This window comes from Artibeus jamaicensis, unplaced genomic scaffold (assembly GCF_021234435.1).
Source record: "Artibeus jamaicensis isolate MK-2021 breed Jamaican fruit bat unplaced genomic scaffold, CSHL_Jam_final contig_1028, whole genome shotgun sequence".
NCBI lineage: Eukaryota > Metazoa > Chordata > Mammalia > Chiroptera > Phyllostomidae > Artibeus > Artibeus jamaicensis.
The window spans coordinates 5,441,771-5,688,802 of NW_026521201.1; the positions used below are offsets into that span (position 1 = coordinate 5,441,771).

At 45.9% G+C, this 247,032-nt stretch overlaps 3 protein-coding genes and 2 pseudogenes across 12 annotated transcripts; 2 read left to right on the forward strand and 3 right to left on the reverse strand.

The window, feature by feature from the left end:
• The first annotated feature begins 9,702 nt into the window (after positions 1-9,702).
• Positions 9,703-115,691, forward strand: IQSEC3 (IQ motif and Sec7 domain ArfGEF 3). Of its 6 annotated transcripts, XM_053661970.1 has the most exons (15): positions 9,703-10,347; positions 45,800-45,883; positions 66,084-66,363; positions 77,598-78,721; positions 81,098-81,259; positions 96,992-97,114; positions 97,613-97,779; positions 103,250-103,389; positions 104,754-104,879; positions 106,829-106,928; positions 107,072-107,233; positions 110,212-110,304; positions 111,348-111,397; positions 111,481-111,560; positions 114,864-114,928. In XM_053661970.1, exons 1-14 carry the CDS (start codon positions 9,806-9,808, stop codon positions 111,553-111,555), a joined length of 3,228 nt encoding a protein of 1,075 aa, XP_053517945.1. In that variant the 5' UTR covers positions 9,703-9,805; the 3' UTR covers positions 111,556-111,560; positions 114,864-114,928. The 6 variants fall into 6 exon arrangements, 5 of the variants coding, with proteins under 5 accessions (XP_053517945.1, XP_036989844.2, XP_053517959.1 ...); XR_008390970.1 differs by lacking the exons at positions 111,348-111,397; positions 111,481-111,560 and adding an exon at positions 112,257-112,512 and having other exon boundaries at positions 114,847-114,905; XM_037133949.2 differs by lacking the exon at positions 111,481-111,560 and having other exon boundaries at positions 114,847-115,691.
• Positions 115,692-128,145: 12,454 nt separating this feature from the next.
• Positions 128,146-152,800, reverse strand: LOC119040817 (sodium- and chloride-dependent betaine transporter). Of its 5 annotated transcripts, none has more exons than XM_037133919.2 (16): positions 152,559-152,800; positions 150,698-150,776; positions 147,913-148,185; positions 143,616-143,750; positions 140,508-140,648; positions 140,105-140,192; positions 138,932-139,064; positions 136,615-136,749; positions 135,159-135,262; positions 134,699-134,823; positions 134,077-134,189; positions 133,409-133,546; positions 132,590-132,671; positions 131,045-131,145; positions 130,385-130,555; positions 128,146-129,177 (listed from the first exon to the last, which is right to left on the reverse strand). In XM_037133919.2, exons 3-16 carry the CDS (start codon positions 148,124-148,126, stop codon positions 129,034-129,036), a joined length of 1,824 nt encoding a protein of 607 aa, XP_036989814.2. In that variant the 5' UTR covers positions 148,127-148,185; positions 150,698-150,776; positions 152,559-152,800; the 3' UTR covers positions 128,146-129,033. The 5 variants fall into 5 exon arrangements, with proteins under 5 accessions (XP_036989814.2, XP_053518385.1, XP_036989813.2 ...); XM_053662410.1 differs by having other exon boundaries at positions 132,590-132,692; XM_037133918.2 differs by lacking the exon at positions 150,698-150,776 and having other exon boundaries at positions 132,590-132,692.
• Positions 136,758-138,921, reverse strand: LOC119040811 (60S ribosomal protein L7-like; annotated as a pseudogene).
• A 5,918-nt stretch (positions 152,801-158,718) lies between the features above and the next one.
• Positions 158,719-205,230, reverse strand: SLC6A13 (solute carrier family 6 member 13). The gene is given in 16 exon segments (XM_053662054.1): positions 158,719-158,841; positions 159,147-159,316; positions 160,277-160,340; positions 160,342-160,379; positions 160,851-160,953; positions 161,706-161,847; positions 162,175-162,283; positions 164,284-164,414; positions 165,268-165,283; positions 165,286-165,382; positions 171,151-171,285; positions 172,157-172,289; positions 172,960-173,044; positions 176,480-176,620; positions 178,978-179,112; positions 205,029-205,230. Coding segments are annotated over 16 exon segments (1,824 nt in total).
• Positions 194,984-197,144, forward strand: LOC119040832 (zinc finger CCCH domain-containing protein 14-like; annotated as a pseudogene).
• Positions 205,231-247,032: the final 41,802 nt, after the last annotated feature.

Sequence of the window (247,032 nt, forward strand, 5' to 3'; positions counted from 1 at the left end):
AAACTTCAGTCTCTGTGTTCTCAACTTGGAGTGCCCATTACACTCTGCTTTGGCTCCCTATCCCTGCACTGCAAACTTGAAAGTTCCTCAGGTAGTAAGCCAAGGAGATTGCTGGGCTCTCCTAGTTTCCTTTTTTCAGGAATCATAGTCCTGTGAAGGTAGTTCTCCAATGTCAGAAAACTAGTTTTAAAATATATGAATATGTTGGAATGTAACATTTTTTTGTTGTTGATAATAGGAGGATAAATAGAATCCCAATTTTTGGTTTCTGTCCAATTTTTCATAGACAGAAGCCAACAACTACATTCTTTTTTTAATATATTTTTTATTTTATTGATTATGCCATTACATTTGTTCTATTTCCTCCTTCATTCCCCTCCACCATGCACCCCCCTGCCCCCACCATTCCCCCCCTTTAGTTTATTACCACGTGTCTCAAGTTCTTTAGATTCTATATTTCCCATACTATTCTTGCCCTCCCCACTATCTATTTTCTATCTACTGTCTATGCTACTTATTTTCTGTACCTTCTCCCCCTTCTCCTTCTCCCACTCCCCTGTTGCTAACCCTCCATGAAATCTTCATTTCTATGGTTCATTCTTGATCTAGCTGTCCTCTTAGTTTGCTTTTGTTTTAGGTGTGGTTGTTAATAACTGTGAGTTTGCTGTCCTTTCACTGTCCATCTTTTTTATCTTCTTTTTCTTAGATAAGTCCCTTTAACATTTCATATAATAAGGGCTTGGTGATGATGACTCCTGGAATTTGATCTTATCTGAGAAGCACTTTATCTGTCCTTCCATTCTAAATTAAAGCTTTGCCAGATAGAGCAATCTTGGTTGTAGGTCTTTAGATTTCATGACTTGGAATAGCTCTTTCCAGCCCCTTCTTGCCTGTAAGGTCTCTTTTGAGAAATCTGCTGACAGTCTGATGGGGACTCCTTTGTAGGTGACTGTCCCCTTAGCTCTTGCTGCTTCTAGGATTCTCTCCTTCATTTTAATCTTGGCTAATGTAATGATGATGTGCCTTGGTGTGTTCCTTCTTGGGTCCAACTTCTTTGGGACTCTCTGAGCTTCCTGGATTTCCTGAAAGTCTATTTCCTTTGCCAGATTGGAAAAATTCTCCTTTATTATTTGTTGAAATAAGTTTTCCACTGGTGGCTGTGCCTTTCCCCTTTCTGGTACCCCTATAATTCAGATATTGGAGCGTTTAAAGATGTCCTGGAGGTTCCTAAGACTCTCCTCATTTCTTTGAATTCTTGCTTCTTGACTCTTTTCTGTTTGGCCATTATTTGCTTTCTTCTGGTCCAGTCCATTGATTTGAGTCCCAGTTTCCTTTTCATTGCTATTGGTGTCCTGTGCAATTCCATTCATTTCAATTAGTTTCGCCTTCATATATTTGTCTAATTTGTCGGTATAGTCAACCAGTTCTGTGAGGATCCTGATCACCAATGTTTTAAACTGTGCGTCTGTGAGTTTTGCTATTTCTTCATCACTTAGATTTATTGGCTCTGGGGCTCTGAGATCCTCCTGCGCCATTCTTGGTCTGTTTGGGCCCTTTAAGTGTGAGAAGCGGCGGGCGCCTTGGATTCCCAGGTCGCTGGGTTGTGACGCTGAGTGTGGGGGCATGGCCAGAGCGGGGAAATGGCGACCCCCTCTGCCGCTTCTCACAGCTGGGTACGGAGGAGCAGCCCGGTAGTGGTTCACCTGGGCCGGGCCGCTCAGAGTGGCTGGGTTATGACGCTATATGTGGAGGTGGGGTCAGAGCAGGGAAATGGCGGCGCCCTCCTCTGCCGTTTGCCGTGGGGACCTGCCAGCCCGGTCCAACCGCCCACTCCCTTGCCTGTCCACCCTTGCACAAATGCGCGACCTCAGTCAACACGCAGCCCCGGGCCCGGTTGTCTCCCCCGCGGTCGCTCGCCTGGTTGCTCGCTGGGTCGCTCACTGGGTCTGACCCTGCACCTGGATTCCACCGGCCTGAGTGTGTCTGGCCGAGTCCTCCTGTGCAACCCTGCTCCACCAGCCGCTGGTTTCGCCCCTTACCGGTCAGGCTGAAGAATTTGTTGTTAACGGACTTCCGAAAAGTTCAATTTTCTGTGTTCTGGCTATGTTTTCTGTTGCTAATATTTAGTTTTCTCTAATCTTGGTTGTGTGAGAAGGCACGGCACATCCACCTATGCCTCTATCTTGGCGGAAGTCCTCCCTCCTGTATATTTTGTAGCTACCATTTATGCTTCTTATTCCCTCTATCTTTTCTCCCATTCTCCCCTCTCCACCTTTCCACTGATAAACCTCCATGTGATTTCCATTTCTGTGATTCTGTTCCTGCTCTACTTGTTTGCTTAGTTTGTTTTTGTTTTGTTGTGTTATATTTTTAGGTGGAGTTGTTGATAGTTGTGAGTTGTCATTTTACTGCTCATATTTTTTTATCTTCTTTTTCTTAGATAAGTCCCTTTAACATTTCATATAATTAGGACTTGGTGATGGTGAACTCCTTTAACTTGACCTTACCTGGGAAGCACTTTATCTGCCCTTCCATTCTAAATGGCAGCTTTGCTGGATAAAGTCATCTTGGATGTAAGTCCTTGCCTTTCATGACTTTGAATTCTTCTTTCCAGCCCCTTCTTGCCTGCAAGGTTTCTTTTGAGAAATCAGCTGATAAGTCTTATGGGAACTCCTTTGTAGGTAAAACTGTCTCCTTTTCTCTAGCTCCTTTTAAGATTCTCTTCTTATCTTTCATCTTGGGTAATGTAATTATGATGTGCCTTGGTGTGTGCTTCCTTGGGTCCAACTCTTTGGGACTCTCTGAGTTTCCTGGACTTCCTGGGAGTCTATTTCCTTTGCCACATTGGGGAAGTTCTCCTTCATTATGTTTTCAAATAGGTTTTGCATTTCTTGCTCTTCCTCTTCTTCTTCTGACACCCCTATGATTCAGATGTTGGAACATTTAAAGTTGTCCCGGAGGTTCCTAAGCCTCTCCTCAATTTTTTGAATTCTTGTTTCTTCATTCTGTTCTGGTTGAAAGTTTATTTCTTCCTTCTGGTCCAAAGGTTGATTTGAGTCCCAGTTTCCTTTTCTTCATTGTTAGTTCCCTGTACATTTTTCTTTATTTAACTTTGCATATCTTTCACTTTTTCCTCTGTTTTGGGACCATACTCGGCCATTTCTGTGAGCATCCTGATTAGCAGTGTTTTGAACTCTGCATCTGATTGGTTAGCTATCTCTTCATCGCTTAGTTGTAAGTTTTCATAAGTTTTGATTTGTTCTTTCATTTGGGCCATTTTTTTTCTCTTTCTATTCACCTGTTATATAGTAGGGGGTAGACTCTTATGTATTCACTAGGGTGGGGCAACCCACACTTTCATCAATGTATTGTGGCATGTATGTGGGGGAGGGTTGAGAGAGGGAATAATGCCCTTGCTCTGCTCTGGGTTGGCTTTCAGTGACTTCCTCTGCTATACACAAGCAAATTGGGCCATTCTGGTGCTGATCCCAGCTGGATGGGTTTGTATGAATTCTAAGACCCTGTGGGTCTTTTCAGTTAATTCTCCTGTGAGGCTAGGAGTTTCTCTTACTGATGCAACTCCCATAAGTTTTTTTTTCAGTCAGAGGTTTTGAGGCTTTTTTTCCCTCACTGGAACCCTGGGTTCCATAGTCTGTCTCACTCCCCAGTTGCTGCTCCCAGTTTATCAGCAAGCAAATGTGGGACTGCCCACTCCACCAGCTGCCTCTTTGCCTACCCTGGGAGGCAACAGCCGGTCCTCCAGCTGTTGACTTGCTGCAAGTCCTCTCTGCCCCTGGTGCCTGTCTCCACCCATTCTATTGATCTGCATGAATGTTTCTTCTTTAACTCCTTGGTTGTTGGACTTCCATACAGTTTAATTTTCTGGCACTTCTAGTTGTTTTTTGTCTTTAAATTTGGTGTTGTCCTTCTTTTGATTGTTCAAGGAGGCACAGTGTATCTACCTATGCCTCCATCTTGGCCAAATGAAATAAATACTTTTTTTCAATATAGAAGAAGATAGAACTTGTCATCAACAGAACTGGATATAAGAAATGTTAAAGAAAATTCTTCAGGTGGAAGAATAATTATGTTAAATGGAAACTTGGATCTACAAAGAAATGAAAGTGGCAGAAATGGTCTATATATGTGGGTAAATATAAAAATGTTGTTTAATTTCTTAAAAAGATAATTGATTCTTTAAGGCAAAAATGATGAGAATGCCTAGATGTAAATCTATAATAATTAAAACATAGAGGAGGAAGGAAATAAAATGTTGTCTGGTTTCATATGTGAAATATTATCATATTTGAAAGCAGAAAATAAAAACTTAATAGGTATTGTAAACCCTAGAGCAACTGCTAAAAAATTAATGAACAGGTAGTGTCAATGAGCCAAAAGTAGAGATGAAATGGAGTACCAGAAAATATTCAGTTTGAAAGAAGGCAGGAAAGGTGAACAAGAACGAAGAACAAATTAGACAAATAATAACAGAAAAATGGTAGATTTAAATGTAACTATTATTGATAAATTAAATGTAAGTGATCTAAGCATTTTTATTAAAGGCACATTGTCAGGCTGGATTTTAAAAAAGCTAGATTCCATGAAATGCTGATTATAACATAAAACACTTTAAATTTAAAGATGCTTTAAATTTAAAAGTAAAAGGATGGGGAAAAGTTTAAGGTTTTGTATTAGTTTTCTGTGGCCACTATAACAAATTATCACAAATGTAGTAGCTCAAGCCATTCAAATTAATTATCTTACAGTTCTGTAAGTTAGAAATCCAACATGAGTCTCACTAAGCTAAAATTAATGTGTCAGCAGTGCTTCATTCCTTTCTGAAAGCTCTGGGGGAGAGTCAGCTACCTTCCCTTTTCCATCTTCTAAAGGCCACCACATTCCTCATGGCCCTTTCCTCTATCTTCAGAGCAAACAAAGAGGGTCTAGTCCTTTTCACACCCCACTACTTTCACCTTTCTTTTGTAGTCAAATCTCCCTGTGACCACGACCAGGAGAGGTTTTTCATCTTTAAGGATTCATGTAGCTTAGGTGGGCACACTTGGATAATCCAGGACAAACTCCCCACCTCAAAGTCTTTAATTTTAAGGGCCTTTGTAAAGTCTTTTTTGACATGTAAGGTAACATATTTACAGGTTTCCAAGACAGGATATGGACACTTTTGGGAGCCATAATTCTTCCTACTACACATGCAAACGTTAATAATGAGCAAGCTGGAGTGGCTATCAGACAATTGCACATGCAGCATTCATTAAAATAGACCATCAATTGTGCCATATAAAAGTTCCAAAAGTTTCAATATATTTTAAAAGATTAACTCATATGGATATGTTCTCTGACCATAAAGGAATGAAATTAGAACTCAAATAGAAAGATTGGAAAGTAACAAGAAAATTATAAAATATTTTGCATTGAGTAAAAATGAAAACAAAATTTCTAGTACTCAGTGGTAACTTTAGAGATTTTTAAGTGCATGTACTTAAAAATTATAAAGGTCTAAAGTCAATAGTGTAAGTTTCCATTTTAGGAAGAGAGTAAAAGAAGAAAAAATTGAAACAAAAATAAGGAGAAAAAGGAAAAAATGTAAGAGAGGATATTGATGAAGTAGAAAATGAAAAAACCATGGAGAAAAATCAATGACCAAAAACTGGTTGTTTGAAATTATTATAAAGATAGATAAATTTCTAGGTAGTCTGATTTAAAAAATACACAAATTACCAAAATCAAGAATGAAAAAGAAGACATCACTACACAGCCTATAGACATTAAAAATAACTTCATGCCAACAGCTTTGACAACTCAGATGAAATCTTTGTGACACACTCACTCACCTTTATGGACTCCTTTGAGTCCATAAAAACGTACATTAGATCCATGCAGATAATCCAGGATAATCTTCCCATTTCAAGATCTTTAATTTAGTCACACATTTAAAGTCACTTTTGCCTTGTAAGATAATATATTCATGGGTTTTGGAGATTAAGACATACACATTTTTGGAGATTATTTGGCCTACCAGTGATACAAATGGCCAAAATGGATACACAGAGAACTAGAATATTTTAATAACACCATATATGGTAAAGTACTTGAATTTGTAGTTAAAAACCTTCCCATAAAGAAACCTCTGGGCTGATGTGGCTTCAATGATTAATTCTGTCAATGAACTTTGATTTTTTATACCAAACACAAAAATTACTCTGGAATGGTTCATAGACCTAAACATAAAAGTAAAAATGATACAACTCCTAGAGGTAAACATAGGAGAATGTGGTTTTGGCTTTGGGATAGGCAAAAAAATTTCAGATGTGGCACAAAAAGCATGAACTATAAGAAAAAAAATGTTAAGTTTTTTTTCATCAAAATATAAACCTTTGCTCTTCAAAAGACAATGAAAGCCCTGACCAGTGTGGCTCAGTTTTTTGTTCATCATCCTGCAAAGCGAAGGGTGGTTGGTTCAACTCCCTGTCAGTGCACATGCCTAGGTTTTGGACCTGGTCCCCAGTTGGGGTGCATTTGAGAGACAATTGATCAATGTTTCTCTCTTACATCAATGTTTCTCTCCCTCTCTTTCTCTCTCACTTCCTCTCTCTCTAAAAAAAATAAATAAATAATCTTTAAAAAAATGTCAAGAAAATAAAAAGGCAAGCTACTGACTGCAATGTATATATCTGACCAAGACTACTTTCCAGAATCTACAAAATACTCTTACAGCTCAATAAGAAGAAAATCAATTCAATAGAAACAGTGGGCAAAGAAGATACAGAAATGGCTGATAAGCATATGAGAAGATGCTTGGCAGCATTAGTCATCAGGGAATCATTTATTAAAGCCATCTTAACATTGCTACTACTTACTTGATCTCATAAAAATAAAAAAAGTTTTAAAATACCAAGTGTTAGCAAGGATATGAAATACTTGAACCTCTCATATATTGCTGGTGAGAATAAAAGATAGAATAAACACTTTAGAAAACAATTGTACAGTTTCTTATTAAGTTAAACATATCCTTTGTATATGACTCCAGAATTCCAACTCTAGATTTTTCTTCAGACAAAATATAAAAATGCATGTCCACATAAAACACGTGAAACAAACATATGAGAACATATGTCCACACAAAATCTTGTCCACTAACAATCATAGCAGTTTTATTCAAATAATCAAAGCCTGGACAATCAAAATATCCATCAACTGGTAAACAGATAACTTATGGTATATACATACTATAGAATATTACTCAAAAAAAAGTAACAAACTAATGATACCTATAATAAAATAAGTGAACCTTGAAAATATTAGGCTGAACAAAAAAAGAAAGATACAAAAGAATAGATTCTCTGTGATTGCCATTTATATAAACTTCTAGAACAGGCAAAACTTACTTATCTTGTTAGCAGATCAGCAGTTGACTGGTGCAGAGCAATCACCTGCAAAGGAGTATGAGGTTACTTTTTGGAGTGATGGAAATTTTAACTATATTGGTGTAAATGTCAAAATTCATTGAACTGAGACTTAAAGTGGGTGTGTATTATTACATGTAAATAGTGATTCAACGAAGTTGATTATTCTGACAAAATAAAAAAAAACAGTTAAAAAATGAAAACACTTGGGCCCCATCAAAGCAGGGCTAATATGGAGCCCCCAAATCTGCATTTTAAACAAGCCCCATAGGAAATAATTCTGCAGGTTGTTTCACTTTAGAAATAAAATTGGTCTCCATGAGTACCCAACTCTTGGACAACAAATCAACCAAGCAAGTAAAGAAAATTTAGCAGAAAAGTGTTTGAGTTTTGTGTGCCCTCATTCCATCCCCCCAACCTCACCTCTTTAGCTGAAATACTGATCACTACTAAAGTATCCTCTTGAGTGCTCTACTCTCTCAATTGTTGGCTCAGCTGTGAATAAGCTTTTTTCCACTCATTCTTTACAAAAGGAAGTCGCTAAGAAAATAAATGCGAGAAAATAAAAACAAACACACATAACAAGGGAATGACACCAATATATTTTCAGAGCATAGATCCCTTCCCATAAGATCATTCAAGTCTGGTGCCAGGTGGGCTTGGCTGGCCTGGATCACTGGACACATGGTATCTACACACATGCTTTCCCCGGGGAATAGCAGGCAGCCAGGGAGCCTGATGGAACACCTATGTGGAAAAAAGAACAGCACTACAGTAGATACTCTAAGAGCACTCAAAACCCAAAGGAAAGAGTCATTTTCCTGACAAATTAAACCAAAGTCTTCTATTTTCATCCTTTGTCTTTTCTTCTGTCTGACATGTGTGGTGGTCCCCTGTTCATTTTACCTGTTGAAATCATTCTCATCCTTCATGACCCAGCTTGAATGACACCTCCTCCTTACCAGGTTCCCATAGTCAGCTCTTCTTCCCTAGAACTCCTATGGCACTGGGCCTGAAGAGCTCCTAACAGAAATTTTGATTTATATTTTAGTCATTATGTGCAGGCCTTATCTACTCTACCAGATTGTAATCTTGTTGATTATAGAAACTATAACTTATTATCTATGCTAGGTGTAACCTGCACTTCCTAGTACATTACTTAGAACTTAGCAGGTATTTTATTGTAGAAATTAGTGAATGATTCAGTCCATGCTCATTCATATCTCTGAGCTTTTGCTTATGCCGTTCCACTCTTCTGGAAAATCTTTCCCACTTAAAGCACTGTTTCCTCCGACATGCCTCCCCAGATCCCCAAGCTGTTGGGCTCCTATGGCACTCCGGGCATATCCCTATCTTATCCCTTACAACCACCACCATATATTAAAATTAAATATTTATTACCTGTTTCACCCACTTATCCATAAACATAAAGAAGCCAAAGATTTCACTCTAGTCATCCTTATGTTGCCACCCCCTTCCCTGGTTCTGGGTAATAGTATGCGCTTTATAACTGTTTTTCAAACTTTTATACGATCCTTTCAGAAATTTATGGAAGCATTAGCTCATGACACAGAGGGCCTGCTCTATTTAATGTATGCCCTTATTAGAGTGGTCGAAACTGTCCTGAGCTTCAATTCCCAGAGAAAGCCCAGCATAAACAACCTTGCTATTCTAAGTTTCCTTTTGGCTGAATGAAGGAGTAGGGCTAGGTGTTCTTCAGGGTCCTTTATCGTCCTATGATTCTTGTCTTCCAGAGAATTCCCCAGCAGGATAGGTTGTTGAGTACAAAAGAGGCAAGTGTGACCTGTACTTAGAAGGTCTTTAAGATGGACCCCCTTCCTCTGGGGTGGCTGGATATAGGGAAAAGAATCAGAGACGCTTTCAGAGTACCCATGACTTCCTCTTTTTAAACACATCTCTCTCCTTTTGCCACCTTTCCTTTTTCTGTTTCCTCATTCTCTCAGCCTCTCCCTCTTCTTTTCTTCTCCACTTGTCTTCTCCTACACCGCCCTTTCTCAGTATCTCTACTTCTGCTTCTTCCGCTTTCCATCTTTCTCCAGATTTATCTTATCCATCTTGGCTCTCTTTCGTCTATCTTCTCCCCTATCCACTCTCTCACTCGCCTCTCTCCCCTCCCTCCTGTTGGAGCCCTGCAGAAAGCCAAGACTCCTCACGAGGTGAGAGGGTGGGTGGGTCTGGCGCCGGGGCCCCGCCCCTCGGTGCGTGTGTGGAGGTGTGGCGGTGACGCTGGCCGACCACAGGGAAGAGGTTGCGCCAGCCGGAGAGGGAAGCGGTGCATCGCAGGGGCTGCTCTGCTCCAGCGAGCCCTCGCGCTGCCTGCCGCCCGCCGAGGCTTGGGCAGGGCGTAGGCAGCCGCGGGAGGCATGGAGAGCCTACTGGAGAATCCGGTGCGTGCTGTACTCTACCTCAAGGAGCTCACAGCCATCGTGCAGAACCAGCAGAGCCTCATCCACACCCAGCGTCAGCGTATCGACGAGCTGGAGCGGCGGCTGGACGAGCTAAGTGCGGAAAACCGCAGCCTGTGGGAGCACCAGCAGCTGCTGCAAGCCCAGCCTCCTCCTGGGCTCGTACCCTCGTCGCCATCCCTGCTGCCAGCTATCCCGGCCACCGCCGCCACCACCGCCTTGGTGGCCCAGGAACAGCCCCAGGACCACGGACAGCTCCTGTCCTCTTCCCCACAGACCACGCCTGGGCAGCACCACGGACAGTTCCAGGCTCAGCCTGCTCCGGGCCCTAGCAATAGGGCGCACGCACCCCAGTCGCCCCACCAGCACCCGGTGGTGCCAGGGGCCGTCGCCAACAAGGAGAAGGAGAGTTCCCTGAGTTGTTGCGCTGCTGCTGGAACCGTCCTTCAGCACAAATCCCCTGCTGCCCTCAGCAAGGGCTTACTGAGCAGGAGAACTGAGTAAGTGGGGAAGAGGGGGTGCAGAATATTGTGGTAGGTGAAAGGAAAGCAATGGAGTATTAGGAGGAGACTGGGTAAAACTGGGTGCACCTAAGAGTCTGAAGGACTGGGGCAACTTGAAGTGAAGGAGTGAGAAAATGTTTGGAGGTTGAAGTGTGTCAAGGAGATTTGGGCGAAAGGGGGTAATGATATCAGTGTTTAAGAGGGTTTGGGGAGGTCGTTGGAGCAAAAGAGAATATCCAGACCATCACTGGGGGCAATGGAGGAAAGAAATTGGTTCAAGTGATTGGGGGTGTTGGAAACTAGCCTGTTCCTGTTTTAACAGGAACAAGACTGAGAGGAAGTTAGGGTGAAGATTAAGCTGAAGAAAAGAGAACAGTTGTATAATGTATTTAAGTTAGGAAAATCTTGGAAGAGACTTTGGGTAGTAAATTATTTGAGTGGAGAGTAAGAGATGAAAAATACAGAGGTTTGGTAAACAGGCATGTTAAGAATTTTAAAAGGGCTGAGGTCCCGGAAGAGTAGTGTTAAGATCTGAGGGAATTCAGGAGGCAGAGGATAAGGTTGAAAAAGAGGAATGATGTGAAAAGTCGGGGGTGGGGGTGTCTGGAGATAGAATTAGATGAAGGGTGAGAGAAAGCATTTCCCAGAGGAACAAGCTGGCTTTTGAATTGATGCAATGGGAGTCAAAGCCAGGAGTGGCTCATTTGGGGAAGGTTACTCTGCTCTGACCTGAGTGGGTGCCTTTCTTATGAATCTCTCTACAGAGCCAAAGGGGGGCAAGGTAACAACCAACCAAGCCAATGGAGGACTGAGTTATAGTGTGAGGACTCAGTGTGCCTATACCTTTCTCTTTGACTCAAGGAGGATTTCTGTGCAGGATGGTTGGCAATCATGGAACAGGAACAATGATGAGAGAGACAGTTGACAAATGGAGTTGATATTTGAATTCAATTCCTATTTAAATCTCTCTGTTATAGCTAGTGACGGAAAACCTTGTTTCCCTTCTTTTCTTTTTCTTTTTGGTAATGACTGAAATCTCACATTGAGTCTAGAGAGAAATATGTTCATTAGCCCCCCATGAGGGGCTCCAGGACCTTGGGCTCTTTCTTCATACCCAACGTCCATGAACTAGGAATATGGGAAGTAAAAATAAAAGGGGACTGGAATATTCTCACCTCTGTATTGGGAAAGCTGTGATCATGTCAACTGCCTCTCTCTAATTAGATAGGTGATAGAAAAACGCATGGAAGAATAACGGTGGGGGTGGAGGGTGGATCAGCACCTGGTCAGCACCTAACCCCAACAGTGATGATGCTAAAGGAGTTGGTTGTGGGTAGGAGGGAGGCAAGAATCTCATCTTCATCAGCCTTGGTGTGCTTTAGGTCTGAGGATACTTGTGAAGATTTGATATATTTCTTACAAGCTTATTTTTATCTTCACACCTAATGTAGAGTGAAAAAAGTTTGGTCAGGACATGTTAGCTCACAGGGTTGATTTGACCAGAACCATGAGATGAGATCTAATGGGGAAATATCTAGGGCTATCTGACTTGGCAAACACAAAGCATTTAATTCAAGCCCCAAGAAGATGCAGTTTTATTCCTCAGCTCCTTCCATCATCTATTTGCCCTTCTTTCAGTTCCACAATTTCCTTTCTTTTTCTAGCATAAAAAGCAGAGAGTCAGTTTTCCCTCATGCCCATAGCTCATCAAAAATCCAAGACGCTATATGGCTTTCTCCCAAATAGGGTGAAAAAATTATTCTATTCCCTTTCCCTGGGGCAGCCGCAGCTTCCCGATAATCATGGTTCTTCATGTGATTCCTCTCCTGATGCCCTTCATTGTATCCTTTTCTTCCACTTCTTTTGAATCCCTGTGTGGGAAGAGGGGTTGAGAAAAAATAATTTTTCTTGGATAATAACTTTGCTTTAGGCCCCAAAGTGGCTTAGAGAGCCCAAACTCTCTTGCTGGGAATTCAGAGATTTAGGAATCACCTGGATTTCATCCAGCATCTCATGGCAAAACCAAAGAGGATGTGTCATTTTTTTCTCCTCCCTTGTCTTCCTTCTACTTCCCAAAAAAAGAATAAAAATAAGAAATAGAATGGTGGAGGAGAGTGGAAATTCTTCACTTAGGAAGTTGTGCCAGGCACTAAAAAGTTAATATCACTGGTACCTCCTTCATTTCCCCAGATCCTCCAGCCTTTTCTCCTACTCCCCAAATCTCCCCACCAAGAAACTTAAAGAGCTTGGGCATGGACATGTATGCCTCTTCTTCTTCCTGTGGTGCTCTCTCCTCTTAGATGTGAAACCATGGGCATGTTGGCTTACTGAATGTCTTTGAAGCACCCATTTCTCCCCACTGGTTTGCCTAACTTCATCCTCATCCCCCGCCCAAGCACCACAGGAAAGAATCATTTTTGCTTACTACATGTTTGACCCCAACCTGCTCCCTATCCATGACCCTCATTTTGTATGTCTGTCTTCCTCTGCTCATACCTCTCGATGGTGCAGGGTTAGATGCAACCAGCAGTCAGGGAGAGATCTCCATGAGAGATAGGGTGAGGTGAGAAGAAGAACAGAACCAGCAGCTCTCTCCCTGGCATTTCTCCTGGGGAACTCCCTGCTGAATCAGTTCTCTACTGATGATGCTGAAGTAGAAGGAAGAGATGACAGAAAGGGGTTTTGGATTATAATTTCTCTGAAATCTTTTCTCAATACTTACTTTCCCTTTTTTGACCTCATTATAGTGAGAATATAGCCCTGATGAGGTTGCTCGGGGTTGAGTGGGGGTTACCAGGGGATAGACCCTGAGTTAGATGCCTTATCTCATCACACAGTTTGTCTTTTATCCCCAGAATTATTCTTCCTGCCCAAATCCAGGAGAAGCAGGAGCCCTGGGGAACCAGGGACTGGGAAATAATGGATTGTTTAATTGTCACCAGATCTGCATTGATATCTATCTTGGCCTCTCTACCTCTTTCAGCTGAAGGAGATAGAAGGGTGGTGGCCTTGGAGTACAGACCAAGGGGAAAAAAAGTAGGGAATGGGTGAATGCAGAGACATCATGGGAAAAGAGGCTCAAGGGGTTAAAATTCTTTTTCTGCATGTGTCTTGGCTCTTGCTAAGCTCCAGCCCCCCACTGCTTTTGCCTCTTAATGAAAGCAGCAATCATAGCTTCCTCCTCTTTATTTTTTCAATCAAGCCTCACCGCATCTACAGAATTGATTATCCCTTCCTGGCTGGAGACAGATCCTCACCGTGACCTGGTAAAGTCTCTCCTTGCCTTGGAAGGACATGGCCCTACCTGAAGCTACTGGCTTCAGTGTGACCATAGCTTCTCTGTTTGAGCACAGGTTTGCCTAGCCACCCAGCTATGCTTTTAGAGCTTCTGGATCCCAGAGCTTACCCATGTCTCCAAGCACATGGGCAGAGGATTATTGGAGGCTGAGAAAGATCTGTGCATTATAATTCAAATTTACCTCCCACCCCAAACTCTCCACCTCCCAGTGGCCATGAAATCTAAATGTCTCAGTAGTTTCTGTCTTCTTTCCTCTTCCTTCCTCTTTTGTCTTCCTTCTATACACTTCTTCCTCAGTATTCCTCCCTTTTCTTATTTATTACCACTCTTTTTACTCTTTCTTCCCTCCCCTCACATGCACTCTCTCCCCCATTTTTCTTCGTTCTATAGTTTGCTTCTACTTAGCTACATAGGGAAATTTCTTTCTCTCTACTCATACCTCTCAGCATAAAATAAATCTTGGGGCATCATTTTAGCTCTGTGGTCTCATACTGACTGAAGTCTGGAGGATGTTTAGAAAATCATTGGATGTGCTTTTTTGCCCTATTATCTAAGGTGCTAGTTGGACTGGGTGTCTGCGCTTGAAGGTATAGCTTGTGACTGGCCCATTCTGGGAGCTATTAAAAGAGTATGATGGTCTGTCAGTCAGTCAAGTCTATTGTATCAACTCTCCAGTCCATTCAAAACCCTGCACTTTGAGCTGTGGAAAGAGGAAATAAGCAAACAGTCCTGGTTGAACACTCAGGGGACACATATCTGGAAATATCTAAACAAGTATAAGTAGATTGCAGCCACCTAGAGCTACCCTCTATCAGAACAGCATGGTAAAAGGGGTGAACATACAAATCACATTCAGACCCCAGAGAAGGTTTTCTTGGTTGGAGTCAAGGGTTTATGTCAGGAACAGTAAGAGCCAAGGATAGCTGAATAGAGAGCAGAGTCAAGAAGATTCGATGCAGAAAGGAGATATTTGTACTGCATCTGCATATCATCCCATCCTCTGTGGTATAATCCCCCACTACCCTAATACCCTCCCACTAGGCTAAACCTTATCAACAGGGTGAGGAGAGCTCCAGTACTCAGGGTCCATGTCCATCTCATGCCTAGAAGGCCTGGTTACTGATGAAATAATATTATAGCCAATGTTCATCCACCTGCTTATCCTCCTCTCTCCCTCTATGCACAGCAAGGAGAGGACTCAAACTGGTAAGCTGAAAAATGAGGCCAGAATTAAGGCTCATTGTAAGGAGGAAGTGAGTGTCATTCCCTCCCTCACCTGGAAGTTGACATGGAGTGGGCACTTGTAAAGATTTGCTGTCCAACTCCTTTCTTAGGACCCAGACTATGTTCATCCTTCCCATTCATCCAAAAAGAACACAATTTTAGAGAAACAGATCACTCCTTGTTCCTGGGAAATGCTGATGGCCTTTCTCCTCCTCACCAGCCCCCTTTTGCCCTGCTCCACCCCTGCTCTTTCCTTCTTCACTTATGGGCCCTTACCAGGCCCACACAGTCAATACTATAGGGCTTCATGAAGGCATCCTGGGACATTTTCTTTTTTTATTTATTGATTTTAGAGAGAGAGAGAAGAGGGGGGATCGAGAGGGAAAGAGAGAAACATTAATTATTATTGTTCCACTTATTGATGCATTCATTGGTTGCTTCTTGTATGTGTCCTGAATGGGGGGATTGGACCTGCAACCTTGATGTATTAGGCTGACACTCTAACCAAATGACCTACCTGGCCAAGGCATTCTGGAATAGCTTCCATGTGGCTTAAAACCAATCAAGAAGAGTAGCAATTGGTCCTGCTGATTCTGCAAATATCTGTGCAGCCTGAGTTTCAAAGGTCACTCATGAGAAAAGGCAGATGGAGTCAGGCCTGGGTAGAGAGCCAATGAAAGGGAAGGTGATATGAAAAAGGAAGTGGGGGGAGCTGGGACAAATAGCTTCACCATTGTCTGGAGAGAGACTCAGATCCTGAATTCAAATTCCATGTAAAGATTTTTAGACAGACTGGCTTTGCTGGGGAGCCTAAATATTTTTTTTACTGGGGTCCCAAACATACTTTCAGTGATCCTGGACACAAGGTATCAGCAACTTAGGTATTTCTTAGTAAGAGGTTCTTGGAACTCTCACTGTATCTAGCAGATCCCCAAATACGAGGCCATAAGGCAGGGTTTCTGAAGCTTGGGCCATTGTAGCTCCTCCTCCACAGCTTCCCACATAGGCTGCAAAGGGTTTCTTGTTTCAGTGGAGCAAGAGGGTAATCATTTCCACATGCAATAAAGGAATTAACAAACAGAAAAAGTTCAGGAGTAGAGTGAAGGGAAAATTAGATTTTTCAGGCTGAAAGGACCTTAGGAAAAACAGAATCAGAAAACTTTCAAGATCTAGGTGGTTAAGAACATAAGCTTTGGAGTCAGGCATAGCTGAGAATGAATCCTGCTCTCCTACCACCAGCATGAGACCTAACACTCATTATTTACCTCCTTGGAGCCTCTGGGTTGTTTTTTTTCATTTATAAAATAAATAACATGTACTTTTGCCCTGGCTGGTGTAGCTCAGTGGATTGAGTGCAGGCCTGTGAACCAAAGGATCACAGTTCGATTCCCAGTCAGGGTACATGCCTGGGTTACAGGCTAGTTCCCAGCAGGGGATGCACGAGAGGCAACCATACATTGATGTTTCTCTCCCTCTCTCCTTCCCTTCCCCTCTAAAGATAAATAAATAAAATCTTTTAAAAATATGTACTTTTGAAGGATTGTTGTAAAGTTTAAAATGTAAATAGTATCATTCACTTAGTACTGCTCTGGGCACACAGTAAGCTCAATACATTGTAGTATTTCTACAGATAGGGAAGCCAGGGCCCAGGGCTCACCCACAGTCAGACCATAGTGATAGACTGGAATCCAGGTTAAGGACCCCATTCCTTCTTCCAGATCAGCTACCTACACCTGCCCTTTCCTCATGTGCCCTTCTACCTCTGGACAATGTGCACACAAGCTATTCTTGACACACGAATGTGGAGCTTACACTGAAATGCAGCCAGGCAGGCCAATCCACCACCCATTAGTGATGTGTGATGAAGGCTTACACCTTGAGAACTAGGAAATGTTTCCTTCAGCTCAACTTGAATCTCAACTGTTGCATTTTGGGATTATTTGTACTTTTCTTAAGGACATCAAAGGGATCTGAATTATCATCCAATGTCCCTCGGTGGGAAGAATAATCTCCCCAATTACTAAATGGGGAAACTACAGTTTCATCTAGTATATGAACTTATCAAGGACAAAAAAGGAGGGTGGGAGGAATGGAGCCTGAACCAGGAAAATGCCTCCCTCTTGAAATGAATGAAAGCTAAATCCACTTCTCCAAATTTTTCCATCCTGGATATGAAAGGGTAGACCTGCTCTTCGCAGGACTGAGGTCAGAAAGCTGGAAAGTGTTTACAGCTAGGAACCAAGAAAAGGAGAGGCCTGATGTGTTTTAAGTTTTTGGTGGTGATTGGTGGAAATGGAGGTTAGGTGAGGACTCTGCTTTATCTGGTTGAGAATAGCACGTAAAAGAGTTTCTTCACATAAGGACTTTCTCAGATGAAATGCTTTCTAAGAAAAACAAAACAAATGGAAAAGAAAAGATGGTGGGCTTCTAAACTTGTCCCTTAGGGTGGTTGTGGCTATGAGGCCACGATAGGCAAAGACCACAGCGGGTGTCTGTTGGGATTGTTTGGCTCTTGCTCTTTGTTTGGAATATCCCATCTGGGAGGGTTATGTAACTCTGCAGGACTGGTGTATGCACTGAGTGGTACCTCTTGTCTTTGGCCAGTGGGCAGGCTACTGTGGACAGAGGGCATGCAGACCTTCCCAAGTCTCTGCCCACTTTCTGTACTGGCATCAGGCCATTCCCTCCCTCTAGACTACAGCTGCAGGGGCTAAGGGGGCTTTAGGAAATGGAATAGGGTCCCCCTTCCCTTTGGGGAGTAGGGTGAATGTCAGAGCTGGAAAGGTCCTATAAAAGGTCATTTGATCTAAACTTCTCATTTAGAAAATGAGAAAATAGAAGTGACTGCTGCTTCCCAACTAGTTAGTGGCAGAACTCTTCATCCAGTGTTCTTGATGATATACAGTGATGTACCAAAAGAACTTGGCAGGACTGCTTTGTGAGCGCACAAGGCCAAACTCACAGCTAGTTACAGGGTTTTAGGGGACTCAGGAGATCTCTCTGCCTTCCAGAATATCTCATTTATGCCAGATATTAGGCAGGGATTCTTTTGAGTACTTCAAGGTTATACCCTTGTTTAAATGTAAATTTTCCCAGTACAGGAGAAAAACAACACACTTAGCTATATTAGCCTTTTACACTTTAGCATGAAAGCGTTTATTTGAACCAGGCCTGAGAGAAGATTTGATAAGGGAGGAGGTTGCTATGGTGACACTGGTTGACTTAGGACCAGGATAAGAGGCTTAGAAGGAGTTGAAGGGCTCATGAAGGCAACTGTCCAGAACCTAAATGACCTTTATCGCTGCTATATTTTGCAGGGAATTAGAACTGTCTTGCCTGGACCTGGCAAGCAAAGAAGAGGGCCCTGGGGTATGCTCTCATTGGCTTGTTTTTGAAAAGTAATTATCTGGGTCATAGATAATTCCCAATGAGCTTCATGTATAAAAGTTATAAGGCAGGAATTTAAGGAGTATCATGGTGCTTGGTAAGTTCTTTTGATTCTTTCTAGGATCTTAAAATAATTTTGTGCGAAATTTCACACAAGTCTAGGGAGTTTGCTATGGAAGACATGGGCAGTAAGGGCTATCAGGCAGTGAGGTTGGTGTTGCATGGGCCTGAAGAGAATGGGAGATGAGAGGTTAAGTCAACATCTAGGAGATATTTAATAAAAACTTCTTGAGTGAATAAACTATCAGTAAGTAGGGCCCAGGCAAGTTCACAGGTGCTTTAGTGGAGGGAGAAGAGGGTATGGTGTCAGATCTCAGCTGGAGGAAGGCCCCACAGGGCAAGTAGGGTGTGCTTAGGCCCAACAGCAGTTTCTGCAGCTGAGTATGTGCGAAAACCTGTACCTGAGGCTCAGCTGTTAAGGCTAGTTGGGGAGTGAGGGGGACACGGATGCTCCTCCCAGCTAACAGACCCTACCCTAATTCTATCCATAAGCATGATTAGCCCCCATCTCCCTCTGTCTGTGTTTGCCTCTGACCAGCCCAGTTTTCAGCCTGTGAGGTTGCATTATTAAGCATGAAAAAGCACTTTCAGTGCTTCATCTCTCTCTCTTTCTCTCTCTCTCTCTCTCTCTCTCTCTCTCACACACACACACAGCCTTGGCATAAGGTTGAACTAGAAATGGGCAATGGGTCTATGAGAATGGGGAGGAAAAGAAGCCTAAATTATGGCCATGTCATGTTTCCAGGTAGAAAGGAACAGAGGAGAGAGAGCTGGATTCTGGGGTCACCACCTGACCTGGAGATGCAACAGAAACCAACACCTAGGCACTAGGACTTCTCTTCCTATTTCTCAATCAGGCAGTGTCATCTCTGTCCAGGAAAATGTTAGGACACTAGTGGGAGGGTGAGTGGATGTGTGTATGGTTTGGATGTGTGTGCGGGACTGCGCATGGGTGAGTGTGTTGCTGACCTGGTCTGGGAAAGATGGATGTCACCCATGCCACACAGAAGATGCATGGCTCTCACAGTGAAACTCAGCACAGGCCTTCTTCCTACCTCCACATGAAAAACTGCTTTATCACCCTGTAGGACTCAGGCTTCCTTCTTACTCTGCATGGCTTGTTTCATCTCCTTTTTTGTCTAGCCAGTTTATCCTGGTTCTTCCCCTCTGTAAAATGGGGTGAATTTATACAGTTTGGCTTTAGGTTTTCTATCATTCACTCTGTTTCAAGCAAGAAGGAGACCAGGTCCCCAGAGGCTGTGAGCTCCTGGGAGAAGGCTGCCTGCAGGGTGGGTGGGTGCAGGGGTGGGCCATCTGGGCCTCTACTGAGATATGTTTGAAAGCTCAGGTACCAGGCAGCAGGGAGATATAACAGATACAGGAAAAAGTGCAGTGTGGTGTTTCCCTGCACCGACTTGGCCCAGCTGTGGCCACAACCTTGTGCCACATGGCCTCTTATGGCTCTGGATGCTTCCAGTCAAAACAGCTGTCTCCCTGCTTCCAATGAGCAACACACCCTACATCCCAGGCAGAGAGGCAAGGTAATTCCATAATTTCTTGACAAATGATTTGTATTGACCATAATTTTCATTTCACACATCAATTCAGCACAATGATTGTTTTAAAACAGCAACAAAAACTCTACAAAGCAGTTGGGAGTCTCTTCGCTGTGTCTAGTTTCAGTGGTTCCTGTGCATAGCCTGGTTTTCATAAACATGCCCCAAATGCTTCCAAACGGGCTCATTTGCATCTTTGACATTCTTGGAGCTACTTAACTCATAAGAGCCCATCAGGAAAGGCCAAAGGTAATTCCACAGACAGGCAATGGGGATATTTCAGTTCCAAGCAGCTGGTTCACTGAGAAGTCAGGACTCCTGCGTTCTGTGCCCACTCTCACAGACCCCCACGTGTAAGCTTGGAACAAACCACTCCCCTTCCATAGGCCGAGGAGGAACAATGACTTTGTGCCCCTCTCCCTGCTCAGCTCACAAAGTTAAGAGGTTGCTACAAAGGACCTAGCCAAAATGTAAAAAGTGACTTCCAACTGATAAGAAGAGCCTTAGGAAGGGAGCTCAGGATGGGAGACCGACCTTGACTGAATTCACTCTCCCTTCTAAAAAAAAAGAAAAAGAAAACACCGGTGGGCCCCACGTAGGTCGGCCCTGAAGGTTCAAGAAGGATGAGGTGAATTCTGCAGGGGCCTCCAGATCTAAATACCCCAGGAATTTCCACTGGGCTCCTTCCAGCCATTAATGCTGAAAATCCGGAATCGACTGGAAGACAGAGCTCAGGATCCAGCCCACTCCCCACCTCGTGTCTCCTCTCCTGCTCCCAAAGTCGCTCCGAAAGCCTGAAAGCACGTACTCCTCCGGCCATCTTCCCGGGGGCTTCTCATTGGGGAGGGAACCTGCAGTCGTGCTTAAGGTTGTAGTGGGCGGGCCGGAGAGCTGCTGATGGGCAGAATAGAACCTCCGGGCCCACGCACCCCTCGCGGGGAAGCCAAGCACCCCAGCCGCACTCCTCACGCACGCGCGCGTGCCCCCACGCCCCCACCGAGAGAGGCAGCGCTGAGTCACAAGCTCAGGAAGCGCAGCACAGGCGCTGTTCCTGCCCAGCACTGCACCCGGGCGCTCAGGCGCTGGCGTGCCGTGGGGCCCCCTCCTGGTTTCCGGCCCGGTGCTCCCCCGTGTTCACGCCTCCATCGTGGGCCAGTCTCTGGAGTGTGCCTGTTTCCCTTGGTCTTTCCCCACCACAGCGCCCTCGTAGGCTCAGCGTGGTGCGCTCGCTGCTCGCCCACGGAGTCTGGGAGCTCTCTGGAGCTGCCAGTGCTTCCCGACCTTGCCTGAGAATGAGGGGGAGGGAAGGGGGCTTCCGTGCTGTGTCATCGCCCGGCCCTGCAGTTGCTGCCGCCGTAGCCCGGGAGCCCGACGGCATCCGGGGATCCAGACCATGACCCGCTCACCCTCTGCCCAGGCTGCTCCCCCAGGCGTGCCGGCCCTCGGAGCTGATGTGCACTCCTTTCCCCGGCCTCCGTAGGTCTCAGCCTTGGCTGCTGTGCGTGGATTTCCTTTGAAGAAGAAGGAGGGCGGCGAGGACTATTAAGAGGGTCAGGGATTAGGATGATGTCACGGAGGTTCAGCTTCTACTCAGCATCCACCTTTCATGTTCCCAAGACACCTTGGCAAAAAAAGCCCAGCTCTATCTTAGCCTCCCCGTTTTTGTATTTGAATTTAATAGATCACATAATCTTAGAATTCAGGGCCAACCTATCATGAAGCATTTCAGCTAAAGGATCCTATCCTGATTCCATCCATAAGCATGACCAGCTCTCCTCTCGCTCTGCCTCTGACCAGTCCAGTCCTCAGCCCACGAAGCTGTGTTATTGAGCATGAAAAACCACTTTGAGTGTTTCATCTCAGCAACACACGCACACAGAGTGTGGCACTGGGTTGGAATCCTTACTGTGTGATCTTAAGCAGTGATGGCTTTGGTTTTCTTCTTTGTAAAACGGGGATAACACTAACCGGGTAGGATTGCTGTGAAAATTATGACAATAAATCACCAAGTAAGTCAAGTGACTAGTACATAGTGAGGACTCAGAGTTGCTGCTGTTATTTTGGGACCTTTCTGGCAAGAACTGGGCCAGAAAGTGCTTTTGAAGGTAGAGCACACTTCCTCACCTTTCTGTCTTCCAGAGGGCTTAGAACAGGGCTCCTCTTTCCTTTTTGGCAGCCCCTTGAACATTTGAAGTCATATGTTCTTCCTCTGGCCTTCCTGTCCACTATCTCTGGACCCCAGTCTCCTTTTCTTTCAGGGGTTTAGCCTCCCCATGTTTGTATTTGAATTTAATAGATCACATAATCTTAGAATTCGGGGCCAACCTATCATGAAGCATTTCAGCTAATAGATCCATGTGTTTCATAGGCACACCTATGCCTACCTCTTCCTGCTGCACAGGGGTTTGTGGTTGCTGTGCCTAATCTCACTGCTCTCCAAGAACCAGATCCTGGAGGGAGCCTGGAGGGAGCCTGGAGGGAGCCTGGAGGGAGCCTGGAGGGAGCCCTTTGGTCCAGCAGGGTATAGCTAGACCACTCCTTGACCCCCTGCCTCAACCATGCAAGTTCTGACCCAGTCTGGCTCTGGATGGCACATAGGAACCCACTGGCTTGCTCAGTCCTGGGCCACAGAAGGGACAGGTGAGCTAAAGCCCCTGGGCTCCTTCTACTTGGACTCTGTTTGCCGACTTTAGGCCATATATCGTTATGCGGGTGCCTTGTGTTTTAATACCAAAAACCCTGAACTGTTCACATAGGCCTATTGATTTTTAATTTGTCAATCTTGTGTTCTTTGAAAAATGTAATTCCCTCTTTTCAAGTAGGTAATGCATTGATATAGTACAATATTTTAAAGATGCAAGAGTTTACAATGGAAGTGTCTCCCCATCTGTTTCTAACCCACTCACTCCCACTGCTACCTGCCAGCAGCTACTGTTAGCAATGTGTCATATATCCTTTCAGGAAATTCTGTGTATTCTCTGTGTATGTTCATGTGTGTGCATGCATATGTGTCCCTTTGCACAAATAGTAGTATATTATACACTGGCTTGCACCTTGCTTCCCTCCCCCAATAATTTGTCTTGGTGACCCTTCCACCTTAGATATAAGAAGAACTGCCTCATTGTTTTTAATAGCTGCAAAGTATTTCATTGAATGGCTATGTGACTGGGTTCTTTCTTCTTGCCTGCTGAGAGTTTGGAAGGTAAAATCTGGGTAGCCTGCTTCTGTGTGATCAGTTGGGGTGGCCTTTTCTGAAGATGCAGGGATGGGAGTAGGCAGACATTATTGAGGGGTTCCATTTGAACTTAGCCCTGCAGCTGCTAACTTGCTGCCTTAGTCTCCTATAGATACTGGTAAATTACATCAGAAATAAGATTTATGGAGTATTCTTCCCAGCCTGATAATTTTTCAACACTCTTCTAGCTTGGCTCACTTTTGTTCCCTGGGGTTGGGGGAGCTGCTAGGGTGTTTTAATCTGTTTTGAAAGGAGCTGAAACCCCATCTCTTTCGGGAAGTCTCCCTGAACTGATATGAGGAACTGAAATTGAGGTTCTTGTAGCCTCTCCCCCTACTTACCACCCCAGACTGAGCATACTTCAGTCCTTTCTAAGAATGAAATTTATTCTTTATTCCTGTGATGTAAAAGTGCTTGTTTTCTTCTCTATGTAAGTTTATGTTCATGGCATCTGCATCTTTTCTTTCACATAGCAAATGCTTATTGCTTGTCTACTGTGCACCTATTACTGTTCCAGGAACTGGGTACAACAGTGAACCCCCAAACCCCAAATCTCTTCATGAAGCTTATAGACAAAAAATAAACAAGCATAATAATGAACACCTATAGTAAGTACATCTGATGAGATAAGTGCTCTGAAGAAAAATAGAGAAGGGGTCCTGGGACTAAAGGGATTTGTCATTTCAAACAGGGTGCCCTGGGCAGGCCTCACTGAGAAGATAAACCTGTGCAAAGACCTAGAGAAGGGTGTCCTCTGCAAGGGCCAACTGCCAGCCCAAAGGCCCAGCATGGGAGCCTGCCTGTCTGGCCCAGTAAGATAGCAGAGGGAGTGTGGGGAGAGTAGTCTTAGGCCAAATCAGAGCCATCCCTGGGATGTAAGGAGGGCAGGAGAGGGCCAAGGTGCAGCAAGTCTTGTAAAAGATTCTCAGCTGGGAATGTGTTGGGACATTTTAGTTGTCACATGGCTGGCAGGGTTAAGGGGGAAGTTCTAAGTATTTTCATAATAGCATCTTTGCCACAGATTTCTTTGCTATAAGCATTTTTGCTGCAAACATTTTCACCTCATAACTAATTGGCTGTATGGCAATTTTGCTGTAAAAAAGGATAAAATAATTGGTTGGCAGTTTTTTTGTTTTTTGTTGGGAGGGACTGGGGGCTGGTCAGGTTGGTTTCATTTCTCCATTGAGGAAGTGGTAGAGAAAATAGTCATAGCAGTGTTTTAAAATAGCCTTTCTTCCACAGGAGGATTTTTACACCAAGAGCTAATTGGTTTCTTATTTTGAAACTATACTAGGAGGAGAGAGAAGGCACTGAGTTGAACCCACACTTCCCATAGAATGAAGACAAGTGCTTAAGTACAAAGCACAATATAAAATCAGTTTTATATTACCATGAATCTACACATTTTAAATGTATTCAAATTTTTGTATTTCACAATAAAACCTTTTCATTTTGTTACTCATTTTAATGTTCCTCTTTTATTTGCTATGATTTTTCCTTTTTTTTTTTTTTACAGCAAAACTGTCGTACCTCCAATTAATTATGGGTGAAAATGTTTGCAGTGAAAATGCTTGTAGGAAAGATGCTACAGCGAAACCACACCTGTCATGTGAGGGGAAGGTGTTTCCCTGCTGGCATGGAAGGAACAAGTGCTGTCAGACAGTCCAAAAGTGCACAGGACAGCACTGCAAGGAAGACTTTTCCTGCCCCAAATAACATATTTTCTTGTTGAGAAATACTGGTAGGGCCTTGGAGTTTGTTGTGAAGAGTTGGCTTTTCCTTAAGAAAATGCAGTAGCAGTTGGATAGTTTTGAACAGAGAATGCTTACAGGGAACCTCAGCTGCTTGGTTGAATCTGGGTTGAGAATAGACTGAAGGTAGAAGAAAACCAGCAACAGAGGGGTCAGATAGGAGACTGTTGCAAAGTCCCAGTAAGAGATGGAAGCAACAGTGCTTCCTCAGGAATTGATGTGTGGTGTGAGAGAATGACAAGTAGAGGGTGAGTTGGAGAGTTTGGGTCAAAGTTATCAAGAGAACGAGTTGGGGAGGTCTGTGAGAGGAAAGATGAGGGGTGGAGATTCAGACATGTTAAGGTGGAGATGCCTATCAGATATTCAAGAGGAGACAATCAGTAGGCTTTTGGAAGAGACTAGAGATATAAATTTGGGATGGCTTTTAAAGCCTTAAGACTGGATGACACCTCCTAGGAGTGAGTAAAGAAGACTGAAGAGGAGCAGAGATGGAGCCTTGGAGCACTCCAATATCAAGAGGTGGGGACAGAAGCTGAGAGGGAGGGGGAAAGCTGGAAGAACACTCTGTGTTCTGGCAAAGAGGTGTTTCAGCAAGGAAGGCAGGAACATAAAATCAAACCCTGGAGCAGGGTGAGGAATCAGAACTGTCCACTGGCTTTAGCAACACTGAGGGAGTTGGTGACCTAGAAAAGTGTAGCTGTGGGAGTGGAAGCTTGGTTAGTGTGGGTTTAAGAGAGAAAGGAAAAGAGACTTAAGAGACAAGCCAACCAAATGTAATGTGTGGACCTTAATTAGGTCCTGATTCAGATGAAGCAACTGTGAAAAGACATTTTTAAGGCAATCAGGGAAATTTGAGCATGGATGACATATTAGCTGATATTAGAGAATTGTTGTTAATTTAGTTAGGTGTAATAATGATACTGTTATATCTTTTTAAAGTTCTTACCTGTTAGAGATACATTCTGGGTGCAATGATATTATTTCTGAGGCATGCTTTAAAGCAGCAGTCCCCAACCTTTTTGGCACCAGGGACAGGTTTCACAGAAGACAATTTTTTCATGGACCAGGGTGGGTGTAGGTGCGGTGAGACAAGAGGTGGAGCTCAGGTAATGATGCAAGTGGTGTCCTCCAACTAGAAAGAGGGAGGTTGGGGACCCCTGCTTTACGTACTACAGCAAAAATGTTGGGGACAGCCCTGGCTGGTGTGGCTCAGTGGATTTGGTGCCGGCCTACAAACCAAAGGGTTGCTGGACTGATTTCCAGTCAGGGCACATTCCTGGGTTTCAGGTGAGGCCAGGTTCCCAGTAGAGGGTGTGTGAGAGGCAACCACACATTAATGTTTCTCTCCCTCTCTTTCTCCCTCCCTTCCCCTCTGTCTAAAATAAATAAATAAAATCTTTAAAAATTTTTCCGGAAAATTGTTGGGGCTAGAAAACTGGCAAAAATATGTTTGAAATTTCTCTAATAAGTTTAAAAGATTACAGACTGAGAGGAATTGTAGAATGTGAGTATAGAAAACTGTTTAATTAGTTTTGTTACAATGAGGAGTAAATAAATGGGGTGATGGCTGGCAAGGGACAGTTGTTCTTTAAGATGGGTGTGGGGACTTCTTTGACCAGGGGAGTGATGTGACCCACAACTACAGAAAACAGTTTCAAAGGGCAAGAGAGGAACAGCAGTTCTGCACAGAGAGCCCTGGAGTGCAATTCACAATCATTTGATACTCATTTATTCAGTCTTTTAATATCCATGTACTGCTATGTGCTGGGCATTTATGTACATTTATTATCTCATTTAATCCACACAATCCTAATAGAAAGGTATCCCTGTTTCACAGATGGGCTAACTGGGACTCAGACAAGTTAAGGTGACCAACCCAAGATTGCACAGCTAAAGTGGCATCTTCAAGATTCATACATAAGCGTAGCCTCTTAAGCCCTGACATAGCTATCGCCACTCTAGTCATGGGGGGTGCCCTGTGGTGTGGAAAGTGCCTGCTCCAGGCAAGGCCTGATCCAGAACATGGCTCAGTGTTTAGGGACAAAAAGACTGGGGGCAGCATGCCCGTGTGATGGTTGTTCATGTTGCTGCAGCTCTGAACTTGGCCCTTGGACCACTCATCTCTGTCACGTCATGCAAGGCTGGACTAGAGGACTGGAAGAACGACATCCACGTGTAGCCAGAAGGTAGATGAAATTACAGATGCTTATGGGACATGACATCCTTCCATGGCCCACAAGCTCTGGAGGGCTCCCATCAGGTATAGAACATTCTTGTCTCAGGCCTGCATGTGTGTGGATGTGTGTGCACATGCCTACACATGCAGGGCTGTGTGTGGAAATATGTATATGTGTATCTGAACATCTAAGAGTAGGTGTGCATTCATGTACAGGTGTGTGCAGATTCATGTGTGCATAGGTTTGGGGAGTGTATATTGAGTGTGAGACTGGGACTGCAGTCAGCCCTCCATATTTGAAGGTTCTGCATCCATGGATTCAACTAACCATGGATCAAAAATACTTGCAATAAAAAATTTGTATTGTTGCTGACATGTGTAGTAGGCCTGTATAGTTTTGTGTGTACTGAACATGAACAGACTTTTTATTCTTGCCATTATTCTCTAAACAATACAGCATAACAACTATTTACATGGCACTTACAATGTATTAGAAATTATGAGTAATTTAGAGATGATTTAAAGCATACCAAAGGCTATGTGCAGGTTATATGCTAACACTACATATATATGAGATGAGCATCTGTAGATCTTGGTATTTGTGGGGGATCCTGGGACTGATCCACTGCAGACACCAAGGGACCACTGTATATTCAGGACAGATGTACATTTTTATGAGAGCCCTGGATGTGTTCATGAAGTAAGGTGTGTGTTAAGGTGTGTGTGTGTACAAGAAGCATGTGTGTGTTTATGTGTATGAATCTTTGCACACCCAAGCAGGTGTATGAAAGCATGTTACATGTTAGCATGTAGCTGATTTATCAGAAGCAACAGAAGTTTCTGTAGGTATGTGAGTTGGATGGGTACACATGAGCAGCTGGCTAGGAGGTCCACTGAAACTGTGGGATTGGAGCTTGGCTGGATGAGGTTTTATGTTTTAGTCTAAGCCCCTAAGAGTCTGCCTGTGCCATGGAGGGCAAGATCAAGGCTCTTCCATTCAAAGCCCAGTGGTGTCCTCCCCTGCAGATGCCTGCTGTGAGGGTCAGTGGTATAGTGGGAGTGGGTGCCGGGGTAGCGCACAGCATTGGAATAGCGAGGGCTAGAGTCTCAGCTGTGGGCTCTAATGAGGTCACCAAACCTTGCTTGGCCTTAGTTTCCTCATCAGTCAAGTGGCATTAATATTAACATTAATTATTATGATTATAATGTATAATATTATTATTACTACTACCACTTTCCATAAATCAGAACTACTGCACAAATGTAGTCTTATTATTGATCAGGACTTATCCTCACTATTCCTAGAAAAACAATGTGTGCCCATAGTTAAGAGTGGGTGAGTTAGTGTCATGTGGGCAGGTTGCTCTGGAGTCATGGGGCGGGCCATGTTGTGAAGCGGCCTCTGAGGCTGGCATGGGTCAGATAGCCTTGATGTGTCCTCTCAAGCTTGCTTTGTCCGGCAGCCAGTTACCTGTCTGCCAGGTAATATAGAGTTATCTTCATTTTCTCTTGTGAGGGAAGCTGGCAAGGTGCAGCCAAGCTCCCAGCTTTGTCATTCATACTGAGCCACCCTGCCTACTGCCAGGTGCCCTCCTGGCTCCCTACAGAGGTATTGGACTTCAAATTGGCTTTGAGGTAGGCAACTGAATGGCTCTGGGGTTTCTGGCAGTGCCACCCTACTGGGCAGGAAGGAGAGAGGACAGTGTGCAGCTTGGGGCCTGAGAGGAAGCTTGTCAGTTCTAGGGCTGGGCTGGGGTGGTGAGCATAGAGGAGGAGAATCTTGGGGTGTCCTGACACACTCAAGTTACAGACTGAGTTTTCTGGGCTGAGTTAAGCTTCCCCAAGACTGCTAGGTCGATGCCAAAGCTGTTTGATATTAAGCAAGTGTTTTAGTCTCTCTAAGTCTTCTAATCTGTGAAATAAGGGAATGTATGGAAAGGGCTTGCACACTGCCTTGCACATGTGATGATAATGTCTCTATGGTACATGCTTGGGTTTTTTCCATGCATGCTCCCATTTCATGTACATGCATGTTTAATTCCTATTTCTCTATAGCATCCTCAGTAGTAGAGACTTATTCATGCATTGAGTCTCTATGAGCTAGGCTACATCTGGTACTGTATGTAGACACGAATTGGTTAAAGCCATGTCTATGTCCCAGAAAGCTGACTGTGGTGTAGGGTGACCCAGATGTGAGTGCTTCTAGCCTGGGCAGGGGCAGTGGAGGGGTTGGGGAAGTATGAGCAAGAGCTAGGGAAGACTTTGGAGGGGAAATGTCTTTGGTGCTGGGCTCTGAAGGGTGGGCAGAATTTGGAGATTTGAAGATTGGGGCAGGCTGGGATCTCCAGCTGAGGCTTCCATCCACTTTAGTCCATTTTCTAATCATAAAATTTGGCTATAGATAGAAGCTGTGCTGTGCCCACAACTGATGGTAACAGACTTTGGCTCCAGAAGCAGCAGGAGCATACTAACTGAGCTCGGCACAGTTCTTAACACTTTGGATATATTCACTCACTTAACCATCATGATCAAACTTGGAGCTAAATGCTATTAATGCCCTATTTTACAGGTAAGGAAACTGAGACTCAAGCAGGCCAAGATATTATTAACTAGAAAGTGTCAAAACTGGGCTTTGAACACTAGATTTTCTGTACCCCCATACCAGTGCGTGGTGTAGATTCAGTATGTTGCCCTGCCACGTGCTAAGCATTGCATACTAAGCATGATATAGGTTATCTTGTTTGACCTTCACAAAAACCATATGAGGTTGTTTCTTTTATGACCTCCTCTTTATAGCTGAGGAAACTGAGACTGAGAAGGGTCAGATAATCTGTCTAAGATTCCCAGCCACTCCAGTGGCCAAGCCTATAACCTGCTGGCTTTCTGCAAAACAATGCTACTTCCTCTGGTTTGAAAAAGGGCCCTGATGAAATTCCTCCTTTGAATAAGTGTTCCTCCTTCACTGCTCCATGGTGGAGCACTCCTAGGATTAGAAGACCTGAGTGCAATACTGGTTCCACCCCTTACCAGCTGTGTGACCACAAGAAAACCAGGTCATGTCCCTGTTCCTCATCTGCAAAGGGGAATACCTAGGTGTAACTCACAAGGTGGTACAAAGATTAAAATGTGTGAGAAAATGCTGTATAAACTGTGAAGTGCTTTAACAAAAGAGACAGCAGCACTGTGTGTCCACCACTGTGGTAAATGTGATAAGGAATGCACTAGGCTACAAAAGAAAAATTAACAAGTGGGACTATATCAAACTAAAAAGCTCCTGTGTAGCAAAGGAAACCATTGAAATGAAAAGGCAACTGATGAAATGGGAGAAGATATTTGCAAATAATATATCTGATAAGGACTTAATATCCAAAATATATAAAGAACTCAGACAACCCATTATCAAGAAAAAAACAATCTGATTTAAAAATGGGCAAAGGGGGAACTTCTAGTCAAGATGGAGGTGTAGGTATATACACTTTGCCTCCTCACACAACCAAAAGAAGGTCAACAATAAATTTAAAAATAAAAAATAACCAGAATTGCTAGAAAATCAAACTATGTGGAAGTCTGACAACCAAGGAGTTAAAGAAGAAACATTCATCCAGACTGGTAGGAGAGGCAGAGTGGGTAGCCAGGTGGAGAGGACTTGTGGTAAGGTGGTTGCTTGCAGACCATTCAAGGCAGTGGTTGGTGGACTAGGCGGTCCCACATTTGCTTGCAGATAAACTGGGAGGAACAACTCGGGAGCAAGATAGACCACACAATCCGGGGTTCAAGTGAGGGGAAATAAAGCCTCAAAAACCTCTGACTTCAAAAACCTATGGGGGTTGCAGCAGCAGAAGAAACTTCCAGCCTCAGAGGTGAGTTCCTTGAAGAGACCCACAAGGTCTCAGAACATACATAAACCCACCCACCCACCTGGGAATCAGCACCAGAAGGGCCCAATTTGCTTGTGGGTAGTGGGGGAAGTGACTGAAAGCCATCTGAGAGCCTAGCAAGTGGCATTGTTCCCTCTCTGACCCCTCACCTATGTACAGCACCACAACTCAGTGATGTGAGTTGTCTCACCCTGAAGAATAATTAAGGCTTCACCCCTTACTGTGTAACAGGTATGCGGAGACAAAGAAATAGGGCCCAAATGAAATAACAGATCAAAGCTCCAAAAATACAACTAAGTGATGAAGAGATAGCTAACCTATCAGATTCAGAGTTCAAATCACTGGTAATCAGGATGCTCACAGAAATAGTTGGTATGGTCCCAAAATAAAGGAAAAAGTGAAGGCTAGGCAAAGTGAAATAAAGAAAAATGTACAGGGAACCAACAGTAAAGACAAGGAAACCAGAACTCAAATCAACAATTTGGATGAGAAGGAAGAAAGAAACATTCAACCAGAACAGAATGAAGAAACAAGAATTTTAAAAAATGAGGAAAAGCTTAGGACCTCCAGGACATCTTTAAATGTTCCAACATCTGAATCATAGGGGTGCCCAAAGGAGAAGAGAAAAAACAAGAAATGGAAAACTTATTTGTAAAAATAATGCAGGAGAATTTCCCCAATGTAGCAAAGGAAATAGACTTCCAGTAAGTCCAGGAAGCTCAGAGTCTCAAAGAAGTTGGACCCAAGGAAGCACACACCAAGGCATATCATAATTACACTACCCAAGATGAAAGATAAGGAGAGAATCTTTTTTTAAAAAATATTTTATTTATCTTTAGAGGGGAAGGGAAGGAGAGAGGGAGAGAAATATCAATGTGTGGTTGCCTCCCATGTGTCCTCTGCTGGGAACTAGCCTGCAACCCAGGCATGTACCCTGACTGGGAATCAAACCATGGTTGCTTGGTTCCCAGGCCTGCGCTCAATCCACTGAGCTATGCCAGCCAGGGCTAGGAGAGAATCTTAACAGCAGCAAGAGAAAAGGAGACAGTTACCTACCTATGAAGGAAATCCCATAAGATATGTCAACTGATTTCTCAAAATAAACCTTGCAGGCAAGAAGGGGCTGGAAAGAAGTATTCCAAGTCATGAAAGGCAAGAGCTTACATCCAAGATGACTCTATCCAGCAAAGCTTTCATTTAGAATGGGAAGGCAGATTAAGTGTTTCTCAGATAAGGGAAGGCACTGATAAGGTCAAGTTAAAAGAGTTCATCATTACCAAGCTTTTATTATATGAAATATTCAGGGAACTTATCTAAGAAAAACAAGATGATAAAAAGTAAGAGCAGTAAAATGAAAACAAACTCATAACTATTGACAACTGAACCTGAAAAACAAACAAACAGACAAACACAAAAGCAAACAAGTAGAACAGGAACAAAATCACAGAAATGGAGATCACATGGAGGGTTATCAGCAGGGAGATGGAGTTGGGGAGAATAGGGGAAAAGGTAGAGGCAGTAAAAAGCATAAATGGTAGGTACAAAATAGATGGGTGAGGTTAAGAATAGTATGGGAAATGGAGAAGCCAGAGAATTTATGTGTATGACTCATGGACATGAACTAAGTTGGGGAAATGCTGGTGGGAAGGGGGTACAGGGAAGAGGGAAATAAAGGGGAGAAAATAGTGGGACATCTGTAATAGCATAATTAATAAAATATATTTTAAAATGCAAAAATAAATAAATAAATAAAAATGGGCAAAGAATCTGAATAGATATTTTTCTTTCTTTTTGTTCCAGTTCTTTTTTAAACATTTTTATTTAGTTATTTTTCAAGTACAGTTTTCTGTCTATTTCTCCCATCCCAGCCCACCCTGCCCCATGCTCCCTACCTCCCTCCCATTTCCACCCGCCTTAGTTCTTGTCCCTGTGTCCTTCATACTTGTTCCTCCAAATCCCTCCCCTTTTTTCTCCTTAAATTGAATAGATGTTTTTCTAAAGAAAACATACAATTGGCCAACAGGTACACAAAAAGATGCTTGACATTGTTAATTATAGGGAAATGCAAATCAAAATAGAATGAAGTATCACCTCACACCTGTTAGAATGGCTATCATCAAAAAGACAAGAGATAACAAGTGTTAGTGGGACTGTAAATTGGTGCAGCCACTGTGGAAAACACTATAGAGATTTCTCAAAAAAAATTAAAAAATAGAAATACTGTATGATCCTGCAATACCACTTCTGGCTACATATAAGTATAGGAAACAGGACCTGGAAGAGATAACTGCATTCACATGTCTATTGAAGCATTATCCATAATAGCCAAGACATGGAAACAACTTAAGTGTCCATCAATGGACGAATGGGTAAAGAAAAACTGAGGTACACATACACACACACAATGGAATATTATGTAACCACAAGAAAGAAAGAAATCCTGCCATTTGTGCTATCATGGTTGGATCTGGAAGACATTATGCTAAGTGAAATAAGCCAGAGAAGGACAAATAATACATGGCATCACCTATATGTGGAATTTTAGAAAAAAAATTCAAACTTAGAGACAAAGAAAAAATTGGTTGCCAGGATTCAAGGAATGACAGAATAGGGAGAATTCAGTAAAAGGGTACAAATTTGCAGCTATTAAATGAAAGGTCTAAGAACCTAATAGAAAACACAATGACCATAGTTGATAACACTGTATTGTACATGTGAAGAAAGAAAGAAAGAGCTCCTATCCTTTGTGACAGCAAGGATGGATCTGGAGAGCATTATGCTAAGTGAAATAAGCCAGGCGGTGAAAGACAAATACCATATAATCTCACCTATAAGTGGAATCTAATCAACAAAACAAATAAGCAAGCAAAAATATGACCAGAGACATTGAAATTAAGAACAAACTGACAGTAACCAGAGGGGAGGTGGGAGAGATAATGGGGCGGGGGGAAGGAAAGGAGAAGGGCTTTCAGGAACATGTGTAAAGGACACGTGGACAAAGCCAAAGGGGGTAGGTTTAAGGGTGGGGGGAGGGGTGGGATGAAGGGGCATGTTTGGGGGCAATAGAAACAACTGTATTTGAACAATAATAAAAAAAATGTTGAAAAAAAGAGAAAGAAATGCAGCCGACCACGCAGATGCTGCCCTCAGTTTAGCAAATTTTGAACAGGCAGTCAGTGGTAGGCCTGTGCATGTTCATGAGAACAGAGAGACACACAAGGCATGGAGCATGTCATTTGATTAGGAAATACAGCACTTAAATCAAGAATAAACTATCATTTAGTATACACTATTGTGGGCTGACTTCCTAAGGTACATTTTCTCATTTAATTCTTAACTATCAAATGAGGTTCTACCATCATTATGCCTATTTGAGAGACAAGTGAAGGGCTCAGAGTAGTTCAGAGACTTTCCCAAAGTTTCAGAACTATAAATGGCAAAGGTGCTATGTGTATTTAAATCAGCTTGATTCTAAGCCAAAGTCATTCCCCTGTGCCTGCTGCCTCCCTGAAATTAAATCATGTTTTCAGAAGAGCATATGGTCATTCATGAGATGGGCCATTGCAGTAACAACATGCAATCCCATACTACCTGCACTCTGCATCATCCACAGAGCTTTCATGCCGGTTACTTCTTAGGCCACTCAAAGCAACCCAGTGAGGTAGAGGACTTCACAGATCAGGGAATAGGCTCAGAGAGCTCAAGTGACTAGCCCCAAACCACACAGCTAGATGTCTCTAGAATTTGAACCCAGACTTCCTGTTTGGCCCACTGTACAGCACAGCCTTTTCTGTAGCAGGAGAATAGTGTAGGGGGCCATGATCAGGACTAGATTCAAGTGCCACCTCAGCCTCTTCCTAGCAGTATAACTTTGACCTTGTTACTAAGTTTCTTCACTCATCTGTAAAATGGTGATGATGGTATCTACCTTTTCAGTCTATTGTTTTATAGTTACTGTATGTCAAGTCCTGGTAGGTAGTAATGTAAATAAATGGACAGGCAAGCAGTTATGGAGTATTCATTGTCTTCTGAGTTCTGTGGGGAGACACTGAGTAAGGAGAAGAGATTAACTTTTCTGTTGGGGAAAGGGTGCTTTCATGCCTTCTTAAGAAAATGGGAAAAGGGGATGGGGTCCACTGTTTGCAGTTTGATTTGAGCCATTTCTTTTCTCTCAGCCTTGTAAGCCAGTCAGTGAAAGCAAATGCCATATGATTTTACCTATAAGAGAAACCTGATGAACAAAATAAACTAATGAGCAAAATAGAACCAGAGGCATGGAAATAAGGAACAGTCTGACAGGGACCAAAGGGGAGGGAACAGGGCAATGAGTATGGGAAGAAGGGGAAGGGACTAGTCAAGAAACATTCATGAATGACCCATGGACATGGACAACAGGGTGAAGAATGACTGTGGAAGTGGGGAGTGGGCCGGGCAGTGGAGGGTGAAGGGGGAAAATTGGGACCACAGTAACAGAGTAACAATAAAGTATTTTTTAAAGATGGGGGAAGAAAGGAATGGCAACATTTGTACCTACCCCACAGGGCTAACATGCATGGCAGTACTATATTAATTCAGTTGGTATCTGATACAGAGATATCTCTCCCTGAAGTAGTTTATAGTATAGTTGGAGAGACAGAGGGGCAAACAACCATAACCACTATGAGATGCATAATAAACCATCTTCTAACCACCCCGGAACTTACACATCAATAACCATTTGTTTAGCTTAGAAATCTGCTTGTTAGGGACAGCTCTTTTCTGCGCACATTACGAAGGCTAGAAGATTCATTTTCAGGAAGATCATCAAGTGGATGGTAGATTGGTGGTGGTTGTTTGCTCCTTCCCACATGGACCTCTCCATGGACTTGTTTGGGCTTCTCCTAGCATGGTGGCTGGTTTTCTCCTACTGCCATGAAAACCAGATAGTAGTAGGAAGAACAGGCAGACCACTTCCCTGGAAGTCAAGGGAGGAGAGTATTAGAAGAAGGAGGGTTTGGCCAATCAGTACTACCGAAAAGTCAATTAGGAACTGAGAAATTCCACTGGAGTGGGCAACCAGATCCATGGGGACCTCCGTGGTGAGAGTTCTATTGGGGCTGTAGGGGAAGAACTGTACTTCAGCAAGCTGGCAGGAAATCAGGATGAGAGGAAGTCCCTGAAAGCAGACAGCTCTTCCTGAAAGGCTGGCTGTAGAAGTGTGACCAAATGCAGGTCTGGCTGGCTGCCTGCTGCATCAAAAGCCAGTTTGCCTGCTCATCAAACTGGTGAGACAGGTGCTGGTGAAAAGGAAAGTGATTTATGCTAGTCCTGGTATCTTGAGACAATGGGAGACTCTTGTCTCAAAGCCCTTCTCAACATCTCAGTGCAGGCAGAGGTTTTTATAAGGAGGGAGAGGGAAAGCAAAGCAAAGAGATCAAGAGGCGGTATTGAAAAGCTCCCAAAGCTCTGTGCAGACCAGCAGACCATTCTGATAAGGACCCTGAAACTGGCCAAGTGATGGTCTGGTGTGTGCCATCCTTATATTCACCATCCTGGTTTTACATCATCCTGATTTTATAGTTGAAGGACAGCAAATCTCCTAAAGCTGGGATGACTGAAGGTCAGAGTTGGTGTCTTTTGAAGTTAGTTCCTGGGGTTCTTATATAAACATGTTGTTTATCTACAAGCTAAATATTAGTCAGAGTTAGCACTTACAGAAACAATCTTAAAAGAATGGTGGCGTAGGTTACAATTCCCCACCATTATAGAAGGAAGGGAAAAGTTGTAGGGAAAATAATGTTTTAGGATGAGAGATTGGAGCATATTTACATGCTGAAGAGAAAAGGCCCATGGAAATGAGAGCACTGAAGACTGGTGGTGGGAGGTGGGGGACAGAAGAGGAAGAGTGGTAGACTGGATGGGTGCTGGAGAGGTGAGATCCAAGGGAGAGAGTCAAGGTGACAGAAGTGGGACATTAATAAGAGCTGACGTTCATTAAGCATTTACTCCATGTCAAGTTCTATTAAGTGCTTTACTTAATTCATTTCATCCCCAGAACAATACTTTAAAGAAGTTCTGTTAGTAATTCCATTTTACAGATGAGGAGACCAAGGCAGGGTTTGTACAGAGGAGTTAGGTAGGATTACTCAAGAAGTCTTCCTCCAGGCAGTGAGAAAGAGAGGGGCAAGCAGCCCTTCTCCCAGAGGATCTGTGACTGGATGAGATCTAGGGAACTTCAGCAATTGCAGTAGGAGGGCGTCGTGTTGGAAAAATGTTTTCCCAGCTATTTTTTCTTTTTTTAAACAAAGAAACTTTTCCCTTCAAATTAAACCGAATGGGCATCCCTAGTAGGTAAAAACAAACCAAATCAGAGCTGGGTTGAAGTGTAAGGTTCTGTGCTCTGCCCACTCCACTTTCCCCTGGGGATCCTGAGAACACAGGAGAGAAACACAGGGTTACTGCAAGACCAAAGGCATTTTCTTCATATAAACATCTGAAGAGCCTGCAGTGTGTTTTCAGGGGAAAGCTCTCTGAAAAGGAGAGGCAGGCAGCTCTCTCTAGGAGTCTAGAACCTTTTATTCTTTGGGGGACAGGGACTAGGTGACCTTTAAAATTGTCCCAAAGGAAAGTGAGCTGAGAATGAAAGAAGAAATTCTTAATGAGTGTGAGGTCCACATGGGGATCTCAGACCCAGTCAGGACTGAACAATGAACACTGAGTCTGGTTGTCCTTCGGGACTGGGATACCATCAGGGTAATGTTTTCTGTCACCTTTTGTCCCTGGTTGTTGGAACATCCGTAATCACTTGCCTTATTAAGATCACTCCAAAACTTCCTGTGGAAGACGGCAGTGGCAGATTCTACCAGTAAGCAAAGGAATTCTATTCCTCAACCCTGAGGCCTGGAGGAGGGGGTAGGAACTAAGGATAAGGAGGTCAGTGTGGCATCCTGGGAGGTTTCTACTTGCAGTAGAGCTGTGGGTGCTGAGTTCTGTGGTGGCAAACTGTAATAATGTCAATAATAGTCACAATAAGATTTTGCATCTGTGCAGGGTTTATTATGTTTTTCCTAAGGAGGTTTCACATTCAAAGTCTTACTGAATGAATCCTCACAACTCAGTGAAATAAACCAGGCAGGAATAGGAGCCTCATTTACCATGACTGTCCCTCCTGAGGGCCAGCACTAGTGGAGTGGGGGCAAAGTCTTCATCTCCTTTCAGCACTGTTGCTATTACACTTTGGAAGACCCTCAGGCCCTAGGCCTAGGTCCAAAATTTTTCCTATTCCAACTTCCCCACACCTAATTTTCTCATTGTCCCAGTTTCTGGTGCCCTAGACTTCTTTGGCTCAGTCATAAGCCATTTGGTCTCTGAAAATCCAATCTAACCATTGGAAAGAAGGGAAAATACAATAGTTTTTTCCTGCTGCTGGCAGGGGGGTTAATTATTGGGGGAAATGAGAGGAGGGAAGTAGAAAAGAAATTATTCTAAAGCCTCTTGATGAGGTATCAGAAAGTGAGAAGGGGAAGAAAATTATTCCAGCCTATTAAGAATGTCAGCTGTATTAAGGTACAACTATATATAATAAAATTTACTAATTTTAAGTGTATAATTTGATTAGTTTGACAAATATTTACAGTTGTGTAACCGTGATCTCAATCAAGCTATAGAAACTTTACTTCACCCCCAAATGTTCCCTCTTGTAGTTTAACTTCTCCCCTCCCATATCAGTGAAACTGATCTGCTTTCTGTCACTATAGTTTTGCCTTTTAAGAATGTTATATAAATGGAATCATACAGTGTGTGGACTATTGTGTCTAGCTTCCTTCACTTAGAATAATACTTTTGGAATTCATCCACATTGGTGCATGTATGAGTAAACTCACCCCTTTTCATTGCTTACTAGTATTTCATTGCACAGGAGCGCTACAATTTGTTCATCCGATTCTTAGTTAGTGGATATTTAGGTTGTTGCTATTTTTTAAACATGAATCTTTGTTTTATTGACAATAACACCTCCATTACATTTAGAACATACCTCCATATGTATGCAGGATATACAGACAGTGGTTGGTGTGCATATGCATTGGTGTACTCCTTGTATCAACTCTAAACCAGCTCCCCTCTCCTGGCTAGGGCTCGGGTAGCCACAAAGTGAGAGCCTCTCACTTTAGTCATACAATTCACAAAATAAATTTTCAAAACCAAAACACTGATGTTTAATTTTCTTTTATTTTGTTTTATTGTGGTAAGAACATTTATCACAAGATATCCCCTCTTAAATGTTTATGTACAATAAAATATTATTAACTATAGGCACACAATGTTGTACAGAAGATCTCTAGAACATACTCATCTTGCACAGCTGAAAGTTTATGCTTGTTGATTGGCAGTTTCCCATTCCCTACTCTCCCCTAGTCCCTGGTAACTACCATTCTTGTCCATGAGTTTGACTATCTTACTGTAGATATGGCATATAAGTGGGACGATGTAGGAGTATTTGTCCTTCTGTGACTGGCTTATTTTGCTTAACATGTCTTCAGATTTTATCCATATGGTGACATATTGCAGGATTTCTGGGTTTAAGACTGAATAATACTCCATTGTATGCATATACATTTTTTATTAATTCATCCATCAATGGACTTTTAGATTGTTTGTGAATCTTGGCTATTGCGAACAATGCTGCAATGATATTGGGGTGCTAATAACTCTTTAAAATGCTGATTTCAATTATTTTGGATAAATCCCCAGAAGTAGGATTTCTGGATCATATGGTAGTTCTATTTTTAATTTTTGAGGAACCTCCATACTGTTTTCCATAGCACCATTTTCATTCCCATCAATAGTGTACAGGGATTCCAATTTCTCCGCATCCCTGTCAACACTTGTCTTTTGTTTGTTTGTTTTATTATAGCCACCCTAACAGGTATGGAGTAATATCTCAGTATGATTTTGATTTACATCGCCCTGATGAGTAGTGACTTTGAGCATCTTTTCATACACTCATTGACCATTTTTATAGTCTTTGGAGAAATGTTTATTTAATTCTTGAGGTCATTTTTTAATCGTTATTAATTTTTGTTGTTGTTGAGTTGTGGGAGTTCCTTATATATTTTGAAAATTAACCCCTCATCTGACATATAATTTGGAAAAGTTTTATTTTATCCCATTTTACTGGTTGATTTTCTTACTCTGTTGATTGTTTCCTTTGCTGCACAAGAGCTTTTCAGTTTAATGTAGTCCCACCTGTATATTTCTGTACCTGTTGCCTGTGCTTCAGTATCATATTCATGAAACCATTGCAAGACGAATGTCATGAAACTTTCCTTTTATGTTTTCTTCTAGGAGTTTTATAGTTTCAGGTCTTATGTTTAAGTCTTTAATCTATTGTGAGTTGACCCTTTGTATAGTAAAACATGGGCCCACATGCTTTCTTTTGCAAGTGAATATCCAGTTTTCTCAACACCAGTTGTTGAAAGGATTATTTTTTCCTCATTATGCACTCTCGGCACCTTTGTCAAATATCATGTGACCATATATGTGTAGTGTTGCTGGTTTTTTACTGCTATGAACATTTGCTGCTAGGAATAGTCTTGTGTCAATACATATTTTTATTTATCTTCATTAAATACCTATCAATGCAATTGCAGGGACATACAGTAATTAATGTTTAACTTTATAAGAAATTTACCAGTTTGCTTTCCCAAATATTGTATCATTTTACATTGCCACCAGAAGTGTATGAAAAGTGTATGAAAAGGGTAATCCATACCCTTTTCAACACTTGGCATTATCGGACTTTTAAATTTTAGTCATCGTAGTGAGTGCGTGGTTCTAATTTGCATTTTCCTGATGACTAATAATGTCATAAATTATGTTTTTAGTAAATAATCTGTTCAAATCTGTATATTTTCTATAAAGTTTTTGTATTTTTATTAGTGAGTTTTAAAACTTACTTATTTTTCTTAAGATGTATAAGCCCTATGTTCATTGCAGCATTATTTACAATAGCCATGATATGGATGCAGACCAACTATCCATCAATAGACAACTAGATTTTAAAAAGTTGTGGCACATATATAATGGAATATTACTTGGCCATAAAAAGAATAAAATCTTACCATTTTCAACAGCATGGTTGGACCTAGAGGGTATTATGCTGAGTGAAAGAAGACAGAGACAGACCAATACCATATGCTTTCACTTATATGCAGAATCTAGAGAACAAAATAAAGACAAACAAAACAGAAATGGGCCCTGGCTGGTGTAGCTCAGTGGATTGAGCGCGGGCCTGGGAACCAAGCAACCACGGTTCGATTCCCAGTCAGGGCACATGCCTGGGTTGCAGGCCAGTTCTCTCCCTCTCTCCTTCCTTTCCCCTCTAAAGATAAATAAATTTAAAAAAATAAAAAAAAACAAACCAGAAATGGACTCATAGACACAGAGAAGGAACTGATAGTTGTGGGGGCAGAGGTTGGGTGACAAAGTGGTAGTTATAAAACAGTCATGGGGATGTAAAGCACAGCATAAGGAATATAGTCAATTGTGGGAGTGACTTTCCTCACAAGGCCCCCCTCCCCCATGTGCCATAGATGAGAGTAAATATGACTGAGACGTGATGTGATCTGCTTAGGGAGGAGAAGTGGCCATTTTCCCAGAGGAAAAAGGCCGTGAGCAGTGGCTAGTTTCTCGGGAAAAAAGGCCAGCAGCACCCAGATTCTCAGAGGAGAAAAAGGCCTTGAGCCCCCTCCTCCAGGGCCTTTTATTGGGTTGTAGTACACAGGAATACAGGGTGGCAAGGATCAAACATTAAATAACATTTCAAAAAAATCTGAGGGCTTAGTATGAATCAGAGTCTGTCAGGAATAGAGTTTTAGGGTTTCTTGCTCGAACACTTAACATATGAATGAAAATACTCTTACCAGAGCAGATTTCACAGGTTTATCAGGAAATCTTTGTGATGCCAGATTTTTCCCTAGGACATGCTCTAGCAAGGCAAGGAGCTGCACCTCTCCCCAACAGGTATTCAGGCTTAAGGGGATTAGAGCCAGGAAGCTCTTCTCACAGAGAACCTGGGGACTTGGGCTATCTCAAAGCTGGGGGGCAAGAGTCCATTGCTCTTTGTTGCAGCCCCCTGAGTCCTTCCATGAAGGCCTCCCAAGTGATCAAGTCTGGCTTAGGTTGCCCCTCCTCTGTGAGGGGTCTTACCCATCAGTCATTGACTTCCGACCAAGCTTTGGGGGCAGGGAGAGGAAACTGAGGCAGCATTTGCTACCAGAGACAAGCTTTGTCTCCTGCGGCTGGCATTCCAAAGGTCATCCCTAGCCCTTAGCCACAAGGGGTCAAGATACAATTCCTAGAACCAGGCAGAGCGGTCTACAACAGTCAGTAATATAGAATAACTATATATGGTGTCACGTGGGTGGTTGAAATGTGGGAGTAATCACTTTGTAAAGTATATTATTGTCTGACCACTGTTCTGTACACCTGAAACTAATATAAAATAATAATGAATGTGAAATGTAATAAAATAAAACTTAAAAAAAGAATTATTTACTTTTCTTAATAGCATCTTCCAAAAAGAAAATGTTTTAAATTTTGATGAAGTCTAATTTATGAATTTTTTCTTTATGGTTTGTGCTTTTCATGTCCTAGCTATGAAATCTTTGCAGATTTCATCTCATGTTTTCTTTGATAAGCTTTTATGGTTTTATCTGTTATTTTTGATCTATGATTAATTTTACATTAATTTTTATATATGGGGCAAGGTATGGATTAAAGGCATTTTTGCAATGTGGACATCCAATTATTTCAGCACTAGCTGGTAAAAAGGTTATCATTTTCCATTAAATTATCTTGATAATTTTACCAAGAATCAATACAGTTTGTTTCTGTTGTTAGCCCCTCTATTTGGTTCAGTCAATCTGTATATCTATCCTTATGCCAACACCAAACTGCCTTAATTTTGGTAGCTTTAAGTCTTGAAAACACACAGTGTAAGTACTACAACTTGTTTTTCAAAGTTGTTTTGGATATTTAAACTCTCTCCCCACCCTGTCCCCACCCACTCCTTGTAATAGGAGTGACTTCTGAGGAAATGAGGATATTTTTCCTTCTATTCATTATATTTAAATAGAGAAGGCTTACTGTAGGAGGTAAGAAAATTGAGAGAAAGTGGAAAAGTGAAAAAGGAACCCATTCTTCAGGCCTTACCAGCATTAGTGATGGTGGTACCGGGGTGAGTAAGGGTGGGGAGATGACTGGAAATGATTTTATGATGTCTCCCTTTTCTGGAGCTCCAGACAGCACCTTGCACCTTTGTATTTTTTAAAATACTTTACTTATTTATCTCTAGAGGGGAAGGGAAGGAGAGAGGGAGAGAAATATCAGTGTATGGCTGCCTCTTGTGCATCCCCCGCTGGGAACTGGCCTGCAACCCAGGCATGTGCCCTGACTGGGAATCGAGCTGCGATCCCCTGGTTCGCCAGCCTGTGCTCAATTAACTGAGCCATACCAGCCAGGGTACAAGACAGCACCTTTAGAGACATTCCCTGACTGCTTCCTTTCAAAGACTGGGGGTTAGATCTACAGCCTCCTGTTTGGTGAAGTGGAGCAGGGTTTCTTCCTTCAAAGTTGCCCCAGTGGGTTCCAACTTTTCCTCCTTGATTCTCTTGCTGGGAACCTCCTTCTTCATTCTTCTGCCAGCTTCATCCACAGCAGGACTGCACACATCATCAGTTCCTCCGAACTACTCAGGTGTTTTTATAGCCTTATGTGGACTCCTGAGTCTCAAACAAAATATCGATGCAGAGAGTTACAGGTGTGCAGTCTCCCATGATTCTCCTCCTGGCCCTGACAAAGCTTTAAGTAGCTCCTTGAAGAACTTGGCTTCTTCCCCTTCCAGCCAGCCAGCTGGCCCCTCAGGTCTGCTGCAGCACCACCACCACTCTCTCCTGGGCTTCCTAGTTAAGAAACAAGGTCCTTTTCTGGTTGAGCCCGAGGTTCCCCTCTGCCTTCAGGTCCACACTGACTTCTTTGAGGAACTTTAATGCCCATTTTGCTTGGGTGATGACTGAAACCCCCTGAGCCAACTGCTCTGGGCTCTGCTCCTCTCCTGCCCAGCTTTTTAGCCCCACCCCAACATGGGGTATTTGCATTTGCCTATTACTATAAGGTGAAACATTTTTCCTTACATTTTTTTGGCTCTTTGGATTTCCCCTTGTGTCAACCAGAATTCATATCCTTTACCATTTTTTTCTACTGAGTTCAAAGTAGGATATTAACATGCCTTTTGTCATACATGTTGCAAATATATTTTTCCACTCTGCCATTTGTCTACTGAGTTATTTTTTAGAGATTTTATTTACTTATTTTTAGAGAGCGGGGAAGGGAGGGAGAAAGAGAGGGTGAGAAACATTGATCAGTTGCCTCTTGCACATGCCCCAACCAAGGACCGAACTTGCAACCCAGGTATGTGTCCTAACTGGCAATCAAACCAGCAAACTTTCACTTTGCAGGGCAATACCCACCCAACTGAGCCACAGTGATAGGGCTTTTCTTTTAATTTAATAGGGTATCTTTTTTCGTACCAGATATTTTCTTCTGTGTAGTCAGATATGTTTACTTTTTTTATTGGCTTTTCAGTTTCCTGTTTTAAATCTCCTTAACATATAGCCTATATTCCTAAGTTTTCTTCTTTTATTTTCCCTTGTTGTATTTTTATCATTTTAACATGCAATCTCTTTGGAATTTATTTTTGTCAAGTTAAGGTAGGCTTCAACGTTCCTTTCTTCCACGAGGATAGCCAAATTTAGCAGCTTCCAGGAAAGACTAGATTTGGACAAAGTATTCTGAAGCTAAAGAAGTTTAAAAATCTCTTTCAGGTGATCTTTGGGGGCCCTTTCAGGCCTGGTATTGTCTGACTCCATAAGGCGCAGTGCAGTGACTGCTTGCTAAGAGAGAGAAAGCAATGGACAGTATTACTTTATGAAAAAGTAATTTCAACATTAAGTCCCAAGTTGGCTCAAAGTGGATATTAGAATTGCAGCATTTTAGAGGTGGAAGGGAACTTGGAAATTATCTAGTCTAATTACTCTCAATTCTGGCTGTCTTTAGAATCGCCCTGGAGCTTATAAAAATTCCTGGTGCCCAGGAGCCAGGCCAGACCAAGTGAATCAGTCCTTGGGGGTAGGCAGGGCCTGGGCAGGGTAGGTTTTAAAATATCCTGGTACATCTAATAAGCAGCTGGGGTTGAGAACTACTTTTCTAGCTCAACTCCATCACATCATCAGTAAATGATTTGCGATCCAGAAGAGGTGAACTAGGTATCACACAGCTGGCTAGCTGGCACTAGAACCAGGTGTCTGCTTCCCAGATTGGCTTTTCGTCTGCATCAAACAAATCCATGAAGCACCATACTTCGGATTTTCATCTGGCAACACTAAAGTTTCTGTAGAAGTGCTTTGTATCTTTGCGTGTGAACAGCTTTAAAATGTTTACTGAATGCAATTCTGTGTGCCACAGATGAATAGACCAGTTCTGCCTTGCAGGACCTCAGTGGGGAACAGGGTTATAAAGAACTATGATAACGACCAAGGATAGAGGGAATAAATGGCTCATACAAATAGAGGAGCTACTGAGGGGATAGAGGTGCAGAAGTAGGAAGAGTTCCATTGACAAGAGGTCAACGCAAGCAGGACGTGGTGATTGACTTGGGCCTAATGGGTGATTGAAGAGGCCTTGATGACAGAAAATCGATGCTGCACTTCCTTCCCTGGAGCAGTGCTGGAGACTTCAGAGACACAGGACAAGGTTTCAGGGCAGAAGTGCCTTGGTGTCAGAAAGCCAGGCTGGGCCCAGCCTGTGTCAGCTGAGCTCTGATGCTCTCCCTCTGCTCTGCTTACAGGAATGAGATCGTGCTGCACCAGTTCTGCTGCCCAGCTGCTGATGCCGAGCAGAAGCCCTCCTGTGCTGACCTGGCCTCCCACAGGTGCTCAGTAATCAATGGGTGGTCCTCCCCTCCCCACCCCCACAGTCCTGCCCCTCGCAGAGCAAAGCACACACCATTGTGCCATTTGGCCTTTTCCTCTTGGGTCTTGTGTTTTTGATCATTTGTTTGTTTTTACCTCCTTCCTCATACTTTTTTCTCGTTTCTTCTTCTGGGCCCCAGATTAGCCATTCTCAATTTTTGAGGACATTATACCCTTATGTTCAAATCCCCAATTTATCCTCCTCCCCTCTAAATGGCCTATATGAAATACATTTCTAAATGTCAAGGGAAATTAATGTGTATATATATATATATATATATATATATCACTCAGTAGGTTGTCTGCCACTCAATAGTTGTTCAATCAATGATAGTGCCCATATTTCCTCTTAAATCAAATATTTACATTTTTTCCTAATCTTTCTCTTTCCATAAACGATCCAAGATGACCGAGTTTAATTTCAGGATTTTACAAACTTCATTGAGTTAGCTGACAACCTGGAAAGGAAGGGGAGTATTGAAAAGTCAGGGTTTGATGTCACTGTCCCAGGCTTTCTCCTTCATCTTGTTTCGAGTTATTCATATGCCCTCTTTTTTTCCTGTCTCCTTTCCTTGTGTTCTCTCTCCATCACACTCTCACCTTTCTCCTCCCACATTTATCTCTCTCACTGCCCTTTGGCTCCTCCATCCCCTCTTCCCTGCCCACATCAATTTCCTCTCACTTTCATCTTGATTTGTGTGTACTGTTAGTCTCTGTCCCCATTACACTTTGTTTTCTTCTCTTTTCTATCAATTTTTCTGTCTCACAGTTCTGCACATTTCTCCTGTTCTTCACACGGAGTCATGATTCTTCCATTCTGAACTAAAATTTGCCCCATCTACAGTTTCCTGTTGTCAGAATGAATTTGGGCAATTTAATACCCCTGGGCCTCAGTGTCCTCATCTGTATAAGGAAGGGGTTGGTCTATTTAGAACATAACATTTACAGACAGCCTCACTGAGCCTCTCACTTGCTTAGGGAAATAAGACCAGGCAGGCTTTATAATCCCTGTCTTACATGAGAGGTGAGTGAGGTTCAGAGCACTCAAGGGACTTGCCCACAGTCACACAGCCAGTAAATACCAACACCCAGGTACACACTTAGGGCATTGACTTCCCCTGCTCATCACTTCCAAGTTTAGGATTTAACCATTCCATGATCTTTCCCTTTCTTCCTTGGACAATAACTAGGTAACAATCAGAGATGGTGGCTATCGAGCTTAAGGACAGAAAACCACCCCCTGAAAGGCATTATTACTCATTTCTCCTTGAAGGGGAGTCAGAGGGCATTGGGTTCAAGGCAGGACTCTGACGAGGAAACTACGGCAGTTGGGCTACAGTAACCCCTCCAGATCCTTCAGTCCAAGGCTGTAGGAGGCATAGTTGTTCCCTGCAGCTGACCAAATGGGAGGATGGAAGGCAAAGGAAAGAACCAGGCTTTGTACGAGGCCCTGGGTGGTCTCTGTGCCAAGCGCTGTGCTGGGACATAATGACAAGGAAGACCATTTGGGTCCTTGAGGAGGCCCCCAATCTAGGGGGCATTGTGATGCCTCCAAACTGATAAAGGCTCACCTGGAAACTGGAAGGAAGAAGGGAAATGCAAGAATGAGAAAGTAGAGGAGGAAGTAGAGAGTAGAGTGGCACAAGGGTGGTCTGGGAAGAAAGATGTGGCGGGCCCTGGCTCTTCCTGTGTCTTCTAAAAAATTTCCTCCCTGTCAAGAGAGGAGCAGTAAGGAAACTATCAGGTCTGCCTTCCACCCCATCACTGCCACCCAAGCATCAGGCATTGGTGAAGATGGGTAACATCATACCCTCACAAAACCCAACAACGGGAATCTTCCTTTGGGATTTCCTTGGTCCTTCTCTCTCAAACTCACCCCTCCCACTCTTTCACATGCCAACCCTCCTCTGCCTGGCCAGACCCACCCTGGCCCTGCCATGTGGCTCCTGGTAGAAAGCGGTGGGAGAGAGGAGGGTATGTGTGGGGATAAGGAGGGGTCTGGGGCCCCTAATGGGGTCTGGGCTTCAAGGGAATAAGGGTTCTCTTCCAAGATTTGGGATGAGATGTTAGGAAACCTATTATTTCAGTTTCCTCCTTGAAGGGCAGGCCCCAACCTTGGGGCAAGGGTGTTCTAAGGAGGGAGAGTGGATGGTGGCAGATTTTCTTGAATGTTGGTTCACGGAGGAGCATATAGGTGCTGCCTATTGCAGCCCTACCCTCTGGGTGGGGCAGGTAGTTTGGCACTCAAGTTGGTCTGCTTGTTTTCTATCTCTGTTCCCAGTTATTCTAAGTTGTTCTGTCTGTCTGGTTTGTAGTTTCCTAGAGTGTGTTTCTGTCTGTCTGTGCCTCTGATGACAGTTTCTTGCCTTCTCTGGAAAGAGCCTATCTAGATGTTTTCTGACAGTGTGTGTGTCAGTCTGTCTGTCTATTCTTGGATTCGTGGGGGAATTCCATCCTGAGATAAGTTTTCTGCCTGCCGTCAGACTCCCCACATCCCTACTCCCAACCCTGTCCTTGACTCCTTCCCAGCCCTTAACCCCTCTTTAGCCAGGTTTCCCCCCGCCCCCATGAGTTTCTCTACAAGAATGCAGAGGTCAGAGACCTGAGACCAGGCTGAGGGCCAGCACAGAGCACTCTAACACAAGCCAGGCTCCTCCCCATAGGCCAGTCTGGTTTTCCACCAGCCAGGCCAGCCTCCAGCCCGATTAGCCTCTTCTGAGCATTTCTAGGAATGGGCCAACTAGTCTCTACAGGAGATACCAATAAAGAATCCAAACCAATCATCAGATCTTAGGGTCACTGGGGCCTTTCCTGTGTGATCACAGAGCTGGCCACAGAGACCCCCTCACCTTCTTCCACTGTACCCTAAAGCCAGTGGGGAGCAAGGTCAGCACAAGTTTGAGGGGTCTGTCCCCTCCCTGCCCACACCCAAGCTGTAGGGCTGAGCAACAATTCCTTTCCTTGAGCCTGTAGGGTCATGCCCTCGGGGCTGCAGTGCTGCAGATCTGCATAAACTGATAGAGAGGAGCTGCTGTCGAGCAAGGGGCTGGTATATATGGGTGGGGAGGAAAAACCCTCAGCCCAAGGTTGAGCCCCAGGGCCTGGAGAGATTCTCACTCCATCCCAAAGAGGGGGAAGCTCCAGTCCTGTTCTTTTGTGCTTCCCCATCTGTAGGACAGATAGCCTTTGGGTCATGGGGTCAGGAGAAATCTTGGGACCTGGGGCCTCCCAGGAACTGATGCTCCCAGAAGTGGGAAGTGATGCTCCCTGAGATTTAGCAAGTCTAGAAGCTGCATGTCTGTGAGACAGGAAGCTGAGCGGTAGGCATCAGGGACTGAGATACAATGGAACAACTATGGGGCTGGCAGTTATCAAGGGCTCCATTGTGTTTAGGTTCACGCATCCCTAGGCAAACAGCCTGTGCTCACCAGGGTAACAGGCCCTCAGGTGAGAACTGGGGGCGTGAGCCTGGCGCCAGCCAGAGGGCAGCAAGTCCATGCCAGGCTCCTTTATCTGCCTTCCCCACCTTCTCCCTGCTGCTAGTTGCTGGCAAGGGCTTTATTCTGGGGAATTGAGAAGGCTAGTAATTGCAGTCCTACTTTCTATCTCATGGGTTCCCCTCCCCCTCAGGCTCTCAGTGACATTTGGAACAATGACCCTAGAGCTGGCCAGCTGCCTCCTAGTATCTAGGAGAATGGCAGCCCATTTGTTTCCGTGGGTGGCAATGGAGACAGATGAGGAAGATTGGCTTCTATTAAGATAATCACAAAAGGCTGGGGGGCAGGTCAGAAAGAGGAGGTGCTGGGGAGGAAACAGAATAACCCCCAGTCTGCTGAGGAGGAGATAACAGTGGGGACGGGGTGCAGTCTGGACCCCAGCAGACTGAACTGACTCACCCCCAGTGTTTGGACCTTCTTCCTAAATGACTCTGCCCTACTCCAGAATGAAAGAGACACTAATATTCATTGAACACAATGTTTATTGAACATGCCAGGAGTGTTGTACTAAGAACTCTCAATATTTTTTTTTGTTTTTTTGAAGATTTTACTTATTTGTTTTTAGAGAGGGGAAGGGAAGGAGAAAGAGAGGGTGAGAAACATCAATGTGTGGTTGCCTCTCGAACTACCCCTACTGGGGACGTAGCCTGCAACCCAGCCAAGTCCCCTGACTGGGAATTGAACCAGTAACCCTTTGATTCACAGGCCCGAGCTTAATCCACTGAGCTGTACCAGCCAGGGTAGTACTCTCAGCATTTTATCTCACTCAATTCTCTGTGAGATAGCTGCTTCTCTCAGTTACAGATAAGGAATCTTAGATGGAGAGAAATTGGATATCTTGATAGAGGGACCACTGGGAATCAGTTCTGGGGCTGGAGAGGGTGAGCCCAGGCCTAACTCCAAACACATCCTTTTTTCCATACAGCTGCTGCTAGAATTTTTTTAAAAAGTAGCATAGGAGAAATACTTCATGATACTTCATTTAATCTTAAATAACATTTATTTTCTCTGATTATAAGTTACACTTGCTAGTTGTTAGGAATGTGGAAAATACAGGAATAAAGAGAAAATAATAATTGAATCCAGTCATACAAAATTAACTTCTCTTAATATATTAGTGTGTAATCTTCTGGGGTTTTACTTTTTTATGCACTGGATTTTACTTTTCTTTCCAATTAAAAAAAAAAAGGATTTTGTAGCCTGCATTTCCCACTGCATGCATTGAGACAGCCTCCTGCCTAACCAATACCCAGAATCTCCTGATGCCTCCACCCCTCTTGTGTGTTACCTGCTAGCCAGACCCCAGACCCACAGGGTGTGTGTGGCAGTGACTTCAGACTCTGGAAGAACGGTCATTCTTCCAAGAGTGACTTCAGAGAGAGCCCTCTGTTAGTGTTGTCCTGTGCGTCCCTCTGCCTTTCCTCTCTTCCCAGCTGGCCTGAGGCATGATCAATGGACCAGCCAGTGTTTACTCAGCCATTATGGAGCAATTAAATTCTCAGTCAACACAGTTTAGTCTTCAAACTGCAGGGCTTGGGAGCTTTGGTGTCAGTGCCTACTCCATTTTGTCACATCTGAGGCTCAGAGGATGCTGGGAAACCTGCCTCACCCACTGGTGGAAAAGGGAGGGGCTGCAGACTATATTCTCCAAATCCCTAGAGAGGCACGTAAAAGCCTCAGCTTCTCTTCTAGGCCTTGGGGTAGGCATAGGGGTTCGGTGTGGGGGTGGGAAAGGCCAAGGGGAAGTTGTCTGGTCTCCTTCAGAATCTAGTTCCCAGAGGCCTTTGCAAGGATTGGGATCATGTGACCTGGCTCAGGTCACATGTGACCAGGTCACATGATCCCAATGTTTCTGAGCCAGAGCTGTAGAAATTTCCATGCCCTGTCCTGGAGTGGAGCATCCTGCCTGCTTGGCCCATGTGGTGCTCTGGGGATTGAGGACTCTGTCTGGTGTGGGACACAGAAGGGGTAGGGGAGAGGCTTGCTCCTTCTCATTTGGGCTTTTTGAGCAGATTTGCTGACCAGTTTTCTGAGGATCTCCTGTGGTTCCAGCAGAATTCGCCTTGGCTAGGCTCCATATCCGAGGGTGACCACAACAAGAGTGGTCCAGGAGCTAGTGAAATCTGTCCCCCAGTGAACTGTGTGACCTGTCACTTTATCTCTCCATGCAATTTGCCCCACCTGTGTCTTCCCTGCCAGACCTGGTAGGTACCACAACAAAACAGATGTCAAAATACTGATACCTTGGCAGTTGGTACCCCCCACTAATTCCAGAAAGCATTAGGAAAGCTTTGTCTTGTCATGATGCTTGACTTTCTGTTCAGAAGACATTCTTCAGCTGGGATGTGAAACTTATGTTTGGAGTCAAGTATTTGGCCAGCTCAATTTTCTTGTGTACTTTTCCCTCCTGGGCCTTGAGCCATCCTCTGAGACTGGTCTCTTCATGAGGCCTAGGTTGTCACCAGAGGGACTTAGGAAACTTCCCTAAGCCTACACAAGTCAGACCTTCTTACCTAAGTCAGAGGGCTACACAGTGTGGGTAAGGCCAGGCTGGGGCTGGCCTTCGAAGAACTGCTTGTTAAGACATTCACCTTCTTGTCAGTGGCATTGAGAGGTGATCAGAGAATCTCTTCTCACTCAGTATTTGAGTTTTGTGTCCCCACCCATGAGAGAGGGAAAGAGAACACTAGCTGTCATATACTGAGCACTTGCTATATGCTATACGAGAGTAGTATTTAATTCTCGCTAAAAGCTTACAAAATGTTTCTGTGATTGTTCCCATGTCACAAACAAAGAAACTGAGGGTCAGAGATAATAAATGACTTATTCAAGTTCCCAGTGTCTGGTACATGGCAGAGCAAGGATTTGAACCCAGCAGCCACTGTAGTTTCTGCCACTGGAGTCAGATGGAGGTGACTCAAAACTTTGAGCACAGACTTCCTGTGCTCAAAACAAAATGGAGGTGTTTTGAGCACAGGAAGTGAAAGTGCAGCAGGGGGAGTGAGCAGCTGGCTCCCATTTCCCCAGCTACAGAAAGCAGGCTGCTTGAGGTAAGCTCCTTTCAGAGAACTTGACTTGTAGTTCAAGGACTGAGAAGGTCAGGCTTTCTTTCCTGCCCTCCCCGCTGTGCATGAGGCTGTTTTCAGACTCCAGGCAAATTAAGAAAACACATTAAGAAAGCAACCAAGTTGAGGAGGAAGATGACCCAGAGAATATTTATTAGGGGTAAAAACAAAACCCCCCAACTCTGTGGTATATTTAAAAAAAATAAATAACTGAAGATAATACTTCCAGAATAACAAAATAAAATATACCACAAGGAATATCTGGCCATCTCTGTTCAGTCAGCCTTTACTAATAAAGAGTTTTGTCCAATTTTCTGGGAGACATTTTTGTTTTATTAACAGAAACTTCTTGTTTGAATCTTTTGGATTTTTTTTTCTGTTCCCAGAAAGAGTTGCCTCTCTTTGCCATCAGGCCTAGAGATTTATCTGACCTCACTATCTCCTGTGCTTTTCTTGTTTTGTTTGGTCTTTCTCCTTTGCAAGGGCATCATTACTTATTCATTTATCTTCTAACCAACACTATGACAATGAAAACAATTTGTAATTCTAATATGTGTTTCTGATGTATGACAAAAAGGGTTTTAAATTTGTTTTACAAAATCAGAAAAGATGAAATAATTTTAATCTATAGCAAGTGTGATTTAATCATACCAGGCATTCTTAAAGACTTTTACTGCCTTTGAGAGACCTTGGGATGGCTTAAGAAAGCAGAGTCTGACATTTCTTTGGTGTCAATTAAAAAACAATCTGGGGAAGACAGCTGTCTCTGGGGGAAGACTGGCCTGTGTCACGGTCTCCAGAAAGGAGAGGTACCAGATGGAACAGGAAGAAGGGTCTGTTGATTTAGAAACTCAGGACGTCAGGTCTGGAGGCGAGCCAAGGGATGCAGTGGCCCTGACTGAATAGGTAGGAGACTGAGGACAGGACAAGGGTGCCTTATCCATGGTCTCCCAGCTGGTGAAGTGCAGAATAAGGAAGAACTCAGTCTTTCTGGTGAAACCTGACTTAAATAAGGTGCCCACCTTCTCTGTGCCTTGGTGTCCTCAGCTGTAACATGGGGTGGGGAACTGTCTAATCCCCAAGGCCCTCCTAGCAGTGATTCTTTAAGAAGGCACTGTGCCTTGGTCACGGAGAAGACAGACACATGGAGAGACCAGGAGCACCCACAAAGCAAAACAAGGGACAAATGATGTGATACAGACAGTAGACCCAAGAGGCATATGGGAAAGGCAATGCTCGAACTAATATGAGCATATGTGAGAAAAAAGCCAATGCATGGGTTTATTCTTTCTCTGTTTTGCTTATTGTTTTAAAAAGGAGAAAATCCTCACCTCACTCATAACCCATAGTCCTTGCACAAGTGCCTCCTCTCATTTTCCCTGTATCCATACATTTGGGTGGCCCAGTCTGGGCGGTGCGCCCCTGAAGTGCCGCAGGGAGAGCATGGTGCCCCCTTCCCTCCTCCATGCCATGGGCTTCAGCTTTGGTCCTAGACCCACATGATATTCTGTCACTCCCAGGACAGAAATGATGGGAAATGAAGGAGGCTGAAGTGGAATGTCAGCCATGACCTTAACGACTCACTTGTGTACAGCATTTTCCAGATTACAAAGCTCCTTCTTATCCTTTCACTCATTATTTGAGCTTCATCACCAACTCATTAAAGGTCACAGGGGCTAGAATTATTGTGTCCATTTTATAGTCAAGGAATTACTCAGAGAAGAGGAGCCATTTGTTCAGGGTGGATCCCGGCAGAAGCTAAGATGACAGCCACATGAAGCACAGTGATGTGAAGGCCTGACCTCTTCCTTGTCACTGTTTGAATGTGTTGCCTTGGTCACACCCTGGTGCTACCACCCACACAGACTGGTGGGATCATGGAGTAGTCACCGTGTTCTAAGTCTACGCCAAAGTTTTGCAGCTTTGGAGATCAATTAGGCTATCCTAGGCCCTCTGTTCCCCGGAAACTGACTGACCAGAGACTAATTCATGAAAGACTGATGTAGCATATTAGCATGAGTTTACTAATTCTTAATGAAAAATGGTCCTGGTGAACAGGATACTCTTAATTACTGATCGATAAAGAACTTAAAATATGAGTCCCCTTTCTTGTCCAAGATCAGAGGGCTGAGTGTCAAATGATCTTCATGGATTCCCCTTTAGGGTAGAAAGGAAGAGAGAGGAGAAAAGCTGGTAAAGAAATGCCCTGGGCTAGAAGACCAGCTCAGAAAGACTTCAAGGGAGCACAGAATATGGTGCTAGTCCTGGGTTCTTGTTCTAGCTTGGCCACTTACAAACTGTGACCTTGGTTCAGTTGTTCAAGTGTTCCAATCTTCAGTGTACTTATCTTTAAAACCGGGATGTCAATACCACTTATCTCTAACCACTTTCCATTAGGGTGGTTGGGAGAATTAAATGAGATCGTGCTTGGCAAGGAGTCTGATATACAGTTAGCACTCAATAAATGCTAGCTATTTTAAAGCTGGATTTTTCAAGAGTAGAGAGGGCTAACCAGTTAGGACCCAGGAGTCCCAGGAGGAGGGGCTAGAGACTCAGTTTAGAGGGAATGGCTCACTGCTTCAGGGAGAGGGTCTTGGTGGCAGAGATCTGGTATGGCAGGTAGTGAGGGACACACTATCCTGCATGTTGTTCAGGGCCATCGAGCCCTGCCCTTCATGGACAGGGTCCCTCCCTCCCTTGGATGGGGGGTGATGGGCATGGAGGAGGAGCAATTTTTTGGATGTTTCTATTCAAGCCTGGCCCCATGAAATACAGAGCATTGACTGGAAAAGCCCAGTATCTGAGAAAGAGAGACAGAGATAGAAAGAGAGAGGGAGAGAGACTGACTCTGAGACATGAGGAACCAGTTTGGGGAAGAGACCGAAGGAGCTTAAGGTCCAGATGAATGCCAATGAGGCAGGGCTACAGGCTGGGAAAAAGATTGTTCTAGACAAGGGGGCACAAGAGGATATGATTTAACCCACCACCAGACTGTTATGGGGCAGGCTAGGATGAGATTAAAGAGCAGAAGCATTTTTTATCAGAAATATCTTCTTGCCGGTTTGACTGCCTGTTCTCCTAAGAGAAGGAGACCATTTAGCCACCTCAGGGGAAGGTTTATGGCCTGGCACTGACTCCTGCCCTGCCTGTGGAGGGCTCTCCAAACTGGGATTTCTGAGGCTTCATCCCAAAGCCAGTGTGTCCTGCATTGTCCCTTCCTTCAAAACATTTTTGTAAAGTGACCCATGAAACCCATAGACATGTGGGAAATGGCAGGGCCATTCTGTTATTGTAAGCTTGCTAGTGGTTCCTACTGCAGCAAGTAAGATTGAAGCTAGACATTAGGAAGGACTTCCTTATTCACAATAAGGAAGGTGACCGTAGGGAAACAGGTAGAACTTTTTCTCCATACTAACTTGATGGATGTCCATAGCAATAGCCTACACTGGAGGTAATTCTGCCATTTCCATTTCTTGTGTCATAAGACTCCTGTTTTGGCAAACACACACCTGACTGCCATAAGCACCTGTAGGCCATCAGAGAACTTTCTCCTGGCATGTGCTGCAGCTGAGCCTGTGAGGAGGTGGAAAGATATGCTTCCCTGGAAAGGAACATCTACTCTGCTGGGGTGAGGTAGGGCTGATCTAGGTTGGCCCGGGACGTGGGTGAAGGGACTTCAGGTCTCATGCCCTGGCAGGCATGGGGCTGTGTGCATACATGGTTGTGTAGGTGACCCTCAGAGGGCTCTCTGTGAGATCCAAGAAGAACGAGACAAGGCCTTTACTCTCCAGGGAGTAATTGCTCTTGAACCAGAAGCTGGTGAAGCACAGCCGACCCAGATTAGAGTAGGAAAGTTACACTTACCCAGCATTCAATAGGTGTCAGAGGCTTTATGGACATTATTTTACTAACTCTTCTGGCAAAATCATGTGGTAGGTATCTTAACTTCACACACAAGGAGATAGGCTCAGATAAGTTAAGGAACTAGCCCAATGCCACATAGATAGTGGCCGAATTTTAACCAAAGTCAGTCTGTCTGGTTCTCAATCTCATACTTGTTACAGTCCTCTCAGCTCTTACTGCCTTCTGGTCAGCTTCTCTTGGTATCATCTCCAATTCAGAGCTTTAGTAGTAATACCATACAGAAAAGTTCAATGTTTCGTCACTTAAAGAACTCTAGTACAAGATACCAAACACATAAAAAATGATAGTTCAAGTTAAAGAACTGTTCTTTATTCTGGACATCCTTTCTACACTTTAAATTTTTAAATAATATTATAGGGAAACTGAGGAGTGCTTTTAACAATTTTTCTTATTTAGCAAAATAGCATGCTGGGTATCCCAAAAAGGAAAATGACAGTTACCACTTACATAGGGCTTACCTAGCATTTGACATATATCACTACTTAGTTCTTTCATAGAGAGGAACGTGTGGCACAGGGAGGTTAAGCAACTTGCCCAAGGGCACATGGCAGGTGAAAGGCTCAGCCAGCATTCTGGTCCATGAAACCTGGCCCTGAGCCCACACTTGGAGCTGCCACAGTGCTGCCCCTAATCAGGAGTTGGCCAGCGCGGCCCGTGGCCTCCTCATGTGCTCCCTCCTAGGGGCTCCAGAGGCACTCACACTGGGAGTCTGGCTCCCAGCTCTTCAGGACACCACTCCCAGCATCACCTGTATGGTTCCTGGCAGTTACCATGGTCCATTTGGAGATCATTACACACCCAGGCCACAAAGGGCCAGCAGGGGGTGGGTCCTCAGGGGACAAGTCCATTTTCTTTCCTGACATTCTTCCTTGCTGGAATAATAGGCAAGACCTAGAGTGTTCCTGAGCCTCCTCATCCAGCTCCCAATCCAAACTCTTGGTGCTCCTGCTGGGCTGCCACCACTGCTTATGTAAAAATAGGAGGGAATCTACCCTGGAGGAAAATCTGGGGAAGGATAAACACAAATTCGGGACAGGGATTTCTCTGAGGAGGGAAGGAGGAAGTACAGGGTATTAAAGGCTTCTAAATGTGCTATTTCTTGAGCTAGGTGAAAGTATATATATTTCTTTGCTGTTCACATATGTTACTCATATTTTTTAAAGATTTTATTTATTTACTTTTAGAGAGAGGGGGAAGGGAGGAAGAGGATCGGTTGCCTCTCACATGCCCCCAGCTGGAGACCTGGACAGCAACCCAGGCATGTACCCTGACTGGGAATGGAACTGGTGACCCTTTGGTTTGCAGGCCAGCACTCAATCCACTGAGTCACACCGGCCAGGACACATATGTTATTCTTATTTGCATTATAGACTAGTTCGTAATAAAAGAAAAAATTACATAAAAGCCAGAGTTCACTGGGCCATAATATTAAGTGCCATCTGTACCAGCTGTGAGATTACTTTGAGTGTGTGTTCAGGGATGGTTTTAAGAGGAACAGTTCCAGAACTTCATTTTAAGGTTGGTAAGATGAGAACATTGGGAGGAAAAACATTTTATCTTAGGGGTAATGATTTGAGCAGGCATAAAAGGTGAGGAGATCCGAGGTGTATTTAGGTGCACACTGAGTTCTGTCTGCCGGGGTTAGAAGAAGCATGCACTTACGAAACTGTGCTGTGGTAGGGGCAGGGAAAAGGCAGGATGTTTTTAGGGCTTGATTTTGCTACAGATCCATGCCTATTTGTGAGAAAATAAAATGCTAAAAAATATTAGGATTCCAGAGGCAATAAGATGGCAGTGGTCAATGTGGCCAGCTTGGGAGCTTGTGAGGGAGCTGTCCTGAGGGAGCTTCTAGATAAGACCTCCCTGGGGTGCACCAGGTTCTGACATGCCCTGGTGCTAAGGTTCCACTGTGGGGTGAGCTAAGCAGGGGTGCTTTCCACATTGGACATCTGGGGACAGGCTGCCTGAGCTGCTCTTGTGACCCACCTTGAGTGAGGGCCTTGTTGGTATTGTTGGCCTGGGTGTGGGGAGGGTCCAAGCTCAGAGAAGTGCACACCCTTCGACAGAAATTCCTCCCTTTGATAGAAAGCCCTGCCGACAAACCAAACTGGCCAGCACCTTTTGGAACAGCCGTGAGACCAGAGTCTGGATTTTCCAAGGAGCAGACAGGAGAAAATAACTTGCTCTCTCAGAGCCCTGAGGAAATGGGAGGGAGACATCTGTCAAAACCAATGAAGTCAGGGCAGCCTCTGTGAGTGGATGAGGCTGGAAAGCCACAGCTGCCCTCCTCCAGGGGTTTCTATTCTGAGACCTGGCTTCCTGCTTGGATAATGTAGATCAAGGAGCCATGGGCCAGAGGAGGTGTTGGCATGGATTAAATGACATAAGGGAGGCAAGGGAAGGCTTGTGCCTTGGGTGTTGAGGGCTGACTGGTAGGCATCAGCAGGGCTGGTGCAGAAGAAAGGGGTGAAAGAGAAAGCTAAGCCCCTCCTTCCTTCCAGATGTCACAGCATCTTGCTCTAACTGTCCACTTCATGATGAGGAAGCAGAGGTCCGGGGAGAAGCCATATGTTCCTAAGGTCATACTGAATCCTGCAGATGGAGGTGACATTGGACCCTGACTCCCAGGGCCCTTTACACCACCTTGGGCAGCATTTTCCAGCCTGTTCTTTGAATCAGCACAGAGGCTTTTACCTCTGGCCTCTGCTCACCTTAGCCCTCCCCAGTACCATCTGGGACCTCAAAGGATACTTGGCTTCTCTTGGTCAGTGACAATTCTGACCATCTAAGATCACTCTACTGACTCAGACAAGGGAAAGACAGGAGTGTTTCAGTAAAGGCTGAAAAATCTTGACATGTGAGGCATGTTGTTAGCTTTTATCTAGAAAATACCTCATTACCTTGGTCCCAGAAGGGCTTTAAAAAGCCTGGCAGAGTCTGGGATAATCCAGTGTGGGGGAATCTTCCAGCCTGAGGAGGCCTGCAGCCTTCCAAACACTCCTAGCAAGTCTCTAGTAATTACTGTTGCAGCCACACGCATATGGAAGAGCAGGTTCCCCCACCCCCACCCCCGAAGCTGCTCACCACCATCAGTACCAACAAGCCTCAGGGCTGGCCCTCCAACTCTTCCTCATTCCTTTCTCCATCTTTGTGCCGAAGGCCACCACCAGCCAAGCTAGCCTCGGGTAGGGAAGCATGAGTCTGGGTGCCCCTGACCCTGATGTCTTTTCTCTAAGCAGAGTCCACACCCTCTCCTCACCCTCATATAGCTCTTCAGTCACTCCTGTCCCCTCCAGCTTCTTTCAGGGACTCAGCTTCCTGGCAGGGGCCGCAGAAGCACAGATGCCAGGGTCCTGTCAGGCGCCCTCCTTGTCACTCATTGCTCTTATAAAAAGGCTAAATATCCAGAGGCGGCCAGCATCCCAATCTAGGAAGTCATTTCATTTCATCACTCTCTTGGAAGAGAGATATTCACATCCTCATGTTACAAATGAGAAAACTGTGGTGCAGAAAAGTAAGGTATCTTGCTGAAGATCATCAACTAGTTAAGTTGTAGAGCCAGGGGCCTCTCTCAATTCAAGCCTTCTTACTTGTGAATGAGGATTTCATTAGTGTTGAGGACAATAGTGATGAATGTCTGAAAGCTCTATAGTATGTGGTATCCAAACAGTTTCTCCATATGACCAGAGCTGCCTACAATACTTGGCACTGTCCTCAGCATAAAGAAGATCATCCACGATCATCTCTTCAGTACAGTGTTTTTAGCCCGGGTCCATGGAATCTGTAAGACCTCTGAATGTGGAGGTAAAATTTGGCATGTATGAAGTAATGCGCATTTTTCTGGGAAGAGAGCCCAAAGTTCTTGTCAAAGGTGCTAGAACCCAGAAAGACTCACAGGTCTGGGGGTAGGGAGACCAGGGTAGTCCTGGCTGTCAGGAAAAAGGAAGGAAAAGGAATAGCTGAGTATCTGTCACTGATTGGGTTCTCCAGGAAGTAGACACTGAGCTCAGGGTGCCCAATGTTTACCAGGGGATGCACCTGGGATCAACACCCATGGAAGGGAGGAGAGGAATACAGCATGGGGCAAAGGGAGAACTCAAATGCATTGAAGGTGCAACCGAAGACTTGGCCAATCCTGTGGCCAGCTCTGGAATGAGAGTGACCTATCAACTTACCTCATGTTGGGTCCAAGTGGCTAAGTCTTCATATCACCATCTCAATTCATCATGAAATGCAGTCAGTCCGGGGAAAGACATGACTTTAGGCCAAGTATCTCTCTTCAACTGAGACAATCCCTGAAGTAGCTGGTGGGGCTGACCACTGAAGGCAGCATCCAACAGCACTCCCAAAGCTGGGCAAGAAGTCATTCCTTAAAGGAGGGACTGGGTGGTGCATCGCCAAACCCACCTCAGTATCTTTGCCCTTGGGAAAGTAGTACAGATGAAATGATATTCATTCACTCATCCACCCAGATGTCTATCCATCACCCAATTCATTTAACATTTATTAAACATACTTCATGAGCCATCCCACTGTGATAAGCACCTGTGAGAAAACAGTATACGTGGCACAGTCTGGTGGAGGAGAAGGACACATCAATGAATAATTAGAGCACAAAATGGTGTTGTTGCTAGAAGAGAGGCAAGTGCCGGGAATTATTAGATCATATTGCAGTGGTGGGTGGACTGACTCTTCTTGGAGGCAATGAGTAAGTTTTGAAAGAGTTGACAAGTCAGAGAAAGAAGTGGGTGGAAGGGTAGGGGCATGGAGGGGAGAAGGCATTTCAGGCAGAAGGAAGTCATGGGAGAGGTATAGTGATCTGAGAGGGCTTGGCAGCTTTGGGGAGCATTTCAGTGTGGATGGCCACTCAGTGGGATAAGGCTGAAAAGGGAGATTTAGGTGAGATCATGAATACTCTTCAGTGCCACACTGGTGGCCTTTATCCCAGCCATATTGGAAAGTCACTGGTGGGTTTTAGACAGAGAGCTGGCATTAAAGCGTCTGCATTTTAGGAAGTCAGCTCTGAGAGCAGAGATGGTAGATAAGCTGGAGTGGCCACTGGAACCCTAGGGGAGTCATATATGCACCAAAACAAGGCACGCTCATCAGGCACCCAGCATCTCTCTGAGTACAAGCTGGCTTTCCACACAAGTGATTCTCCCTGATGGGACATTCAGTTCCAACATACAGGTCATTCTGGCTCCAGGCACATATAGTATTCTGAGCAACTCTTATCCCCTCAATTTCTCAAAGACTTTCATTTCCCATACTCAAATCCTGTGTTCTCATGTGTGGAATAACTGCCGTGGATGGCCTGGGCCCTTGTATATGTATCAGCCTAATAAGCTTTCTCACTTCGGTGCCACTCACAGCCTACTTTTTACCTTCTCAAGTGGATGCCCCAGCTCAGGGAAGACTCTTGTGACTAGTGTTCTCCCATTTGTCAGAGGTGACCTTGAGTTTCTCCAGGCTAGTGGACTGCCATTTAAGGATTCTGTTTCTGCAGCTGGACATGGAGCCCAAGGCAGCCACAATCACGAGGAGCTCAAGGGAGGGGTTTACAAAAAGCTATGCAGGTCACAGAGTGAATTCCACATGATTCCTGTCCAAGTGCCAGGCTCCCTGAAATATGATCCACTAAGGGTGGCAGCTTCAGGGTGTGAGGTCAGCCCAGCAAACTCTGGAAGCCTAAGGGACATATAGACTGTGTCAGGAGGAATGATGTATCAGGCACTGGGACAATGGGCTTCCAATTCCATAACAGACCGTGGATTGTAGGAGATGGTCCTTCCAGCTGTGATAACCTAGGATGAAGGTTCAAACCTCTTTCCTTGGACCATTTTTATAGATGGAGTGCAGAGAGTGGAACAGAAGCTGGGAACATTCTATTGATGCTCAGTCTTTAAACAGAGGTGCTGAACACTCAGGCCTCCACGGCTCCCTGACGAAGCGACCAAAGCACAAATCCACACAACGGGCACTGGACAAATGCCCCCCCAAGGGGATGCCCACACTGTGGTAGCTATAGTTAAAGGGACTGCCTGTAGGTGGTGAATGTACACAGATTCCTCAGAAGCCATGGATCCCATGACTTGGTGATATACCAGAGCAAGGCCCTTCACTGTGTTGTCGCTTCTGTGATTGGAGAACAGAAGTGGGAAGAAGCCTCAGGGAAGCCAGTTCATCTTCAGTCTTCTCCAGACACGCTGGGAGGGCTGGGAAAAGCCTGGAAGTATGGTGAAAAAACACTATTTTTTCTGTTTTATGAAGGTTGACAGGAAGACTAAATGTTGAGGATACTTTCCACTTATGAATTCTCCATACTTTTTTTCTGGGGATTCCTTCAAGACTCCATGCTGTAGGGTTCCAGCTCAGAATGCAGCCACCACTGCCATCACCACTTACCAAGGACTACTGTGCACCAGGCACTGTACTAGGTACTTTGCAAGCTATATTTACTTCTCACAGCAGCCTTGCCAAAGAGTTATTAGGATGCCTATTTTGTAGATGAGGAGGTTGAGTAACTTAATCAAGGTCACATAGTTTGTAGCAGACCAGGGTTCTACCCCAGGTCTTCTTGAAACCAAAGCCCATGTTCTTTGCCCTCCATTACATCAGGGAGGGCCACAGTCTCTCAGGTCCCTGTGCACATAGGTAGGAAAAAATGGAGTTGGTTCTACCAGCCAGAGAGCCTGGAACCCTGGACTTGGTGGGTATCATTGGACTGGAATCCAACTTCACAGAATGTCTGAGCTGGAAGGCTCCTGAGAGACAAGTTAGTCCCTCTCATGTGACTGGTAAGGAAACTGATCCAGGAGGAGGCTGTGAATTTCTCAGAGCCTCACAACTCTTTAGAAGCACTGTGTGTGCATGCACACACGCATGCATGTGCACACATGTGCATATGCTGGAGAAGGCAGCCAAGGCAGCCAAACTCCTAGGCCCTGTGAGTGAGTTCAGGTGAGAAGGCCTTGGAGCCTTTGTCTATATCCAAAGAGGCGGCCCACAAAGAAGGCTATTTTAAAATTTTGTTTTGTTTTAACACAAATAGTTTATTTGGGAAAAGGTGACTCTAGGAAGTGTCAATAGAGGAGTTAGGAATGAGATACAGAAAAGAAGGAAGCCAACACAGGTTTATTAATGGTCAGGCCATGCTTTGGCCGACTGGTACTGAGGTGCACTGGGCACTTCGGGGAAATGGTGTGGAATGTGCCTCACAGTTGTTTTGCCCAAGGGAGGAGGAAGCAGGTGTATTTACCTATCAGCCTCATCAGAACCTCTTGCCAAGCACGCTCCAGCAATCAAAGAAAACAAAGGGCTATTTTTAAAGGTGTCTCTAGCCCTGAGTAGCCACCAGTTCTCTACAGAGTCTTAAAACCTTTGGGGGTGAAACGTTTTGGGGTTATGTCCTTGGGCATCAGTACCAAGGACAGTTGTAAAGGAGATGGGTGAGACTGAATGTTGCCCTCCAGGGGCCCTGAGGCAGGTTGTGCTCACAGATGGAGATGGGCATATACTTAGCAAGAGGAGTTAAAGTTAGAACTTTGAAAGAACCTCCTGATGATACTGGTTAAAAAAGATATCTAGAACTCATCCAACTATGTGGCTTCATTGGTGGCCACACAAGAAATGACAGAGTGACAAGCATAGGAATACACAGTAGCAAGGTGCTTTAGGGAGCTGCAGGCTACTGGTTCCAGGGCAGGCCAATGACCTCTCCTTTATCGGGGGTGGGAGGCAGGCGAATGCTGACAGAACAGATTGTCCTTCACCCTACTCTTGGTTATTCTAAAATCAGGAGATGCCAAAGTTAGGTGGAAGCAACGGGAAGAGGTCCTGTGTCCAGTGTGATTGGGGGCATCTGAAATGGAGGCAAAGCCTTGGAAGAAGCTGAGGTTGCCTAGCTCTCTGATTAGGGCCCCCCCACTTCCCTGGGCCCCTGCTTCTCTTCTGTAAAAGAGGGGATCGGAAGCTTGAACTAGATGACCTGAGGGTCCCTTTTAGTCCTGACCACTATCATTGTCCACTGCAGAGGCCATTCTCTGGCCCTTGGCTTTTCTTCAATTCTGTCATCTGCAAATATTTACACAGCACTCATACTTTGCCCAGCGCTAAGTGGGAGAAGGAATCAAATTGAATACAGGCCCTGACCTCTGGGAGAGAACAGATACAGGAAAAAGGAGTTAATTGTTGATTGAACACTTACTCTGCCAGGCACTGTGCTAAACACCTTATCTATACTGACTCCCTTACTCCCTCCACCATAACCCAGGAAAGTAGGTACTAGGACCTCCACTTTAAAAATGAGAAAACCAGGACTCGGAGAAAAAGCAACTCGACCAGAGCCACACTGTGGCAAAGCTTGGGTTGGAACCCACATCGTGAGCAATGATGTTTCTCCTCCTCTGTGAAATAAACAGTCACTCTCTTAGTGCAGCTCCTAGTACTCCAGCAGATAGAGCAGGGAAAGCTGGCATCACCTAGGAAGGCTTCCTGGAGGAGGTGGGATAGCACTGAGCCTTGAGGGAAGGGCAGAACTTGGAAGCTGACTGGGCAAGTGAACTAATGTCCCAGGGCATGCTGGGGTATGGTGTGACTGCAGCAGGTAACTTCTTTAAAAAAAAAAAAGATTTTATTTGTTTTATTTTTAGCGAGAGGGAAAGGGAAGGAGAAAGATAGGGAGAGAAACATCAGTGTGTGGTTGCTTCTCATGTATCCCCAACTAGGGATCTGGCCTATGACCCAGGCATGTGCCCTGACCGGGAGTCAAACCAGTGACCCCTTGGTTTGCAGGCCAGTGCTCAGTTCACTGAGCAGCACCAGCCATGGAAGCAGGTGTCTTCTTATGGTGGTCAGGTAGGCAGCAGCTACAGCTGAGCCTGCTGGTGGCTTCACAGGAGAAAAGGAGGGGCCAGGGAGGAACAGACATTCCCCATACCAGCAAGGTGAGAACCCTCTTCTTCACAGACACAGCCTAAAAGAGCTGGTGTCCACCAGCCCCAGGGGAGCTTTATGCCTGAGCCAGGCCTATAAGCATCACACCATTCCCCAGACTTGTCTGGGCAAAAATAGAGCTCGTTCAGTGTGGGTTACTTCCCTCAGGCTACCTAAGCCAATGGCCAGAGAGCTAGCCCACTGATAATTATGATAGTTAACACTTACATGCAGCAATTACCATGAACTAGGCACTGTTTTAAGAATTTTAACTAAGTCTTTCACCCTATGAGGTAGATACTACTATTATGTCCATTTTACAGATGGGGGAAGCTGGTACAGTAAGGATAATTTACTTACTGTAGCTGGTGCAGTAGGGACTCTGCTCAGAGTCCCACAGCTAATAGGCAGAGCTCACATTTTATCTAACCTAGGCAATGTACTCTTAACCACTCCACTCGGCTCTACTGCTTCTAAGCAGGGGTCAATGACCTCTGGTTGTAGCTCCTTCTTCTGTCTGCATGGTTACCCTCCTTAAGTTTAGATCCTCCTCCTTGACTGGGGCTATTCCCTACCAAGATAGCTCCTCCTTAGAGGGGGCTGCAGGAGACACCTCTACCAGCCCCCACCAGTAGGAAGACCCATGGCTGCCAGGGTGCCCAGTTTCTCCCCCACCCCCACACCCACACGCACCCTGTCCCCCTGTCCCCCAACCGAGCACCGTTGCCTTTTGTTCACAGTGACGGCTCCTGCGCCCAGGCCAGTGGGGGCATGGAGGACTCCGTGGTGGCAGCGGCAGCGGTGGCAGCCAGCAGACCCAGTGCCCATGCCCTGAAGGCTCAAGCCCGGGAGCTGCAGGAGGAGGAGGAGCGGCCAGGGACAGGGGGTGCCTCCCCCAGCGCTGGCCCCCACCTCGAGGCCTCACCTGGCCAGCAGCAGCCTGCCCTGGTGACAGCGCTGTGCTCCCACGCCCCTGCTGCCTCTGATTACGAACTCTCCCTTGACCTAAAGAATAAACAGGTACACAGGGCCTCCAAGGGGGGTGGGAAGGGTGGTGAAGGGGCCATACCTTTGGGAACTGTCTAGGGTACCACAGATCTTCCACACTGGTGAGGTGAAGCCACTGGGCCCACCTCTGCTGTAGCCACAGCTCCTTTGCCATCAGTCCTTTCAAACTGAGCTAAGTAATATGCCCTTTCCCACAGCCCAGGACCCAATGCAACCAGTCTCTCACGGAAGGGTCACACCCTTGCAAGTCAGGCCCTTTGGCACTTCGCCCAGGGCTGTGTTAGTCTCTCCAAGTGCAGGAAGCCTAAAAGCATTAGGCAAATGACCCATTGTTCTCTGGGGAAGTCCCACCCACACTTGCTATTTAGATGAGGTAGCCCAGCTTACATGCTCACTCAAGGGGCAAGTTCCATATATGGGCACACACAGGCTCAAATGAGGTTCAAAGAGCATGGTCTCCTGAGAGACTGAGGATTCCCAAGATTAAGCCAGATTGGAGGAATTCCAAAGCTCCCCTTTTGGAGAACAAGTCCTATTGAGGGGCTTTAGGCCTCATCTTCTAATCTGTGAAGCAGGAGAAGAAAATGATCAGTCATGGGGGTCCCCACCCAACTCCTCCCAATGATAATGCCACAGTTTTTCTTGTTGGACAATGAAGATACCTGAAGGAAGATCTGTAAGTGTGTGTGTATGCGCATGCTTAGAGAAAGTTATCATGACTTCGTGTTGTTAAGAAAGAGCATTGAACTTGGAGTCATAGCTAGGCCATCCAATTCTTGTTCTTGTTCTAGTTAATTCTAGAATTAACTAGACTTCAGGAATGCCAGTTAAGCACTCTGGGCATCAGTTTCTGGTCAGCAAAACTGGGAATCTGACCTTGAATCATCTCCGAAGTCCTTTTTGCTCTGAAATGGGTAGATTCTGAAGAACCAATCTTTAGCCCAGTCACAAGGTGAGTCTTTGGAGTGGAAGCCAGTAGAAAGGTCACTAAGACTGAGTCAAGCCAAACCAACTTAATTTCTTTCTTTAGGCATCTACGCCAAGCTATTATCCTAGGTCAGGGGCCAGCTGTAGTTCGGGGTATAAAGAAGTTGACAAAATCTCTTATGATATCTATGTAGGCATGATAGAAAGTAGATTAGATCATAGTATAGTCAGGTGGATTGTTCTCAAACAGAATTCTCAAAAACATTTATTTTTCCAGCAGTGCCAATTCCCGTGTGAGTGGGGCGCTATACTTGGTCTTGCACAGTTCAATCATTTGTAACAAGGTACCGCTTTCCAATGACACTGCTAATAGGGGACAGCTAATACCTTGATGGTAGAATCCAAGATTTTAAAAATATCTCATCAGGATAGAAAAATGGTTTAAATGAAATAAACCAGATGAAATAGGGAAAAAGCTAAAGTTCTGCTCCTTGCTTTGAAAAGCCCATGGCACTAGTATAGGATGAGCAGGCTCAGTCCTGAGAGAAGGGCCTTAGGACCTGTCCGTTCACTGTAAGCTTAAGGTGAATCAACAGCTGGGGAAGCAGGAGCACGGCAGCTATCACAGAGGGGTGGGCAAGGCCCCAGAAAAAGGAGCAGCCAGCCAGAGCTCCACACTGGTCAGGGCCTGTCTGGAGTCTGTATTTGGTTCTGGGGACTTCACTTAAGGGGGAATATGAGAATCCTGAGGTTCTCATAAGAAGGAGAATAGGATTGGATGGGGTCATATGGAGAAACTGTAGACATGAAAACTAGCTTTAAATATGGAAGTGCTGGCATGTGATAAAGGCATTAGGTGTATTTTCTATCATTCCAGGCAAAATAGTGCTACTACTGTATAGAAGCTATAGGAAAGGAAGCTTTTAGTTTATTAACAGTTAGAGCTGTTACACATAAAGCATGTCTAACTTGGGAGGTAGTAAGTTCTGTGCTCCTGGAAATGCTCATGCAAGGACAGTTGGCCAGGAAGAGAGAGTCCTCTCAATTCCCCATGACTTTGCTCCTTGGGGACAGAGAGTACCTCTTATTTATCTTTTGTTCACCTCCCCCCAGCATCTAGCAGAGTGTCTTGGACATAGTAAGAGCTCACTGAGTATTTTTGAATAACTGTAATATGCAAAGTCACAGGGGAGTAGAGTATGAAAAGAAAAGAAGCATGGTCCTTACCTGCATCTCAAAGAGATTACAGTTCAATTTAAGGACTATCTAGTTAGTAACAGCCAAGATGACACAGACTTTGGCTTGGGCAGGAGAACGACTTTAGTTCTGATGACTAGGTGGGATATGGAGAGCTGTCCGGCTGCCAATTAGTACCATGGACCTTTTATATAGTGGATATGTTTCTAATAGATGGGTTTGCATGTAAGGCCAGGAGGAGTGGGACAGGAGAAATGAGAGTTAGTAGAGGTGATGGGGTCCTCACACTAGGTGGACCTAATCCTGGAAAGGAGCTCACTTCCTGGCTCAAGTACTTCTCTGGGCCAAGCCTACACTGGGGGTAGGGGAAGGGGCAAATGGGATTGAGGGGCTGGATAGAACACAGTGATTGAAAACATGACACACATTTACTAGAGACTGAGCTCTGTTCTTCTCTCTTCTGCAAATGGACTGTGTGACATTGGGCAAGTTGCTTAACTTCTCTGGGCCTCATTGCCTCATACTTCTTTGAGGTTTTGTACCTGCCATTACCATTGACTCCACTGCTGATATTCCTACTCCCTCCACACTCCTGCACTTGGCCTCCATCACTCTTTCTCTTGCTTTGGGACTCACTTTCAGCACTCCTTCCTCCCCCAGGCAGCCTTTCCTGACCTCCCAACACTGCTCTGGATGTCCCTTCTCAATGATTCATTTGTCCAGATCTTCCCTGTCATAGCTGTTTAGCTCTATATCATTATTTCCTGTTTACTTGACTCCCTCTTGGAGGCAGGGCCCATGACTTATATTCCCAGTGCTGGATACAGTGCCTGGCATGAAGAAGATGCTGGAAAGAGGAAAAGGAAAAAATAATAACTCAGTGATCTGAAGAAGGATAGGGATGAGCATGAAGCTTTCAACTAGGACTTGACTCTACTCTAGTTTTCTTTGAGATGTAGGATTTAGTATTCTGATCCTGCAATCTCTTCCAGTCACACAAATCCTGTAGCCCCTTGGGCTGGAGGGAATCTTGGACCATCATCATTTCCCCAGTCCACCAACCTGCCAGTCCTCTCCATCAGCCAGTCATTCTCTGCAGTTCCTCTCTCTCTCCTACATCTGCTCCATCCCCGTACCCCACTGATGCTACCTCTTAACTATTTCCAAATCCTGCTCTCTCCTGCCCCCTACCCCCACTCTAGGCCAGCCCACCATCATCTCTGGCCTATACCCCTGGGAAAATCCTCACAGATCTCCCTGCTTCAGGCTGTGCCTCTTCCAACCTAATCTCCACACAGCAGCTGGGTCTCCCTTGTAAAGAGCACATCTGATTAAAACACTCCTCTGCCATGAAAGCCTTCCATGACTCCTCAGATGTGTATGACAAACACTTCTCCGGGCTCTTCTATCGCTCATGTCCTGGCCCACTTGGGGTTCCTGCCTTTCCTATTTACCTTTCCCCAAATCTCCATGCCATCCTTTGCCTCTGGGCCTTCGCATATTTTATTTTCTTTACTGGGAATACTCCCCACCTGTCCCCCAGTCACCTTTGCGTGAGTGATCTCTCCTCATACTTCAGGCGTCAGCCCAGCTGTCCTTGAGTCTGGCTGTGTGCTTTGACTGAGTGCCTACTGCTGGCTCTGTGCTATCCAGTTGCTGTCCCACTCTGGGGGCAAGGACTCAGGGCTGTCACAAAGTTGAGCAGATTGTACATGGAACACCTCCAGGGGTGCTACTTGCTTCATAGTCTGTGTGAGGGGCCAACACTCTGGGCACTAGGTGCTGCCCTGCCCTTGTCAACCATTGTTTTACTGTACCCAGCACAGTCCCTGGTACCTAGGAAATGCTCATGACTGGAGGAATACATGAATGAATGAATGCATGAATGAATGAATGAATGAATGAAGCCCACCCCAGGATTCCCCACTTCCCCTGCCCCAGGTCTCCTCCCCCATAGCTGAAGAGCAAGCAGGTCCTACTGCACAGCTTCTCTCGTCCTCTGCTCCCTCGCTCACTTCGCCTCACTGTAATCCTTAGGGCTGCAACCTTGGGGGATATGCAGATCCATCTGGGGGGCCCTTTAGGAAAGTGGCTGTGACAAGGATATGGAGGGCATAGAAGTGACCTCCAAATGCATTCAGGCTCTCTGGAAAGATGCATCCTGACCCCTGCCAGTGTGGAGGAACAGCCCACTGGAGCCCATCTCAGATGCCCTTATTATATCCACAGCTCTCTGTGCCATCCAACAGGGGGCCATGGAGCCATTGTCAGTAGTGTCCAGGTCTGCTCCCCAAGTTAGGGTCCTGGGCAGAAGCCATGTTCTCCTGGACAGCAGCCCCTTCTCTAGTAGATCCCCCATACCCAAACCTCAAGGGATAGCCTCACCATGGGGCACCTCTCAAGAGCAGAAGTGGTAGCTATATTTCCAATTCTCTGGGCCTCAGTTTCCATATTTGTAAAACAAGGGATTGTATTGGATGTCTAAGGACATGTCTAAGGACCTTCTCGCTCTGAAGCTGAGAGCTCTCCTGTGGGCCTGGGGACCCAGGGATCCCCTCTGCTCAGTGGAACGGTTTTGCACAGCTGCTCTGTCTGGGGCCTGTGAGAGATCTGGGGACACAATAGTGCAAAAGACACAATCCCAGTGCTCAGGGATCCCACATTCCCACCATGGGTACTGACATGTAACCAGTAATAACTGGCATGAAGGGAATTATGTGTTGGGCACAGTACTGCGTGTTTTCCACACATTATTTCCTCAGGTCTGTACCATTTCCCAGTGAGCTAGGTACTATTACTCTCCCCACTTAAGAATGAGAAGACTACGGCTTAGTGATATAAAGTAACTTATCAGAGGATACATCCCAGGTATGGGGCACCTGAGCCCCATGCAGCCGAGGCTCGGAGAGTCTAGCATTTTAACAGAGCACCTGCCACTATCTTCTTTGTTACAGTGGAGGGTAGTTCCATGTAAGTGGCACCCAGGGCACTAGAGGAGCACCGAAGAGGACAACAGCCCAACCTGGGGTTCAAAGCAGGCTTTCCAGTGCAGCTCACTTGCAGGAAGTCTCTGTGACCTGGGAGTAGCTGAGGTATAGCACACCCCCCGCCAACCTGGCTTCCCAATGTTCCTCAGCACTGTGGCTGCCCAGCTAGCGGCTCCTCCTTCCCTACCCTGACTTGGCGGCCATCTCTTGGTAGCAACATGAAAAAGAGGGAGCATGGTCTAATTAACACTTAGAGGCTCATTAGAGAGACAGAGCCCTTGAGCTCCCCTCTACTGCTTCTTCTGACAGAAGCTAAGATATTGCTCTCCTGGGAGGACAGGAGGTCAAAATTACCCATGATTCATGGAGTTTAGAGAGAAGAGAGCAGAGCCGCTCCTTGGCCAGTGGGGCCAGAGGCCTCTTGCTCCCTGGGACTGTCCTCCCCTCCCACATCTATTACTCTCTGTCCTGGCCCTGGTTAAGAACAGGGTTAGGGTAGATGGAGTTGACCTGGAGCACTGTCAAGTCCCCAAGCACTATGTGAAGTGGGGCAGAGAGGATGGGGAGGGGGGAACGGGGAGGGGTAGGGATGGAGTGCAGCATTTGACACCAAGCCCAGATCCGGAAGAGAGCTTGGATTTTTCTTTCCCCTGAGACATAGGTGAGAATTCAGTTTAGTTCATATCTGCAAATATTTATTAAGCCCCCACCATGGTTCTGGTTCAGCTCTGGGCACCAGAGATGCAGAGGCAAATAATACTGTCCTGCTTGTAGGTACAGTCTGTAGGTGCAGAGAGAGAGCACTGAGGGCAGGAAGGAAGCAGTGGGGGCCACTGCAGGCTGGGGATGCAGCAGGCACAAGGCTGGAATAAATGAGAGATGGTTGCATTGAATGCACTGGAGCAAATGGAGAATATCCAACAACTGAATTCAAATACCACAGTGAGCAGTTGTTGCATGCCAGGTTCTACCATGGTGCTATACATGGATCAGAGTATGACTAAGGCATATCCAGAGGATGACAGAGGCCTTGAATAATGTATGCTCTGTTGAAGTCTGGGGGAGATAAGGGATTAGATAAATATCAGAGATTAGTGGGGGAAACAATATTCTCCACGGGGGCCTAAGGCAGGAGACCCTATCTCTTGGGGGAAGAAGCCTTCTCTCTGAGAAGGCTTCATAGATGAGGCACATTTCAGACAGGTCTTGGAGGAAGGAGGCAAGTTTTATCTGGAGGGAAGGGGACTGGAGTGGGATTTGAGGGTAGTGAGAACATTGCAGGCTGAGCAAATGCTCAGAGCAAGAGAGCCCAGCAGAGCTGAACTGCTGTGTTCATGGACTTTGTATAGTAGGGGCTGGAAAGCAGGCCAGATCAGGCTGCTCAGCTTCAAAATGTCAGGAGGAAGGACATAAACTTCTTTTGGGCCCTGGTCTCAACCAATGGAAAGCATGTGTTTACAGCTGTGTTTTGAGAGCATTGGTCAGGGTAATAGTGCGTAAGGTAGAGGGAGGCAGGGAAGCAATAAGGAGGTTGCCAGTATGGTCCAGGTGGGGAGTCAAAGAGGGTCCTTCACCTGTGGCAAGTGTGGTGGAAAGGTCAGGATGACTGCAAAAGATATTGAAGGGGGCGTGGCTATATAGGACTTAGAGACTGACATATGTGGGGGATGGGGCAAAGGAGGACCAAGGATAATGAAAAGTTTCCAGACCCGACAGCAATACAGCCACAGTGTTTTTAGGCAAATAAGGAAATCATTGAAAGGTGGTTTGGATGAGGCAGGGAAAGATGATGGCTTTTCATAGGTGGATTGGGGGATCCATGGGCTGTTGGAAATGCAGGGTCAAGGCTAAGAATGGAGATTTGGGAGTCATTTATAATCATCATTGTCATCAAACAGCTACCATTTATTGATCACCTACTATGTACCACATGCTATGTGAAATAACTTAAGCCTCACAACAAGCAACAGAGTCAACATGATTATTAGCCTTATTTAACAGATAAGAAAACTGAGAGACAGAGAAGTTAAGAAACGTGTCCAAAGTCAACCAGCAGGGAAGACACAGATCTGGGACTGGGTGTATTCCCTGTGGCTTGTTCTTCAACCCATTAAAGTAAAGTGAAGTTATGACAGTGTGGAGGAGGTCCTCAGACAAGAGGTGGAGAAATCAGCCTGCAGAACATCTTTAGAGTTGCCCCAAAGGCTCTGCCAGGGATAGTTTTCCTCTTAATTACTTGTTTATTAACTACCAGGGGCTGCTCTAATGACTTCTAACACATAAATCACAGAAAATGTCCAGAAGTACATAGAAAAATAATTCCAGAAAGTCCAGAAGTCCAGAAAAATAATTAAAATATGTCTGGAGAACAGAAGATAGCACATATATGATTTGTAACTAGCATGCTTAGGGATTTGGTGGTCAAAATGTAGAATTAAGGAGCTCTGTTAGGGAGACAGAAGTGCTGAGGACAGAGCTTCAGGTTGATAAAAATATGAAGAATTGCAAAAGAGAGAGAGGAGAAAGGTTGAAGATGGGCCATCAAATGTAGTGATTAAAGATTATAAGTGACCTTCCTGAGAGTCATTTTAGAAGACCGATGGGGGCAGGAGGCAGACTGCAAGGAGGTGGGCGTACAGGGTGGATTGGCAGTTTGGCATCTGCTCATGGAGTGAGGCAGAGGGTGCAGACTGGTCCTCCAAGAGGTTCAGTGGAGGTAGAAAGTGATTGGACTAATGCCCCAGAGCAGGGGAGCCAAGTGGAGCTGTGTTTTATTTAGCCTGGGAGATCCGGGAGAGTCTGTAGGCAGATGGAAAGGGATCAATGGAAGGGTGGGGATTGAAAACACAAGTAAAAGAGAAAGTAGAGGATGAAGTGAATTTATAAAGGAGTCAAGAGAGTAAGATAATCAGCTCTGGGAAAGGAAAGTTACATGTCAGACTGGGAAGGTTTTTTGGGTCACAAAGGTAACTTTGGAATTAATTCTTTAATTTATCCAGTAAATATTTATTAAAGGTCTACTATGTCCTGCCCGGGCACTCTCCAAGTACTGAGGATAAAGCAGTGAACATGGCAGGCAAAGTCTCTGCCTTCATGGGGCTTATAGTCTAGTGGAGGACTTGATGGAACAGATTTAAGAACTTAAAATCAGCTTTTCTTCTCTGGGTGGATGAAGCATGGACAGTGGCTGGTAGAAGTTTCCTAGGGTTATCTCAGCCAGCCTCTGACTCCAAGCAGGATGATGGACTATGAAAGGGGGATTGACCTCTTCACTGGTCTGGAAACATGTCAGGCAATGGGATTTCACACTTTCCCTTTTCCAATAGACCCTCATTACCTAAAAAGAATGCTCTAAGGTATAGGGTTTCCCTAAAAGTATGAATAGACCAGGTAGGAAAGTGGTGTGAATTCCTGTCCGGTGTCAGTTTCTCTTGGTGCTTGGGGAAGGGTAGGAGGGAGACAGAAATTGAGGAGAAGGGGGCCAAGTAAGTGGTCAGTCCCCCTCACTCTATACTTCCCCTTGGAGGACTTTCCTCCAAGGCCAAGCCAAGGCCAATCTGCATTCTAGGCCTCAGGAAACCTGCCAGAGTTTTCCAGGGAGAACAGCTGAGCTACAGTGCTCTCTCCCTTCTGGCATGATTTCTGCAAAAGCAGGAACAAAATGCTCGGAAAGCGGGTGTGTCTCTGGAGATCCTGAGTACATGAGGTCATACTTAGATAACTCAGTTGCCAGTAGGCAACTGTCCAATTGCTATGGTGGCAGAATTCTGACAGGGCTCCTGAGAATCCTGCCCCCTAGTGTACATATCATGCATAACAGCCCTCTCAAGTGTGGGCAGAACTAGAGAATAGGGGGAGAGATCACTGCCATGATTAGGTTACCAATCCATTGATGTCGACTTCACCTAATCAGGTGAATCCCTTAAAACAAGGAAGCATCAGAGAGACTCTCTTGTGTTGGCTTTGGAGAAGCAGACCACCCTGTTGTGAAGAGGGCCATGTGGCTGTGAACAGCAGGCAGCCTCTAGTAACTGAGGCCTCAGTCTTATGATCTCGAGGAACTGCCAACAACAGTGAGCTTGGAAGAGGACTCTGAGCTTTATGTGAGACTGACAGCTGGGTTGCAGCCTGGTGAGATCCCAAGGAGAGAAGCCTACTGGACTCTGCCAAGACTAATGACATACAGAACTGTGAGAAGAAAAATGGGTGTTGTTGTAAGCTGCTAAGTTTGTGGTAACTTGCTATGTAGCAATAGATAACATACACTTATATGACTTTTTTTAAGAGCACCTTGAATGTCCCGACAATATGAACATCATAAGGACAGGGAGCACTTCCTGCCTTCTGCTTACGGCCTTTTACCTTGTTAAATGCAAATACTTCTTTCTGGGAGGAGTCATATAGGAAGCCTGTTGGGCCATCCAAACCTTAATATGATGTTTTTGAAGTATCTTCAGAGAGGAGGTTGGGAGTGGGGGGAGAGCTAGCGCAATGCCGCTAGAATTGAGGATGAGTAAAGTCACTGAATGGTTAGACTAGGAGAGAATCCTGAAGACAGAATTGAGGGCATTTGTTTTGCCTGGGATTGTCCATGAGGATTGGGGTTGTATCTGTGATATCTCCTGGGGTAGGAGGGTACTTCTGCTGGTCCCCACAGGGAGGGGATTGCTGGGGGTGTGAGGAGGCAGTCACTCCAGCTGTAGTCTCTGCTGTGTTGAATCAAGTAGAAAGTGGGTAGAATTCCTCTTTCTATTGAGGAATGAAATACTGCCTTTATATCTATACCCCTCCCCACCCGCAGCCCTGGGGGAACACAGGGGGGGTGCTGCTGCTCTTGCCTTGGGTTGTGTATCTCAGCCCACCTACCCTGATATTTCATTCAGGAATGAACTGTGGAAGTGGGCATATGGGTGTGAATAGTACATAATTCAGGGCCCAGGAACACTGTCTCACTTTCCAAACTTCCCTAAGGACTGATTGGAGCCCACAAGGCTACCATTTGTCTACCCTCTAAACATAGTCCTTGTCCTTATTTAAAGTCGAAAATTTCAGGGAAGAGGCATGGTTGAATGTTATTGATCATTGACATCTCAGGAGGAACATCTTTCTAGTCCTGTCCTGAGAGATTCTGATAAGAGAGAAGTAAGAGCATAACCTAAAGGGTAGAAAAGACCATAGACAGGGGACAGAGCTGAGAAGAGGTAAGTAAAGAAAGGCCTTGAAGACAAATGGGCCCCTTGTCAGATATTTTCCTGCGTTCAGATCTACCTGGAGGATGCGGCATGCCCCCACCAGCCAGCCCCACCAAGTCCGGTGCTGGTTGCGCAGCTAGCGTTTTTTAGTACAGGGGCGACTCAAATTGTAAACCATGATAGCCTGGGGGGACTTCCACTCTTGAAACAGCCATCCATCAACCTTTTTGTTAAATTCACATTTATTGAGCACCTACGACGTGCCAGCCCTTGGTGGGGCACTGGGAACACAGAGATGATCAGACCCAAGTCCCAACCCATATGAAGCCCCAGGGAATGGCCCAATGCAGTGACATGAATGCTGAGAGGGAATGCAGGTGACCAGGACTAGCTTGTAATTTTTAGCATTTCCGTTTAATTTTTAAATTATTTTTGAATGTGCACAATAGTAGAAAGAATAGTGTAATAAACTGCCTTACAACCATCACCCAGCTCCAACAATTCTTATTAATATTGTTTCATCTAACACTTCGACTTTTTTAATGGAGCATTTTAATACAAACTCAAAATATTACGCATTTCACCCATACATACCTCCATAAGCATCTCTGATAGGAATATTTAAAATCACCACGAAACCAGCAACATCTTACTGCAATCTGCAACCCCTCTCTCCCCCACCCTGCAGCCTCAAAAAGCCCTGCAATCCATTCCTACAACCTACACTTCTAGGGGTCTTGACAAAGACCTGGTATTTCCTGCCATGACATGCTAGTTTTCAGATCTGAGCCCCTCCGTGCCCCCCAATTGTGCATTCTTGGATCCCTGCAAAGTTGAACCAGTTACACCCTGCCTTGAGGTACAGTCAGCAGCACCATCTTTTGGAAGGGCTGTAATGCCCCTTCCTTACCTGCGCTCTTTCTCCTCTCTGTCCTTGTTGCAGATTGAAATGCTAGAACACAAGTACGGGGGCCACCTGGTATCCCGGCGCGCTGCTTGCACCATCCAAACCGCCTTCCGCCAATACCAGCTCAGCAAGAACTTCGAGAAGATCCGCAACTCGCTCCTGGAGAGCCGCCTGCCACGTCGTATCTCCCTGCGCAAGGTTCGAGCGCCTACCGCGGAGAGCCTGGCAGCCGAGAAGTCACTCATGGAGGGCTACAGTCTCCTGGGGCTGCCGCTGGTGCGCTCGCCCTCCCTGCCGCCCACCTTCGTGGGCACGCTCACTGAGCTGGAGGACTCCTTCACCGAGCAGGTGCAGTCCCTGGCCAAGTCCATCGATGATGCCCTCAGCACCTGGAGCCTCAAAACCATGTGTTCCCTGCAGGAGAGTGGCTCTTACCAGATACACCAGGCCTTGCACGCAAGCACTGGGCCACCTGGCCTGGAGGCGGAAGTGCAGGAGCCGGACAGTGCTGGCCCAGGTCTCAGGGAAGAGGCAGCTGGCCTGTCCCAGGGCCACAGCAGCACCCTGATGATGGCTTTCCGGGATGTCACCGTGCAGATCGCCAACCAGAATATCTCTGTCTCCTCCTCTACTGCTCTGTCAGTGGCCAACTGTCTGGGCGCCCAGACTTCGCAGGCCCCAATAGAGTCCGTAGCCAGCCAAGCTGAGCTGGACCAGGCTGGTGGGCAGGAGACTTCAGTGGCCCCAGCTGCAGGCCAGGAAGATGCACCAGCTGAGATCATGTGCACAGGGGAGGGAGCCGATGAGGCCCTGCGCACCATCTCACCTGGGGCCAAGGATGTGGTGTTGGGGGAGACCGGGGCAGTGCAGGCAGAGAAGGAAGAAAAGGAGGAGGAGACAGGAAAGGAGGGAAAAGGGGCTGAGGCTGAGACTGAGGCCAGAGACAACTTGGAGAAGCTGAGCAGCAGCAGCACATCCACCAAGTCCGCCAAGTCGGGCTCAGAAGTCTCGGCCTTGGCCTCCAAGGAGGCCCTGCAGGCCATGATCCTGAGCCTGCCGCGCTACCACTGCGAGAACCCCGCCAGCTGCAAGTCGCCCACACTCTCCACAGACACCCTGCGCAAACGCCTCTACCGCATTGGCCTCAACCTCTTCAACATGTAAGTGAGCTCTGGCTCCAGAGCGACAATGCATCCTGGGACGGTCCTGGACATAGGAAACAAGGGGCAGGACATGCACTGACAGATTAGCAGGGTGCCAAGTGATTTAGCCCATCACCCCAGTGCCCTCCCAGGTGGTGTATGAGCCACGCCTTCTTGAGATACTTGTGTACAAATATAGATTTTTTTCTAAATCCTCACCCAAGGATGTTTTCATTAATCTTAGAGAGGGAGGGAAGAGAGAAATGGGGAGAAAGAGGGAGAAATATAGATGTGAGAGAGGAACATTGATTGGTTGCCTCCCCTAAGTGCCCAGACCAGGGATATAATCTGCAACCTAGGTATGTGCCCTGACCTGGGATCAAACCTGCAACCTTTTGGGGTATGGGACCACACTCCAACCAACTGAACCACCTGACTAGGGCTACAAATACAGATTTTAGTTATAATTGTTATTAATTTATTTTTTAAAAATAGGAACAAAATAACATTTCAAATCCTTGTTTTCACCACTATTACTGCTTCAGGTGAAGCTAGGTTTAGAAAAGTGAGAAAATATAAATGAACATGCAGTATTAGGTAAATAATAGCACAGGTAACATGAGGATTGAGCAGAAATCATTCTGGTAGGATATGAAGTTAGAGACACACAGCAATCCCGTGGGGTTGATGAAGAGCAGAAACAGACAATGGGCAAAGCAAAACATGAGGAAAGGTGAATGAAGGACTGGGTGGGGGAAAGAGAAGAGGCCCACTTTAACGAGTGCAGGTAGAGAGCAGAATGGGCATGACAAAGCGGGAGGAAGAGACAGGAAGAGAGTGTGAGGCAAGCAGAGGTGCACTACAAAGAGAACAAGGGAATGGAAGGAGAGAAATGAATGACTGTCAGAGTCCCCACCTGGACCTTTCCTTGCTACCCGAATGCATGCGGCTGGTGGCAAGAAGAGGGCTCACATGTGGAAGTTGCAAGCATATGAGGTTCTGGTCTCCACCCTCCACTCTCTTCCTGTATCACAACCCTCCTCATAGCCCTGAACCAGGAAGCACAATATTCCTCCTGCCCACACACACGTTGCTTATTGAGTGCTGGGCACTGTGGCCACAAAGGTAAGACACATAGCCTGGTTTCAAGAAGCATATATCTTAGGGAGAATAGTATTTGTACTCTTCCAACAATATTATAGATAGTGTTGTTATCCGATTTTATAGAAGGAAGTAGGCTCACACTAGGGAGGTGAGCTGTGCCCTAGCTGATAGGCAGCAGACAGGTGAGCCGGATCTGTCTGACTCCTGATCCATTGCTCTTTCTTTTGCATCAGGCTGCCCTCTGGTGAGCACAGCCCCCACCTGACACATTCATGGCGTCATCACTTGGGCACGCACACAGCTATTTGAATCCCTCAAGACAGTGGCTCTTACACTATCTATAGTGAAGGACTAGTTTGGGTTTGTACCTGATACATTGTGGGTCAATACTTGTGTAAAATACAATGAAAATGAACTGCTAGAAAAACAATCATATGCTTGGTTGTCCTGAAAATGTCAAAGTACTATAAAACAGCAGTTCCCAACGTTTTCGGCACCAGGGACTGGTTTTCTGGAGCACGGAAGGGGAGAGAATGGGCGGAGCTCAGGTGACCTTCACTTGCAGCCAGTTCCTAACAGCCTGGGGCCCTGGGGATGGGGACCCCTGTTATAAAAGGTTCAAAATGCTTATTCTCTGTTCTTTCACTTATCTTCTCCGGGGGCAGTAAGAAACAGTTTGGGGAGCAGCATGGATTTGCAGACCGCACAATGGGCACAATTGCCTTAAGACACAGCACCCACACCCATACCCACCTATAGAGACTGAGGCCTGGGAAAGTAAATGCTGCAGAACAGGATTCTTGTATCTTTACCATCCACAGGGAAGAAGGGCTGTGGGGGAGACCTCACCACTGCTTCCCAATCTCATCCTCTCCAGATTTCAGGGGGGCTATAGGCAACAAGACACAGATAGAAAAGACCTTGGGAACCTCTTGGCAAGCCTTGGGGACCTCAGGGTAAGATCCAGGGGGAGTGATACAAGAAGAGAGACAACATCTCTTCACCTGCTCTGGAATTTACTGTACTTGGCTAGACCTTCCTTTTCCCCCTTTCTGCCCCACACTGTCTTCATTCCTCTGTGGGGAGGTCAGGAGACTGCAACCCTGGTGAAAGGTGCTTGCAATGAGGAACCCCTCTGCAATGGGAGGAGTTCTGGCATTTCCTGAGAATTCTTTCCAAGGACCTCCTGGCACTGTTTATGGATTCCGTGGGCTGGAAGAACAGGAAAAAAAAATCATGGATGGCCTTGACTCACTCTCTACTCCTCCCCACCCCCATCCACACCCCCAGAAACCCCGACAAAGGCATCCAGTTCCTGATCTCTCGTGGCTTCATCCCTGACACCCCCATCGGAGTGGCCCATTTCCTGCTTCAGCGTAAAGGCCTCAGCCGGCAAATGATTGGAGAGTTCCTGGGCAACAGCAAGAAGCAGTTCAACCACGATGTGCTGGAGTGAGTGCCCCACTGATCTCCCGGTTCCTCTCCCGCCCCAAGCTCCCGGCCCTCCCTCCGTTCCCCCTCACCTTCCCAGGATAGCTGGAGAGTCAAGTCCTCAGCTGCAGAAAGACTCAAGGAAGAGAAGGGGGGCATCTGCAGTTTCCTCCATTTCCCAGAAATCCCCTCTCCGGTCCTAACAACTCTTTGCTTGGTCCCAGGACCCACAACTCCCATGGCCTTTAGTCCATCCGTGCATTCCGACCATCCCATTTCCCCTGGAAAGTCTGTTTTTCATTGAGCACAATGTGTGCACGGTGCCAGCAGCACAGAAATAGTCAAAGGAGACAGAAAGGCCACTCTCAGGGGCAAGAGAACGAGCCTGCAAGTGAAGAGAACTGTTCGTGCCGGGGCCATCTCCACCTGGGGGACAGGCTCCTCAGTCCACCCTGTCCCTGCCACCCGTCCAGTCCTCAGGGTCCCACAGGCATCTGCCTGTTCCCCACCCAGGATCGTTTTCATACCAGTGGAGGCAAATATGAGACCAAAAAATGAAGGGGTTAGACTGAGGGTTTAAAACAGGAAAATACCACAATGATACACTGACCACCCAAATCACAACAATCAAAGAAAGTTACTTTAAAGTCAAATAGATGGGAGGTAGAGTGGGGTACAAGGGCTAATGTGCCACTTTGTGGGTATGAACAGGCCAGAGCTGCAGGGCAGAGGTGTCATTACTTGGGGCTGAGCAGCAGGGCCTTGCAGTACCCCTCCCCTGGCAAAAAGAGGGTGAGGCTCCAGGAAGTGTGCTCCAATCCCCTGCTACTCCCCAGACGTTCCCTCTCTCTTCCACTTGATCCCTAAGCTCAGTTGTTCTTGAAGGTCATCATTCCGCAGGGAGTCACCCCCACTTCCCTCTCTCCTTTCTCCTTGGATACAGTCAGCAGAACTGTTTCCCCTGTGGTCCTAGGAGAGCCTGTCCTTTTTGTCCTGGCTCTTGGAGCAGCAAGGGCCTGCTACACAGGGGCAGAGGGCTCCCCATCAAGGGTTTGGAAGCATGGGAGTCACCCAGCCTAGCTGGCAAGGTTATCGATGTTCCTGGAGTGGAAGCTCAGAGGCCTGGGTCAGTTTCAGGAGCAGTCTTTGTGCCGTGTCTTCTGACAGGTCACTACCCTCTGGGCCTGCATTAACATGCCTGCAGAGTGAGGATGCTGGGTTATGAGGGGTGGACCAGTTGCCCTTTGGAATCCTTGTCACATTCCTAAACACACTGACTGAGTGCAGTCGAAGAGTGGGGGCTTGGATCCATCTGAGGGACCGTGGAATCCCTAGAACCCAGCTCTTGCCTCTAACTCTTGGTGGCTTTGGACAATTTGCTGTCCCCCTCAGATCCAATGGCTGAGATGCTCAGAGTGCCTCGCAAAGGAAAGGAAGCTGATGAAGGCAGGCATTTCCCTCTCACCCTCCTTTCTTCTCCCTCTGCCTCTGGCTCATTTTTCCCTTCACCACCGGCCCTGCTGACAGTGCCCTGAGAAATGACAGAAAGAAGAGAAAGATGGAGTTTTCCAGGCACCTTTCTTTCCCTGTTTTGTTTCCATTTGGTTCATCTCCCGGGCTTTTTCAATGGCGTTTGTCCCTTTTTCACTCTGTAGGAGAGTGAGTGGCTGTGTCATGCCCTATGGTTCTGTTCTTTCAGACTGCTCCACATTCCCCCAGGTGACTCTGCTTTGTCCCTGTGGTCTGAGGACAGAGGTGACTGTTTCACTGGCAGGCCCTGACTGTCTGCTCTATTCTCTTCTGCCTCCCTAGTCCCCACGTCACCTGGCCCTGGAATTTTAACCTGTCAGGCTCACATTGACCTAGAATGCTGGGAACACATGGTTTTTCTCCAGCCCAGGTCACACAGCCCAGCACAATGAAAACTAATTGCCATCTTCCCTGAGAGACCGGATGTGTGGGCTGGAGACAGACCCACCATGCAGCCTGTGCTGGCAGGGAATGGAGGCTGAGGACTGGTCTGGCAGCTGAGGCAGGCTCAGGCCTGGGATGAGGAGGCAGTGTGGTAAGTCAGAGAGATGGCCAGACCTCAGAGGAAGGGCCCACCTCTGCACCTGGCTCTGCTCCTAGCATGCTGTGTAGCTTATGGAGGCATTTGTCCTCTAGGCCTCAGTTTTCTTACCTGTAAAGCGAGAGGGTTGGGCTGTGTGATCTCAGAGGTCCCTCCAACCCCTGTGAATCTGTCATTTTCCCCATTGCTCATTGCATTTGCAGCCCACTGGCATTGTGCAGGATCACTTACCCTAAATGTGGAGGCTATGATTTGTCATCCTGCCGAAGCATCCATCAGGCTCCAGGGTAGTGCTGGGGCACCAGAACTTGTGGGAGAGCAGGGCAACCATTCATCATTCACTCAGTAAACACTGAGTGCCTACCTTGTACAGGAAATGGGGCTGAGCTGGTGGTCCTGTGGCAGGGGCAGGTTTGGAGGGGGGAATAGGAATGGCTCATGGCCTCAAGAGACTTATAGACCCAGGTGTCAACTGGAAAGAAGAATGGAGAAGCCTGGAAAGGGAGCCAGGGGAGCCAGCAAGCTCCAGATGACACTGTGGGTTTGAGCAAGGCCCAGGACAGGGCTGAGCTCTAGTTCTACCCCAGTGAATGCCTTGGCCCCTCATACTTTGTCCTGCAGCCACGCAAGCCCTGGGCTCTGAGGTCCCAGCCTGTTTGGCCTCTGCAAAAAGAAAGGAGCCCTCCTTCCCCAAGTCCACAGTTTGCTGACCACCCAGTTTGTCTCCAGTAAAGAGCCAGAAGAGCGAAGGTGGAGCAGCAGGAAGAGGCAGGCACTAGCATGGGAGCCAGGCACTGGGGGTTTGGCATTTCCCTGCTTCTCAAGCCAACTGTCCTGCTACCTTTCAAGACCCTCTGCCTATTTCTTACTCTCACCAGAGAAAACACATAATAAGAAAAGTCACCAGTGCCATTTTGCCCAGGCCTGAAAGGCTTCATTGGGATTCTACACAGCTCCCGTGCCCTTGCCTGGTGACATTCAGCAAGTTGCGTCAATTCTGTAGAAAGCTGTTTGCTGAGTAAAAGGATATAAATCACCCATTCCCCTGGAGACTGAGAGAACCCAAGCCACAGCACTCTCCAGAAAGCAGCTGGACAAGAAGGGGAGAGGCTGACAGCCTCTGGAAGGGGAAAGGATGGGACCCCTGAGACCCATCCTAACTCTTTTGCCTGTGGGGACAGGAAAAAGGGCTATCAGCATCTGCCTCAGCTCTGACCTATGTCTGAGCATCACAGAAGCAGTAACATTTGCCTCCAGAATCAGGCCCTCGGGGCTCATAGAAGCTGACCTCTCCATCCTTTTGCGTCCTACTTCCATAGAAGACACATTCCAAGGAAGAATGTGTTCAACCAGGCTTTATTCAAATAATAATAGATGGCATTCTGAGCTCAAAGAATTATGTCCACTAGTGTTTACCTGGAAAGGGCATTTTGATTTTTTAAAGAGAAACCAGCCTTACTTTCATTTGCCAAGTGGGAATAATATGAATTAGATCTTTTAAATGCATATAAAGTACTTAACTCAGCACCTGACACTTAGAAAGTTCTTTTTTAAAACGTTAGCTATTTCTATTATTATCTTTCCCACTTAAAAGCCCAAGGCATTAGATAGACACCTTCCCCCCAACACACACACACACACCCCACCCCCAACACAGGGAAAGCACAGACTCTCCAGGTTTGGTTTGAGACCAAGTCTACTGCTCAGACAGCAAGAATTTGTGGGCTTCTGGGGGAAGGGAGGGAGCTCATTTGGGGACCAGGCTGGACTCTGGGGAAGTCCTCCCATTGCTGAGGAGAGAAGGGCAGTGGCTGGCCCAGCAGCAGGATCTAGACAGCAGCTGGAATTAGGACCTTGTAGGCCTGAGAGCTTCTCCCTCAGTTTTCACATGACTGGGAGATTTGGCTCTGCTCTATTTCCTTTCTATTCGCTTCAGTGGGATTGAAGGCCGGTGAATGAGGTCTGTGCCATGGTGGCAGTGAGAAGTCTCCTTCCTGTCCCAAGTGGTCTCCCCCATTGTGGATCTCACATACAGAGGGCACTGGTATCTGTGATTTCCGCAGAAATGCACAAAGGGCAGCTTTTGGTGTGTGCTGCCAGAAGGAAATTTCCCGAGTGTTCCTTTTCTCTGTGTCTAATTCATTCTTTGTTAGAGATTACAGTTTGACATTTTAGTCAGATTTCATTTTCATAGAAATGTGTTGGCCAGCATGTAACAGATTTGTTCTTTTTAGGGGACATTCAGAAATGAAGACAGATTGTCTGGCAAACTCAACAGGCTGGAGGGCTCTGGCCTTTCATCACTAGGAAGACATTATTTGAGAACATCCTGCCCATAGTGCCATGTGGGGCCTCAGAATGGTTACCTTGTTCCTGAGGAATTCCATGAGGAAGACGCGAGTCTGAGGGCCCTGGCATGTCTGGGGGAGGGTGCAGAGAGGTCTGAGGCAGAAAGGGATAGAGACTTGGGGTTATTTCCACTGCTCTGAAAACCAGACCCTGCCACCACCCAGAGGAGTGAATGGAAGGAGGGGGTCTCTTCTAAAAGTGATGTTTTGGGGTTTATAGCCTTGACCTCCTACCTCTCCAGTGCTCTTCCCCCAACCCCAACTCACCCATCCACCTACCCCCCTCACCTACTACCCCCCCACACACAAATACACACACACAACACATAGATGAAAGAATCCCCTTCCCCTTAACAGTAAAAAGTCATGAGCATTTAAGAGCCATTTACTCCTGTGGAGGTCTTGGGACCTCAAATGTGGGGTGAGTAAGTCCAGAGTTGAGACTCCCTTTGGCTTGGTCACGTTATCATACAAACTGGGCTTTTCCCCCAAATGAACATACCTACCGCCCAATTCCTTCCTGGTCACTCAGGCCCTAGTCCTGGAGGGGTCTCTCTCAAGCCCCGTGTGATATTCAGGTGTGGCTGAAACTGGCCACTCTTAGAAGTGGGACTTAAGAAGGGGTTTCATGGGAGTTCCCCTCTCCTAGGGGTTTTTACGGTGACTGTCGATGAGTGAGCAGGCCTTGAGAAACAACATATATAATATCAAGCATTTGCTGTGTCAGCAGACACTGTTCCAAGGCCCATAATATGCAAAACCTCATTTCATCTTCGCAGCAACTGAGGCGAATACTGTAAAACTGTGCCAAGCGAAGGAACTGAGGAACAGAGGTTAGGTGGCTTGTCCACATTCACATAGCTAATCAATGGCTGAGACCTGAAGCCAGGCAGAATGTTCTGTAAGTTGAGCTCTTAGGCCAACATCGTCCTACATCCGTACTTGATCCCCAGAGAAGTGCAGACTTCATGCCTTTATAGCTCCTGTCAGTGTGAATCATGCTGCTGGAAGACCCCTTGGATGTTCAGCTAGTCCAGCCCTCTCATTTTCCCAGGTAGAGACCAAGGCTCAGAGAGAAGAAAGGACAGTCCCCTGGCCAGTGGCAGAGAAATTGAATGGAATCAGGTACTATCCTTTGACTCACTTTTATTTGCTATGCTCTGACCCTTTCATCCAAGAAGAAGGCAGGCCCGGGAAACTGATCCAATAAATCTTATGAAGTCTGCGCCAGATTCAGTTTCCTCTCTCTGGTGTATGTATAGTTTAAAGGGTCAGTGGGCATGTCTAACAATGTGATTTTGGGCAGAGTTAACTGGTGGCGAGGGAAAGGGCCTTAATGCCTGTGCTGGAGGGAAGGAACTTCAAGTCCTCTTACTTACCTGGCATGTCAATTCAGACTTGGTTTCCAGATATGTAATGAAAACTATCATTTATTAAGCTCTGTTCTATGCTAGGAACTCTACATACATTATCTCCTTTAAAAGTCTGCCACCCGGCCCATGAGGTGTTATAGATATCAGCTCCATTCTACGGATGGGGAAAGTGGGGCACAGAGAGGCTAAGTGAATGAACAGCTGCATGATAGAAACCAGATTCAAACCCAAGGGCACCTGACACCAAAGGCCTGACATCTCATCTCACCCACTGTCACTCACAGAGCAGTGGTCCTCAGATGTGGCCCCAAACTGTGGCGGTGGCGGCAGCAGCAGCAGCAGCAGCAGCACCTGGAAACTTGATTGTGGCAACAATTCTTGGACCCCACCTCCCCCACTGCATCAGCAACTCTGGGGCTAGCACTTTGCATGTTAACAAGCCTGCCAGGCGATTTGGATGCCCACCCAAGTTTGAGGTTTGCTGGCAGTCAGGGATGCTGCCAGGCCCAGCAAAAGAAAAATCATCCAGGAACCCACACTGACCTCTAATGTGATTGGGTAGTTGAAGCTGAATTCTTTTGGTTCCTGAATCCTCAAGGTGTGACTGGCAGCCATCTCCCCTGAACCCCTTCAAACAAGATTTTTTTTGTCCTCATGTCATCACCAGAAATGCTGGCAGGTCTTCCTGCATCAGCTTCCTTCCACTCCATTTTCTCGGCCACTTTGCACTTTTCTGAAAAGCCCTGACCTTTGTTGGCCATGTTATGAGTTCCGACCAACAAAAATAACTCTCTGGTGAATGGGGATATTTTTCACTGAGTTGTATGAGCCAAGAACTGCAAAAATAAAACAAGGTTTTCTACATCCCATGGTACTGGGTGGTTTTGTTTTCCACCCTCCTCCTGACCTGAAGTCAGTTTCCACCCAAACCACAGGTCCCAGGTCTGCAGTGCACATACCTCCACCTGGTCTTGGCCTGCACACCAACTTCCAGATCTTTGTTTGCTCGCTCTTCCGGCCAATTAGAGATCCCTGCAGCCATCATTACCTAGTTTCAGCTCCCAACCAGTTTCTTTGTCTGCCAGACACTGTCTAACAGTCACAAGAAAGTCGAGATGATGAAATTCATTTTGATCTACCTACAATACCAAGTGATTCCACACACAGATCAGTGTTGAGCCATTTTTTCTCAGTTATCTCTCTACATACAGATGTAGGGAACATCTGTGTTGATGTTTCCCCCACCCTTGTGGGGTACTTGCTGCAGCTGCTGCAGATACCCAGATGCCCATAGGAAAGAGGGAGACCTGCACAGAAACCGCCTCACACCAATCTCAATGCACTAGCCCATCAGCGGCCCTTGCCAAGGCAGGTCCAGACAAGCTCAGGTGGAAGCCATCTAGTCAGTCCCAGTTTGCCTGAATCTCATCACTCACTTGCCTATGCAGCTGTGGGAAGAGGGAAGGATGTGCACTCCACACTGCCACGCTGCCTGCCATCTGGAATCTACAGGCCCATGTCCCTAGCAGCTCATCTAAGCATCAGGTCAGCTCCAGATGATTTTGCACAGCAAGGTGGTAGGCCTAGCCATCCTGGATCACCAGTCAGAGCTTCCAAAGGCACTGGCTGCTGGGTCCTTTCCCAGCCAACTACGTTGCCCAGGGTCTCACTCATTCACTCATCCTACAAATGTTTATTGGATTCATATATAAGGCAGGGAATGCAGAGATTCAGTGCACTGCCTCTTCCTGCAGGAGCAATAGCCTGGTGGGAAGATAGGCAGGGAACTGTTAAGACATGGGACATAAGTGCAGTGGTAGACAGAACACATGTCCAGCATTGGATGGGGTCAAGGAAGACTTCTGGAGAGACTGACAACTAATCAGAGACCTGCAAGGTCAGGGGTGGGGGGGCAGGAAGAAAGAACAGTGTGTGCAAAAGTGTGGAGGCAGGATAGTGAGCCAGCAGGAGGGGAGCCAGTGTGCCAAAGGGGCAGAAGAAGCTGGGAAGCTAGCAGGGCCTGGTTGTTTTGCTGAGGAACCCAGATTTTCTATATGGGAAGCTCTTGAAAAAAATATAATCAGAGGAGTGAGTGACAGGGCCAATGCTATCCTACAAGGGTTTTTCTGAAGATGATTTGGAGGCAGTGAAGCTGGTTAGGAGGCTATTGCAGTCATGTTGTAGAGAGAATGATGCCCTAAATTGTGGGGGCAACTTCTCCGTGAGTCCCCCCGATGCCATGGACATGCGTGAATGAATAAGAATATGGCCAAGACATGCTGAATCTGTTTGGGGAGGAGGAGTGGGCTGTGGCCAGTTTCTCAGGGGAGACAAAGGCCAGCAGTGGCCAGTTTCTCCGAGGAGAGAAAGGCCCCTAGCGCCCTCTTCCATAGCCTTTTATTGGGTTGTAATACACAGGAATACAGGGCAGCAAGGATCAAACAGTAGATAACATTTCAAAGATATCTGAGGGATTCAGTGTCTGAGTCAGTGTCTGTCAGGAAGAGAGTTGCAGAAACTTTGGGAGACATACTCATTTCCTCTCAGACCCTTATCATATGAATGAAAGCACTCTTAGCAGAGCAGATTTCACAGGTTTATCAGCAAGTCTTTGTGGTGCCAGATTTTCCCCCAGGACACGCTCTAGCAAGGCAAGGAGCTGCACCTCTCCCCAACAGGTATTCAGGCTTAAGGGGGTTAGAGCCAGGAAGCACTTCTCCCAGAGAACATGGGGACTCGGGCTTTGACAAAGCTGGGGGGCGAGAGTCCATTGCTCTTTGTTGCAGTTCCCCCAGGTCCTTCCATGAAGGCCTCCCAGGTGATCGAGTCTGTCTTAGGTTGCCCCCCCCGGCCCTGCTGTGAGGGGTCTTACCCATCAGTCATTGACTTCCGACCAAGCTCTGGGGGCAGGGAGAGGAAACTGAGGCAGCGTTTGCTACCAGAGACAAGCTTTGTCTCCTGTGGCTCACATTCCAGAGGTTGTCTCTCACCCTTAGCCATAAGGGGTAGAGATACAATTCCTAAAACTAGGCAGAGCGGTCTACTACACTAAATTTCAGCAGGGCCTCAGGGAGGGTAGGAGTCCATGGAGCCCAGAGGCATGGAGAAGCAGTGGGCCTGGAGACTAGACCCCAGAGGACAGCCTCCTGAGCCACTGCGATCTCAATGCACTCAGTCCCTGTACATGGTGTGTTTGTGTTTTGGGCCCAGGATAGGAATGTGTGAAAATTACACTAAATAAATGTCCATATATGTTCCATTTCTGAGGGGAGGAAGATGCTGGATTGGGGGACTTTAATCTGAAGAATTCCCCAAACCAGAAATCATCAAATATTTACTGAGAGCAAGTTAGAATATTAAATGCCAAGTAAAACATAAAGTGTATACAACCCGAGTTCTCTTCCGGATATGCTAGCACAACCTCTGGCCATGTGAATATTGCCCATGACTGACACTCAGACAAGAGCACCTGGACACATTCCACAGGCTGGACTCAGAAGTGGGCTGATTAAGTTCCAGTCCAATGCACAGAGTTGAGTTTACATCAGCCCTCCACACACAGCAACACGGTTACTTAACATGGTCTTTTATAAATAATACAGATCAATAGAAAAGAACAATAACTAGTTAGTGAACAATAATAAAGTAATAAAGGTGAGCTCATCACAAGAGATAAACACAAGAGTGGTCAGCATGCAGTTGGCATTGGGAGCACTTGGAATGGGCGAAGCCACCTAGAGAAAAGCAGTCAAGGGGAGAAGGGAGCCTAGCGGCCAGCCCTCTGTTAGAGGCCAGGTGGAGAAGGAGGAGGAGATCTGTGCTGGGGGAGGGTGCCTCCAAGAGGTAAGAGTAACCTAGGGGAGAGTGGCGTGGTGGAAGCAAGAGAGAGGAATGTTTTAGGAATGGAGTGATAAACCATGTCAGGGCTGCCAAGAGGCTGGTGGAACAAGGACATTGGACTTGGCAATGTGCTATTGTACTTAGCAATGTGGCAGCCAGTGGTGGCTTTGACAGGAAGTTTAACAGAATGCTGTGGGTGAAAGTGAATGGGATTGAGAAAGTGGAGTCAGCATAGGAGGGATGTCTTGGCTAGAAGTTTGGCTCTAAAGAGTTATAGAGAAAAGGAGTAGGTTCTAGAGAGCAAAAGGTCAAACCAGGGTTTTCATTTGTAAAATAGAAAATAATTTAGGTGCTAATGAGAATAATTTAGTAGAGAGGAGAAAATGATACTGTATGAAAGAACATCTCAAACATAGGGTGTCCAAAACGGAAGTCTTCATCTCTCCTCCAGCACCTGTGTCCACCCTATCATCAGTTCACCCTGAAAATGAGCACCAGGCCCCTGGGTGCCAAGCCAGAGCTCTGAGACTCATGACTGACTCCTCTGTTTCCTCACTTTCCCACACACCTCAATCACCCAGTTCCACATGGTCTTTCTTTGGGACATATTTCAGATTGCCCATTCAGTGAGTCTCCACTGCTTCCACCTTAGCTCAAACTCCATCTTCTCTAACTTGGACCTCTGCATGGCATCCAGCTGGGCCCCTGCTTCTTTCCTGTTCCCTGCCCTCCATTTTCTATTCATGCTCTCCCAACAGCCAGAGAAGACTTTTTAAAACAAACTGGATCATATCACTCCTTTGCTATACCCTCCCATTGTCTCTTACTGGGTTCATAACAAACTTCAAAGTTTTTCTTGTGACTTACAAAGCCCTTGACTGGTCAAGCCCCTGTCCATCTTCCTAGCCCCATAGTCTGCCATTCTCTGTACTCCCCTTTGCTCTCTGCATTGCAACTTTGTTGACCCTTTCTAGGTCCTTGGGAGTTCTTTGCTACCACAGGGCCTTGGCATATGCTTTCCCTACTCTACCTGAAAGCTCTTCCCCACTCCTCCTCTTCCCTTGGTTAGCTTCTACTCATCTTCCAAGTCTCAGCTCAAAAGTCATATCCTCAAAGAGGCCTCTCTGGGCATACCAATATAAAATAAAATATGTCTCCTTTGTCCTCTCATAGAACCCTGTTTTTGCCTACATAGGACTTGTCACACTTAAAATGAAACAATTACTTTAAACCCGGTTTTTCTCTCTCATCAAGACAGCATCTGTGTTTGTGTTGTTTGTACTTACACCAGGTCCCTAGCATAGCATCTTGTACACAGGAGGTACGAAATGCATGTTGGAAGGAAGGGAGGGAGGAAAGGAAAAGGGGAGGAAAGGAGTAAGGAAGGGAAGCAGGGAGGGAGGAAGGGCAGACCAGAAAGGGGAAGGTAGGGGGTCAAGGATTTAGTCCACTGCTGTGACCCGTGTGCCCGGCCGGCTCTGAAACTGCAGGGTGGCCACACAGCCTCATGCTGACTGCTGACAATGAAGTGACTCCTCACATATGACTGGCTGTGGCTGGTTGTCCCCCCTCAACTCCTCACAGGCTCCCATCAGGCATCTGGGTAAGGTAGCAGCCCCCAGGAATACACATCAGGGCCAGATGTTGAGAGGGGAAGGGGGCAGGCTTGCCTGGCCCTGGAGATACTAGCAAGGAATTTGATGAGCATAGTCCCCCTGCAGAGCCACCTCTCTTGTGAGCTTCAGTTTCCTATATACATACAATAAAAAATAACAGGACAGAAAAATAACAGGATAATGGTTAATATCACAGGATTGAGAAGATTGTCATTACACACTAAGTGAGGCATTAAGAACAGTACTCAGTAAATGAGAGTACAGAAGAGATCCCCCACCACTAGCATTAGGAACCCCCGCCCCAGTGAAGTGAAGAGGGTTCAGAGCAGGGGAGAGGCCTCCCAAGCAGGAAGCCAAAATATCTGCTCTTCATAGTTGTGGGAACATGGAGCAAGCCCCTTTGTGGTCTCAGTTTTGCCTTCGGTGATATGGGGAGGCTACACACCAGAAAATACCACCCAGAAACATGTACTCTTTCTCACCTTAAAGATGATCTAAGAGGAGAGATGGTGGTTGGCTGTTCTGGGAGGAGGCAACAGGATGGATTTGAAAAACTGTCAACAATCTGCCCCCCACAAGAATTCTAGGGTGGCAAAGAGAATAGGGAAGGGGAGATTTAAGTGCAGGTAGATGCTACAAAATAATAGAAGTAATGGAAGAGGATGAGAAGCAGGGAGAGACAACAGAGGTCAAGGTGCAGGCCGAAGTTTCTACCTAGGGGCCAGAAAAAATCATGCCATGGGGAGGGACAAAAATAGTGGGTGATTCCAGGGTGACAGGAGCCCCCTGAGGTTTGTTAGAGAGTGCAGCCTCAGCCCAGCCATCTGCCCCAGGAGGCACAGGCCCTGCCAGGAAGGTTCTCTGGGAGGCGTGGGAGAAGCAGTCATTGTGAACTGTGTTCCAAAGCCAACCAGAACTGATGCTCAGCGTCCTGATATCCTGGAGCAACTTCAGAGCCTGTGGAGACCGACTGCGGGCCATCTCTGCTCGGGTCATTGGCAGAGAGCGTCAGGGTGCAGAAAGTCCTGAGAGGCCGCCTGGTCCAACCCAAGCCTACAGCGTGGAAGACATCTGTCTGCTAGGGGCTAATAGTACCTTTCTGCCATCCAACACAGCTTCTTCCTTCCATCTGGGGGTTCTGCAGAAAACACTGAGATTTTTCCTCCTGGAATCCGAGAGTCCCAGGGCACCAGCTGCCCATTAAACACCGATACCCTGTGGTGGCAATTGCAAGGAGGAAGGCATGAAGTATGTGTGTCTCTGTGTGTGTGGCGGGGGGCAGCACCTATCTGCACCACTGTCTATCTTTCCTCGCCATCCCCACCACAAAATCAGCCCCCACAAAAGCTGATGGGGATGCATGTGCCCCATGAGCTGCTGCCCTGGTGGCCCATGAGTCACTGGGCTCACATTCTAACAGCTTCCACATGGTCTGGGCCCCCACCTTCCCTTGCACTCAGCTCAGCTATTAGTTTTCAATCTGTGAGAACTGGCTGGAGAGCTTTGAAGAACACCGACTCCCAGGCCTTGCCTCCAGATATTCTGATCAGTAGGTCTGGGGTGGGGTTCAGGGATCTACATTTTAATAAGCCTCCTTCCAAAGATATGAGACGTGCAGATTGTCCTGCCCCATGGCCCAGAAGTCGAAGTCGTCATCCCTGTGGCGGTGACTGATTTAGGTAGCACTCCCCATTCATGGGCTATGTTTCCCCCTGGCTGCATCTCCCATTCCAACCCTTGACTCTCAGGCTCTGGGCTCATTACTGGAGCTTTCAGCTGCAGCCCCGAGTGAGTGAGCTGGCTTTGTGTCACCCGAGTGAAGAGCAGGAAACTAGGCCATGGTGCTTGGCCAAGCAGACCCCACCCTCTCCCAGCTGCTCCATCGTCTCCTCCTGTCAACTGCCCACAGTGCCTGGGCCTCTGGGCACCTGCCTCCTCATCATGGACTGAGGGCTTGTCCAGGGCACTGGGGTAGAGGACACATGCACAGAGGCTCTGAAAGGGACACCGATGAAGGGTGCAGGGTGTGGGACCTCAGGGTTCAGGGGCCTGCTGGGAAAGGACAGAGGCATGTCTTGGGGGGTAGGGCAGTTAGATGCCGGGCCAGGGAACTAGGGGCCATTCTGGGGTCTACCAGAGGGGCAGGCTGGAGTTCATTGCCCTTGCACTTGGCCTTGAAAGAGTTAGGATGGGAGTTCCTAGAGTGGGAGGCTACAATGTGGCTTCCCCTCCCCCACTTCACAGCCAGGCCCAGCAGGGCCAGTCTTTGCTGTGTTACTCCCATCGTTGCTTCTGTCTTGTCCTGTCCTTGTCTCCTCCTTCTTCCTCTGTCTCTCTCTCCCTCCCTTCTACTTTTCTCCTCTTGTTCCTGTTTTTCTGTTGTTCTTTCTCTCTCCACTCTTTTTGTCACTGTCTCTCCCTCTTCACCTCTTTGCCTCTCTTTTACTCTCTTTGAGTGTCTTTCTCCCTCTCTCTCTCTTTCCTTGTTCTGTCTGTTCTCTCACTTAACTCTTTGTGTCTCCCACTGTCTCTGTGTCTCTACCTCCTCCCTCCTGCTCTGGTCTCGCTGGCTCGAGACTGATGGGTTCACCTCCTCCAGACAGACAGTATCCTTTTAATGGCTCAGTCATGCTGGATTTATGACTCCTGGCTGGGCTGGGCTATGGGGACGTGCAGATGTAGGCACCAGGATGTGGATGTCAGAGCTCACATTCCACTAGAGAAGGTGAAAGGGCTGCCAAGAAACCAGGTTAATCCTGGAGGTGCCTACTGCCCAGCTGTTTGTGTCAAATGCCCAGATGCTGGCATTGACAATTCTCAAGCTCGGGCTCAATTCTTGCCTCCCCCTCCCAACCTCACTCTCACCCACACTACCCAGATGGACAAGCCTGAGAGAAAGCTGGGTTTGACCAAGATGAGGACAGGCTCCCAGAGTGAAGACAGCTGTCCTTGCCCTGGGGTGGGGGAAGCAGAGCCTCTACCAGCTCTTTCCTCTCTAGGAGTCTTTGGGGACACTCTCTTCCCCATGGTCCCCCTGAAAGGAGTGGTCCATGATCACCACCTGGCATTTCCACTTGCTTTCCACTAAAAACCGACAGCAGAGCCAGAGTTGAGTCAGGATCTCTGCACAAGCAGTGGCCTGACACAGGAGCCAGGATGATGGCAGGACTGGGGCCTGCTCAGGGCTCATCCCTCTGCTCAGGCAGCCACTGTTCTGAGTCCATTGGCTGCTGGGCCCTGAGCCACACACTGGGCTCAAGCCCTCCATGGGCTGGCAGGTAGGCAGTGAATGGGATCTTGATGTCTGGGGTCCCGACACTGCAATGGAGAATCCAGGGGCTCTGGGAGCAGAGTGGGGCTCTTCACCAGCAGAGGGCAGTGATGGGCTGGGCATAAAATGATCAGGAGAGAGGAGATTGGAACAGAGCGTGGGTGGGATCAGCTCCCCAAAGCCTTGCTGGTAGGGGTAAGCCTTTTCAGTTCTCAGCGAGAATTAGGTCTGTGGCTTAGCCAGGCTTAGATTCCTGCCTTTTCTGCTCACAGTCCTGGGGCAAAGGAGGGCAAGGCAGGACCCAGTGGAAGGGAAGGTCCCCCAGGAACAGGCCAAGAAAAAATGAGACTGCCTAGTGGGATGACTGGCATGTGCCCCCCACTTCCTCTTGCCCCCACACACCAAAGGAGGACATTCAAAGGCAAACTCTCCAGGATTAGATGTGGTGTTTCAGAGGTAGAAGGGCCCTTGGGGAGCAGAACTCTGACCTCCTCCTTCTCAGAAGAAGAAACTAATGCTCCAAGAAGTGAGTCTAAACCAAAGTCACAAAAAAATTCAGTGGTCAGCCCAGGCCCAGAGTCTGGCTGTTTTTTTCACACTGTCCCCTCCCACATTAGGCCAATTTGTCACTTGTCAATCAGCTTCCTCTGATTGCTGGGGCTCCTTGGCTGCACATGCAGGACTTGGAAGCCTATGGCAGAACTGGAGGGTGGTGCAGGAGGAGGTCCCGCCACCTTGAAGCCCAAATGGGACCTAGAAAGCGAAGCTAGGGTGACATGTGGACTCCCAATAGGTCTCTGGAAGAATAGAGGAGTAAGCTGCATTTACATACATCCTAGACCTATGTATGACCCTAAGATGCTCTGAGGTTGAGAAGAAAGGGCTTGGCCTTTGGAGGTTCAGCTTCCTGCTGGCCTTGGGCAAGCAGCTAGCCTCTCTGGGCCTCAGGTTCATACAACAGTCAGCCATCTGCCTCTCAGGCCATCATGTTAGATGAGAGGTATGAGAAAGGGTCTCTTAGGTTATTCAAGGGAGACATCTGGCAGGTGAGTAAGGCCTGGGAGGCCCCACCAGTCCCCTCTCAGTTGATCCCAGGGACCAAAGGCTTTCTGTCACCCTAGCAAGGTGAGGTCTGCCAGCCACTGGTGGGCTGCACCTCACTCCTCAGCTCCAGCGAGATGCGGGAAGTTTGGGAGCCACCTCTCCTCATGACCCTCCTCCCTTCTGCCCTCAGCTGCGTGGTAGATGAGATGGACTTCTCCAGCACGGAGCTGGATGAGGCCCTGCGCAAGTTCCAGGCTCACATCCGTGTGCAGGGGGAAGCCCAGAAAGTGGAGCGGCTCATAGAGGCCTTCAGGTAGCACCCCCTTCTGCAACCCTCATCCTTTCAAACATCCTTCAAAATGTACACCTGGGATATGGCAGAGGCTAGAGAAGAAGAACTGCTATGGGCCTGGGGGATAGAGGTGCTAGGGGGTCAGTCAAGGGCTAGGAGAAGCCTTTATGCTGAGGCGGGAGAGGTGGGATAGGTAGAAAGGAGAAAAGGAAAGAAAAGGGACAGAGCCCTCAAGCTCTCCAAGACGGAGCAGCCTCCAGGTGGCCTGCATGCACCTCACTCACCCATCAATGTGCAGATCTTTACTGAGCATCTGCGCAGGGCTGGTGCCATGGGGTGGGTGTGTGACACCTGTCCTGTCCCCTCTGAGGGGAGAAGGCCAGGCTGTGGGTGGAATCAACAGAGTATGGAGAGGCTGGGATGGTGAGGGTGGGGGGCACTGCCCAGACTGAAAGCCTTGCTGGAGCTGGGGAGGGCAGAGGAGGAACCTCGTCCTCCACTCTATGTCCCCCACCACAGCCAGCGCTACTGCATGTGCAACCCCGAGGTGGTGCAGCAATTCCACAACCCTGACACCATCTTCATCCTGGCCTTCGCCATCATCCTCCTCAACACTGACATGTACAGCCCTAATATTAAGCCTGACAGGAAGATGATGCTAGAGGACTTCATCCGAAACCTTCGAGGTGAGGAGGTGGGGGCAGGCGGGTGAGGCCACTGCTCTGGCCTGTTCTGTTCAGTGCTATTTCTGTGCCTCTGAATCCAGCTGTAGATTGTCACTCCACCAGCCAAGTGCACTGAATACTGTTCCCTGGGCCTAGCCACACACAACAGCCTGGGGAAGTTGCTTGCATTCCAGGCATGTGGGGACTTTCCAGGAGCCACTGCCACTGCCCTGTACCAAGTAGCAAGTGCCCCTGGGCAGTGCCCCCTGCCCAGCACGGATTGTCCTCCATTGGCTTACCTCCAGGCCCCTGGTACCATAGCTGCTGCCTAGGTGGTACAGCCCTTCCCACTACACAACTTATGAGGGCTTTTAAGTTTTGGGTCCATTTAAATCAGACCTGCAGGTGACATATGGCACCTACCAACCAGGTCCCCCTCTAACTGACGCAGTGTGCCACCCGGCAGGCATTGAGGAAGACTGGCAGGGTGTGGTATGTGCTCAGCTGACTGTTTCCTGTTTTAGCATCTTAAAAATAAAAGTTATACATGAACATAATTTAATAAAGTCAAATAACTCTACAAAACTTACTAAAATAATTAGTTCTGCCCCTCTTACCATTCTTTCTTAGAGGTAATTACTTTTTTCTTGCTCTCTATTGAGTTGCCCTCTACATCACTAAACAACATGCTTCCCTCTGTTTCTCTTTTCATGTTTTTGTTGGTATAAAAATGCATACTGTAAGGTCTAGAAATCTGAGATCTCGGCAAATGTTTATATTCCTATACACCTATATAATCATACCCAGAGCTGAATAGAGATTTCTATCCTTACCTCAGAACATTCTTTCCTGTTCCTTTCCATTCAATACCCCTGCCCAAGGGTAAAACTCTGTCCTTTCATCAACATTGACTAATCGTTCTAATTGACTAAGAATTCTCTATTGTTCCAGTTCTTGGCCTTTGGCTATTATTTTGTCTCGCTTTCTCTGAAAACGAATTGGCTCTTCTCTTTGTCCTTTGTGTCCTTTGTGTGTGTGACTTTTGTTCTGATTTTTTCCAACTATTGTACTGGCACCGGGTTGTTGCTTTAGTCTAGAAACACAAGTCTTCCAATTGTAGGACATTTTCTAAATATCATATTTGTTTCCCCCTCCATTTTCTCTGTACTGTTTTTCTTGAACTCTTATTCAGACATTACATCTCCTAGTTTGATTCTCTAATTGTTATGGTTTTTTATCTGCTGTCTTTGTCTTCCTGTTGACTTTCTGAAAGGTATCCCTCAGCTTTACCTTTGAAGTCTCCTACTAAACTTTTCATTTCTGTTATCACATTTTTCCTTTTCAATAACTCTCTTTTTGTTCTCTAAATGTTCCACTCTTATAGCATTTTACTTTTGTATTATAAATGCAATATCTTCTTATATGTCCCTGAAGACATTGATAATATGTTTTTACTTGTTTGTTTCAGTTTCTTCCCGCTTGCCTCTATTTCTTCTGACTTCCATTTTCTGTCTCCCCCATACTTCTTTCTCATATGCAGTTGATAGAACTTGGTTGTCCATTTATATTTAAGAGTGAGCCACTAAACAACTGATTAAACTCTCTCTGAGTACAGGAGGGCTGCGGAGTGGTGGATTTTCTCATAGGGTTGGTTTAGTTGAGCTGTTCTGTTGGGGGACCCCTACTGTGGTGTCTTTAGATGTTTCCTCTTGTGCTGGTTGATTCTCCAGAAAAGACATATCCAATCTGTTGTCCAGAAGCTATGAGTCTTGTTGCCAACATCCTGAGATCTTTGCAGTTACACAGGGTTGAGGGGGTCTCTTAATACATACACATCAGTTCCATCCTCCAGTATCCAGCACAGACTCCCACCTTTGGCTGGGCTTGGGGTCCCGCAGCCCCAAGTTCCTTGGTTTACCCCTCCCACAGGATTAACCTTCAGTGTTCTGCTGCAGTGGAGGAAGAAATAGGGAAATCTCAATGTTTTCTAGATTTTCAGCCTATTTTCCTATTTTGAGCTCACCTTCACCTCCACTTTAAGAGATCCTTTTGCCACCAATTCTAGAACTCTTCAAAGCTGTCATGCTTCTGTGTCCAGTTTCTTAGGTTTGCTAATTCATTCATTCACTCTTCTGTTTCTCAGGCCCCATGGTACCATTGCTTCTTCCTTATCCTTTGTCTTTGTGGGTGTAGCCTCTTTTTAAAATTCCTTTTCACCAGAATATTCATGAAGAGGTATTCAACCTGCCATCTTTACCTGGGAGCCTCTGTGTGTTCAGTCTGGAGTCTTGCTTTTTCTTGCCCCCAGCCTGATTTCTCTCATGCCCCCAGAGGTGCCACATGGCCCATTAGCTCGCCTTTAAGAACCAGGTATAGCCCTGACTGGTGTGGATTGGTTGGTTGAGTGCTGACCTGTGATATGAAAGGTTGCGGGTGCAATTCCTGGTCAGAGCACATGCCTGGGTTGCAGGTCAGGTGCTGGTTGGTGGTGTGCAAGAGGCAACCAATTGGTAGACTCTCCCTCTAAAAATAAATAAATAAATAAATAAATAAATAAATAAATAAAATCTCCAGGAAAAAAAAAAAGAACCAGGTACAGATGTGGAAGAAACAGAGTTAATACAGAGAGTTGCTCATAGAAGGTGAATGTCCTTTCAGTGGTACAAAAACTCCTTTGAAGACACTTGCCAAAGTTGCTTTATTTTCCATTTTTTCCTCTGATCAAAAAAGCATATTGTCATTAAAGATTTAGAAAAAGTAGATTTTTTTATTGCCTCTATTTCTGCTTCCAAAGAAATTTGTTTTCATGTTGATATATTTCTTTTTTTTATACTATTTTTTTTATTGATTATGCCATTACATTTGCTCTATTCCCCCCTCCCTTCCCCTCCACCCTGCATACCCCTCCCCCACCATTTCCCCCTTTAGTTCATGAACATGTGTCTCAAATTCTTTAGATTCTGTATTTCCCCTACTATTCTTACCCTCCCCTATCTATTTTCTATCTACTGTCTATACTACTTATTTTCTGTACCTTCTCCCCCCTTCCCCTCCTCCCACTCCCCTGTTGCTAACCCTCCATGTGATCTTCACTTCTATGGTTCTGCTCCTGATCTAGCTATCCTCTTAGTTTGCTTTTGTTTTAGGTGTGGTTCTTAATAACTGTGAGTTTGCTGTCCTTTCACTGTTCATCTTTTTTATCTTCTTTTTCTTAGGTAAGTCCCTTTAACATTTCATATAGTAAGGGCTTGGTGATGATGAACTCCTTGAATTTGGTCTTATCTGAGAAGCACTTTATCTGTCCTTCCATTCTAAATGAAAGTTTTGCTGGGTAGAGCAATCTTGGTTGTAGATCTTTGGTTTTCATGACTTGGAATACCTCTGTCCAGCCCCTTCTTGCCTGTAAGGTCTCTTTTGAGAAATCAGCTGACAGTCTGATGGGAACTCCTTTGTAGGTGACTGTCCCCCTTAGCTCTTGCTGCTTCTAGGATTCTCTCCTTCATTTTAATCTTGGCTAATGTAATGATGATGTGCCTTGGTGTGTTCCTTCTTGGGTCCAACTTCTTTGGGACTCTCTGAGCTTCCTGGATTTCTCGGAAGTCTATTTCCTTTGCCATCTTGGGGAAATTCTCCTTTATTATTTGTTCAAATAATTTTTCAACTGGTGGTTGTGCCTTTCCCCCCTTCTGGTACCCCTATAATTCGGATGTTGGAACGTTTAAAGATGTCCTGGAGGTTCCTAAGCTTCTCCTCATTTTTCTGAATTCTTATTTCTTCATTCCTTTCTGTTTGATCATTTTTTTCTTCCCTCTGGTTCTCTCCCTTGATTTGAGTCCCAATTTTCTTTCCATTACTATTGGTATCTTTTGTATCACCATTCATTTCAATTAATTTAGCTTCCATATGTTTCTCTAATTTGTGACTAAAATCCACCAGTTCTGTAAGGGATCTTTATAACCAGTGTTTTGAACTGTGCATCTGAAAGACTGGCTATTTCTTCATCACTTAGGTCTATCGGTTCTGGGGCTCTGAGTTGTTCTAGAGCCATTTTTGGTTTATTCGTGCTGTTAAGTGAGCGGAGCGAAGCCTTAGTTGTTTACCAGGACGGGGCGACCCAGGTCGCTGGTTTGTGACGCTGTGTGTGGGGGCGGGGTCAGAGAGGGAGCAATGGCGTTCCTCTCCGCTAGCCCAGCGCATCCAGACACTCAAACGCCTCGGGCTTGCTTATCCGATCCTAAATTTTGCGAGCCTGCTGCACCGCCGGGTTTCCCTTCTCACTGGTTTCTCCGCACGTAAATGCGCGCGACCGACCGACCCACCGCGCCTCTTCCGTGTGCGCTCCGGCAGCCAGCTCACTGGCGATCAGCGCCCTCGTTGCCTGTGCGCTCCGCGCACCGCCCGGGGAATTTTTTCTGCTAACCTGCTCCGCTGCTGGCCTCGCTCCTCGTACCGGTCCAGCCGAGTATCTAGTTGTCCTTTGGACTCCGTATTGTCGATTTTCCGTGTGGCTTGGTTGTGACTGCTGTTAAAAATAGTTGTTCTTAGATTTGGTTGTGCACAGAGGCGAGGTGGACCCTCCACCTACTTCTCCATCTTGGCAGAAGTCTCCATATTTCTTTTTAAAAAAACTTTTTTTAAATTGATTTTAGAGAGAGCAAGGAAGGGAGAGAGAGAGTGAAAAAGAAACATGGATTTGTTGTTCCACTTATTTCGGCATTCATTGGTTGATTCTTGTATGTGCTCTTTCCAGAGATTGAACCCGCAATCTTGGCATATAGGATGATGCTCTAACTGACCAAGCTATGCAGTTAATATACCCTCTTGCTATATTTCCTGCTAATAATATTTGTTACCAAAGTTATACCATTACTATGAAGTAGTTGATGGGTATAGGGTCTTCTCACCTGCATTGCTACAGGGGGCTCCTCTTCAATCAATGTCCAGCTCCTACCACATTCCCAGTGGGGGAAGAATCTTGTCACCCAGTCAACAGCTAATCATGGAGCACCATGTTCCCTATTGGAAGGGAGGGGAAAACCTGAGAAGGGGTGAAAATTCAAAGGAAAACAAGACAGAGCATTAGTCTTCAAGATGCTCTTCTGGCAGAGCGGGGGAGGGGAGGTTAGACAAATGCACAGAAGACAAGAAGACTGCAGAGGCAAAGGCATATAGCAGGGCCATGGATGCTATATTTGGAGATGAGGACAGAGGCCTGGGAAGTGGAAGTGGAGGTTCTGGAACAGCAGGAGATGAGGCTGGAAATGTGTGTTGGGGCCATATTATAGCGATATAATGTGCTTAGCCTGGCTAAGGACTTTGTCCTTAACTTCATGGCTATGGGGAGTCAACCATTGAACGCTTTGGAAAAGGAACAGGGCAAAATGAAGACCACCCTTTAGGAGCTTCTGTCTGGGAGGCGGCTTCCCTTCTCTGGCTCCAGGTCTCTGACACCTCCCTCCTCCACCTCTCTGCCCCCCTTCTCCCACTCCAGGTGTGGATGATGGCGCTGACATCCCCAGGGAGCTGGTGGTTGGCATCTACGAAAGGATACAGCAGAAGGAGCTCAAGTCCAATGAGGACCATGTCACATATGTCACCAAGGTGGAGAAGTCCATCGTGGGCATGAAGACAGTAAGTGCCTGCTGCAGAACAGTACTCTTCTGTGGGTGTCACATCCTCTCCTGTGTCTGCTAAGCTCTCCCTTCTCTCACCTCCTTTCATTTCTTTCTTCCTGATATCTGCTCCCATTCTCTTCCTTGCCTTTCAAAAACACTTTTATATTACTCATACACTTAGTAACTACTGAGTCCCTACTGTGTACTGTACCCTTGCCTCATTTCCTCATCACCTCTTGCTCCCAGCTGCTGCAGCAGGAGAGACTGAGGTGAGGTGTTGGGCAATGCTGCACAGGGCTCTATAGTTGAAGCATCCACGTGGCCAGCCAGGGAGGTATAGGATGGGGTGGACACTGGGCAGTCCTGGCTGGTCCTACTGGATAGAACACAGAAAATGGGCTAATGTACAATTTAGATTGTGGCGTCTCGAATCACTGGGGCACCCCTTAGTTGTGACCTGTGTCTTAGGCAATATGTTGTGAGCTTGCACTGATTTTTAAGGTGAGTGTTCTCTGCAGTTTACTACTTTGCTTACATGACATCGGAGGTTCTTTATGCCATAAGCACAAAGGGTGTGGAGTGGGTTCTGGGGTCCGTCTCCAGTTGCTCCTCCCTGAATTGCTGGGGGTCCCTTTGGAGACCTCATCTGAGGCTGTGCACTGGCTCCTCTATCCAATCTGTGTAACGATGGCCCTTTTCTCCCTGGAGCCCATATATATATTTAAATCCTTGCCCAAGGATATTTAGAGAGAGAGAGAGAGAGAGAGAGAAACATTGATTGGTTGCCTCCTGTACACACCCCAACTGGGGATCAAATCTGTGATATAGGCGTATGCCCTGACTGGGATTGAACCTGTAACCTCTTGGTGTACAAGATGACACTCCAACCAACTGAGCCACCTGGCCAGGGCCCAGAGCCTGTATTGCTAAGGTTTTAGCATCTCTTGGGTTTGCAGACAGCACTGGAGCAGACCGTTTTATACCCTGGAGCAGATTCAAGATGTCCCTGTAGTCCCCTCCCTCTTGCACACTTGTGTTTAGGTGTGCAGGTGGGTGCTATCCTGCAGGCCGAGGTCTCAAGAAGGTCTTGGTGGGAAATGGGTTGACAGCAACTGGGCATCAACAGTCTGAAGGTGCTTATCAATTGTCTTTCCCACCTCTTTGCCTCTTCCTTTACTCCAGCATAATGAGCCAAACTTGCTCCTTAAGGAACACAATGAGGGGGCAAGAGCCCCAGTGAGAAGAAAGGAAGTTTAGGGTCAAGTTCAGGCCCTATAATAAACCCCAGGCCTCTGTCAGCTCTCCTGGGACATGGGTGCTGTGCAGGCATGGGGGATTGGGAGTTCTGGTGTCACCTGCTGAGTTCGGGCCCCTCCCCAGGTGCTGTCAGTGCCCCATCGCCGCCTGGTCTGCTGCAGCCGGCTCTTTGAGGTGACAGATGTGAACAAGCTGCAGAAGCAGGCTGCACATCAGAGGGAGGTGTTCCTCTTCAATGACTTGCTGGTGGTGAGTAGACTGGTGCGGGGCACTGCTGCCCTGCTTGGCCTTGGCAAAGAGCAGTAGAAGGGGCCCTCCCAGACTGCACACAGGATGCTATGTACTTAGTGGCTGATTTACCTTGTTGGTGACATTTTCACATTATTGGGTGTGAGGTAGCTCAAGCAGATAGGGGCATTTCTACTTCATAAGTTATGAAACCAAGACACAGAGAGGTTAAGTCACTTCCATAGTCATGTTGGAAATGAATTAGATTCCGGACCCTCCTTCTCTCCATATTATAGAAGCCTGGGGCAGGCAGGGTACAGAGATGGGCTTCATGTCCCACTGTGGGGCATATAGTGCTGGTTGCTGGACCTAAGCAGGGCAGGCACTGTTCCTGGGCCTGGAGGGATGCTGGTGTGTGAGTGTGCATGGGCTCACACCTGCATCTGTGTGCGTCCACATCTGTATGGCACTCATTGTTTGGTCTTTGAAAACAGGCATCCATTCTGCATGTGTTTAATGAGTGTCTACTATGTGCCAGGCATTGTTCTAAGTGCTGGGAAGCAGTGGTGAACAGGCTTTGTTTTCTGTTTTTCCTTCAGACCCCATATCTTCTCTATATGTGAGTCATAGAGGCATCACCTCTAAAATTATCCCAAATCTGATGATCGTGTGCTAAGGTCCATCTGCCACAGAGTCAGGAGTGATCCTTCCAGAGTGCAAGTCAGGCCTGTCTGTCATGCTTCAGACCTGACCCTGCTTCCTGTGCAGGAGAAGGACTTCCTACCTCCCTGCCTGCTGCCTGCAGGACCTTGGACCTCATGCCCTCACTTCTTTCCTGACTGCTCTGGCACCTTGCCCTCAGCCTGCTTCCCATGGGCCAGGCTCACCCCATCTCAGGCCTTTGTTCTTGCTGCTCCTGCTTGAAAATCTCTCCCTCTCATCCCACCTACCCCCACCCTGAAACCTTTTCCATACCTCTGCCCTGTCTTCATTCAGGTCTCAATTGAAACGTCACCTCCTTACACAGGCCCTCCCTGGCCACCTAGCAAGGGAGCCTGCCAATAATTGTCTAATCCTTACTCTTTCACTTTTTTCAGAATACTTCTCAGTTCCAGAATTGCCTTATTTCTCCATTCCTTCACCTTAGCTTTTGTTTGTTTACTTGTTTTTATTGTGTTGGTCTTCCTCCACTGAAGCAGTAGCGCCCTGAGGCCTGGGCACCCCGTCTCTTGCTTTCCTGGATCCCCAGAGCCCAGCTCATGGAAGGTGCTCAAGAAATATTCACGTATTGAGCAACCAGCTTATAGAGCTTTCATTTTAGTAGAGAAGGGAGATAAATAATAAGTAAGAAAACAAACAATGAAGGTGGTATCAAATTGAGAGGAAGGTGCTATGAAGACAGTGACACAGTGATAGGATAGACAACAACTGGTGTTAAGGTGGACTTTTTTGTTTTTTAGTTAGGATCGTCAAGGAAAGAGCCTGTAAGGAGGTGGCATTTTGTGTAAGATCTAAGTAATGAGAGTAGCCCATTTTTGCAGAAAGCTTCAGGGAGAGCTGTGGAAGGGGAGTAATGTGAGCAAAGGGTCTGCAATGGACTGAGCCTGCCCTGTTCAAGCTACATAAAGGAAGAGAGTGTGGCTTCAGCAGGAGCCAGAGTAAGACAGGGACCAGATCCGGTGGGGCAGAAAGTGAGGATTGGCTTCTTCTAAGAGCAGTGGGAATAGCCACTGCTTTATGCAGGAAAAGAACCATATTTTGATAGAGTGGGTGTTGATTGTGTATGCATGTGTAGATGTATTCAACAGGTGTATATGCACATAAGTGTGAACATATCCTAAGTATATAAATGTGTGTGCATGTATCTTTGCGTGTGTTTGCCTATCAGTTCAGGGTTGTCCATGGGAGTTCATGCAGCCACATGCATGTGAACACCCACCAGTGCATCTCTGTCTCCCTCTCTTGGACAGATTCTCAAACTTTGCCCAAAGAAGAAGAGCTCCTCTACGTATACTTTCTGCAAGTCAGTTGGCCTGCTGGGCATGCAGTTCCACCTCTTTGAGAATGAATGTGAGTCCGGGTGGGACCAGATATGAGGCAGGGGATGGTTGGGGGAAGTTGAGGGCTGCAGAGATACGGGAGGGGTGAGCATGCTGAACTGGCTCCTGCCTCACCTCCTGCTCATGACCTCTGGCCTGGGGTCTGGTTTCTAGATTACTCTCATGGCATCACCCTGGTGACCCCGCTCTTGGGTTCTGAGAAGAGGCAGGTGCTGCATTTCTGTGCCCTGGGCTCGGACGAGATGCAGAAGTTTGTGGAGGACCTGAAGGAGTCCATTGCAGAGGTGACAGAGCTGGAGCAGATCCGGATAGAATGTAAGGACACAGTGCATTCCAGGCTTTCTGAGGCAGTTGGCAGGGAGGGCGGGCCAGCTCCCAGTCAGCAAGGGACAGAGTCAGCTTGTAGACAGACAGGGCTCTGACTTTTTCCCCCACTTTGGAGTGAGTGTGGGGTGAGCTAAGGACCCTCCTGCATGCTGAACTTCCCCCAGCTCACTGCACCACCATGGTCTCCGTGGGCGCAATGTCCTTCTGTTCTCCATAGTTATGGTGAGGTAGATTAGAGCATGCACACATGGGGCTGCCAGGAGCCCCTCAGAGCTGAGAACTCCACTGTGCAGGACCAGGACACTGGGCCAGCCAATCAAGGCAGAAATGCAAACCAGAGTGCGGCCCAGCGTCTCTCCCACCAAGCTCCCTGTGCAGCTTCTTCCCCTGGACCCAGTCCGGGTTCACATACTACATCTGGTTGTTTCATTTCTCCCATCTTTTTTCATCTGAACTAATCCCCCCACTTACTTTTTCATAACATTATCTTTCAGAAGAGCCCAGGCTGGTGTTCTGACTGTCCATCATCTTGGTCTTTCTGTTCCTAAGCAAAGCCTTGATTCCTGATTGTTCCAATTCAGGCATTTTAGAAAACATGGGTTTCTTCATACATCTGGGTGGCTTACTGGTTGCTTTCCAGCTTAAGAAAAGGACAGCAATGACCTACAACCTATACCCATTTGCAAGCTTTTATTATCTAAGCACTGCTGAGGCTTCAGATAGCCCTTAAGACAATTAACTAAGAATGAACTCAGAAAGTAAAACAGAAGCAGTTCTGCCTTATATGGCTACTTAGTTGAAAAGTATTTCTAAATTCATAAAAATCCATTAGGCAGCAGAAAGGCAGAGGGTTTTTGAACAGGGAGCTGGATGGTGGAGAGCAGCTTTTCAGTTGCTGTTTTGGATCACCTATCTTGCACTAGGCAGTGAGTTCCTATTCTGCCAATCCTCACAGTGATGCTACACAGTAGGTGCTTTGTCCTCATGTGCCAGATAAGACTCAGAGAGATTAAGGGATAGGTCCAAGGTCATGCATATCGAAAGCAAAGGAAATGGAATGTGCGTTTAAGTCTACTTTGAGGTTCATGTATTTCTCATTATGGAAGGGACAGAAGAGGTTTTGTTGATAGTTTCCAAAACAAACCAACAAACAAAACTAAATCAAGTTAAAACAAACAATAAAAACATCCCACCAACTATATGCCTCCCATAACTGCTTGGGTGGACAGGTGAACCCACTTTCTGCACCACTGGTGCACTTGAGTTCACAAGTATAACAGGCAGACTCTGAGAGGACTGGGCTGGATGCTCAGAGATGCAACCTCTGCTGTTGATCTTGAACATTTTCAAGTACACACCCTGAAATAGCTTCATTTCTCTCATTGTCCAAATGTCACAGGCGGCTCCACACAGCCATGAGGAGCCACAGTGAGCCCACAAGGCACCAGCATTGCTGGAAGAAGCACCTTTTCCCCATCAGCCTGGGAACAGCACTTTGTGTATCTCCCCAGAGTACAAAGGAGCAGATACTGCCAGAACATGCATGTCAGGTGGTGAATATCCTCTCCTGCTGTCTAGGGAGCAGGGGAGTAGGGAGAGAGGCTTACATCTAGCTCTTAGTCTTCAGATGGGGAGAAAGGGGAGGGGCAGTGGAGGGAAGGCTCAGGGTTGGGCAAGGAGGCAAGTAGGAAGGAGAAAATGAAAATCAGCAACAGCGACTCTGTATTGAGCACCAATTTTGTGCCTGTACCTGTGCTGAATGTGGAGCCTATTGTGTTATTTAATTCTTGCCACAACTTTCCACAAGGTGAGTAGTAGTTTTCTCATCTTAGAGATAAGGAAACTGAGTGTAACAGAGCCTAAGGAGGAAGCCCAAGCTCACAAGTCAATGACAAAACAATGTTTGCACCCAGGTTCCTTGGATTCTTTGCTCATTTCTCTAAAGTCAAGAAAGCCGCTCTGTGGGGAGAGGGGCACATCTCAGTTCAGTAGAAATGCTTCACACTGATTGATGCTGTGCTGTGATCCAGGCAATCAGGACAAATGGCTTTGGTTGAGAGGTTGCAGTGTGCTGTTCCTGGACTACAGACAACCAGCGAGGCAGAAAACAGGACCCGGGGGAACAGCTTTAATAAAAGGAACTTGAGTTGTGTCTCCTGGAAAAGAGAAGCTGAAGGAGTGATTTAATAATGACTGTCAAATCTCCAAGGATGGTAACTGGCTCCAAGGATGGTAATCTCCAAGGATGGTAACTAGCAGCACCCAGAGAACAAGAAGGGAAGGATTTGCAGTCTAGAGAGCGACAGTGAAATTGAGTACCAAGACAGAAGCCTGGGCCACACAGGTCTGTGGCACTGACAGGCCCTTGGGCATAGGGGGCCTCTCCTGGGGAGAGCTCTGAACCCTGCACAGGCACAGCAGGCTGGGGGCTCAGCGCCACAGGAAGCACGCTGAGCAGGTCAGACGGCAGTGGCCATTGCCAAGATCTGCTGTGCCAAGTGGTTCTTACACATTGTAATAAAAGCTAGTGTTTATTGAGTACTTGCTACAAGCCTCCTCAGTGCCTTAATGTATTTCCTTATGTAAATCCCCTTAAGGACACTTTGAAGTGGGCACTGCTGTCCCTAAGGTGAGGCACAGAGAAGTTCCATAACTTGCCTAAAGCTACACAGCTAGAAAGTATCAGAACCAGTACTCAAACCCATACAGCCCACCTTCCTCATCTTAACTTCTCTACTGCCTGTCTGGCATTCAGGCAGACACTGTCATCCTGTGTACAAATGAAGACACAAAGGCTCTAGAGGGCATGTAACTTGCCGTGCAGTAGGGCCAGAGTCTGAGGCTCATGTTCTGTGGCACGTGCTAGGGACGCATCCTCCTCCTGCTGTGTCTCCTTGTTTTCTTCTTCACCTCCGTGTGGTGGAGCTTAGGGTTTCTCTCTGTTCATGAGCCTCTCCATTCCCTAGGGGAGCTGGAGAAGCAGCAGGGAGCAAAGACACTCTCCTTCAAGTCTGGAGGAGCCCTGGTGGACCCACAGTTGAAGCAGGGATCGCCTACAGGTGAGCTGTGGCTCTTCTCTGTTGCAGACCCCAGGCCCAGATGGCTGGGGCCCAGGTGGCATGGAGGCCACTTGTGGCCCCTGGGCTTGGATTCCTGGGAGATTTGGGTGAGGGAAGCGCTAATTTCCATGGCCATCCTTCCTGCTGAGGAGCTCCAGGCTTTTAATCTCCTGGGGCCTTAGCTGTGGGAGTAGGAAGGAAGGTGAGAGATGCTCTAGGGCCGGGTCCCACATGCTCCATCACTGTCCTGCCTGGAGGAGTTAGGCTGGGAGTCCTGATAATCCTGTTCCCGGTGAGGTATCTTCCACCCTCATGCAGCCCTGCTCTCTGAAGACTGCTGGTTCACTGGGGGTGCTGTCCAGACAAATGAATCCAGCTCTAGGCTTTGTACCTGCTCTGGCCACATCCTCTAGGCCTGCTTCCTTCCTCCCTCTGACACCTTTTATCTTCCTGTGCCTTTTCCTCCCCTTACCCACCCTACTGGGAGCAAGGGAGATCTACCTCCACCTTCACCTGAATGAAAAAGAATTAGAAGGAGAGGTGACATGAGAGTGAAACCCCCTCCCAATAAGCCCCCAGCAAACCACCCAGAACTGTGCACTCGTTAGTCAATTCGGGAACTTATGTTACATGTAACAAACACTTCCCAAGAGTCTGCTGGGTGCCCCGTGCCCAGCACTGGAGATCCAGGGTCCTGGCGAGACATCAGTGTGAGCTGAGAAACTCCAGTGGGTTTCACGCAGATCCGCAACCCTCAGTGATGGCCAGGAGGCCATGGTGCTTCGAGGGACCACAATGCAGGGCAGGGCACACAAGCCGGGGTTCATTTTCTAGGCAGGACTGCCCACAGTCACACAGGTATTAAGTGGGAGAACTGGGCTCCAGTCGACAGTCCACTGACCTGGCTGCCTCTGTCAGGAGTGGTGAGGCCCTCCTTCTCAGCAGCCACACTTTCTAGTTGCAGGCATGTGCAGTTTGGGGGGGGGGGCAGGGATTTATATTGGGAGGGTGGAAAGTGAGCCCTGTGATCTTTGTATTCAAAGCCAAAAGGGAAGCTGCACTGGGTGAGAGGCCTTCGGAGAGCGCAGTGGAGGTAAGTGGAGGCCTGGTTGCCCAGGTGAGTGATTCTGTGCCCCACTTGTCCTTCTTCTCACCGTTTCTTGTTTCTCTTCTCAGGTATTAATCAATGCCTCCCCAGCCCGACTCACCATTTTACCAATTTCAAGAGATACAATTAAAAGTTACTGCTAGCATGGGTAATGCCACTGTTCCAGTACCTAACCAGGCAGCAGCACTTCCTCCCATGCCCCAGCCTGCCTTGCCCCAGCTGATTGCCCTCCAAGGTCTGGCTCTCAGACTAACACCATGCACACGAAGCCCCCCACGGTGTTCCCTCCCACACACCCCCAGGCCCATGTGCCCAGCACGCTGCTCACTGATCCCTTCATACTTGCTGTATGTCAGAGAACCTAATATTCCCCTCCCCCAAGCCCTCTTGTCCTCCACGAGGGTAGCCTGGACGCCCTCCAGAGAGCCACCTTTTCCAGGGTGGACCCTGCCCTCCTGAATGCTTCTTGGAGAAGTTGGAGACTTGAGAGTGGGGGTAGCCAGGAGGGTGGAGCTTCTCTCTGGAGCAGCTGGTCCATCTGGAAAGCTGGCCATGGGCTAGGGATGTGCACAGTAGAAGAGGAGGCAGAGTAGGGTTGGGGTTGTTTTAGGGGTTTCCTGAGGGAGGCCATCTTTCTGAAGACTGTCCCTGTTGAGGGAAGGGTGGCCCATCCTCAAGCCACACAGGAAGGGACTGGGGAAGGAGCGGCAGCAGCCAGTCCTTGCCAGGCCCCACAGGTGTCACCTGAGGGACATGCAGTTGCCCTTGCAAGCCCTTCTGGGTCCCTATCCTGTACTGGCTCCCCTCAAATCCCAATGAGCCCCGTCACTTTTTTTCTGCCAAGCCTCCAGGGACCACTAGCCACTCACACAGACACAGCCTTTCCCAAACCACACCCCCAAGCTGGAGAAGCCCCCGTGCGGAGATCTGAGGGAGAGTCCTGTCACCCAGCAGCTTAAGCTCAGGGAAGCTCCAGGACACTCCAGGGGAGCCCAGTTTCTTCTCCTTCCCCATGCCCCCCACCCCCCACACACCTGTGTCTGGAGGAGGCACCTTTACTCGGAGGAGCTTCCTGCCCCAGCAGCTGACAAACCCCCAGGGTGGGTATTCCATCCCCTGCCCTTCCTCCCACCATCTTCCTGCAGCTGCCCATTCTCTAGCCTTGCAGATAAACACACAAAGCTACAGCCCTGCCCGCACCATAGCCCGACCTACGTGGGGAGGACAAGCAACCTGATGGCCCATTCTCCCTCCGACCCTGCCCACAGGGCCATGTGACTATCTGCAAGGCTGCCACCCCCAGCTAGCCCCAGGGCCCTGCCAGCCTCTACTCGCCTGCACAGGGGCAGCCTTGCTGCCCCTCCTTTCAGCTGGACCCTGAGCTCTCCTGCCCTCTGCCCTCTGTCATTTCCTTGTTGCCTGGCAGAGCCCCTCCGGCAGGTGCTTCTCCATCTCTGAGCTGTTCTGATCTGCTACTCTTGTTCCATCCTCAGTCTCTCTCTCTCTCTCTCTCCCTCTCCTCCCCACCCTTTCATCAGCAGGGAGGTGAGAAGGGGGTCAGAATGAGAGAATGTTTTGCTGTCGCTTCCTGCTTTTCACTTACTATTAGATAAGGGGTCAGGTCGGGGTGCAGAGGAGGGAGGTGAGACAGCGCAGGCAGCATCAGGAAGCAGCATCAGGAAGCAGCATCAGGAAGCGGGAGGCGCAGAGGCTGTGCAGGGTGAGGCAAGGGCTGCGGGCTCCTCGGGGGCTGGCGGAGAGGAAGGGGAAGGGGACTCAGTGAGTTTGGACTGGGGCAGCTAGGCATTTGCCTGGGGAGGGGCCGATACAGAGGGGAAGTGGGGGTGGGGGGCACGGGAGGGACCCAGTTTGTCCCGCTGTCTTGTCCACTTTTCTCCTGGGGAAGAAGTTAGAATATGAGAAAGTGGGGAAAGCGGCCAGTCTGCCCCAGTGAGGACCACAGAGGGCTGCCCGGGAGGAGGGAGGCCCTGCCGTGCTGCCTGCCTGCCCTGTGTCTGGGTGGGGCCGTGAAGGGCTCAGGGGTCCCACATTAGCTCAGGGGGAGTCTCAGGACTGAGAGTGCTGCCAGGATGGAAAATGAGAATGAAGAATAAAGACTGCAACCCACTGAGCACGGCATGGGGCTTGTGAATATTGAAGGACAGAGAACAGGGGCTTGGGGGGCCTGTGGAGAGGGATGAGTGTACAGGCCCAGGAAGGGGTCCCTGCAATTGCCCCTTTTGCCAATAAATAGCATAAGATCTGCTGGTTTAGGGCTGTGAGGTAGTTTGGGGCTAGGCCATCCTGGTGTAGACTTGGAGGTGAGGGTCCCTCCCTACAGTCTGGACCTTCTCTGTGCTCTGAGAAGCCTGTCCTGGGCAGTGGTGACAAGGACAATAGGCAGCGTCCTCAGAGAAAAGGGTCCTTGCCACCCGCAAAGGGCTCAGGTGTTGGATGGGGGTTGTGGCATCCAGACACTTCAGGGATGAGGAATTAAACCCCTCTCCTTTCAGAATCCTCCAGCTTCCCTTCCACCCACGTCTTCCCCCTCCCACTCCCCCTGCCAGCAAGAGGAGGCTAAGTTGGTTCACAGTGACCTCCATGACTGGAGGGAGGGGTCCACCTCCTTACTTTCCACCTAGGAAATAAAGATTAGAGTCTTTTCTGGGTACCCCCTCCTGCAGCAGAATAAATTTAACCAGGACCCAGGTCGGGTTAAAGAGGCAGCTGGAGATCTGACTCTGGCCTTTGCTCTCTGGGCTGCTCTTGAATGTGTGGCCATGGCCTAGGGGAGTCTCGAGAAGATAGGTGGGTCCAGACCACCTCTCAGGGGCCCCTGGCACTCTGGGGGTTGGGCACCTTCCTGACTTCAACAGTGACAATGAGGCTTCCTCTGCAACCAAGCCAGAGGGAGGAGAGGGCTGGAAAGTCTCAGTGGTGGGCCACCCTGTCTCTGTGACCTCCCTTTGTCCGCAGCACACCCCTGGGAGGCAGAGGGGGTGGGCGGCAAAGACCCTTACCCCTGCTTTTCAAGCTCAGATGCTGGTAAAAAGGAAGGTGGGGAGAAGTGTACCCGTGGCCCCAAAGGCACACAGCAGGTCCATGAAGTCAGAAAGCAGAGCTATGCAGAGCCTGAGAGTCTTTGGTCTAACTGCCCATCTCACAGACAAGGAGACTGAGGCCTAGAGAACTGAGGCTACTCATGGTTGGTGGTAGAACATGTCAGTCTCTTGACTGCACCCAGGGTCAGAACCTCTGTCGGCTGCCAGTTTTCCTCTGGTGGAGAGATGGGGAGTGGGTCAAGGTGAGGGCCGAGAGCCCCTAATGCACATGGGAGCCAGGGAAGGGGAGAAGGGAGGCTCAGGGTAGCCAGTCCTGGTAGCTGGGAATTAGTCTTGTAACATTTCATGCTTCTCTGGCTGTTTCTAAACTAGGTGTCAATTCACAACAGGCTTCAAACGTCCCAGCACAACTCCAGCCTGGGGGCCGAGAGAGGAGTTCCGGTGCCACTGCCAGACCTGCAGCCTAGCCCCCTGAGAGAGCAGCCCCCGCCGGCGCCGTTGCCACTGCTGCCACCCACGCCCCCAGGAACCCTGCTGCAGTGTCAGCAAATTGTCAAGGTCATTGTCCTGGACAAGCCCTGTTTGGCCCGCATGGAGCCCCTGCTAAGCCAGGCTCTCTCCTGCTACACCTCTCCCTCTTCTGACTCCTGCGGCTCTACACCCCTGGGCTGCCTGGGCTCCCCAGTCAAGGTCATCCACCAGCCCCCGCTGCCCCCACCCCCACCCCCCTACAACCACCCTCACCAGTACTGCCCACCAGGCTCCCTGCTGCACCCACGCCGCTACTCCAGTGGCTCCAGGAGCCTGGTGTAGACTGTCCCCAACACTGCTATCCTAGGAGGGCTCCTGCCAGGAGCCCCTGCCACCCCATTGCTGCACCCCAACCCTGGCACTCTGCATTCCTGGACACCATCCTTATTGTTTTGGAAAGAGGACCCCAGTCCCTAGCACCTGAAGTTGCCTCACCCGATCAGGCTTCCCTTACTCAGTTGAGCACGCTCTTCTTAAATCTGGAGACACCACCATACTCTCCTGGGCCCTGCACAGCCAGACACAGCCAGGCCTCTGCATCCTCCTGCCACCACTTGCCACATGGACCTTGGACCAGAGAGAATAGGAACTGGGGGCCTACCCAACTTCTGGACCCTGCGTCTGTTGGGCACTGGGCCTCAGGCTGGGAGGGAGGTACAGGGGCTGGAGGCCAGTACCCAAGCACCAGACAGAAGGTGACCTGGTTCCCTGCTCAGCACTAGGTGCTACCCTGGGTGGAGAAGGGTTGGCCCTGGATCTCTGGAGGAACCAGGAAAGTGGGAGGGTGAGGAGGGGACTTTCTCTGCTGCCCCTGCCTTCCTCAAGCCTGACAGGCTCGGGAGGCTGCTGGTCCGTCCCCCCGGTGTTAGCTGTCCTGACCACCTCCTCCCCGCTGCTCTTTCTCTGGAGCTGGGCCCTGCCTGCCCCAGGGATGCCCAGGCTCCAAGAAAGCTTTGACGAAGGGATGAGGGTGGGGGTACGAGTCTCAGCTCACTCTAGGTCAATTCAACAGAGCTATGGAACCGTGAGGTCATATGTCTACAAAATGAACATTTTTAGAGTTTTATTCCTTAGCCCCAAATAATACCCAGCCAACGCAAAGTGCACACTGGGCTCAAACGTAAATACGAGTGAGAACTAGGTGAATTTCTTCCACTGTGGATGTGAGAACAGGGTGAAGGAGCAGCGGTCTGCCCCAGGGACAGATGCAGCCAGCGAGACAGGGCTCCCTACTGCATGACTCTGGGGCCTTCATGGGGGGTTTGGATGCAGAAGTGGGTGAGAGAAGCAGGTGCTCCACGGGCACTTGCATTTCCCATGCTGCCATCCCAAGCTTGTCCCTCAGCCTAATTTACATCTCCCACCTCCAGGCCTCCCCCAGGAAGGCACCAGGTCCACCTCCTGCAGGGGGCACTAAAAGAGTTCCTATACCCTCCAAATTGCAAAGGAGAGCAAAGTGGGGCTCCCTGACCCCCTCAGGACCAAGCAGCACTGGGGAGTTAACCTTTAGGTGACCCCACAAAGCCTGGGAAGCCCCCCTCAAAGACCACAGGAGGTCCCTGGCCCTGGTCATGCCTTTCAGGCAGCATCTGTCCCGAGCCAGCCTGGACTCCTCAGCCCAGGGCCATCACCCAAGGCCTGCGCTGGGCTTCCCTCCTCCTTGGAGCCCATCACCCAAGCAGCCCAAGTGATGGAGGTGAACATGGACCAGGTCTAAAATGAATGTGCTTCTCCCAGACCCCACCCCTCGTCCCACTGCAGTCCCCTGGGCCATCGAGAAGACCCAGTTCTTTTTCCGCTCTCTGTACTTCCAGATGACCTAGCTGTGTTTGTATGTGTGGAGTCACCAAATGTCAATACGATGTCACCCAGCGCGTTTGTTTCTGGCCATGTCTTTGTTAGTCTGGATTCCATAACTTGTGACCAGTTACTGCCTCCTCCACTGTGGCTCCACAGCCAAGCTGTTTTTGTCCTGTTGTCCTGCCCCCTCTGCTGTATCTCTCCTGTGACAGGGACACTACAATCAGAGCCTTTCAGAACAGGGTGGCTGACAGGTGGGGCACACGAATTCAGACACATCTGACGCCCTTGGCCAGGGCAGGGTCCCCCCTGAAGGGCAAGATCCAGGCAGCAGGGGCAGAGTCGTGGGGGTGGGAGCAAGGGGATCTTGAATGAGGGGCCAGAAATGGAGAGTTATGGACAGACATCAGGGAGGAGGAGTTAGGAAGAAAGAGGAGGTTTGAGGTGACTGAACGTGTTTGTGGAGTGGAGGCCATGAGTGCCAGGGGCTGGTGAGGAAGGAGCCCAGCCCTGGCCATCAGGCCCCTTGTCAGCTGCTCACACAGTGCTTCCAGGTGACAAAGTGCTATCCTCCCTGTCAACGGGCACAGCAACTCTGGCCCCTTTCTCCCACCTCGGCTGCATCCCTGACTTTCTCTGAGAACCCGGTCAGGTCAAGGGGGCTTCAGCCCCCGACCCCAGCACTTTGGTGGCTCCCTGGGCCCCACCAGCTGCACTGGGAGTCCTGGCCTGGGATGTAGACCTTCCCAGGTTCAGCAGCACGTGGGGCCAAGCCTGAGCTGTGAGGGGCTTTTAATCCCCAGTGGCCTGGGGCAAGGTGCAGCTGGGCCTCCCCACTGTTAAAAGAGCAAGAGTCCCCAGCACCTGTATCCTCCCTCCCCTGGTAGGCCAACGGGCTAAGGCTGGGACCCACCTCTGTCCCCGCCCCCAGGGCCTGGCCCCTGGAGGCTTTGGCCAAGCCTCCTGACCTTGCAGAGGCCCAGCCAGAGATGCTCACGGGCCCTCCTGCTCTCCCACACTGAGGGGCAGTGCTTGACAGCCGAGCCACTGGACACAGCCTCCTGGGTGTGTGCCCAGTTACCCTGACATACTCCACTCCACCAACTCTCTAGGCCTTACTTTGGGGGACCTGAGCCCCTCTCAAGTTTATCCATTTGGCTCCAGCTCTAGAATTAGGAGTAGAGATGAAACTAGCTTTTTCACCCACTTTTGGGAAAGTCCCACCTCCAGACCTGCCTGGGCAACTTGACCTAGAAGCTTGCCTCCCTGCCCGCCTGTGTCCAAAGGCACACACCTTTATCAGCCCTGGGGCCTTGACCCCTGAAATCCTTAACTCCACCCCCACCCCAGCTGTTCCCCCATAGCCTGCCAGAATGTCTCTTTGTACCCGATAGGCTTCCCTGATAACTCCCTGTCTGCCCCGTGTTAGGCTGCATCCTCCCTGCTGCACCCCCCCTACAGACGCCCCTTCAGCCCATCGAAGAGGAGCCTCTCCAGGGAGAGGAAGGCAGGGTGGCTGCTCCCAGGAACTAATCCAAATGGCAAATATTTTGTAACAAAATAGCCCAGAAGTATTTTATCTGTTCAATTCATAGAGTTTTAGAGATTATATTGAAATATGTCTCTTGAGCAAACTGTGTCAGCTGTATTTCTTTCATTCTGCGAGAGGGAGGGCCCACCTGAACTCTGAGGGTCTCACTGGCGAGATTCCGGAGCCAGAGGACCTTCTGACGCCCTCAGCCCTGGAGTCTTCGGGGGCAGCTGGGTGGCCACAGCAGTATCAGCCCTGTACTCTAGGGTGACACATTTCTGAGCCAGGCCGTGACACGACTGGGGGGTTCCAGTCAGGGGTGCCATCTGATGGGTGGGCACTGAGTAGGAGCTAGGGATGCAGGGCCAGAGAGGTGACCCCCACTCACACACACACATGCACTCACACTCACACTCAGCTTTGAGCTATTGAGAGAGCACGTTACAATGGAGACCAGGGGCGGCTCTGGAGGAGGAAGCACTGTGACGGTCAGTGTGCACCCCGCAGTGCGAGGGGTGAGGGGCCAGGGCCCTAAGGGCCCTGCTTGGCTTTCTGTCATGGGAGCGAGGGTGTGCTGGGGGTCAGGGTCCCACTATTAGATCACCAGCCTCAGGGGACTGTCACCAGACATCAGCTCTGAAGCCTGACCCTCTAACCACAGTGTCTGGTCTGGCAAGCCCTGGGGTGTGCTCTTTCGGTGTGCAGGGGGCAGCAGACTCAGGCGAAAGGACTGGGGGGATGTTGGTGGGGAAAGTGCATGGAGCCAGAGAATGCTGTTGAGCAAACGTTTACCGAGTCTCACCGTGTGCCAGGATACCCTGCTTGTTGCTGGAAGGGATCCCCAGATTCTGCAGAGGGAAGCGACAATAGCCGAGTGGCTGTGAGGCAGGAGAGCAGACTGAAATCAGGGCTGGGGAGAGACACACACACAAGGTGTTTGGTGACTGTTCACCGCTACATGCAATGCTTAGACCAGCCTCTACCCAAAAGCTCAGTGCAGCAACTTGCAGCCCGGAGAGAGCCTTCCAGAAAAGCTGATATGTCAGAGGCACTGCCCTGTGGGAGAAAAGCAACTGGCCAGGCTAGCTGGTCCAGGGACACTGCAAAGACAGCACCCAGCTCCCCTGGCAACTGGAGCTCTGAACATCCTCCAGAGCTCCCCAGGCTAAATCTCCTCATTCCCTGTTCAAGTGAAAGGGAACATGACTTCCTTCCCCTCCCAGGACAGGGAGATTCCAGGAGAAGCCTAGGACCAGTTTTGACCTGTCACATCCTAGGAACTCTTTGACCCTGGAAGCTGAGGACTAGTTCTCCGAGAGGCCTGGGTGAGGGCCAAGGGTCAGGAGGACCTGCTGCTGTCTGCACGGGACCATGGGGCAGTGTCACCATTTTCCAAGTCTTTGGGCCCCTGGAGAGCTGGCTGGTGTCCCAGCTCCCTCTGGGTCCATCTGCCATAGGGACAGACAGCTGTGGCACATGCAGCTCTCCTGATGACTCAAAGGCATCAGCTAAGGACTTGGAATGTTTCCTGGAAGGTGTCCGGGATTTACAGGTTCCTGGCTGAAAGCAGTGGGCCAGAACAAGATGCTGGTGCTGGAAGTCTGGGAAAACTCAACAAGCCCAGGAACACCTGGCGTGCACTAGGTGCTGACCTGGGTGCTGGGACATGCTGTGAATGGGACAGTGTTCCTGCTCTCCCACAGTTCCCACTGGGGGGCCAGCAGAAATCGACAAGGAACCAGCTATTTTCACACAGCAGACCTGGGCACACTAGAGGTGAAGGGGAAGGGCTGTTTCAGAGTGAGCACTAAAGGAAGGCCTCTCCAAGGACGCAGGCTCCACAGGGTGAAGGTTAGGACAGAGGACTGGGGAGCTGTTCAGATACCACCTCTACGGGCATGGTCTGCATGGGACTATTTCCTGACTTATGAATTTACTTGCGTAAAAATTCTTCCTAATCTTTACTTAGATGCATTTTAAAATCACGCATATTAAGGAAATAATAAAACTGGGCTTCTAGACAAGCGGGGACAGATGGTGCCCGTAATCAGTGGGGAAGGAAGTGGGTCGGAGGCAGGCAGGCAGCTTCAGAAGGCAGGTGGGTGAAGGTAACATTAGAGGCTGGGCCACGGCCGGAGGACCCAGACCCCCTGCTCAGACCCCAGGAGACAAACACAGCAGTCAGGACAAGCTGTGAGAGCAGCTCCTACCGAGGAGGAGCCACCCGCACCCAGCGGCCTGCAGGCAGCGCTTTGCCCACCTCACCCCCACCACCCCAGTCCAAGCAGATCACGTTTGCTGTTTATCATAATAACGGGGTGCACTTTGTAGCCTACTAGTCACCTGCTCCTGGGGCTGATGACCTCCTTCACACCTTAGCATGAACTACATAAAATGATGGCAATGTGGATTCCTCCCAGCAGGGCTGGCAGACCGCTGCTGCGGGCCTGGGCTCGCCTGCCCTCCTTTCCCAAGCTTTGACTGGCATTTCTAATTGATCGCAGCTGTCCGGGAGTCACCACCAAGCAATGCATGTCGACACCCAGGATGAAATTAACTTGCCACCTGTCCCTGTCATCCTCATCGAGCCCCTTGAGGGAAGGCATTTTGGACGCAGGTGGTTTTAGGACTAAAGCTGAGGGCTGTGAGACCAGGGTCTCAGGAACAAATGCTCCACGAGGAACTGCAGCAGGCGCTGCTCGGGATCGGCCGGCTGTTCTAAGCTCCAGGAAAAAGCTCTGCTTTGTTCCTTAGCTCACCAGCGCTCTGCCCTAGCAATGCTCACAGCTGCTTTCTTTGAGAACTCGGCACTACTCCGGCAGTCCTTGGCAGTCAGTCAGTTCCCCTGTCCCACGGGTCCCCTCACTCTCTCCACTTGCTGCCTAGCGGCGCCCTCTACTCTGACCCAGAGATGGAGCCACAGAGGCACAACGTGGTAGCTGGGGGCCCAGATGCAGATCAGGAATGCCAGGGGGAAAAGTCTCTCAGGGGGGCTCTTAATCCCAGGGCACACGAAGCATGGCTTAGAGAGGCCACAACCAGGCACTGCCAGGCTTGGGAGAGGCCCTTTGGGGGCAGGCAAGGCACTCTGTCCGAGGGAAGGCGAGGCCCAGAGTCCAGTGGCCTGGGGTCACAGGCGAAGGCCTTATCTGCTCCCCACTGCTGCCCAGGAAGGCAGCCAAGCCCAGGGACAGGCCTCACACCCCAGCTCTGAGTCAGAAGTGGTCTAACGGAAAATTCCATTCTGGAAGAGACTGGAGGATGAAGGGGCTGGGTTCAGGGGGGGGGGGGGGAAGCAGGGGAATACTGCCCCCCCCCACACCTGCTGACTTCCTGCAGGTCCAGATGGCTTCTTTCCCTAGAGAAGCAGGCACCCTCACTCCAGCCCCTTGTCTCTCAGTGCTTCCTGCTCCTATGACCCAAAAGAACCCAAGGCAAGCTCTGGAAAAACTGTGGGAACCAGTCCCAGGGAAGGCCGGAGACCACCAGGATAGCTGGTTGTCCCCATATGCCTAGCTTCCCTGGGCAGACCCGCGGCCCCCTTTCCCCTTTCCCTCCAAGACATCTGGTCTAGGAAGTAGCCCCTCCCTAAGTCCACAGGGACCAGAAGGCAGTGCACGCAGAGCCCTTCCCACTGGCCGTGGTGGATGGGGGTCGGGGGACAGACAGGCAAATGGGTCCAGCTGCCTCCTTTTACAGACAAGGGGACTATTTAACTTAAGAAGTTACAAAAGGAGCAGAAGGATAATCCCAAAGCAAGTAGAAGGAAGGAAATAATGAAAGTAGAAACAATCAAATAGAAAATACATATACAACAAGAAAAATTAACAAAGCCCAAAGTTGATTCTAAGAAATGACTAACAAGCTTACAAGCGTCTGATAAGACTAACCCAAAAGAGTCAGCACAGATAAACAACCGGGGACTGCAGCAATGCTTTTTACGTAGAACACTACAGATAAACCATAAACCTATGACAGTGACCGTAAAAACCTGCACAGAATGAACACTGTCCTAGAAAAATATCTCACCAAAACTTGCTCAAAAACAAATAGAAATTTGAGATGTATCCCCCTTGAAGAAATTTAAATATGCAGTTAAAAAAATCTACCCACACTCTCCTCTAAAAAAACCCCCACAGTACACCAGGCCAGATGATTTTACAAAAATCTACTGTGCATTCAAAGAGCAGATAGTTTCAATCTCTTATTAACTCTTTCAGAGGAAAGAAAATTCCCAAACTCCTTTTTATACAGTTAGTGTAACCTTAAAAACAAAAACCTGAATCAGACAAGGACAATATAAGAAAGATCTATAAGCCACTCTCACTTATGAGCAAAAAATCAAAATTCTAAATGAATTTTTCCAAAACTGAATCTTGCCCTGTCCAGGTGGCTCAGTTGGTTGAAACTGACCGGAAATGAGGGAATGAGTGGAGCTGGGAGGGACCTGTCCTCTGCTGGTTACGAACTTGCCAATGACGTGTAATGCGGAGTCTGGCCTCGGGGACCAGGGAGGGCCCTGCCTGCTGCCCTGCAGTTGCCCTCAGGGGGTCACTGACATGGTGTGGGTGGAGGGCCTCAGAGTGTGAGTGTTTGGGGAGAACTGGCAGAACTCTCCCTGCAGCCCCGGGCACAGACTCTGTGGAGGGGCCCAGGCCATCAAGAACCCTGCTCTCTGCCTAGTGCCCCACCTAACAGTGATGTGCTCACCTTCCCAACCTTCCCGGTGCCTGGAGGCTCCTCAGACCATGCCAGCAGCCACCTGCCTGTGCTGGTCATCATCGAGAAGCAAAGCATGCTGCAGCGCAGGGCGCCAGCACCCAGGCCACCAACCCACTTTGGCCCCAAGTGACATGCCAGGCTTGGCCACATCAGTCCTTTGCTGTCCTCCCCCCACCTCTCTGTATTATTAAGAAACCCAGGGACCGATGGGTGGTTAACGAGATTTTCATCCCTGTCAAGTCCAATCAGCTCTTGTTACTTCCCTGAGCAGCTAGCTACAGTGGCAGGGAAGCCACGTGTGCTGGGTTATCAGGGAGCAGGCACGCGAGTACTGGAGTGGTAGGGAGAGAGGCAGGCAGGCCCCCCCTGCCTCAGAGCAGGGGGAAGAGGGCCAGGCCCAGGGTCTCGAGGGCTATGGAGGGTCAGAGGTCGTGAGGTCATGGGAGACCAGCAAAGGACTCAGACAGAAAGAACACCAGCCAGGTCCCCCCTTCCTAGAGGCTGAGGGACCATGCTCTGATGAGGGCCACATCCCACCCTCAGACAGGGTGGTTCTTGTACTTAAGGAAGCCAAGGACCTGAATCAGGTACCTACTGCTGCTGACAAAGTACTTCAAAACTCCATAGTTTAAACAACAATATAAACCATTTGTCTCTCACCATGGATCAGTGATTCTGGGCCCACCTGCCTGGGCGTTCTGGCTCAAGGCCCCTCATAAGGTTGCAGTCACTGTCAGCCAGGCTGGCAGTCATCTGAAGGCTTGACAGGGGCTGGAGGATGCACTTCCACAGTGGTCATTCACCTGGCTGACTAGTTGGTGGCGGCTCAGCTCCTTCCACATGGGCCTCTCTAGCGGACTGCTGGAGTGTCCCTGTGGCATGGGTCCCTTGCTCTGGGTGTCCCCAGAACCAGTGATCCAAGAGTTCAAGGTGCTGAACTCTTAGTGCCTTTGTGACATCGCTGCAGTTGTCCTGCTCCTCCTCACCCACATGCACTGAGGGTCAGGGCGTGCACAGCAGGGTGAGGAGCATGAGGCCCCAAGGAGAGGAGGCAGAAATAGGCCGACAGGGTTGTTCAGAGACCTCCCTCTGCATCCCGTCAGTTGAGGACGCCAGCCTGCCCATGAACTGAGCCTCGTCCTCTGATTACGCCACTCCCACAAACCCCAGTCCTGGCTCCTTCCTCCCAAACCCACCCCTCCCTCCTTCAGGCCTCCTAACAACCTATGTCCCTCTGGCTACCACATTCCGATTCCTTTCTCCTGCCCGCAATCTGATGCCCATAGCCTTTTCCCTCGCCTCGACAGCTAGGGGATTACAAGGCTGATAGGCTGGGTGGCTTACATTCTCTTTCTTTCTGTGGGAGTGGGAGGAGGTCTGATCTGAGGACCAAGACCTGCCTAGTCCCTCGGCAGCACCAGGATGGCCCAGAAGGGCGCAGCTGGCACTTCATATCCCCGGGGGCAGCAGGCATGAGACCCTGGCTGGAAGTTAGGGTCAGCCAGAAGGTGGCCTGGACCCGGAGAGAGGTTTGGAAGGTGATCTGGAGGAGGTAGAGCCCAGGTGATACCTGGAAGCCCCAAACCAGAGCCAGGCCCTCTTTTGTGGGGCCCCGCATGGAATGGGGTGAGAGGCTGTACAGGTGGGATGCCAGGCCAGATAGGGAACAATTTCCCCAGGCCAATGCCCTTCCGACCTAATACACACAGACCATAATCTTGCACGGCGCTAGTCCATTCATCAGGGGTTGGGGCTTTAATCTCAGCAGAGTTCGAGGCCCTCTTCAGTTTGGGAGCTCTCCTGGCTTTGGTGCTGGGGGTGGAGGGGGCGGAGCATACATTAGCTGACTCAGCTCCCTCCAAGGCAACCCTCACCCTGGATGGATGAGGGGCTCCCAGCTGAGACAGGAGAGGAAGTGTCCAAGCCTGGGTTCAGCGTTTTCAAGGGAGATAGAGGGAAGAACCAAGGAGAGTGGTTGGCAGCTGCAAACCCCAAGGCACCAGCACCTGGGAGAGTCAGCTCCACAGGAATCCCAGCCTGGGAGTGTGTGGGGGGGGGCTGGGGGGATGGTGTGCAGGGAATCCCAGGAGGAGCTCAGGTGCAGAGAAAAGGGGTCACAGTCTTAGCCTCACAGATGGAGAAGCCAGTGCCACAGTCAGGTCACATGCTTTTGTCTAAAATAAAGGGAGAGAGGGCACATCTGGATTGTGCTGGTGGAGTTGGGAGGCAGAAGTGATCCCAAACACCAGAAAAACCAACCGAGTTCTTTGTGGCTTTGTCATCTGCTCTGCCAAGGGTGGGGAGGGGCACTGTGGTGGCCTGACACTCCCTTTGGGAAAGGGAAGAGCCTGGGTGAGAGGGGGAAACCGACCAGGATTCATAAATACCAGAGGGTCTGCTGAGTAGACACCTCCACATGAAGAAGTCAGAGCTGGTGCCTGTCCCATGACTAACCCCCGCCCATGCATGTGGACCCCTGAGACCGCTGGCTTTCCTTTCACTCCTGCTCAAGCAAGGGCTCTGTCTGGTTCCTGCCTTGCCTGGCTCCTCAGTCCATCCTCTAGGGCACAGGTTATTCATGCAAATGCCTTGAGACAAGAATGTGTGAAAAGAGCAGGTCTGGTCATTGGGAGTGGTGGAGACTGCAGCAAACTGGAGAGTACCAAAAGGCATACACTTAAAAAATTTTTCTTTATGCATAATATACTGGCCAAACAAATTGTAGCTGCCAGATGAGGCCTCTGGCTGCCAGTAGGAAACTCAGCCTAAGAGGTAAGATCAAACAGATCCCTAGTTTAACCTCACACCTGCTCTCTCACTCTGTGTACACACACGTGCATGCACACAGATGTGTGTCAGTGCTCTGGGCAACTCAAAGGGCCAGCTTGCTGCTCCTTGCCCATGTTGCAGACCCAAGACAAGTAGGCTCCTATGAGATGTGAGGTTGGCCCAAGTCCCTCTCCCTGTTTCCTCCAGGGCCAAGTTTCCCCATCCAGATCCCCAGGACCCCCAGGCCTTGGCAGCACTCTGCAGCATGCTGGGGCTGGAGGGCACACTGCCTCCAGCAGTGCCTGTGCCAGAGCAGAGACCTGCAACGACGGGTATGACTTCAGGAGTCAGGGGACTGGGTGGACCGATATGGGGCGAGGAAGGTGGGAGAGGACAACAGTGTCTGTGAACGGTCCGCAGGGTCGGGGAGACTGAGATTCGGGGCCCTGTGAGCTGGAGAGAGCTTGTGTCCCACAAATGTGCAGAACTGTCCAGAAGAGAAAGTGCTCTTCTCCAGGCTTCCAGAGCCAGGGTTACATAGCAGGGCACACTGTGAGTAGCGACAGGTAGCTCATAAGCCTGGCCGCCCACCCGCATGTCCTCTGCAGCTGGCTGCCCCGAAGCAAGCTGCCTCTCTTGGGGATCCCCACCGGGGCCATGTGGAGAAGGATGAGGGAAGCATTCGTATTCCAGAGGGTGAAAGCTTACACAGGAAAGGACAGCTGCTCAGCTTATTCATCCATCCTGAGGACAGGGGTCAGGGAACTTTTCTCCTGTTTGTAAACAGCGCTGAGGAGATCTGAGGCAGGGCCTGGAGGAGGGCAGGGGAGGACACACTGCTCCTGTTGACCACCAGGCGGCAGCAGAGAGCACCGTGCCTGCCCCAGCTCAGGCTCTCCAGCCTCAGGGATGAGAGTGGTCTGATTGAAGCAGTCTCTCCCCATTCCTTCCTCCTGTACCTAATTCTTGACCCCCTGACTAGTCCAAGAAAGGTGAACACAGGTGCATGGAACACTACAAAGGGATGTAAAAGGGCACTGTGCCCAGGGTGCCAGAGTACCTGTTCTTATAAACTGAGAAGCACATGCATATCTAGGCAAAGGATGGTGAGTGACCTGGGGATGGCCTGGAGCTGTCAGACACAGACCTCACTCTGGCTAGACCATAGATTTTTCTCACTCCAGCCACTGGGCACTGGTTCTGCGTGACATCTGCCCACACATCAGTCCCCACAGGGGACTTCCTTTCTTCTCTCAGGCCCTGCCCTGGGAAACCATCCTGAGTGCCCGCCCCCCACCTCCACGCCCTCTCCTCACTTCTCTCTGAACACAAGCCCTGCCTTCCCCCCTCCAGAAGGCCCTCTCCAGCCAGGAAAGGACCTGTGTGACCTGGTAGGAACAAGGGGAAAGGAGCAACCCACCCACATACAACTCCCTCTCTGTCGGATTTCAGGAGGCTTTGGTAGACCCCAAAGACTCCCCTGGGGGAGAGAGATAGAAAATTGGAAGAATGAAGGGTTCAGCCCCGGTGAGGTAGCTCAGCTGGTTGGAGCATCATCCCATACATCGAATGGGTTGCAGATTTGGTCCTCAGATCTCTAGTCAGGGCATGTACTGGAGGCAACCAACCAATGTTTCTCTCTCAGCCTCTCTCTCTTCTTCTCTAAAAGCAATAAAAACATATCCTTCATCCCTGGCCCGTGTGGCTCAGTTGGTTGGAGCGATGTCCTATAGCCAAAGTGTTGTGGGTTTGGTTCCTGGTCAGGGCACGTACCTAGGTTGTGTCCACAATTGTGTATACAATCCTGGGTCCAGGCTCATATGGGAGGCAGCCAATCAATGTTTCTCTTTTACGTCAATGTATCTCTCTCTCTACCTCCCTCTCTCTCTAGAAGCAATGAAAAAAAATGTCCTTGGGTGAGGATAAAATAAAAATAAAAATACATATCTTTGGGTGAGGATTTAAAAACAAAAGAATGAAGGACCCAGAGAGGAAATCTGGTCAGATGAGTAGGGTCTGCCAGAGAAAATACCGTGGTGGGGGGACCAATCTAGGTAGAGCTACTCAACCCTTCAGAGGAGGGGCCTCTCTCCCTCCTACCCCAAGACAGTGTGATTGACCAGACACGGGAAGAGGTACAGAAGGTAGTGCATGGGGAAGGCAGTCTATACGTGCCTGTTAACTACAGCAGGAGTGGGGAGTGGGAGCCACACTGGCCTGAGAACCAGAAGACCAGGCTCTGGTTGTGTCTTTGGTGTTGAGGCATGTGAACTTGAAAACCATTTGTCTCTTTGGTCCTCATCCATGAAGTCAAGGGTTTGGATAAAAGAAAAACAGCAAACAGAACTACCTGGAGCACTGTATTTAGAAGGATTATGAGGTGGGGAAGAATTGATGATTAATTAGCAATGTCTGTCTTGGTCACAGGACATACACACAACATTCTCAAAGTCCAGGGATCATTTGTTAGTCCTTTCCATTCCAACTCTCCATAAGGTGGTAATAACATTATGGGAAGAGTCTGGACTAACTCAGAGCTAGAAGTACCTGGAGAGACTGCCTTTGGGAAAACCAAACACAACAACGGCACATGAACGTTTTCCTCCTGGCTTGTCGTCTATTCCCTGGCCCTAGACTCCACAATGCTAAGCCCCGTGACGGACACCCACTCACGGAATGTCAGAACCCAATGTGGTATGTTCAGTTGCCACTTCCAACATGGTGTGTTCCGTGAATCAGATCCTCTCTCTGAGTCAGATCATGATATAAATTTCAGTTAGCGCCATCCTTACAAGGCACAATATGGTAAACTCTAACAGGGAACACCCCTGCCATGGGAGATCCCTCACAATGTAATATGTTATAATCAGATGGTGAACTCCAGAAAGACCACCTTTCTTTATAAATAAGACAGTGTGTGTGTTCCAACAGGGAGCTACTTCACAGCGTGGCAAGTTCCAGCAGGACCATCTTAAGCCCACCAAGAGAAGCTGCTCCAGTTTAGGAGAGGAGAGGAGGGAGTATTGCTTCAGCTGGTGTTCTCCACAGGGCTGCTGAGAACTCAGCCCTGCTGAGAACTCCCACAGGCATCACAGGTGTTCTCAGCAGGGCTGTGGCAGGGACAGAGGTGAAGGCTGTCCACTGGGGGAGAGGGTGGCCCTAACCCAGGTTCCTAGCTCAGTGGCCACCTGGCTTTCAACCACATCCTAAAAGTGGGTCTCTTTCTCCCCAAATGTCAATCCCTCCTTCACTGGAGAGGGGCCACTGTCCTGGCCGGTGCCACCATCCAGATGCAGGTGTTGCTTGGGCTGTGGCAGGCTGGGGTCAGGGGTGATGAGCTGCCTCAGGCGCTGTGGAAAGAAGAGGAAATGAGGGGCAGTTGTTGGACAAAGATGTTTCCTTGTGTCTGTATGTCCCGGGACTGTACAGAGCCAGGAATATGGGGGCAGCTCGGTACCATATGAGCAAATAAATCAATAAGTATTGTGAGTTGAGGCAATAACATAGTGATTAAGAGTGTGAACTGGGTTCCATCTCTCCTCTGTTACCTGTGCCATCTTAGGCAACTCATTTAACCTCTCTCTGCCTCATCTGTAAAAATGAGACTAATAAGTGCTCACTTCACAGAATAGTGCCTAGCACAGGATAAGTCATCAATTATTATCTATTTTTGTTATTATTATTACTATTTTTTATAGTATTACTATTATATGCTCAATATCTATTATCATTTTTACTAGTATGACTACTATATGACTATTGTTATTGGTGTTTTTAGTATCATCTTCTCCCCCTTCTTGCCTTGACTGCCAATGTGATGGCTGGAGTCATGACAACCTTCTTGTAACGATGAGGCAACAAGCATAGGATGAAGACACAAAATGCTCATGATGGCAGTGCAGGAATACAAGAAGAGTCTGTTCCCTATTGGCCCCTTTAAGCAGCTGAATGAAATGCCAGCAACCCCTGTCTCTGATCTTCTTGATGTGTAAGAAAAAATAAACCTCATTACTAACTGCAGGTTGAGCTTTCCGCCACTTGCAGGGCACATAGATTTTGACATAATGCCTTTGTGGGACGCTGGCTATACACCCTTCTAGGAAGGCACATCCCACACTCTAAACAGGAAGCCTTTTGCACACAGCTCCCCAGACAGGGTTAAGGTAAGGAAAGAAGCCAGGAAACTGTGTGTGGAACGAGCCGTGACAGCTAGGTTATTAGTTTCCTGAGAGCAAGGAATCTGCTCTATAACCCTCTGGGCCTGGGCCCTATATGTTCTTTTTTGTGCGGTTTCCCCCTAACCCTTTGGCAGCTCACCACTGGTTAACCTCCCCAGGTGATGCTCTAGAGATCAGATTCTGAAGGTCTAGGACTCTGAAACTTTTTAATGTTTCTGAAAATGAAATTATTGGACTGGTCTTCAAAGACCCTTCTCTTTCAGGTTCCCTTAGAGCGAAGGGTGGCCCCACACTCAGGGCTGGCCCCGCGGTTGCATGCCGCCTAGTGTTCCACCTCACTCTGCACCCTCTTTAGTGCATCACTTCCCCCAGCCCCTACCTTTCTGAAGGAGCCCTGGGTCTTCAGGAGGGAGATGATGATGAAGAGTGGGACGCACAATATGGAGGAGAGAGCCAGGAACCAGCCAATGGCGTATCCCCATGGAGGGTACACGTAGATGTTGTTGTATTTCAGAGGTGTGTACTTGCTCAAGGAGAAGAGGAAAGTGGCCTAGAAGGGCAAAGGGGCAGGTGCAGATGAGATAGCGAGCCACTGAGACTCCCTCCTCTCCGGCTTAAGTGACCCGTGACATGGGAAACGTTAAACCACTGCGGCACCTCTGTGAGGTGGAAGAGCAAAAGCCATTTGCAAATCATGGGCCCAGGCACTACTCATATCAAAGACTGAGAAAAGACAGGAGATGGAGGAGCTCTAAGCAGACAAGGAGAGTGATAATGGGGGGTTGGGCAGGTAGGTGGAGGTGCTGCGGGGAAGGGGGAAGCAGAAATTGGAATAGATGATAATGAAGATAAAGCAGACACATGGAGAGATGGCCCCAGAAAGGAAGGGCAAGGGACCAATACTTCAGAGGGAATGAGCAGCCTCCCAAGGTCACTGGACAGTCAGGGACAGAGCCCAGAACTCAGGCATCCTATTCCTCATCTCCCCAAGTCTGATGGAGGCAGGAGAGAATTAAGGGGTAGTTGGGTGGGCACATACCAGGCAAAGTCCAGGGGTCAGGAAGAGCCAGGAGATCTTTAGCAGGGGCCATGGCCGGTAGCCAATCATGTCCTCAATGTTGTCATAGAAACGGTCTGCCCCTGCCAGGCAGAGTGGGGGAAGAATGAGAATAGAAGGGTGGCAAACAGCTCATGGGTATTTGGGAAGGACTCACTTGGCTTTGTGCACTTTCCTCCACCCTGTGAGGGGCACGGGATCAGGGCATGTGAATGAGATGAATGCCTGCCACCCTGACACAGCACAGGGAGCTGGGGATGGAGAAGGAGCTGCCACCAACAAGCCTGGGGCCCTGGAGTCACCCCCCAGTGCAGTCTCTGTCTCCTGTCCTGGGTTGAAGACCCCACTGTCATAGCTACAGAGGAGGGTGTGAGCCTGAAACAGGATTCAACACTGTAAATGTTTGTTTATCTGCAGAGCAAAGGTGAATTCGGTTTCAAGTCAAAATGGCAAAACAGCAAGTATGCCACTGCTCAAGCATAGGGCAAGGTCACTACTGTGAAGGGACAGGAAGAGGAGGAGAGAGGGAAGGGAGAGAAGAAATAGGAAAGGGAGGGGAGGGGAGCGGAGGGCCAGGTCACTACTGGGAAGTCTGATTCCAGACTCCAGAGGAACCCTCTGCATTCTCAGTGCAGCGTGGGGAGAGGGTTCATTTGTGTGCATGAAAACAGTGACTGGTTTGTTTGGTTTTAATTAATGTCCTCAGGTTTTTATATTTGCTTGTCCTGTAGCCCAAGTACATTGGCACCCCTTAGTCTCTCTGCCCTGAGCCTTGTGACATTGTCAGTGTGTTCACCCAACCTGGGACAGTGGAAACCAGCAGCACTGAGGAATGATGGTAGTCTCTCCATTCCCTGGCTGTGTGAGCTCGGGAAAGAGCCAAGACCTGTTGAACCCCACTTTTCCCTGTAAAGGGCTGTTGTGTGGATTGTGAGGTGGCAAGTGCTTGCGCACAGCAGTGCACGGGCTCAGTAGCTACAGGCTTCTCCCCCCACTGTTACCAGGCACAATTACAGCATGGATATGATGGCATTCAGTGCCTTGGTTAGTTATCTCAGAGTGGAGGGGCCAGGGATGTGGGAAGAAGTGAGGTGAATGGACTGAGGTGAATGAAGGCACAATCCACCTCAGTGTAAGAAAGAAATGCACAACAGCCACCATGGAGAAGGGACCTCAAAACACAGGGATGGCTTTCCTGTCCATGGAAGTGTTCAAGCAAAGTCTGGGTGATAAATTTGAAAGGGACTGTGGGGATCTGTGGAGGATCAGAATAAGTGGCCCTTTTAATGACAGCTCCCACTGGGGAAGAACCTCTGGCAGCCTCTGTATCAAAAACAAACAAACTGCTGTTCACTGTTATTTATAATGACACTCCCCATTCAAGGAACTCGGTGTGGCCATTATCCCTGCTCTACCTGTTTAACGAGAAACACCAAAGTTTCCAGCGTTAGATAAACTTCCCAAATAAAAAGAACCAGGATGGCAATACAAAAACATGTAGATGCTCCCCTCCCCCGCCCCACTTACCGTACACCCAGCTAATGCAGATTACTTCAGATGTTGCGAGGAAGAGTAGGCAGATGCCACTGGAAGCATAATAATCAAACAGCTGGAAGAGATACATCCCACCCTGTGGAGACGGGCAGAGGTGGGGGGTTGCGGCCTGCGCCAGTGGGGATAGGGGACACACCCCACCACAGAGCAGCAGGGCAATCACCCACCTGGGCCTGTGGTAAATTATTCCTTGCATCTAAAGGAGTCTGCCCTACCTCTGCCTGCCTTCTGACCCCTCACTTAACATTAGGACAACAACTCTAGCAACTGCGAGGGCACTGGGGCCTGTGGTGGGCACACACTATTTTGCCCACCTACCAGCACTCCCTGGCCCCAGCCCTGAAGAAGAGCCATGGCTGGGTACCAGATGTGCTCTCAGGAAAAGGGCACTTTCTCTCCTCAGGGCCCACAGGGGTCAGAGGGTAAGCCTTCTTCAACGACAGGAGGGCAATCTGGAGGAGAATGCAGTCTCTAGAGGGGAAGGGAGCCAGGAGAGGGGGGGGGGGCATTTCTGATCATGCCATCAGAACAACTGGGTCCAACCATACCTAAAACAAAATATCTCTACTTGATCCCCAAATTCCCCTTTCTGCTTAAGCCAGCTTGCATTTGGTTTCTGTCACCTGAAACCAAAATACGTGGGTTCCACTGTGTGGTCCCTACAGACTCACTTAAAGGGTGTCAACCCCCTATTTAGCAGATAAGAAAAGTGTGGCTCTGAGAAGGGTCAGCAGGGTCCCCCATGGCTCCCTCCCCCTCAGAGCCCAGCCTGCGGCCACTGCACCCACTTACCTCAGTGACCAGGAGAAGCCCCACCAGGTAGCACAGGCTTGCAATGGCCAGGATGAGGAGCTCTCGCCGCCCACTCCTCCGTAGCTGCCTGGGGAACATGTCCATGGAGGCTGTCACCAGGCACTCCACACAGACAAACTGTGGGCCATGAGGGAAGCTGAGGTGAGAGGGGCCACCTGCCTGTGGGCCTCCCCAGCACAGCCTTGCCCCAACCTTCTGTCACCCCGCTCTCTGCTGCCAACTCATAGGAGTGCAGAGAGGGTGCAAAGCGCAGAAACTGGGCCAGCTCTGCCCTTGGCCACATATCTGCAACAGAGGTCCCAGCAGTGACAGTTGGAGAGGGGATATGTGTTCTGTCCCTGAGACTGCAGGAGCAGTGTAGGCCACTTGAGCAAAGCAGCTGGAAGGAGGCTGGAGGGACATCTAGGAGAGTGCAGCCATGTTTGGGACAGGTTCAGTGTAAGGGAACAAGGCAAGTGGCCCCCTAGTCAAAGAGGGTCTCGAGGTCTGGGGCCACCCAACTAACCCCAAGGACAAGCCCTGAACATTGGAAGGGGCCTGGGACTGTCCGGTAGGAGAAAGGGAATTTGAAGGAAGCCAGGAAATGCAGAAGCTGAAGAGTTGGTCACCAGGGCAGGGCTAGGCAGGGCTGGGTTGGGGTGACGAACCTGGCTGTCCAGCCCTAGGAAGATGAGCATGATGAAGAAGAGGCAGGACCACAGCTGGGATAAGGGCATCATAGTCACAGCCTTGGGGAAGGCGATGAAGGCCAGCCCGGGACCTGCCAGGACACAGCACAGTCGGGAGAGCCAGGGGCTCTTACTGTCCTTGGGGAAGGGCCTTCTCTGGAGGCACTGTGTGTGCATGAGAGAGTGCATGTACAAATGTGTACGAGTGTGCATATCAGTGTGTGCATGAATATGTGTGTGTGTGCCTGAGTGTATGCACAAGTGTATGTGCAAGGGATGTATGTGTGTACATGAATGCATGTGTGCATGTGTGTAATATGGGTAGTTCAAGAGGACAGCGTGATTCCATTAATTATTCCATTCTTCCCAGGTTCTGGGGAGCATGATGTCCATCCATCCACATACTTTTCCATCTGTGCATGTAACCGTGGGTCCATCCACCCATCCCTTCCCTCTCCCCTTCCTCCCATAGTTATGCAGACCCTGCTCTGTGCCTAGCACTGCCTCAGATGCTAAAAGGACCACGGGGCTCTTCTATAGGAGGATCTGTGTTGTCTGACCCTCCTTCCCTTCAGGTTCAAGACAGAAAAGGGGCACCTACCTGACTCAGCCACTTCAGAGATGGGCACTGCTTGCTCTTGGGACATGAAGCCCAGGATAGAGAAGACCACAAACCCAGCCACAAAGCTAGTGGCACTGTTCAGGAAGCAGAGGGCAATGCAGTCCCTGCCAGTGGGGTGAATGCAGATAAAACAGGAAGAAGAAAGAAACCCACCATGAGAGGAGGGATCAGAAGACAGTAAGAATGTAAAGAGGAGAGAGAAAAGAAAGTGAATGGGAACAAAAATGGGAAGAGAAAGAGAAAGATGGGGTTTCAGAAGGGGAGGGGAGGAAAGGAAGAGAGAAAGGGGAGGAAGAAAGAAATTCAGTTTGGAAAATAAGCCCATAATGCCAATTTCCCACACCCTATAGCTCCCCCATAATAAAGGAGGAAGGCTGGGCCTACCGCCAGGACCTGCCCTCCTCAGACAAAGGCAGGGGGTGTTCCCCAGGGCCCCTACCTGTAGCAGTTGTTGTGGAACTTGTTGTAGCTGCCCAGGGCTGTCAAGCACCCCTGAGAGATAGCGAAGGAGAAGAAGATCTGGGTGCCCGCATCCATCCACACCTACGGGACACCCCAAGGGAGTGGTGAGGGAACCCCGCAGGGTCTGGAGCTGGTGCCACGGGAAGCCCAGACCCTTCACCACACAGAACTTCCTGGCCTGGTCAGTGTTTCCTGAGAGGGCCTTACATCCCAACTCTCCAGTAACATGCCCCCTCTCACAAGCAGGGCACATTGTTAACCTGGTTCTGTGGGCCCAGGTAAGCACCAAACAAGAGCGTGTTACTGAATTTCTTAGGTGGAGTTTGTCACCCTTGGTCTTATTCCAGAAAGGGCAGCGCCCTCTGCAGGGGAGCTGAGAGGCCTTTGTATTTGCACCCATTTTCCAGCGGAGTGCGCCTTAGCAGCTCTGCTGGGGCGTAGGGGCTGAGCCACTATAATGAAAAGAAAAAAACCACCAAGACTCCTGGTGAGGGGGTGGGTAGTGGACACCAAGAATGTGTTCAGACAAGTCCTAGAGCAGGAAACCCAAGTATGTGGGAAAATGTCCAACCTTGCAGCAGTAAAAAATAAAGTTAAACCAACAATGTACTATTGTTTTGACCTGTCAAATTATCAAAGATTGAAATCAATTATAGTTGACTCTCTCATGGGCCCTCAAACACTGGCAGTGACAGTCTGCCCTTTTCTAAAGTCATTATAGTTCGAGAACCTTAAAATGTGCACACTCTTTGAGACTTAGTAATTTCACATCGAACTACTGTCAGGAAATAATGATTAGAGATGTGGTCAAAGATTTAAACACGGGTGTTTGTTGAAGCTGTATACACAATTATAAAAATACCTGACCTACATGTCCAAGAACAGGGGGAAGTTGAGTAAGTGGAGGCACCGGCTGCAGGCATGAGCACTCAGAGGCCCGGAGCCTGACCCCTTGTGCCTGCCGCCCTGCACCGGCACCACCACAATCCCTGGCACTTAATGGAGCCACAGGATATTTTGGTTGAATGGATGAATGAAGAGATAATGAACAGAGGAAATATTATGCAAGTGTCAAAAATGACATTTACAAATAAATTTAATAACATGGAACATGCTTATAATATAATTTAAGTGAAAAAAGGTGTATCTCTCTATATAATTATCTCAACTATCTTATCACACATGCATACACACACACAGTGAGACAAAATTTTGGAAGGAAATATATTAAAATGCTAACAGAGGTTGCAGCTCAGTGGTGGGTTTACAAGAGATTTTCAGTTCCTTTTTCATAATTTTCTTCCCTATTAATTTTTCTTCAGTGGACACCTATTGTCTTAAAACCAAGAGGGAAGTAATAAAGATTTTCAAAAGTGCAAACCTGTTTTGCACCAAGGGACATTTGGGGCAATGTTCCCCAGCATATTTCCTACCTGTGGGTCCTTCAAACGAGACAGATCTGGCTTCAAGTAGTAGATGATGCCCTCGTATGCTCCAGGAAGCATGACGCCTCGAATCAATAGGATAATCAGCATCAGGTAGGGGAATGTGGCTGTGAAATAAACCACCTGGAAGGAAAGCAGATTCAAGTCACTCCTGGTGTGTCACAGAAGTCAGGAGGTGACAGGGAATCTGCAGTGGTCTTCCAGTCACCCCTCCTAGGAGGCACAAGCCACACCTAGCTCAGTGTACAATGCCTTCTGAGACACACCTGAGATGGGCGAACACACAAAACTTTCCACACCTTTCTTTCTATGTCCCAGCGGGCCTTGGGCTCCCCTAGCAGAGTATGAGATACCCATCAGCAGGGCACAAGGGGAGAGGAAGGACAGTGGGGGTACCAGTTTCCAGGTGTAACATTTCCAGGACTATTTTTTTCCATTTTAAAGCAGTTCCTGTTTATTAACTGACCAGAATTACAAAAATGACTATGGTGGATACCTTAGTTCATCCTTCTAATAAGCCTGTTTGTTGGTCTGGTCCTCTCTGCTACCAGCACCTCCACCTTCTAGAAAATGGGTGGTCTTTTTCTTCATTCTACCTCATGGAAAAGATCATTTGAAGGGCCACAGAAAGTCATTTGCTTCTTTGAAGCGTTTTCCAACAGTATAGGTCTCATGAATCAGACCCTCCATACAGATGATGCCATGTTCACCAAGAGACAGAGCAATCAATGCGTTATCTGTCAGGGCAATTCATTTTTTGTTGGTTTTCCCATACCCACACTTGTAGATCAATTCATTTACTGACTTCAGGTTAGGGTACCCCCATGCAATATATGCTCCACAATCCTCAGCATGTTAATTGAAGCCTTGTTGAGCTCAACAAAAGGTGCATTGAAGATCTGGCAAAGGCAAAGAAGCTGCAGCACCTTTCGGACCATTGTACTCACACCACTGATGCCTCTGATCCTGATAACAAAATGCCAATTTGGGTTCTTGCAGGTACATAGAAGTTGCCAGCTTTTCTTGCCATTCTAGCCATTCGAATCTCAGTTCTGTACATCTGCCTATATTCCTTGTAATAATGCTTAGCTTTTTCATAGATAAACTTCCAGAGGTGCCTTTTGAAGCACCTCTTCAGCAAACTTCTTTCTCAGGCGCTTGATTTTCTGTTCTGCAAAATTCCTTTGTTTTTTCTTAAGGGTTTCTGGCACAGTGGGAACCTTCTTCTTCTTCCCTTCTGAGCCCTCCATAGTTCCAACCAGAAAAAAAAAGCTCCAGGACTATTTTTAAATCCAGCATCTGGTTTCCCTTAACCCCTTATCCTGGCTATTCTCCCCATGTCCCCTGGAAAGTGGGGGAGCAGATATATACTGTAATATGTGAGGAAACGGAGACTGGAGTTTTCTAGGCTCCAGGTGGGGGAGCATCAACGGCCTGAGCTCTGGGTTACTGGGGACCCTCAGAGGGAGACCAGCTCTGCCTCTGACCACACTCAGCCCCTTCCTTGAGGCAGCACTGCCTGCGTTATTATTATTACTATTCCTACTTTCATCATTACTACCACTACTATTATTATTATTTCCACAATCCATGGAAGGGGGCAGTTGCTGAGGTCACAGGCCAGCCAGAGAAGTTGGTATCTGTCTACTCCTGGCTGTGAAAAGCATGAAGCATCAGTCTCAGCATCTGTGCCTTGGAAATAAAGCTCAAAACCCAGCTGTCTCTGTCCATACAATAAGCCCCTTTGTCCACTCTTGGCTATGACCTCTTCAGTGACTGGAAACTCACCACCTCAAAGGCAGTTCCATGTGCTAGATCAAGCTAAACATTGTCTTTGCTTTTTTGTTTGTTGTTAAACAAAAAGCAAATCATAAGAATGTCTGATCCTAATTGTGCAATTCACACACGTAACAGATACAGCTGTGCATGTAGAGGAAACAAGAAGGCAACCCAGCAGAGGGTTTCAAGAGGGATTCGCAAAGCCAACCTGCTGCATGCTGATGGTGCTCATGTGGTACTCAGCTCCAACCATGTGCTTTTGTGTTTCTTATTTTGCTCTGAATATTACTTATGTAAACAGGTCTTTTAAAATCATATTGAAAAAGAAAGCTTTTCCTTGTATTTCCTTGTACTGAACTAAATTCTGCCTTCAGCAACTTCCCCTATTCTCACCAGGCCTCTCCCTTAAATACATTTTCTTTCAGTTCTCCAGAGAGATATTGCAAACATCCCTGAGAATTCTTGGGGCCACAGAGAGCTTACCAGAAGGCAGAGCTTACCAGAGCTTACCAGAAGGCTTACTCACCTTGCCTGTGGTCTTGACCCCCTTCCAGATGCAGAAGTAGCAGATGACCCAGGCAAGTAGGAGGCACAGGGCCAGCTCCCAGCGCAGGGCTCCCAGGTCATGGATGCCTGTGGTGATGCCCAGAACACGTCTCCTAATGGGTTAGAAAAAAAATGACCAAGTGAAAGGCTAAAGGGGACAACCTGCCTCTGTCATCAAGGCTTCTGATTCTTAGAGCTGACCCCACAGATCTCATATTCTAGGCTTACCCTGCCCCCACGCACTTCACCTTCCCATGGCCCTGCGGTGTTCAACCTGTTGTCTGTGTCCCTGACTGTTGAAGACCAATCATGTAATACCATAGTGTCTTTGTCTTTCTAATTCACCCAGACCTTTCTGTTGAGGGTCTGGGGGAGAGAGAGAGGAGAAGAGAAGAGAAGAGAAGAGAAGAGAAGAGAAGAGAAGAGAAGAGAAGAGAAGAGAAGAGAAGAGAAGAGAAGAGAAGAGAAGAGAAGAGAAGAGAAGAGAAGAGAAGAGAAGAGACGAATATATGAATGAGTATATGGAGGGTAAACATTTATAGCTGCAGGTCAATGAGCAAGTGTATGGCTATCAAATGGTGGGCCCAGTGTGTGATAGTGTCTAAAAAGGTGTATGGGGGTGATGGAAATGCGTGAGAGTGCAAGTGGATGTGTGTGGGCACAGGCGGGTGTGAGGGTCTAAGTGGTTATGTGGGAGGGTGAATGTGTGAATGCAGGGTTTGCCCATTTCCGGTGGTGTAAATACTCCCACCTTGGCCAACATGACTGAACATGAAGTTGGAAAAGGATGTGCATAATCAGCTCTCCCAAGCTTATCCAGACTATTTCTAGCACACCAGGGGATATGTGTGAGTAGATGCGGAAGTCTTGGGGTGTAGGGAATGTGCAGGTATGGGGAGGCATGTGTGAGAATGCTGACGGACATGAATAAATGTATGAGTCTGGGTGTACACGGAGGGATTTAGGAGTTGTGGTTGGACAACTGTGGGTAGATGTGGGCATTCCCTCATCTCTCAGTGATATGTGAGGTAGACTAAATGTTGAAAAACACACACAGAGAGTCTTGGACTTGCACCCAAAATCCCAGGCCTCAGATATCCAAACTTTCTCTGCTTGAGGTCCCCTGGACCCTGGCAACCAGGCCAACACCTACTCCCAGAATTCCATGACAGGGGAGGTGAAGTTCTCAGAGGGTTTCACTGTGCTGGCTCCTGAGTGGTTCAGAAAGTCCATGCAATGCTCTGTTGGGGACAAGATGAGGAATGAATTAGCTAAGGACAAGATGAGGAAAGATGCCCTCACACCCTAGTACCTCTGACCCTGTGGCCTTTCAGCCTGGTGGTCCCCATCATTTCAGGTCCCAAGAGCTTCCTTTGGAACCCCCACCCCAGAAGTATCAAGAGTTGGCTGCTCAGGTGGTTCATGGGACCAGTCCCCCTCCCCATGTGCCTGACACTGCTGGTTCCACCCACCCTGCCAACCTCCGACTCTATCTAGCCACCACAGGCCAAGCCCCTAGGGATAGCCCACATCCCAGGGGCTGAAACAATGAATACCTGTATTCCAGGTATTGGTACATGTCGTCCAGGGCAGCTCAGAGGTAAAGGAGCTGAACAGGTAGAAGAGGGTCCAGGCGAGGATGATGATGTAGTAGATGTTCAAATAGGACTCAATAACCATAGATGCCAAACCAATGCCTTCCGGGTAGGGTAGGGAGGGGCCGAAAAACCAAGAGAATCCAAGAGATCAATGTCAGCCAAAAAAAGTTACCTAGAAGCTTCCAGTTGGATTAGGGTCCTGAGCGCTACACAAGGATAACCACCAGCTGGTTTACTGCCCTGAGAAGCCATTTGCAACCTATTTTTCTGAGTAAGAAAAGCAGGTTCCAGAACAACATCCTATGCATTTTTCCATTTTTATAACCTGTATTTGAATGCATATCGTTTTTTTTTAATGAGAAAATTCTGGAAGGACCAGCATCCAAAAGTTAACCAGTGGTTCTCTAGACCAGCAATTTTCAACCTTTTTTTAAAATCTCATGGCACACATAAACTAATGACTAAGATTCTGCAGCACAACAAAAATATATATATTTTTGCCAATCTGACAAAAATAGGTATAAATTTTATTCATTCACACTGGAGGCTATTGTTGTGTTGGCTGCTGTCATTTCTTATTTGACAGGGTAGGAAAAGATGCCTGAGCCCCTGACTACATAAGCAGATCCTGCCCTGCCCTGGTTGAAAATCACTGCTCTAGGTGGTAGGATTTGAGTTCACTGTTTAAAGCTTTTTTCCCCTCTTTTTTGCCTATCTGCATTGTCTAGTTTTTCTATTACAATTATGCATTACCTGTAAAATTTTTTAAAAAGCAGGAAGGACACAGTAGTAAGTAGGGAAAATTTGGTAAGAATCGTTCTGAAAATAAGAGCCAAAACCAGAAGAAAGTGGCAAGGAACAGAGCTGTGACGGCTGTGGAGACTGCTGAAGCCTGCCCAGCCTCAATACCATGCCCACCTCTGCCTCCGTTGCCCCGCCCCACCCCACCTCTCAAGTGTGGGCAGAGCCTAAAGAATGCTTTATAACACCTCGGAGCAGTAGGGACTTCGGGTGCAGCCTGTTTCCTGGGCCGACCGGTCTGGGGTGGGAGGGGGCAAGGGTGGGCGCAGTCCCCCACCCATCCCGCCTGCATCCTTTGAGAGTGGGGTCTTTGCCACAGCAGAATTAAAGGTATCACGACACCAATGCCACGAGTCTGGAGACCTGAAAGCCCTCGTGGGGGGCGGGGGGCCGCCCTGGGGAGGAGCTCATTCGTCCTGCCTCCGGTGCTAGAGGAAGTCTCGCTCCAGAGCTAAAGAATGAAGAAGGCTGGGGAGCTACAGACAGCCCTAGAGCCTGCTGAACAACCAGCGGTGTCAACAACGCCCCCCCAGCCCTCCCAGTGCCTGCCGAATCGGCCCAGAATGTCTGTTCCTATTGGCCTGGCAAATCTGGCAAATTGCACCGGAGGTAGGAAGGGTTCCTGCGGCTGGGGTTGCGGGGATGGGGTGGGGGGAGGGGAAGGGGCGGGAAGGTCTCTGCAAAGCATCCAGGCCGTTCGGGTGTCCCCAGGGCTCCCAAATGAGACGGGGTTGGGGGTGGGGGGCAGCTGGCAGCCATGGGGCGGGGTATTTAGAGCTCACAGTCCTACCCACCAAACAAGAGGTCACTGTGTGGCAGGAGGGCCATGCCCCCACCACCCGCCCGTCCCTGCGGGCCGATCCACACTAGGAGGCTTGGTGCCAGGCTGGAAAGGAGCACACCCAACTCTTGAGGGTGGGGATGAGGTCGGGAAAGAAGCTTGCACCTGTGTGTAAGTTGAGGGAGGAGGTGGGTGTGGGTGCCCTGCCCCGTGTGCGCAGGCTCCCTGGGAAGGCTGACATGGGATGGGGGCAGTTAGGCAGGTGGAGGGCATGTATAGGAAGCAGCCTGGACCATCTAACCCACATAGGTGCACACAACTTGAGTGAGCTACTCCTGAGACCCTACACTTTGGGGTCTCTTTAAGTGAGGAAATAAGGAGGGAGCAGCAGTGCCTTTCTGAATACCCTTCCAATGCTGGGTTTGCTCCCCTGTCCCTGGTTCCCTCCTTGAAGTTAGTACCTGCTTGCCCAAGAGGCCAGCCCTGCTTATGCCTCCATGAGCTGGCTTGGCCCTGTGGGAATTAGGCTACTGCTGGTGGCCAGAATCCCAGAGCAGAACCGGGGCTGGCCAAGCTCCACAGTGCCCCTACACGAGCCCCATGGAGGCCCCAGGAGGAACCAGCTTCGCCCCACCCCACATCCCTATCAGCAGTTAGGTTCTGAGCTTGCTCAGGAGCAGGGTCCCTTGCTACATTCACTTCTGTCCAGCCTACTAAGCTGGTCAGCGTCCTAGATAGCCTGGTCTCTGGGGCTCCCTTAGGGGCTGATGTGAGGAAAAGAGTCTTTTCTTCACTTCAAATATCTAAGGAAACTCTCAGGGACATGGAGACCCCTTAGATTTCTTTGTGAGTGGCCCCCAGGGGACCGGCCTAATCAACTCTAGAGGCGGTGGTGGATGAACACCCCAAGCTGCTCACATTAGTGCCAACAGATGCACAGAGGGGAGGGCAGAAGTTGTCCCTAAGGAAGGAAAGAGCATGAACCTTCAGCTTGGTTAGACCTGGGTTCAAACCATTAGTGAATGAGCTCATTTTTCTTCACCTACAAAATGAGGTGACTCCAGTCATTATGGAGGGTTAGATGAGGAACTGCATGAGAAGTGCTGGCATGAGCCCTGACATGGCAGGGCTCAACAGATACTAGCCATATCATCATCACTAGTGTTATACACTTTAGAGGCATGTCTGGGGCCACACCCTACACCCAGGAATGTGTTTATCATGAAGCTGCCGAAGATGAAGTTTCAGGACCCTCCTTTGCAAGGCTCTGGTCCTGGTTTTTCATTTGTGACTCTGCACCGACTTTCTTGAGGAGTACCTGCCTCCTTGGGATTTATAAGCTTTGGGCCCCACAAAGCCTGATATGGCTTCCTGTGTCCCCCACAGCACTTAGTACAGGATGAGAGTGGAGGAATGACAGGGTAGTGGGCAGTAGTAAGGGAGAGTTGGCAGAGAGATGGAGGCAGGCAAGGGAGAACACTCACCCTGGAGAAGGGGGCAGATCTTCTTCCAGGCCGTGACACTCCCTTGGCTGGTGTACTGGCCCAATGCCACCTCCAAGAAGAACACCGGGATGCCACAGGTGAAGAAGAAGATGAAGTAGGGGATGAAGAAGGCTCCTGCAGAGGAGGGACAGGCAGGTGCTGAGCCTTTCAGCCCTAGGTCCCTCCCAAAGACCCGTGCTCCAAGCCCAGCATCCTTCGCATCCCCCCTCACCCCTCTCAGGGACATGGTGGCTTCCTCCTGTCTGAGCCAGGGAGCAGCAGAAATTTTCCAGTCCGAAACTTACTCAGGACAGGAAAGATCTCCGAAAGGAAATTTCCGTGGGAATCCTAATATATGCACCATTTATTTGCTCAGTGTGCTTCACAGATCTAGTCAATTTATTAGTTTTGGAACAAAAACATGTCCTATATAATTTGATATGCTTATCAAATTATCAAGTTTGTTACATTTTAGAGGAAAACAAACAAGCAGCCCTGGCTGGTGTGGCTCAGTTGCTTGGAGTGTTGCCCCGTACACCAGAAGGTTGGGGGTTCGATTCCTAGTCAGGCTGCACATGGGAGGCAACCAATGGATGCTTCTGTCTCACAGCAGTGCTTCTCTCTTCCTCCCTCTCTCTCTAAAAGCAATAACCATATATTTTTAATTTTAAAAAACAACACCACCTTGGAAAAATTACTTTCCCTCTAATAATTTTCAGAGGGATTTTTTCCCTCCTCCTGGTTCTGATCTGAACTGGGCTCTCAACAGAGAAGGCCATTCTTCTGCTCAACCCAACTCTCAGGAACTGGGCTGTCAGCCAGCCAGGCGATCAGGCACCGGCCTACAAACCCTGGCAGGAGGCTGGACCTGAAAGACATCCAGCAAGTTACATATGAGTGGATTTGAAGGCAGCCTTAAGCCCACGGTACCCACTTCAGTCACAAAGATGCATGCCTCGCCTCTAAGGTGAGCCAGGGGTGGATGGCTATTGTTTAGCTCCCAGTGGTAACACGAAACACTTTCTTGGTGCTCACTGCCATGGCAGACCCTCACCCACACCCTTGTGCACTTGTTGAACTTGTTCTTTAGTATGAATTTCCAGTAGAGGAATTGGTGGGTCAGAGGGCATACACTTTTTTTCTTGCCTTTTTAGTGGTAAAATATACCTAACATAAATGTTACCAATTTAATCAATTCTAAAGGTACCACTGAAGGTACTTCAGTGGCATTAAGTACCTTCACACTGTTATACAACCGTCACCACCACCATCCCAACCTGAAACTCTGTCCCCATCAAACACCATCTCCCCCTCCTCTCCCAATCCCTGCTAACCCCCATTCTTTTTCTCTGAATCTGCCTGTTCTAAGCATCTCATGTACAATGGACCACACAGGACTTATCCTTTTAGTCCACTTAGCATGATGTCTTCAAGATTCAACTATGTTGTAGCATGTGTCAGAATGTCCTTCTTCCTTAAGGCTGAATAACATGACCATTATATACAGACAACATTTTGTTTGTCTATCTATCCATGCACTTTCCACATTTGGGCTCTTTCCACATTTCAGGTATGAACATTTTCTTTAAGGTCTGTGACATGCATTTCCAAACTGCCCTCTGAATCTCGAGTACCTGACCCACATTCCCATCAGCAGCCTGTGAGAAGCACTGAGGGTCTTCTAGGCCCAAGGGGCCATGACTGCCCATGACCCCGGTGTCCTCCGTCCTTGGCTTTCTCCCTGGATTCCCAGTGCATGGTCCCTGCAAATGCCCTCCCCTCTGCAAGCTTCTCAGAACCCTTGCTTTGGAGGTGGTCCTGGCTCATAGTTTCCCAGGCCCCTGCCCAGGCCACTGGCACTGGCAGTCCGTGATGCCCTCTGGGGCCTCTGCTCATCAGGCAACCAGAGGCCTGTGAGCTCACCGCCGCTCTGCACTCAGGTGTGCCTCCTTATCTCTGCCACGCACTTGCTGGCCATCAGGAAATTCAGAAACTCACATAAAACTCTTTTGGAATGAATAATTTCTTGAGGATGATCTGGTTTGGTGACCAGAGATATTACACCAATGGACTTATTATTTTTTATGTCTTTTGAAAGATTTTTCTCTACAGAACTATGTATTAATAATTAATTACCAGTTGATTAATTATTAATTAATGCTTCATTAAAAACCAATTTAAACTAATACTTATTAATAATCCTTAGTTATTATTAATTAATTATTAATTAATAAAATATTAGTCAAAACTATATTTAACTGCCAACCAGGGCTTATGGTCAGCTGGAGGTAAGCCATGTTACCACAGTAAATACAATTTTAGCCTAAAGCAAAAAATTGGCATCTGGGTCAGTCTGTGAAGTTGTGTGCCCACAGAGCTCTATTACATCGTCTGGACAAGGAAATGAATTCCTGGACCCTCATTACTATCTTCCTAGAACCCCAAGGATCAGTGGCCCTGATGGGGACCCCTGACATCACTTAGCCCCTCTTGCTCCAGATGGATGCATAATAAGGGGCAAGTAGTGAGGTTGGAACAGAGTGAAGCAAGAGCACAGGTGACAGATGAACATGGACCCTGCGTGGAAAATGTGGCCTGGTCCTGCCATTTCACAGATGACATAGGTTCAACCTGGTGTCACTGCACACTGTCATAGGTCCTTATCTCTCCACCCCGCCTACAGCCAGTACAGAGGTCACGGCCACAGCTGCAGCCACCAGGCAGGGCGGGCACTGGAACCTGGCCACATCCCCTTCTGTTCAGATGACAGAGTGAGGTGCACGGCAGTGATGTGGGAGCTGGCAAACCTGGCTGCTAGGGCCTAATGCGACCACCCGGCTCCAGGATACTGGGAAAACCACTGTACTCCCTGACCCTCTGTGTCCTCTGTGAAATGAGGGCTCAGCCTAGACCACCTTTAGCTCTAGCTCTTAACATCCTATGTGTCCATGAAACTGTGGCTTGGGACAAAGCAGGTCACCACCCCACCCCTTCTTCCTGCCTCTCCTCATCTCTGGCCCAGCATCAGCCCTCACTCCCAGTCTTGGCTCCGAATGTAGCCCTGACCTGTTTCTATTTCTTTGCAGTCATTGCTCCAGGCAGTTTGTAATAATAACTGTAAGTTTTAAAACACAGTGCAAGATACATGATAGATACTCAGTAAAATTTTGTCAAATTAAATATAAATAGTGCTTAAAAGGATTTTCTGAACAATGATTATCTTTAAATGGGAACGTTTCTTTGTTTTACCTTCAGAACATTTCTAATATTCACTATAAACATATACTATTTCCACAAGAAGAATGCAGTTATTTCAAAAAGCAAAAATGGTCTGGTCAGTCACAGGTGACTTCAGAGAACTATGAAACATCCCAGATGGGTAGGCCCATGGCCACAGAAGGTAAATGAACAACTGATGGGGGCTGGCGAAGAGAAGGGGAGCATCTGTTAACAGGCCCTAAAATGGATGGTGGTGATGTTTGCATAATTCTGCGAGTATACGAAAACCCATGTCATTGTACACTTAGAAAAACCATCCCAGCCCCTCCCTACCCTGTCCCTGCTCATTCTTACTACCAGTGCTGAAAAATAATAAAATTATGTTTTATTATAAGAAAATCTTTAATCAAAATTCCTCAGTAGTTCCAACTAACTCAGAGCAGAGCCACTGTTCCTGCTGTTTGGCAAGCCCCTCACCTGGAGTCCATCCCCAGGAGGGCTCCATTACCTCCCTTAAATGCCACCTCCTCAATGAAGCCTTTCCTGGCACCTTATTTTACATTTCAAACCCCTCCCTTCAGCCCCTCAACCCAGCATTCCTCTCCTTCTTCCCAGCTTTGCTTCTCACCCTTTCACTTACGACCACTGGACATACCACATATTGTACTATGTGCCTGCCATCTGCCACCCTCCGCTAGAATACAAAACAAAGAATGTGTTCTGTTTTGTATCCAGCACAGCAGCTGGCACATGCTAGGCCCATAGTGACGTTAGTTGAGTAAATGAATAAATCCTGTCAACAGCTGACATTTATACAGAGAAATGAAGGAACTTATTCAAAACTCAGATTCCTGGGTCTCCTTTCATCTTTACCATAGGCCTGTGGGGTGCCACTGGCACATCACAGAGGGGGACACTGAGGCCAGTGGTGGAGCTAGAACTTGAACTCAAGTCCTCCGACTCCACTCAAGGCTCCTTGCACTTTACCACACTGCCCAGGTAGGAGGTGCCCAGGTAGGCACTGCCTGGTGCTCAGCACAGAGCTCTCCCCACCACGCCTACCTCAAAATGAACTCACCACCTCCATTTTTGTAGCAGAGATAGGGAAACCTCCAGACATTGCCCAGCCCAATGATCTCCCCAGCCACAGACAGCACAAACTCCATCTTGTTGGTCCATTGGCCCCGATCCTTCACCTGGGCCTCGCCTTCCTGGTCCAACTTCTCTCCCTCCTCAGGAACCCAGGACAGCACGGAAGGCCTGTCCTCATGGACTGCCACTTTTCCGTCCATAGCCACAGAACAGATCCCAGGTGCCGAGCTGGCGGGGGCAGGGTGGTGAGAGGCGCAGCCTGGTGGAAGGAGAAGGGATGAGCTGTGCCACCCCGACACGTGAAGGCCACCCCCGCTTCCTCCTTCTTAATCTTCACTTTAATGTTGGAATATTGCTTTAATACCGATTTTCTTCCAAAGCCATCAATGACATTTACACCTAAAGTTACACTCTGCTGTCATAACTCAGAACAAAGAGGAACCAAATCATCATGTGTCCATGTTGCTGATGGGAAAATCCAGGCCTTGACAGGTGTAGTGACTTGCCTAAAACCATTTAGCACTATATTAAAACCCAGGTTTGGGACCTTTTATTCTAAGTCTCTTTTGATCTTGATAGCCAGCCACCTGTCTCCTCAGCCTCCAGCCTCTAGGAGGGAAAGGATCAAAGGCCAGGGATGACAGGAGGTCAGAGGGCAGGTATTGCCAAGGTGACTGCATGGTCGTCCCCTGGCCTGCTGTGTGCTCATCCCTGTGCCAGGGCGATCGACCAAGGTTGGGTAAACATGGGAGCCCACTAGCTGGAGATGCTGATTGGGAGGGAAGGGGAAGGTGGGGCCTCTCTGCACAAGGCCAGATGAGGACTAGGGCTGGTGCCAGGGCTGACTATAGACCTTCAGGGGCACACTGGTTCTCTTCCTCTCAGTTGTACTTCTCTCCTAAGAAGAGGGATGGGGTCCTGGTGATAGAAGGGGCTCCCAGAGCGATTCTCACTTGGGTGGTGGTCTTCTCCAGATCAGAGTGGTCCCTTCAAGGGAGACCCAGAAGTGGCTGCTCATCACGCAGGTCACTGCCCTTCCCGGTTCCCCACCCTCTGAAAAATCCCAAAACTCTCTGGGCTTCCAGGAAAATGACGTGGGCCCCTCCCAGTTTTACTCTGCAGGCTTGCTGTCTTTTTCAACTGCTATGAGACAATGGCTACGCCCTGGTATTGTCTCTAAAAATTACAGTTTGCCTTCCCCTCTCTCCCCTGCACCCCACAATTTCCCTGAGGCTACCTCTGCCTCTGTTTCCAGGGAACTGATGGGAGGAAGTGCTCAGGCTGCAGAGGAGAGCACCCACCCACCCACTGCCCCTCGCCTCCGAAGGGCACTGGGGCATCAAGGGACTGGGGGCAACAAAGTGCTCCATGCTCCTCCGAGGCTCTAGAGAAACACAAAGGATCCTTTTTATTAAAAGAAGAGTCTGTGTTTATTTGTTAGTCCTTTTAACCCAGGCAACAGCCCAAGCCCAAGTTGGTTAAAAAGGCGTGGCAGGAGCATTTGAGGTTATGGAAATTTTTGAAGGTGACTTGAAGGGTGCAGGTTATCCCAGGAATGGGAAAGCATGTCAGGGTGAAATTCTGGTATTGGCACCTACTCAGAGGCTGCTATTGCAAGTTCAGTCCAGGAGGGAAGATGAGGGGAGAGGCACCCAGTGGAAACCGGAGACTCTCAGCCTGTGGTATAAGGGATCAGGAGTGAAATAAAGGAATGGAGGAAGCTGCAGGTTCAGAGTAAGCAGCAGACCTCAGGGGGCCTTGAGAACCAGAGCCTCAGGTTGAAAGAACAGGGTAGTTTGGCCTCAGGGGAAAAGTTGGTGATACCCAAACCAATGTGGATGCTGCTACAGAACTGGGGGTGGGGCACCCTGAGGAACGGCCTCTGAATCATTATGAAATGAATGAATGAATGAACTAAAACACATTGATAAAAAAGCACCAAACAGAAACCCAAGTCCAGACCTAGCTAATAATAATAACCATAGTTAACATTTGAGTAAGCACTGTCCTAAAAACACACACATCTTTACACACATTATTAAATTCCACCTTCATATAAATCTCTTTATATGAAGGCATTACTTTAAAGTAGGCATTACTATTAACTCCACTTTATACATGAGGAAATGCTGAGAGAAATTAAAAACAAGACCTGACACTAAGCAGGTGCTCAATAAAGTTTTTTTGAAGAAACTTGCCAATACAGTAGTGTGGAACTGAGTCTCTACCTTGCTGTGTGCCCTTAAGGCAACTCATTCTTCCTCCCCAGGCTTCAGACCTCCCTGGAGGAGAGAAGGACCCTGCTCAACAGAAGCGTTGTGGGGGCAGGACAAGAATAAGATCCACAAACGACAAGGAGAGATGATTGCCTTGGCTTGCCAAGGCATAGGGTGGCTCAGCTCAGGGTGAGCTCAACCACAAGAGTCTCCAAGGGGACGGTTGGAAGACAAATCTTACTGCTCCCAGACCAAAGGCAGCTACTTCAAGGCCAACCTGTCCTCAGCAGTTGGAGGGAGGGAAAAGAGTAAATGAAGGAAAAATCAGAGGAGAGTGTGGGGTTGGGAAGCAAATCTCAGAATCCAGTTTGGGCACAGGATTTGGGCTGTCTCACAGAGCGAGTAGAGAAAGAGAACATGATGAACTGACACTAATGTGACATTGAAAAAAAAACAGAAAAAAAGTTGTTAAGCCCTGGCCAGGTGTTTCAAATGGTCAGAGTGTCATCCTGAACACCAAAGGCTGTAGGCTCCACTCCCCATCAGGGCACGTACCTAGGTTGTGTGTTCAGTCCCGGTTGGGGCGTATACTGGAGGCAACGGATTGATGAGTGTTTCTCTCTCCCTTCCTCCTCTGAAATCAATAAATATATCCTTGGGTGAGGATCTTTTTTTAAAAAGTTATTGGGTGGATATTACTTATGGGTAAGAATAAAAAGATAGACTGGGAGAATGAAAACAAGGGCTTCTAAAAAGAAAAGGTATTACTGGGGTGAGGGTGATATAAGGGGACTAAATGGTAGTTAAAAAAAGGAAAGAAAGAGAGAGAGAGAGAAAGAAGGGAAGGAAGGAAGGAAGGAAGGAAGGAAGGAAGGAAGGAAGGAAGGAAGGAAGGAAGGAAGGAAGGAAGGAAGGAAGGAAGGAAGGAAGGAAGGAAGGAAGGAAGGAAGGAAGGAAGAAAGAAGAAAGAAAGAAAGAAAGAAAGAAAGAAAGAAAGAAAGAAAGAAAGAAAGAAAAAGAAAGAAGAAAGAAAGAAAGAAAGAAAGAAAGAAAGAAAGAAAGAAAGAAAGAAAGAAAGAAAGAAAGAAAGAAAGAAAGAAAGAAAGAAAGAAAGAAAGAAAATGTGGCCGAGAGCTGTGGTAAGTCTGGAGGAAACAGGCTTAAATTACAGCAGGTGGGATTCAAGTTAGACTCAGGGAAGAAATGTTCAGGAAGACATTAGGCATAAAAACAAACTGTACAGAGGTCTCCTTTTGGGGTTATTTTTAAAAGCCAAAAGGACAGCATACGTGGCTCTCTGGCCACCCTCACCCCACCCCCACTGTGTGCTTCTACTTTAGCCCATTTGCTAGGAATGAGCAACAGTGTTATATACAGTCAAGATGACTTCCAGAGATCTCCCCCGTCCCATGCTCTGACCCTGGCATCACTGCTCAGGCTACCCACCCACTCAGCTAAGCTGGGGCCAGGTCCAAGGGCATGCAGTGGGCCTCATCATACCTCAGCGCCCCCCAGAAGTGAAGACACCAGCAGCCACACAGAGCTGAACACTGCCCATCGGGGAAATATTCAAAATGCTAGCAAGTCTGAAATTAACTGTTTGTAGGAGGCAGGCATGTGGACGGAGCCTGGCTAGGGTCTGGCAGAGGAGCAGGTGAATGGAAACACTACTGCCAGAACTGCTGGGACCCCAGCTCAGCCCCATCACATCCCAGGCCAGCACGGGACACCCTAGGTCCTGCTTCAGCCCACACCCACATACCAGCTCCCATTTCCATACACAAACTGGTGCCATTACCGTCACGTCCCTTTGCACACACATACCTGTGTGCATGGCACCAAAACCTGGCTCCCATCTAGTCCTTCACACCCTGGGGGCTGCTTGACTTGGCTGGTGGCCACCTGCACCTTCTGTCAGCTCCTCACTACCCACTTCAGGTGCTGCATGCCCACGCCACCCCTGAGCCAGACAGCTGCCTCCTTCTACTCTGCTGGCAGGGGAAGAGCAGGAGCCCTGACTGCCGATTGCAGACCATGGGCCTCCAGGAATGGCCGAGGTTTCTTCCACCTGCTCTCCCTCCCACATTGCTGGGCACTGTCTGCTTCCTTCTCCCTCTCAGTCAGGTGATCACACCCTCTTTCACCCACTTCCTGTGGCCATCCCCTCATCTACTGACTTTTCTCTCCCCAGGCTTGTCCCCAAGCAACTCAGATGCTGTGGAGGCGAGAGGGAGTGGGGAAACCCCTTGTGCTGAGCTCCCCAGGCAGCAGACTGTGCTGTGGCCCCATGCCTTGTACCGCAGACACACGCACTCCCAAGGTCTTGCCTCTCGGGCCTCAGACTCCAGCAGCCTCTCCAAGGGCCCTCTCAGATGGAGCCTGTGGAGACAGACCCAGCCCTCTACCTCCTGCTCACCTCAGTCCCTGGTCCTGGTTCCTGTAGTCAGCTCAGCTCCATGCCTTGGGTCCCCAGGAGAGCGCCAGGAAAGCCACTACAGGAATAGTGGCTCCTGGAGAGACAGGACCTGAAAGGGAAGCTGTCCTCCACCTTCACTCCTGTCTGCCCAGCTCAGAATCTCATCTGAGCCATGTCCTGGGGCTCCCAGACAGAAATCAACTGGGGTGTGTGTGTGTGTGTGTGTGTGTGTGTGTGTGTGTGTGTGTATTGGGAAGTGAAGGGGCAGAGAAATACCACAAACAACAGGAGAGAGTGAGGTCAAAAGTTTGTGAACCAGAATTACAACATCCAACCTCAGTCAAGTCCAGCCCTCTGTTCCGAGGCCCCCACCTCCACTTGCACGCTCTGCAGCCCCTGCTGCCCTCCTCATGGCACCGTCCCAGTGGACCCCTCCCAGCCAGGCTCAGAGACTTGCATCAGACGTCATCTCCCCTTCTTTTGTTCCTTGCCCTCCCCACTCCCCACTTCTCACCTTGCCCCTCCAGGTACTGGTACCAGCTGCTTCTGTGGGGTAAGGAGAGGGGGACATATAGGCGGGGGACAGCCTCCTCTCACCAGAGCAGAAGGATGGAGCCACCAACTCCCAGGCTGGAAACTGAGAACCACAGAAGGGGAGTTGGCCTCAGTGACAGAGCACAGGAGGAGGGTGAATCACACGCTGGACTTTTCCACCAAGTACCTGCCTCTGTGGTTTCAAGGCAGGCTCTGGACTTCGCAACAACCACCCCTTTCCTTGGGATTTTCCTAGAGAAAATGCCCAGACCACACCTCAGGGAACCTAAAGGACATAGGTTTGCAGTCAGACCTGAGTTTGGACTCTTCCTCTTCTCTTTTACCAGTTGTGCCAGCTAGGCAAGGGACTGAGCTGCTGCTTATCAGTTCTGTAAAAGGTAGGTAACAATACCCACTTTGCAGAGTTGCTGTGAGGGCTGAAACAATAGGGTAAACTGCTGAGGATAATTCAGAGGTGCTCAAGGGGAGCTACAGGTGTTCGTGGGGTCCTCTGAAAGCTGGGGCTGGTATGGTAGAATGCGTGGCCCCGAGCAGTGTAGCAGTGCTCTAGGCACCTCTTAGCACCAAGGCTCACAGCTGAGACTTGTCTGTTTGCTGGGCAGTTGTCAGTGGTGAATTGTGTGAAATAGTGTGTATGTCCCATGCTACATGCCTAGCGAGCTTCTCCAGAACAGGAGAAGCACTCTTTCCCGGTGCTGGAGACAGGGCCATCCCGGGCCCATTCAGTCAGAACAGCCAGTGTCTCATTTAAGGCAACGAACATGCTTCTTCAGCTCTAGGCAGTGTGGAGGAGGGGAGGTTGTGGGGAGAAAGGGAAATTTCCCTTTGCATGAGCTTCTCCTTTGTATTTAAGAACTGCCCAGCAGGGCTGGGCTTTAAGTGAGAATCTCACTCAGTCTGTAATTTTCCATCAAATACCCCCTCACTGCATCTCGGGCCCCTCTCAGCACCTTCTGTGGGTTTCCCTTGATGGGGAAACCCAGAGTGAGTCTTGGTTCTCATGTTTGCCTCTGTGAAAGCACAGGTAGGCTGGGGTAGCTCAGGCCGAGTAGCTGGAACTCACACTGCAGCCACCCCCATGTTCACCTTGGGTGGTGTGGCCTGCACTGCTGCATCTGCCCTGTCCCCACATGTGAGGCCACTATGTGTTACCCCTGTAGCTTCCTACAGAGGGGACATCAAAGTCCATGCAGCTGTTCCAGAACAAAGTACCCACTCAGCCTCTCCAGGAAGGGGAGAGAGAACAAAGAGAATCAGACTAGGCAGAGGCTGAATCTCTGGCTCATTCATTCATTCACAAATTTTATTTCATGCCTACAATGGGTCAGGCTTTATGCGAGGACCTGGGGATATGCATGGCCCAGCAACCTTGTCACCTCTTCTTCACCTTGCAGGAGAGCAGCTGCCTTGTTTGATGGGGTCTCCCTTTAACGTAAGCCCTCACACACTCACACCCACCCTTACCCCTGCCACTGCCAACCCTACTGGGTATTCAGACCAACTGGCAAACCCCTGGAGGCCAGAGATCCCCATCTGTGTAAAAGGTGGGGTCCCTAAATTACCCAGAAAGCCTACCTAAGACTGAGCCATTTCTAGACTGGGGAGGGTCCAGAACAAGATGGAGTACAGTTAGGTAAATCAGTTATCTTGCTGCAGTGAGAACCATGAACCCCACTGAATCTTCTCGTCTTCCACCCCCACGCCTGCTTTCAGACCTGGTGCGGGACCTATTTCTTGAGCATCTAACTCAGGCTACGTATGTGTTACCCCATTTAATCCTCATAGGAGCTTTGAAATGCAGGAATTGTTAGCCACATTTTACAGTTGAGAACTTTGGGTGAATAGAAGATAACTGATGTGTCCTACAGCTATATGCTAGTGAACAATGGAGAGAGGATTTGAACCTGGGCCTCTCAGCTCCTAAAATTTGTGCTTGTTCCACTGCAGCATAGTGTTTCCCAGACTCTGAATATTTAAAGAGCAGGGGTCACATTTCATAACTCTTTGATTTTGCTTCTTAGCATTTAATACAGTGCTGGCTCAGAGTAGGTGCTCAATGTTTGCCAGATAGGTGGATGGATGGATGGATGGATGGATGTAACTTGAGGGGAAAAAATGATTTCAGTTTTCCCTCTCCTGAGAGGGCACTGCTCCCCCCGAACCAGGGGATAGACTGGGGCTTGGCAGACTGTCCTGATTTTCTTGGACAGCACTGCTGGTGCTGACAGGGCACCAGGCCCACAGGAGGCAGGGCTACCTCTCTCTTGTCTCCTAGCAAACATGCTTAGTTCAGTATATGTGTAGCCTTCTTTCTGGGGCCCAGGGCCAACCTGACACCTGCAGCCAGGAAGCTAGAGGACAGCAAGGATGCTTCTAAACTGGTGGGATTTTCTGTTTCTTTGACAACCCAATGCGGTGGGGCCAGAGCCATGGGAAGTAGGATAGATTTGTTTTCCCAGCGCAGTGCTCCTCCCCTGAGACCAACAGCACAATGATGTAAGTGTCCTTATTCCCACTTTACAGAGGAGAAAACAAAGGATCACAGAAATTAACTTGTCCAAACCCACAGAGCTAGAAAGTGAGAAGCTAAACCCACACATCAGGACTGCAAGCCTCTGGGAAGGAGTGTGCTCCACTGTCGGTGGTGTCTGAGGTTGCGAATATTTATCTGACGATAATGAAGGAGTACGTCTGTGTGCACATGTACAGATCTGAGACGTGTGCTAGGTCCAAGGTATGAGATCTGAGGCCCAAAGGCAGCACAGAGGGCTTGGTACATGATCAGTGACTTCCCTCTCTCCAGGGGCCCTGTTGGTACGTCTCCGGTTTCCTGTGCTTCTGGTCTCTCCATTCAGCTCTCACCCGCAGCAAGGCTCTCTTGCCTGCCTTTCTTCCTCTGCCATTCTTCTTTAACAGATGTGACCACTAAACAAGAGAGGGCTCCTCTTCCTTTTGTGTCTTCTTCCTCAAAGAACCATAGGATTTAGCATCTGTACTTCCAGGTGGAGAGAGCAAATGGGACTGACTAGCTTGCCCTGGCCACACTTCCCTTGGCTCCCTTTCCCCACCCTGCCCCAGGTAAGTAGCTTTTCTTGCACACCTCTGCTGTCACCCTTCTGGGTTGTTAAAAAAGATCCATCTCACCCACCACCCACCCCCTGGGTTTAAGGACCTCAGGGCTCACCTACTCACTGCCTCATTTGAGCCCTACAACAAACCTGTGGGTGGGTGGGTGGGGTGCACAGTATCACCTCCATGTGAAAAAAACCCAAAGACCTGAATTCCAAGTAACTTCCAAAAAGACACACAGCAAGATAGTGGCAGGTAAGGACTATAACCCATATCTCCAAATTCTTAGCCAACAGGTAAATTTCATACTATATTCCACCATTAATGCATCTCACAAGTGGGGTTCAAATCACCATTATTGAACTGCCCAGAACCCTTCCTGGGCCTAGCAGATTCTTGCAACTTTGATGAGATGGATGGATGGATGGATAGAGAGACAGGTGTTACCACCTAAGAATAGCTTTCCCAGACCACCTAATTTGAACCATCAGGTGCCTTGTATACCCCAGTTATTCTTTCTCATAGCACTTCGCTCTTTTCTTTCATAGCATTTGTCACAGTTTGTCACTTAAGGAACTGTGTCTATTTTTGCTCATATATCATGAACATACAGCCACATAGTAAGTGTTCTGGGAATGTTGTCAGATGGCTGGATGTGCCAGGTGCGTGATATCTCGAGTTTCCGTATGTTTCTCTAGCAGATTGATTTCTCCGGTCTCAGGACTCAGAATGAGCCTGGCATACGAGGTTGACGGGGTGGGGTGCCCACCCCGTCACTCTCCAGAAGGAAGCAGCCACAGCCAACAGAAAGCAGGGCTGCTGTCACTAACTCTTTACAAATTATTCCAGCAACAACAAAAAATCTAAATCTGAAGACTGGAAAAGGTTCCGGTGTTTTTTCCACTAACTTGCAAACAAAACAAAACAAATAAAACTCCCAGAGAACACTGCGCCCCCTGCCTGCAGTTCTGGGAATCACTGCATGCTGCCCTGAAACAGCACCGGAAGAACCATCGAACAGAGTTGGGGTCACAGCCACCAACGCCTTTACATGTTAAGGGGGCAATGCAGTTGTGTGTGTTCAGCTACACACACCTACACACACGGAGATACATATGTCCCAGCTCCACAGCTCGGAGGTGAGGCTGCAGAGACACAGCTGTGGCGTCCTCTGGGGCTCACTGACCCTGAGTAATTCTGGCTTGGCCATGCTCTTGGGTGTTCTTTGCAGCCTAGCCCTGACAATTTATCTGACAGCTCAGGCCCTGAGAGCCCAACTGTGGCCACGCTGCAGCCAGCATCTATCCTCTTAGCACAAAAGCAGGGTGATCCTGAGGAAGTGGGGTCCCTCTGCTGGCTGAGCTAGGGTAGTACCCTGCTTTGCCAGGGCTTTTTGCACCTGCTGCCTCAAGTCTGCAAAGCCAAGGCTGTCTGGCTCTTTATGCCCCTGGCACCAGGCCCTGGACAGGCCACACTGTAAGTGGCTTGACAGATGGGGTCAGGCAAAAACACAGCAAGGGAAACATTGGCAGTAGCCCAATTACTCTTTGTAATTGCTCATGTATCATGAACATACAGCCACATAGTAGGTGTTCTGGGAATGTTGTCAGATGGCTGGATGTGCCAGGTGCATGATATCTCCAGTTTCCACATGTTTCTCTAGCAGATTGATTTCTCCGGTCTCAGGACTCAGAATGAGCCTGGCATACGGGGTTCATAGCAGGTGACTGGCCCAATGGAGCCAAGCAGGACCCTCTGTCTCTGCCTCACCCAAGACATCACTTCTCAGACTCATAGAACTAGAGTCCCACTGCTAGCAGGGTGGACCCTTGGGCAGTGCCTATGGGGCTGGCCCTGGACACCCTTCCTCTAGTGAGGCTCGGGTCTCCTCCTTTGTTCTTCACTCTATTGCCTTTCTTGTCCCACCAAGAGAAGGAGGTGGTAAGGTACTCCAGTGGAAGCATGGACAGAGGTGTGACAGACCTGCCCCCTGAGCCCCACCACTCCAGTCCAAGTGCCTGGTCATGGAGGACTCAGCCTGGCCCCATCTCCCTTCTCTGCGCAGCAGTGCCCTCTGCTCATGGTCCATGAGAACTCAATGAGGGAAGGAGACGGGGTCTCCTAAAGCCTCAACTCTAAAGTGACGGAAGGGCGAAGGCAGCAAGGTAGAGGGGCAGGAACCAGGCAAAGCTGCTCGCAGTAAGCAGGAAGAACTTTGATTTAATGGAATGAAGGGTAAAAGGGGCAGAAGCCAAACAGACCTCTCAGCCCACCCACCAGCCCTCACCCAACTTCCTTGGCCCCTCTCAAAGGTGATGCTGTGGATACTGACATTCCACACCTGCTCAGCCACTGCTAGGGCAGGGAAGTTGGAGTGGGAGGCGCCCAGCTGAGCAGGTGGTTCCAGAATACCCCCTTTATCTAATAATCTACCCCAGGTGGGAGACAGAAAAAGCACAAAGGGACTGCTCCCGCCCTCCTTTTGTGCAGCTGTCCCCAGACCAGCCCCATAGGCACTGTCCAAGGGTCCACCCTCCTAGCAGTGGGACTCTAGTTCTACGAGTCTGAGAAGTGATGTCTTGGGTGAGGCAGGGACAGAGGGTCCTGCTTGGCTCCACTGGGCCAGTTCCTCAGCTGGGCACACAAGCTGGCGAAGTCTCTGGAAGGAGAGTTGAGGGGGCTTCCATGAGGCAGAGTTGGGGGTGGGGGTGGGGCATGCCTGCCAGTGCCCTCACCACCAATGTCTGCCCATCTCCCCAGACACCGTCACACCATCCAGGTGCCAGTCCTCCAATCCAAACCATTGTCTTGGAGGCATCCAGTCTCCTTTGGAGACTTTTCAGCACTCACTCTGTCCCTCCCTGACCCCCACACCAGGGTCACTGCCTCCTGTGCACCGGCTGCCTCCCAGGCAGGCAGCCATCTACCATCACCCCCTAGGGTTGCTCTCCACTAACTCCCTACCTCTCTGAAGGAGCCCTTGAGAGCGCTGAGTTTGTAGAAGCTCCAGATAGGAATGCAGACCATGGAGGACAGCGCCAGGAGCCAGCCCAGGGCATCCCCCCACCAAGGGTACGTGTACTTCTTGTTGTAGGTCAGCGGGGTGTACTGGACCAGGGAGAACAGGAAGGTGGTATGAGGACGAGAGCAGAAAAGAAAGGGGCTGGGAAGCAGGGTCCCTGTGCCCTCAGCGCCCTCTGGGGGAGCTGGCAGAGATCACACTCCAAGCCTAGATTTTCTTTCAGTCTCATCTAGGCCAATCAGCTTTCAATCTCCTTCACATTCTCCTCAAAGTCCACACACACCCCAGTAGGTGTTTCCAGGGCACCTACCCTGTCCCTCCCTGGGCTCCCGGGCCCCAGGCCCATGAGATCCTCTACACATGGTTGGCTCCTAATTAAGACACGACAGTGTACCTGCTGGTGCTTTCAGTTAAGTCTTTAAGTCGTCAGCATCATCAGGTGAGGGCACAAATACCTCAGTGGCAGAGGTTAGGCCTCACTTTCAGCCTGCATGTTGCGGGTGCTCAGGGGGACCTCAGACTCAAACAGAAAAGCCAGAGGAAGCTTCACAACGTGCTCTGGGTCCAGCTCTGGAGCCAAGTGGCCAAGGCTTGAATCTGGACCCCCATTCTCTCTACCTTGGATAAATTGCTAAACCCCTTTGGCTTCAGTTTCATCTGTGAAATAAATACAATAGTAATTTTTACTTTGTGAAGTCCTTAAGAGGATTAAATGGGTTAAAAGTATAAAGCACTTTGTAAAACGGTTGCTGTTATTACTGTGGTAGTTAACAGTGTCATTACGAGTGGTCCCATGCACCTGGTTTCCAGTCCCGCCTGTAACAGCAGGCTCACACTGCAGTGCTGGTCAAACACTCTTGACAGCTCCAACCTCAGTCTATCTTTCTGTGAAATGGAAAGGAAAAATCTACCTTGCTGTTATTTTTTAGAATCCAACAGGAAGATGAATGAAAATCTAAATGACTTTCAATGCCCACAGAGAAGTCCCTTCTCGGGCTAACAGCCTACCTATCCTCCTGCTCCACTATCTCTCTACCCCTTCACCTGGCTTCCCTCCCAGAAGGTTGTCTTACTGTGCACACAGCCGGTGTGAAGAAGAGCCAACAATATTTGATAAGAGGCCAAGGCCTGTTATCAAATCATATCTTCAATGTTGTCATACAAGTGCCCGGCTCCTACCACGAAGAGAAGGAAAGAAGGAAAAGAGACAAAAGACATCCTTTAGCACCCAAAGTATCTGGATGGGGCCCACACAGACCGGGCTGGGCAAGGCTCCCATGAGCAGAAGATATCATGGTTGTCTTTACAGATCTCAGCTGGAAGAAAGCTCTTCCCTGGGATGCAGGAGTGTCGATGCCAGAGGGCAGCAGAGGCACTGCCTTTCTGATTATGAAGGCTGTTATGAGTGAAAAGGCTTAGATAGGACAGGACATGCTGCGGTGGTTGAGGTGCAGCCATGGCCGGGAGGGTAGGTGAGGCAACCTCTAGAGGGCTCTTCCAATGGCAGCAATTTCGGATTCTTGAGATTTTTGAAGCTGGGTAAGGGAGAAGTCCCAAGAAAAGTTGGGTGTGAGCAGTAGATGTCTCTCTTTTGTCTAAGGGCCCTGGGACCGAGGTGAGTAACGAGGTTCAGGAGAGTCACTCACCATAGACCCAAGCCACACAGAGAGACTCGAAGATGGCAACAAACAGGAAGCACATGCCGCTGGCTGCATAGTAGTCAAAGAGATGAAACACATACATACCGCCCTGCGGGGGAAGAAATAAAAAACAGAACTTTATCCAGAGAACACAGACACATTTACCTGCTTGCTGGCCAGCTTCACACCCTCAGGGAGTAGAACAGAGTTGGTGGGATTACCACAGACAGATATTAGAATAGAAGGTAGTTTGTAAGTTATAAGGCACTAGGCAGATAGGAGGCAATAACTATTTTTTTATTGTTTCTGGATGGATGATAGATGAAATAGCCAGTGATGATTGGATTGTCCCTGAGAACATTTAGAGGATGACACAGAAATCCAAGATATAATATGTACTTTTTTTTTTGCCAAGATGCGGCTAGGACTGTCATTGCTATTGTGTCACCAAGATGACAAGCCCCAACCACCACCTTCCCCTTTGAGACCATCACACAGAACATCACCCATCCCCAGGGCTTTCCTTCTCCCTTTGAAGTTTATCCCTGGAATGTGGTGCAGCTGCCTGAAAAATTACGAGATCTTGCTGGAGAGGCAGTTTTTCTTGCCCAGAGACCATCCTTTCCATACCTCTTAGTTTAACATGGAGATGAGTTACCCCTCACCCAGCCCCAGAAGTAGGTGGTCAATTCCCAAAGGCCAGGGGAGGCACTTGCCTTCTTTGTACTTCCTGCAGTTGGGACAGGAGCTGGCCCCAGTGCCCCAAAGCTACAGCAGCCTGCTCCATCTGACAGGTGGCAGCTATCCACCTCATTCTGCCTCCTAACTCAGTCCTCACCTTTGAGCCTCCCAGACCCTCACCTCCGTGACCATGACTAGCCCAACAAAGAAGGAGACGACAGGCACTCCAAGAATGAGGGCCTCCCTTCGGTTCTTCTTACAGAACACCCAGGGGTACATGTCCACCAGCGCCGTCACTAGGCTCTCTACACACACGTACTGAATGACAGGACAAAAGGGTTGGAGGGAGGAGAGCTCCCAGAATCAGCCCCACCAGCCAGCTCTGGCCTGCTGCTCCTGGGCTCGGCCCTGCCAGGCTCCCTGTCTAAAGCCCCCCAGTGCTGTCCTTGCCCAGTTAGGTCTGAACCCATCCTCCAAAGCTCCTTGTGGTTCCTGGAAGGGCATTCATGCCTGACATTCCCCTGGTTCCCAGTTGTTTTAAGGTCCATCAGGGCATCGAGCTAAACCTCACACCCATGGCTCCCCCTCCCCCAGCCCCCACACACCCACTCATCTCTCAGCCTCTGAGTGGCCGCCTCTTGATATCTGGCTATCCAGTCCCAGGAGGGTTATCATGAAGAAGAAGAAGCAGGCCCGGAGAGTCGAGAAAGGCAGCATCGCCACTGCCTGGGGGTAGGCAATGAAAGCCAGGCCGGGGCCTGCAGCAGAAAGCAGAGGAGCACAACCCAGTGCCCGGCCTCACTGCAGGCCACATGCACCCCCAGCGTGGTGCTGTGGAGCAAGTTGAGGTAGAGAAACTCCACCCCAAAGTTCCTATCACACCACCATCCTCACCCAGGAGAAGCCACCCAAACCTCTTCCTGATCTCGAATTTCCAGGACACTACCCACAGTTTTCTCATTGGCAGGAACAGAACCTACAGGCTGTGTGTATAAAGGGCCTTGGAACACAGAAAGGGTTATATCACCCACATTTCTCTAAGTTGTACTCCAAATCTTCCAATCTCACTCTCCAGATCTATTGCCCCAAACCAGAGGTTTCAAACTGAAAAAGAACTCAGGGACCCTTGCGTATTTTTGTGCAGCGGGCCCAGGGCAGAGTGGGGGAGTGGTAGGGCCTGACTGGCACCAGCATGCTTCTCCACCAACCGTGAGTTCTGTGTGGTTTCTACAGAGGAGATGGTTCCGAAGAAAATACCCCCAAGACTGGGTGGTGCCTGGGGCTGCCAGTTGGCCACCTCTGCCCTGGGGCCCTTCTTGTCACCCTACAATGTATGAATGCCAGAATGCCTATTCTGGCATTAATTTCAGAATATCTCTGATACTCAGTCTCTCAAATAAATTAATGTTCCTCACAGCTGGCTTAAAATAGCAGGAACAGATTCACATGCCAGCACCTGGGTTCAGTCATATGAAGCTCCCTTTGAAAAAAGAAAAAAAGGTGTGACCCTGAGACCTTCAACAGTCCTTTACCTCTTAAAGCCATACTCCCCACACTGGTGAGGTGTGGATGGGACCAGCACCTGCTTCACAGTTGTCCATCGTATGATACAGGCAGAATGCTCTGCACAGTACCTGGCATATAGTAAGTGCTTAATAAAAGTGAAATAGTATCACTTTTAATGAGTCAGTGATGCCAGCTGCCCAGTGCTTGGCACTCTGCATAGCAAGGGTCAGCTTGTGAATGCTACGATAAAAAATTGCCTTGCTACAGAGTACAAGTGGATGGTCTGTGAGAACAGGAGAAAAGCAAGAGAAACACAGCTTACCTAGAGATGACACCAGTCCCTGATTGTAGTTAAAGGAAGCAACAAGATTGCATGGTAGAAAAGCACTCACTTAAAAAAGGAGGAAACTCTATGAGCCAATATAAACTTATCTCTGAGATACATATTACAGTGAGCAAAATGCCCTGACTGGTGTGGCTCAGTAGGCTGGGCATCATCCTGCATCCCAAAGGCCGCCAGTTTAGATTCCCTATGAGGGCACACGCCCGGGTGGTCGGCCGGGTCCCTGGCTGAGGGCATGAGAGAGGCAACCAATCAATGTTTCTCTCACACATTGATGTTTGTCAACTTCTTGTTTCCCCTCCCTTGCCCTCTCTCTAAAAATAAATAAATAAAACTTAAAAAACAATAAAGTGAACAAAACAAGTCAAGGTACAGAACAGTATATATATTATGTTATATACTGTACTTCAATTGGTCTTCAAAAAGGGAGTAAGAGCCCTGGATGGTGTGGCTCAGTGGACTGAGTGCTGGCCTGTGAACCAAAGGGTTGCAGTTCGATTCCCAGTCAGGGCACAGGCCTGGGTTGTGGGCCAGGTCCCCAGTAGCAGTGTGCGAGAGGCAACCACACATTGATGTTTCTCTCCCTCTCTTTCTCGTTCCCTTCCCCTCTGTCTGTAAATAAATAAAATCTTTTTTTTTAAAGGGGATAAGAAACAGAAATATGTACCTGTGTATAATGAATATGTATGTCTATACAGGTGTGTGTTTTTTTCTCATATATGCCTAAACTATTTCTGGAGGGGGAAACATGAACCTGATAACACCGGCGGCCTAAGAATATTGGGGTGGGAAGAAAACTTCCCACTGAAAGTAACTCCCCTAGAGTGAAGGCGACAGTAGAAAGACCACTGGAAGCTGGTTGGTGAAGGTTGGAAGCTCATAGAATCCACACTCTTGGGCCACCCCAACACTCTCCTGACTTGGCCACCTTGGAGATGGGCACCCCCTGCTCTTGGGACATGAAGCCCAGGATGGACAAGATGGCAAATCTGGCCACAAAGCTGGTGCCACTGTTGAGGAAGTAGAGGACAATGCAGTCCCTACGGGGGTGGGGGGGAGGTGGAAACAGGTCAGGAAGGGCTGCAGTGTCTCCGCCCACGATCTGGAGCCCAGGGCAGCCCCTGGGCAGCCCTGCCCCTCACAGCAGACAGGTCAGAGGCCACTGCCTGGCGGAGTGAGGATGAGCACTGAGGGATGGTTCGGCCCCCCCGACTCCACTAGCCCAGACTTGGAATAAATCAAACTGTTCCTAAAAGAATGAGGCTCTTAAGAAGTGAAATACTATCTAAAAATTACAAACTGCCACACATCCTCCCTGCTCCCGCCATATCAGCACCACAGCTTTGGGACACCATCGCTCGGACACAGTTTGGCGTGGCGTGCTAATGTCCAGGATGTAGGCCTGGATAATCCCAAGCAACCGATAATTCCTAGTTACCTAAATTTGATTCCAAAAGGTATGAGATGACACTTTGGACTAACATTAAAATTGGCCTAAGTTCTCTGATATGAACCTAGTAGGCCAAGGGAACCGTGGGGAGGGGACACCAGCAGGGGAGGGGTGAAGGAAAATGGGCAAACAGACAAAACAGGGCGGGCCGCCGAACCACATGACATGGCTGCTTACTCCCCAGGCTTGCTGACACTCCTGAGCCGATCACTCTACATTACCCAGGGCCCAGGCCGCCCCCCCCCCATTCCCCTGCCTCCCCCCACCCCCATTTGCCTGTGCTGTGGTGGGCCCCTTCCAGCAACTGGTAGCCTTGGAATATCCCAAGCAGAGCGAAGGGCGGGGTGGGCGAATCCCTGAGCCGTGCTCCCTCCACCTCACCCCTGACCCCGCAGGCCCAGGGCAGCTCGGAGAGGTGCTTAGTGGCTCAGGCTCCCAGTCACCTGTAGCAGTTGTGGAACTGCTTAGGGCTGTGAGGCAGCTGACGCAGATGGTGAAGGAGAAGAAGATCTGGGTGCCCCTGTCCATCCACACAGACACAGGGAAAAGGCAGGAAAGCTGCACCACAGGAGCCAGGCACCTGGGTTCTGTGGGGGCATGTAGGCCCGTGGTGGAGTTGGGCTCTGGTTTGCTGCAGCAAGAACCTTGCCCTCAGCATGTGCAGCCCCCTGCCGTCCCCGAGGGCACTACTCCCAGGGACCCTGGACGGGGTCTCGTATTAGGCGTGCGAGGAAGACAACTAAAGGACCCGTGGTGGAGGAGGGCGAGCAGAAATAGGACGCTCTAGAACCAAGCCGGCCTGGCCCCACGTTATCAAGGAAACAAAGCCCGGGTTCTGCCTCCACTCTCTCCTGGCCTGGGCTCTCCTGGTGGTGAGACCAGTTTGCCAGTTTGGAAGGAATCCAGAGGCAGGGTCTCCAGGGTTATGGATCCTTGTCAGTGCTATCAGCACATGTAGCTTTCCTCGTGCCTCACAATCCTCTGTCCCAAAACAGGAAGAGTAATCCTCCACTTGCAAAAAGTCAAGAGGAGGGTCAGAAATGCATCGGGAAAGGGCTTTGTACTCCTTGGGGGGAAGAGCTCTCCTGCTAAAATAGGCTATGCTTATTACTGTTATTATCTCAGTTGCCGACCCATGCTGTGCCTGTTATGATTTAGGTTTAACAGCTAGAATAACATCCTGGAGAGAAAGAGCATCAAGGCAAACAGGACTAGCAACCCTGCAGATCAGCAGGAAGTGGGTTCCCGGGGCTTCGGACCATGCTGAGCCTCCTGCCTCTGGAGGATGGGAGCTCCACAAGGAGCCCCAGGCTCTGGGTACAGGCAGTCGTTGTCCAACATTCCTGTGTCCCCGTTTCCTGTCTGTTGCCTGGCGCCACTCCAGTAGCCCCCACATAGGTGCCCACTTTCCTTTCACCGATATTGGGCTCCCGATGCCTCCCACACACCAAAGCCTCAGCTCGGGCTGTCCAGAGCTCCTACATCCCTCTTGTCTGTCCTGGCCTCCCTCACCATCGCCACCACCCTCGGCCTCACTTGCTGTCTCCCCTCACACTCACCCCGCTCAGCATTACCGTGGGCCCCAGGGACAGCCGGCAAGCTGGCTACATCAGAATCTCATGCATTCCTCCCCCAGCAGCCCCAGTTGAGATACTGAATCTTTAGAGCTAAAGGAGAACCCAGAAATCTGTATCGTGTTCAGAGCGTCCTGGCCAACCCTACTGAACAGTCAGGTGTGGATTTCTGCCTGAGAGCCCTGCCAGCTGGTGTCAGAGGCCTGCCAGGGGAACTCACTGCTCTTGTTATATTCCCCTGCCTGCAGGAATGGGAACAGAGAGGAAGAAGAGAGGAAAGGGGCAGAACGTCTCCAGCCTCCTGTCCCTCTGCTTACCGTGACTTTCATCCCAAGGAATTCTATGAGGCAGAAGCTGCCACCAAGGAAAACGGCACACCCAGAAGAGGGCAGGCAGCGAGAAATAGCATGCAGAGCGGAAACACCTGGGGATTTTTTTAAACTTGAGGGAAATTATAATGGAAAGGGAGGGGTCATCAGAATTTATTTCCAAAAAAAGGATAGGGTAGGAATGAAAAGAACTTACAGCAAGAATGGGGGCGTTTACAAAATTTGGTGCGATGCCACAACAGCTCGAGGAAGTGTTTTAAATAATTTTTTCTTCCAAAAACTTCGCCCCAGATACTACTGTAAGGATGGTCATCTCAGGAAAACTCACTGACCTCTGGTCTGAAGGTCACTCTCTTCTGTTTCCTTCCTGCTCACTCAGCGAGTTTCAAGCAGATCTGAGCCTGCTCCCTGGGGACTTGCTCCAGGGTCAGAGATATGAGTCCGGGAGCACTGCTCATCTGCCTGGGGCCTCTCTGCGTCCTCTCCCAAGCCCGATGTTTGCTCTGCGTGCCTGCCAGCACACAGGGTGCAGCTGGACTGCACTCCTACACGCCACCAGGGAAGCTGTTGAGTGCCCACATGCTGGCAAGGGTGCACAAGTCCTGTGATTATACAGTTTTGGGCTTGGGAAGGAAATTGTGATGTGGCAGTTTCCCTCACCCTGAGGGGGCCAGACTAAGACTGAGTCGGGAGTGGAGGGGAGGGGAGTAAGAGCAGAGAAAAACCCAGCAGGGGGGCTGGGAGTTCAGGGGACCAGGGTCAGATGTGTTGCCTCTGACTGAAGCCCCCTCACTGGGAGCTTGGCAAGGCCAGCTCTCCTCTGCACAGCTGCTGCCTGACAAGCCTGCTGGGATCAGCGGGTGGGAACAGGGTCAGAAGGGCTGAAGGAACCAGCAGAGCAAGTGGTCCTGTTCTCACAGCAGGAGACCCTGCCCACGCCAGGAACCCTGATTTCTGGAACGAAGCTCCAATGTGTGTTTGGCTGGGGCAGAAGACAAGTGTGGAAAACACTTGGTGGAATGTGGACAAAAAATATTCTCTGGGGGCACAGAGTTCTAGAAGGTCCAAAAAAGCCATTTTCAACTCTGAGTCCAACCCCAAAGATTATTACATTTTCCGTATTTAGGAAGGCATAGTGTATAATGGAAAAAACCTGGGCTTTGGAGTCAAAATGAAGTGGAGTCAATTACTAACTCTTAATTACTAGCTGTGTGATCTTAGGCAAGTCACTTAACCTCTCTGAACCTTACTTTTCTCATCAGGAAAAGGGGTATAAGAATAAATAAAATAATGTATGTAAAATGCCTAACACATAGCTAAATATTAGTTCCCTATCCCACCTTCTAGATAAATTTAAAAAACAGCCCTTAAAACTCTCAAATAATTCATATTCTTTGGAAAATGAATGTCATGGTGATTAAGACAGCAGACTCCAAAAGACTACTCAGGATGAAACCCAAACTCCCTCACATGCTGGTTTTATGGTTTGGGGCAAATTTCTTCAGTTGTCTCAGCTTCAGTTTCTTCATCTGTAAAATGAGGCTAATCCCTGATTCCCTGGGTCAGTGGGAGTTTACACTGTGTCATGCACTGAGTGGAGTGCCAGGCAAATGACAAGCACATGACCAGTGTGTCAGCTATTGCTGCCTTTGGTTTCTGAGTTATTTTAAAAAGCAACCCTCAGTGATGATGATGTCCCACAGATTTCAACACACAGTATCTAAATTAAAAGACTCATTCTCACTGATCGTGCCAACCTCCTCCCTAAATAAACCCTTCATTAGAATAGCTTAGCATAGAGATTTAAAAGTCCCAACAAAAGCTCTTTGGTTACCCCACCCCCAACCCCTGCCCTTACCAACCTGCCAAAGCACAGCAGGACAGGCAAAGGGAAAGACCCGAGCACCTGAACAAAGCACGCACTGCGTTGGCGGAGCCCTGAGTCTCCCGTGGCTGTTCCCCGTGTGTGAGAGACAAGCCCAGGGGACACAAGCACAGGCAGCAAGCCACCTGGTACCCAGAAAGGCTGGCAAAAAAAGAAGAGGAAACCAGATCACCCAGCATTGTCTCTGTCAGGCTCCCCACTCCCACACTGAGTCTTTGCCAAAGAGATGTCTTTGGTCTTCGTGTTGGCTAGCACAAATTTTGCTAGCCAACTACATCAGTTAGTGCTCTGGCCTGGGCAGCTCACCTTGCAGGGGTTGCTCTGCTCACAAGCAACAAAAGTCTCTCTTCAGCATGGGACTAGGACCAGGCAGCTAATGAGACAGGCAGCTGGAAAGCTCAGGAAAAAAGCCTGGCTCTTGAAACACAGTTGTCCTCACCACAGACTCAGAGGACTTGGAAGACATACTCTCTGCACAGCAGACAGCTGGCTATGGCTGGAAGGTCAGTATCCTGGAGGGGGGTTTAAAAGACGTCTTATTCCCTGCAGTAACCCAGACACAGAACTGTGGCCTTATTAACTCTCAGAGTTGAAAGCTGTCTGGACCACCAACTTTATATTTGCTGGAGGATACATACAGGTGGGGACTTTGACGTTAAGAGATCATAAAGTGCAGAATTTGTCATTGTCCAGACCTGGCTTCCAGGTACAGGTGTGAGGATGGAAAATTCTTTAAGTTCTCTAGGCCTTATTTTTCTTATCTACAACATAAGAACACCTCACTGATCTGCTGTGAGGTTAGCTGAACTGACGAAGTAAAACCTCTTAGTGCCAGGGACACCATAAGCACTCACTAGTTGTTAGCTATAAATCGCTGATCAGAACAAACAAGGCATTGATCACAGAGGCCGTAAATCAGTTCCAGAAATACTGTACCCTCTTTCCTTTTTGTCTCTCAGCCTACCTGCCCGTCTCTAGGCCCCTCCCCCTCCCCCTCCACAGCCTGACCGTTCCAGGCTTTGTGGCTGAGCCACACACTGGTTCACAGCCCTGCTGCTCCAGAACCACAGTGCTCCCTTTTATACGAGGCAGCCAAGTCAAACTCTATCCCTGTCCTTCAGAGCCTTCCCTCATCTCTGCTGCCCCACAACTCCTGCTTGCTACCTCTCCACCACAACCTATTGGTTCCAGATAAGCCAAAGGGTTTATGGTTCACAAAATAAAAATACCCTTTGTTTGGCCTGCCACTTGCTGTGAGACCTTGGGCCTCATTTGCACATCTGTGCAATGAGGAGTTCACACTGGGTGACCTCTGGAGCCCTTTGGCTCCAATGACTATGGCTCTGCAGTTTGACGTCAAAGCCTGACTACAACCCTGTGCCCCACGTGGAGATGACACACCAGCAACCTGTCTCACTGTTATATCTAAGCAAAGGGAGGGGAGAAGGATAAGCTCATGTCCCACCAGAAGATCATGGAGACACATCCAGGACACAAGGCTACTTGACTCCAGGAGGATGTTTCTGACGGCAGGAGCCTTGGCAGCCCTGGTAGAATCTCAGGATGGGAGACTGAGAATAATTGAGCTTCTAAATAGCCCCAAATTCGGCACAAAGGGGAACCATTACCTCTGCTGAGTCCTGGCCTCTGAGGGACCATGGACGTGTGAGCCATTCCATTTTCTCTTGCTCCATCTCAGTAATTTCAGTGACTGTGCTGGTACTTTACTTTTTAAAATGTTTGCACAGCCATCCACTTGTTCATCTTCTCTGTCGTGGGCACCTTCCACCCTCTGTCTCCTTAGGACACCTGGCGGTAGACAGAGAACCTTCTCCAGCACAAAGGAAGGCAGAGGCAGGGCCTGGGGTTGGGTAACACATCTTAGGGGCTCCATGGGGAGCTGAGCCATGCTTCCCATCCCTCGACACTTCCTGGCTTTGCCAGCTTTCAAAACGGCTGCCAACTACAAGATAAGAAACCTGTCAAAGGTAGTAGCTTCTTCTCTCAAGCCCTGCCTTGCAAATCCCTCCAGTCAGCAAGCAGCACTGCCAGCTCCTTGCGAGGGCCACCCAAAAGCTGGCTGAGGGGTGGGAAGAGGCTGGGGCCTCTGGACAACTGGCAGGAAACTCAACCCAGCCCTGCTGGTGCTGGCAGGAGCTGGAGAACTGGGCCTAGGAATGGGCCTCCTGACAGAGGGGCAGACCAAAGGGTGACTGGTGGAAAGTTAAGAAATAGAGAAGAAGCTAGGTGTGAAATAAGATTGCCAGGGAAAAAATGCAAAAGGGCATGAGTAGATGTGGTGAAAAGCGTTCAGCCCCTGAATAAAGGCTGTTAGTGACAAATTTACTGCCCCTGAGAAATATTACTAGGCCTCAGGGCCCCCTGGCTTTCCTGGCAGCTGTGAGCCAGGAAGGGACTGCAAACTGTGGCTAACAGATGTCTGAGACACTCCCTCAGGGATGGCACAAGAGCACAGGGAAGGCCTGTAGCCCAAGCACCTCCAAAGCCACGTGAAGGCCATTGTCTGTGGCTTCTTACCTGGGGATCCCACAGGTGTATGAAGTTTGGGTACAGGTAAAACTGAATCCCTTGGGCTGCCCCCGGCAGTGTCACCCCTTGAGTTAATAGGACCACCAGCATGAGGTAAGGAAATGTGGCTGTGAAGTACACCACGTGGCCAAGGCCCAGATGAGAGATAAAAAACTGGTGAGTCAGGAGGGAGGGGGCCCTCGGCAGTGAGGCAGAGGCAGGAGTTCCCCACCTGCAGAAGAAGCCGCAGGAGTGCATCTCCCCCTGCCCCTCCTTCCCTGTCTGCTCCAGCCTTCACAGCCTAGCTGCTGTTCAGTCCTGCCTCCCGTGTGCTGTGAACCCTCAGCCTAAAGTGCTCACCCTCCCCTGACACATAGGCAATAAATATTTGTTGAGCGACTGAATGGACTTAGGCATTCTCCCTACAGCCATGTTTAGAATTATGGCAAGGGTTGTTGGGTACGCGAAGACCTGCAACACTTGATCCCTGTCTGCACAGGGCTTACAAGCTCAGTGTGACCAGGCAGCCCAATTAGGAAGGAAGCCTTGTCAGAGGCCTCCAAGGCAACAGTCCAGAAGAACTCAGAATGCCCTCTTAACACCTCATACACTCTAGGCAGAGCCCCCCCAGCTTCTCAGATTGACTAGGAATCATTTTGAGACTGATGATCTTGACAGAATTTTTTTCCCCCAAAAATGTTGAACAAACTAGGGAGCTATGAACTGTGTTCATTTTGCGATATGCCCACATATGTGGTATATTCCAAGATCAATGTCCTCTAGAGGTGTCCACTGTCTCTCTTTCCCTCTCCCACTCTCTCTCTTCCTTTTAATTTCCCCAGAGACTAGAAGAATTTGAGATTGAACCCAGGAGAGGCACAGAATCAAGGAAGTCTTTGCTGGGTCATTCTCTCCCACTGACTAGGCTACAGCTTAGGGAACTCCCAGGGAACTGTACCCCCAGTGAGAGCAGGGAGTCCTGGGATGAGAGGGCCAGGAGCTCTCCAACATGAACCTTGCCCATGGACTTGACCCCCGTCCAGATGCAGAAGTAGCAGATGACCCAGGCGAGCAAGAGGCACACAGCTAGTTCCCAGCATAGGGCCCCCAGGTGCTGGATGCCATCAGATACCTGCAGGACCCACCTCCTAGGGAGAGAAGGTTGAGCTGGACTCCACTCTTGCTGCCAGCCTCCATTTTATAGCCCGAGTGTCGAGTGTCATGTTGCAGGCAGCAGAGCTCTTCCTGCAGGTTCTTGTCCAAAGGTTTGTCAGCTCTTTTTGCCTGAACCCATGAGGCTCTCCTTTGCCCAGAGATAGGGGTAGGTGTAAAGTGAGGCAAATATAAATTGTTCCCTGGTAAGTTTGCTCTGGGAGGTGAGTACCAATTTATCCTAGAGAAAGAGGTTCAAACACGTATTTTCTCAACCAGGGTTTTAGGATATTTTGATACTTGGAGTCATGCCCTAGACAAGGATCAGTATTGGGGGGAAGGTAAGATAAGAGACAATGTCCATGTAGCTGAAGAGGGTAGTTAGGTGTGTGGACACGCATGAATGTGCACTGTCTAACGTGTGGGTGGGCACATGGTGAAGAAAGGTGGGAGAGCTGCCAAATTCTCATCTCTGAAATCAGTTCTGTACTAACTACAAATACAGGCACAACTGAAAAAAAGCTCCTTCAGAGACAGGGCCACCAAAGAAGGCAACAAAAATTCTTCTCTTGTTATCCACTGAGAGTTACCACTGCAGGGACCCGCCCCTGCACCATTCTTTCCAGTGCACAGCCCACAGTGGGATAAAAAACAGGCCTCACTTACTCCCAGAACTCAATGACAGGAGAGGTAGCATTCTCAGAGGTCACATTCAGGGAGCCATTGATCCTCTGGAACTCCGCACAGTGCTCTACTCATGGGTCCCAGAGAAGGAAGCAAGAGAAAAATTATTAGCCAGTACTTAGTGTGAAATTTCAAAATGGAAGTAAGGTTTCTGGAAGGGACTGGGCTGAAGTTGTCTACACAAAACATCCTTAAACACACAGCCTCAACAGACCTACGTCACCTTCTCCCATGTGCTTTTATTCATCAGTTTCTAAATGTTTGAGGACATATTAAAGCACGATCAGATGGCATCAGGAAATATGCTCTGCATGCCATCTGCTTCAAAGTATTCAAATATTTCCAGGTAACTGGAAATATAAAGTCACCACCTCTGAGGAATGATAAGAAGCCTCCTAAGGAAGTTCCGCAGCCAAGTTGCTGAAGAGGAGAGGGACGGGGGCAAGAACACTCTGCCTGGCATCCTGCCCCTCCAGTTATTCCCAGTGAGTTTTTCAGCCTCACACCCCCATGTCTGAGATGGACAGAATGTCCATTGGTAGGACTGATAGGGGATTAAGTGCAAACACATCTGGAAAGTACTCAGTAAGTAGTGGCTCTTAGTTACCTGAACATGACTTTGGAGTTTTACAAAGAGTGTTCAGAGTGTTTTTCACATTCTATAGGTAAAATACTATTCAAAAATATTAGGACAGCTAGAGTTTTCCCCATTGTATACATCAAGAGAGCGAGCCTGCTTAGCAATGGCCTGTCTTAGCTTATAAGTGACAAAGCGAAGGAGGGCTAGAATCCAGTCCAGTGAGTCGCATATGCTCTATCTTTAAAATATGAAGACCTTTCTCGTCATCATCACCACCACCAGGTGCAGATCACCATCATCTCCGGTCACCCCGACAGGCTTCCACTCTCTATTCTTGCCTCCCTAGCCAGTTCTCCACACAGCAGTCAGAGTGATATGGTTAAAATTTAAGTCATGTTCTGTGTCACACCCCAGTGAAAAATTCTCCGATGAGTTTCCCATCTCACTAAGACAGAAAAAGCCAAAACCCCTATAATCACCTCCCAGGCCCTATTCACCTCTGGCCTCACCTCCCCCTGCTCCTTACTCACCTGCTCCAGCCACTTGGACCCCTTGCTGGCCCCTGGGTGCTACAGGCTCTGGGTGTCCCTAGGGCCTTTGGCTGGGTGTCCCTTCTACCCAGTGTCTGTCTCCCGGTGTCTCAGGGGCTCACTCCCTACCCTCCTTCACAGCATTACTTGTGTCATCTTCTCAGCAAAGCCTTCACTGATGACCCATTTAAAATTATACCCCCCAAAACTCCCCAAACCTCCTCCTTGTTTTATTTTTCTCCAGAGCGTATGTTTTCTTCTAACATGACACCTGCTACTCATTTATTTTTGTTTTTGTTCTCTCTCCTGTCACTAGAATGACAATTCCATGCAGGCAGGGACCTTCGCTTTTCTGTATTACCACATCCCAGGTTCTTAGAACAGAGCCTGGCAGAGTTGGAGCTCAACAATATCTGTTGAATGACAATGACAGTCGAGCACTCTTTTCACTAGACATGGCACTTTCCTTGAAGCTTCAGCACACCAAGAAAAGTGTTTCATGTTGACAAGACAGGGTGCCCTAAGCAACTCAAGATGCTAGAGTCGGAGTAAAATCAGACTCACTAGGAGAAATGTCCAAAATGTCACAAAGCAAAAGACTTGGCAATGCATTTGCCTCGTAATTCTCTCAGAGATAACCCCACCCCAATCAGCCTAGAGGCAGGCTGAAGCAGAAGTCCTGGGCCACTAAAACCTCACAGTTTTACAAGAGGAACTCCACTGAGATCTGATAAAATCACCATCTGACAAACTGGTTGTCAAGGGTGATTTCAGTGCCTGTAGATGGAAGGAAGGAAGGAAAAAACAAAAGAAGAAAGGAAATGATGAAGAACTGGAGGGAGGGAAGAAAAATATATAAAGAAAATATTAGAATGTAACATTTTTTTATTTTTTTAATTTATTTATTTTTTAAATTTAGTTATTTTTCAAGCACAGTTTTTTGTCTATTTCTCCCATCCAAGCCCACCCCCCATGCCACGCTCCCCACCTGCCCCCCTCCCCTACCCCCCCAGCCCTCGTCCCTGTGTCCTTCCTATTTGTTCCTCCAAATCCCTCCCCTTTTTCCCCCTTAAATTCCCTTCTCTCTCCCCTCTGGTCACTGTCCCCTTGTTCTCTATTTCAGTGTCTTTGTTTTTATTCTGCTTGCTTGTTCCTTTTGTTGTTTAGCTTCCTGTTAAAGGTGAGATCATATGGTATTTGTCTTTCAACACCTGGCCTATTTCACTCAGCATAATGCTTTAGAATGTAACATTTTTAAAACTTAATTCATCCAACATATAGTTTTGAGTGCTTATGATGTAGCCACCACTGTGCTGTGCACAAATGTTGTAGAGGTAAAGACATATTATCTGCCTTCAAGCTCTTGCTGATATGTGGGAAAACCAGACTGACAAACAGACAAAAAATATGTAGGTGCCACAGGGGTCAGCACAGGTAGTGCCAAGAACCTAATGCACCTTGGGGTGGCAGGGGAAGTACCTCCAAGGTTTCACTTTTCATTTTAAAAATGGTGGCATAGATCAGACGGGGAACGCCTGGAAAGGGAGTATAAAGTTTGAGGGCAAGAGGGGCCTTGAGTATGAGGCTAACCATTGCTGAAATGCGCCTCCCTGGCCAGGAAAAGGCTCAAACTCCAGCCTAGAACTGAGTGACTTATTTGAACAGGAAAAGTAAATCCTGGTGCAGGTAGAGCCTCACTGACAGGCCCTGAGAGGTATGTGGGCCATGAGCACAAGACATGGTGCTGAGACTCCAACAGGACATGCATCCAGCATGCTCTTCATCTGCGCTGTCCAAAGGGTGGTCACCAGCCACATGTGCCTCTTTATGTTTTAATTAATTAAAATTAAATACAAATTTTAAAAATTCAGTTCTTCGCATGTACTAGCCACATTTCAAGTGCTTCATAACGTTGGCTACCATTTCAGAGAGCACAGCATCACAGAAAGTTCTCTGGGATAGTGCTACTCCAGGTATTTTAAAATTTTTATTGCTTTAGTGTGTTAGACTCAGCAGTTCTATTGCCACAGGTGGCTCCTCTAGTCCTACAGGCACAGGAGAAAATCAACTGCTATTACAAATGATATTGATGACATACCAGACAGCTTTATTCCCTGGTTAAATCCAGATGAGTTCTGAGTTGGAAAGACCTAAAATGCTATCAGAGAGAAGGCATGAGAAACAAAAAAATGAACAGACTATATATATTTTGCCTGTGATGCTGGTGAAATCTCACTTTTATCTGGTGTAAGACCTCCTTGATTCACTGGGCAAATTTCTAGTGAGTCCTAAATGATGGCCGGGAAGTTGGTGGCCTGGGATACAGGGACAATCCCAGTCCTGGCACGTGCGGCAGAGCAGCAGGGGAAAATGAACTCGGAGGTGACCTCACCTGTATTCCACTTGTGGCGGCAGCTTCTCCAGGGAAGGTCGATGGTGAAGCTGCTAAAGAGGTAGAAGAGGGCCCAGGCCAGGACAATGATGTAGTAGGTGTTGAGGAGCAAGAGGATCATCTAGGAGACGTAGCCGATGCCTGCAAGGGCAACAGGCAGACTGAGCTAGGGACAACAGACAGATTTCTCACACACTACCCACCCCTGCTTAGGGAACGGTTTCTGCTCCAAAGTTGGTGTCTTAAAACAAGAAGTGCTGGAGCCTGGGCGCCGGCTCTGTCCTCTGTCTCCGCAGCAGGCAGTGTGCTGCGTGCCCCCACAGCCCTTCCCAGGTTGGGAGGGGACCTTTCTTCCAGCCTTCTGCAGCCCTAGCCTGCTTCCTATGCATGTCATCCTGATTAGGTTCTGTAAGTTCACTAACCCAACGTTATTTTTAAAATGTGCAGACTACCTCCAAAATTCCAAGAGTTAAATGTTCCCTGAATGTAGTCTGATATATTTCTGAATATAAAACCACATGTTAAGAGCAGGAAAGAAAATACACATAGGAGAAAATACAAATAGAGCCTTCCTAATAATTAATTTCAGGTGTGCAAAATCAAACACTAATGAGGTACCATTCTACACTGACAGCCTGAGTGGAACTTTTTACAAATAATATAACTCAATAAATTTTAAACTTTCTTCACATTAGAAACACCTGAGGATGTTTTTAAAATTCCAGAGCCTGGACCAGACCCCAGACCAATTAAATCTCAGGATGTTTTGAAGGTCCCCAGGTAGTTCCAATATCAGACAAGTTTGGGAACCACATTATAACTCAGAGTTATTAAAGACAGAAAGGAAAGATACTTACTCATGTCTAGTGACATTGTAAGTCAGTTAACACTTCCATGGGACAATTTATTTTATTTTATTTTTTTTAAGTTTATTTTTAGGGAGAAAGGAACGGAGGTAAGAAGACAGGGAGAGTGACATCAATGTGAGGACAAACATCCATCGGTTGCCCCTCATACGTGCCCAGACTAAGACCAAAAGTCATATGCCCTGACCGGGAATTGAACCAGCCTCTTCTAGCTTTGTAGGATAATACTCAATCCACTGAGCCACACTGGTCAGGGCTCCTCAGGATAATTTAATCATCCATACTGATCAAAAGACATCAATTTTATCATTCATTCGATCCAGTAATCCTAATCCTGCAAATTTGTGCCAAAGAAATAATTTCCAAAAAGGCAGGAAGGATCTATCTCAACAAATATACATAATAGCAGAATATAACAATTTTATAAGTACTTGAACATAAGAAAAAATTAAAAAACAAAGAGTTAAGTAAATTATGATATATCTACTTGATTGAAGTTTATATAATCATTAAATAATTGTGTAGAAAATGGAAAATAACACTAACTGTAAAACAGAGATATAAACTATGTATATTCCGTATTAATAGATATGTAAACCCCATATAGACAGAAAGAATGAAATAAATAAATCCCTCAAATTGTAAACAATCCAAATACCCTTCATGGGGTGGATGGTTAAGTAAACTGTGATCTATCCGCACCATGGAGTAGTGTTCAACAGCACAAAGGAATGTACTATTGACACCAGAACAGGCTGGATGAACCTCAAGGGAATCATGCTGAGTGTAAAAGCCAACTTCTAATGATTATATTTTGTATGTTTCCATGTATATAACATTCTCAAAATGACAAAATTATTGAGGTAGAGAACAACTTAGTGGTTGTCAGAGGCAGGGCCGGCGGGGAGGGGTAGTGTAACTACAGAGGGTAGCATGGCAGAGATATTTGGGTGACGGAACAATTCTGTGTCTTGATTGTGGTGGTGGTCACACAAATTCATGCACACAGAGAATTATACACATGACTGCAAGGGAAAGTGGTGAAATCTGAGTAAGTTCTATGGATGACAGTACCAATGTCAATTTCCAGGTGGTGATACTAATCCATAGTTGTGTAAGATATTACTATTGGGGGAAATTGAATGAAAGGCACACATGACCTTTCTGTACTATTTTTGCAACTTTCTTGTGAATATATAATTATTTCAAAATAGAAACTTAAGAAAATCCTACATAGAAAAAATATTAAACTAAAACACCCTAAATTTTAAATAGCTGTTGTATCAAGATGTTAGGATTGTTAATGATACTTTTTTCACTTAAAATTCTCTTTTAAAATGCTTTATTTTGAAAATACAAAATCATTGTTATATATTTTAAAAATATATAGCTAAAATAGATTTGCCCTCAACTTATTTAACTTAAAGCCTTTGACCCATCCTCATCACCACCTTCTCCATTCTCTGATGGACTGACTGGGTGATTAGCTCAATATTGGGCTCATAAATGAAGGTTTAACATAAAGACAGAGTCTTATCTCAATAAGCATGATTGCTAAACCACTCAATCAATTCAAGTGAGGTCTATAATCCCAAGTGCAGATACCCTGGAATCAGGCATACAGCTACTCACCCTCAAAGATGGGGCAGATCTTCCTCCAGGCTGTGATGCTTCCCTGGCTTGTGTACTGACCCAGTGCTGTCTCCAAGAGGAAGATAGGAATGCCACGGGTAAAAAGGAAGATGAGGTAGGGGGTGAAAAAAGCACCTGTGGGTGGGAAACAGGCTGTCCATTACCTGCCACTAGCCTCCTCATGGTCCACAGTTGTCTTTTCCCATTTCCACTCCATACAGCCCATCAGAATCCTGGGGTGGGGGTCATGAAAAACTGCAGGTGTCTGGGACCACAGCCCAGATCAAGAGTCACCAATTTACCTAGAACCTAACCAGTTCCCTTTTTTTTCCACTGGAAGTTTCAATCTATACCTACCAAGGTTTGTTCTTCATCAAGCATCAATTATTGCCTAAATAACACATAACTTGTGGCAATAAAAATGAGCTCATTGAATAATGGATATCTAGGAGCATTAACACAGCCCATAGACCATAATTCTTTTAGAGGAAATGGTTGCTCTTAGTTTTAGAGCAATCACATTTTTCTTTAGTAATTTTTTCTGACTTTGTTTTCACAATCATTGGATGAGACAAGTCTACTGATGCCAGAAGTGCTAGCGTTGTCCCCACCAAGGATCTTTATCTACTGGGAAAGTAAACAGGGGAGTTCACAGAGTGACCCTCCTCTCATCACTGTCAGTTTGTTCCTTGTTTCCATGTCTCCTTTCTATTTTGCTAATTTGTTTATTTTGTTCATTAGTTTCCTCTTGTAGGTGAGATATGTCATTTGTCTTTCGCTCCCTGGCTTATTTCACTTAGCATAATACTCTCCAGTTCCATCCATGCTGTTGTGAAGGGTAGGATCTCCTTCTTTCTTTCTGCTGTGTAGTATTCCATTGTGTAAATGTACCACAGTTTGTTTTTGTCCACTCATTTACTGATGGGCACTCAGGCTGTTTCCAGCACTTGGCTATTGTAAATAGTGCTGCTATGAACATAGAGGTACATAGGTTCTTTTGAATTGGTGTTTCACGGTTCTTATGCTATATTTCCAGCAGTGGAAACACTGGGCCAAAAGGTAATTCCATTTTTAGTTTTCTGAGGAAATTCTATACTGTTTTCCCCAGTGGCTGCACCAGTCTGCATTCCCAACAGTGCACTAGGGTTCCCTCTTCTTATTTGCTTATGATTTCCATTCTGATCAGTGTGAAGAGATATGTCATTGTGGTTTTAATTTGCATCTCTTTGATGGTTAATGATGCTGAGCATTATTTCACATATTTATGGGCCCTCTGTATGTCCTTGGAGAAGTTGGATAACCACATTTAAATGTAAGTAATCTAAATATTCCAAATAAAAGATAGAAATAGATTGATTTGAACAATAATAAAAATTTTAAAAAACTAGCAAGAGTCAGCTATATGCTGCTTAGAAAAAATGCACTTTAAATATCAAGACATGAATAGGTTAAAAGTAAAAGGATAGGAAAAATTTTACCATGCTAATACTCACCAGAAGAAAGCTGGAGTGTTTGTATTAATATAACACAGTGCAGAGTTTGGAGCAAAGAATATTACCAGAGGTAAAGAAGGTCATTTCATTATGATAAAGAGGTCAACAAGAGGACATATAATTCTACATGCACATGTGCCTAATAACAGAACTTCAAAATACATAAAGCAAAAATGCTAGAACTGCAGAGAAAAATAGTTAAATTTCTAATTAAAGTCTAACATTTCAATATCTCTCTCTAAATAACTGACAAAATAAGTAGATAGAAAATAAATAAGGATATAAAGTATTTGAAAACCATGTCAACCAACTTGACCTACTTGACATTTATAAAAAACTGTACCCCCAAACAGCAGAATATACATGATCTCCAAGTAAACCTGAAATATTTACCAAGAAAGACCATACTCTGGACCACAAAATAAATCTCAATAAGTTTCAAAGGATTCAAGTTATACAAAGTATATTCTCTAACTAAATTAGGAATCAATAACACAAATACACTTGGAATATTTTCCAATATTTAGAAATTAGGTAATACACTTATAAATAGCCCCAGTTATAAAGAGATAATCAAAACAAAAATAAGAAAATATTTATCTTTAGAGGGGAAGGGAAGGAGAGAGGGAGAGAAACATCAATGTATGGTTGCCTTTCATGCATCCCCTGCTGGGAACTGGCCTGCAGGGAACCGGCCTGCAACCCAGGCATGTGCCCTGACTGGGAATCGAACCGTGATCGTGTGGTTCACAGGCCCGCACTCAATCCACTGAGCTACACCAGCCAAGGCAAGAAAATATTTAAATAAAATGAAATGAAAACACAACATATCAAAACTTGTGGGATAACACTAAAGCAGTACTTAGAGAATTTATAGCATCAAATGTTATTATAAAATAAAAGTCTCAAATCAGTAATTTCAGCTTCCATCTTAACAAAAATAATAGTAAATGCAATTCAAAGTAAGTCAAAGGGAATAATAAGAATCAGAGTAGAAATTAATGAAATAGAAAACGGAAACTATAGAGAAGATGAAGGGAAAAAAAGCGGATTCTTTGAGATAATCAATAAAATTGATAAACTTCGAGGAGACACAAATTATCAGTATGACAAATGAATAAGGTATCATCAATACAGATTTTATAGGTACTAAAAGGATAATAAGAAAATATGAGTAACTTTATGTCAATAAATGTAATAATTTAGGTAAAATTTCTCAAAAAATACAAACTACCAAAGCTTACTTGAGAAGACATAGATCATCTCAATAGCTTTATTTCTATTAAAGAATTTTTTTGGTTATTGTTTAAATATTCTCTGAAAGAAAACTCCAGGCCCAAGTCACTTCACTGGTGAATTCTCCAATCATTTAACAAAGAAATAACACTAATTCTGTACAAATTCTTCCAGAAAATTTAGAAAAAGGAATGCTTCCCAATTCATTCTATGAAGCCACCATTACCTGATAACAAAAGCATACAAAGACATTACAAGAAAGGAAAATGACACACCAATGTCTTACATGAGCATAGATTTTAGCAATCTATGAATTGCTCATAGCAATTCTATGAGCATAGAATTCTAAACAAAACTTTAGCAAATCAAATCTAATAATATATAAAAAGAATAATACATTTTGTATTGGAGTTTATCCCAGGAATACAAGGTTGTTTTAACATTCAAAAAAACAATTAAAGTAATTTATAATATTAATAAATCTAATGGCCATTACTGTAAAAAAAACCAAAAAACTCTCAGTGCATGATGAATAGAAGGGAACATCCTCAACCTGATAAAGGGTATTTACAAAAAACCCACACATAACATCATGCTCAATGGTCAAAGACTGCTTAACTCCTAAGATCAAGAGCAAGAAAAAGGTGTTTATTCTTACCACTTTTATTAAACATTGTTTCTATAAATATTGATTCTAGCCCAGGCAAAAAAAGGCAAGGAAGAAATGAAAAGTTATTCTGATTGGAAAAGAAATGAGACTGCTTTATTCTCAAATGGCATGATAGTATATATATATAAAGTCCTTTGAAATCTAAAGTAGTCAAACTCATAAAAGCAAAGAGCAGAATAGTGGTTACCAGAAGCTGAGAAAGGGGAAACAGAGAGGCAGGCATTGGTCAGAGGGCAGAAAGTTTCAGCCATGCAAAATGAGTAAATTTTAGAGATCTACTGTGTGTCATAGTGCCTGCAGTAACACTATTTTATCGTTTTCTTAAAAACTTATTAAGAAGGTAAATTTTATATTGTGTTGTCATTGCACGCACAAAAAAACTGAAGAGGGCAGACAGAAACTTTTGGAGGTTATAGATATTACTTTTAAACTCATCAAGCTGTATACAGCAAATATGTACAGCTTATTGTGTGTCAGTCATATCTCAATAAAGTGTTTTTAAAAAGAAAGGAAAAGAAAAATCCTTTGAAATGTACCAAAGAGCTACTAGAACCAATCAGTCAGTTTAGTAAGTTTGTAGGATACAAGATCTCAGCCTATGAAGATCTACTGTACTCCTATATACTAGCAACGAAAAAATGATAAATTCAGCCTTGGCTGGTGTAGCTCAGTGGATTGAACGTGGGCCTGTGAACCAAAGGATCGCAGTTTGATTCCCAGTCAGGGCACATGTCTGGGTTGCAGGCTAGTTCCCAGCAGGGGACACACGAGAGGCAATCATACATTGATATTTCTCTCCCTCTCTCCTTCCCTTCCCCTCTAAAGATAAATAAATAAAATCTTTTAAAAATAATAATTTCAATTTAAGAAATAAAGTCATTCATAATAACATCAGAAATGAAATAGGAATAAATCAGATCAAAGATATAAGATATGTACACTCAAAACTGTAAAACATTGCTGAGACAAAACAAAAGACCTAAATAAACAATGAGGCACAGTTTCCCTCTATTCATGGGTCAGAAGATTCCATATTACCTATATGTCAGTTCTTCCCATGTTGATACACTGCAATCCCAGTCAAAATCCTGGAAAATTTTTTTTCAGAAATTGACAAACTGATTCTAAAATTCATATGAAAATGCAAAGGAAATAAAATAGCCAGACAACTATGAAAAAGAAGAAATAAGTTTTAGACTGAACTCTACCTTATTTTTAAATTATTATAAAGCTAGAGTAATCCAGACAGTGTGGTTTAGATGTCAAAATAAACAAATCAGTAGCACAGAGAGAGTCCACCAACACGCCCACATGTACTTGGACAACTGATTTTCAGCAAAGGTGTAAGATGAACTCATTGAAAGGGGCAAAGGTAGTCTTTTAAATAAATGATGCTGGAAAAAGTGGATATTCATACACTAAAAAAAGTAAATAAATAAAATTTGCCCTGACTGGCGTGGCTTAGTGGGTTGGGCATGTCTCTACAAAACGAAAAGATTGCCAGTTTGATTCCCAGTCAGGGCACATGCCTCTGTTGCTGGTTCAGTACCCAATCAGGGCACATACAAGAGGCAACTGATCCATGTTTCTCTCCCACATCAGTGTTTCTCTCCTTCTACTCCCTCTTTCCCCACTCTATAAAAAATAAATGAATAAATCTATCTTTTCAAAAAATGAACTTTAATCCATACCTTCATTATACACAAAAGTTATGACCTGAAATGAATCAGACCCAAATGTAAAACCTAAAACTGTAAAAATTCTAGAAAAAAATTTCTTTCATGTGACACCAAAAACATGATTCATAGAAGACTAAATAGATTAAAGTAGACTTCATCAATATTGAAAACTTCTGCTCTTCCCAAGACACTATTGATAACAATAGAGCCAGAAGTGGTGGCTATTCACCTATTTTGATGGCAGAACTCGATGTCCAAGGGGTTTCTCTATCAAACTTTCCACCAAACAAAATTTCTGAAAGATATTCAAACGGAGTCCTGAAAACAGTACATTCCCTCTGAGGAAAACCTCATTTCTTCCTCTAGTAAAGACAGCCCTCTCATAAAGAGCTAAACGGTGAAGAAAACTTTGGTGAGAAACTCAATACATATGAAATGATTATACCCCGAAGAACTTAGAGAACTTCAGATTTGTCACTCTTTATTAATAGAGCGTGATGCTCTAAATGTCTTCAATTGTTATTTCATATTCATATTCACTTAGACCTTTTCAATTCAGTTCAAAAATCCACTGAACCAGTTGAATGCATTCCTTATTTGGGCTACGCCTTCCTCCTATAATACTGCTTTGGGTAAAACTACAACATTCTGGCTTACTCTGGTTCATTAGGATATATTGGTGCCTGGTTTTTCACTCATTGTCTGACAGAAAGTTCATTTACCTAGTCCTTGCTAACAACCAGACCCAAAAGAAACATTTTGGAAAAATACTTCAAAAGGATGGGTGAACACAGTATGTTTCCAGGGACATTATGCCTGTAAACGTTTCATTAGTAATGAACATTGAAAGAGCGTTGAAAGTGCTACAGTCAGAGTTAGGTTAGAACACGCCTTTTACAAAAACATCTTATTCCACAGTGATTTGAAGGAATTCTTTACTCAAATACAAAAGAAAAGTGAACCTGGTGAAGGACACTCGACCTCTAGCTTCACATTCTCTTGGACTTCCAAGAAACTGCTTCATTTCAAGTGATGTTCTACAGAGTCCATGAATCTAAAACTGTTTTTCTCTTGGATACAAGAAATACTACTGTAGAGAGTATATGGATTTGGTAATTCACTAAATGGCACTGCTGTTTAACGCATCTATTCACCTATTGTGATGGCAGAACTCTATGTCCAAAGGGTTTCCCTATCAAACTTTCCTCCAAACACATATTTCTGAAAGATATTCAAACAGAGTCCTGAAAACAGTATATTTTCTCTGAGGAAAACCTCATTTCTTGTCTAGTATAAAGAGCCCTCTCATAAGTAGCTAAATGGAGAAGAAAACTTTGGTGAGAAACTCAGTACATATGAAATGATTTTACTCCGAGGAACCAGAGACCTTCAGATTTGTCAGTCTTTATTAATAGAGGGTGATGCTCTAAAAGTCTTCAATTGTTATTTCACATTCATATTCACTTAGACCTTTTCAATTCAGTTCAAAAATCCATTTGACCAGTTGAATGCATTTCTTATTTGGGCTACTCCTTCCTCCTATAATTGCGCTTTCGGTAAAACTACAACATTCTGGCTTACTCTGCTGGATAAAGATATATTGGTTCCTCGTTCTTCACTCATTGTCTGACAGAAAGTTCATATACCTAGTTCTTGCTAACAACCACAACCAAAAGAGACATTTTAGAAAAATACTTCAGAAGGACGGGTGAACACAGTATGTTTCCAGGGACATTATGCCTGTCAACGTTTCATTAGTAATGAACATTGAAAGAGCTTTAAAAGTGCTACAGTCAGAGTTAGCTTAGAACAAGCCTTTTACAAAACATGATATTAAACAGTGATTTGAAGGAATTCTTCACTCCAATATAAAAGAAAGTGCACCTGGTGATTAACACTCAACCTCTAGCTTCACATTCTCTTGGACTTTCAAGAAACTGCTTCATTTCAAGTGATGTTCCACAGAGAAAAGGATCTAAAACTGTTTTTCTCTTTGACACAAGAAATACTCTGTTGGAGAGTGTAGGCACTGGGAAATTCACTAAATGGCGCTGTTGTTTTAAGCATCTATTCACCTATTTTGATGGCAGAACTCTATGTCCAATGGGTTTCTCTATCAAACTTTCCTCCAAACACAAATCTCTGAAAGATATTCAAACAGGATCCTGTAAACAATGTATTTTCTCTGAGGAAAACCCATTTCTTGTCTAGTATAAAGACCCCTCTAATAAGTAGCTAAATGGAGAAGAATACTTTGGTGAGAAACTCACTACATATGAAATGATGTTACTCCCTAGCAATTTAAAGAACTTCAGGTTTGTCACTCTTTATTAATAGAGGGTGATGCTCTAAAAGTCTTCAATTGTTATTTCACGTTCATATTCACTTAGAACTCTTCAATTCAGTTCAAAAATCCATTGGAAGATTTGAATGCATTCCTTATTTGGGCTACGCCTTCCTTCTATTATTGTGCCCTGGATAAAACTACAACATTCGGGCTTACTCTGGTGGATTAGGATATATTGCTGCCTGGTTCTTCACTCATTGTCTGACAGAAAGTTCATTTACCTAGTCCTTGCTAACAACCAGACCCAAAAGAGACATTTTGGAAAATTACTTCAAAAGGACGGGCGAACACTGTATGATTCCAGGAACATTATGCCTGTAAACGTTTCATTAATAATGAATATTGAAAGAGCATTGAAAGTGCTGCAGTAAGAGCTAGGTTAGAACACGCCTTTTACAAAACATGTTACTCCACAGTGATTTGAAGGAATTCTTTACTCGAATACAAAAGAAAACTGAACCTGGTGATGAACACTCGACCTCAAGCTTCACATTCTCTTAGATTTTCAAGAAACTGCTTCATTTCATGTGATGTTCTACAGAGTGCATGAATCTAAAACTGTTTTCCTATTGGATACAAGAAATACTTTGGTGGAGAGTGTATGTACTGGGAAATTCACTAAATGGCACTGCCATTTTACACATCTATTCACCAATTGTGATGGCAGAACTCTATATCCAAAGGGTTTCTCTATCAAACGTTCCTACAAACACATATTTCTGAAAGATATTCAAACAGGGTCCTCAAAACAGTATATTTTCTCTGAGGAAAACCCATTTCTTGTCTAGTATAAAAAGCCCTCTCATAAGTACCTAAATGGGGAAGAAAACTTTGGTGAGAAACTCACTACATATGAAACGATTTTACTCCGGAAGAATTTGGAGAACTTCAGTTTTGTCATTTTCATTAATAGAGTGTGAAGCTCTATAAGTCTTCAATTGTTATTTCACATTCATATTCACTTAGACCTTTTCAATTCAGCTCAAAAATCCATTGGCCCAGTTGAATGCATTCCTCATTTGGGCTATGCTTTCCTCCTATAATACTGCTTTTGATAAAACTACAACATTCTGGCTCACTCTGGTGGATTAGGACATGTTGGTATCTGGTTCTTCACTCATTGTCTAACGGAAAGTTCATTTACCTAGTCATTGCTAACAAGCAGACCCAAAAGAGACATTTTCGTAAAATACTTCAAAAAGGATGGGTGAACACAGTATGTTTCCAGGAACATTATGCCTGCCAACATTTCGTTAGTAATGAACATTGAAAGACCGTTGAAAGTGCTACAGTCAAAGTTAGCTTAGAATATGCCTTCTACAAAACATGTCCTTCCACAGTGATTTGAAGCAATTCTTATGCCAATACAAAAAAAAAGTGAACCTGGTGATGGACACTCGACCTCTAGCTTCACATTCTCTTGGACTTTCAAGAAACTGCTTCATTTCAAGTGATGTTCTACAGAGTCCTTGAATCTAAAACTGTTTTTCTCTTGCATACAAGAAATAATTTGGTGGAGAGTGTATGCACTGGGAAATTCACTACATGGCACTGCTGTTTTACGCATCTATTCACCTATTTTGATGGCAGAACTCTATGTCCAAAGGATTTCTCTATCAAACTTTCCTCCAAACACACATTTCTGAAAGATACCAAACAGGGTCCTGAAAAGAGTATATTTTCTCTGAGGAAAACCCATTTCTTCCTCTAGTAAAAAGAGCCCTCTCATAAGTAGTTAAATGGAGAAGAAACCTTGGTGAGAAACTCACTGCATATGAAATGATTTTTCTCCTGAGGAATTTAGAGAACTTTAGACTTGTCACTCTTTATTAATAGAGTGTGATGCTCTAAAAGTTTTCACTTGTTATTTCACATTCATATTTACTTAGTCCTTTTCAATTCAGTTCAAATATTCCTTGGACCAGTTGAATGCATTCCTTATTTGGGCTACACTTTCCTCCTATAGGTGTGCCCTGGGTAAAACTACAACATTTTGGCTTACTCTGGTGTATTAGGATATATTGATTCCTGCTTCTTCACTCATTGTCTGACAGAAAGTTCATTTACCTAGTCCTTGCTAGCAACCAGACCAAAAAGAGACATTTTGAAGAAATACTTCAAAAGGATGGGTGAACACAGTATGTTTCTCGGGACATTATTCCTGTCAACGTTTCATTAGTAATGGACATTGAAAGAGTATTGAAAGTGCTACAGTCAGAGTTAGGTTAGAAAGCGCCTTTTACAAAACATGTTCTTCCGCAGTGATTTGTTTGTTTGTTTTTTTAATTTTTATTTAATTATTTTTCAACTACATTTTTTTGTCTATTTCTCCCATCCAAGCCCACCCCCCATGCCGTGCTCCCCACCTGCCCCCCTCCCCCACCCCCCCAGCCCTCGTCCCTGTGTCCTTCCTATTTGTTCCTCCAAATCCCTCCCCTTTTTCCCCCTTAAATTCCCTTCCCTCTCCCCTCTGGTCACTGTCCCCTTGTTCTCTATTTCAGTGTCTTTGTTTTTATTCTGTTTGCTTGTTTGTTTTATTGTTTAGCTTCCTGTCAAAGGTGAGATCATATGGTATTTGTCCTTCAATGCCTGGCCTATTTCACTCAGCATAATTCTTTCCAGTTCCATCCATGTTGTTGCAAAGGGTAGTAGCTCCTTCTTTCTCTCTGCTGCATAGAATTCCATTGTGTATATGTACCACAATTTTTGGATCCATTCATTTACTGATGGGCACCTAGGTTGCTTCCAACTCTTGGCTATTGTAAATTGTGCTGCTATGAACATTGTGGTGCATAGGTTCTTTGAAATTGATGTTTTAGGATTCTTGGGATATAATCCCAGCAGTGGAATTGCTGGGTCAAAAGGCAGGTCGATTTTTATTTTTCTGAGAAAATTCCATAGTGTTTTCCATAATGGTTGTACCAGTCTGCAATCTCACAACAGTGAACTAAGGTCCCCTTTTCCCCACAACCTCTCCAACATTTGTTGTTTGTTGATTTGTTTCTTATAGCCATCCTGACAGGTGTAAAGTGGTATCTCATTGTGGTTTTAATTTGCATCTCTCTGATAGCTAATGATATTGAGCATCTCTTCATGTGTCTCTGGATATTCTGTATGTCCTCTTTGGAGAAGTGTCTGTTCAAGTACTTTTCCCATTTTTTAATTGGGTTAGATGCCTTCCTAGAGTGGAGCCGTGTAAGTTCTTTGTATATTTTGGAGATTAAACCTTTGTCTGAGGTATCACTAGCAAATATGTTTTCCCATACAGTTGGTTGTCTTTTTAACTTAATACTGTTTTCTTTAGCCATGCAGAAGCTTTTTATTTTGATGAGATCCCATTTGTTTATTCTTTCCTTTATATTCCTTGCTCTAGGGGACATATTGGTAAAAATGTTGCTGCGTGGAATAAAAGCCACTGTAATCAAAACAACCTGGTACTGGCATAAAAACAGGCACATAGACCAATGGAACAGAACAGAGAGCCCAGAAATCAAACCAACTCTCCACAGTCAATTAATATTTGACAAAGGGGGCAGTAACATAAAATGGAGTAAAGATAGCCTCTTCAGCAAATGGTGTTGGGAGAAATGGACAGCTACGTGCAAAAAAATGAAACTTGAGCACCAACTTACACCATACACCAAAATAAATTCAAGGTGGATAAAAGACTTAAATATAAGCCGTGACACCATTAAAGTCCTAGAAGAAAACATTGGCAAGAAAATCTCAGATATTGTTCCACAGTGATTTGGAGGAATTCTTTAGTCAAAAACAAAAGAAAAGTGAACCTGGTGATGAACACTCGACCTCTAGCTTCACATTCTCTTGGACTTTCAAGAAACTGCTTCATTTCAAGTGATGTTCTACAGAGTCCATGAATCTAAAACTGTTTTTTCTCTTGGTAAAAGAAACATTTTGGTGGAGAGTGTATGCACTGGGAAATTCACTAAATGGCGCTGTCGTTTTATGCATCTATTTACCAATTGTGATGGCAGAACTCTATTTCCAAAGGGTTTCTCTATCAAAAGTTCCTCCAAACACATAATTCTGAAAGATATTCAAATGGAATCCTGAAAACAGTATATTTTCTCTGAGAAAAACCCATTTCCTGTCTAGTATATAGACACCTCTCATAAGTAGCTAAAAGGACAAGAAAACTTCGGTGAGAAACTCACTACATATGAAATAATTTTATTCTGGAGGAATTTGGAGAACTTCAGATTTGTCACTCTTACTTCATAGAGTGTGATGCTCTAGAAGTGTTTGTTATTTACATTGATATTCACTTAGACGTTTTCAATTCAGTTCAAAAATCCATTGGTCCAGTTGAATGCATTCCTTATTTGGGCTACACCTTCCTCCTATAATAGTGCCCTCGTTAAAACTAAAATATTCTGGCTTACTCTGGGGGATTCGGACATGTTGCTGATGGTTCTTCACTCATTGTCTGACGGAAAGTTCATTTACCTAATCATTTCTAAAAGCCAAACCCAAAGGAGGCACTTTGGAATCATACTTCAAAACGATGAGTGAACACAGTATGTTTCCAGGGACATTATGCCTGTCAACGTTTCATTGGTAATGAACCTGGAAAGAGCGTTGAAAGGGCTACAGTGAGAGTTAGCTTAGAAGAGCCTTCTACAAAACATGTTCTTCCACAGTGATTTGAAGCAATTCTTTACTCCAATACGAAAGAAAAGTGAACCTGGTGATGAACACTCGACCTCTTGCTTCACATTCTCTTAGATTTTCAGGAAACTGCTTCATTTCAAGTGATTTCTACAGAACTCATGAATCTAAAACTGTTTTCCTATGGGATACAAAAAATGCTTTGGGGGAGAGTGTATGCACTGGGAAATTCACTAAATGGCGCTGCCGTTTTACGCATCTATGCACCTATTTTGATGGCAGAACTCTATGTCCAAAGGGTTTCTCTATCAATCGTTACTCCAAACACATATTTCTGAAAGATATTCAAACATGGTCCTGAATACAGTATATTGTGTTGATGAAAACCCATTTCTGGCCTAGTAAAAAGCACGATCTCATAAGTAGCTAAATGAGGAAAACTTTGGTGAGAAACTCACTACATATGAAAAGACTACTCCCGAGGAATTTAGAGAACTTCAGATTTGTCACTCTTTATTAACAGAGTGTGATGCTCTAAATGTCTTCGATTGTTATTTCACATTCATATTCACTTAGACCTCTTCAATTGAGTTCAAAAATCCATTGGACCAGTTGAATGCATTCCTTATTTGGGCTACGCCTTCCTCCTATAATAGTGCTTTGGGTAAAACTACAACGTTCTGGCTTACTCTGGTTCATTAGGATATATTGTTGCCTGATTATTCAGTCATTGTCTGACGGAAAGTTCATTTACCTAGTCATTGCTAACAACCAGACCCCAAAGAGGCACTTTGGAATCATACTTCAAAGGAATGGGTGAACACAGTATGTTTTGAGGGACATTATGCCTGTCAACGTTTCATTGGTAATGAACCTTGAAAGAGCGTTGAAAGGGCTACAGTCAGAGTTAGCTTAGAAGAAGCCTTCTACAAAACATGTTCTTCCACAGTGATCTGAAGCAATTCTTTACTCCAGTATAAAAGAAAAGTAACATGGTAATGAACACTCGACCTCTTGCTTCACATTCTCTTAGATTTTCAAGAAACTGCTTCATTGCAAGTGATGTTCTACAGAGCGCATGAATCTAAAACTGTTTTCCTATGGGATACAAGAAACACTTTGGTGGAGAGTGTATGCACTGGGAAATTCACTAAATGACGCTGCCGTTTTATGCATCTATTCACCTATTTTGATGGCAGAACTTTATGTCCAAAGTGTTTCCCTATAAAACTTTCCTCGAAACACATATTTCTGAAAGGTATTCAAACGGGGTCTTGAAAAGAGTATATTTTCTCCGAGGAAAACCCACTTCTTCCTCTCGTATAAAGAGCCCTCTCATAAGTAGCTAAATGGAGAAAAAAACTTTGGTGAGAAACTCACTACTTATGAAATGATTTTACTCCGGAGGAATTTAGAGATCTTCAGATTTGTCACTCTTTATTAATTGAGTGTGATGCTCAAAATGTCTTGAATTGTTATTTCACATTCATATTTACTTAGACCTTTTCAATTCAGTTCACAAATCCATTGGACCAGTTGAATGCATTCCTTATTTGGGCTACGCCTTCCTCCTATAATAGTGCTTTGGGTAAAACTACAACATTCTGGCTTACTCTGGTGCATTAGGATATATTGGTGCCTGGTTATTCAGTCATTGTCTGACAGAAGGTTAATTTACCTAGTCATTGCTAACAAGTGGACCCCAAAGAGTCACTTTGGAGTCATACTTCAAAAGGATGAGTGAACACAGTATGTTTCCAGGGACATTATGCCTGTCAACGTTTCATTGGTAATGAACCTTGAAAGAGCAGTGAAAGTGCTACAGTCAGAGTTAGCTTAGAAGAAGCCTTCTACAAAACATGTTCTTCCACAGTGATCTGAGCAATTCTTTACTCCAATACGAAAGAAAAGTGAACCTGGTGATGAACACTCGACCTCTTGCTTCACATTCTCTTAGATTTTCAGGAAACTGCTTCATTTCAAGTAATTTCTACAGAGCGTTGAATCTAAAACTGTTTTCCTATGGGATACAAGAAACGCTTTGGTGGAGAGTGTATGCACTGGGAAATTCACTAAATGGCGCTGCCGTTTCACGCATCTATTCACCTATTTTGATGGCAGAATTTTATGTCCAAAGTGTTTCCCTATAAAACTTTCCTCGAAACACATATTTCTGAAAGGTATTCAAACAGGGTCCTGAAAACAGTATATTTTGTGGAGGAAAACCCATTTCTGGTCTAGTATATCATGCGCTCTCATAAATAGCTATGAAGAAAACTTTGGTGAGAAACTCACTACATATGAAATGACTTTACTCCCGAAGAATTTAGAGAACTTCAGATTTGTCATTCTTTATTAACAGAGTGTGATGCTCAAAATGTCTTCAATTGTTATTTCACATTCATATTCACTTAGACCTTTTCAATTCAGTTCAAAAATCCAATGGACCAATTCAATGCATTCCTTATTTGGGCTACGCCTTTTTCTTATACTAGTGCTTTGGGTAAAACTACAACATTCTGGCTTACTCTGGTTCATTAGGATATATTGGTGCCTGGTTATTCAGTCATTGTCTGACGGAAGGTTAATTTACCTAGTCATTGCTAACAAGTAGACCCCAAAGAGGCATTTTGGAATCATACTTCAAAAGGATGGGTGAACACAGTATGTTTCCAGGGACATTATGCCTGTCAACGTTTCATTAGTAATGAACCTTGAAAGAGCGGTGAAAGTGCTACAGTCAGAGTTAGCTTAGAACACGCCTTCCACAAAACATGTTCTTCCACAGTGATTTTAACTATTCTTTACTCCAATACAAAAGAAAAGTGAACCTGGTGATGAACACTCGACCTCTAACTTCACATTCTCTTGGACTTTCAAGAAACTGCTTCATTTCAAGTGATGTTCTACAGAGTCCATGAATCTAAAACTGTTTTTCTGTTGGATACAAGAAACACTTTGGTGGAGAGTGTATGCACTGGGAAATTCACTAAATGGTGATGCTGTTTTACGCATCTATTCACCTATTTTGATGGCAGAACTCTATGTCCAAAGGGTTTCTCTATCACACTTTCCTCCAAACACATATTTCTAAAAGATGTTCAAACGGGGTCCTGAAAACCGTATATTTTCTTTGAAGAAAACCCATTTCTTCATCTAGTAAAGAGAGCCCGGTCATAAGTAGCTAAATGGAGAAGAAAACTTGGTGAAAAAACTCACTACATATGAAATGATTTTACTCCTGAGGAACGTAGAGAACTTTGGATTTGTCACTCTTTATATAATAGAGTGTGGTGCTCTAAAAGTCTTCAATTGTTATTTCACATTCATATTCACTTAGACTTTTTCAATTCAGTTCAAAAATCCATTTGACCAGTTGAATGCATTCCTTATTTGGGCTACGCCTTCCTCCTATAATAGTGCTTTGGGTAAAACTACAACATTCTGGCTACTCTGGTGGATTAGGATATATTGGTGCCTGGTTCCTCACTCCTTGTCTGACAGAAAGTTCATTTACCTAGTCATTGCTAACAGCCAGAACCAAAAGAGACATTTTAGAAAACTACTTCAAAAGGATGGGTTGGCCCTGTATGTTTCCAGGGACATTATGCCTGTCAACGTTTCATTAGTAATGAACATTGAAAGAGGGTTTAAAGTGCTACAGTCAAGGTTAGCCTTAACACTCCTTTTACAAAACATGTTATTCCACATTGATTTGAAGGAATTCTTTACTTCAATACAAAAGAGAAAGGAACTTGATGAACACTCGACCTCTAGCTTCACATTCTCTTGGACTTTCAAGAAACTGCGTCATTTCAAGTGATGTTCTATCGAGTCCATGAATCTAAAACTGTTTTTCTCTTGGATACAAGAAACACTTTGGTGGAGAGTGTATGCACTGTGAAATTCACTAAGTGGCGCTACCGTTTTACAGCCAGAAGTAGCTGTGGCCATGGAGCTAGGGGCCAAGAGTCAGCTCTGGGCTGGGCAAGAGAAGCACCTTGGTTGCTTGACGGGGAGCCATAGAGAGTGGCACCAACTACCGCCTTTAAGTTCAAAGTGCTATGATTGGGAAATTGCAAGAATTAGGAGTTTGTGTTGAATTATTTTGCATATGGAATATTTCGATCTTTCTGGCTGTTGCTTCTGCCATGGTTCACTGAAGAACTTCCTGACCACGTTATAGTGATGGTGGCCAACAAGAACGGTTTGGACCGAATTACAGAGGGCCTGTCCCTGTCTGGAGAACAATACGATTTGATTCACCATGTGGCTTCATGGTGTATTAGATGAACTTTGCTCTGTTACTACTGACTCTTCAAGTCTAAAATCTGATACCAACATATCTGACAGCAACATGCCTTCAGACAAAAACAGTTTCCGTGGGGAGATGAGAGAAGGCAGGAAGCTACAGTGCCACCCCTTGCAGTTCCTAGCATGAGACCTGAGAAAAGAGAGTCCAGGGTTTCTTCAAGTTCACATGAGCAATATCAGACAGACTTACAATGATGGAGCTGCAACCTGACTGATGCCAATAGTGAAACCTCTGAGAGAGCCAGCAGCCTCTGAAGATGTGACAGGTATTGAGCCAGAACTAGATGATCTCACTGATGAAGACAACAGTTTTATGCTGGAGAACCCCTTATCTCAGAAATACCTACAAAATGATGCTTACGTGTGGTTCTTGTCACCCTTCTACTGAAATTTGTTGACCACCTGCAAGTCGAACTGCAGAGAGTGGTGTTCATTTAAACAGGTTGCAATTTCAATAGCAGCAAAACAATCTTCATGCTGCCAAGGAACTCGGTATGCAGAACAGCTGGGTGTGTGAAGCAGGACATTCGCTTGAACCAGAAGTGCTTAACAGCTTTTAAGAGACCTACGGTTGCTTCTACAGAAAAAAGTGAGTATTGAGGAAGAAAGCTTTCGGAAGAGAAGGTTGTCTGTAGAAAGTTCAGTTATTAAAGTTAAAAAAATCAATCACAGAGAAGAGGAGGAGGAAGATGATGGTGGCAAGCCTGGTAACAGGAAGCATATCCAACAACCTGTCAGAGCTGGCAAAGCCAGAAAGGAAATCCTTTCTATTCCTTCTTTTAAAAAAGAATTTTTCTTAAATCCTCACTGAGGACTTTTTTCACTGCTTCTTGAGAGGAAAGAAGAGAGAGAGAAATATTAATGTGTGAGAGAAATATCAATTGGTCACCTCCCATATGTGCCCAGACCTTGGACCACACAGGCTGGAACAGGGATGGGACCCAAAACCCAGGTATGTGCCCTGACCAGGAATCAAACCTGCAACCCTCTGGGTATAGGTTGATGCTCCGATCTACTGAGCCACACTTCCTCCTTCTAAACAAGCTCACAACAATCTAATTTTGAAAGCTCTATCTGAAGCTCGAGAATCACAAAAACAGCTAACTATTCTACAGTCTCACAGGAACAGACACTTCAATTGCTCTCAGAACTTGCACTTCTCAAGAACTGCTGAGAAAAATGGTCCAGGGCAAAGCAGGACCTCTACAATAAGTTCCCCATTAAGAAGAAGAGACAAAAGGAGATAACATAAAAACACAGTCAAGGAACTCAGCAGAGGCACTGGTCATCAGGCTGCAGACTGCTCAGGGACGGCAGAAGCTCTGCAGATATATCACGCTGAGACCCGTGAACTGAGTGTGGCACAGAAACCAGAGACACTTCTGGAGTGCTGCCAAATACTGACCTGCTTGCAAAAATGGGGATGAATGTGCTGACCATCACCTTGTTTCCCTGGGCAAGGCTTTTCCCAATTGCAAATTTGCTGAAAAATGTTTGTTTGTTCATCCAAATTATAAGTGTGATGCAAAACGTACTCAGCCAGGTCATTGTCCCTTCACTCATATGAGTAGAACTGCAATACTGTCCCCAAAACCAGTTAAGACACCAACACTGTTTTCTGGTAGTCAGCTCTGCATTGCTTTCCTGCTTGTAAGAGGATGGAATGTCCTTTCTATCATCTGAAACACTGGAGCTTTAGTGCTCAGTGTACAAGACCCAACTGCACCTATCATCATCCCACCATTACTATGCCACCACGACATGCCTTGAAGTGGATTCGGCTTCACACCAGCGAATGACCCCAGTCCTGGCTAGCAGAAAATCCTGAAGTTTGGAGGTTTCCACATACTGAGGAAAGAGACCCTACAGAAATTGTCAAATATTGAAGCTTGGAATATATTGCTTTCACAATATAAAAAAGGAAAAATATAAAACAGAATGAGAAAAAATATTTTCAAAATGCATGTTTGATAAAGGGCTTGCATCCAGAATGTATAAATAAGTCTAAAAATTTAATAGTAAGAAAACCAACAACCATTTTTTAAAATCGCCAGATCTGAAACAGGTTTTCGCCAAAGAAGATATATGAGTTCAAACAAGCACATGAAAAGATGCTCAACATCATTAACCATCTTGGAAATATAAATGAAAATGACAGTGATGTAATGTTGCACACCAACTAGAAAAATTAAAATGAAAAAGACTGTCCAAGTATCAGCAAGAATTAGAAAAAGTGGACACTTTCACACAGTGCTGGCAGGAAGGTAAAATGGTAGAACCATTTTGGAAATGTGGCAGCTTCTTAAAACTATAATCTAGTTATTCCACTCCTAGCTATTTACTTAAGGGAAATGAAGACCTATGTTTATGCAAAGACTTGTACACAAGTGTTCATAGCAGTTTTACCTATAACAGCTAAAACCTGAGAGCAACCCAAATGTTTATCAACCAATAAAAAACAAACTGTAGTATGCCAATATAATAAAATACCACTCAGTAATGACAAAGAATCAATAAACTACTGACTCATGAAAATATGAATAAACACAAAAATAATTATGCTGAGTGAAAGAGCCAAATATAGAAAAGTATATATTGCATGATTCCATTTGTATAAAATTCTAAGAAAGGCAAACTAAAACATAATGACAGAAAACAGGCATGCAAAGAACCTAAGTGTCCATTGACACACATGCACACATGCACAGAAGAATAGTATTCAGCCACAAAAAAGATAAAAGAAATCCCACCTTTTGCAGCAACATTATGCTAAGTGAAATAAGTCAAAGACAAACACTGTATGCTCTCACTTATAGGTAGAATTTTAACAAGCCAGACCCATGGACATACAGAGTAAAATAGCGGTTGTTGGAGGTGGAGGGGGTGGTTTGGGGATGGGCACATAAGGAGACAGTGGTGAAAACGTACAGACTTCCAGTTACAAGATGAGTAAATCCTAGAGATGTCATGTACAGCACGGTGACTGAAGTGAGCTGCACTGGGTTATATACTTGAAGTTGTTAAGAGAGTAGATCTTAAATGTTATCACTGCACAAAAAAGGGAAATTACGTGAAGTAATGGAGATGTTAACTAACATATGTTGTGCATGTTAAACTTGTACATATTATATATCAGTAATATATCAATAAAGCTGGAAAATATATAGATATTTCAAAAATCAGGTCTGTGGCTGCTTTGGGATGAGGCGGCAGAGATTGGAGGTGGGAAAAAGAGACAGGAGGAAATTTGGGAGAGTGATGGCTCTGCTCATTATCTTGATTGTGGCAAAGGTTCAAGGGTGTGCGCACATGTCAAAGCTTATCAAACTGTACACATTGAATATGTACAATTTATTGTAAGTCAAGTACACCTTAATAAAACTGCTAAAGTTAATGGGGGGTAGAGTTCTCCAGTTCTTCCCTTTCTGTATCTCTGTGTCCGTGCGTAAGTCAGGCACTAAAGAAAAAATTCACCACAAGGGCAAAGAAATTGAAATCATAAACAATTCTGTCTGATAAGTACATAAATCATCCCAAGGCTTGTTGGGCAGGAGGGGAACATTAGGGAAGAGATAACCCAGGATGATACGAACAGTCACTGCTATGAACTGGAAACATTGCAGAGAGAGAGAAGAGGAGAGGGGATGGGAGGGAAGGGGATGAGAAATGAGTTTTAAGCCCAGCACAAGCCCTTCCTCTCCATCTTTATGCTACCTGCTCTTTCCCAATAAGCCAAGCCAATGTTTAACTGCTGTGGGTCCTGCGGTCAGTTCTGCTACCCTGCCCCTCTACCTCCTTTAGCCCCTGGGCAGTCTGCCACAGGGACAAGGTCTATACCGACCAGATAGAGCCACTGGCTCTAAAAGTGGAGAAGTGTGGGGCAGGGTGGAGTATAAGAGGGACTGAAGTGCAGACTGGAGAATCCTGTGAGACACTCTACCTCTCTTCCCCCCAGGCCCACAACACCACCATTAAAAGATGGAGTTAGTCCTAGAGATGGAAGCTGGTATTCAGTTACCTGCTGCTTCCCCATACCCACCATGTTCATCTCCTTCCCAAAGTTCTACAATGCCCTGGCATTCTTCCCCACGGGATAGGAGAGGCCACATGTCCATCCTAGAAAGGCGTCATTCTTCTGCCACCCTTCTCAGAAACACACTCTGTGGTGTCACTTGTAATGTTCCAGGTGACATTTTAAAAGGTAGAAACTAATGACAGTCTACAGGAACAACACAATGATGAGTGTACATCTGTAGATGCTGTAATCAACACTAATCTATCCAGTACTGGGCGTTAAGTACTTAATTCAAAATGGTACCAAATTGCCACATACTACTATTACTCTTTTGGAAGAAAAGGACTCCTAGTTTCTCTTTGTTTGTTTGTTTTTTATTAATTTATTTTATTTTATTGATTATGCTGTTACAGTTGTTCTATTCCCCCCTTCATTCCCCTCCACCCTGCCCCCCCATCCCCACCATTACCCCCCTTTAGTTTATGTCCATGTGTCTCAAGTCCTTTAGGTTCTATATTTCCCATGCTATTCTTGCCCCCCCCCATCTATTTTCTATCTACTGTCTATGCTACTTATTTTCTGTACCTTCTCCCCCCTTCTCCTCCTCCCACTCCCCTGTTGCTAACCCTCCTTGAGATCTTCATTTCTATGTTTCCACTCCTGATCTAGCTGTTCTTTTAGTTTGCTTTCGTTTTAGGTGTGGTTGTTAATAACTGTGAGCTTGTTGTTCTTTCACTGTTCATGTTTCTTTACCTTCTTTTTCTTAGATAAGTCCCTTTAACATTTCATATAATAAGGGCTTGGTGATGATGAACTCCTTGAATTTGATCTTATCTGAGAAGCACCTTATCTGTCCTTCCATTCTAAATGAAAGTTTTGCTGGATAGAGCAATCTTGGTTGTAGGTCTTTAGATTTCATGACTTGGAATATTTCTTTCCAGCCCCTTCTTGCCTGTTAGGTCTCTTTTGAGAAATCTGCTGACAGTCTGATGGGGACTCCTTTGTAGGTGATTGTCCCCTTAGCTCTTGCTGCTTCTAGGATTCTCTCCTTCATTTTAATTTTGGCTAATGTAAATATGATATGCCTTGGTGTGTTTCTTCTTGAGTCCAACTTTTTTGGTACTCTCTGAGCTTCTTGGATTTCTTGGAAGTCTATTTCCTTTGCCAGATTGGGGAAATTTTCTTTTATTATTTGTTCAAATAATTTTTCCACTGGTGGTTGTGTCTTTCCCCCTTCTGGTACCCCTATAATTCGGATATTGGAGCGTTTAAAGATGTCCTGGAGGTTCCTAAGCCTCTCCTCATTTCTTTGAATTCTTGCTCCTTGACTCTTTTCTGTTTGGCCATTATTTGCTTTCTTCTGGTCCACTCCATTGATTTGAGTCCCAGTTTCCTTTTCATCTCTATGGGTTTCCTGTGGAATTCCATTCATTTCCCTTAGTTTAGCCTTCATATGTTTCTCTAATTTGTGGCTATAATCAACCAGATCTATGAGGATCCTGATGACCAGTGTTTTAAACTGTGCGTCTGAGAGTTTTGCTATTTCTTCGTCGCTTAGATTTATCTCTGGGGCTTTGAGGTCTTCCTGCGACATTTTTGGTCTGTTCTGGCCCTTTAAATGTGAGAAGCGGTGCCTTGGACTCCCAGGTCGCTGGGTTGTGACGCTGTATGTGGGGACGTGGTCAGAGCGGGGAAATGGCGGCGCCCTCTACTGCCGCATGCCACGGGGACCGCCGGCCCCGGTGCAACCGCCCACTCCCTCGCCTGTCCGCTCGCCCGCAGACAGGCAACCGCAGTCAACACGCAGCACCGCCTCCCCACTGTCTCCTCAGCAGTCGCTCACCCGGTGGGTTGCTCGGTCGCTCACTAGGTCCAATCCTGCGTTTGGAACCCGTGCATCTGGATTCGCGCGTCTGGATTCCGCGCCTGGGTCCGTCCGACCGGAGTCCTCCTGTGCAACCCCTCACGAGACGCAGGTTTCGCCCCTTACCGGTCGGGCTGAAGAATTTGTTGTTAACGGACTTCCAAAAAGTTCAATTTTCCGTGTTCTGGTTGTGTTTTCTGATGCTAATATTTAGTTGTCCCTAAACTTGGTTGTGTGAGAAGGCACGGCACATCCACCTATACCTCCATCTTGGCGGAAGTCTCTCTCTTTGTTTTTAATTACCTACAAACAGCATCAAGGAAAAGGGTGTTCCCTGATGCCAGCTGTCATTTAGTCCCCTTCACAGGGGTGTTCCCTTCACAGGGGTGTCCCCATGCTCTTTCTCCCTACAGTTAGAGCCAAGGTTTACTTTGTTGTTGCCTTTCCCCCACAGCCCTTCTGCTCTGAGAGCCCCTAGCTATGGTACATTCTGCTGTAGCCTTGTGAGGAATCTCCAGTCCTAGGTATTCTAGGTATTGAACAACTCAGTCTGCTGGCAGCCAGGATCCAAGGAGCTAGAGGGTCCAGCTGAAAGAATTGTGTTCTGAGGCACCCAAGATCTGGGTGTTCAGAGATTGAAGTTGAGAAGGAAAGAGGGTGGGAAGTGGGGCAAGGAAGAAGGAAAGAGGGTGGGAAGTGGGGCAAGGAACTGTCCTCACATGAGGTGGTCTCCAGCTGGTGGTCTATGACTCGCAAAAACAAGAGTCCCAGGCAACATCTATCTCTGGTTTTCAGCATCCTAGACTTGGAAATTAAGTATAAAATGGCTGGCAGATGATTTGCTTTTGTCTGAACTGAGATTGGTAGGCAAGTCTTTTAAATTCCCTTCTGGCAAATTCGAATTGTGTTGCCAGAATCCTCTCCTACCACCTACCCCACAGCATGCCTTGGGTTATGCAGAATCTCCTCATCCCTGAGGATGGAGCTCTGATGGGACATGCCTTGGGGGGAAATCATGCTTTCTTCTCCCTTCAGGAAGTTGAGGGTGGAAAGCTGGGGAAATAATTCAAATGTGCAGTTTCTCAGCCCTGGCCAGGTGGCTCAGTGCTTGGAGCATCATCTCATACACCAAAAGTTTGCAGGGTTGATCTCCAGTCGGGGCACATATGGGAGGTAACCAATCAATATTTCTCTCTCTCAAAAAAAATCAATAAATATATCCTTAGATGAGATTTTTTAAAAATGTGCAGCTTCTCAGAAACTCCATCAGCCAGGACCCACCCCACCAACACTGCCAGACACAGGGGTGCACAGGTACCACCATGCAGTGCTCATACTGGCTTACTTCCCCAAGGAGGGGGGCTACAGAGGGCAGACAAACTTCACCTACTACTGAATTTTTCCTAAGAAGCCCATATTTTCTATTTCTGATTCTTTTCTCTTCTATGCTCTTAAGCCCACTGCCATCAGCCTTTACCCCCACACCCCACTGTAACTGTTCTGACAAAGTTACCAGTGACCTCCATACTGCCAAATCCAATAACCAACTGTAGTTTCTCATCTTTCTTAAGCTATCTGCGGCATTTGGTTAGTTCTCACTCCCTCTTACCTGTGAGCACTGCTTTACTTGTCCCCAACACTTCACTTTCTTGATTTTCCTCCTCCTTTACTGGTTTCCCCTCCTGTGTCTCTTTTGTTGGTTCCTCCTCTTCTCCAAGATCTTTAAAGGTCATGCTCTCTTTTCTTATGCCATCAAAGTCTAATGACTCTCAAACTTACATAAACAATTCAGGTCTTTGTCCCACCCAAACTCTAGACTCTGCTGCTCTTGTCATTATGCCTTTTACTCCCCCTTCTTCAGCCTAGTGGTTTTACTCTAGACCTGTAAATCACTCTACTCTCTCCCACGTCTTCATGCCATTCCTGCTAATTCCCAGGCCAACCTTTACCCAATTCCGGAGAGGCTTGGAGAAAGCTCACTACCTAAGCTTTCTCCCATGTGAGGCCCTAAGCTGGTTAGTAGGTTCCAGGTACAGAGTCTCAGTGGCCAGCTTATGCTCCAGACTCCTCCTTCTCCTACCACCAGCCCACCCCTCCACCCAATTCTCTGAAGGGAGAGTGTTCAGGCCTAAATTCCTAAACAAGCATGTGAAGTGTCCAGGGCTAGTTCAAAAGTAGAAAGACTTCCCTTTTCCTTCACAATGCAGCCTGAACAAAGTTCTGTGATTTCGGGCTGCTGGCCAGAAACTCCTGGAGAGAAAAGCCCTTCCTATCCCTCTGGAAAAACATAAGTTAACCTCCAATCCTAGAGATAATTCCCAATCTCCACAACCCCGAGAATAACACTATGGGCTCAGAGCATCTCTCTGTGCTGTCCTCCATTCCTTCTACCTCCACTCTGAATTGTAGGGTTTTTCTCTCTTTAAAACCATTGTGAGATAAGCCTGATACATTTTGGAGACTTCTACCCACCCCTCCTCCACAAAATGGAAGGTTGGCCCATGAAGGCATAAGTCAGTGGAACAAAAAACAAAACAAAACAGTGTTTTGCCCTGATCTGCATGGCTCAGTGGGTTGACCCTCGTCCTGCAAAGCGAAAGGTTGCAGATTCAGTTCCTGGTCAGGGTGCATGCCTGGGTGTGTGTCCAGTCCCAGCAGGGATGCATGTGAGAAGCAAATGGTGGATATTTCTTTCACCTGATGTTTCTCTCTCTCTCTTTCTCCCTTTCTTTCCCTGTCTCTAAAAACAAATAAATAAAATATTTAATAAAATTGATCTTTCTCAAATCAATCAATAAAAAATTCTATGTAGAAAGGGGAAGATGTTGCGTTAGGGTATTCTGCATTTTACCTGTGGCCCATAAAATTACCACTCCCTTCAGCATTTTCCCCAGTGACCTGCCTCTTTGTTTCTCCTTACTCCAGCCTTGACTGCAGCCTTGCTTCAAAACCAGACCTAGGAGCCCAACCACCAAGGAGATCTTCCTAAGCCACTGCTCAGCCAAAACTTTTGTACCTAAGAAAGCCCTCTGGAGCTTCCCACAGCAATGACCTGGGACTCCTTGAAAGGAGTGCAGGAAAATGACCACCACCACTGTGGGGGTAGCAGAGGTACCCCAGGGGAGAGACTGGAGGGAAATGAGAAGCCAACAAAGAACTGGAGCTAAAGTAAAGAGTTAGATCTAATGCTCCACACAACACATGTTCAGTGGGAGATGTATAAAAGAAGTACCACTGGTATTGAAGGTGATGATATTGGTGGGGTTAGGCAGTGAACAGCTTAAGGGATGCCACAGTAACAGAGAATAGGAGAAAGACACAAGTCCACAGCTAAGGAATCTTGAGACCACAGGACAGTTTGATGTCAATATCATTTTATACATAGCTACCATTTATTAAGCACTTAACATACATTACCTCTAATCCTTACAACATCCTTGAAAGGCAGGCATTACTATCTCAATTTAAAGGAGCAGCAGTTGAGGCTGCGGGGAGTCAAGCAACTCACCCAAGATTACGCAGAGAGTACATAGCAGAGCCAGAATCCAAACTTTGGTCCACCTGGTTTCAAGCCTGTACTCACATTTCTGTGATGTCATGCTGCAATAGAAAAACCCCTGGGAAAGTAATGTGATCTGTCTGGGTCTCGGTCTCCTGCAGTGTTGTCTTTAATGCCTTTTAAGGAAGGGTCTTTCCAATTTCAGCATTCTGTGTGTCTTCGGGACTCCCAAGGACGGGGTGGTAAGTGCAGAACATGGAGGCATCCTCCTTCTAAAGGTTGGTGGGTGGTGCAGTGGCTCTCACCTACCCCATTTTTGTAGCAGAGATAGGGAAACCTCCAGACGTTGCCCAGCCCAATGATCTCCCCGGCCACAGACAGCACAAACTCCATCCTGTTGTTCCAGTGCCCCCATTCCAGGGTGCCACCTTCCTCCATCTTCCCCATGACTGGGTACACTAGCTTTGTTTCTCCATTACTGGCTGTGCCCAAGACCCAGCTATCCATCCCACCTAGAAAACAAGCAGGGCACTCTGTCACTGCTGAGAACTCTGGAAGGGCAGCCCTTCCCCGTCCTTCACAAGGAAATGTGCACAGGAATAAATGCATTGGAAGGGAGTGAACTCCTGCTTCCTTATCTGCAGGCCCTGGTCCTCCTTAGAATGTCTTATTGGTAAAGGCTGGGTCACAGCTGGTGAAAACATATTTCTTTCCTGTTTCAGAGAGAAGGATTGATACTGAAATACAGATGTTGCGTCTACTACACATGTTCACTTGGGTTGGGGTTTGTGAACATGGAAGAATTCCCACAGGCTTGGATTGCCTAAATTCTCTGACACCATACAACTAGCCATGCTTGTAGTACCATGTGCTTCAGTTTCTCCATTCTGTATGCTGGGGACCCCCGAAAGGATGGGATTTTAATAATATCTCAAAGCCACCAATTTCCATTGCAGGAATTTATTCTAAGGAAATAATTGTGACTGTGGGTAAAGATTTGGGCTTGAAGACGTTCATTGCTTATAATGGCAAAAAAATAGAAATGTTCAAAAATGACAAATAGATTCACAAATTATGGCACATACCCACCATGGACTACTATACAATCATTAAAAACTGTGTTGCAGAAGAAAGCATACTGAATGAAATGGGGTTCCTCAGATGTGAAGACAGGTATAAAACAGGATATACAGTACAATTATGCTGGGAAAATATATTTATATGCACTGAAAGAGTAGGATATTCAGCAAAATGTTTTTCTTTCACTGGCTGGAATATAGAAATATTTTTCTTGTCTGATAAATATTTTCTACATATTTATCAAAGAATATGTTTTATTTTATAATATGAAAATAAAAGCCAGTTTTTCAAAAACTCCTTCCAAAGCAATGAGAGAGGTCGAGTGGGACCAGGAGCTCTGAATAGATGAGCTGAGCCTTCCAGCTATTCCCTCTGCCTCTCTCTGAAATCAGCGTAAGGGAAAGATGAATTCAGGACTCTTTTCCTTTTTGGTGATGACATATGTAGGAAACTGTCACAGTAGAGAAGACAACACTAAATGAATAAAGAACATTCTAAACCCTTCACTGCCCTATTCTGGACTCCCATGGGATTGAGGATAAGATTGAATGTGGCTCACATTTAGTAAGTGACAATAGACGCTCACTATGGACTAAGCATTTTACATACATTTATTTCATTTAATCTACACAAAAACCCTGAGATATAAGCAGTATAACCTCTGCTTTGTAAATGAAGAGACCAAGGCTCAGAGAGATTAAATAATGTCTGCTGCCATACAGCTAATAAATGGCACAGCCAGGACTTGAACTCACTCTGTGCCTGTTTTTTCCATTATATCCCTTGATTACATTGGCTTCCTAGGTTTATTACATTGGCTTCCTAGGTTAATATAAGCATCTTCTAATGACTCTCCCCTGATTGTATATACTTTTCTTTTTTTTAATATTTATTTATTTATCTTTAGAGGGGAAGGAGAGGGGGAGAGAAACATCAATGTATGGTTGCCTCTAGCGCATCCCCTGCTGGGGACTGGCCTGCAGGGAACTGGCTTGCAACCCAGGCATGTGCCCTGACTGGGAATTGAATGTATATACTTTTCTGTTGCAGAAAAGTGGGCAAGTAAACTCTTTTCTACACCTCAAGAAAAACTCATGTTAACAGAACTTACTCAGCAGGAGCCCCATCTGGGCACAGACTCTTCTGGGGCTCTGCTTCCCTAGCTGAGCTACCAGAGGGATGCAGAATGTCAGGGCACAGTAGGCACCTTGGCTTAGCTGATAAATTAGGGAATAGAGTCCAAAGATTGTGGGATAGGAAGGAAAAAACCAAGGAGCTGGTTCCAAGATTTCTCAGTCCTTTAGAGAAGGTTGTCTGATGTTTTGTGCTGATTCTGGACCTTCCTTTAGCATCTGATGGATGTCTTCCAATGACAGAATACCATATCCCTTCACTTTTTCATCCTCCCAGACCCCAGGAGAAACACTACCCCTATCCTGTTGGGGCCCATGGCCTCATCAGAGTACCACTTCTCAGGGGCAGCACCATTCAACTGAAAGGACATGAGGTATAGAGTCACACAAGCCTGACCAGATTTTGCTTTGTGCCATGCCACTCACTGCCTGAGTTCAGAAAAAATAATTGCTTTGAGACTTAGTTTGCTCATTTGTGAAAGTGAGAATCAAAAGGAAATACTTATCTATAAGGATTAAGTGACTATATATATATATATATATATATATATAATCACTTAGTAGAATCACATGCACTCAAATTTTTATTTTCACTCAGCCATGTCAACATTGGTATGTTCTTTTGATCTTTTCTCATTTCACAAAGAAAGCCTTCATTTTCTTAGATTTATCCCAGATGTCTTTCCTCTCAATCTAGGATACCCTTTCTCCAAATCACATGGTCCCTTAAGTCAAGAGCCACTGAAGTTTCACGGAGTAAAGAACATAGCATATACTCTTTGCATATGCACACATAAATGTCAGAGACATTTTCTAGGAGAGCAACAAAATATCCTTTGATTGTAAATCCTATGGACCCCACCAAACAGAAAAAGAAAAGAGGAAATGTTACCAACCTTCTTTGAAGTTGCTACTAGAGGTCCAGTCCAGGAAGGGGAAGAAGAATTATCTAAGAGAGAAGAGGAAGATGCTGGCTATTTAAAATGTTGTCCCCAGGCCACTGGGCAATTGTAATCCTAAACTTGGCCCAGCCCACATTCCACCCTCCATCCACCCCCACTCCCTCCTCTCTGTGACACAGACAATTCACATGTGAGTGATTTCACAGCCCCGGGAGTACGTGTGCCCTGGCAGGTCAAGCCAGTGAGCTTATCCGTAGCACACTCTCCTCCCTGCAGCTAACATACTCTTCCCTCTTAGTGACCTCGGGGTCTCTAGAGGCATCCTGCCTTCCACCCTTTTGTCCAATTCAAGTGCTCCCATAAATCCATCAGGAAGAGGTGTTTCCTTGGTCAGATCTGTGTAAATCAACTTAAAATACATTTATCTTACATTCTGCAGTTTACAGTTTGGAATGGACAATGATTTAGAATAAAGATACGTAGATTATTGAAATCTAAGAAGTTAGAAAAACTTCCTAAGCACACACATATATTTATATACATGTAGAAAAGCCTGAAAAAATATTCATCAAATGGTTCATAGTCCTTACATTTGGAGAGTACGGTTGGAGTCAGGAGATGAAGTAAAGAGACAGTTTTCACTTCTGCTTTTTAAGCTTCAGTATTATTTGACTTTTTAATTGATGTGCTAGAACTAATTTTTAAATGCTTTTAAACCAATGAGGAAAGGGATGTGCCGATGTTTAAAACAAGGCAAAGCCCTAATCCTCCCTAAGCGAGGACTTGGATGTGAAGAGAGGGTGGAGGTAGTCAGGAGGCCCAGAAGGCAGCTGCAGTGAGGATCATTTATTTTGGCTGAAGTCAGGTTGGAGGGCTTTGGGCAGAGCCCACTGGCCAAAGTGCAATGCAGTGGAAAGATGCTTCAGCTTTGAAGCCAGCAGGTCCAGGCAGGGACTACTGAGTCCTGCTTCTGTCACCTTTCAGTATGTGGTCGTGAGCAAGGTGCTAAACTTTTACAAGTCTTGTTCTCTCATCTACAAAAATAGTAGATTATTCCTTATCTTGCAAGGCTGTGTAAAGTTGTGGGAGATAATGTGTACTATACATAAAGGTCCTAATACAGAGCAAGCCCTCAAAAGGAAGCTATTATTTATCCTTAAGGAATTATTCACCATGAGCAGGGAAGTTTCCTTGAAGGGGATGGGTGACCCAGAGCAAAGCTGGGCTCAGGAAAGACAGTATGAATGAATCATAGGGTAGAGGGTGAGAGTGGGGGTGGAGCAGCTGACTAAACGGGATAAGGAAAACTCACCTGAAAGGACCAAGAAGAGTGGAAAGGAGGGTAAAGCAGAGAGTATAAGGGAGTTTCCATCTCTCATCCCTCATTTATCTCTAGGGCATAGAAGCAGGGGGCTTGGTGGAACTTACTATTCCCACGTTTCAGCTGCCCCTCTTCCTCTCCCCTCCTAACAATCCATACATTTGATTTAATTGTGTGAAATAGAGCAATAGACCAAAAGGATCCTCTGAGAGATGCCACAAATTTCAAAAAAGTCCATCTTACTTTTTAACGACCTATTAATTGAGCTACTAAGCACTAGAAACTCTGGTGCTTGTAATATGAAATTACCAGATAACTGAGGACTCAGATTCAGTGCTCTAAGAAGTTGGGACACCATACAGCATCCAGTGATGGTGCCCAGCCCCTCCTGGGTCCTTGCACACCAACAGCTGGGATCTCCAGTTTCCAGGAAAGCCCTGGTAGATCAGCAGGCACCATCAGGACCCGCCCAGGTTGATTTTGAGTTGCTGCTCTTATATTAAGGAATGTTTGGTTTTTACCTATTGATCTTACTGGGTTTTTTTTTTTTTTGGCAAGTCATCAGTTTATTCTCTATATCTATGAGTCTGTTTTGTTTAGTTTGTTCATTTGTCTTGTTATTTATTTATTTTTAATTTATTTTTTATTGATTATGCCATTACAGTTGTTCTATTCCCCCCTTTATTCCCCTCCACCCTACCCCCCATCCCCGCCATTACCCCCCCTTTAGTTTATGACCATGTGTCTCAAATTCTTTAGATTCTATATTTCCCATACTATTCTTGCCCCCCCATCTATTTTCTATCTACTTATGCTACTTATTTTCTGTACCTTCTCCCCCCATCTCCTCCTCCCACTCCCCTGTTGCTAACCCTCCTTGAGATCTTCATTTCTATGGTTCCACTCCTGATCTAGCTGTCCTTTAAGTTTGCTTTTGTTTTAGGTGTGGTTGTTAATAACTGTGAGTTTGCTGTTCTTTCACTGTTCATGTTTCTTTAACTTCTTTTTCTTAGATAAGTCCCTTTAACATTTCATATAATAAGGGCTTGGTGATGATGAACTCCTTGAATTTGATCTTATCTGAGAAGCACTTTATCTGTCCTTCCATTCTAAATGAAAGTTTTGCTGGATAGAGCAATCTTGGTTGTAGGTCTTTGGATTTCATGACTTGGAATACCTCTTTCCAGCCCCTTCTTGCCTGTAAGGTCTCTTTTGAGAAATCCACTTATAGTCTGATGGGAACTCCTTTGTAGGTGACTCTCCCCTTATCTCTTGCTGCTTCTAGGATTCTCTCCTTCATTTTAATCTTGGTTAATATAATTATGATGTGCCTTGGTGTGTTCCTTCTTGGGTCCAACTTCTTTGGGACTCTCTGAGCTTCCTGGATTTCCTGGAAGTCTATTTCCTTTGCCAGAATGGGGAAATTCTCCTTTATTATTTGTTCAAATAAGTTTTCCACTGGTGGCTGTTCCTTTCCCCCTTCTGGTACCCCTATAATTCTAATGTTGGAGCGTTTAAAGATGTCCTGGAGGTTCCTAAGCCTCTCCTCATTTTTTTGAATTCTTGCTTCTTCACTCTTTTCTGTTTGGCCATTACTTGCTTTCTTCTGGTCCACTCCATTGATTTGAGTCCCAGTTTCCTTTTCATCGCTATTGGTTTCCTGTGCAATTCCATTCATTTCAATTAGTTTTGCCTTCATATGTTTCTCTAATTTGTGGCTATAATCAACCAGTTCTGTGAGGGTCCTGATGACCAGTGTTTTAAACTGTGCGTCTGAGAGTTTTGCTATTTCTTCATCGCTTAGATTTATAGGTTCTGGGGCTTTGAGATCTTCTTGAGCCATTTTTGGTCTGTTTGCGCCCATTAAGTATGAGGAGCAGAGCCTTGGACTCCCAGGTCGCTGGGTTGTGATGCTGTATGTGGGGGCGTGGTCAGAGCAGGGAAATGGCGGTGCCCTCTGCTGCTGCTCAACTCGGGGACCTGCTGGGTCCCGTTCAATTGTCCACTCCCTTGCTTGTCTATCTGCGCACGAATGCGCGACCACAGTCAACCCGCAGCCCTGCTCCCTTGCTGTTTCCCCACGGTCGCTCGCTGTGTCGCTCACTAGGTCCAACCCTGCGCCTGCATTCGGTGCCCCTGAGTCCATCTGACCGAGTTTTCCTGTGCTACCCCGCTCCACCAGCTGCTGGTTTTGCCCCTCTTACCGGTCAGGCTGAAAAATTTGTTGTTAACAGACTTCTGAAAAGTTCAATTTTCTGTGTTCTGGCTGTATTTTCTGTCGCTAATATTTAGTTGTCTCTAAATTTGGTTGTGTGTGAAAGCACGGCGTCTCCACCTATGGCTCCATCTTGGCGGAAATCCGATCTTACTGTTTTTTTATGTAAGTGCTGCCAAATTGCCATTTTGATTGTTATTTTATTTCTCTCCAAATCCTTGTTATCCCCAATTTCTTCTTTCTCTGTAACACAGAAGTGAATGTGGTAGGTGTTTTGCCCTGCGTAGACTGGCCACAGTTTTAAAAGTCTGGGAACCATTGGTAGATGAGTGTTAGTACAGTTCATCATGGCTCCCTGTCTGAAGTTTAGCACAATCAGACAGGACTAGCCTTATATCCATCTCATGCCACCATCATTCTTTGGTCTCCAGGGTGCAGACTCCGAAAACCTGGAAACAGGTCACAACAAAATCAATATTTGAGAGTTCTTAATTCAAGAGGCTGCATAAGTTTTAAGGCTCATTGGAGATTGTTAGTAAGGGTAACTGAAGGCTGTGCCCCCAAACATACGTGTGAAACAAAGAGAGCCCTGGAAAGGGCAGGCTATAAAATGGTCCCTATCAAATTAGCCTGGGGCATATTTAAATGGCTGTATGTCATGATGTACTCTCCCAGCAAGTTTTTGCCTCTCCTGGGAGTGGAACAACTAAAGAAGGGGCATGATTCATTTCAAAAAGAATATTTCTGAGCAACATTAGTTTCAACACTGGATTGGGTTGATGTAGACAGCAGTGGGTTCTCTCCTCTGGACCTTTACATCAATAGGCACAGTTCTGCTGAATCTCAGGTAAGAGAAACCTGTTGATCTTTTTTATCTCTTTTCAAATATCACACTGAAAGGAAATAGAGGAGCAAGTTAAATAATAAACTAAACAACAAATTATGGTTTTCTAAAACTGGAACAATTTCAGCAATGAAATGAATAATGATAGTACTGGATTATAATACAAAGAATAAAATACATTCATGAGTTTTGCTAATATAAATAAATAAACAGCTTTTCTGTACACTAGAATTTAATTAATAAATGTATAAGGAAAGAAAGAAATAAAAAATCACCATTAAAGTCATGAAAAGCAAGGACCTACATCCAAGGTTACTCTATCTAGCAAAGCTATCATTTAGAATGGAAGGGCAGATAAGGTGCTTCTCAGATAAAGTCAAGTTAAAGGAGTTCATCATCACAAGCCCTTATTATATAAAATGTTAAAGGGACTTATCTAAGAAAAATATCAAAACTATGAACCATAAAATGACAACAAACTCACAACTATCAACAGCTGAACCTAAAAACAAAAACAAAAACAAAAACTAAGCAAACAACTAAAACAGGAACAGAATCACAGAAATGGAGATCACCTGGAGGGTTATAAATGGGGAGAGAAAGGAGGGAGAATGAGGGAAAATGTACAGGGAATCAGAAGCATAAATGGTAGGTAAAAAATAGACAGGGGAGTTTAAGAATAGTATAGGAAATGAAGAAGCCAAAAAGCTTATATGTATAACCCATAGACATGAACTAAGTGGGGGGGGGGATGCTGAAGGGAGAGGAGTGCAGGGCAGAGGCGGGTACAAAGGAGAAAAATGGGAAAACAATAATAGCATAATCAATAAAATATACTTAAAAAAATAAATAACAAATAGTAAACTTAAAAAATGTCACCATTAGACAAATACCACTGTAATAATTGTTGTAAACAAGATTCACTGATGAATACTAAAATTAGTGGATGAAAGTTTGAGGAGGAACAGAATTTACATAGTCTCAAACTATCTCCCCCAGAATATTTATTAAGTATAGAAACATAGTAACTTCCCAAGTAGAGAATTCAGGCAGAAACCATATTAACCAAGTGACCAAAGTCAACATCATCAGTAATAAAACATTAATATCTCATGAACTTCATGAGATGATGTACTAAGGAAAACACAACAAAATTTCTGTGGTGTTTTGAGGAAAAAAAAAGATCAGTACAGTCGTGAGAAAACACATGACAAACCCAGAGTGAAGGACATTAGACAAAATAACTGGTCGCTATGCTTCAAAAGCATCAAAGTCATGAGAAACAAGGAGACTGAGGAACATTTTTATTTTTATTTTTTTTAATATTTAATTTATTTATTTTTAGAGAGATTGGAAGGGAAAGAGAGAGAGGGAGAGAAACATTAATGTGTGGTTGCCTCTTGCATGCCCCCCACCGAGGACCTGACCTGGCCCACAACTCAGGCATGTATCCTGACTTGGAATCAAACCAGAGACCCTTTGGTTCACAGCCCAGTACTCAGTCCACTGAGCCACACCAGCTAGGGCAGGAACATTTTTAGGCTACAGAAGACTAAGGGGAAATAAAAACTGAATGAACATGGGATTGTGTTTAGGATCCTAGATAGGGTGCTAGAACACCCTATCTAAGGTGAAAAGGGACACTAGTGTGAAAACTAGTAAAACTTAAATAAGGTCTTTAGTTTAATAGTACTCAGCCAATGTTAATTTCCTGGTTCTGACAATTGCACTGTCATTATGTAAATGTTAACAATAGGGGAAGCTGGGTATAGAATATATGGAAACCATACAGTTTTTGCAAGATTTCTGTAATTCTAAAATCAAAATTAAAAGTTTTTTAAAAAGGTTATGGTTTGCTCCCTGACTATTGCAGTCCAAGTACTTGACCTTGCTGTGCAACGTATAGGGATATTACACTCAGGAACCATAGGTGTTACTGAAAACTTTGCTGACTCTTGTGCTGTGTTTCATTTTAGGTAGGATAATTAACCTAAATTCTATAAGCCCAAGGTCTTAAATAGAACTTATGTCAAAGAATATTAATACCATAGATCATCACCATTACTAATGTTTATTAAGAACTTTAACATGCCAGGCACTGTGCTAAGTGCCCTACATGCACCATCCCATTTTATGCTCTAAAGATGAGAAACAGTCTTAGAGATAATTAAGTGACTTCCTTAAGGTACATAACTAGAAAATGGTAGAGCCAAAACTTGAACTCAGGCTCTTAAGATTCTAAAGTCCATTATTTCTAACTACTGTGCTATACTTAAACTCTGGGAGTGTGGCAGTGGGGGTTGGGGAGCAGATGGGAGGCAAGAAAAATACTAACAAACCTGGCTCTAGCACTGTGTTTATTTGGGCTAGGGCTGGCTGGTGGGTGAGATGAAATATAACCTTAGGAAAGAGGTGAGTAATGAAACAACAAGAAAAATGTTACTTTCACTCAAAAGTTCATCAGACCTGAAGAATATTTTTAAAACCTAATGAGAAGCCTCTCCTTCCTATTAGAATGTATTCTACAGTCACTGCCCCCTGCCTCCCGACCACCTCCGACCCATACAGAATACTCTTCCCTCCCTTGTCAATGAGGGAGGAAAATCATACTTTTTTCTCTTTAACTCCAGAAAGTTAATTATCATTCTTTTCCCATTGTGTCCAGTTTCTTCTGACCCCTGTTCATCTGATTTCTTGCCTGATTCTCAGAGTACAGAGAGAGGAGAGTTTGCAACATTTATATAACTAGTCTCAGCAGGAAGCACTAACTGATTAACAGTGATCAGGGCCTCTGAGTGAACTGAGAAATTCTCCACAGGGCTCTTATGTCCTGACACTGTAGCCCAGAGCTATGGTGAGGGATTAGGGCAGGGTGACAGCATCCAAAAAGGGCAATTTCAATCTTTGGAGAAGAAAAACTCCCTGGGTGACTCTAATGGGCAGCTAGAGTTGAAAACCTCAGTAGCGTATGTGCTCTTGCTGCTGCTGATTTTTCATATTGTCTTCAGGGGAGGTGGACTACAATGATCTCGTCTTTGACACTTTTTTAAAAGCCACCCTCAGCCTTTCTTTCTCCAAGATAAATAAATGATCCCAAATCCTTTCATCTTTCTGAAGAGTTCTTACCTCTTGCCCTACCCACTGTGCCCACTGCTCCTCCTGGATGCCCTCTCTCTAGGTTCTTAGCAACCCTGTCCAGCTAGAGTACCCAGACGGTCATGGTTCTCCTTGGAAGGGTGGGTGCTGTGCTCCTGTTCATGATAGCTCTGCATTGCTGACTGAATTCTTTGGGTTTCCACCAACCAAGGAGCTCAGCAACTGAGGGACTCTACAAACTCACTAGCCAACTAAGAGGCAAAAGTCTAAAGAAGAGATTATTGGAATAGGCTGGTCTGCTATGTGACCGTGGTGGGTGGGGTGGGTGCCAGAAAAAAAGGGGCATAAACGGAGAATGTGGCAAGTGAACATTTCAGTGTGATGAGGGGGAAATGGATGGCATGGGAGGCAGGACTCCCAAATTCTAGTCCTGGATATAACCTTCATCTGACTCATAACCTTGGTCGACTCCCCTTTCTAGCCCTCAGTGTTGTGTGTAAAAAGGGGTAAGACTGAATCAACTTTCTGTTTCATTCTAGCTCTGAGTCTTTTACAGCTGACCTCAGGCTGTAATGGGAAAAAAGAGTTGGTTTGATAACTCCCCATCTATTGGTTTGCCCCATAATTCTTTCTTCCAGCAATAATAGTCATTCAAGAATTATTACTTTCTCAATTTTGATAGTGATTATAATCCAGACCTTTGAGAACAGAAGGTTTTTTAAGACTGTACAGTGTCATCTCCTGAAAGTAGTAAAAACCCTTTGAGTATTCGGTCCACTCAGCAGATACTTGAAATATTTAAATATGTTATTTTCTTCAATCCCCAAGAACTAGAGCTTGTCAAACAACAACAACAACAAAATTCAACTGAGTAAATTTGAGGATCTAATTGGCTTTATTCAACAATTCATGAGTCAGAAAACATCCCATCTAGCAACTCGAAAAGAGCTCCCAGGAGTTATACAAAATGGAAAGGGTTTTTTGTTTGTTTGTTTGTTTGTTTGTTTGTTTGTTTGTTTGTTTTAACAGGGGGAATGTACCTGGTTCTGCAGAGGAAGCTACTACCTTCACCCTCACCAACTTACACAAAGAACCCCCAGTCCCTGAATGGGTCTGCCCCTTGCATGTAAGGGAGCACAAACTCAACGCCACTCTGGGAACCCTGGGCCCCTTGGCCCTGGGAGTCCTAAAACTCCCGCGCTGGGAAGGGGGAACCCTGAGACAGAAGCCTGCACTTGCTTGGGAGAGAGATTACTGCACTACCCAGGAAACCTGGAAACTCTGGAGCTCACAACAACCACCCCTATCCCGTCCCCCTTGGGTGGGAGAGCCTCACACTACTTTGGAATCCCGCATCCAAAGAGAAGGCGGTTATCCCGCTTTGGAGAGGGAGAAAACAGAGCTACTTAAGGAGGGAATCCCACGCCCTGTAGGAGGTACCCTTTTCCTCCTGGTCCCTTCAAACCTGAATACATAGGGGAAGGCAGGTGGAAGGCTCAGTCAGAGCATATCTGGGAGAGGGCAGTTCGCAGGCAGAGGGCCCAATAGTAATAGTATAACAAGGCCAACCTCTCTGACCCCTAAATGAGGGAGGTATTGAGAAGCACCAAGGAAGGCAAATATGTATGTTGCCCCGTCAACTGGGAAGCTGCAGGCATTATTCAGAAGTGTGTAGGGCTAATGCTTAGAGCCAGGTATGGGTTTTTAGGGTGCATAGGCTATTGGCCAATGCTAATGATGTTTGGGCCTGGTTAGTACTTTGTGTGGAAATGTTTCTGAAAATACTGGGTGCTCTCAGAAAGTTTCTGTTCCATCTCTATTTCTCTAAGCAACAAAGAACTAAAATAGAAGGTTTTTAAATGCAGGAAGAGATGGAGGAAAAAGGAAGTTTACAGCAAAAAGTGGATTATTTCAGGCAAGGTCACCTTCTTTTAGGGGAAGACACGGGTCTATTATGCAGATTAACTAGTGAAGACTAGATTCATTTTAACCAACACAAAACTGTTTTGTCCAAAGCATGACATAGACTGCACTTGCATGTCTTAATTGGAATATGATTTTCTCTTGAAAATAAAAACACACGACGAACTCTACCTCAGAAGCTTCTTTTTATTCAAATATCACGTAGTCCTATGCTAGCATTCACCAATTGGCTATCAATAAAAAAATTCAGTAGCTGATTCATTCTCACTCATTCCATAAAACAGATATCATAAGAAGATGCTTCACCCAAGTGCTGAAAACAGAAGGCACTATCAAATACACCTGTCATTTCATCATTTACTCAAATGAGAACACTAAAAAGATGATAAACAGTGTATATGGCATTTGCTAAAAATCAGCTTTGTATGAAATGTTGTTCCCCCTAGTAATTTGGTGCACTGACTTCACAGCACTACATGGAGCCACCAACATGTACCTTTTTTTAAATTTTACTAAACACTCACAAACCTGTAGAGGCCAATTTATGTGGTACAGCAAATTTATGGTTCTCAGTTAGGCTAAGATTTTCTCCTAGAAAAATGCATTGGAGAAAACTATGGATTAGTAGTATCCTCTGTTTCAAAAATGGCATCGTTTTATGCAAGCATTCATTAGTTGGGACACAGTGGTTGTGTAGATCTTCTGGTATAATATTTACCAGAGGTGTGACACTGCAGACAAACACTTCAACAGAAGCTCTAGGAAAGTCTATGTTACAGGAAGAGCATTGTGTTTCTCTACTTATAAAATGAGTTCTTTGCCTTTCCTTTAGAAACAATTTAGGCCCAGTTTTGCCTGAAACAGGCTGTGTAAGGAACTTGCTCATTCCCAGGTGAGTTCGAAGGTTTCTGACAATTCATAATGGTTCCAAGAGAGAGAAACTCGCTTGCTTAAAGGAAGTAAAGTGCCCATCTCCTTTGCATTTCGACATTCACAAACAGTTCTGTCCAAGTCAGGTAATGCACAGTATAAGCATGTCTTAGCTTCCTGGTTATTTTCTACAAGAAAGAATGCTTTGGAGGGAACCTTTCCGTGGAAGCTATTCTACTTTAAAAGTGACATTGTCTTACGCAACTGTTGACACATTTCAGAAAGAGTACATCATTTTGGCTGCTCTTTCACTCTTGAAATACTAAGAAAGTAACAATTCAGGAGTACTTGAACAGAAGTGATAAATGCACTCTATATAATCAGAAATATCATTCCCTTCTTCTTTTCTGAAATGAGACATTTTCCTGAACTTATAAACATTGCCAAAGTTGTTCACTCAGAACCACTTCTATTGAAACCCCACTTTTCTAGTGTGACTTTGAAAGGTTCCAACGATTTTTTCCCTTTTATCCAAGGAAAATGAACTAGGTGACAGAAAATCGGCCATTTGTTTTACATTCATTTCAACCACGACAAACCTGTTTTGTCCAAAGCACGTCTTAGTTGCATGTATTAATTGGGAGATGCTTTTCCTTGGAAAACTACCCTAAAAACTTCTTGTCACTCAAATATCTCATACTCCTATGCCAGCCTTTACCAATTGGCTATCAATAAACAAATTCAGTAGCTGATTCTTCCTCACTCAACCAACAAAACTGATATGTTAGGAGGATTCTTCAACTGAGAGTTGAAAAAAGAGGCCCTACCTATTGCACCTCTCATTTCATCTTCTACTCAAATAAGAACACTAATATGATGATGAACAGTGTAGAGAGCAGTTGCTGAAAACTCACTTTGTATGAAATATTGTTCCCCCTTGTGATTCAGAGGACTGAAAGCTCAGCACTACTGTGTAATCAGATGGAATGTCCATGGAGCCTGCAACCTGCACCTTTAGTTTTATATTCACTTAATACTCACAAACCTGTAAAGACCAATTTATGTAGTACAGCAAACTTACATTTCTCAGTTAGGCTACCATTTTCTCCTAGAAAATGCATTGGAGAAAACTATTGGTTACACGTTTCCTCTATTTCACAGAGAGCATGCTCCTATGGAAGCATTCACATGTTGAGACACAAGTGGTTGGGTAGATCTTTTGGTGTAATATTTAACAGAAATGTAACAGTGCAGAAAAACACTTCAACAGACGTGGTAGGAAAGTATGTTATGGGAAGGGCATTGTGTTTCTGTACTTTAAAAAAAATATATTAAAAAATGTATTTAATTATTGCTCAAGTACAGTTTTCTGTCTTTTACTCCCATCCCAGCCCACCTCCCCAGTGCTCCCCACCTTTCTCCTATTTATCTCCCCATGCCTTCATTTTTGTCCATGTGTCATTTATACTTGTTCCTGTGAATCCTTCCTCTTTCCCCCTGAAATTCTCTCCCCTCACCCCTCTGGTCACTGTCAGCCTGTACTGTATTTCAGGGTCTTTGGTTATATTTTGCTTGATTTTTTGTTTTGTCTCTTAGGTTCCTGTTAAAGGTGAAATCATATGGTATTTGTCTTTCAACACCTGGCTTGTTTCATTAGCATAATGCTTTCCAGTTCTGTCCATGCTGTTGCAAAGAGTAGATGCTCCTTCTTTCTTTCTGCTGCATACAATTCCATTGTGTAAATGTACCATAGTTTTTTATTCATTCATTTACTGATGAGAACCTACGTTGCTTCCAACTCTTGGCTATTGTAAATTGTGCTGCTATGAACATTGGGGTGCATAGGTTCTTTTAAATTGGTGTTTCAGGGTTCTTAGGATATACTCCTAACAGTGGAAGTTTCTGTAGTTATAAAATACATTCTTGGCATTGCCTTCAGAAAAAATTCAGATGGAGTTTTGCCTAAAACAGGCTGTGTTAGGAACTTGCTCATTCCCAAGTAATTTCAAGGGTTTCCAACAATTCATAATGGTTCCAACAGAGAGAAATTCACTTGCCTAAAGGACTCCATCTCCTTTGCATTTTGACATTCACAAACAGTTTTGTCCAAGTCAGGTACTGCACAGTACATACATGTCTTAGCTTCCTCATTATTTTCTACAAGAATGAATGCTTTGGAGGGAACCTTACCATGGAAGCTATTCAACTTTACAGGTGAAATGGCTTTATGCATCTGTTGACATACATCAGAAAAAAAAGCGTGATTTTAGAATTTTTTTCTCTACTCTCCAACTTAGTAAGAAAGTGACGATTCAGAAATACTTGAGCAGAAGTGATAAAGGCACTCTATATGATCAGAAACATCATGTCCCTTCTTTTCAGAAATGAGACTACTGTCCTGGACTTATAAACACACTGTGAAAGTAGTTTGCTCAGAACCAGTTGTATTAAAACAGTGTCTTTCCAGCATGATTTCGAAGGCTTCTCACACTTCTTTTCTCTTTTCTCCAAGGAAAATGAACTAGGTGACAGAAAATTGACCACTCGTTTCACACACATTTCAACCATCACAAAACTGTTTCTCCAAAGCACTTCTGACCTGCATGTTTTATTTGGAATATGCTTCTCTCCTGGAAAAAAAAAAACACACAGGAGAAAACGTTATTCTAGAAGCTTCTTGTCAATCAAATATCCCATACTCCTATGCCAGCCTTAAACAGTTGGCTATCAAAAGAGAAATCCAGTAGCTGATGCTTTCTCACTCACTCCACAAAACTGATATGTTAGGAAGAGTCTTCAACCGAGGGCTTAAAGCGATGGCCCTACTACATACACATCTCACTTCACCTTCTACTCACAGGAGAACACTAATATCATGATGAACAGTGTAGGTGGCTTTGTTGAAAACCCGCTTTGTAGGAAATGTTCTTCCCCCTTGTGATTTGGAGGACTGAAAGCTCAGCACTACTGTGTAATCATTTGGAACTTCTATAGGACCCGCAACCTGTACATTTAGTTTTACATTCACTTAGCACTTACAAACTATAGAGGCCAATTAAGTTAGTATAGAAAACTTACATTTCTCAGTTAGGCTGTGCTTTTCCTCCCAGTAAAATGCCTTGGAGAAAACTATGTGTAAGTAGTAGCCTCTATTTCACCGATAGCATAGTTTTGTGCAAGCATTCATATGTTGAGACACAAGTGGTTGGGTACAGTTTTTGGTGTAATTGTTACCCAAAATATGACAATGCAGAAAAAAAACACTTCAACAGAATCTCTAAGAAAGTCTACGTTATGGGAAGAGCATTGTGTTTCTGTACTTCTAAAACGAATTCCTTGCATTACCTTTAGAAACAATTCAGGCACAGTTTTGCCTGAAACAGGCTTTGTAAGAAACTTGCTCATTGCCCGGTCATTTTGAAGGTTTCTGACAATTCATAATGGTCCCAACAGAGAAAAATTTACTTGCATAGAGGAAGTAAAGTGTCCATCTACTTTGAGTTTTCGTCTTTCTTTTTTAAAAAATTTTATTTAGTTATTTTTCAAGTACAGTTTTTTTGTCTATTTCTCCCATCCCAGCCTCCCCCGCCCCTTGCTCCCCACCTCCCTCCCATTTCCACCCCCCTTAGTTGTCGTCCCTGAGTCCTTTCTATTTGTTCCTCCAAATCTCTCCCACCCTGTCCCCTTAAATTCCCTTTCCTCTCCCCTCTAGTCACTGTCCCCTTGTTCTCTATTTCAGTGTCTTTGTTTTTTTTTCTACTTGCTTGTTTGTTTTGTTGTTTAGCTTCCTGTTAAAGGTGAGATCATATGGTATTTGTCTTTCAACCCATGGCCTATTTCACTCAGCATAATGCTTTCCAGTTCCATCCATGTTGTTGCAAAGGGTAGTAGCTCCTTCTTTCTCTCTGCTGCATAGAATTCCATTGTGCATATGTACTACAATTTTTTTGATCCATTCATTTACTGATGAGCACCTAGGTTGCTTCCAACTCTTGGCTATTGTAAATTGTGATGCTATGAACATTGTGGTTCTGTGAAATTGAAGTTTTATGATTCTTAGGATATAATCCCAGCAGTAAAATTGCTGGGTCAAAAGGCAGGTCTATTTTTATTTTTCTGAGAAAATTCCATACTGTTTTCCATAATGGTTGTACCAGTTTGCAATCCCACCAACAGTGAACTAAGGACCCTTTTTCCCTACAACCTCTTCAACATTTGTTGTTTGTTGCTTTGTTTATGATAGCCATCCTGACTGGTGTAAAGTGGTATCTCATTGTGGTTTTAATTTGCATCTTTCTGATGGCTAGCAATATTGAGCATCTTTTCATGTGTCTCTGGATCCTCTGTATGTCCTCCTTGGAGAAGTGTTTGTTCAAGTCCTTTTCCCATTTTTTGATTTGGTTAGTTGTGTTCTTAGAGTGGAGTTGTGTAAGTTCTTTGTACATTTTGGAGATTTAATCTTTGTCTGTGGTATCATTGGCAAATATATTTTCCCATGCAGTTGGTTGTCTTTTTAATTTAATACTGTTTTCTTTAGCCATGCAGAAGCTTTTTATTTTGATGAGATCCCATTTGTTTATTCTTTCCTTTATATTCCTTGCTCTAGGGGACATATCAGTAAATATGTTGCTGTGTGAAATATCTGAGATTTTCCTGCCTATGTTCTCTTCTAGGACTTTAATGGTTTCCTGGCTTATATTTAAGTCTTTTATCCACCTTGAATTTATTTTGGTGTATGGTGTAAGTCGGTGCTCAAGTTTCTTTTTTTTTGCATGTAGCTGTCCAGTTCTCCCAACACCATTTGTTGAAGAGGCTATCTTTAATGCATTTTATGTTACTGCCCCCTTTGTCGAATATTAATTGACTGTAGAAGGTTGGGTTGATTTCTGGGCTCTCTGTTCTGTTCCATTGGTCTATGTGCCTGTTTTTATTCCAGTTACCAGGCTGTTTTGATTACAGTGGCTTTGTAATACAGTTTGGTATCAGGTATTGTGATCCCTCCTACTTTGTTCTTCTTTCTCAAAAGAACAGCTGCTATTCGGGCTCGTTTATGGTTCCATACAAATTTTTGAAGTGTTTGTTCTATGTCTGTGAAATATGCCATTGATACTTTAATAGGTATTGTATTGAATCTGTCAATTGCTTTGGATAATATGGACATTTTGATGATGTTAATACTTCCAATCCTTGAACATGGTATATGTTTCCACTTGTTTGTGTCTTCCTTGATTTCTTTCTTCAGGGCTGTGTAGTTTTCTGCATACAGGTTTTTTACCTCCTTAGTTAGGTTTATTCCCGGATATTTTATTTTTGTTTTTGCTATATCGAATGGGTTTTTTCCTTGCTTTCTGCTTTTGCTGATTCATTGTTGATATACAAAAATGTCTTTTATTTCCAGACATTGACTTTGTAACCCGCTGTTTTGCCAAATTCATTAATTAGTTCGAGTAGTTTTTTGGTAGAGTCTATAGGATTTCCCATGTACACTATCATGTCATCTGCAAACAGTGACAGTTTTGCTTCCCCCTTTCCTATTTGGATGACTTTTATTTCTTTTTCTTGCCTGAACGCTGTGGCTAAAACTTCCAATACTATATTGAATAGAAGTGGTGAAAGTGGATATCCTTGTCTTGTTCCTGATCTTAGTGGAAAAGCTTTTAGTTTTTTTCCCATTGAGTATGATGTTGGCTGTAGGTCTCTTATATATGGCCTTTAATACATTGAGAAATGCTCCCTCTATTCCCATTTTGCTGAGTGTTTTTATCATAAATGGGTGTTGTACCTTATCAAAAGCTTTTTCCATGTCTATTGATATGATCATGTGGTTTTTGTCTTTGCTTTTGTTTATGTGATGTATTACATTTAATGATTTGCGAATATCGAACCATCCTTGCATCCCTGGGATGAATCCCACTTGGTCATAGTGTATGATCTTTTTGATATATTGTTGGGTGCGATTTGCCAATATTTTGTTGAGGATTTTGGCATCTATGTTCATCAGCGATATTGGCCTGAAGTTTTCTTTGTTTGTTGTGTCTCTATCTGGTTTTGGAATTAGGATGATGCTGGCTTCATAAAAAGAATTTGGGAGTTTTCCATCCTTTTGGATTTTTTGGAATAGTCCGTGAAGAATAGGGGTTAACTCTTCCTTAAATGCTTTGTAGAATTCTCCTGTGAAACCATCTGGTCCAGGGCCTTTGTGTGTTGGGAGTTTTTTGATTATTGCTTCAATTTCATTTGCTGTTATTGGCGTGTTCAGGTTTTCTGCTTTTTTTCATTGAGTTTTGGAAGATTATATTTTTCTAGAAATGTGTCCATTTCCCCTAGGTTTTCAAATTTCTTCGCATACAATTCTTCATAGTAATTTCTTACAATCTCTTCCATTTCTGTGGTATCAGTTGTAATCTCTCCTCTTTCATTTCTGATTGTGTTTATTTGTGTCTTCTCTTTTCTTTTCTTGATGAGCCTACTTAAAGGCTTGTCTATTTTGTTTATCTTTTCAAAGAACCAACTCCTGGATTCATTGATCCGTAAAATTGTGCTTTTAGTTTCTGTCATTTAGTTCTGTTCTGATCTTGGTTATTTCCTTTCTTCTACGTGCTCTGGGCTGTCTTTGTTGTTGTTCCTCAAGTTCTTGCAGGCATAGGATTAGGTTGTTTGTTTGAAATGTTTCTATCTTCTTTAGGTAGGCCTGATATTGCTATAAACTTTCCTCTCAGGACTGCCTTTGCTGTGTCCCATAAGTTTCGATTTGTTGTGAGTTAGTTTTCATTTGTTTCCAGAAACTTTTTGATTTCTTCCCTAATTTCATTCCTGACCCATTCGTTGTTTAATAGCATACCATTCAGTCTCCATGATTTTGGGTGTTTTGGGGTTTTCTCTTTGGGGTTGGTTTCCAATTTCAGTCCTTTGTGGTCAGAGAAAATGCTTGGTATGATTTCAATTTTCTTGAATTTTTTTGAGGCTCATTTTGTGTTCTATCATGTGGTCTATCTTTGAGAATGTTCCATGTGCATTTGAAAAGAATGTGTATTTAGCTTCTTTGGGATGAAGTGTTCTATATATATCAATTAAGTCCATTTCATCTAGGGAGTTGTTTAATGCCGCAATATCTTTGTTGATATTTTGTTTGGAAGATCTGTTCATTTTTTATAATGGGGTGTTAAAATCCCCTACTATAATTGTTTTTCTGTCTATATCTTTCTTGAATTCCTCTAAGATTTTTTTATTTGGGTGCTCCTATGTTGGGTGCATATATATTTATGATGTTAATGTCTCCTTGGTGGATTCTTCCCTTGAGTATTATGAAGTGACCTTCTGGGTCTCTCTCTTTGGCCCTTTTTTTGAAGTCTATTTTGTCTGATAAGAGTATTTCTGCCCTGGCTTTTTTTTTTTTCTTGTCCATTTGCTTGGAAAATTTGTTTCCAGCCATTCACTTTTAGTCTGTGTTGGTCTTTTGTTCTGAGGTGGGTCTCTTGTCGGCAGCACATGTGTGGATCATGCTTTCTTATCCATTCAGCTATTCTATGTCTTTTGATTGGAGCATTTAATCCATTTATGTTTAAGGTTATTTTTTAAAATATTTATTTATTTGTTTGTTTATCTTTAGAGGGGAAGGAGAGAGGGAGAGAAACATCAATGTATGGTTGCCTCTAGTGTATCCCCTACTGGCAACTGGCCCGCAGGGAACTGGCTTGCAACCCAGGTATGTGCCCTGACTGGGAATTGAACTGAGATCCTCTGGTTCGCAGGCCTGTGCTCAATCCACTGAGCTACACCAGCCAGGGCCTGTTTAAGGTTATTATTGATAGGTACTTATTCATTGCCATTTTTGTACCTGTGTCCCTCTCTGTCTGTCTCTTTTCTTTCCTTTCCTTAAAGCAGTCCTTTTAGTATTTCTTGTAAGGCTGGTTTGGTGGAGGCATATTCTTTTAGACTTCTTTTGTTTTGGAAGCTCTTTATTTGGCCTTCTATCTTGATTGAGAGCCTTGCTGGGTAAAATAGCCTTGGTTGTAGGCCTCTGGTTCTCATTACTTGGAATATTTCTTGCCATTCTCGTCTTGCTTGAAGTGTTTCCATTGAGAAGTCAGTAGCTAACCTTATTGGAGCTCCCTTGTATGTTACTTCTATTTTCTCCCTTGCTGCCTTTAAGATTCTCTCTTTGTCTTGGAATTTTGCCATTTTAATTCTGATGTGTCTTGAAGTGGGCCTCTTTGGGTTCCTCTTGATTGGGACTCTGTGTGATTCCTGGATTTGTGAGACTTTTTCTCTTATCAAATTAGGAAAATTTTTTCTCATTACTCTTTCAAATACGTTTTCTATCCCTTGTTCTTGTTCTTCTCTTTCTGATATTCCTATTATTCAGATATTATTACGTTTCATATTGTCTTGCATTTTTCTTAAACCCTCTTCATTCTTTCTGAGCCTTTTTTCTTTTTCTTGCCTGTCTGGGAGATGTTTTCTACTTTGTCCTCCAACTCACTGATCCTATCTTCTGCTTCATTGATTCTATTTTTAAACTTTCTACTGTGTTCTTCAATTCAGAAATTGTATTCTTCATTTCCTCTTGTCCCTTGCTTATATTTTCTATTTCCTTTTTCATGTTGATATAATTTGCAGAGAGTTCATTGTAGCTCCTGTGTAGTTTCTGGTAGCTCATTGTGAGCTCTTTGAACTTTATGATAACCAGTGCTTTGAATTCAATATCTGATAGTTGATTTGCCTCTATTTCATCTAACATTCTCTCTGAGGATTCTGCCTTTTCTTTCATTTGGGGATTGTTTCTTTGTCTTTCCATTGTTTTTGAGACTCTTCTTGTTAGCCTCAGCCTCTAAAATTGGTATGTTCTGACTCCCTGGGTTTATGGTGTGAACTTCTGTGGTAGAACACCTGTGAATTTCAATGGTGCAGGCTCCTACAGGTATCTTGATGTTCTTCGTTTCCACCTACACCTTTTTTTGTGTGTGTGTAATCAGTTGGAGGGGGAGGCAAAATGGTTTATGACAGCAGAAGAGCATTTTATGATAGTTACAATCACATTCAGTAGGGAAGAGATAGACAATCTTTAGGCTATGTATAATGTTAGCCATAATTTTCAACCCAACTTGCCACTTTTACTAAAGGGTGGACAAAAGATAAGCCTCTTGCTGGGGAGGGAAGGCTTGTGAGTTGGGACTAGAAAGCAGTGAGGTTGCAGATGGTCAGATTTTGAGGTAAGGTGAGAGTAAGGAATAGATAGGTGTATTGTGTGAGCAAATAGAGTTAATTACTCCAGTAATACAATTCAGGAACTTGTAAAGTGGGCTAAGATCTGGGAGATTAGTGTTGAAGTGTTTACAGTTATATAGAACAGCTATTATTTACAGTAGCATTAGAGCAACAATCCTGTGACCGACTCCATGAGATCAGTCTGAATTCAGGTAGTGTGCTAAAGGAAAACAAGAGGCATAAGGTATAGAAAATTAGAAATACATTATGGAGGAGAGAACAGAGGAGACCTGTCAGATAATACAATATAACCCGCCAAGACTAAAAAGCCTATACAGGAGGAGGAATACAAAGATACTATTAGAATACAAAAGAAGTGAGAATAATGGGAAAAATAATACAAGTATGCAGCAACAGACAAACAAAAGAAAACAGCACAAAAAAAGGCAGGAGAAGGGAGGAAAAGGCGATAAGTTTGGGAAGAAGGGAAGAAGGACTAAAACAGGAAAAGAGAAAGAAAAATATCAAAGTATTGAAAGATAAAGCAATAATAAAATTCAAAATAAATGAGATTACAAAAAAAACCCCACAAAACAAAAGAAAAAAACTTCCCTTGTTGGTTTTAAGCTGTCCAAACCAGTTTTTCTGGTTGCAGCAGGACCTCTCTGTGGGCTGTGTTGCCAGCTCACACCAGCCAGGCTACCAGACTGGGATGCGGGCACCTGCACTCCCACCAGGCTTCCTGGCTCCCTTGCTCTCTGGCGCAATACTTCTTCACTGCCAGGCTGGGTGGTAAGCAAGCCAAGCCACTGCAGGAGAGCACTTCAGTCCACTTTCAAAAAATATATAATAATAATAATAATCAAGCCTCCCTAGACAGCCTGCCTCTCAGCCCAGCCCAATCCCCAGCCAGACCAGTGGCAACCATGTGCCTCTCAATTCTCCAGGGCCGGCAACCACAGAGTCCTCTTAATTCTTCTGGGCTGGCAACCAGAGTCCGCAGATGAACAGGGCCTGTTGTTTTTGTTGCTCTCTGCTCTCTGTGTAAACTCAATCGCACAGGCCTCTGCCCGCACTGCCCAGACAGAGTGGGGAGGGAGATAAAACTGCTGACCCTCGCTGGTCGCCTACCGGGGCCGCTTGGTGCCCCCGCTCCCAATGAGAACACCTCCGACGCTGGTCCCAGACCAATGTCCAAAGATGAACTTGGCCCTTTGTTCTCCTGGCTCTCTGTTCTTTGTGTAAATTCAGTCACAAAGGCCTCTGCCTGGCACTGCTCAGGCAGGGAGGGCGAACACTGCTGAACCTCGCTGGTCGCCTACCGGGGCCACTTGGTACCCTCGATCCGGAGAGGGACGCCTCCTGCTCAGGTTGCAGCCCAGCTGCTAGGGCAGCCATAGCACTGGGGCGACCTGGCCACAGGCGCCGGCCCCGCCACCGCTCCTGTCTCCACTCGACTCCCCTATGCACCACTAACGTGCCGCTGACGGGAACCTCAATTGCTGCTCTCCCAACTTCATAAATGATGTGGATCTATTATTAAATTACGCTGTTTCTCAGTAGATTGGCCAGGCTTTTAACCCATGTGCACGGGAGATGGAGAACCTTCCCTCCTACTCCGTCACCATCTTCCTCTCTCATGCATTTACTTTTGTATTCACTCAGACACACAACTTGTAGAAGCCAATTTATGTAGCACCACAAACTTACAGTTCTCATTTTGCGATGACTTTCTCCCAGAAAATGCATTGAAGAAAACTATGCGTAAGTAGTATCCTTTATTTCACAGACAGAATAGACCTATGCAAGCATTCATACTTGAAACCCAAGCGGTTGTGTAGAGCTTTTGGTGTAATAGTTACCAGGAAAGGAACACTGCAGAAGAGCATTTCAACAGAAGCTCTAGGAAAGTCTATGTTACAGGAAGAGCATTGTGTTTCTCTACTTGTAAAATGAGTTCTTTGTCTTTCCTTTAGAAACAATTTAGGCCCAGTTTTGCCTGAAACAGGCTGTGTAAGGAACTTGCTCATTCCCAAGTGATTTCGAAGGTTTCCGACAATTCATAATGGTTCCAACAGAGAGAAATCACTTCCTTAAAGGAAGTAAAGTGCCCATCTCCTTTGCAGTTAGACATTCACAAACAGTTTTCCCCAAGTCAGGTACTGCACAGTATAAGCATGTCTTAGATTCCGAGTTATTTTCTACAAGAAAATGCCTTGGAGGGAACCTTACAGTGGAAGCTATTACACTTTACAGGTGACATGGTCTTACGCCTCCATTGAGACCTTTCAGAAAGTAAGCGGGATTTTTGCAGCTCTTCCTCTACTCCCCAACTTAGTAAGAAATTGAGGATTCAGGAATGCTTGACCATAAGTGATAAATGCACTGTAGATGATCAGTAACATCGTCTTCCTCTTTTCTGAAATGAGACTATTGCCTTGCACTTACAGAACCACAAGGCGTCGAAACACGCAACACAAAAAACTTCCCCCCCCAAAAAAAAACACTTCCAAAGCTGTTCGCTTAGAACCAGGTGTATTGAAACCGTGCCTTCCTAGTGTGGTTTCCAAGATTTCAACAATTCTTTTCACTTCCATCCAAGGAAAATCAACTAGGTGACCAAAAATCCACCATGCTTTCACATTCATTTAAACTATCGCAAACCTGGTTTTTCCAAAGCACGTCTTACTTGTGTGTGTTCATTGGGAGACACTTTTCTCTTGGATAAGAAAAAAAAACCACACACACACGGGAGAGAACTCTACCTTAGACACTTCTTGGCATTCGTGTATGTCATACTCCTATGGCAGCCTTCACCACTAGGCTATCCATAAACAAATTCAGTAGCTGATTCTTTCTCGCTCACCCCTCAGAATTGACATGTCAGCAGGATTCTCCAACCGAGGGCTGAAAAGAGATGGCCTTACCAAATACACATTTCATTTCATCTTCTACTGGAATGAGAACACTGCTATGATGATGAACAGTGTCGATGACATTGGCGGAAAACCCACTTTGTATGAAATATTGTTCCCCCTTGTGATTTGGAGGGCTGATATCTCAGCACCACTGTGCAATCAGATGAAATGCCCATGGAGCCTACAACCTATATGTTTACTGCTATATTCACCGAGACTCCCAACTTGTAGAACCCAATTGATGTAGTACAGCAAATTTACAGTTCTCGGTTTGCCTATGATTTTTCTCCCAGAAAATGCATTGGAGAAAACTACCAGTAAGTAGTATCCTCGACTTCACAGATAGCATACTCCTGTGCGAGCATTCATATGTTGACACACAAGTGGTTGGGTAGAGCTTTTGGTGTAATATTTACCAGAAATGGGACACTTCAGAAGAGCATTCCAACAGAAGCGCTAGGAAAGTCTATGTTACGGAAAGAGCATTGTGCTTCTGTACTTCTAAAATGAGTTCCTCACCTTACCTTTGGTGACAATTCAGACAGACTTTTGCCTGAAACAGGCTGTGTAAGGAACTTGCTCATTCCCAGGTGAGTTCGAAGGTTTCCGATAATTCATAATGGTTCCAACAGAGAGAAACTCGCTTGCTTAAAGGAAGTAAAGTGTCCATCTCCTTTGCATTTTGACATTCAGAAACAGTTTTGGCCAAGTCAGATACTGCACAGTACATGCATGTCTTAGCTTCCTCGCTATTTTCTACAAGAAAATGCCTTGGAAGGAACCTTACAGTGGAAGCTATTCCACTTTATAGGTGACATGGTCTCATGCCTCTGCTGAGACCTTTCAGGATTTTTAACAGCTCTTGCTCTACTGTCCAACTTAGTAAGAAAGTGATGATTCAGAAATACTTGAGCAGAAGTGATAAATGCACTCTGGATGATCAGAAACATCATTCCCTTCTTCTTTTTGGAAATGGGACTATTGTCCTGGACCTATAAACACTGCCAAAGTTGTTTGCTCAGAACCAGTGGTATTAGAACCATGTCTGTTCAGCATGATTTCGAAGGCCTCTAACATTTCTTTTCTCAAGGGAGATGAACTAGGTGACAGAAAATTGACTACACCTTCCGCACTCATTTCAGCCATCACAATACTGTTTCTCGAGGATGCTGGGAAGATGGCGACGGAGTAAGATGGAGCTGATACTAGCTCCTGTATTCATGGGTGAAAATCCTGGCAGATCTATAGAGAAACAGCACAATAAACCATCGGTTACCCAGCATTTATGAAATTAAAAGACCAGAGATTGTGACCGACGCTGAAACACCAGACGGCAGCAGAGTCAGCTACTGGAGCTGGGTCTCACATGGCCCCTGTGCTGCCGCCAGAGCAACAGGCCTGGGAGCCGGGGAGTCAGGTACGGAAGCCGGACACTCCAAGCCCCTGTGACGGTCCTGGGAGACAAAGGAGTCAGGAACCGGAGCGGGGACATTCTCGGCCCTTGTGCCGAAGCCATAGCTACCGGCCTAGGCAACAGAAGGGTCAGTTGCAGGAGCTGGGACACCAAAGGCCCCTGTAACACCGCCATAGAGACAGGCCTGGGCCCTGAGGGGCCAGCAACGGGAGCCGGGACGTTCTCAGATCCTGTGCCGCTGCCATAGCAACGGGACTGGACACCGGAGTCAGGTACAGAAGCCGGGACACTCCAAACCCCTGTGACAGCCCTGGGCGGCAGAGGAGCCCTCTACAGGACCTGGGACGTTCTCAGCCCCTGTGCTGCTGCCATAGCGACGGGACTGGACACTGGGGAATCAGGTACAGGAGTTGGGACATTCTAAGCCTCTGTGCCACTGCCATAGAGTCAGAACTAGACGCCAGGGAGTCAGGTACGGAAACCGGGACACTCCAAACCCCTGTGACAGCCCTGGGCGGCAGAGAGAGCCAGATACGGGAGCCGGGACATTCCCAGCCCCTGTGCCGCTGCCATAGTAATGGGCCTGGGTGCTTGAGGAGGCGGCTACTAGAGCCGGGACATTCAGCAGTGGTAGGCGAACAACGCAGGGACCAGCGCGAGGACCAGCGTGAGAGTAGGTGGAGACGAAGAACACCAAGAAACTACAAGGAGTCTGCACCACTGAACTTCACAAGGATCATACCACAGAACTTCACACCATAAAACCAGGGTTTCAGAACAGATCGATTTTAGAAGCAGAGACTAACAAGAAGAGTCTCAAACAATGGGAAGACAAAGAAACAATCCCCAAATGAAAGAAAAAGCAGAAACTTCAAAAAGAATGTTAGATGAAATAGAGGCTGATCAACTATCAGGCAGTGAATTCAAAGCACTGGTTATTACAAAGTTCAAAGAGCTCACAGTGAACTACCAGAAACTACAGGGGAACTATAATGATCTATCTGCAAACTACAGCAACATCAAAAAGGAAATGGAAACTATCAGCAAGAGACAAGAGGAAATGAAGAACACAATTTCCGAATTGAAGTACACAGTAGAAAGTTTCAAAAGTAGGATAGATGAAGCGCAGGATAGGATTAGTGACTTGGAGGACAAGGTAGAAAGCATCTCACAGACAGAGCAAGAAAATGAAAAGAGGCTCAGAAAGAATGAAGAGGGATTAAGAGAAATGCAAGACAATATGAAACATAATAATATCTGAATAATAGGAATACCAGAAGGAGAAGAAGAAGAACAAGGGATAGAAAACATATTTGAATGAGTAATGAGAGAAAATTTCCCTAATTTGATAAGAGAAAAAGTCTCACAAATCCAGGAATCACACAGAGTCCCAACCAAGAGGAACCCAAGGAGGCCCACTTCAAGACACATCATCACCAAAATGGCAAAATTCCAAGACAAAGAGAGAATCTTAAAGGCAGCAAGGGAGAAAAAAGAAATAACATACAAGGGAGCCCCAATAAGGTTATCTACTGACTTCTCAATGGAAACACTTCAAGCAAGAAGAGAATGGCAAGAAATATTCCAAGTAATGAGAACCAGAGGCCTACAACTAAGGCTACTTTACCCAGCAAGGCTCTCAATCAAGATAGGTGGCCAAATAAAGAGCTTCCAAGACAAAAGAAGTCTAAAAGAATATGCCTCCACCAAACCAGCTCTACAAGAAATACTAAAAGGACTGCTTTAAGGGAAGGAAGGATAAGAGGGAGACAGAGAGGAACACAGGTACAAAAATGGCAATGAATAAGTACCTATCACTAATAACCTTAAATGTAAATGGATTAAATGCTCCAATCAAAAGACACAGAATAGCTCAATGGATAAGAAAGCATGACCCACACATATGCTGCCTACAAGAGTCCCACCTCAGGACAAAAGACCATCACAGATTAAAAGTGAAACGCTGGAAACAACTTTTCCAAGCAAATGGACAAGAAAAAAAAGCTGGGGTAGCAATTCTCATATCAGACAAAATAGACTTCAAAAAAGGGGCCATAAAGAGAGACCTAGAAGGTCACTTCATTATACTCAAGGGAACAATCCACCAAGAAGACATTACCATTGTAAACATATATGCACCAAACATAGGGGCACCCAAATATATCAAGAAAATCTTAGAGGACTTCAAGAAAAATATTGACAGCAACCCAATTATAGTAGGGGATTTTAACACTCCACTATCAAAAATGGACAGATCTTCCAAACAAATTATCAACAAAGATATTGTGGCATTAAACAACACCCTAGATGAAATGGACTTAATTGATATATATAGAGCCATTCATCCCAAAGATGCTAAATACATATTCTTTTCAAATGCACATGGAACATTCTCAAAGATAGACCACATGATAGGACACAAAACGAGCCTCAAAAAATTCAAGAAAATTGAAATCATACCGAGCACCTTCTCTGACCACAAGGGACTGAAATTGGAAACCAACCCCAAACAAAAAACCTCAAAACACCCAAAATCATGGAGACTGAATGATATGCTTATTAAACAATGAATGGGTCAAGAATGAAATTAGGGAAGAAATCAAAACATTTCTGGAAACAAATGAAAATGATATCACAACAACCCAAAACTTATGGGACACAGCGAAGGCAGTCCTTAGAGGGAAGTTTATAGCAATACAGGCCTACCTAAAGAAGATAGAAACATTTCAAACAAACAACCTAAACCTACGCCTGCAAGAACTTGAGGAACAACAACAAAGACAGCCCAGAGCAAGCAGAAGGAAGGAAATAACCAAGATTAGAGCAGAATTAAATGACATAGAAGCTAAAAGCACAATTTTAAGGATCAATGAATCCAGGAGTTGGTTCTTTGAGAAGATAAACAAAATAGACAAGCCTCTAAGTAGGCTCATCAAGAAAAGAAGAGAGAGGACACAAATAAACACAATCAGAAATGAAAGAGGAGAGATTACAACTGATACCACAGAAATAGAAGGGATTGTAAGAAATTACTATGAAGAACTGTATCCCAAGAAATTTGAAAACCTAGGGGAAATGGACACATTTCTAGAAAAATACGATCTTCCAAAACTCAGTGAAAAAGAAGCAGAAATCAAAAAACTCCCATCACACAAAAGCCCCAGACCAGATGGGTTCACAGGAGGATTCTACAAAGCATTTCAGGAAGAGCTAACCCCTATTCTCCACAGACTATTCCAAAAAATCCAGAACAATGGAAAACTCCCAAATTCTTTTTATGAAGCCAGCATCATCTGAATTCCAAAGCCAGATAGAGACACAACAAAGAAAGAAAACTTCAGGCCAATATCGCTGATGAACATAGATGCTAAAATCCTCAACAAAATATTGGCAAATCGTTCCAACAATATATCAAAAAGATCATACACCATGACCAAGTGGGATTCATCCCAGAGATGCAAAGATGGTTCGATATTCGCAAATCATTAAATGTAATACATCACATAAACAAAAGCAAAGACAAAAACCACATGATTGTATCAATAGGCATGGAAAAAGCTTTTGATAAGGTACAACACCCATTTATGATAAAAACACTCAGCAAAATGGGAATAGAGGGAGCATTTCTCAATGTAACAAAGGCCATATATGAGAGAACTACAGCCAACATCATACTCAATAGGAAAAAAACTAAAAGCTTTTCCACTAAGATCAGGAACAAGACAAGGATGTCCACTTTCACCACTTCTATTCAATATAGTATTGGAAGTTTTAGCCACAGCGATCAGGCAAGAAAAGGAAATAAAAGGCATCCAAATAGGAAAGGAGGAAGCAAAACTGTCACTGTTTGCAGATGACATGATAGTGTACATGGGAAATCCTATAGACTCTACCAAAAAACTACTCGAACTAATTAATGAATTTGGCAAAACAGCGGGTTACAAAGTCAATATCCAGAAATCAAAGGCATTTTTGTATACCAACAGTGAATCAGCAGAAGCAGGAATCAAGGGAAAAATCCCATTCAATATAGCAAAAACAAAAATAAAATATCCGGGAATAAACCTAACTAAGGAGGTAAAAAACCTGTAGGCAGAAAACTACACAGCCCTGAAGAACGAAATCAAGGAAGACACAAACAAATGGAAACATATACCTTGTTCATGGATTGGAAGAATTAACATCATCAAAATGTCCCTACTACCCAAAGCAATATACAGATTCAATGCAATACCTATTAAAGTATCAATGGCATATTTCACAGACATAGAACAAACACTTCAAAAATTTGTATGGAACCATAAACGAGCCCGAATAGCAGCTGCTCTCTTGAGAAAGAAGAACAAAGTAGGAGGGATCACAATACCTGATATCAAACTGTATTACAAGGCCACTGTAATCAAAACAGCCTGGTACTGGAATAAAAACAGGCACATAGACCAATGGAACAGAACAGAGAGCCCAGAAATAAACCCAACCCTCTACAGTCAATATTCGACAAAGAGGGCAGTAACATAAAATGCATTAAAGATAGCCTCTTCAACAAATGGTGTTGGGAGAACTGGACAGCTACATGCAAAAAAATGAAACTTGAGCACAGACTTACACCATACACCAAAATAAATTCAAGGTGGATAAAAGACTTAAATGTAAGCTGTGACACCATTAAAGTCCTAGAGGAGAACATTGGCAACAAAATCTCAGATATTTCACGCAGCAACTTTTTTACTGATATGTCCCCTAGAGCAAGAAATATAAAGGAAAGAATAAACAAGTGGGATCTCATCAAAATAAAAAGCTTCTGCATGGCTAAAGAAAACAGTATTAAATTAAAAAGACAACCAACTGTATGGGAAAACATATTTGCCAGTGATACCTCAGACAAAGGTTTAATCTCCAAAATATACAAAGAACTTACACGAGTCCACTCTAAGAAGACAACCAACCCAATTAAAAAATGGGAAAAGGACTTGAACAAACACTTCTCCAAGGAAGACATACAGAACATTCAGAGACACATGAAGAGATGCTCAATATCATTAGCTATCAGAGAGATGCAAATTAAAACCACAATGAGATACCACTTTACACCAGTCAGGATGGCTATCATAAACAAAGCAACAAACAACAAATGTTGGAGAGGTTGTGGGGAAAAGGGGTCCTTAGTCCACTGTTGGTGGGATTGTAGACTGGTACAACCATTATGGAAAACAGTATGGAATTTTCTTAGAAAAATAAAAATCGACCTGCCTTTTGACCCAGCAATTCCACTGCTGGGATTATATCCTAAGAATCCTAAAACATCAATATCAAAGAACCTATGCACCACAGTGTGCATAGCAGCACAATTTACAATAGCCAAGAGTTGGAAGCAACCTAGGTGCCCATCAGTAAATGAATGGATCCAAAAATTGTGGTACATATACACAATGGAATTCTATGCTGCAGAGAGAAAGAAGGAGCTACTACCTTTTGCAACGACATTGATGGAACTGGAAAGCATTATGCTGAGTGAAATAGGCCATGGGTTGAAAGACAAATACCATATGATCTCACCTTTAACAGGAAGCTAAACAACAAAACAAACAAGCAAGCAGAAAAAAGAAACAAAAACAAAAACAAAGACACTGAAATAGAGAACAAGGGGATAGTGACCAAAGGGGAGAAGGAAGGGAAGTTAAGGGGAAAAGGGGGGAGGGAGTTGGAGGAACAAATAGGAAGGACACAGGGACGAGAACTAAGGGGGGTGGAAATGGGAGGGAGGTGGGGTGCAAGGGGTGGGGGAGGCTGGGATGGGAGAAATAGACAAAAAACTGTACTTGAAAAAATAACTAAATAAAATTAATTTAAAAAAAAAGAAAAAGAGAAAAACATAGTGGCCCGGAAGCCAGTGGAAGAGTTTTTAAATGGAAGAGAACAGTGTCAAATCCTGAAAAGAGGTCAAGAACTGATATGTCTACTAGGTTTAGCAATATGTAGTTAGTTGATGACCTTAGCAAAAGTAATTTCAGTGGAATGTTGAAGGTAGAATCAAAATTACAATAGATTAAGGAGTGATTTAAAAGTAGAGAACACAAATAACAAATGAGGATAGGTTGTGGAGAAAAGGGGACCCTAGTTCACTGTTGGTGGGATTGCAGACTGGTACAATCACTATGGAAAACAGTATGGAATTTTCTCAGAAAACTAAAAATGGAACTGCCTTTTGACCCAGAAATTCCACTGCTAGGATTATATCCTAAGAACCCTAAAACACCAGTCCAAAAGAATTTATGCACCCCAATGTTCATAGCAGCACAATTTACAATATTCAAGTGCTGAAAGCAACCTAAATGCGCATTTTAAGGAGGTAAATATAAAAGGAGACTAATGAAAGAGCAGCTAGAGAAAAAGAAAAATTAGAAAAACATAGTGGCCAGGAAGCCAGTGGAAGAATTTTTATCTTCCACTGATAAATTCCATTTATCAGTAAATGAATTGATAAAAAAAAAAAACTATGGCACATTTACATGATGGAATTCTACACAGCAGAAAGAAGGAGCTCCTACCCTTTGTAACAGCATAGATGAAACTGGAGAGCATTGTGCTAAATGAAATTAGCCAGGTGGTGAAAGGCAAATACCATATGATCTCACCATTAACAGGAACCTAATCAACAAAACAAACAAGCAAGCAAAGCACAGCCAAAGACATTGAAACTGAGAACAGGCTGACAGTGACCCGAAGGGAGAGGGGAGGGGATAATGGGAAAAAAGGGTGAAGGATTTACAGGAACAATTATAAAGGACACATGGACAATAACAAGGGGGTGTGTAAACGGGGGAGGGAGGTGGGGACAGGGTTGGAGGGGGTTAAAGAAAACTGTACTTGAACAACAGCAACAAAAAGTAAGTAGAGAACAAATGGGGTTTGGCTACCAAGGAAATTAGAGAGAAGACAGAATATAGGCTGAAGGGAGACTATTAATATAAAAATTCTATTTAACAGGACCCTAAACAACAACAACAAAAAAACAAGCACACTTTAACCAAAGACACTGAAATAGAGAGCAGGCTGACAGTGTCCAGAGGGGAGAGGGGAGGGAATTTCAGGGGATAAGGGGAAGGGTTTACAGGAACTAGTATAAGACACATGGACAAAAACTGGGGGGGGGGGGGGGGGAGTAGGGAAGGGCTGGGATGGGAGTACAGGACAGAAAACTGTACTTGAACAATTTTTTTAAAAATTCTAGCTGTTTATATGCTAAATGAGGGAGAAAGGAGACACTGAAGATAAAGAAGAGACTGACAGTTCTCTAAGACAGTGGTCTCTAACCTTTTTGACACCAGGAAACAGTTTCATGGAAGACAATTTTTTCCATGGACCCGGGGTTGGGGCAATGGGGGAGATGGTTTCAGGATGATTGGAGCACATTAAATTCAAGCTCACTTTCTGATGAGTGGCTGATTCCTAACAGGCGCTGACTGGTACCAGTCTGTAGGCTGGGGGATGCAGACCCTGCTTTAAGGACTTAAGATGGGATGGTATCACTAACTTGCTCATTTGTTTATACATTCAGTGTTGGCCAGAGGACAGACACCTCTTCTGAGATGGGTAAGGATGCTGATGGTAGAGGTGACTAGGGAAGCTTAGAGCTCTCTGGTCAGCTTCACTTTCCTCAGTGTTAGGGAGGCTTCTGCTGAGGGAAGAGATGAGATGGTAGGATGGGGATTTAACAAGAGATAAAAGTCTGAAATAGGCTTTAAGAATGAAAGAGGTTATTTAACCACTGGGGCTGCTGAACTGTTTTGAGAGCTTGCCTACTTGAGTCAGTTTGTGGTGCTATGAATCAATGGTGTGGGGTCAGTAGTATTCAGCAGCCCGTGACCACAAAGGTGGCACATGGCTAAAATGACTCAGGGATAGGTTCTGCAAGGATGGGGAAACAACAGACCATGAGTGAGTCTATACCCAATGGAGAAGAAAACCAAAGTGAACTGACATGTTTGGAAAAAAATTGTGATTAATGAAGCGGAGGTTTTGGTTTTTTTTTCCAATCTTCATCTGAAGATATGTATATTGATTTTAGAGATGAAGAGAAACATCATTCAGAGGCTGCTGCTTCCTGTACACACCCCGAAACCACAACCTAAGTATGTTCCCTGACCAAGGATGGAACCTGCAGACTTTCAGTGTACCAGATGACACTCCAACCAAGCCACCTGGCCAGGGTAGAAGTGGAGATTTCTTGAGGTCACAGCTATTGTACTGAGAGGAAAAGTAATGAAAGGCTTGGCCAGGTGGCTCAGGTGATTGAAGCATCGTCCCATACACCAAAACGTTGCTGGTTCAACCCTGGTCAGAGCACATACCTAGGCTGCAGTTTAATCCCTGGTGGGAACATGTACAGGATGTAAGTGATCAAGGTTTCTTTGTAACATCAATGTCTCTCTTCCTTCCTCTTTCTTTAAAATCAATAAACATTCTAGGTGGGAATTATTTTTAAAAAGTACAAAGAGGATCTTAAAATTTAACATTTCAGAAATAAAATTTTGATGGAGTCCAAGCTGTGGCCTTGAAATTTGTTGGCTAAGGTATGAAAATGATCTTTTTATTTTTTATAAGATTTTATTTACTTTAAGACAGAGGGGAAGGAAGAGAGAAAGAGAAACATCAATGTGTGGTTGCCTAGGACTTCCAGCCAAGACGAAGGCATAGGTAGACACACTGTCCCTCCTCACACAACCAAAAGAAGGAAAACAATTTAAAAACAAACAAACAAACAAAAAACAACCAGAACTACCAGAAAAACAAACTGTTTGAAAGTCTGACAATCAAGGAGTTAAAAAAGACACATTCATCCAGTCCAGTAAGAGGGGCAGAGTTGGGCAGCTGGACAAAGAGGACTTACAGTAAGGCAGTGGTTAGAGGACCAGGTGGGCAAGGCAGCAGCTGGTGGACCCAGAAAGGCGGCAGGTGGTGGAGCGGGATGTCCCACATTCATGTGCAGATAAACCAAAAAGAACATCTGGGGAGTGAGACCGACCTTGCAACCTGGAGTCCCAGAACGGGGATATAAAGCCTGAAAACTCTGGTTGAAAACACCTGTGGGAGTTGAGGTGGCAGTGGGGGAAACTCCCAGCCTCACAGGAGAGTTCACTGGAGAGACCCACAGGGTCCTAGAATGTACACAAGGCCATTCACCCGGGAACCAGCACCAGAAGGGCCTACTTTGCTTGTAGGTAGTGGGGGAAGTGAGTAAAATTCAGCAGAGAGCAGAAAATCCAGCAGTGAGTAAAATCCAAGCACCACTGTTCCCTCTCAGACCCCTCCCCCACAAACTGTCACAACGCAGAGATGTGAGTTGCCCACCCTGGTGAACACCTAAGGCTCCACCCCTCACCACATAACAGGTACACTGAGACCAAAAAAAAAAAAAAAAAAAAAAAAAGGCTCAAATAAAAGAACAGATCAAAACTCCAGAAAAAATACAACTAAGCAACGAAGAGATAGCCAACCTATCAGATGCACAGTTCAAAACACTGGTGATCAGGATGTTCACAGAATTCATTGAATATGATCGCAAATTAGATGAAAAAATGAAGGTTATGATAAATGAAATAAAGGAAAATGTACAGGGAACTAATAGTGATGGGAAAGAAACTGGGACTCTAATCAATGGTGTGGACCAGAGGAAGAAACATTCAACCAGAAAAAAATGAGGAGAGGGTTAGGAACCTCTAGGACACCTTTAAACATTCCAACATCAGAACTATAGGGGTACCAGAAGGAGAAGAGAAAGAGCAAGAAATTAAAGTTATTTGAACAAGTAATGAAGAACTTCCCCAATCTGGCAAAGGAAATAGACTTCCAGAAAGTCCAGGAAGCTCACAGAACTTCCACCCAAAGAAGGTGGACCCACGGAGGAACACACCAATTGTGCAAATCATGATTACATTACCCAAGACTAAAGATAAGGAATCTTAGAAGCAGCAAGAGAAAAGAAGACAGTTACCCACAGAGGAGTTCTCATAAGACTGTCAGTTGATTTCTCAAATGAGACCTTCCAGGCAATAAGGGGCTGGAAAGAAGTATTCCAAGTCATGAAATCCAAAGACCTACATCCAAGATTGCTCTATCCAGCAAAGCTTCCATTTAGAATGGAAGGGCAGATAAAGTGCTTTTCAGATAAGGTCAAATTCAAGGAGTTAATCATCACCAAGCCCTTTTTAAGCAGTGTACATCCTACTATAGACAGGAAATGGGCCTATGCTTTGGGCCAGGGAAAAGATTGTGAAGGCCAGGTCAGTTCAGGAGGAGGGAATTTCACAGTTAGGTATGTGAAAAAAAATTTGTCTGATACTCTCACCTTACCTCCAGAGCTCAGCACTGAATAGAAGGGCACAATGCCAGCCTTAGGGAATACAAGAAAGTGCTTCATGAATTGCGAATGTAGAACCAAGTGAAGGTAAGCTCTATTGTGAATATTAATGACCAATACTTGAATTTTCTAGTATTGAAAGAGACTAAATATTCAATGTAAGTTGTATGTTCCTCTTCAGGAGTACTGAATAGATTTTTCTATCATTAAATGGAGATTTGGACTACATGTCCAAAATCCATCTCTATCTTACAATTTAAATTCTATAAATTTTTAGTAAGAAACATCCTTAAAACTCATCATCTGTTTTACATTCTTTCAAGGAGAGGGTCTGTAACTAAAATGTTTTTGTATCCACATGAACCCACACGTGGCAGAAAACAAGACTCAAAGCTAAGTAACATAAGGTCATAGAACTATAAAACCCACATTACTTGATTCCCAAGTCCAGCGTTCTGTACTTTGAAGTCCTCATCTGGGCTTTTGAATGATTTTATTTTAAACTACAAAAACTCTGACTTCATTCCTGTGTCCCTTACAACTCATCAGGGTTCCTTAATATACACTTCATCAACAAACGAATGGTTTGTTGTGAGGTAAAGCTTCCTGTGTTGCCTTTTCTTCCCAGTAACAAGATATAGGACCTAGTTCCAAGCACAAGGTTAGAGAAAATCCTTGCCTTGTAATTTCACATAACTTTATGGGAATATTAAATTATAAAAACCACTCAATTTATTCACATAATATAGTACTTGACTGTGTTCTTTGTATTGTTCTTTACTTGTATCATGTGTGACTTCCCAATTAATGGCTAGCCTTTGCATAGACAGATTCTGGATCTTCAGTTTACTGGTATCAACTACAGTTCCAAGGCTACAGAAACGTTTGATCTGAACTAGGAGGGTTGATACAGGGTGCAGCCGGTGGGGGGGGGGAGCAAAAAAAGATTTGGAATGGTGTCCAGAACTCAAGTGTATAGGAATACTGGGCGACATACAAGATGTCCTCCCCCCTCCCCCCACAGGTGTGAGTTGGGGAAATGGCACATGGAGCAAGAACATGCAGGGCTATTTTATACAGCCACAGCCTTGCAGCTAATCCATGGCATGGTCATTTAACGTATCTATAGCCTTTGGCGGGTCACTTGGGTATGTTAAATGGCTGTGGCCAGGCTTGGAGATAGGGGGATGAAGTCACTTCCCCCCCAAGATGAAACTGGGGGGCAGGTCCCCTGAGTTACAGCACCTAAGTGGGAGCTTGGAGATTGGCTCCATGACACGGGGCAATACCTGCCCAGACTCACTATGGCAGCCCAGTAAAGAAATACTGGCAGGTGTAACTGATCGTGGGAGGAGTTGAAAATAGGGGTACAGAGGAAGATTAGTGCAGGGATTTAAACCCAGACAAGGCAGCCATTGGGGAGAGCCATGTGGTTTTTGGCAGAGTGAGAACCCCCTCTTGGCGGGGTGAAAGAGGGAGCCATGCGGTTTTGGCAGAGTGCAGACCCGCCCCCTTTCCCAGGTGGAAGGGAAAACCACACAGCTTTACCAGAATGGAGATCCCTGCAGCCAGGTGAAGACACGCACTTTTGGTGGAGCTTCCTTTGGCTGTGTGGCCTGGAAAGCAGGAGAGACTTTGGAGAAACTGGTACAAAGAAGTCTTGCCAGTGGAAGGTGCCACATGACTTTGGATTAATTGGAGATCCTGCCTAAACATCAACACAGCTGAAGGTACCAGCGGCCTGGAAAAAACAGACATGTGCTCTTTTCCTAATTTACGGTACCCGGAGTTAAGACAGTAGAAGGGAGTGGGGGACAGAGAGAGAGAGAGAGAGAGAGAGAGAGAGAGAGAGAGAGAGAGAGAGAGAGAGAGAGAGAGAACCTTAAAGGACTTTGATATTTTAATGAAGGCATTAGGTCTGAATAGCATTAAATAAACATTTCGTTTCCTTTTCACAAATCTCTGGCATTGAGAGATGTCTTTCCAATTGGCAACGGAAGATTGGGCCCAGTAGGGGGGTCTGGATGGTATTAGTATACCATCCTCTGGAGTCCAGGGCCCTGGTGTATCTGTTAACAGTTTCTTTGGCATCCCTGGGTGGGCCAAATATTGCCCCACCTTGGACCTCTGTTCTGTAACATGATCCCCAAACAATTTTTATTTTATTTTTTTTTAATTTTTCTTTTAAAAAAATTTTTTTTATTATGCTGTTACAGTTGTTCTATTCCCTTCATTCCCCTCCACCCTACCCCCCCATCCCCACCATTACCCTCCCTTTAGTTTATGACCATGTGTCTCAAGTCCTTTAGATTCTATATTTCCCATGCTATTCTTGCCCTCCCCATCTATTTTCTATCTACTGTCTATGCTACTTATTTTCTGTACCTTCTCCCCCCATCTCCTCCTCCCACTCCCCTGTTGCTAACCCTCCTTGAGATCTTCATTTCTATGGTTCCACTCCTGATCTAGCTGTCCTTTTAGTTTGCTTTTGTTTTAGGTGTGGTTGTTAATAACTGTGAGTTTGCTGTCCTTTTACTGTTCATGTTTCTTTAACTTCTTTTTCTTAGATAAGTCCCTTTAACATTTCATATAATAAGGGCTTGGTGATGATGAACTCCTTGAATTTGATCTTATCTGAGAAGCACCTTATCTGTCCTTCCATTCTAAATGAAAGTTTTGCTGGATAGAGCAATCTTGGTTGTAGGTCTTTGAATTTCATGACTTGGAATACCTCTTTCCAGCCCCTTCTGGCCTGTAAGGTCTCTTTTGAGAAATCTGCTGACAGTCTGATGGGAACTCCTTTGTAGGTGACTGTCCCCTTAGCTCTTGCTGCTTCAAGGATTCTCTCCTTCATTTTAATTTTGGCTAATGTAATGATGATGTGCCTTGGTGTGTTCCTTCTTGGGTCCAACTTCTTTGGGACTCTCTGAGCTTCCTGGATTTCCTGGAAGTCTATTTCCCTTTGCCAGATTGGGGAAATTCTCCTTTATTATTTGTTCAAATAAGTTTTCCACTGGTGGCTGTGCCTTTCCCCCTTCTGGTACCCCTATTATTCGGATGTTGGAGCGTTTAAAGATGTCCTGGAGGTTCCTAAGACTCTCCTCATTTCTTTGAATTCTTGCTTCCTGACTCTTTTCTGTTTGGCCATTATTTGCTTTCTTCTGGTCCACTCCATTGATTTGAGTCCCAGTTTCCTTTTCATTGCTATTGGTGTCCTGTGCAATTCCATTCATTTCAATTAGTTTCGCCTTCATATATTTGTCTAATTTGTAGCTATAATCAACCAGTTCTATGAGGATCCTGATGACCAGTGTTTTAAACTGTGCGTCTGAGAGTTTTGCTATTTCTTCATCGCTTAGATCTATGGGCTCTGGGGCTTTGAGAACTTGCGACATTTTTGGTCTGTTCTGGCCCTTTAAGTATGAGAAGCGGTGCCTTGGACTCCCAGGTCGCTGGGTTGTGATGCTGTATGTGGGGGCGTGGTCAGAGCAGAGAAATGGCGGCGCCCTCTACTGCCACTTGCCGCGGGGACCGGCCGGCCCCCGGTCCAACCGCCCACTCCCTCGCCTGTCCGCTTGCGCACAAATGGGCGACCACGGTCAACACGCAGCACCGCTTCCCCGCTGTCTCCTCCACAGTTGCTCGCCTGGTGGCTCGCTGGGTCGCTCACTAGGTCCAACCCTGCGCCTGGATTCCGCGCCTGAGTCCGTCTGATCGAGTCCTCCTGTGCAACCCCTCACCAGCCGCTGGTTTTGCCCCTTACCGGTCAGGCTGAAGAATTTGTTGTTAATGGACTTCCGAAAAGTTCAATTTTTCGTGTTCTGGCTGTGTTTTCTGTTGCTAATATTTAGTTGTCTCTAAACTTGGTTGCGTGAGAAGGCATGGCACATCCACCTATGCCTCCATCTTGGCGGAAGTCCTCAAACAATTTTTAAAAACAATTTTTATAATTTACCTTATAAAATTTCAGGTGTCTTTGTTGGCAAGAAAATTCTTTTCCAAATTAAGAGATAACCAGACTTTTTCCTCTTCTGCCCACCAGTTCTCCCCAATACATACACACAGTCACGCACTTCATGTCTGAGGCAAATTTCATTGCAAGAAAACCTTAACATTTTCAACAATGGCTGGATGGCCTGGTAATGTTAGCAAGGAGAAAAAAGTGCTATTTACGATACTTTTCTCAAGTAAGTTTTAAGCATCAGGAGGCCAAAGGAAAGTACAGTTGACCTTTGAAATATGCCAGGGTTAGAGGTGCATATCCCCATGCAGTTGAAAATTCACATATAACTTCTGACTCTCCCAAAGTTAACTTTTATTAATGGCCTGAAGTTGACTGGAAACTTTACCAGTAACAGTTGAGTGACACATACTGTGTGTTATACGTATTAGAGACTGCATTCTTTTTAAAAAAAATATTTTATTTATCTTTAGAGGGAAAGGGAAGGAGAGAGGGAGAGAAATATCAATGTATGGTTGCCTCTCATGCTTCCCCTGCCAGGAACTGGCCTGCAACCCAGGTACATGCCCTGAATGGGAATCGAACTGCAATCCTTTGGTTCGCAGGCCCGCACTCAATCCACTGAGCTATACACCAGCCAGGGCTAGAGACTGTATTCTAAAGCAAGCTAGAAAGAACAAACTGTTAAGAAAATGTAAGGAAAATACATTTACAGTACTTACTCAAAACAAAACAAAAAAAACAACCTGTGCATAAGTGGACCTTGTACCCATGCTGTTCAATGGTCACCTGTATTTACTACTTTTCCAAATTACTGGTTTGCTGCAAAGGAATAAATTGTTCAGGAGTCAAAGGTGGGGAAATGTTTCTTGGTCATCCCTGGATTCTTACTAAACACAGAGGTTAAACCTTTAGGTATCACTTCTCCAACTTCACACTTCTGAGCAATGTAGTGAGTTAATGACACTACTGACCAAATTATTTGGGGCCAGTTCTTTACTTTAGAAAGAGCAAATGCAGTATTAGAAATTGCTTTGGCACAGGTGAAAAGTGGCTCTCATACAC

Excerpts from the sequence above, each read along its gene's own strand:
- IQSEC3 (XM_037133949.2), top strand. The coding sequence starts at position 9,806 with ATGGAGAGCCTACTGGAGAATCCGGTGCGTGCTGTACTCTACCTCAAG. Across the intron at positions 10,348-45,799 it reads TTACTGAGCAGGAGAACTGA|GAATGAGATCGTGCTGCACC; the intron begins GTAAGTGGGGAA and ends CTCTGCTTACAG. Across the intron at positions 103,390-104,753 it reads CCATCGTGGGCATGAAGACA|GTGCTGTCAGTGCCCCATCG; the intron begins GTAAGTGCCTGC and ends GCCCCTCCCCAG.
- LOC119040817 (XM_037133918.2), bottom strand. The coding sequence starts at position 148,126 with ATGGACGGAAAAGTGGCAGTCCATGAGGACAGGCCTTCCGTGCTGTCC. Across the intron at positions 135,263-136,614 it reads CTCGTTTGAAGGACCCACAG|GTGTGGATGGATGCGGGCAC; the intron begins GTAGGAAATATG and ends GGTGTCCCGTAG. Across the intron at positions 131,146-132,589 it reads CTGCATTAGCTGGGTGTACG|GGGCAGACCGTTTCTATGAC; the intron begins GTAAGTGGGGCG and ends TCTGCCTGGCAG.